Here is a 288,358-nt window from a genome sequence, read left to right as displayed (position 1 = left end):
ATGAGAAAGAAACATCTTTCATGTACTTAAGGTTTACTCTTAAAATTGCATAAACCAACTTTCTCTCACTGAGAAAGAAGGTTTTCAGCATCTGTGGCCTTGATTTCTCTTCAATTGCTTAGTTGCACTAAACACAGCATTAGTGTTCTTAGAGGCTCTAAACTAGTGATTTTCTGCATTGAAGCTCTGACATGACTTGCTCTGCAAAAAGCTCCAAAACATGAAAATCTGTCTTCTGCATTGCAAATAACATTACATTTCATGAGAAAGAAACATCTTTCATGGACTTAAGCTTTACTCTTAAAATTGCATAAAAAAACTTTCTCTCACTGAGAAAGAAGGTTTTCAGCATCTGTGGCCTTGAGTTCTCTTCACTTGCTTAGTTGCACTAAACACAGCATAAACACAGCATTAGTGTTCTTAGAAGCCCTAAATAGTGATTTTGTGCATTGAAGCTCTGACATGACTTGCTCTGCAAAAAGCTCCAAAACATGAAAATCTGTCTTCTGCATTGCAAATAACATTACATTTCATGAGAAAGAAACATCTTTCATGTACTTAAGGTTTACTCTTAAAACTGCATAAACCAACTTTCTCTCACTGAGAAAGAAGTTTTCAGCATCTGTGGCCTTGATTTCTCTTCAATTGCTTAGCTGCACTAAACACAGCATAAACACAGCAATAGTGTTCTTAGAGGCTCTAAACTAGTGATTTTCTGCATTGAAGCTCTGACATGACTTGCTCTGCAAAAAGCTCCAAAACATGAAAATCTGTCTTCTGCATTGCAAATAACATTACATGTCATGAGAAAGAAACATCTTTCATGTACTTAAGGTTTACTCTTAAAACTGCATAAACCAACTTTCTCTCACTGAGAAAGTTTTCAGCATCTGTGGCCTTGATTTCTCTTCATTTGCTTAGTTGCACTAAACACAGCATAAACACAGCATTAGTGTTCTTAGAAGCCGTAAATAGTGATTTTGTGCTTTGAAGCGCTAAAATGACTTGCTCTGCAAAAAGCTCCAAAACATGAAAATCTGTCTTCTGCATTGCAAATAACATTACATTTCATGAGAAAGAAACATCTTTCATGGACTTAAGCTTTACTCTTAAAATTGCATAAACCAACTTTCTCTCACTGAGAAAGAAGGTTTTAAGCATCTGTGGCCTTGAGTTCTCTTCACTTGCTTTAGTTGCACTAAACACAGCATAAACACAGCATTAGTGTTCTTAGAAGCCCTAAATAGTGATTTTGTGCATTGAAGCTCTGACATGACTTGCTCTGCAAAAAGCTCCAAAACATGAAAATCTGTCTTCTGCATTGCAAATAACATTACATTTCATGAGAAAGAAACATCTTTCATGTACTTAAGGTTTACTCTTAAAACTGCATAAACCAACTTCCTCTCACTGAGAAAGAAGTTTTCAGCATCTGTGGCCTTGATTTCTCTTCAATTGCTTAGTTGCACTAAACACAGCATTAGTGTTCTTAGAGGCTCTAAACTAGTGATTTTCTGCATTGAAGCTCTGACATGACTTGCTCTGCAAAAAGCTCCAAAACATGAAAATCTGTCTTCTGCATTGCAAATAACATTACATTTCATGAGAAAGAAACATCTTTCATGGACTTAAGCTTTACTCTTAAAATTGCATAAAAAAACTTTCTCTCACTGAGAAATAAGGTTTTCAGCATCTGTGGCCTTGAGTTCTCTTCACTTGCTTAGTTGCACTAAACACAGCATAAACACAGCAATAGTGTTCTTAGAGGCTCTAAACTAGTGATTTTCTGCATTGAAGCTCTGACATGACTTGCTCTGCAAAAAGTTCCAAAACATGAAAATCTGTCTTCTGCATTGCAAATAACATTACATTTCATGAGAAAGAAACATCTTTCATGTACTTAAGGTTTACTCTTAAAACTGCATAAACCAACTTTCTCTCACTGAGAAAGAAGTTTTCAGCATCTGTGGCCTTAATTTCTCTTCATTTGCTTATTTGCACTAAACACAGCATAAACACAGCAATAGTGTTCTTAGAGGCTCTAAACTAGTGATTTTCTGCATTGAAGCTCTGACATGACTTGCTCTGCAAAAAGCTCCAAAACATGAAAATCAGTCTTTTGCATTGCAAATGCCATTACATTTCATGAGAAAGAAACATCTTTCATGTACTTAAGGTTTACTCTTAAAATTGCATAAACCAACTTTCTCTCACTGAGAAAGAAGGTTTTCAGCATCTGTGGCCTTGATTTCTCTTCAATTGCTTAGTTGCACTAAACACAGCATTAGTGTTCTTAGAGGCTCTAAACTAATGATTTTCTGCATTGAAGCTCTGACATGACTTGCTCTGCAAAAAGCTCCAAAACATGAAAATCTGTCTTCTGCATTGCAAATAACATTACATTTCATTAGAAAGAAACATCTTTCATGGACTTAATTTTTACTCTTAAAATTGCATAAACCAACTTTCTCTCACTGAGAAAGAAGGTTTTAAGCATCTGTGGCCTTGAGGTCTCTTCACTTGCTTAGTTGCACTAAACACAGCATAAACACAGCATTAGTGTTCTTAGAAGCCCTAAATAGTGATTTTTGTGCATTGAAGCTCTGACATGACTTGCTCTGCAAAAAGCTCCAAAACATGAAAATCTGTCTTCTGCATTGCAAATAACATTACATTTCATGAGAAAGAAACATCTTTCATGTACTTAAGGTTTACTCTTAAAACTGCATAAACCAACTTTCTCTCACTGAGAAAGAAGTTTTCACCATCTGTGGCATTGATTTCTCTTCAATTGCTTAGTTGCACTAAACACAGCATTAGTGTTCTTAGAGGCTCTAAACTAGTGATTTTCTGCATTGAAGCTCTGACATGAATTGCTCTGCAAAAAGCTCCAAAACATGAAAATCTGTCTTCTGCATTGCAAATAACATTACATTTCATGACAAAGAAACATCTTTCATGGACTTAAGCTTTACTCTTAAAATTGCATAAAACAACTTTCTCTCACTGAGAAAGAAGGTTTTCAGCATCTGTGGCCTTGAGTTCTCTTCACTTGCTTAGTTGCACTAAACACAGCATAAACACAGCATTAGTGTTCTTAGAAGCCCTAAATAGTGATTTTGTGCATTCAAGCTCTGACATGACTTGCTCTGCAAAAAGCTCCAAAACATGAAAATCTGTCTTCTGCATTGCAAATAACATTACATTTCATGAGAAAGAAACATCTTTCATGGACTTAAGCTTTACTCTTAAAATTGCATAAACCAACTTTCTCTCACTGAGAAAGAAGGTTTTCAGCATCTGTGGCCTTAATTTCTCTTCATTTGCTTAGTTGCACTAAACACAGCATAAACACAGCAATAGTGTTCTTAGAGGCTCTAAACTAGTGATTTTCTGCATTGAAGCTCTGACATGACTTGCTCTGCAAAAAGCTCCAAAACATGAAAATCAGTCTTCTGCATTGCAAATGCCATTACATTTCATGAGAAAGAAACATCTTTCATGTACTTAAGGTTTACTCTTAAAATTGCATAAACCAACTTTCTCTCACTGAGAAAGAAGGTTTTCAGCATCTGTGGCCTTGATTTCTCTTCAATTGCTTAGTTGCACTAAACACAGCATTAGTGTTCTTAGAGGCTCTAAACTAGTGATTTTCTGCATTGAAGCTCTGACATGACTTGCTCTGCAAAAAGCTCCAAAACATGAAAATCTGTCTTCTGCATTGCAAATAACATTACATTTCATGAGAAAGAAACATCTTTCATGTACTTAAGGTTTACTCTTCAAACTGCATAAACCAACTTTCTCTCACTAAGAAAGAAGTTTTCAGCATCTGTGGCCTTGATTTCTCTTCAATTGCTTAGTTGCACTAAACACAGCATTAGTGTTCTTAGAGGCTCTAAACTAGTGATTTTCTGCATTGAAGCTCTGACATGAATTGCTCTGCAAAAAGCTCCAAAACATGAAAATCTGTCTTCTGCATTGCAAATAACATTACATTTCATGAGAAAGAAACATCTTTCATGGACTTAAGCTTTACTCTTAAAATTGCATAAAAAAACTTTCTCTCACTGAGAAAGAAGGTTTTCAGCATCTGTGGCCTTGAGTTCTCTTCACTTGCTTAGTTGCACTAAACACAGCATAAACACAGCAATAGTGTTCTTAGAGGCTCTAAACTAGTGATTTTCTGCATTGAAGCTCTGACATGACTTGCTCTGCAAAAAGCTCCAAAACATGAAAATCAGTCTTCTGCATTGCAAATGCCATTACATTTCATGAGAAAGAAACATCTTTCATGTACTTAAGGTTTACTCTTAAAATTGCATAAACCAACTTTCTCTCACTGAGAAAGAAGGTTTTCAGCATCTGTGGCCTTGATTTCTCTTCAATTGCTTAGTTGCACTAAACACAGCATTAGTGTTCTTAGAGGCTCTAAACTAGTGATTTTCTGCATTGAAGCTCTGACATGACTTGCTCTGCAAAAAGCTCCAAAACATGAAAATCTGTCTTCTGCATTGCAAATAACATTACATTTCATGAGAAAGAAACATCTTTCATGTACTTAAGGTTTACTCTTCAAACTGCATAAACCAACTTTCTCTCACTAAGAAAGAAGTTTTCAGCATCTGTGGCCTTGATTTCTCTTCAATTGCTTAGTTGCACTAAACACAGCATTAGTGTTCTTAGAGGCTCTAAACTACTGATTTTCTGCATTGAAGCTCTGACATGAATTGCTCTGCAAAAAGCTCCAAAACATGAAAATCTGTCTTCTGCATTGCAAATAACATTACATTTCATGAGAAAGAAACATCTTTCATGGACTTAAGCTTTACTCTTAAAATTGCATAAAAAAACTTTCTCTCACTGAGAAAGAAGGTTTTCAGCATCTGTGGCCTTGAGTTCTCTTCACTTGCTTAGTTGCACTAAACACAGCATAAACACAGCATTAGTGTTCTTAGAAGCCCTAAATAGTGATTTTGTGCATTGAAGCTCTGACATGACTTGCTCTGCAAAAAGCTCCAAAACATGAAAATCTGTCTTCTGCATTGCAAATAACATTACATTTCATGAGAAAGAAACATCTTTCATGTACTTAAGGTTTACTCTTAAAACTGCATAAACCAACTTTCTCTCACTGAGAAAGAAGGTTTTCAGCATCTGTGGCCTTAAATTCTCTTCATTTGCTTAGTTGCACTAAACACAGCATAAACACAGCAATAGTGTTCTTAGAGGCTCTAAACTAGTGATTTTCTGCATTGAAGCTCTGACATGACTTGCTCTGCAAAAAGCTCCAAAACATGAAAATCTGTCTTCTGCATTGCAAATAACATTACATTTCATGAGAAAGAAACATCTTTCATGTACTTAAGGTTTACTCTTAAAACTGCATAAACCAACTTTCTCTCACTGAGAAAGAAGTTTTCAGCATCTGTGGCCTTGATTTCTCTTCAATTGCTTAGTTGCACTAAACACAGCATTAGTGTTCTTAGAGGCTCTAAACTAGTGATTTTCTGCATTGAAGCTCTGACATGACTTGCTCTGCAAAAAGCTCCAAAACATGAAAATCTGTCTTCTGCATTGCAAATAACATTACATTTCATGAGAAAGAAACATCTTTCATGGACTTAAGCTTTACTCTTAAAATTGCATAAACCAACTTTCTCTCACTAAGAAAGAAGTTTTCAGCATCTGTGGCCTTGATTTCTCTTCAATTGCTTAGTTGCACTAAACACAGCATTAGTGTTCTTAGAGGCTCTAAACTAGTGATTTTCTGCATTGAAGCTCTGACATGAATTGCTCTGCAAAAAGCTCCAAAACATGAAAATCTGTCTTCTGCATTGCAAATAACATTACATTTCATGAGAAAGAAACATCTTTCATGGACTTAAGCTTTACTCTTAAAATTGCATAAAAAAACTTTCTCTCACTGAGAAATAAGGTTTTCAGCATCTGTGGCCTTGAGTTCTCTTCACTTGCTTAGTTGCACTAAACACAGCATAAACACAGCAATAGTGTTCTTAGAGGCTCTAAACTAGTGATTTTCTGCATTGAAGCTCTGACATGACTTGCTCTGCAAAAAGCTCCAAAACATGAAAATCTGTCTTCTGCATTGCAAATAACATTACATTTCATGAGAAAGAAACATCTTTCATGTACTTAAGGTTTACTCTTAAAACTGCATAAACCAACTTTCTCTCACTGAGAAAGTTTTCAGCATCTGTGGCCTTGATTTCTCTTCATTTGCTTAGTTGCACTAAACACAGCATAAACACAGCATTAGTGTTCTTAGAAGCCGTAAATAGTGATTTTGTGCATTGAAGCGCTAAAATGACTTGCTCTGCAAAAAGTTCCAAAACATGAAAATCTGTCTTCTGCATTGCAAATAACATTACATTTCATGAGAAAGAAACATCTTTCATGTACTTAAGGTTTACTCTTAAAACTGCATAAACCAACTTTCTCTCACTGAGAAAGAAGTTTTCAGCATCTGTGGCCTTAATTTCTCTTCATTTGCTTATTTGCACTAAACACAGCATAAACACAGCAATAGTGTTCTTAGAGGCTCTAAACTAGTGATTTTCTGCATTGAAGCTCTGACATGACTTGCTCTGCAAAAAGCTCCAAAACATGAAAATCAGTCTTTTGCATTGCAAATGCCATTACATTTCATGAGAAAGAAACATCTTTCATGTACTTAAGGTTTACTCTTAAAATTGCATAAACCAACTTTCTCTCACTGAGAAAGAAGGTTTTCAGCATCTGTGGCCTTGATTTCTCTTCAATTGCTTAGTTGCACTAAACACAGCATTAGTGTTCTTAGAGGCTCTAAACTAATGATTTTCTGCATTGAAGCTCTGACATGACTTGCTCTGCAAAAAGCTCCAAAACATGAAAATCTGTCTTCTGCATTGCAAATAACATTACATTTCATTAGAAAGAAACATCTTTCATGGACTTAATTTTTACTCTTAAAATTGCATAAACCAACTTTCTCTCACTGAGAAAGAAGGTTTTAAGCATCTGTGGCCTTGAGGTCTCTTCACTTGCTTAGTTGCACTAAACACAGCATAAACACAGCATTAGTGTTCTTAGAAGCCCTAAATAGTGATTTTTGTGCATTGAAGCTCTGACATGACTTGCTCTGCAAAAAGCTCCAAAACATGAAAATCTGTCTTCTGCATTGCAAATAACATTACATTTCATGAGAAAGAAACATCTTTCATGTACTTAAGGTTTACTCTTAAAACTGCATAAACCAACTTTCTCTCACTGAGAAAGAAGTTTTCACCATCTGTGGCCTTGATTTCTCTTCAATTGCTTAGTTGCACTAAACACAGCATAAACACAGCAATAGTGTTCTTAGAGGCTCTAAACTAGTGATTTTCTGCATTGAAGCTCTGACATGACTTGCTCTGCAAAAAGCTCCAAAACATGAAAATCTGTCTTCTGCATTGCAAATAACATTACATTTCATGAGAAAGAAACATCTTTCATGGACTTAAGCTTTACTCTTAAAATTGCATAAACCAACTTTCTCTCACTGAGAAAGAAGGTTTTCAGCATCTGTGGCCTTAATTTCTCTTCATTTGCTTAGTTGCACTAAACACAGCATAAACACAGCAATAGTGTTCTTAGAGGCTCTAAACTAGTGATTTTCTGCATTGAAGCTCTGACATGACTTGCTCTGCAAAAAGCTCCAAAACATGAAAATCAGTCTTCTGCATTGCAAATGCCATTACATTTCATGAGAAAGAAACATCTTTCATGTACTTAAGGTTTACTCTTAAAATTGCATAAACCAACTTTCTCTCACTGAGAAAGAAGGTTTTCAGCATCTGTGGCCTTGATTTCTCTTCAATTGCTTAGTTGCACTAAACACAGCATTAGTGTTCTTAGAGGCTCTAAACTAGTGATTTTCTGCATTGAAGCTCTGACATGAATTGCTCTGCAAAAAGCTCCAAAACATGAAAATCTGTCTTCTGCATTGCAAATAACATTACATTTCATGAGAAAGAAACATCTTTCATGGACTTAAGCTTTACTCTTAAAATTGCATAAAAAAACTTTCTCTCACTGAGAAAGAAGGTTTTCAGCATCTGTGGCCTTGAGTTCTCTTCACTTGCTTAGTTGCACTAAACACAGCATAAACACAGCATTAGTGTTCTTAGAAGCCCTAAATAGTGATTTTGTGCATTGAAGCTCTGACATGACTTGCTCTGCAAAAAGCTCCAAAACATGAAAATCTGTCTTCTGCATTGCAAATAACATTACATTTCATGAGAAAGAAACATCTTTCATGTACTTAAGGTTTACTCTTAAAACTGCATAAACCAACTTTCTCTCACTGAGAAAGAAGTTTTCAGCATCTGTGGCCTTGATTTCTCTTCAATTGCTTAGCTGCACTAAACACAGCATAAACACAGCAATAGTGTTCTTAGAGGCTCTAAACTAGTGATTTTCTGCATTGAAGCTCTGACATGACTTGCTCTGCAAAAAGCTCCAAAACATGAAAATCTGTCTTCTGCATTGCAAATAACATTACATTTCATGAGAAAGAAACATCTTTCATGTACTTAAGGTTTACTCTTAAAACTGCATAAACCAACTTTCTCTCACTGAGAAAGTTTTCAGCATCTGTGGCCTTGATTTCTCTTCATTTGCTTAGTTGCACTAAACACAGCATAAACACAGCATTAGTGTTCTTAGAAGCCGTAAATAGTGATTTTGTGCATTGAAGCGCTAAAATGACTTGCTCTGCAAAAAGTTCCAAAACATGAAAATCTGTCTTCTGCATTGCAAATAACATTACATTTCATGAGAAAGAAACATCTTTCATGTACTTAAGGTTTACTCTTAAAATTGCATAAACCAACTTTCTCTCACTGAGAAAGAAGGTTTTCAGCATCTGTGGCCTTAAATTCTCTTCATTTGCTTAGTTGCACTAAACACAGCATAAACACAGCAATAGTGTTCTTAGAGGCTCTAAACTAGTGATTTTCTGCATTGAAGCTCTGACATGACTTGCTCTGCAAAAAGCTCCAAAACATGAAAATCTGTCTTCTGCATTGCAAATAACATTACATTTCATGAGAAAGAAACATCTTTCATGTACTTAAGGTTTACTCTTAAAATTGCATAAACCAACTTTCTCTCACTGAGAAAGAAGGTTTTCAGCATCTGTGGCCTTAAATTCTCTTCATTTGCTTAGTTGCACTAAACACAGCATAAACACAGCAATAGTGTTCTTAGAGGCTCTAAACTAGTGATTTTCTGCATTGAAGCTCTGACATGACTTGCTCTGCAAAAAGCTCCAAAACATGAAAATCTGTCTTCTGCATTGCAAATAACATTACATTTCATGAGAAAGAAACATCTTTCATGTACTTAAGGTTTACTCTTAAAACTGCATAAACCAACTTTCTCTCACTGAGAAAGAAGTTTTCAGCATCTGTGGCCTTGATTTCTCTTCAATTGCTTAGTTGCACTAAACACAGCATTAGTGTTCTTAGAGGCTCTAAACTAGTGATTTTCTGCATTGAAGCTCTGACATGACTTGCTCTGCAAAAAGCTCCAAAACATGAAAATCTGTCTTCTGCATTGCAAATAACATTACATTTCATGAGAAAGAAACATCTTTCATGTACTTAAGGTTTACTCTTAAAACTGCATAAACCAACTTTCTCTCACTAAGAAAGAAGTTTTCAGCATCTGTGGCCTTGATTTCTCTTCAATTGCTTAGTTGCACTAAACACAGCATTAGTGTTCTTAGAGGCTCTAAACTAGTGATTTTCTGCATTGAAGCTCTGACATGAATTGCTCTGCAAAAAGCTCCAAAACATGAAAATCTGTCTTCTGCATTGCAAATAACATTACATTTCATGAGAAAGAAACATCTTTCATGGACTTAAGCTTTACTCTTAAAATTGCATAAAAAAACTTTCTCTCACTGACAAAGAAGGTTTTCAGCATCTGTGGCCTTGAGTTCTCTTCACTTGCTTAGTTGCACTAAACACAGCATAAACACAGCATTAGTGTTCTTAGAAGCCCTAAATAGTGATTTTGTGCATTGAAGCTCTGACATGACTTGCTCTGCAAAAAGCTCCAAAACATGAAAATCTGTCTTCTGCATTGCAAATAACATTACATTTCATGAGAAAAAAACATCTTTCATGTACTTAAGGTTTACTCTTAAAACTGCATAAACCAACTTTCTCTCACTGAGAAAGAAGTTTTCAGCATCTGTGGCCTTGATTTCTCTTCAATTGCTTAGCTGCACTAAACACAGCATAAACACAGCAATAGTGTTCTTAGAGGCTCTAAACTAGTGATTTTCTGCATTGAAGCTCTGACATGACTTGCTCTGCAAAAAGCTCCAAAACATGAAAATCTGTCTTCTGCATTGCAAATAACATTACATGTCATGAGAAAGAAACATCTTTCATGTACTTAAGGTTTACTCTTAAAACTGCATAAACCAACTTTCTCTCACTGAGAAAGTTTTCAGCATCTGTGGCCTTGATTTCTCTTCATTTGCTTAGTTGCACTAAACACAGCATAAACACAGCATTAGTGTTCTTAGAAGCCGTAAATAGTGATTTTGTGCATTGAAGCGCTAAAATGACTTGCTCTGCAAAAAGCTCCAAAACATGAAAATCTGTCTTCTGCATTGCAAATAACATTACATTTCATGAGAAAGAAACATCTTTCATGGACTTAAGCTTTACTCTTAAAATTGCATAAACCAACTTTCTCTCACTGAGAAAGAAGGTTTTAAGCATCTGTGGCCTTGAGTTCTCTTCACTTGCTTTAGTTGCACTAAACACAGCATAAACACAGCATTAGTGTTCTTAGAAGCCCTAAATAGTGATTTTGTGCATTGAAGCTCTGACATGACTTGCTCTGCAAAAAGCTCCAAAACATGAAAATCTGTCTTCTGCATTGCAAATAACATTACATTTCATGAGAAAGAAACATCTTTCATGTACTTAAGGTTTACTCTTAAAACTGCATAAACCAACTTTCTCTTACTAAGAAAGAAGTTTTCAGCATCTGTGGCCTTGATTTCTCTTCAATTGCTTAGTTGCACTAAACACAGCATTAGTGTTCTTGGAGGCTCTAAACTAGTGATTTTCTGCATTGAAGCTCTGACATGAATTGCTCTGCAAAAAGCTCCAAAACATTAAAATCTGTCTTCTGCATTGCAAATAACATTACATTTCATGACAAAGAAACATCTTTCATGGACTTAAGCTTTACTCTTAAAATTGCATTAAACAACTTTCTCTCACTGAGAAAGAAGGTTTTCAGCATCTGTGGCCTTGAGTTCTCTTCACTTGCTTAGTTGCACTAAACACAGCATAAACACAGCATTAGTGTTCTTAGAAGCCCTAAATAGTGATTTTGTGCATTGAAGCTCTGACATGACTTGCTCTGCAAAAAGCTCCAAAACATGAAAATCTGTCTTCTGCATTGCAAATAACATTACATTTCATGAGAAAGGAACATCTTTCATGTACTTAAGGTTTACTCTTAAAACTGCATAAACCAACTTTCTCTCACTGAGAAAGAAGTTTTCAGCATCTGTGGCCTTGATTTCACTTCAATTGCTTAGTTGCACTAAACACAGCATAAACACAGCAATAGTGTTCTTAGAGGCTCTAAACTAGTGATTTTCTGCATTGAAGCTCTGACATGACTTGCTCTGCAAAAAGCTCCAAAACATGAAAATCTGTCTTCTGCATTGCAAATAACATTACATTTCATGAGAAAGAAACATCTTTCATGGACTTAAGCTTTACTCTTAAAATTGCATAAACCAACTTTCTCTCACTGAGAAAGAAGGTTTTCAGCATCTGTGGCCTTAATTTCTCTTCATTTGCTTAGTTGCACTAAACACAGCATAAACACAGCAATAGTGTTCTTAGAGGCTCTAAACTAGTGATTTTCTGCAATGAAGCTCTGACATGACTTGCTCTGCAAAAAGCTCCAAAACATGAAAATCAGTCTTCTGCATTGCAAATGCCATTACATTTCATGAGAAAGAAACATCTTTCATGTACTTAAGGTTTACTCTTAAAATTGCATAAACCAACTTTCTCTCACTGAGAAAGAAGGTTTTCAGCATCTGTGGCCTTGATTTCTCTTCAATTGCTTAGTTGCACTAAACACAGCATTAGTGTTCTTAGAGGCTCTAAACTAGTGATTTTCTGCATTGAAGCTCTGACATGACTTGCTCTGCAAAAAGCTCCAAAACATGAAAATCTGTCTTCTGCATTGCAAATAACATTACATTTCATTAGAAAGAAACATCTTTCATGGACTTAAGCTTTACTCTTAAAATTGCATAAACCAACTTTCTCTCACTGAGAAAGAAGGTTTTAAGCATCTGTGGCCTTGAGTTCTCTTCACTTGCACTAAACACAGCATAAACACAGCATTAGTGTTCTTAGAAGCCCTAAATAGTGATTTTGTGCATTGAAGCTCTGACATGACTTGCTCTGCAAAAAGCTCCAAAACATGAAAATCTGTCTTCTGCATTGCAAATAACATTACATTTCATGAGAAAGAAACATCTTTCATGTACTTAAGGTTTACTCTTAAAACTGCATAAACCAACTTTCTCTCACTGAGAAAGAAGTTTTCAGCATCTGTGGCCTTGATTTCTCTTCAATTGCTTAGCTGCACTAAACACAGCATAAACACAGCAATAGTGTTCTTAGAGGCTCTAAACTAGTGATTTTCTGCATTGAAGCTCTGACATGACTTGCTCTGCAAAAAGCTCCAAAACATGAAAATCTGTCTTCTGCATTGCAAATAACATTACATTTCATGAGAAAGAAACATCTTTCATGTACTTAAGGTTTACTCTTAAAACTGCATAAACCAACTTTCTCTCACTGAGAAAGTTTTCAGCATCTGTGGCCTTGATTTCTCTTCATTTGCTTAGTTGCACTAAACACAGCATAAACACAGCATTAGTGTTCTTAGAAGCCGTAAATAGTGATTTTGTGCATTGAAGCGCTAAAATGACTTGCTCTGCAAAAAGTTCCAAAACATGAAAATCTGTCTTCTGCATTGCAAATAACATTACATTTCATGAGAAAGAAACATCTTTCATGTACTTAAGGTTTACTCTTAAAATTGCATAAACCAACTTTCTCTCACTGAGAAAGAAGGTTTTCAGCATCTGTGGCCTTAATTTCTCTTCATTTGCTTAGTTGCACTAAACACAGCATAAACACAGCAATAGTGTTCTTAGAGGCTCTAAACTAGTGATTTTCTGCATTGAAGCTCTGACATGACTTGCTCTGCAAAAAGCTCCAAAACATGAAAATCTGTCTTCTGCATTGCAAATAACATTACATTTCATGAGAAAGAAACATCTTTCATGGACTTAAGCTTTACTCTTAAAATTGCATAAACCAACTTTCTCTCACTGAGAAAGAAGGTTTTAAGCATCTGTGGCCTTGAGTTCTCTTCACTTGCTTAGTTGCACTAAACACAGCATAAACACAGCATTAGTGTTCTTAGAAGCCCTAAATAGTGATTTTGTGCATTGAAGCTCTGACATGACTTGCTCTGCAAAAAGCTCCAAAACATGAAAATCTGTCTTCTGCATTGCAAATAACATTACATTTCATGAGAAAGAAACATCTTTCATGTACTTAAGGTTTACTCTTAAAACTGCATAAACCAACTTTCTCTCACTGAGAAAGAAGTTTTCAGCATCTGTGGCCTTGATTTCTCTTCAATTGCTTAGCTGCACTAAACACAGCATAAACACAGCAATAGTGTTCTTAGAGGCTCTAAACTAGTGATTTTCTGCATTGAAGCTCTGACATGACTTGCTCTGCAAAAAGCTCCAAAACATGAAAATCTGTCTTCTGCATTGCAAATAACATTACATTTCATGAGAAAGAAACATCTTTCATGTACTTAAGGTTTACTCTTAAAACTGCATAAACCAACTTTCTCTCACTGAGAAGGTTTTCAGCATCTGTGGCCTTAATTTCTCTTCATTTGCTTAGTTGCACTAAACACAGCATAAACACAGCAATAGTGTTCTTAGAGGCTCTAAACTAGTGATTTTCTGCATTGAAGCTCTGACATGACTTGCTCTGCAAAAAGCTCCAAAACATGAAAATCTGTCTTCTGCATTGCAAATAACATTACATTTCATGAGAAAGAAACATCTTTCATGTACTTAAGGTTTACTCTTAAAACTGCATAAACCAACTTTCTCTCACTAAGAAAGAAGTTTTCAGCATCTGTGGCCTTGATTTCTCTTCAATTGCTTAGTTGCACTAAACACAGCATTAGTGTTCTTAGAGGCTCTAAACTAGTGATTTTCTGCATTGAAGCTCTGACATGAATTGCTCTGCAAAAAGCTCCAAAACATGAAAATCTGTCTTCTGCATTGCAAATAACATTACATTTCATGACAAAGAAACATCTTTCATGGACTTAAGCTTTACTCTTAAAATTGCATAAAACAACTTTCTCTCACTGAGAAAGAAGGTTTTCAGCATCTGTGGCCTTGAGTTCTCTTCACTTGCTTAGTTGCACTAAACACAGCATAAACACAGCATTAGTGTTCTTAGAAGCCCTAAATAGTGATTTTGTGCATTCAAGCTCTGACATGACTTGCTCTGCAAAAAGCTCCAAAACATGAAAATCTGTCTTCTGCATTGCAAATAACATTACATTTCATGAGAAAGAAACATCTTTCATGGACTTAAGCTTTACTCTTAAAATTGCATAAACCAACTTTCTCTCACTGAGAAAGAAGGTTTTAAGCATCTGTGGCCTTGAGTTCTCTTCACTTGCTTAGTTGCACTAAACACAGCATAGACACAGCATTAGTGTTCTTAGAAGCCCTAAATAGTGATTTTGTGCATTGAAGCTCTGACATGACTTGCTCTGCAAAAAGCTCCAAAACATGAAAATCTGTCTTCTGCATTGCAAATAACATTACATTTCATGAGAAAGAAACATCTTTCATGTACTTAAGGTTTACTCTTAAAACTGCATAAACCAACTTTCTCTTACTAAGAAAGAAGTTTTCAGCATCTGTGGCCTTGATTTCTCTTCAATTGCTTAGTTGCACTAAACACAGCATTAGTGTTCTTGGAGGCTCTAAACTAGTGATTTTCTGCATTGAAGCTCTGACATGAATTGCTCTGCAAAAAGCTCCAAAACATTAAAATCTGTCTTCTGCATTGCAAATAACATTACATTTCATGACAAAGAAACATCTTTCATGGACTTAAGCTTTACTCTTAAAATTGCATTAAACAACTTTCTCTCACTGAGAAAGAAGGTTTTCAGCATCTGTGGCCTTGAGTTCTCTTCACTTGCTTAGTTGCACTAAACACAGCATAAACACAGCATTAGTGTTCTTAGAAGCCCTAAATAGTGATTTTGTGCATTGAAGCTCTGACATGACTTGCTCTGCAAAAAGCTCCAAAACATGAAAATCTGTCTTCTGCATTGCAAATAACATTACATTTCATGAGAAAGGAACATCTTTCATGTACTTAAGGTTTACTCTTAAAACTGCATAAACCAACTTTCTCTCACTGAGAAAGAAGTTTTCAGCATCTGTGGCCTTGATTTCACTTCAATTGCTTAGTTGCACTAAACACAGCATAAACACAGCAATAGTGTTCTTAGAGGCTCTAAACTAGTGATTTTCTGCATTGAAGCTCTGACATGACTTGCTCTGCAAAAAGCTCCAAAACATGAAAATCTGTCTTCTGCATTGCAAATAACATTACATTTCATGAGAAAGAAACATCTTTCATGGACTTAAGCTTTACTCTTAAAATTGCATAAACCAACTTTCTCTCACTGAGAAAGAAGGTTTTCAGCATCTGTGGCCTTAATTTCTCTTCATTTGCTTAGTTGCACTAAACACAGCATAAACACAGCAATAGTGTTCTTAGAGGCTCTAAACTAGTGATTTTCTGCAATGAAGCTCTGACATGACTTGCTCTGCAAAAAGCTCCAAAACATGAAAATCAGTCTTCTGCATTGCAAATGCCATTACATTTCATGAGAAAGAAACATCTTTCATGTACTTAAGGTTTACTCTTAAAATTGCATAAACCAACTTTCTCTCACTGAGAAAGAAGGTTTTCAGCATCTGTGGCCTTGATTTCTCTTCAATTGCTTAGTTGCACTAAACACAGCATTAGTGTTCTTAGAGGCTCTAAACTAGTGATTTTCTGCATTGAAGCTCTGACATGACTTGCTCTGCAAAAAGCTCCAAAACATGAAAATCTGTCTTCTGCATTGCAAATAACATTACATTTCATTAGAAAGAAACATCTTTCATGGACTTAAGCTTTACTCTTAAAATTGCATAAACCAACTTTCTCTCACTGAGAAAGAAGGTTTTAAGCATCTGTGGCCTTGAGTTCTCTTCACTTGCACTAAACACAGCATAAACACAGCATTAGTGTTCTTAGAAGCCCTAAATAGTGATTTTGTGCATTGAAGCTCTGACATGACTTGCTCTGCAAAAAGCTCCAAAACATGAAAATCTGTCTTCTGCATTGCAAATAACATTACATTTCATGAGAAAGAAACATCTTTCATGTACTTAAGGTTTACTCTTAAAACTGCATAAACCAACTTTCTCTCACTGAGAAAGAAGTTTTCAGCATCTGTGGCCTTGATTTCTCTTCAATTGCTTAGCTGCACTAAACACAGCATAAACACAGCAATAGTGTTCTTAGAGGCTCTAAACTAGTGATTTTCTGCATTGAAGCTCTGACATGACTTGCTCTGCAAAAAGCTCCAAAACATGAAAATCTGTCTTCTGCATTGCAAATAACATTACATTTCATGAGAAAGAAACATCTTTCATGTACTTAAGGTTTACTCTTAAAACTGCATAAACCAACTTTCTCTCACTGAGAAAGTTTTCAGCATCTGTGGCCTTGATTTCTCTTCATTTGCTTAGTTGCACTAAACACAGCATAAACACAGCATTAGTGTTCTTAGAAGCCGTAAATAGTGATTTTGTGCATTGAAGCGCTAAAATGACTTGCTCTGCAAAAAGTTCCAAAACATGAAAATCTGTCTTCTGCATTGCAAATAACATTACATTTCATGAGAAAGAAACATCTTTCATGTACTTAAGGTTTACTCTTAAAATTGCATAAACCAACTTTCTCTCACTGAGAAAGAAGGTTTTCAGCATCTGTGGCCTTAATTTCTCTTCATTTGCTTAGTTGCACTAAACACAGCATAAACACAGCAATAGTGTTCTTAGAGGCTCTAAACTAGTGATTTTCTGCATTGAAGCTCTGACATGACTTGCTCTGCAAAAAGCTCCAAAACATGAAAATCTGTCTTCTGCATTGCAAATAACATTACATTTCATGAGAAAGAAACATCTTTCATGGACTTAAGGTTTACTCTTAAAACTGCATAAACCAACTTTCTCTCACTGAGAAAGAAGTTTTCAGCATCTGTGGCCTTGATTTCTCTTCAATTGCTTAGCTGCACTAAACACAGCATAAACACAGCAATAGTGTTCTTAGAGGCTCTAAACTAGTGATTTTCTGCATTGAAGCTCTGACATGACTTGCTCTGCAAAAAGCTCCAAAACATGAAAATCTGTCTTCTGCATTGCAAATAACATTACATTTCATGAGAAAGAAACATCTTTCATGTACTTAAGGTTTACTCTTAAAACTGCATAAACCAACTTTCTCTCACTGAGAAAGTTTTCAGCATCTGTGGCCTTGATTTCTCTTCATTTGCTTAGTTGCACTAAACACAGCATAAACACAGCATTAGTGTTCTTAGAAGCCGTAAATAGTGATTTTGTGCATTGAAGCGCTAAAATGACTTGCTCTGCAAAAAGTTCCAAAACATGAAAATCTGTCTTCTGCATTGCAAATAACATTACATTTCATGAGAAAGAAACATCTTTCATGTACTTAAGGTTTACTCTTAAAATTGCATAAACCAACTTTCTCTCACTGAGAAAGAAGGTTTTCAGCATCTGTGGCCTTAATTTCTCTTCATTTGCTTAGTTGCACTAAACACAGCATAAACACAGCAATAGTGTTCTTAGAGGCTCTAAACTAGTGATTTTCTGCATTGAAGCTCTGACATGACTTGCTCTGCAAAAAGCTCCAAAACATGAAAATCTGTCTTCTGCATTGCAAATAACATTACATTTCATGAGAAAGAAACATCTTTCATGGACTTAAGCTTTACTCTTAAAATTGCATAAACCAACTTTCTCTCACTGAGAAAGAAGGTTTTAAGCATCTGTGGCCTTGAGTTCTCTTCACTTGCTTAGTTGCACTAAACACAGCATAAACACAGCATTAGTGTTCTTAGAAGCCCTAAATAGTGATTTTGTGCATTGAAGCTCTGACATGACTTGCTCTGCAAAAAGCTCCAAAACATGAAAATCTGTCTTCTGCATTGCAAATAACATTACATTTCATGAGAAAAAACATCTTTCATGTACTTAAGGTTTACTCTTAAAACTGCATAAACCAACTTTCTCTCACTGAGAAAGAAGTTTTCAGCATCTGTGGCCTTGATTTCTCTTCAATTGCTTAGTTGCACTAAACACAGCATTAGTGTTCTTAGAGGCTCTAAACTAGTGATTTTCTGCATTGAAGCTCTGACATGACTTGCTCTGCAAAAAGCTCCAAAACATGAAAATCTGTCTTCTGCATTGCAAATAACATTACATTTCATGAGAAAGAAACATCTTTCATGGACTTAAGCTTTACTCTTAAAATTGCATAAACCAACTTTCTCTCACTGAGAAAGAAGGTTTTAAGCATCTGTGGCCTTGAGTTCTCTTCACTTGCTTAGTTGCACTAAACACAGCATAGACACAGCATTAGTGTTCTTAGAAGCCCTAAATAGTGATTTTGTGCATTGAAGCTCTGACATGACTTGCTCTGCAAAAAGCTCCAAAACATGAAAATATGTCTTCTGCATTGCAAATAACATTACATTTCATGAGAAAGAAACATCTTTCATGTACTTAAGGTTTACTCTTAAAACTGCATAAACCAACTTTCTCTCACTAAGAAAGAAGTTTTCAGCATCTGTGGCCTTGATTTCTCTTCAATTGCTTAGTTGCACTAAACACAGCATTAGTGTTCTTAGAGGCTCTAAACTAGTGATTTTCTGCATTGAAGCTCTGACATGAATTGCTCTGCAAAAAGCTCCAAAACATGAAAATCTGTCTTCTGCATTGCAAATAACATTACATTTCATGACAAAGAAACATCTTTCATGGACTTAAGGTTTACTCTTAAAATTGCATAAAACAACTTTCTCTCACTAAGAAAGAAGTTTTCAGCATCTGTGGCCTTGATTTCACTTCAATTGCTTAGTTGCACTAAACACAGCATAAACACAGCAATAGTGTTCTTAGAGGCTCTAAACTAGTGATTTTCTGCATTGAAGCTCTGACATGACTTGCTCTGCAAAAAGCTCCAAAACATGAAAATCTGTCTTCTACATTGCAAATAACATTACATTTCATGAGAAAGAAACATCTTTCATGGACTTAAGCTTTACTCTTAAAATTGCATAAACCAACTTTCTCTCACTGAGAAAGAAGGTTTTCAGCATCTGTGGCCTTAATTTCTCTTCATTTGCTTAGTTGCACTAAACACAGCATAAACACAGCAATAGTGTTCTTAGAGGCTCTAAACTAGTGATTTTCTGCATTGAAGCTCTGACATGACTTGCTCTGCAAAAAGCTCCAAAACATGAAAATCAGTCTTCTGCATTGCAAATGCCATTACATTTCATGAGAAAGAAACATCTTTCATGTACTTAAGGTTTACTCTTAAAATTGCATAAACCAACTTTCTCTCACTGAGAAAGAAGGTTTTCAGCATCTGTGGCCTTGATTTCTCTTCAATTGCTTAGTTGCACTAAACACAGCATTAGTGTTCTTAGAGGCTCTAAACTAGTGATTTTCTGCATTGAAGCTCTGACATGACTTGCTCTGCAAAAAGCTCCAAAACATGAAAATCTGTCTTCTGCATTGCAAATAACATTACATTTCATGAGAAAGAAACATCTTTCATGTACTTAAGGTTTACTCTTAAAACTGCATAAACCAACTTTCTCTCACTAAGAAAGAAGTTTTCAGCATCTGTGGCCTTGATTTCTCTTCAATTGCTTAGTTGCACTAAACACAGCATTAGTGTTCTTAGAGGCTCTAAACTAGTGATTTTCTGCATTGAAGCTCTGACATGAATTGCTCTGCAAAAAGCTCCAAAACATGAAAATCTGTCTTCTGCATTGCAAATAACATTACATTTCATGAGAAAGAAACATCTTTCATGGACTTAAGCTTTACTCTTAAAATTGCATAAAAAAACTTTCTCTCACTGAGAAAGAAGGTTTTCAGCATCTGTGGCCTTGAGTTCTCTTCACTTGCTTAGTTGCACTAAACACAGCATAAACACAGCATTAGTGTTCTTAGAAGCCCTAAATAGTGATTTTGTGCATTGAAGCTCTGACATGACTTGCTCTGCAAAAAGCTCCAAAACATGAAAATCTGTCTTCTGCATTGCAAATAACATTACATTTCATGAGAAAGAAACATCTTTCATGTACTTAAGGTTTACTCTTAAAACTGCATAAACCAACTTTCTCTCACTGAGAAAGAAGTTTTCAGCATCTGTGGCCTTGATTTCTCTTCAATTGCTTAGCTGCACTAAACACAGCATAAACACAGCAATAGTGTTCTTAGAGGCTCTAAACTAGTGATTTTCTGCATTGAAGCTCTGACATGACTTGCTCTGCAAAAAGCTCCAAAACATGAAAATCTGTCTTCTGCATTGCAAATAACATTACATTTCATGAGAAAGAAACATCTTTCATGTACTTAAGGTTTACTCTTAAAACTGCATAAACCAACTTTCTCTCACTGAGAAAGTTTTCAGCATCTGTGGCCTTGATTTCTCTTCATTTGCTTAGTTGCACTAAACACAGCATAAACACAGCATTAGTGTTCTTAGAAGCCGTAAATAGTGATTTTGTGCATTGAAGCGCTAAAATGACTTGCTCTGCAAAAAGTTCCAAAACATGAAAATCTGTCTTCTGCATTGCAAATAACATTACATTTCATGAGAAAGAAACATCTTTCATGTACTTAAGGTTTACTCTTAAAATTGCATAAACCAACTTTCTCTCACTGAGAAAGAAGGTTTTCAGCATCTGTGGCCTTAATTTCTCTTCATTTGCTTAGTTGCACTAAACACAGCATAAACACAGCAATAGTGTTCTTAGAGGCTCTAAACTAGTGATTTTCTGCATTGAAGCTCTGACATGACTTGCTCTGCAAAAAGCTCCAAAACATGAAAATCTGTCTTCTGCATTGCAAATAACATTACATTTCATGAGAAAGAAACATCTTTCATGTACTTAAGGTTTACTCTTAAAACTGCATAAACCAACTTTCTCTCACTAAGAAAGAAGTTTTCAGCATCTGTGGCCTTGATTTCTCTTCAATTGCTTAGTTGCACTAAATACAGCATTAGTGTTCTTAGAAGCTCCAAATTAGTGACAATTTATCCTGTAACTTGTTTTTCTCTGCAAAAAAGTTCTAAAACATGAAAATCTCTCTCCTGCATTGCAAATAACATTACATTTCATGAAAAAGAAACATCTTTCATATACTTAAGCTTTACTCTTAAAACTGCATAAACAAACTTTATCTCACTGAGATAGATGCTTTTCATCATATGTGGCCTTGCTTTCGCTTCATTTGAACTAAATACAGCATTAGCTTTCTTAGAACCTCCAAATTGGAGACTCTGTGCATTTAACCTGTAGCTTGACTTTCTCTGCAAAAAACGCTCTACAACATGAAAATCTGTCTTCTTCAATGCAACTAACTACCTTTCATGAGTAAGAAACCTCTTTCATGTACTCTTAAAATTGCATGAATCAACTTTCTCTCACTGAGAAAGAAGATTTCATCATATGTAGCCTTGCTTTCTCTTCATTTGCTTAGTTGCACTAAATACAGCATTAGTGTTCTGAGAAACTCCAAATTAGTGACTCTGTCCCTTGAAGCTTTAACGACTTTCTCTGAAAAAAAATCTCTAAAACATGAAAATCTGTCTTCAGCATTGCATATAACTACCTTTCATGAGAAAGCAAATTCTTTCATGTACTTAAGTTTTACTGTTAAAATTGCATAAACCAACTTTCTGTCACTGGGAAAGAAGCTTTTCAGTGTTTGTGGCCTTGCTTCCAACTTTTCATCATATGTTGCCTTGCTTTCGCTTCATTTGAGCTAAATACAGCATTAGCTTTCTTAGAACCTCCAAATTAGTGACTCTGACCATTTATCCTGTAACTTGACTTTCTCAGCAAAAAAAGCTCTAAAACATGAAAATCTATCTCCTGCTTTGCAAATAACTACCTTCATGAGAAAGAAACATCTTTCATGTCAAGAGCTTTACTCTTAAAATTGCAGTATCAAGCTCTCTCTTACTGAGAAAGAAGCTTTTCAGCTTATGTGGCCTGCTTTCTCTTCATTTGCTTAGTTGCACTTACAGCGTTAGTGTTCTTAAAAGCTCCAAATTGGAGACTCTGTGCATTGAAGCTGTAATTTGACTTTCTCTTCAAAAAAGCACTAAAACACGAAAATCTGTCTTCTGCATTGCAAATAACTACCTTTCATGTGAAAGAAACATCTTTCATGTACTATTAAAATTGCATGAATCAACTTTCTCTCACTGAAAAAGAATATTTCATCATATGTGGCCTTGCTTTCTCTTCATTTGCTTAGTTGCACTAAATACATCATCAGTGTTCTTAGAAACTCCAAATTATTGACTCTGTCCCTTGAAGCTTTAACGACTTTCTCTGCAAAAAAATCTCTAAAACATGAAAATCTGTCTTCAGCATGGCATATAACTACGTTTCATGAGAAAGCAAATTCTTTCATGTACTTAAGCTTTACTGTTAAAATTGCATAAACCAACTTTCTGTCACTGAGATAGAAGCTTTTCAGTGTTTGTGGCCTTGCTTTCGCTTCGTTTGAACTAAATACAGCATTAGCTTTCTTAGAACCTCCAAATTAGTGACTCTGACCATTTATCCTGTAACTTGATTTTCTCTGCAAAAAAGCTCTAAAGCATGAAAATCTGTCTCCTGCATTGCAAATAACTGCATTTCATGAGAAAGAAACATCTTTCATGTACTTAAGCTTTACTCTTAAAATTGCATAAACCAACTTTCTCTCACTGATAAATAGGCTTTTCAGCATATGTGGCCTTGCTCTGTCTTCATTTGCTTAGTTGCACTAAATACAGCATTAGTGTTATATTTAGTGTTGAAAATCTGTCTTCTGCATTGCAAATAACTACCTTTCATGAGAAAATATCTTTCATGTACTTAAGCTTTACTCTTAAAATCAACTTTCTCTTACTCAGAAAGATGCTTTTCAGCATATGTGGCCTTACTTTCTCTTCATTTGAACTAAACACAGCATTAGTGTTCTTAGAAGCTCCGAATTAGTTACTCTGACCATTTATCCTGTAACTTGACTTTCTCTGCAAAAAAGTTCTAAAACATGAAAATTTTTCTCCTGCATTGCAAATAACATTACATTTCATGAGAAAGAAACATCTTTCATGTATTTAAGCTTTACTCTTAAAATTGCATGAATCAACTTTCTCTCATGAGAAAGAATCTTTTCAGTGTTTGTGGCCTTACTTTCTCTTCATTTGCTTAGTTGCACTAAACACAGCATTAGTGTTCTTAGATGCTCCAAATTAGTGACTCTGTGAATTTAATCTGTAACTTGACTTTCTCTGTAATAAAGCTTTAAAACTTTTAAATATGTCTTCTGCATCGCAAATAACATTACATTTCTTGAGAATGAAACATCTTTCATGAACTTAAGCTTTACTCTTAAAATTGCATAAACCAACTTTCTGTCACTAAGATAGATGCTTTTCATCATATGTGGCCTTGCTTTCGCTTCATTTGAACTAAATACAGCATTAGCTTTCTCAGAACCTCCAAATTAGTGACTCTGACCATTTATCCTGTAACTTGACTTTTTTTGCAAAAAAGCTCTAAAACATGAAAATCTGTCTCCTGCATTGCAAATAACTGCATTTCATGAGAAAGAAACATCTTTCATGTACTTAAGCTTTACTCTTAAAATTGCATAAACCAACTTTCTCTCACTGAGAAATAGGCTTTTCAGCATATGTGGCCTTGCTCTGTCTTCATTTGCTTAGTTGCACTAAATACAGCATTAGTGTTATATTTAGTGTTGAAAATCTGTCTTCTGCATTGCAAATAACTACCTTTCATGAGAAAATAACATCTTTCATGTACTTAAGCTTTACTCTTAAAATCAACGTTCTCTTACTCAGAAAGATGCTTTTCAGCATATGTGGCCTTGCTTTCTCTTCATTTGCTTGGTTGCACTGCATTAGTGTTTTTAGAAGCTCCAAATTGGTGACTCTGTGCATTTAACCTGTAACTTAACTTTCTCTGCAAAAAAAGCTCTAAAACATGAAAATCTATCTCCTGCTTTGCAAATAACTACCTTCATGAGAAAGAAACATCTTTCATGTCAAGACCTTTACTCTTAAAATTGCAGTATCCAGCTCTCTCTTACTGAGAAAGAAGCGTTTCAGCATATGTGGCCTTGCTTTCTCTTCATTTGCTTAGTTGCACTTAACACAGCATTAGCTTTCTTAGAACCTCCAAATTAGTGACTCTGACCATTTATCCTGTAACTTGACTTTCTCTGCAAAAAAGCTCTAAAACATGAAAATCTGTCTTCTGCATTGCAAATAACATTACATTTCATGAGAAAGAAACATCTTTCATGTACTTAAGCTTTACTCTTAAAATTGGCATAAACCAACTTTCTCTTACTGAGAAAGAAGCTTTTCATCATATAGGGCCTTGCTTTCTCTTCTTTTCCTTAGTGGCACTTAACACAGCATTAGTGTTCTTAAAAGCTCTAAACAAGCGATTGTGTCTCTTGAAGCTCTAACATGACTTTGCAAAAAAGCTCTAAAACATGAAAATCTGTCTTCTGCATTGCAAATAACTGCATTTTATGAGAAAGAAACATCTTAAGCTTTACTCTTAAAATTGCATAAACCAACTTTCACTGAGAAAGAATCTTTTCAGTGTTTGTGGCCTTGTTTTCTCTTCTTTTGCTTAGTGGCACTTAACACAGCATTAGTGTTCTTAAAAGCTCCAAATTGGTGATTATGTGCATTGAAGCTGTAACTTGACTTTCTCTGCAAAAAGCTCTAAAACATGAAAATCTGTCTCCTGCATTGCAAATAACTACCTTTCATGAGAAAGAAACGTTTCACATACTTCAGCTTTACTCTTAATACTGCATAAACAAATTTTCTCTTACTGAGAAAGAAGCCTTTCATCATCTGTGGCCTTGCTTTCTCTTTATTTGCTTAGTTGCACTAAACAGAGCATTAGTGTTCTTAGAAGCTCTAAACCAGTGACTCTTGCATTGAAGCTCAAACATGACTTGCTCTGCAAAACAACTCTATCGTATGAAAACCTGTCTTCTGCATTACAAATAACATTTCATTTCATGAGAAAGAAACATGTTTCACATACTTCATCTTTACTCTTAATATTGCATAATTCTCTGACTGAAGTGTGTTCCTGCCGGCCTCTTTTTACCTTTATACGTTTTTCCCTGTTACTTCACTTCACAATCCCCTAGACAGAAGGGGGGGGGGGGGGGGGGGGGTGTAACACCTTGCTTTCGCTTTATTTACTTAGTTGCACTAAACAGAGCATTAGTGTTCTTAGAAGCTCTAAACTAGTGATTCTGTGCAATGAAGCTCTAACATGACTTGCTCTCCAAAAAAACTCTAACACATTAAAACCTGTCTTCTGCATTGCAAATATCATTTCATTTCATGAGAAAGAAACATTTCACGTACTTCAGCTTTACTCTTAAAATTGCATAAACCAACTTTGGCCTTGCTTTCTCTTTATTTGCTTAGTTGCAGTAAACACAGCATTAGTGTTCTTAGAAGCTCTAAACTATTGATTCTGTTCATTGAAGCTCTTGTTCTGCAAAAAAAACTAACAAAAAATCTCTCTTCTGCATTGCAAATAACATTTCATTTCATGAGAAAGAATTTTTTTTCAAATAATTCAGCTTTACTCTTAAAATTGCATAAACCAACTGTCTCTCACTGAGAAAGAAGCTTTTCAGCATCTGTGGCCTTGCTTTCTCTTTGTTTGCTTAGTTGCGCTAAACACAGCATTAGTGTTCTTAGAACCTCTAAACTAGTGATTCTGTGCATTGAAGCTCTAACATGACTTGCTCTGCAAAAATACTCTTACACATGAAAATCTGTCTTCTACATTGCAAATAACATGCAAATAAATGACAGAAGTTTGTGGGCTGCTAAAGACCAGAGATGAAGCATTCAGATCAGGAGACAAAGCAGCCCTCAAAACAGCAAGAGCCAATCTGTCTCATGGCATCAAGAAGGCAAAACAACAATATGCTAAAAAAATCAACAACAACTTCACAGACAGTAAAGACACTCGGTCCCTGTGGCAAGCCATTCAGACCATCACTGACTACAAGCCCCCACCACAGGCCAGTGATGATAACACATCCTTAGCAGATGCACTTAACCACTTCTACTCACGATTTGAGATACAGAACGACACACCTGCACAGAAACTTCTCACATCTCCAAACGACTAGGTACTCTGTCTCTCTCCAGACGACATAAGGAAGACCCTGTCCCGGATTAACCCACAAAAGGCTGCGGGCCCTGACAACATACCTGGACGTGTACCGAGAGACTGTTCTGCACAGCTGCCCGATGTCCTAACAGACATCTTCAACACCTCGCTGAGCCAGGCCACGTGTCTCAAATCCACCGCCATAATTCCAGTACCAAAGAAGTCACCCGTGTCCTGTCTGAATTAATATCGCCCCATAGCACTGACCCCAAATCATGATGAAGTGCTTTGAGAGGTTAGTCATGCATCACATCAAGTCCAGTCTCCCAAACACACTGGACCCATTCCAGTTTGCATACCATCCAAACCGTTTCACGGATGATGCAATATCCACCACTCTCCACCTAGCTCTTACTCACCTGGAACAGAAAGACTCTTATGTAAGAATGCTGTTGATCGACTTCAGCACAGCATTCAACACTATAATCCCACAACAGCTCATCCACAAACTAAACTTGCTGGGCCTTAACACCCCCCTCTGTAATTGGATCCTGGACTTTTTAACTGCAAGACCTCAGTCAGTCCGTGTCGGCCGCCAGCACTACCACACTGAGCACAAGTGCCCCACAAGGCTGTGTGCTCAGCCCGCTGCTCTTCACGCTGCTGACCCACGACTGCATTGCCATGCATTGCCAAGTCCAGCTCCAGCCACATCATCAAGTTTGCTGATGACACAACTGTGGTAAGCCTCATCAGCAACAATGATGAAACGCTCTACAGAGAGGAAGTGGCACAGCTGGCGAAATGGTGTGGTGCTAACAACCTGTCTCTCAATGTGAGTAAGACAAAAGAGTTTGTGATGTACTTCAGGAGAAACTCTGTTGACCACCCCCCACTGATCATCGACGGCTCAACCGTGGAGAGAGTTGGCAGCACTAAATTCCTGGGGGTGCATATCTCAGAGGAGCTCACCTGGACCACCAATGTCACGTCACTCAACAAGAAGGGACAACAGCGCCACCCATCCTCACCACTTTCTACAGGGGCACCATTGAGAGTGTGCTGACCACCTGCATCACTGTCTGGTATGGGAACTGCAGTGCTGTTGACCGCAAGACCCTACAACGGACAGTGAACACTGCCGCAAAGATCATCGGTACCCCTCTCCCCTCCATCCTGGACATTTTCCTTGCACGATGCTCCAGCATCGTGAAAGACCCCACCCACCCCTCCCACAACCTCTTCCAGCTCCTACCATTGGAGTATCAAAGCTCACTCTGTCAGATTGCTCAACAGCTTTTTTCCCCAGGCTGTGAGAGCTTTTAACTCCAATCTCCCTGTCCCCTTCTGAGCCCCCCACTCACCCAACTCATTAATACAGATGACAGCTTTTCCTAAGTGCAATTCTGAGTGTGCTACACACAGGTGAGTGGGCTATACAAACCACCTGTAATAACGCACTCAACCCACTATATGCACACTAGACACTTTCTATGAACACTCCCTCCTACAAAGACTCAATAAAAAAAAGTTTACTTGAGCATTGCACTACAAAATAATGTTTACTTGAGCATTGCACTACAAATCTTTTTGCACTATGCGCTGCTTCCCACAAAATCTCTCTTTAATCTGCACAACAATTTAATGTACGAAATATATATACAATTTTTATTTTTATTTCTATCTCTTTGCACAATTTCATGTACAGTATATATGTAAATTTCTTGTACAGTCTCAGTTTGTGTATGTCTAGGCAACTAGGTATAGTAGTTATAGTATGTATAGTATATGTATAGTCAGATGCTCTGTTTTTTTTTTTTCTCTTATACTTGCATTGTTGTATGTTTATCTTATGTTTAACTAGTATGCTCACCGTGGTCCTGCGAGACACAACATTTCGTTGAACTTGAACTTGGAACTTGATCTTACTTTCTTAGAATTATGTGACAGATGCATTAATTTTGGGTGCAATGGTGCTTTTGAATAACCGCTAGATTTGTTTTCATCCAGGACCCAAACTGCCAGCTTGAAGATGAACACTGATGACGCAATAAAATGGCTCAATTTACAACAAAGGTACTGTAATCCGTTTCTACTTTCTTGGTCATGTTAATATTAGTAACACTTTATTTTAAAGTTCAACTCTCACTTTTAACTAGTTGCTTATTAGCTTGCATATTACTAGTATGTTATAAGCACATATTAATACCTTATTCTGCATGGCCTTATTCTACATCCCTAAATCCTGCCCAATATCTAAATTTAAATGCTACAAAGCTTTGTAAAGCTGCAGTGTTTGCACAAGCATATTATGAATGACGACATCATTATATTCGCGCTGTCAACTCTAAGATAAAGGGCTGATTGTGCTTTTCCCCGCCGTAAGATCTCGCGGTTCCGGTCTGCCACTGCTGAGGCATGGTGGCGAGTGAGATCGCGGGGATTGCTACATGGATCTGGCGGATGGGTTGGAGACGGGTTCGCCCTATCTCCAACTGCATTCCCCAGATCTAGCACTCTCCCTTGGGGCTGGAAGCCCTTTCTGCATTTAATTTCTGAGGAATTAAATTATGTATTTCATCTAACTAGAAGTTAGATGTACATATGTGTATATAGGAGCCTCTTGGGTCTTTTCTTGAGTGAGAGCACGATGCTTTACCTTTCTTCCTCTGAGGAGGTTGAGGTGATCAGCAGGGGCTGCTGGGCGGAGCAGCCCCAACCGTGGTCCAGCTCCTCATTTAGGGAGCATCACCTCTCGTACTCCCGATAATATTGGAGTCAGAGTCGTGCTCCTGGGCCAAAGGCTTCTAGCAGAAGGCGGATCTGCTGATCGTCATTCTCCCTGGATAGTATTTGGCTAAAACGTCCTGCTGCCTATGACCCAGGACTTCTGAGGGCCGGCCCCTCTGGGGAAGAGCGGCGTACATCGCATTACACAGTGCCCGTCTCTCCTCAGTGCCCTCGGGAGATCGGTCTGCCAACCCTGCCGTGTTCCAGGGCGCAGCGGTCTCCAGCGAGCGCTTCTCTCAGTTACTTCCGCCCAGAAATGTAGGGTAACTGAGAGGCTCGCCACCCCTTCGGGGGTCTCTAGAGCAGCTAGTTCGGCCGTCTCCTGCCGGTGTGCCGTACCAGAGGCCAGTCTCGAGAGACTGGTTCCCTCAGTAGGCACCTGGCGGTGAGGGAGCCCCTGCTAAGCGTGTCTCATTGGGTCCTGCCTAAGCAGGCTCTGGTTCTATCGGTCAAGTCTTCCTATAAATGATGCGGGTCTGAGGACCGTCGTCTCAGTAGGAGACTTCAGCTGAGGAAGTCCTGACGCTATGGTCCAGGACTCATGCGGGCAGGCCCCTCTGGGGAAGTTCGGCGTACACCGCGGTACACGGTGCCCGTCTTTCCTCAGTGCCCTCGGGAGATTGGTCTGCTAGCCCTGCCAGTGTTTCAGGGCGCAGAGGTTTCCAGCGAGCGCTTCTCTCAGTTACTTCCGTCCGGAAACGTAGCAGAACTGAGAAGCTCGCCACCCCTTCGGGGGTCTCTAGAGCAGCTAGTTCGGCTGTCTCCTGCCGTTGTGCCATTCCAGGACACCGAGCTAGCCGCTCTGGGTACACCAGAAGCCAGTTTCGAGAGACTGGTTCCCTTAGTATTGCCAAATGTGTCTCCATGGGTCTTGCATACTGTAGAGAGAGACTACAGAATCCAGTTTGGTTCTCCTCCGCCTCAATTCAACGGTGTGAATCCCACTCAGGTGGGCCCTGAGCAGGCTCTGGTAAGGGAACGAGAAGTAGAGTACTCTCTTGAGGAAGGAGGCCATCGAGGTGGTCCCTCCTCATGAAAGAGAGTCCGGGTTCTACAGCCGGTACCTCATAGTTCCCAAGAAGGATAGAGGATTGCGTCCCATTTTAGATCTGCATCAGTTGAACCGCTCAGTTAGCAAACTGAAGTTCAAGATGCTCAAAACTTTAACAGGTAAGTATCTCAGATCAAGTCCGAGGACTGGTTTGTCACGTTAGATCTATCCATCCTTCCCACTCTCAGGAAGTCCCTGCGGTTTGCTTTTGGGGGCAAAGCTTACCAATATCGGGTTCTTCCCGTTGGCCTTGCACTCTCACCCCGCACTTTTACATCAACGATTGGTTGATTCTAGCTCATTTGGAGCAGCTGGCGATTCGACATCGAGGTGTCGTTCTCGCGCACTTGAAAGAGCTGGGGTCGAGACTGAACGTCTAAGTTTCTTCGGATGCAGCTCGAGTTCCTGAAGGGGAATGTCTCAGGTTACACATGTAACCAGTGGTGGAAAGAGTACTGAAAATATATACTCAAGTAAAAGTGCCATTACCTTCCAAAAAATGTAGTTTGAGTAGAGTAAAAGTACTTGTCCAAAAAAACTACTTGAGTAAGAGTAAAAGAGTAGCCTATTTAAAAGTACTCATGAGTATCGAGTAGTGAGTACTGAGCTGTGGATTCTACCCCGTCATAATGTACACTGCAATTTATACATGTGTGACCCTGGAGCACATAAGCAGTCTTAAGTCGCTGAGGTATATTTGTAGCAATAGCCAAAAATACATTGTATGGGTCAAAATTTTTGATTCTTCTTTTATGCCAAAAATCCTTAGGATATTAAGTAAAGATCATGTTCCATGAAGATATTTTGTAAATTTCCTACCGTAAATATATCAAAACTTAATTTTTGATTAGTAATATGCATTGCTAAGAACTTAATTTGGACAACTTTAACCCTCTGATGGTTTAGTTTCTGTCGCCTATAGTTTTTTTGGGGGTCTCCAGAGACAGATAATAGTTTTTTTTTTTTTTTACAAATGTAATTTTACTCTGTTTGTTAATGTTTTTACTCAACATTTGTGCAGTTTTTGGAGGATTTATGATATCTTTTCAATTTCTATAAATAAATAAATAAATATTTATTTAAATTACAAATTTACAAAAAAACAGCATTTGATGTAAAATTCACTTTATAAAAGGCCCAGATTTCTAACTTTCATTCATGGGGATAACATGGATCATTTTAAATGATTTAATGTAACATTTATACCCATTTTTTGGAAAATGCAGTTTAAAAAAAAAAAAAAAAAAAATCACTTTAACCACTAGATGGCCATAGAACTCCACTATATGCTATTTGCTATTTGAGAGACCTGAAAGATATCTTTTCACAAGTTCGATTCAGATCTAAATATTATAAAATCACAATTATAACAAAAATAAAATATTTTGTCAAAGTTTAGTATTTTTTGTACTGAAAAACCCCCAGTTTTTCAATAACGTTACATTATCATTAGAATCAAACCTGAACAAAATGTTACAAAGAGAAATGTTGGAGTCTTAAGATTTTATAATTTATTTCAATTATCTATTTTTAATATAATTCTACAATTTTAATCAACATTTCAGTTACTAACTGTAACAGAACAAAAATGAACAGAAATGAACAGTTATATTACATATGAACACATGAACTGAACAGCAATAACAAGTGAGCAAATAAAGCAGTAAAAAGATAAAATTTAGTAAAAGAAATCAAACAACGAGGAACAATAAGTGTGTGTGTGTGTGTGAGAGAGTGTGTGTGTGTGTTTGTGTGAGTGTGCACATTTTCAATGTGTCAGTGTCACCAATTTATTTTTGTGGTGGTACTGCATTTTGGATGATTTTATTTTACAAATGATAAGAGAACAGTTTTTATAGTCTCAAAAATGTGTTCCTCTATATGTGTGTGTGTTGTGAGCAATATAATTTAGCATTGTGGATGTTTTTTGCATTGTTGGAAGTGTGCCACTTTATTTGTGCCATTTCTGTCGATGTGTTCTGCGTTGTTTCTGATTTTGATGATGAATTTTGTCTATTTTGATTGCGGGGTCTCCAGAGACCCCGAAAACCACGAGTGTCACAAATTTTGTCACGCTAACATAGATATCATTCCAATTTTTTTTTTTTTTTTGGAGACCTAGAAAGTGTTGAGAGCCGTAGAAGGTTTCATACCATTTGGACAAAGGGAACATTTTTAAAAAATTGAGCAAAAGTCATTTGGGGTCAAAAAGACCCCGTAAACCATCTTAAAGGAGATTTTCTCAATATTTAGATTTTTTTGCTCCCTCAGATTCCAGATTTTCAAATAGTTGTATCTCAGCCAAATATTGTCCTATCCTAACAAACCATACATCAATGGAAAGCTTATTTACTCAGCTTTGTATAGATGATGTTTTGAAAAATTGTCACTTATGGTTTTGTGGTCCAGGGTCACCTTTAAAAAAAACATTGTACATTCTGGAATTCACATTATCTTGTTTGTCATAGAATGTAGAATATCTATAATCCAGCAGTTTTGATTGATTTTGACTGCCAACTCTTTAAAACACATCAAAACAGCACGGAAACAGTATTCAGTTGAAGAAAAGATAGAAGTTATTCTCCAATTATCCCCATTTAAATCATAAAGTTTGAAAAATAGATTTAAAATAATGTGTAAGGCCACTGAGAGCATGCTGTTGTTGCACATAAAATATTAATGTTTAGAACAGTGCAAATACAAACACCATTAGAAACTCATAGTTCAGCATCACACACCATGATATGGGTTAAAATGAGAGCCCATTTCTCTCCAAAACGGTGCCAGTTTTAGCGTTTTGCAATAAAGAAACAAGACTTGATCATTTGTTACAATTGTAACAAATGCACATTGTTCTAGAAGTATGGCATCATGTACATATACATTACTCGAATTGTTATGTCGATAAAAAATTTGTAAGGAAAAATGCATTAAATAAAGTATTTCTGGGGAAAATGTTTCAAAAGAAAACACAAGGTCTCGGTGAATCAGCAGCATCCACAACTGAATGCAACAAAAAGTGTTGAACTTGCGCGAGTGCACATGCTAAATGAAGGCGGGTTGAATAAAATGGATAAAAAAAGATAAATTAAAAAATCATTTATTAATGAGCTGCAGTTTTATTACATCACGCGCTGACACAGATGCAGTATTAACGCCACAGGTCATCAATAAGGTGCAGATTGGTCCTCAATTTGAGTACAATATTGCAAACTGTTTTACAGTGTTTCCAACACACTTTTTCACAGCGCGCATCACACGCTCAAACTCATCAAAAGTCAACAAGTTCAACAAGCAAAAACTTATCCAAGTGACTGCAGCTGAACGCGCGTGAGAGAGACGAAGCAGCGCAAATCGCCCGGTGTAGCAGTCGATTCCGTTCCCCTTTGGAATTCCTGTTCCCCCTCGACGAAGCGTGTTTGCTTAGTGGGTTGCCAGGTCTGCGTAATATACCTGATACAAATTGTTCATCAAATATTTGCACAAAGTAGCCCAATTCCGCGGAAAAAAGACTGGATGTGGCAACACGGCATCATGCAAATACACCAAAACACAACTGGATGTACGGAAAGCGAAAGGGGACAAAAGAGTTGGCGCTACTTTCAAATGCCTTGCTACAATGCAGTTTAATAAAATTATTCTCACGATCCCGTTAATGGTCTGTGGTTTTTCTTATTCTTGCAATTGTTCCTTTGTTTTTGTGTAATGTCTGAGTTAATGCAGTTGAATTTTGCATATACAATTTAGCCTAAATTGTCGGTGCAGACATCTAAACTTGATGCCTCATATCATAGACTATATTTAATAAATTATAATATTTAATCTATTAGTCCTCTAAATTATAACTTAATGGCATATACTGAATTTGAACACTTAACATAATTGTCACAAGGTGGTCTCAATTTGGTATGTGCTCAGAATCTGTGAAGACAACACTTTTTAAAGCATACTGTACCGCTATATACAGGTGCTGGTCATAAAATTAGAATATCATGAAAAAGTTTATTTATTTCAGTAATACCATTCAAAAAGTGAAACTTGTATATTAGATTCATTCATTATACACATACTGATATATTTCAAATGTTTATTTCCTTTAATTTTGATGATTATAACTGACAACTAATGAAAGTCCCAAATTCAATATCTCAGAAAATTAGAATATCAATTAAGACCAATGCAAAAAAAAAATGATTTTTAGAAATGTTGGCCAACTGAAAAGTATGAACATGAAAAGTATGAGCATGTACAGCACTCAATATTTAGTTGAGGCTCCTTTGGCCTGGATTACTGCAGCAATGCGGCGTGGCATGGAGTCGATCAGTCTGTGGCACTGCTCAGGTGTTATGAGAGCCCATGTTGCTCTGATAGTGGCCTTCAGCTCTTCTGAATTGTTGGGTCTGGCATATTGCATCTTCCTCTTCACAATACCCCATAGGTTTTCTATGGGGTTAAGGTCAGGCGAGTTTGCTGGCCAATCAAGAACAGGGAGACCATGGTCCTTAAACCAGGTACTGGTATGGCAGTGTGTGCAGGTGCCAAGTCCTGTTGGAAAATGAAATCTGCATCTCCATAAAGTTGGTCAGCAGCAGGAAGCATGAAGTGCTCTAAAACTTCCTGGTAGACGGCTGCGTTGACCTTGGACCTCAGAAAACACAATGGACCAACACCAGCAGATGACATGGCACCCCAAACCATCAATGACTGTGGAAACTTTACACTGGACCTCAAGCAACGTGGATTATGTGCCTCTCCTCTCTTCCTCCAGACTCTGGGACCTTGATTTCCAAAGGAAATGCAAAATTTACTTTCATCAGAGAACATAACTTTGGACCACTCAGCAGCAGTCCAGTCAAGACGCTTCTGACGCTGTCTCTTGTTCAAGAGTGGCTTGACACAAGGAATGCGACAGCTGAAACCCATGTCTTGCATACGTCTGTGCGTGGTGGTTCTTGAAGCACTGTAGTCCACTCTTTGTGAATTTCCCCCACATTTTTGAATGTGTTTTGTTTCACAATCCTCTCCAGGGTGCGGTTATCCCTATGTGACGGTTCCCGTGACTGACTTTTCGGGCACTGATTGGCGGTTTAATCTTTGACTCGTTAATCGCAAGTTTATTGAGTGCACCTGCCGGTGTGGTTTAGACGCCCTTTAAAAGAGACTACCATCAGAGATCTGGAGGCTCGGTTTTGGACTTGGACTTTGGGTTGTGTTTGCTTTGGTTTGATTTGATTTGCTTTGGTTTGAGCATTTTGACATCGCTACAACAGCACATTACATTAACATTCAGACACCCTGCTTTACATACTGATGATGCTGATGTTTTCAGAAATATTGTTATTTTTGTTGTGTTTTGTTCATTATAATGTTTTATTTTTGAGTTTAATAAAGCCTTTCTTTATGGAGCTTTGTTTTCGTGCGTCCCTCCTTTTTGTTGCTACCCTTTGAGCCAGGGGTCGTAACAAATTGGGGGCTCGTCCTTGCTTAGTTTGGAGTTGGGACGCATGTATTAGTTTATACCTAAGACTGTTTAAGTCGTCGTGTGAAATCACCAGTTGGTAAGTACACATGTGCAATATTGTTTTGAACGTGAGTTTCCCTGTTAGGAACAGCGGCATGTTTCCTTTTGAGACTTGTCGAGGTTGTTGTTTTTTGTAGTGTTGCGGTGAATGTGGGTAGTAGTATTTATCTCGGGGGCACATCCGTGGTGTTGAGAGCGTCGCTGGTTTTGCCGGTTGCGTTTTCACCCAGCGGGCTATAGTGCATAAGTACCCCCCACAAGTAATCGCATGAAGACTAGGGTTGAGATAGATAGAATATTGGATAGGTAGATAGAGGGATCTCTCGTTATTGGTTTGCACTGTGTGCTTTAAATTGTTTTGTGGTGAATTTTCATGGCTGATATTGATTTGTTTATTAGTTCACCTTCCCATGAATTTTTGGAAGGGTGTTCTAAAGAACAATTGTTAGAGATCGCTGAATATTATGAAATACTGATTAAGGATAAAAGATTTGGCAGAGAAAATATTAAATTAATTTTGAAAACTGAGTTGATTGGGAAAGGTTTTTTGAAGTCCAAGATGGATGAATCTGTAGCAGGTGTATCTAATTTGCAAACGACTTTGTCTTTTGACCAGCAAAAAGAACTATTACTTTTGCAGATGGAGCATGAGAAATTAAAACAGCATTCTGAAGGAAGTAAGTTGGAGTTGGAAAGAACAAGACTTGAAGTAGAAGCCCTCAAATTGAAGCTTGCAAGAGAGAGTAAGCTATCTAATCATGATGAGGAACCAGGTATGTCTTTTTCGCTTACTTCAAACATAAAACTTGTTCCGAAGTTTAATGAAGAAGACCCTGATGTTTTCTTTACCATGTTTGAACGTATGGCAGAAATGAGGGGCTGGTCAAATGAAAATTGTGTTGCTTTACTACAATGTGTTTTAACTGGGAAAGCACAAGTAGTTTTCTCTTCAATGTCGGTTGATGACTATAGGGATTATGATAAAGTAAAATCTGTAATTCTAAAGGCATATGAGTGCGTACCAGAGGCATACAGACAACGTTTTCGTTTGCTGGAAAAAGAGGAAGTACAAACACATCTAGAATTTGTTAGAGACTTGAGAAGAAACTTCAATCGTTGGTGTACAGCACTAGAGATTAAGACATTGGAAGATTTAACTCATTTGATGGTATTAGAACAATTTAAAAACACCGTTCCGAATCGTCTAGCTGTATATATTAATGAGCATAATGCTGAAACTCCTGAGGAAGCGGCGATGTTGGCCGATGATTTTGTGCTAATGCATAAATCCACCTATGTTGATGCTCATCTTCGTGATGTTCAGTCTGCTTTCTTTGTAAAGTCGCCATCTAAAAATGACCGTGTGTTCACGGGGAAATTTGACCCGAGTAAGATATGCAATTACTGCCGGGAGAAAGGACATTGGAAATTGGATTGTCCAGTTCTTAAGAATAAATCCAAAAACTCTGTTTCACGTTCACCTGTAAAGTCAGCTGCTTTAGTGGCACCAGCTCTGTCTGAACGAATTGGAAGGATTGAAAATCAGAAACCAAATTCTCCTTTCATTACAGAGGGTAGTGTGTCTTTAGTAGGAGAAAAGGAAGTTCCGGTTAAAATATTAAGGGATACTGGATCGATGGATTCGTTCATATTGGAGTCTGTTCTGCCGTTTTCTTCACAATCATATACTGGGGAAAACGTGTTAATTAGGGGAATTGGACTGAATGTTTTGTCTGTGCCTTTCCATAAGGTAAGACTTCAGTCTGAGTTGGTTCAAGGTGAAGTGGTAATGGGTGTACGTCCTGCTTTGCCAATTGAAGGAGTTCATATTATTTTAGGAAACGGACTTGTAGGTGAGCGTGTATGGGTTGACAGTTCAGTGTTTCCTATAGTTACTGCTAATAATAAAAATGAAACTGAACCTAGTCACGATACCACTTGTGTAGTGACTCGTGCAATGAAGCAGCGAGAGGATGAATTAAGCAAAAGGAAATTCAATTTAAAGCTTGCACTGATTTGTTTGTTCCTGATTTGTCTAGGCTGTCTTTTCCTGTATCAGCCGAGGAACTTGGAAGAGAGCAGCGAGACGATTCTTCTTTGGATGTTTATTTCCAGTGTGCTGTTACTCCGGCAGAGATGGGTAACCTTGCTCGTGGCTATGTTGTTAGGGAGGGAGTTTTGTTGAGGAAATGGATTCCTCACAAGGGTGATTTTGTCGGAGATCCTGTTTTTCAGGTGGTGGTTCCTGTTAAGTTTCGTCGTGGAATGATTGAAATTGCACATGATCAAGCAGGCCATCAGGGCGTGCGTAAAACCTATGATCGCTTGTTGCAATATTACTTTTGGCCGCGTTTAAAGCGAGACATCTCTAGTTATATCAAGAAGTGTAAAACCTGCCAGCTAACCAGTAAGCCAAATCAAGTGTTGAAACCTGCACCTTTGAAACCGATTCAAGTTACTGGTGAGCCTTTTGAACATCTCCTTATTGATTGTGTCGGACCACTTCCTCGGTCTAAATCAGGAAGCAATTATTTATTTACTGTAATGTGTTTGAACACGCGTTTTCCGGCTGCATATCCATTACGTAATATTACGTCGCGTTCTATAGTGAGGGCACTAACACAATTTATATCGTTCTTTGGAATTCCAAAGATCATCCAAAGTGATCAAGGTTCGAATCTGACTTCTCACCTTTTTCAGCAAGTTCTGAAACAGTTGCACATTAAGCATAATCAATCTACTGCGTACCACGCACAAAGTCAGGGTGCGTTGGAGAGATTTCATCAGTTTTTAAAATCATTACTTCGAGCATATTGTGTGCAACTAGATCAAGATTGGGAAGATGTTAACACTGGATGATGTTAGCCGCTCGCGAAGTAGTACAGGAAAGTACGGGCTTTAGTCCTAATGATTTAGTTTTCGGACATAAGGTTCGTGGTCTCCTATCTGTTTTTCAAGAGGTTGGAAAAGTTCCAGAGCCTCCAAAAAATTGACAGCATATGTTTTGGGGTTCAAGAATCGACTTATTCAGGCAAGAGAACTCGCTAAAGTAAACCTTGGAAGACATCAGGAAAATATGAAACGACTGTATGATCGGACAGTCGAACATCGAGAGTTTGAACCAGGAGATCAAGTTTTAGTACTTCGGCCAATAGTATCTTCTCCCTTTGAAGCTAAATTCGATGGCCCGTTTGTTGTGCAACGTAAATTAAGTGATGAGAATTATGAGGTTATGACTTCATCACGAAAAAAGTCAGTTAGACGGTGTCATGTAAATTTGTTAAAACTATATTATGAAAACGAGACTAAAGCTGTACCAAATAAGAGATGTGCGCATTCCGTACTTTCTCCTGATGATTGTGTGTTCAGTGGTCGTGTTAAAAATTCTGAGTCTTTGCGGAACTTAGAAAATGCTCTTCATTATTTATCTAATGAAAAATGTCAGGAGTTATGTCAGTTGATACGTAGCTTTCCTGAATTATTTGGAGATGCGCCTTCGCGTACTGAATGGGTGCAGCATGATATCGATGTGGGGGATACAGAGCCTATTAAACAGCGTTTTTACCGTGTTGCACCTGAGAAACGGGGAATAATGGAGAAAGAAATTAAGTATATGTTAGATCACAATATTGCTGTACATTCATCTTCTGACTGGGCTTCCCCGTGTTTATTAGTGGGAAAATCTGATGGCACGGTTAGATTTTGTACAGATTTCCGCAAAGTCAATAGTTTAACTAGACCAGATTGTTTCCCTCTGCCCCGCATTGAAGATTGTGTTGATCAGGTTGGGTCAGCCAAGTTTGTCAGCAAATTTGATTTGCTGAAGGGCTATTGGCAAGTGCCTTTAACAAAAAGAGCACAAGAAATATCGTCTTTTGTTACTCCGTTTGGGTTTTTTTCGTATCAGGTTATGAGTTTCGGTCTCCGAAATGCACCGGCTACTTTTCAACGCCTCATGAACCGAGTAATTTCGGGTCTTGAGGGCTGTGCCGTTTATTTAGACGATTTGGTTGTTTTTAGTGATAGTTGGGAATCTCATTTAAGACGTCTTCGTGCAGTGTTACAACGCTTAACTGATGCCCGGCTTACGATCAATTTGGCAAAGTGTGAGTTCGCTAAAGCGACCGTGACGTACCTTGGTAAGGTGGTGGGGAATGGTAAAGTGTGTCTGGTGCAAGCTAAAGTACAAGCCATCCAAGATTTTTCCCCTCCGATGACAAAAAAAGAACTCAGAAAAAAGAAGGTTTTTAGGATTGGTAGGATATTACCGATCTTTTTGTTGTAATTTCTCTACAGTAGTGGCACCTCTTACTGATTTATTGAGGGGTAATGCGAAGTTCATCTGGTCTTCTGGTTGCCAATTGGCTTTTGAAAATGTTAAGTCTTTGCTGTGTACAGCGCCCGTGCTTCTGGCTCCGTGTTTCGATAAAACGTTTACGTTGCACATTGATGCCAGTAATGTGGGTGCTGGGGCTGTTCTTCAGCAGTCAGATAAGGAGGGAGTCATACATCCCGTTAGTTTTTTTTTCGAAGAAGTTTAATTCTTATCAGCGTCATTACTCTACAATTGAGAAAGCAGCATTAGCTCTTATTTGGGCATTGCAGCATTTCTCTGTTTATCTTAACTCTAGTGCACCAATTGTTATATATACGGATCATAATCCTTTGATTTTCTTGAATTCTTTACAGTGTCCAAATCAGAGGTTGATCTGGTGGTCCCTGTTCCTGCAGTCTTTCTGCTTGGATATTCGTCATGTTCGAGGATCAGAAAACGTGGTAGCGGATGCGCTGTCGCGTGTTCCAAATACACCATAATATATGGAATATTGGTGTTTTTGGGAGCTGTCTTTTGGTGCTATTTTGTATATGTCATAATTTTTGTATTTTATTATGTTCTGTTACAGGTCTCTTTGTGGGAGTCCCTGTTTTATGGGGAGGGGTGTGACGGTTCTCGTGACTGACTTTTCGGGCACTGATTGGCGGTTTAATCTTTGACTCGTTAATCGCAAGTTTATTGAGTGCACCTGCCGGTGTGGTTTAGACGCCCTTTAAAAGAGACTACCATCAGAGATCTGGAGGCTCGGTTTTGGACTTGGACTTTGGGTTGTGTTTGCTTTGGTTTGATTTGGTTTGAGCATTTTGACATCGCTACAACAGCACATTACATTAACATTCAGACACCCTGCTTTACATACTGATGATGCTGATGTTTTCAGAAATATTGTTATTTTTGTTGTGTTTTGTTCATTATAATGTTTTATTTTTGAGTTTAATAAAGCCTTTCTTTATGGAGCTTTGTTTTCGTGCGTCCCTCCTTTTTGTTGCTACCCTTTGAGCCAGGGGTCGTAACACCTATTGCTTGTACACTTTTTTTCTACCACATCTTGTCCTTCCCTTAATTTTTGCACTAATCCCTTATTGTCTGGGAATTTTGCATATTACCTAGGCTTTATACCCATCCAAAAAAAAGCCATTCTGCTTGACCCACTTGGAGAGTCTGACAACAAGAAGAAAAGGTGTTTGGAAAAAACAAGGTATTTAATTCGCCTATCTGATGTAGTGTTTTTGGGAAGTTGTGTATGATTGAAAGAATGGAAAAATGTGTTTGTAGAGCAATGATGAGAAAAAGGGGAATTCCAGTTTCACACTGGGTGTGTGAAAGTCTGTCTCATCCACGTCAGATGGATGCTACATCATGTGGTGTGTTTGCTTTGAAGGTGTGTGACATGGCACATATGAAATGTTCATTGAAATAGGAGGATTTGTTTAATTTCTTTAAACTTTTTTTTCAGTTTGCAGAACATATTCTGCTAAATACCAACATTGACTTCTCCAATGCACCACAAGACGTAGCCCAACTCAGACTGGAGATTGCATCAACACTGCTTGACCAATCTTGTATTTATTATTTTTACTTAACCATGAATGTTATTGACATGCCGTTTGATGTGCATCACTTTCATAAGTGTTTTGAAAATTTGACCTAAAAAAAAATCATACCTTGTCCATTGTACTGTACCTCAAAAATGACCTAAGTGACCTGTGTCACTTTTGTGGGGAAGCAGAAACATTTGATGACTCGGATGCAGATGATCTCTGGGTAACCAATTTATTTATTAAATTGGTGTGGTTTATTAAGGAATAAACTAGCACAACTGCTGACAATGTTACTAACATTATTATTTTTACAGATTTCCTGTGATGACTGTGGGCGATGGTTCCATATGGGTTGTGTTAATAATCCATCCACAGAAAAAAATTACAAATGCTTTTCTTGCAATAAATCAAACTGAATTTTAAAACCATTGGTTTTGTAGTCTTTTTTTTTTTGTTTAGGAAACATTGTTACACTTTCCGCAAAATTTGGCTCTTTATTTCACTCAAAATTAAGTGACATTTAAAAACATAGAGACATTGTGTTTCAAATAGGCCTGCGCTACAGAGTTCTGCATAATAACCAAAGCCTCAAACATTACGCTTAAATCGGTTGTAAGTTGGGGAAAAACCTCGCTACTTAAATGCATTTTCAAGTTTCGGAGAAAAGACGGTATTTTGAACCATTTGACTTTCCGTACATCCAGATGCGCTTCTTGCGCACACTAGTTCTGATCGTACGTTTGGTAAATAGGCAACTACGCAAGAACCGTGATCTTAAGGAGAGGGTTCGAAAACATGAAAGATACAAAATGAGATGGTGCCTCCGTATCAAAGGCATAGAAGAAAAAAAAGACGAAGATATCCGATCACTTGTCATCCAAATCCTTGGTAAGATTGCACCCAATTTGCAGCCAAAAGTTGGAAGAAGCTGTTGACATTGTTCATCGGCTGGGAAAAAGGATGGACAGTAGAAGCAGGAACGTCGTTGTGCTGTTTGTTCAAAGACGGGTGAAGGAGGAAATTTGGCGACGATCCAAAGATTCTTCCGTTTGCAAAGTGGAAGGGATTCGATTCGCGGAGATGCTTCCTCGAGAGGATTTGGAGGAAAGGCGAAAGCTGTGGCCACAAATTGAACAAGCTAGAAAGGCGGGCAAGAAGGCTTTCTTTCGTGGTCCATCCGGCTTCATTGAAGGACGACGGATTGTTGCTGACGGTTGATGTGAACACAACTTTAGGAAAGTGGGCAATTTTTTTCAGTGGGCAACTGGAGCTCTATCTTTTAGTTACAGGTTAAGCTGAGACTGAGAGTTAGCTGTCAATCAGGATTCATAGTGTAATTTTTGTTTTATTTATTTGTTCTCCTTTTTGTTCTTGAATTAGGCTAATGGTTAAAACCAATATTGTTTTTGGTCCTCTTAATGTTAGGGGCTTGAAAGACATTGTTAAAAGGAAGGCAGTCTTTTTGTTTTGCAAAGGGCAAAAAGCTCATTGTGTGTTTTTACAAGAGACTCATTCGTTGGACTTGGATACCTCTTTTTGGACTAATCAATGGGGTGATAAAAATTTTTTCAGTCATGGTTCTAACCGTTCGGGAGGTGTGACCATATGCTTCAACAAATGTCCTGGGGAATTCATTACTTATAAAGCTGATGGTAGTGGTCATTGGGTAATGGTGGTACTTAAAATTGATGGTCTTTTTTTCATATTATTTAATATTTATGGCTTTAACAATGTAGCTCAAAATCAGAAATTAATAGAAGATGTTTCCAATGTGATTACAGAAACTAAAGTGCAATATCCATCTGATAATATTATAGTAGGAGGGGATTGGAATATGGTTCCAGATGAGTGGAAGGACAGGTGGCCTCCCAGACTTAACAAACAGCGGCTTAATGTTGCCATTTAATTTTTGAAGACAGAAAATAATTTGAATGACATTTGGAGAGTTTTAAATCCTGATACTAGATGTTTTTCCTGGTTTAAACCTAATGGTGAGAGTAAATCTAGGATTGACTATTGGTTGGTTAGTGATAATATTGTAAAATATGTGTCTCAATCCTCTATTTTTAAGGCTCCGCTAACAGATCATTGCTTTATAGACTTGGTTTTAGAACCCACTTGTAAGCAATTTAGAAACAAAGGTTATTGGAAGTTCAATGCCCGTCTTTTACAAAATGAAGAATTTTGCATTAAAATCAAGCAATTGACTAGGAGTATAGAGAGAAATTATTCTTTTGATTGTAATGTAAATAAATGGGAATTTTTAAAATACAAAATTAGAGAATTCTCCATACATAATTAGAGAATTCTCCATACATTTCTCTAAGAAAATAAATAAAGAAAAAAAGGAGTTTGAAAATAACCTAATTCGTGATATAAATATGTGTTGTATTAAACCTGTTTTAAACAATGAGGAAAAAAATAGGGTGATGGAGCTTCAAAATAAATTAGATCATCTTTATCTGGAGAGGGCACAAGGGGCCTTTGTAAGGTCGCGTGCCAGGTGGATTGAGGATGGAGAAAAGAACTCTTCTTATTTTAGTAATTATGAAAAAAATAGGCAGCAAAGGAACTCATTTGCATTCTTCATCTTGTATTATTAAACTATCAATGATTTAAAAAAAATTGAAAAAGAAGTGTTTCTGTTTTATTCTAAATTATTTTCTTCAGATTTTTCCTCAGATAAGTCGGATATTTTTTTTGCTAAAATCCAAAACAATATTCCCCATATTGAGAACTCATTTAAGGGATTTTGTGATTCAGATCTTAGAATTGAAGAATTAGATGCAGTTGTTATTTAGATGCCCTTAAACAAATCCCCTGGGACAGATGGGCTCACCAATAATTTCTTTAAATGTTTTGGGGGGGATTTGAGGAATTTACTGTTTGCCGCCCTGAAGGAATGTATTGACAAGAAAGAGTTGACTGAAAGTATGAAGCAAGGCTTAATTACACTCATTCCTAAAGCGGGAAAAGATAAAAGAGTTTTAGATAATTTGAGACCTACCACTTTACTTAACACTGATTATAATTTTTTTTCTGGGGCTATAGCTGCTAGATTGAAAAAAGGTATTTCAACCATAATTAGTGAAACGCAATCAGGCTTTTTGGAGGGAAGGTCAATCCATAACAATATTAGACTGGTTTTAGATTTACTCGATTATAGTGAGGTGGTTCAGGGAAGTGGATTTCTTATATTTTTAGATTTCTATAAAGCATTTGATGCAGTAGAGCATCCATTTATTTTGGAAACTTTAAAATACTTTGGTTTTGTAATAAGATTCATAAATTTAATTGAAATGATATATAATGATATCAATAGCTCTGTAATTTTAAGTCATGGAACCTGTACACGATTCCCAATTAAAAGGGGAATTCGTCAAGGTTGTGGTAGCTCTCCCTTACTGTTTATAATGGTGGCAGAGTTATTAGCTATATTGTTTAAAAATATTGATATTGAAGGGCTAACAGTGTTAGATAGGCAAATTATAATAACTCAGTTTGCAGATGACACAACGTTGTTTTTAAGAAATGAACAACAAATTCCTTTAGCTTTACATTCTGTTAATTTGTTTTCTAAAGCTTCAGGGTTGCATCTGAAATGTGAAATACTAACTCTGCATGAGTTTCCTTTGCAATCTTTATCTAATATCCAAATTAAGAAGGAAGTCAAATATTTAGGGATTTTTATTTCTAGAGAGAGAGAATTAATGGAGAACAAAAATGTATGGAGTAACATTGATAAATGCAAATCAATATTGAATAGATGGCTGCAGAGGGATCTCACAATCTTTGGAAGAGTTATTTTGTCCAAAATGGATAGTTTGTCCAGACTCATCTATCCAGCCTTCTCCTTACCCATATCAACATGAATGATTAAAGCAATAAATACGGTGAATTTTAAATTTATTTGGAGGAATAAATGTCAGTACACAAGAAAGGACGACATGATTAAAAAGTATGAAGATGGAGGGGTTAATGCGATTGATTTTGATATCATGAATGGTGTACTGAAATTAAAATGGTTAAAATCTTTCATCTGTAATTACAACTCTTTTTGGTTTATTATCCCCATTGCAATTTTTAAAAAAATGGGTGGAATTAATTTCCTTTTACGGTGTGATTTTGAATGTACCTCATTACCAGTGAAACTATCTGAATTCCATCAGCAAGTGCTGCTTTATTGGAAATTATTGTTCAAACATAACTCTCCAGTTTGGAATAATAGATACATAAAGTTTGGTAGAAAATCAGTTTTTTATGAGGAATGGAAATCCAAAAGGAATTTGGGCTATTGCCCATTTTTTGGACGATAATGGAAATTTGTTACTACAGAGAGAGTTTTGTGAAAAATTCCAACTGCAGTGTAACGTTAAAATTTACAATAGAATGATTAGAGCCATTCCAGTTGCTTTGAGATTAATGGTTAGAGAAGATATTGTGAACTCCCAAGTTTCCCCAGAGCTGAGAAAGCTTTCCTTAGAAGGTTATGATTTTTGTGAGAAAAAATGTTCTAATAGAGTTATTAGAAATTTGATTTCACAGGTCTATTATCCAAATCCAATTAGAAGGGAATATGTGTTAAAAGATTTTGATACCGTTGAGGTTAAAAAAATTAGAAAAATATATTTGTCTTTCCCCCTCCCTCCAAATTCAAATTCAAATTCAAATTTTATTTGTCACATACATATACATACGTAGTACGACATGTAGTGAAATGTATTGTACGACTGTCCAACAAATTGTCCAACAAAATTAAGAAAAACCTCAAGTTTACAAAAATACAAATAGAAAAAGTACAGTAAACATATATACAGAATAAACTAGCAATAAAATAAAATAACAAATAGATATGAGAATAAAAAATAGAATATGATTCTATATAGATTCTATAAAAAGTAAAGTGTATGTCAGTGATAAAGTGTCCGTGTGCTGTGCTGTGCAGTGCAGTAAAGTGTATAAGTGAGTAAAAGGATACTAAAGACAAAGACAAATGGTATGTAAGTCCCACTCATTTATCCTTTCGTAACCTTCTACAAATTAGTGCAGATTGTACTTGAAAAATGTGCAAAGTGGAAGTGTGGGGTGATGTGATTAGAGTGGAGAGTGGTTTAGACTCCGAATGGCCTGCGGGAAGAAGCTCCTCCTCATTCTCTCTGTGTTCGCCTTCATGGAGCGGAAGCGTCTCCCTGAACGCAGCAGAGAAAAGAGTCCATTGTTGGGATGGCTGAGGTCCTTCACTATCTTCCTGGCCCTGGTCAGGCACCGCTTACTGTAGATGTCCTGCAGGTTAGGGAGCTCGGTGTGAATGGTACGTTCCGCTGAACGCACCACCCTCTGGAGGGCTCGTCTGTCCTGCATAGTGCAGTTCCCGAACCAGGAAGTGATGCTGCCCGTCAGGACGCTCTCGATGGTGCAGGTGTAAAAAGTCTTAAGCACCCGAGAGGGAAGTCTAAAGTCCTTTAAGCGTCTCAGATGGTACAGACGCTGCCTGGCCTTCTTCACCAGGGTGCTGGTATGACAGGACCAAGTCAAGTCCTGCGTGATGTGAACACCCAGGTATCTGAAGCTGTCCACTCTCTCCACTGGAGTCCCGCTGATCGTGATCGGCTGGTATGACCGCTCCTGCTTCGTACTGAAGTCCACTATCAGCTCCTTAGTTTTGCTGATGTTCAGGTGTAGACTATTCACCTGGCACCAACTCTCCAGGTTCTTAATCTCCTGTATGTAGGCCGTCTCGTCGTTGTCTGAGATCAGGCCCAACACAACAGTGTCATCAGCAAACTTGATGATGGTGGTGGAGTTGGAAGTGGCCACACAGTCATAAGTGTACAGTGAGTACAGCAGGGGGCTCAGAACACAACCTTGAGGGGCTCCAGTGCTTAGGGTGATGGAGGATGAGGTGTGTTTACCCATCCGTACGGCTTGCTGTCTGTCCTTCAGGAAGCTGGAGATCCATTGGCACAAGGATGTGCTGAGACCAAGGACCTCCAACTTGGAGGTGAGTGTGGAGGGAATTATGGTGTTAAACGCTGAACTGTAGTCCACAAACAGCATTTTTACATAATTCCCTTTTCTGCAGTCCAGGTGACTTGTTGTGGTGTGGAGGAGGTGTGAGATGGCATCCTCCGTGGAGCGGTTATGCCTGTATGCAAACTGTAGTGGATCCAGTGTGTCTGGTAGTGATGCAATGATGAAGTCTCTGACCAGTCTCTCAAAGCACTTCATCACCACTGATGTGAGGGCTACAGGGCGATAGTCGTTTAGGCAGGTGGGCTGCGGTTTCCTGGGGACAGGAACAATGGTGGACTGCTTAAAGCATGAGGGGACTATGGACTGTTCCAGGGAGAGGTTGAAGATCTCGGTGAACACCGGTGCTAGCTGGTCAGCGCAGGCCTTCAGAACCCGACCTGTGATGCCATCTGGTCCTGCTGCCTTCCTGATGTTCACTCTCTTGAATGCCCTCCTCACGTCATGCTCCGTGATGGTGAATACGTTGTCCTCACCGGCTTCCTCAGCGTGCATGCAGTTAGCACTGCTAGCGCCGTTAGCGAGATTAGCTGCAGCCTCGAAGCGAGCATAAAAAGTGTTCAGCTCGTCAGCCAGAGAGGCGTCCGCATTCCCCGATCTGGAGGGTGGTGTTTTATAGTCCGTGATGGTTCTAAGTCCCTGCCACAGGCTCCTAGAGTCGCCATGTTGGAATTGCGACTCTAGTTTCCTCCCGTAGCGCTGCTTCGCATCCTTCACCGATCTGCGCACGCTGTAAGATGCAGCCTTGTAATCATCCATGTTCCCGGTGATGAGCCCTGTGTTGTAGGCAGCGGAGCGGGATCTCAGGGCGTCGCGGATGGTTTTATCCACCCACGGCTTCTGGTTGGGAAACGTCCTGATGATGGTTTTCTGCACCGTATCATCCATTAGTTTCTCTATAAATCCCACAACCGCTTCCGTAAACAAGCTGACGTCATCAGAGCTGCGCCGGAACATGTCCCAGTCTGCGTCATCTAGCGCGTCCTGCAGAGCGGCCACCGATTGGTCCGTCCAGCGTTGGACCTCCCTCTGCACCGGGGCTTCCTGTTTCAGCCTCTGTTTGTAAACAGGCATGAGGAAGATGGCGGCGTGGTCCGATTTCCCAAACGGTGGTTGTGACTGTGCCTTGTAGCCGTTCTTATATGGGGTGTAACAGTGATCTAATGTCCTTTCGCCCCTGGTGGGGCAGCTGATGTGCTGATGGAAGTTCGGCAGTGCACGCTTGAGGTTGGCACTGTTGAAATCTCCCAAAACAATGAATGCGGCGTCCCGGTGCTGTGTCTGGTGAAGGTGTAGTGTTTCATGTAAATCCCATATCGCAGTGTCCGTGTCCGCTTGAGGTGGAATATAAACGGCACTGACGATGACCGAGCTAAATTCCCGAGGGAGATAAAAAGGGCGACATTTGATGGTCAGAAGTTCAAGATTCGGTGTGCAGGAGCGTGAGAGGGGAACAATGCTCGCGCTGTCGCACCAGTGTTCGTTCACCATCAGACATACTCCACCTCCCCTAGTCTTCCCCGAGTCCAGCGTTCTGTCCATGCGGTAAACCGAGAAGAACTCGGCCGGCTGGATGGCGTGGTCTGGTACCGCTGGGTTCAGCCATGTCTCGGTGAAGCAGAGAAGGTTGCAGTCCCGAATGTCCCTCTGGAACCTGACTCTTGCCCTGAGGTCATCGAGTTTGTTATCCAGCGACTGGACATTGGCGAGCAGGACACTTGGTAAGGGAGCGCGGTGTGCGCGAGCCCTCAGCCTGTTCCTGACGCCGGCTCGTTTCCCTCGAGGACGCCGGTACGGGTCGCGTCCTTTGTTCCTCCTCAGGATCTCGCTCGGCCAGGATGGGTCCGGGTTCAAAATCGGCGAAAGGTTAGTGCATTGTGCACCAATAGAAATAAGAGTGGCCCTGTCGTATGTAAGAATGGCCATCTTACAAAAAGAAACCGGTGTTTATAGTTAACAATAAGAAAAAATAACAAAAAAAGACAAAGTTTGGTCGGAGCAGTCGTGACGGCAGCCGATCTCACCGGCGCCATCTTAAAGAATGGCTTTTGGAAACGCCATCTCCAAAAGCTAAAGAGGTGAGTTTCAAGATTTTAAATGAGTTTTACCCTACTAACGAATTTTTAAGATTAAAATTAAATTTTGATGTAAACAACTGTGTTTTCTGTGAAACAAGTATTGAAACGCCAGATCATATGTTTTTTTTGTGTGATACGATACAATTTTTTTGGAGAGAGGTGCATAACTGGTTATGTTCCAAAGGTGTTGTTTTCCCTCCTTTCGATGTGAAGATTTTGAATTTTTCTGGATAACAAAGATTTTGAATTTGTTATTAATTTTCTGATTTGTGGTGGGAGGTTTTTTATTCACAAATGCAGATGGTTTAAATCTAAACCAACTTTAGCCAATGGTGTAATGAGGTTAAACTCTTATATAAATCGTTAAAATTTGTCAAGAATAAGAAAGCCCTTAAGTTGGTATCTTTATTTGATTTGTATAATTTAATTTAAAAGCCCTCTTTGTTGTATTTATTTTGGAAGCATCTTATGTTCTCCTTATATTGTTATGTATTTAAGGTTTTTTTTCATATCTTTGGTTATGCTCAACTAAGGTTGTAAAGTTTTTATTTATTCTGAAGGTGATTATGTTCCTTGTTTGTGTGTAAAGTTAAAATAAAAAAAAAAAAAAAAAAAAAAAAAAGGTCTAAAAAAAAAATAAAAAAAACTAATCAATTCTCTTTCCGGCTCACGCTGCATTGGTTAAGCGTATTGGGGCTGTCACGTGATGAACGAACGACTCATACCCGAGACTCGATAGACGAACTAATCCATTCTCTTTCCGGCTTACGCTGCATTGGTTAAGCGTATGGGGCTGTCACGTGATGAACGAACGACTCAAACCCGAACACTTGTCTGATAAGAGGTGGTGCGCTAATCATAGACTAAAGACCCAGGTAAACAATTAAGTAATATTTTCTGTTTCTTATAGCATAGTTTTGTATTGTTTGTAGTGTGATAAACGTTTGCATAAGTCAGTAACGTGCGGTGAAATCTTGTCATGGGTAGGCTGTGACCTATCAATGTGGCATATATGTTCATATAGTTAATGTAGCAACCCAAGTTCATATCAGGCATCATCACATCGCTGCCTGCATACAGCAAACTCAGTCATATGTGAGGCTAGTAATGCACAATCAAATCTAATAATCAAATTAATGGACAAATCTATCTTATGATCATTGATGACTTATACAACAAACAAATGTTTTGTGCGGGACACAGTAAGAGAGGGAGGCGGCGCGGTGTCAGCGAACCGACAAGCGGCCTAGCCACTCCTTCAAAACGCGCAAGCGCGCACAGACAGCCACACACACACTATTGGTCTGGTGACGGCGCACCAGGATTTGAATAGGCTACAGTCAGAAAACATTGTGTCAGCAGTACAGCTTTAAAGTACAAAAACAGTTTATTCGCTCCTACAAACTGCGCTAGGCGCACACACCGACACGCAATGAGCATCTGGCGACGGCGCACCAGGATTAAAAAAAGAGAACTACAAAACAGCATTTTAACCCTTACGAAATGCACCATAATCGCACAGATAGACATACAGTACAAATGTGGCAGAGGTGACGGCGCACCAGGGTATGGAAGAGAGAACATTTTGGTGTCAGCGCACAGCAGGCCTATAGCCCACCATCAGACAACACACACAAGCCAATATAAGTGTTTTAAAAATAATAAATAAATGAATAGTTTACGTTTTAAAGGGGGTGCTTACTTTTATATGTAGACGAAGTCCATGCGTCTATCCCTCTGGACAAAGATGTCAATTACTTTGTTGTAAAAGTCCTCTTTGTTGGGTGTATTTCTCAATTTCAAAAAAGCTCTTTTTTCTTCATAGGACAATGTTGAAAATCTTTTTAAGTAAGAAATATCCATAATATCCATAATATCCAAATATCCAACGGTTCACAGCCGTCGAACTAGGTTGACAGCCAACGCTAGGCGCCGCTATCCTAAGTATTGGGAAGCGCGGATTGAGTGAGAGCGATTGGATCACGTGACATGAAGCAAACTCGAGGCTGCGTCCAAAATCGCATACTTCCCTACTATATAGTATGCGAAAAACAGTATGCGAGGCGAGTAGTATGTCCGAATTCATAGTATTCGAAAAACAGTAGGCGAGAAGTACCCGGATGACCTACTACTTCCGCCCGAATTCTGTAGTAGGCATACGATGGACACTTTACTATCCCATGATGCCACGCGAGAAGAGGCGTCATATTCGAAAAATGGCGGAAGGCGGCGACGCGGCTGTTTTCAAGTGTAAGTACCTCAGGGACAAACGTTGTTTATTGTGGTTAAATTGCACTTGTTTAAAATAATCAAAGTAAACGGCTAGTTTATTAAAGTTTAAACGTTGTAAGTCGATGAGATTACTTCGTGAATCGGCTGTAAAAGGTTTGTTTTAATCATTACGGAGCACATCAAGCTAATGAGCAGTTCGAGCTAACGTCAATGCTGTACATCAGCTTGTTAAAACTGCTTTTTTAACGGAGACGTTCATTTTTTTTAGCAGTTTAATGAAATTAGAAAATTCAACAGAATTACAACGATTGTTTTCCCTATTTTTCTAGTGTTTATATTTAAGTTAGTATATATTTTACATAGCAAGCCACTGTTAATAAGTATGCCTGAGTTTGTCAGTGTAGAATTAATAGATTGGTCACGATTAATGTTTACTGTTTTGACCTTACAGGGACCGAAGAACACACTCGGCTGCTTATCCAGTGGAGAGTCGCTAATGAAGCTCTCTTCACAGGAAAGCGTAATGCTGCCATCAAAGGTTTTGAGTAAGTAAACAAATAATGTAAAATGACGTTTTATTCAGGTGCTGTTGTCACTGAATGTAGTACATAATAACACTTAAAGCAAAGGTCTTACCAAATTCTTTTTTTGCTTGATTTCTGTGCATTTATTATGACAGAGCGTTTGTGACGGAGCAGAAGCTTGAGGGCAAAATTTCTTCTGCTCAAGTAAAACGTAAATGGGAAAACCTAAAACAAAAATATAAAGTAAGATTAAAAAAAAAAAAGTTCACCCCAAAATTTGAATTCTTTCATGATTGGATCATGCTATTGTTTTTTCATGTTATAATTGACTGTCATGCTATTTTGCTTTTAAATTTTGTAGGATCTTAAATGTCCACAGACTGGTGTCAGCACCGAGGGTGGTAAGGTTACAGCAGCATCTTGGAGGTGGTATTCTGTCTTGGATGAGGCAATAGGCGCTGGCTTCTGTGTTTTGGGGTTCAGGTGGGTCATCGGCAGGATCCTCCACAACCTCTGGATCAACAATGTCCCCGTTCTGAAGGCAGAGGTTGTGGAGCACTGCACAACATGAAACGATATCTGGCACAAAGACGGGGCTCACTTCCAGGGCCTTGAAAAAGATGGAGCGCCAGCGTGTCTTCAGCATCCCAAAGGCTCTCTCCAAAATGTTACGTGCACAAGCATGCTTGGCGTTGAAGCGAGCCTGTACAGGATTCTGTACAGGCTCTCTGTATGGCGTGATGAGGCAGATGGGCGCACTCAAACAGGGATACCCACCATCTCCAAGGATGCATTTTCCTGCAGGTGGATACAAGTGGCCAGTGTAAAGGGGGCTGTTCTTCAGCACCCTGGCATCATGCACAGACCCGGGATACCCGACAAAGATGTCAACGAACCTCCCCTTGTGGTCGGTGATAGCCTGCAGCTGGACCGAATGGAACAGCTTCCTGTTAAAGTAGCATGGGGCGTCACTTGCTGGTGGTTTGATACGGATGTGGCATCCGTCTATTGCACCAGCTACCATGCGGAAAGCTGGAGACCCAGCCAGCTGGGCAAAACCTGCCCCCATTTCCTCCAGGTCATCCGGGGTCGGTAAAGCAATCACTCTCCTCAAAATACCGATGACTGCCCTGCTGATTCTGTGCACGATGTCGTGCACCGTGGACTTTGGGATGTCAAAGGCCAGTGACACTACCCGATATGATGCTGCATGGGCCAGCCAGTACAGAAACACCAGCACCTCAATATCTTTCTCCCAGCCATGGTCAGAATCTGACTTCAAAGCAGCGATGAGGGACATGATGGACTGTCGTGAAAGCCGGAGGTTGGGACGAAGGTCAGATCCATCTTCAAAATATAATCGAAGAATCGGCACAGCAGCATTCAGGTGGCAGTAGGTGGTAGGGCTCACAGTCTGTAAATGTGTATAGTTTTTTTTTTAGAATATGTATGTATTATCTACTTATTTGCAGTGGTGGAAAGAGTACTGAAAATATATACTCAAGTAAAAGTACCATTACCTTCCAAAAAATGTAGTTTGAGTAGAGTAAAAGTACTTGTCCAAAAAAACTACTTGAGTAAGAGTAAAAGAGTAGCCTATTTAAAAGCACTCATGAGTATTGAGTAGTGAGTACTGAGCTGTGGATTCTACCCCGTCATAATGTGCACTGCAATTTATACATGTGTGACCCTGGAGCACATAAGCAGTCTTAAGTCGCTGAGGTATATTTGTAGCAATAGCCAAAAATACATTGTATGGGTCAAAATTTTTGATTCTTCTTTTATGCCAAAAATCATTAGGATATTAAGTAAAGATCATGTTCCATGAAGATATTTTGTAAATTTCCTACCGTAAATATCAAAACTTCATTTTTGATTAGTAATATGCATTGCTAAGAACTTAATTTGGACAACTTTAACCCTCTGATGGTTTTAATTTCTGTCGCCTATAGTTTTTTTTGGGGTCTCCAGAGACAGATAATAGTTTTTTTTTTTTTTTACAAATGTAATTTTACTCTGTTTGTTAATGTTTTTACTCAACATTTGTGCAGTTTTTGGAGGATTTATGATATCTTTTCAATTTCTATAAATAAATAAATATTTATTTAAATTACAAATTTACAAAAAAACAGCATTTGATGTAAAATTCACTTTATAAAAGGCCCAGATTTCTAACTTTCATTCATGGGGATAACATGGAACATTTTAAATGATTTAATGTAACATTTATACCCATTTTTTGGAAAATGCAGTTTTAAAATAAAAATAAAAATCACTTTAACCACTAGATGGCCATAGAGCTCCACTATATGCTATTTGAGAGACCTGAAAGATATCTTTTCACAAGTTGGATTCAGATCTAAATATTATAAAATCACAATTATAACAAAAATAAAATATTTTGTCAAAGTTTAGTATTTTTTGTACTGAAAAACCGCCAGTTTTTCAATAATGTTACATTATGATTAGAATCAAACCTGAACAAAATGTTACAAAGAGAAATGTTGGAGTCTTAAGATTTTATAATTTATTTCAATTATCTATTTTTAATATAATTCTACAATTTTAATCAACATTTCAGTTACTAACTGTAACAGAACAAAAATGAACAGAAATGAACAGTTATATTACATATGAACACATGAACTGAACAGCAATAACAAGTGAGCAAATAAAGCAGTAAAAAGATAAAATTTAGTAAAAGAAATCAAACAACGAGGAACAATAAGTGTGTGTGTGTGTGTGTGAGAGAGTGTGTGAGTACCTATTGTCGGTGTCAGTGTCACCACTTTATATTTGTGTTGGTTCTGCATTTTGGATGATTTTATTTGACAAATTATAGCCTTACAAATGTGTGTGTGTGTGTTTGTGAGTGTGCACATTTTCAATGTGTCAGTGTCACCAATTTATTTTTGTGGTGGTACTGCATTTTGGATGATTTTATTTTACAAATGATAAGAGAACAGTTTTTATAGTCTCAAAAATGTGTTCCTCTATATGTGTGTGTGTGTGTGTGTGTTGTGAGCAATATAATTTAGCATTGTGGATGTTTTTTGCATTGGTGGAAGTGTGCCACTTTATTTGTGCCATTTCTGTCGATGTGTTCTGCGTTGTTTCTGATTTTGATGATGAATTTTGTCTATTTTGATTGCGGGGTCTCCAGAGACCCCGAAAACCACGAGTGTCACAAATTTTGTCACGCTAACATAAAAGCAGATATCATTCCAATTTGTTTGTTTTTTTGTAGATCTAGAAAGTGTTGAGAGCCGTAGAAGGTTTCATACCATTTGGCCAAAGGGAACATTTTTAAAAAATTGAGCAAAAGTCATTTGGGGTCAAAAAGACCCCGTAAACCTTTCTAAAGATTTTCTCAATATTTAGATTTTTTTGCTCCCTCAGATTCCAGATTTTCAAATAGTTGTATCTCAGCCAAATATTGTCCTATCCTAACAAACCATACATCAATGGAAAGCTTATTTACTCAGCTTTGTATAGATGATGTTTTGAAAAATTGTCACTTATGGTTTTGTGGTCCAGGGTCACCTTTAAAAAAACATTGTACATTCTGGAATTCACATTATCTTGTTTGTCATAAAGAATGTAGAATATCTATAATCCAGCAGTTTTGATTGATTTTGACTGCCAACTCTTTAAAACACATCAAAACAGCACGGAAACAGTATTCAGTTGAAGAAAAGATAGAAGTTATTCTCAGTACAATTATCCCCATTTAAATCATAAAGTTTGAAAAATAGATTTAAAATAATGTGTAAGGCCACTGAGAGCATGCTGTTGTTGCACATAAAATATTAATGTTTAGAACAGTGCAAATACAAACACCATTAGAAACTCATAGTTCAGCATCACACACCATGATATGGGTTAAAATGAGAGCCCATTTCTCTCCAAAACGGTGCCAGTTTTAGCGTTTTGCAATAAAGAAACAAGACTTGATCATTTGTTACAATTTTAACAAATGCACATTGTTCTAGAAGTATGGCATCATGTACATATACATTACTCGAATTATTATGTCGATAAAAAAATTTGTAAGGAAAAATGCATTAAATAAAGTATTTCTGGGGAAAATGTTTCAAAAGAAAACACAAGGTCTCGGTGAATCAGCAGCATCCACAACTGAATGCAACAAAAAGTGTTGAACTTGCGCGAGTGCACATGCTAAATGAAGGCGGATTGAATAAAATGGATAAAAAAAAGATAAATTAAAAAATCATTTATTAATGAGCTGCAGTTTTATTACATCACGCGCTGACACAGATGCAGTATTAACGCCACAGGTCATCAATAAGGTGCAGATTGGTCCTCAATTTGAGTACAATATTGCAAACTGTTTTACAGTGTTTCCAACACACTTTTTCACAGCGCGCATCACACGCTCAAACTCATCAAAAGTCAACAAGTTCAACAAGCAAAAACTTATCCAAGTGACTGCAGCTGAACGCGCGTGAGAGACGAAGCAGCGCAAATCGCGCGCTCTTAAGTGAGTGGGAATTTACTGAACTTGGCACTTGCAGGAGTTAACACTGTACGCAATACCCGCAACCTCACACCAAATTTCAGGTCGTGTAGACAGGCAAGCATATATACAAATCATTTAGTAAGCAGAAATCCAAAATTTACCTTAACATATTAGAGGAAGATGTGACTGCATTGATGCTTGAGGAATGCACTTCCAGCAGCCATGATAGACAGCAGCTGGCGATTAAAGTTTTCTATGCACAATTTGATTTGACGAAAGTCACGAGACACTATCTCCCTATCCAATCATATTAATGGATAAAAATAAAATTAAAATAAGCATGTAACGACCACAAACGGAGGAAAATAGCGGAGTAAAAGTACCGATATACATCACTTAAAATGTACTCAAGTAAAAGTAAAAGTCCACAATTTTTAAACTACTCAAAAAAGTACAATTACTGATAAAAACTACTTAATTACTGTAACGTGAGTATTTGTAATTCGTTACTTCACACCACTGCATGTAACCATGGTTCCCCGAAGGGCACTTCCGGCATCCCTGCCAGCGCTTGCTTCATTCCCAGAAGCTGAAGCCGGCTCTGCCGCACGTGCCTTTATAGCTTCCTGGTCGTGACATTACCCGCCCGTGACGCTTCGCCCTTCCATTGGACTGATTGTACAGATGATTCAGAGCACGGTCACGCTGAAGGCGTTCCCTAAGCGTCTTCGGACGCAGCATCTCGTTCCCTTCGGGGAACCATGGTTACATGCGTATCCTGAGACGTTTTATGTCGTAGAATAAAACGTGAAAGGATCTTGAGCTTGTGTGAACCACGGACCTTATTTAAGGGATTTAACCAAAAACCCATTGACTCTGAGATGATGGAACCGGAAGTGCTAAAATGCTAACTCGCTGCCGGATGTTCTCCTACAAAGTGCATAGTTCCACCAATCTATTACTCACCCTAATGTCGTTCCAAACCAGTAAGACCTTTGTTCATCTTTGGAACACATGAGAAGAATTAACAAAGTATTCTCGTAGCTTCATAAAATTATGATTGAATCACTGATGTCACATGGACCATTTTAACGGCGTCCTTATTATGTTTCTGTGCCTTGACTGTGGTGCTAGTACCATTGCTGTCTATGGAGGGTCAGAGAGCTCTCGGATTTCATCGGTGTTCATGGGTTAAAATGATTCTTTTGATTTTATTACATTCAGCGCAAACAGCTATTGTTGAGGCTTGAAATGTGTAATGGCACTCATAAAGAAATTCACAGAAACATACTGAGGTAAAAATTTAGCGTTTAATATATTTCTAACATGATATTTAAGTAACATACCATGCCAAGGGAGCTATTTTGTTGATTATATTCACGAGTGCAAATATTGTCTTGATTTTAGTTCAACAAACAAGTACATTTTAGACACAATATTGACTGGTTTGTTCTGTTTCACCAATGAAAATAGTTCCAAAGAAAGATGACAGAAGTATTTCACATTCTCCAAGAAACACTCCTCATTGTTTTAGTACAGCATTTTGAACCAACCAATCAGTTAAATTAATATGTATGTCATATTGTCGTATGTAATATGTATTAATAGAATGTCTGCTGATATGAAAATTCATTGTATGGTAATAATGGATAGCATTTTGAAAGTGATTATATCCTCCCAGGGGCCGGATTCACGAAACATTCTTAAGAAGAAATTTCTTCTTAACTGCCATTTTCTTCTTATTTTTTAACTTGAAGAATATTTTGTATTTGAAGAATATTTTGTGTTCCCAAACATTCTTCTTAAGAATATTATTATCTTTTTTCTTAAGATTGTTCTTAAGACAAAACTTAAGAAAAATTCAAATTCTTGAAAAGAATCTTCTTAATTATCTTAAATAACTTCTCAAAGTTAAGATAACTGCCAACTAGTCGTAGATTCATAAAGGGTAAGATTTTTAATGAAATTATTATATTATATATTTTAAATATTTAAATATTACAAAATTATAAAACTTATAACATTCTGTGTAACTACTACAATATTTTACTTGTATAAAATAGCATAGTTGGCTTATTAGATGTTTGTGTTCCAGATGGAAATACTATGGGTTGTCAACAGGGAGCGAGAACCAGAAAGGCCTCTTAGAGACAGATCAGATCCTCTCACCCTTCCTGACCATGTTCTGCTTAGACTTTATAGGCTTCCAAGAAACAAGTAATGTATCTTGCACATATTCTGCGAGATAATTTGCAGCGAAAAACAAAAAGGTCCTCTCTCTGTTACGGTTCTGTTTCTGTTCAGTTTGGTTTTGCCCATATTTGGTTCTTCCTGTTTTAGTTCCTGACCTAGTTTTGTTAATTAGCTATCATCCCCATCACCTGTTTGATTAATTATCTCGTTTGTGCCTTTGTTCTAGTTTCCCTTCAGTGTTTGTCCGTTCTTAAGTTAGTTTAATGTCTAAAAGTGTGTTGATGCCATTTAATAAAGAATACTCCTTTTGTTTATTCCTATGTCGAGCGCCTATTTTACTACAACCACCAGACGCATGACAGAAGAACGGACCAAACGCTGAATATGGGGGAACTGGTGCAATTCTTTGAGTTGGCCCACACCATCAGGGATCCAGTGGATTTTGTGCTAGCGTTGCGCCTCTTGCCCTCGCCAGCTCCCTGGAGGGAGAGACCCTCAAGATGCTGCTCCGACTCGGGCTCACTTACCACCAGCAGCGAGAGCTATGCGACACCTCCGACCTCGACTGGAGAGAGGCAGTGATCCGGTGTTTGGAGAGCCTCCGACCCCGAGCCGGACCCCCGACCGCAACGATGAAGGTTTCGCCGCCCGAGGCGATCTATAAATACCCACGAGCCCGAAAGTGGGTTTCTAACAAAATTTTTCCCCGTCGGTCTAGTCCTTCGTCTCAGTTCACGGCCAGGAGTGCCGATCCCGAATCCAGTTCCCAGACTACAGCCAGGAGTGCCGATCCCGAACCCAGAGAATCCAGTTCTCCAGTCACGGCCAGGAGTGCCGATCCCGAATCCCGAGAATCCAGTTCTCTGACCACGGCCAGGAGTGCCGATCCCGAATCCAGTTCCCAGACTACGGCCAGGAGTACCGAACCCCGAGAATCCAGTTCTCCAGTCACGGCCAGGAGTGCCGATCCCGAGAATCCAGTTCTCGAGCCACGGCCAGGAATGCCGGTCCCGAACCCTTTGAATCCGCGCTGCAAGAGCGCCCCATTGAATCCGCGCTGCAAGTGCACCCCATTGAATTCGCGTTGCAAGAGCGCCCTCCTGTGTCTCCGATGGTCCCGTCCAGCTCTCCTTCGTCTCCGCTGGTTCTGTCCAGCTCCGCGCCTCCCGTGCGCCCCCAAGAGTCCGCTCCTCCAGAGCGCCTCCAAGTGTCCGCTCCTCCAGAGCGCCCCCAAGTGTCCGCTCCTCCAGAGCTTCCCACAGAGCCCGCTCCTCCAGAGCTTCCCACAGAGCCCGCTCCTCCAGAGAGTCCCCCAGAGCCCGCTCCTCCTGAGCTTACCACAGAGCCTGCTCCTCCAGTGTGGCCCCTAGAGGGGAACATCCCAAAAAAAATTTGGGGGGGGGGGCCATATAGTCTCTGCCTGTGTGGCCGGGCCAAGGGCCAAGGCCACTGACCTCCCTGATCCACCTTGGGCTCCCAAAGGAATAATAGCGCCATGGCCATCCAAGCCCTCTGATCCGCCATGGTCGTCCAAGCTCCCTGATCCGCCATGGCCGTCCAAGCCCTCTGATCCGCCAGGACCGTCCAAGCTCCCTGATCCGCCATGGTCGTCCAAGCTCCCTGATCCACAATGGTCGTCCAAGCTCCCTGATCCGCCATGTCCGTCCAAGCTCCCTGATCCGCCATGGCCGTCCAAGCTCCCTGATCCGCCATGGCTTTCCAAGTCTCCTGATCCGCCATGGCCTTCCAAGTCCCCAGTTCCGCTATGGTCTCCCGAGTCTCCAGTCCCGCCATGGCCTTCCAAGTCTCCAGTTCCGCCATGGCTCCCTGAGTCTCCTGATCCGCCTCCAGGGTGCCCTCCCCCCTCCCCCGATGTTACTGTTATGGTGCGGAACGCACCTTCCGGGAGGGGGACGATATCTGTTACGGTTCTGTTTCTGTTCAGTTTGGTTTTGCCCATATTTGGTTCTTCCTGTTTTAGTTCCTGACCTAGTTTTGTTAATTAACTATCATCCCCATCATGAGTTTCCCTTCAGTGTTTGTCCGTTCTTAAGTTAGTTTAATGTCTAAAAGTGTGTTGATGCCATTTAATAAAGAATACTCCTTTTGTTTATTCCTATGTCGAGCGCCTATTTTACTACAACCACCAGACGCATGACACTCTCCTTCCCATTATACTGCAGATAATGGTTGCCCTACGCTTCTTTGGTTCTGGGTCAACAAGAAGTTTTAAGTAATACTGTGGGAATTAGTCAATCTAAAGTAAGCCGAATTGTCTTCAACGTGTCAAGGGCTCTCAGCAGAATGGCGAAGAAGAACTTCATCAAGTTTCCATCTACAGTGGCAGAGCAAATCCTCATTAAACACAAATTCTTTGAGATTGCAGCATTTCCAACCTCTCTCTCTCCACCTGAAGCAACTGTAACACTAATGTTATGCTGGAATGAGCTTATAGTAAGTAACAGGCAGTAATGTCTGCCTGGAAACTTCACCTAGTCGCTGGGCCTTCAGAAGATTTAGGTGTCACAGGAGGCAAGAAAACACACACTTGAGGGAAACTGATACTTTTATATGCGTATATGTTTGAAAGCAGAAAATACAATGTGCAACAAAAAATACAGAATTGAGCAGAAATGTATAACTATATTAGAAATTGAACTGGTTTTCTCTTTAAGAATAACGACTTAAAGAAAATTAGATGGACAATTTAACCCTCAATTTATGCAAACAAATCACATTAAGCTCAGGAATTTCCCTTTTTGAACACGGCCTCCTCTTATTTCAGCTGGTTTATATTTATGCTGGTTGAATGCTACTTAAATTACTATTTGAACCCTCTTTCAAGTTTTGAGTCTTTTCTCTCTTTCTTTTCTATCAATTAGCCCCTCTTTTCCCACAGGATAAATCAAGGCTAAAGAGTTTTAAACTATTTAATCTTTCACATTGGCCCTGAAATGCTCAAGCAGGCACCACTCTAAAAGGATCAGCTGAATCAACCTCAAACATTAGTAAAAGAACACGTCACATGAACAGTAAATACAAATATAACATCAATATCTGTACGCAGTGACTAATGAACACAGTTTTGGTGTAATGTAGAAATCGACAGATACCGCCTCTTTAAGGGCTCAGTTCATTCATTGAGGAACCATTAAATGTTCTGTCCGCTCGGTTGCATGAGGAAAAAAACAAACAAAAAAATGTTATCCAACCAGTGTCCGATGCAATTCTCTTGAAATTCCGTCCGTTTTGCTCTATGGGTGGCTCGCCATCTGCTTCTCGTCCTCGAATAGTTAGTCCCGTGTCTGTGAATCGATAGCTTGAATACAGTCTCCAATAGCACAAAAAAACCCGGCCTGCACATAACCGGACAGCAGACTTATTTCAGTCACAATTAATCACCACAAGTTGGAAACGAAATTCAATTCAATATCTTTCACTCCACTACTCAGTACGTTACAAGAGTAATCGTTAACAGCTTAATATTGCGGACATTAGTCGCAATCCAGACAAAATACATTAATTCCTCAATTTACATGGTACATTTTTCCAAACAAACATCATTCAATTTAAATATTAAACTCACAAATTCCCTTGAAACCAACGCAGTTGATATGTTGTTTCCCCGGTATGACGCAGTTGTCAATCATCTCCTTTTTGGCTTGGGAATTTGGCACAGAGGAGGGTTGCCATCTAACAGGATCTGGGATAAATTCATCTCAGGCTCCAGGGGGGCCTTAAACAAAATAAATGCAACTTTCATGACACATATATGCAAAGATATACTAATAAAATTCATGATGCAACGTGGAAGGTGAAACAACCGGCAGGAGCTCCAAAATCAAGGTCACTGCAAATAAAGCATTACTCTTGGCACTTGCTGACTTGTTTGATATAGGCCTACTATGTTTTGGGTTAAAACAATGTTAAAAGTTATAATTTATAATTACGTTTTAACAGTTAAGCAAACATTAAATCCGGCTATTGTAGATAGCGTCTGTAACTAGCAATGTTTCATTAAAAAAATACTACTAACTTATGTGAATAATAAAAACAATAAGCTGATGTTCACTGTACCTAAACAAATGGGATAACTGCTTACCTTCTTCTGTATCCACACCGGATTTGACGCCTGTCACTGCTGTATCTCCGATGACTGACATAAACTTCTCTTCAAATGCATCCAGAATAATAGACGCTGATCCACCACCTGTCATTTTTTGCTCCCTTGATCTCGCTGCTCCTTTTTTTTTAACTGCCGACTTTGTCTGCCCATTTCTTTTTCACCCCATCCACATCTCTAATGGAGTTGGCCACCGCTGAAACGGTCTCCGCTACCCGTTCTCATGCGCGTCGCTTACTTTGCAGCGAGATACTGTTATCCAGTCTCCCAAGGAGTACTTTCTTCCTTGCGCTAATTTCCTCGATAAGAACCCCCATCTCTTGCCTAGTAAATTTTTTGTTTCTTTTCTTGTCATCCATGTCAAATTAGCTGAGTAGTTTATGCTTTTCTGCGAGTAAATTTCTCTTTTGGCGGTTAATGTCATTAAACGAACACATCTCACGCGCTTTACATTCAAATACTTGACCGGGATGTGGCTGCTACTTTAAAACAGGATAATAAAGTGATACAATTAAAATGTAGCGGTAATTTGTTGTTGCTCATTTTTTATTTTATTTTTTCTTAAGAAAAAAAATAAGATGTTCTTAAGAACAAATTTGAGAAGTTTTTTCAAGAATTGCACTTAAGAAAATTCTTACGAACTTCTCAGAATTTATCTTAAGAAGATTTTCGTGAATCCGGCCCCTAATAACCAGGGCAAAAAGTTTTGTGAAATTAGGCTTTTATTGTCATTACATTAGACTGCAGGGGACATTTTATTTTTTGTTCAAAAGACATGTATTGGCAAAAACAATTGTTTTTTTTTTTCATTCACCAATCAATTTTTAGGTTTCAGGATTTTCGTTAACCAAACTTTGTATAAAGATAATTCTCACTGTTATGAAAGATAAAACATAATGATTTGATATACTATTTTTTTATGCATTGTGTGTGTAAAGTAGCCATAAATAAATGAAAAAAGAAGGGAGATAGTAGTAATAATTGGAGTAGTAATTGGCAACATTTTCATTACAATATATAGTATGTCATGGGAATATTGATATTTAATTTTTTCCCTGTTCATTTCTTGTGTTTGCCTGATTTACATGCTGTAAGTCTTTATGTCCATTACAGTGAACAAAATGCTATGCTTGGGTTTCAGGAGGATATTTTGTTTTCTTTTGACATTAAATATCACACATGCATGTAATATAATGTATATTTCCATCACAGGTTTAGTCTTAAATTTCACGAAAGGTGGTATTAAAAAGGTCTGTAGACACCCTGATATATGGTAATTCTCAATTATTTTTTCCCCCTTTCCTCAGAATTGTAATGTATAAACACTCAGTTGCAAGAAAATGTCAGAATTGTGCACTGACATTTTTCCTGTCAGAATTTGACAATTGCAACTTTTTATCTCACAATTCTGAGAAAAGTTTGATTACAACATATGATCATTGCTGTTAATAGTGTTCATCGTCTGTTTGATTACGTCTTTAATTGATTTTTACTGTACATCTCTGCCATATGTACATCAGATTGACATAGTCATCACTGATAAACTACTACTAAATATAATGAAACTTAATTTTCTGCAAAGCTGCTTTGCAACGATTTGTATAGTGAAAAGTGCTATGCAAACAAACTTGAACTGAAAAAGTCACACTCATGCATTCAAATACAGTGCCACTTTATATCTGAAATTTGTAAGAAATGTAATGATCCATTGCTCCGGGTGTATGTTCACGGTGTGTGTGTGTTCACTGCTGTGTATGTGCACGTTGGATGGGTTAAATGCAGAGCACGAATTCCGAGTATGGGTCACCATACTTGGCTGAATGTCACTTCACTTCACTTCATAAACAATATAAATGAAGAAATTAGCTGTTATGTAGGAGCAATAGCCTTGTGACCCACGTGAAGACATATGCTACAGCTGTGCACAAGGTGACCTGAGTTCAAGTCTTGGCTAAAGGTTCAGGCTTTTCAAGCCAATGTCAAAGTTTGTTCACAAATTTAGCCAGTAGTTGTGTTATTAATGTATAATGGATTACGTAGCTGTGTTTTAAATTATAGAAACAATATAGATACTCATAAGGGTTCATACCTATACTTTCAATAAAATAGTCTTTACATAGTTTCTGAATACTAATTAGGCTGGCCAATTTAGAAAGTTTTCAATGTCAGTATTGTTTGTGATCTTAAGATGTTATGTGTATTTGTATTCTTTCTGTTTACACTGTTGTATGCTCCTCTGTTATAGGCCATGAGGAAGAACTCTATCATGCACATAGAATAAGCTCAGTGCTGCTAACTGGGAGAGCAGCTGAAAAACTGGAGGAGAAGAACAGTTGAAAACCTATTAATACAGACGACTGTATTATTTTTCTGCAAGAACCACAACAAGCAAAGACAATGATGAGAACTTTGAGTAAACAACAGTCAAACTCTTGATTATGCACTGGACTTTACTGAGTTCTTCAACATGTGATGCTGAGCACTTACTGCATGTAAAACTACTAATAATTTATGTGTTACAGACATGCCAGGCTCTGCCGCCTCCCAATCACAACGATCACATTCACCTGAGTTCTAATCACACTCACCTGTCCCGCATCACGTCCCTCATTACCGCCTAGCATAAAGCCACACACCACCCAGCACTAGATATCCGGTCTCGTTGTTGAGAAGAGGACTTCTAAAGCGCTCACAAGCCTTTGCACTATTGCTGTGATACTACTTACCTGAGGAGCTGTGAGAGGACACGCAGTCATGCGTGTAGAGAGAGTAGAGCAGGGGACTCAGGACACAGCCCTGTGGGGCTCCTATGTTCAGAGTGATGGAGTTTGAGGTGAACTGGCCAACTTTCACCACTTGAGGTCTGCCGGTGAGGAAGTCTTGAATCCAGTCACAGAGTGAGGAGTTTAGGCCGAGGTCTGTGAGTTTAGATGCCAGCTTGATGGGGACTATAGTGTTGAAAGCTGAGCTATAGTCAATGAATAGCAGCCTTACATAATTCCCATTGTTGCTGTCCAAGTGTGTGAGGGAAGAGTGGAGAACGTGAGAAATGGCATCGTCCGTGGATCTATTTGGGCGATAGGCAAACTGAAGAGGATCCAAAGTATCAGGGATGGAGGAGCAGATGTGGCTCTTTACAAGTCTCTCAAAAACCTTCATGACTATAGATGTGAGGGCAACTGGGCGATAGTCATTCAGGCAAGAGGGTTTATTGTTCTTTGGCACAGGGACAATAATGGATTTTTTGAATGAAGTGGGAACCACGGAGGTAGCAAGGGACTCATTAAAAATGGAAGTGAACAAACCAGCGAGCTGATCGGCGCAGGACCTCAGAACACGGCCGGTTATCCCATCAGGTCCGGCTGCTTTCCTGACGTTCACTCTCTTTAGCACCCTCCGAACCTCATCCTCCGACACGGTGATTACAGGATCGTCGCTGCTCTGCCTGTTGCTTCCTGACGCGCTGGTCGGCAGAAACGCGCCGCCGCCGTTGCCATCGAAGTGGCCGTAGAAGATGTTTAACTCGTCGGCCAGCAACGGATCTGCTCTCACCTCCGCGGAGGATTTGTTTCCGAAGTCACAGATGGTCCTCAGTCCCTGCCACATCCGTCGAGAGTCGTTGAGCTGGAAATGAGACTCAATTCTCTCTCTGTATCTGTGTTTGGCGGCTCTTACTGCGCGTCGGAGACCATAGCACGATGCTTTGTACTCGCTCGTATTCCCAGACAGAAGAGCCTCATTGTAAGCGGCAGTGCGTGTGTTAACCGCGGCACGGATTGTTCTGTCCACCCACGGTTTCTGATTGGAGAATGTCCTTATCGTTATTGTTTCTGTAGCTTGCTTGGTTAGCGTGTTTACAAAACTTAATGCTACATCCGTGAACTCGCTGACGTCAGAAGAACTCGCCCGGAACATGTCCCAGTCGACGTCATCAAGCGCCGCCTGCAGCATAGTCTCTGAGTGGGAGGACCAGCGCGTCACTTCTCTCTGCACCGGAGGTTCCTGAACGAGCCTTTGTTTGGCATGGTCCAATTTGCCAAAAGCCGGTAGTGAGCGGGCTTTGTAGGCATCCTTGAACTGAGTGTAGCAATGATCCAGTGTGTTCGGTCCTCTAGTTGGACAGGATACATGTTGATGGAAGTTCGGCATGACCTGTCTGAGGTTGGCTTTGTTAAAGTCCCCCGCGATGATGAAGGCAGCGTCAGGATGTTTGTTAATGTAGCCGCTGAGCACATCGTGAAGTTTAGACAAAGCCAAGCCGGTGTCCGCCTGTGGTGGAATGTACACAGCAGTAACAATGATCGATGAGAACTCCCGGGGCAGATAAAATGGGCGGCAAATAATGGAAAGATGTTCCAGATGAGGCGAGCAGGAACGCGACAGAATGGAGGTATTCCTGGGATCACACCATTTCTTGTTGATCATGAAACACACTCCTCCACCCCTGGATTTACTGGCCTCTGCTGTTCTGTCCGTCCGAAAGACAGAGAAGTTATCACTCGGCATTACAGCAGTGTCCGGGACCGAGGACGAAAGCCACGTTTCTGACAAACAAAGGATGTTACAGTCCCTAATGTCCCATTGGAAACTAATCCTGGCTCTAAGATCGTCCATCTTATTCTCCAAGGATTGGACATTAGCGAGGAGAATGCATGGAAGAGGAGGACTGTGAGCCCTTTTCCTGAGTCTGACTCGAATTCCAGCGCGCTTCCCGCGGTGTTTCTTGATCCGTCGCCTCGGGGGGTTATTGTTCGTCTCCGCGTTCCGAAGAATCTCCAGAGGCCACGCAGGATTCGTGGATAAAGTGTCCTGAAGCAGGTTGGTGTAGCGGTTTCCAATGTCCAAAAGTGTTTCTATGTTGTAGGTGATCAGTGCCGACGTGAAATGTGTAAAAAGAGAAAGTAAAAGTAAGTAAAAAAGTAAGTTAAAGCAAAATCTCAGTGGAGCGACCCGAACGGCGTCCGAACACAGCGGCGCCATCTTGGGAAAAAAGAGTTTTTTTCCAAGATCTCCGTGTTCCTGTCCCAAAGGCTGCGGTGTGTGGCCACCGATCGCTCCTGGATTCCCCGTGAGAACCTGCAAGTAAAAGATCAAGAGAACCGCAGTCAATTCCTGAATATCAGCCCCGGGTTCATCACCACTGCTTACCTCTCAGCCATTCAGTCATTCAATAAACTCACCTGAACCTGCTAACCGTTTGTGTCCTCCGTTCTGTAACAGAAGACCGGACCATAACAGGCATCTCCACCATGAGTTCATCAGACCCCTTCCAGGAATTGGTGGAGTTATAAAACAAACCCTCACCTCCGCACCATCATCTGCTCCAGCGGTCGCTTCCGGCATCAGCGCTCCTTCGACGGTCGCCACCCCCATGGCCGAACCAGCGCCCTACTCAGGCTCGGCGGAGGAGTGCAATGGGTTCCTTTTGCAATGTTCCCTCTCATTTGAACTTCAGCCTCACCTGTACCCTACCGAGAAGTCCAAGATCGCTTTCATTATCACCCATCTCCGAGGTCAGGCGCTTCGTTGGGTGGAGACCATCTGGGCACAAGGCGGGTAACGTCACTCAGTCATCCCAGGCGTTCATACAACATTTCCGAGAAGTCTTTGGGAAGCCCGTCTATGACTCCTCGATCAGCAATCAGCTCTATAGCTTACGGCAGAGTTCATTACCCATCAAGGAGTATGCACTGCAGTTCAGAACTCTCGCGGCAGCCAGCGGATGGAACGAGTGTGCTCTCCTCGCTGCCTATCGACAAGGTTTGGAACCCCATCTTCGCCTGCAATTGGCTGCCTTCGATGACTCTCTCGGCTTGGAGAGTCTCATCCAACATTCAATCCGCTGTGCCTCTCGAATGACCTCTTGTCTGGCTGAATTATCCTCCGACTATTGCCGCGGCAGCCGCAGCTCGTTTCCCTTTCGCCTGGCCGAACAGCGCCCTCAGGAAGTAACCCATGAACCCATGCAGGTCGATACTTACCGCCTCTCTGCCCAAGAACGTTCCCGCCGATTCGCCCAGGGCCTTTGCTTGTACTGCGGAGAAAGGGGACATCTTCGCTCCACCTGTCCCACAAGACCACCTCGTCTGGGGGTGAGTGCGATCTCTACAGACATTTCAAATGTCAAACCACTGACAATAAAGGTTCTCCTCACCGGCCCAAAATGCTCTCTTCCAGCCACTGCCTTACTCGACACTGGGTCCGCAGGAAACTTAATCTCGGGCAACCTCTGCCGCCAGCTCCACCTCGCCACCACCGCCACATCGCAGAGTTACCAATCCAATCGGTCACTGGAACACCCGTAAGCCGCAGGTATGTCAACCGAAGGTCCGTGCCCATACGACTGCAAGTGGGAGCCTTGCATACGGAACATATCCGCCTATTAGTCCTAGAGGGCTCCACCGTAGACATCATTCTAGGCAGGCCGTGGTTCCTCCAGCATGAACCCACCATCTCCTGGCAAACTGGGGAGGTACTCAAATGGGGAACTCCCTGCTTTGATCAATGCTTCCCGGAAGTCCCCAGACCAACCTCTGCACCACCAGGCCGATTAGCAGTGAATTCCACATCTATTGAAAGTCCCCCTGAAAAGCAATCGGTAGACATACCTGCCTGTTACCACAGTTTCCACGATGTCTTTTGCCCCAAGAAATCCTCACAGTTACCTCCTCACCGTTACTGGGATTGCGCCATAGACCTCCATCCGGGTGAGTCAGTGCCCCGCGGCCGCATCTATCCCCTTTCAATTCCTGAGCAGAAGGCCATGGAGGAGTACATTGAAGAGGCTCTCAAGCAAGGCTATATCCGCCCTTCCACGTCCCCTGCCTCATCGAGCTTCTTCTTCGTAGCCAAGAAGGACGGCGGGCTACGGCCCTGTATTGACTACCGAGCCCTTAACCAAATTACCGTTAAGTTCCAGTACCCACTTCCCCTCGTCCCAGCGGCTTTAGAACATCTCCGAGGTGCCACCGTCTTTACCAAGCTGGACCTCCGCAGCGCCTACAACCTGATCCGAATACGTGAGGGGGACGAATGGAAGACCGCGTTTGTGACACCCACTGGCCACTATGAGTACCTCATCATGCCATATGGGCTAGCTAACGCCCCCTCCATATTCCAGGACTTTATGCACGATGTGCTCCGGGAGTTTCTCCACAAGTTTGTATTGGTGTATATCGACGACATCCTTATCTACTCTCGGAGTATGGCCGAACATCGTCGCCACGTTGCGGAGGTCATCCAACACCTGAGGGAGTATAATCTGTTCCTCAAGGTGGAAAAATGCTCCTTTCATCTTCCCTCAGTGCAGTTTCTGGGCTACAACATCAGCAGCGGTGGTATCCAGATGGACGAGGGGAAGGTGAGGGCGATTTGGGATTGGCCCACTCCTGATACCATCAAGGGACTCCAACGTTTCCTGGGGTTTGCAAACTTCTACCGCCGGTTCATTCAGAACTACAGCACCATCTCCAGCCCTCTCACCAACCTGCTCCAAGGAAAGCCTAAAGCCCTTATCTGGACCCCAGCAGCCACCCAAGCCTTCCGAGAATTAAAGGATGCATTCACCAAGGCCCCAGTCCTGATTCACCCAGACCCCATGGAACCGTTCGTTGTAGAAGTCGATGCCTCCACGTCAGGAGTGGGCGCCGTCCTATCCCAACGGCAGGGGACACCATCCAGACTCCATCCATGTGCCGCCTTCTCCCGTAAGCTCAGCCCGCAGAGCGCAACTATGACAATGGCAACAGGGAGCTTCTGGCCATCAAGCTAGCCCTAGAGCAGTGGAGACATTGGTTGGAGGGTGCCCAACATCCATTCACCGTCTATACCGACTACAAAAACCTTCAATATCTAAGGAAAGCAAAACGACTAAACCCCCGTCAGGCCCGGTGGGCACTCTTCTTCACACGGTTCAACTTCTCCATCTCATACCGCCCTGGATCCAAGAACGTAAAGGCTGACGCCCTTTCGCGCCAATTTGACACCCAGGAGGATAGCCTTGAAAACCCTGAACCCGTGCTCCCTAAGCAGATATTCGTTTGCCCCATCCAATGGGACACCGACTCAGCTACCTCCACCAATGTTCCCACGAATCCGCCGCCGGGCTGTCCTCCGGAACTACAATACATCCCCAGGTCCCAACACACCCTGCTAATTCACTCTGCTCACACATCTCTGGGCACTGGCCACCCAGGGGCCAACAACACCCTCTCGCTGCTTCGAGACCGCTTCTGGTGGCCCAACATGGCCAGGGATGTTCGGAGGTTCGTTCAAGGTTGTGCAGATTGTGCCATGGAACCCTCGCCGACTTCCAGCAGGCAAGCTCCTCCCTTTACCCGTTCCAAATCGCCCCTGGTCACACCTAGGAGTAGACTTCGTCACGGATCTGCCTCCCTCTGACGGCAACACCTGTATTCTAGTCATTGTCGACAGATTCTCCAAGGCCTGCCGGCTATTCCCGCTCAGAAATCTGCCCACCGCCTTAACTACAGCAGAATTATTGTTCAACCACATCTTCCGTTACTTTGGGATCCCGGAAGACATTGTCTCGGATCGTGGACCCCAGTTTATTTCTCGAGTGTGGAGATCCTTTTTCAAACTCCTAGGTGTGGCCGCCAGTCTCTCATCGGGCTACCATCCCCAAACTAACGGGCAAACGGAACGGAAGATCCAGGAGGTGGCCCGTTTCCTCCAAACCTTCTGCCATGGCCACCAGAACTCCTGGAACCAGTTCATTGGCTGGGCCGAGTATGCCCAGAACTCCCTTCGCCAGCCTACCACTGGTATAACCCCATTTCAGTGCATACTCGGTTACCAGCCACCAATGTTCCCCTGGTCAGGTGACCCCTCGGATGTGCCTTCAGTGGATTTCTGGTTCCGGGAGCGCGAGAGGGTCTGGGACGCCGCTCACCACCACCTTCAGCGGGCAGTGCGTAGGCGCAGAATGACCGCGGACCTTCGTAGATCAGAAGCTCCCGTTTACCATCCTGGTCAGAAGGTCTGGCTATATACGAGGGACATCAGGATGCGCCTACCCTGCAAGAAACTAAGTCCCAGATTTGTTGGTCCCTTCCCCATTGTCAAACAACTTAATCCTGTCACCTACCAACTTCAGCTCCCTCCCCGGTACAAGATCCACCCTACCTTTTACGTCTCATTATTGAAGCCTTATCACCCCTCTGTTCCTCTCTCCACAGAGCCTGGCCATCCGGCAGAGCCCCCTATCCCATTAATCCTAGAGAAAGGAACCATCTACCAGGTCAAGGAGATATTGGACTCCCGACGCCGAGGCGGTCATCTAGAATACCTCATCGACTGGGAGGGATACGGCCCAGAGGAGAGATCGTGGGTACCCCTAGATGATGTACTGGACCCGATCCTCCTTGAGGAGTTCCACTTCAACCATCCTGATCGCCCCGCACCCAGTGGTAGAGGCAGACCGCAACGGCAATGGCAGGAGTTGTACATCAGCTGACACAACCTGTTAGAACCATCAAAGAATTACATCACCTTAATCAAACTGTGGTCGAAGCCTAGAAGCGCGTCTAAACATTATCAAGCAGTTGCTTGCACTGGTTTGTTGCAATGTGTTTCTTAATTCTTGATGAACACAAGAGCGAAAGCTTTGTCATTCCAGCCACGGGTTGATTGGTCCGAAGTTAAATCGCCAAAGTAACTGAGCTCAAAGCTGCCATGAGCTCGAACTCCGCCGAAGGGGAGTCGCTAAGTTTCCACGGTGACGATGTCTCTAGTGCACCGAAGGTAAAAGAGAAGAAAAAGAAGAGTCTTTTGGGTGGCGTTAGAAGTTTTTATCTGGATCCAGCAATGCCCATTTCTGGTCAGTTCGACCAGTAACAACGCGCATAGTTTCGGCGGGAGAGTGTTCCTTTGTCTCACTTACACCTCATTTGCATGTTTTATGACTTCTGCTGGATCAGTGTACTTCTTCCCACAGTACTGTAGGAATATTATGATGCATTTCACAAGGTCACAGTGTACATCATTGTTTGAGAAATGAAGAGCAGATCATTTTGATATCAAGAAAGAAACATCTAGCATATATTAAACCAGAGATACATTCATACACCTGAATATAGGCGTTTAGAGTCTAACTAATACAAGTAATCAGAATCAGAAAGAGCTTTATTGCCAAGAGTGTTTGCACACACAAGGAATTTGTCTTGGTGTTATGAGCTTCCAGTACAGAAAGTACAAACATAGTGCAGACAACATATAATTAAGGTGATAAAGAACACTAATGAAGAGAATATACAATAATTAAGAATAACAATAGTAATACAAATAAAAATATACAGAAAAGAGACATGACCATAGACAGAACTGTGAACGTGTATGTGTCCTATGTACAGATGAAGGTTTGATGGGTTATTTACAGATGTACAGTACCGGGTGTGTTATGTGTTGTTCAGGTGGGATACGGCCTGGGGGAAAAAACTGTTCTTGTGTCTGGCTGTTCTGGTGCTCAGTGATCTGTAGCGCCGGCCAGAGGGCAACAGTACAAAGAGAGAGTGAGCTGGGTGTGAGGGGTCCAGAGTGACTTTCTTAGCCCTTTTCCTCACTCTGGAGGTGTAAAGTTCTTGGAGGCTGGGCAGAGGGGCACCGATAATTCTCTCAGCAGTCCTGACTGTCCGTTGTAGTCTTCTGATGTCTGTTTTGGAGGCTGAACCAAACCAAACAGTTATAGAAGAACATAGGACAGACTCGATGATTGCAGAGTAGAACTGTTTCAGCAGCTCCTGAGGCAGGTTGAACTTCCTTAGCTGGCGGAGGAAATACAGCCTCTGCTGGGCCTTTTTCGCAATAGAGTCAATGTGAATATCCCACTTCAGGTCCTGGGAGATGGTGGTTCCCAGGAATCTGAATGACTCTACTGAAGTCACAGTGCTGTTCATGATGGTGAGTGGGGGGAGAGCAGGGAGGTTTCTCCTGAAGTCCACTATCATCTCTACAGTTTTGAGCGTGTTCAGCTCCAGGTTGTTAAGACTGTACCAGACAGCCAGCTGCTCAACTTCCTGTCTGTAAGCAGACTCGTCACCGTCCTTGATGAGGCCTATGACTGTAGTGTCGTCCGCAAACTTCAGGAGCTTGACAGAGGGATCCTTTGATGTGCAGTCATTCGTGTAGAGGGAGAAGAGCAGTGGGGAGAGAACGCAACCCTGAGGGGCGCCAGTGCTGATGGTGAGAGTCCTGGATGTGAGTTTGCCCAGCCTCACTAGCTGCTGCCTGTCTGTCAGGAAGCTGGTGATCCACTGACAGATGGAGGAGGGCACAGAGAGCTGTCTCAGTTTGTCTAAGAGAAGGTCAGGTATGATGGTATTGAAGGCCGAGCTGAAGTCCACAAATAAGATCCTTGCATAATTCCCAGGTTTGTCGAGGTGTTGCAGGATGTAATGCAGTCCCATATTGACAGCGTCATCCACAGACCTGTTTGCTCTATAGGCAAACTGAAGAGGATCCAGCAAGGGTCTAGTGATGTCCTTCAGGTAGGCCAGGACCAGTCTCTCAAGTGACATCATGACCACAGATGTGAGTGCGACAGGTCTGTAGTCATTAAGTCCAGTGATTTTGGGCTTTTTGGGGACGGGAATGATGGTGGAGCGTTTGAAGCAGCAGGGAACTTCACACAGCTCCAGAGATCTGTTGAAGATTTGTGTAAAGATGGGGGCCAATTGGTCAGCACAGACTTTTAGACAGGCAGGTGAAATACCGTCTGGTCCTGAAGCTTTCCTAGATTTCTGTTTTCTGAAGACCCGGTTCACATCCTCTACACAGACTTAAAACGCAGGTAGAATGGTGGGGGAGGGAGTAAGGGGGGTTGCAGGGGGGGAAGGTGAATGTGTGAAGTGCAGATCAGAGCGGGTGCTGGGTGTCAGTCTGGCCTTTTCAAATCTGCAGTAAAACACATTGAGATCGTCAGCCAGTTGTTGATTCTCCACAGACTGTGGGGGTGGTGTCTTGTACATGGTGATGTTCCTCAGACCAGTCCATACTGACGCCGGATCGTTGGCTGAAAGTTCTTTTCAACTTCTCAGAGTAGTTCTTTTTAGCCACTCTGATCTCCTTTGTTAGTCTGTTCCTGGCCTGGTTATACAAGATTTTATCCCCACTTCTGTAAGCGTCCTCTTTGGCCTGACGAAGCGGTTTGAGTTTCCCAGTAAACCACGGTTTATCATTATTGAATGATAAGAATGTCCTGGTGGGGATGCATATATCCTCACAGAAACTGATATATGATGTTACAGTCTCTGTGAGCTCATCCAGATCGGTGGCAGCGGCTTCAAAAACACTCCAATCAGTGAGGTCAAAACAAGCTTTTAAATCTTGCTCTGCTTCATTAGTCCATCTCTTAACAGTTCTTAATACAGGCTTAGAAGATTTGAGTTTTTGCCTATAGGTCGGTATGAGATGAACCAAACAGTGATCAGAGAGCCCTAGAGCTGCCCGTGGGACAGAGTGTTATGCATCTTTAATTATTGTGTAACAATGATCCAATATATTACTGTCTCTGGTGGGACATGTAACGTGCCATCTATTTTGGCAGTTCGCGGGAGAGATTTGCTTTATTAAAATCTCCAAGAATGATTAAAAAAAAGAGTCCGGGTACCTTTGCTCTGTTTCAGATATTTGTTCGGCCAGCTGTTGCATCGCGACGCTCACGCACGCGTCCGGAGGCACGTACACATTCACGAGAATGAAGGAGGAAAACTCTCGGGGTGAATAGAACGGCTTACAGTTTATGAAGAAGGCCTCCAAATTAGGAGAACACATCTTCTTCAGAGTTGTTACATCTGAACACCAACCTTCATTTATGTAGAAACATAGTCCACCACCTCTCGTTTTCCCCGTTAGCTCCGTGATGCGGACTGATCTGAACAGCTGATATCCCGGCAAATGAAGCATGTTATCCGGGATGTTTTCACTCAGCCAGGTTTCAGTGAAGCACAATGCAGCAGAGTTTGAAAAGTCCTTGTTTGTGTGGGTGAGGAGAAGTAGTTCATCCATTTTGTTAGGAAGGGATCGGAGATTCGCTAGATGAATGCTTGGGAGCGCAGTTCGGAAGCCGCGTTCGCGGAGTTTAACCAGCGCGCCGGCGCGCTTCCCTCTTTTCCGTCTGAGCGCGCGTTTGACTAGGACCGCTGCCCCTCCGACCAAAACATTCAACAAAGCCTCTGAATAATCAAAAACCGGAAAAAAATTGTCCGGTGTGTGTTGCCTTATGTCCAGTAGTTCGTCTCTGGTAAAACTGACAGTAAGAGAATGACTAAACACAGAACAAACAAACAAAAACAACAAAAGTACGGGAGCGTTCCACACCACAGCAGCCATACGCCATCTTGATGCTTATTCTGATTTCTGATTCTGATAATGTCGCAGGTTAAAAGGGGTCTCTAAGACATAAAACCACAATGACCATCAAGGATCATAAGCAGACGCTACAGGTTTCACAACTGATGAAGGTGTTTGGATAGACACCTAAATGTCTTGTTAAGCTTTTTATAGTCCACTAATTTTAATTAAAAAAATTATTTTTGGAATTAAACTGAATTGTCTTTTTAGAGGTAAAGTTTTCCATTAAATAAAACAATGTTTTTTTTTTTTCAATTTGTGGTGTATGTTACGAATCTGGTTCATGGTCCGTTCATTCACCACCAGAGGTCACTCGCTCTCCACATGGACTCTTGCACTACACTAACTGTTGCACTTCACTCCGGACTACAGTTCCAATCATCCATTGGGCTGATGACACACACACACACACAGCTGAATGCACTGATTACACACATACAGCTGATTGCAATTAGACATGCTTTATAAGCCTTGGACTTCCTCTCTCTCAGGGCTGAGTAATGTTCTGCGTTTATCGCTCTCCCAGTGAAAGCTGCTTTACGGAGCCATTTCCTGTCTTAATTTCTAGTTTCTAGTTCTAGTCTTAGTTTAGTCTCATTGTGTTTCTTGATTTCCTAGTTCCTGATTCTTGCCCACATATTTTGGATTAACCCTTTGCTTGCTGTTTCGGACAGTGTTTGCTCCTCGCCTGGTCTTTTGCTCACGTTTACGGATACCCCTCTTGTCTATTACACCTCTGGATTACGTTTGCTGTCATCTGACTCAAGCCCGTTTAGGATTGCTCTTCTGTCTTGCCTGTGCCATACCTGTTTGCTGTTGTTCGACCCTGCCTGTGTTTTGACCATGTTTCATAATAAAAGCTTGCACTTGGATCCGCTCGCCTCACGTCTTGTTCTCCCTGTTACAGAATCCAGTGGCTTTTCTAATGGACGCTTGCCAGGTATGGACCCATTCGATCAGCTACTCGACCTGCGACAAGGGAGTTTATCCATTGAGGAGTATGCAACTCAATTCTGTTATCTTATAGAGTACCTTTTGATGAGGTCTTTTTAAGAGACATTTTCAGTTTCGGACTAAGTGAGCCCATAAAGTTATGGTTACCTGAGGGGAAGTTTAATTGTAGTTTAAAGGACTTTATGGACTATGCTTTGCTGTGTGCTGGCTCTTTGTTTACAGTAGGTGTCGTGGATGAGGAGCGCGACACCGTGTCTGTGACTAAAATGGCTGACGCACCAGCACGCACTCATAAAATGGCGGGCACAACAACGCACCGTCATTTCTCAGCTGATCCTCATGAATCAAGTCAAGTCACAGCTGCTATTTATGAGTCAAGTCAAGTCACTGTTGATCATAATGAAGCAAGTTATAGTTGATCTTAAAGAGTCTTGTCACGTCACCACAGATTGTCCGGAGTCTCGTCACCTCACAGCTGTTCATCCAGAGTCCTATCACTCCCGTCTGTTGCACCCGGATATTCAAGGTCAGTCCTTCGATATCCCAATCTGGTTTCTAGTGTGAAAGATGCATTGCTGGTGTCTGCACATGCAGCTGGTTTCCCAAACCCATTCACTCTAGCACTTCTGTTCCTGAACTAATTCTCCTGTCTGAAGCCCTTCCCGTGATTGGGATCGCTTTGTGTTGCATTTGGGCTGTGTACACCACCACAGAACTGCCCGAGGTGGTGACGTCCACTATGATGTCTCCAGAGGTGACAGCTGGTGCTGCAGAACCTCCTGAAGCGGCGGTGCTCGCTTCAGCTCCTTGTATGGTGGTGACACCCAGCAATGTACTCTCAGCCTGTCGTGTTGCGGTCAAAGAGACTGTTACTGCTGTAGAACCTCCAGAGGTGGCGGCAACTGCTGCAGAACCTCCGGAGGTGTCAGTGGCATCCACTCATGAACCCTCGCCCTGCCCTGTCACGGCTATGGAGGCTGTCAGTGAGCTTTTTGGCTGTCCTGTCATGGCTACGGAAGCCACTTATGAACATTTGTCTTGCTCTGAACTGGCCATGAAGGCCAATTATGAACTATTGTCCCGTCCCGACCTAGCCGAGGAGGCTACCTTTGAATTCTCAGCCTTGTCTGTCACACCCAAGGATGCGGTCTGTGAAGTTCCTGTCTGCTTTTCTGCAGCTACAAGGGCTGTTCAGGATCTCTCATCCCTACCTACGACATCCGTGGAGGCCTTAAATGAACCTTCTGTATGCCCTGTTAACCCCATCATTGCCAAAGAGACCGTTATTGAACAGTTTGTCTGTCCCCTTCCAGTCAATGAGTAAAATTTTGAATTGTCTGCCCGGTCAGTTGTCAACAGGGAAAATATTGATGGACTTCCTGTGTTCCCTGCCTCGGTCCTTGGGACCGTGTATGCTCTTTTTGTTTTTTTGTGTCTCCGTTTTCCCTAGGTCCCAGTCTCTACCAGGGGTTTCTGCTCCATCTGCTCTGCCATGGTGGTCTTCTGCTCCACCGTGGTGGTCTGCTGTCTACCTCTGGTGGTCATCTGCTCCACTGTGGAGGCCTTCTGATGGAGGACTTCTATTCCATCTGCTCCGCCCCGGTGGGCTCCGGTTCAGTCTGCTCTGCCCTAGTGGGCTCCATTTTCACCTGCACCATCTTGGTGCCCTTCAGCTCTACCTTGGGGGTCCTCGGCTCTGCTCTGGTGGTCCTCGGCTCCGCCCTGGCTCCCTGTTCCATCGATCCTGCCTCTGTTTCCGGGTCCTCTTCCTGCACATGGACCTGGCCCTCCATCCCTCCCCCTGTTCTGCCTCCGCTCCACCACCCTCCTGGACTGGACTTTGATTTTAGGAGAATCTGGAATCTGCTCCTTAAAGGGGGGCTCTGTTACGAATCTGGTTCGTGGTATATACGAACGGTACGGTGGTCTTCCGTTCATTCACCACCAGAGGTCACTTGCTTTCCACATGGACTCCTGCACTACACTAACTGTTGCACCTTACTCCGGACTACAGTTCCCATCATCCATTGCACTGATGAGACACAAACACACACAGCTGAATGCACTGATTACATACATACAGCTGATTGCAATTAGACATGCTTTATAAGCCTTGGACTTCTCTCTCTCAGGGCCGAGTATTGTTCTGCGTTTATCGCTCTTTACAGAGCCATTTCCTGTCTTAGTTTCTAGTTCTAGTCTTAGTTTAGTCTCGTTGTGTTTCCTGAATTCCTAGTTCCTGATTCTTGCCCACATATTTTGGATTAACCCTTTGCTTGCTGTTTCGGACTGTTTGCTCCTGCCTGGACTTTTGCTCACGTTTACGGATACACCTCTTGTCTAGCCCTCTGAAGTATGTTTGCTGTCGTCTGACTCAAGCCTGTTTAGGATTGCTCTTCTGTCTTGCCTGTGCCATACCTGTTTGCTGTTGTTCGACCTTGCCTGTGTTTTGACCATGTTTCATTTACATTTATTCATTTAGCTGACGCTTTTATCCAAAGTGACTTACAATTGCTATATATGCCAGAGGTCGCACGCCTCTGGAGCAACTAGGGGTTAAGTGTCTTGCTCAGGGACACATTGGTGTCTCACAGTGGATTCGAACCCGGGTCTCTCACACCAAAGGCATGTGTCTTATCCACTGCGCCATCACCACCCATAATAAAAGCTTGCACTTGGATCCGCTCACGTCTCGTTCGCCCTGTTACAGAATAATTGCCTACATTTTATAGTGTTTCATTGTTATTGGCCAAGGGAAGTTTAGACTTTTTTTATTTATTTTTTCTCAAATTTTGAATGATTTTATGGTTTATTATTAAAGGGAGACATATGGAATATTTAAGCTTTTAGAGCAATCTAGTTTAATGTTTGTCAGCTCTATTTTAGATATTTCCATAGCTAGTTTTGGACAGATTACCCATTTTGTATAAGGTATAGACCTACTTAATGAACGGGTCCAGACTGGATATGGGCCGGATGAGCTACTTCATCAATGGGTCAGGATCGGGTCAACAGGTCCACTCCTCTGCCACTTGAACACCTTTTTTGTTTGTACACATTCGTTTTACATTTCTACAAGCAATACCTCCAATTTTATTTTCATTGATTTACAGCCATGGGGAGTATAACAATCCTCCATACTTCTAGCTGATTTCTCCAGGTATCAACTTCCTTGGAGTAGTTGCTGACCTGACCTGCTCTGTGCTTTTGTTGGTGCTTTGTTGGTGTACGCCACAACAGCTTCGGACTGACTACACTGGATGTGTTACATCACTTTAATGATTGGAAAATCCATTTGTCCTTCTCGTCACAAACAGCGCAAGCTCTTGGAGTACATCTGTACGTCAGAAATATACCGGGGCATCACTTTACTGTTCGCATCCACTGTAAATAATATATATAATGGATTCTATATTGTTGTCTGTTATCGAGTCGCGCCACACTGCTCTACTCGCGTCCGAAGAAGACATGGAAGCGACACGGAAGCAGCCGGGCAGCGCCGCTTGTTTTGCCCAGGGATGAACCTGTGAGAGTGGAAGAGTTCCGGAGAACATCTGCGCTGTGTGTCGATGCACCTTACGAGAGAATAAGACCTGCAAGCAAGGTAAAAATATATGTACGTTTGTCTGTGTGTTTGTGTCAGATTTTTGCACACCAGTTTAACCTAATAACATTTACTCGTCAACATGGCGATTACAGAACTTTACCACGGTAAAAGGCGCTGTCGTTTCAAACGACTTTTGTCAGCTTACTGAATTAAGTTACCGAATTAAAATGATTTTTAACGAGCAAGGCTCATCTTATATTAAGATTAGGTTAACTAATGTGAAATTTACTTCAAGTGCTAGTAGTTAATGTTGGCCAGTAGCCTATTGAGAAAATAAAATTGTAAGTTTGCTAGGTTAAACTAGTTTTATGGCTAGCTGCCTTTCTAGTTTTAGAATTTGTTATAGTTTTTAATGGTGTTTAAGATTTACTGCATTTTTTGTATTTGTGTTTTAAAGGCAACTGCAATGAAACATCAAGAAAGACGCAGAGCAGCGCTAACCACCCTGAGACTGATAATTCATGGTAAGAGATCAACTATGGTTTTGGGAAGTTTGTGTATTCTATATGAGGTTTGCCTTTTAAAAGTGTGCCATTTCTACTTCTTGTTTTTCAGAGAAGACATTTCTGTCACTTACAAAGTGGATGGTGAGCAAAGGTGGTGGCCACGTTTTGGAGCAGCACCTGGGTTTTGCAGATGGCTATGTATTCTTTGGCTGCTTGCCTTTTTCCCCCATTATGTTTCTGTTGCCTAAAGAGTCTTTGTGAGGATAAATCTAGAGGATACAACATAATGCACTGTTCCAGCATTGGAAGTCTGTATTTTTAAGTGTTATACGTGCGATGTTTTAAATAAAGAATTTGATATTTTATAATTATTGTGTCTGTTTTAATTGAATGCCAGTAGTACCTATGTAGAGTAAAAATAATATGAATTCTATATAAAAATTATAAAATCTAATGAAATCTATATTAAAAATAAATGAATTACAGTAGTATACTGATGAATCGGATTTTATTTACAGTAATTTGCTGTAAAACAGTACAGTTTGCAACTGTAAATCAAATACAGTTTGTTACTGTAAATCTTAATTACAGTAACGTACTGGCAACAGTGACAAAAGTCATGGTCTACTCTTTCAGGTAAATTTTTGAAGTGTGGATCCATGCATTAAATGCGTCATTACGCAGAAAATATGAGCAGAGTTCTCCACATGACAGACCCATGACTGGCAGATCAACAAGCTACTTCTTTTCTCTCCAATATGGTAGGAAGTTAAATTAAATGAAATGTGGAGGATGTTAACTGTGTCAAAATGATTGACAGGCCATTTTACAGATGCAACAGAGTGGTCCGTTAAAGACGCAGTTGTGTGACGTGATAGTATGTCCCAAAGCTTGCGTACTCTTCTCCTACACACTTAAAAGCGTGTACTTTTTCTTCACCAAAAGATTACATACTTTAAGGGCGTAGTATAAGTAGGCACATTGGGATGCAGCATGTGTAACGTTATGGAATAAAATGTTGACCAATGAAGAGGTAATAACAACTGTCAAGCTTTGGGGTGTTGATCGACTCCATCTGCGTTTTGATTATCATTCTGAATCTAATTCATAGTCTTTTTTTCAGCTTTTTGTTCAAAATGTTGTTTATTTCTTAATTTCTTTATTTATGAAACTTACCCACATTCAAGTGTTTAAAAAAAGAATGCATGAAACTAGAATAAAATGTTTTTGTTTACAAGCAGAGACCCTGTTCTTTCTTTTGATGTTTTGTATGTTCAGATATTCATATAACAAAATATATAATTAATACCTAAATAGGGACATAGTAGTATACTTAAAGTATGATGTAAAGTTCACTTAAAGAAAACTTACGAGTATACTTGCAGTATAAATCTACTAAACTAGTATTTTAGTTAGACTATACTTCAAAGTGTACTAAAAATGTTACTACAAGTATTTAATTAGTAAACTTATCAGTATACCTATAATTTCACGTTTAGTATAGTAGCAGTACAAGCTAAAAACTTTGATGTAAACTAGTTATGTACTCAAAGTTTACTACTGTTATACTTAAAGTATACTTAAAAGTATACATTCATATACTAAAAAGTGGGCCAATTTAGTCCCAAGGAGTATTGAAATAGTACACTTACAAGAATACTACTAGTACACTGATATTTGTACACTTACTACATAAAGCATACTTAAAAATAAACTTTACTTAGGTATACTTAATAAAATAAACTTGAAGTATACTACTTTTTGGTAATGGCTGTGCTGAGTTCCTGCCACTGCACTCTGCTGAACTGGAATGGACTGTGCTTCCCTTAGTAGAGGTCCTCTTTACCTGCTCTCTAGAGTCTAGACAATGCAACATTTTGGTTTCAGGATTTTTATTTATTTTTAAATAAATATACATAAAAAAAAAAAAAACATAAAAAAATCCAAAATAGAATAATTCCAGCATGATTCACCAATGCATAATTTACTAGCTTAAAAGCAAAATTGGATGATTGATGGATCCCTTGTTGCATGAAACTAGTTTATTAAATATTAAAAATATATTGTGACTACAGGCTATAAGTTAGTGTTGGTGGGGATTTTTCAACAATTTCATTGCAGGTTACATTATGCCAGCAGGTGTCGGCAAACAACTCTATGAGTCAGTATACCATTTAATGATTTCACTCAAAAAGGCTGCTATATTCAGGAACAAATATGGTTATCACTTTGTCAGTCATTGCAATTTCAAGAGTCAATCCCGCATTTATATGTGGATGTCATTCCAAAAACTTAGAAGCGTGTATGTGCCAGTCCTAGCAGCTAGAAAAACAAAAGTTTTCTGCAAATTTTAAAATGGACTTATTCACATAGAAAGCGCTCCCGTTATCATCACTAGCAAGCTGTCACTCATCTTAGATCATCGCAATCTCACAAAGTTACGTTATACAGGGTTCCTACACATTTTTCCATTTCAAAATTCCATACTTTTCCAGACTCAAATTTCCAAACCTCTCAGTAGATTTTCAGACCACATTTAACATAAATGGTTCATGGAGCATTATTTTCAGCCCTATATTTGGTATATAACCCAGACATCTGTAAATATTTTTATTTTCATTGATTTTCTTGAAGTGACTACATAAGGTCAGTCCTGTGTCTTGTTTCCCCCTCCTCTCGTGTCCATATTTGGCCTTCCTGTTCCTGTCCTCGTTCCCTGTCCTCATGAGTTGATTTGTTCCCAGCCCTGCGTTTAATTGCCCCGCACCGGTTTCTGTTCTTCCTCGTCGATTTCCCTGTGTTCTTAAGCCCGGTGTCTCCCCATCTCCCATGTACTGTATTGTTCGTCTTTTCCCAAGCTCCTCCTTCTGTGCTTTGGCATTAAATAAACCTGGCTTTTTGGATATCTCCGTGTCTCCTCGCTCCTTGCACCCGGTACAGCGTGACACATACAGAGTTGTTAAAAGAAAAAAATAAGAAAAATATACACACTTTTACATGCACACAAGAAACTTTTTTGTGCCCTCAAGAAACTATTCACATGTTAATAGGAATGTTTTGCATGCTTACGCATTAGAATTTCTACTTTTATATAACCTATTTCCTTTGTGCATCACTGCTATCTTATTACAAATAAAACGATAGCATTGAAGCACATGAATTAACAGATCTACCTGCTCAAAAGTTTGCTTTTCTTACAGTAGTACCGCTAATATCAAGGCCTAATGTCCAATTTAATACATCTTCTGTGGTCGTGGAGAGTCCATGACACGGAATGGAAAGTTCAAGGTTCTATAAAAAGACTGGTACTGTAAAAAAGTGTTTAAGATTTGGCTTTCATTGGGGTAGTATGCCATATTTCAAGGCCTTTAATGCATAGTGGTGGCCAAGAAACCACATCGCGAAATGGGCTGATAGCACAACAGGTGGCTCAGTGTGTATGGTCCTATATGCTAAAAGTAATGGTTTCCTGTGCGCACATAAAAGTCTGTATATTTTTGGTTTTTGCAAAGGTCCTTAAGCTTATGTTATACGGTGCTAAGACTAAAGTGTGAAGAAACCCAAAATTCTTATAACCTGCATTTTGCATAATGAAAATGTGCACCTTGAATTCATTCAGTCATATTTGCATATCACAAAAGAGTCACTAAACAGCTGCCATGAAACCTCACTTCTTGTAAGATGAATTTAATTAAATTCTTAATTTTCTATATAGGGGTTACATAGTCTGGAAATACAAATACTTTTCCAAACCCCGTAGGAACCCTGGTTATAATCAATGAATCTCTTATTTACATTGTGTCTACACTTTTTTTTTTAATAATGAGAGGTTTCGGGAGCATGTAGAACGCAGAACTGGACAAACACTGTATTAAATAAGTATTAATTTTCCTGAAAATACTAGTTAACGTTATCGCACTGGACTCAAACTTACTGACTTTGTGCACATAGGGTACAAGTACTTCACATAAATGTTTTTAGAATTTTCGTAATTTCTTGTGGGTTTTATTTCAGTTTTATTTCAGAAAACAAGTTGACAAAAAGATTGAATCCAATATTTAGTGATAATATAGCATAATGACAGATTTATAAGCAGTTGTTTGGAGTCCGGTCATTTTTGCCCGGGAACACAACGGGCGTGACCGGAGTCCGAACACAACCAGAGGGTTAATATAACAGCCACAGGCCTAAAGTGTGAGCAGATGTTTGAATTGTTGGTTCTCTCTTCTATCATAATTAAACAGGACTTTCATGTTGCGTGTACTGAAGCTCCTCCGCGTGAGCGCGATCTGGCTTCTGAATTGCGCATAGCAAAAATGCATCATAGACAAATGTTTGAAAATTATTGCACATAAAAACAGCTGGCGACATATGTACATGTATGTACTCAAACTTCCGCCTTTTCACACAAGAACAGATATGAATTGCTGTTAAAACTTGTTTGCATACACATTATATGCTCAAATAGTGGTTTATAATTAGAATGTGACTGTATTCTGATATGGTGTGCAGATTCGGTAGCTAGTAATTTAGATTTTGTTTTGGGTGTTCATGCTACACAATTAGAGTAAAATTTTATTTTGTAGTCATTGTGCACAAACATTGTGCTTATGTACTCAAACTTCCGCCTTTTCACACAAGAACAGATATGGATTGCGGTTAAAACTTGTTTCACTGGATTTAAGCAAGAACTGATGAATCTAAAGTAATTTAACAATGGTGGAAGACAAAAAGCAATAGGACCATCCAAGCAAGTCTTCAGCGTAGCAACAATGATGAGGTGATCAGCCTCATTACCACTTTACATACCACTTAAAAGTAATGAAATATTTAAAAGTGGATAAAGTATTCCTTTAAGTGGAGACGTATGGTGTTGATATGACTTTCTATCAGTACATTTGTCAAGTGTATTTGGTGTTATGGAGGTGAACAAAAGAGATTTTAGTAAGCAAGACATACCTCTCCAAGTGTAATAAAGCGATCAATGTTCTCCTTGAAGATGTAAGGCAGAAAGATGAGGGCTGCCCTAAAGTCAATATCTGCAAGACGTGAGATATACTTGATATTTAAACAACATTTTTCTAATTCAGAAGCAGTGCAGGTAAATATAAAGGTCATCACTAGACATTTGGTCCAGTGTAGATGTCAATTTCAGGTAAGCAATTTGAATATAAAGATGATTTTCCCACAAAACCGGTGTTAATTAACACCTCAATTCAAGTACACCGTTTTATGACATAAGAATAATAACAAACCTAAAATAGAATTAAAGACATATTAAGGCCCACGACTTGGAAACACTGTGGTATAGGCATTAACGTTTAATCAGTACCTGGAAGATCCTCAGTAAGAGCTTCTTTTGTCTCCAGGTAAAACTGGAATAGTGGGCATTTCCTGAGCTAGTTGAAGCACCTTCGGTACAATTCAATGAAGACTTCAAATGTATCGCTGACACAAGTTCCCGGTTGCTGGATGGATACGTTCCAACTCATCACACAACTACAGAAGAAAAAACATTAAGCTTTATTCCATACCAGAAATCATCATGCAGCTTGATACTAATCTAAGAAGCAGTACTTAATGGCATATGGAAGATATGTGACATGTGTGTAGACTACATGTTAGTTTTCATACTAAACCATTAAAATTCACATAATTTATTTCCACTGTCACATTTTTAATGATTAATAACATTTCAGTTACATAGTGGTTTTTGCTTGTTTATTAGAGTACAATACATTCACCAAATTTGACCCAATAACTCCTTCCCTGTCATGAAAACTTCACAAGGAATCTCTCCCGGTGCTCTGGTGACTAGCTGGCTTTTTTCCTGCCAGACTTTCAACAACTTTCATATGATTGACACCAGCTTTGTGTCGCGTCCTCGTAAATAATTTTTCCGGTTCGCACGTATCGATTTTTAGGGGCATATGCGAGCAAAATGGTCGCACTGTAGAGCCCTGTATCTGTGTGTTCGCCATTTTGGAGAAGTACACTCCTGGTGAAGTTCTCATTTTCATGACAGGGAATCAAACTTGGTGCATGCATTACACTCACACGGACCAGCAAATAAGAATATACCGTTAAGAATTCTAACTATGACCTTAGGATACATTTTTACTTACCCCGGTGGGTGTCCTTAAAAAAGGGTACTTCTTAACTGTGTCCTCTACGGTCATGCCATTAGCAATCTCCTTTTGCCCCCATGCAAACGTCTACTGCATTCGGTCTCGTACAATCCTGAAGTCAGGTTGCATCTTCTGGTACTGGCTATTTAAGACATTCACATGAGCCTCAATGGAGGATGGATCCTCACCCAGAACACTTGGTGCCTTTATGGGAATTGAGATAGCGAGAGATACACTTACAAACACATCTGACATAAAACTAAACAATAAATTGTCTTGTGTAGTTCCATTGAGTGAACCAATCTTCTATCAATCTGATTGAACTTACTTGACCAACCTCAATTGATAACTACAAAATACGACAGATACATTAACCAACTAACTACAACTTAACTAAGCCTCATTTATTACCAATGCACTAAGCTGGGCATCACTGACCTTGGACACCTTTCTTTGACTGGTCCTCGCTGTTTCTACAAGTTGCTTTGATTTTGTGTGGCCAAACTTCTCCTTACTACCTCTCACTTCACTGTTGTCAACCAGAGGTGCACGCTCCCATTTGAATTTACGCCTCAGAGACATGTGCCATGTGTGCTAATTGAAACAGAAATATTAATTACCAAAGACTGCTCAGGCATGAAAACTGGTCAGGGGTAAAAAAGGTGAGATGGATACGGCAGCAAAAAAATGCTACAAGAGAAAGATACCGACACGTTTTATCCTGTTGTTGACGTTAGCCTACATTACATCCAGGTTGCTGCTACTCGTCTCCATAAATGAACAATTAACCTAGGTAACATTACCTAAGTTAGGGTAACATCCCAAACCCCACTCCACTTTTCTTTTATGACAGACCTGCACATAACATTAAGATGGAATACCTCATGTTAAAAATACGGTGTATAGTTATTTGCTAATGCACTTACATAACCATTTCCCTCGAGATCCTTCAGGAAAGGATATTTCGCAATCAGCATCTTTACAACTTGCACATATTCTGAAGTTGTGGGATACCTACAAGAGAAGAAATGTAAATCAATTGAAGGCCATCTGCCTTGAAATAATCATGCACCAGGACAAACACAATCCATTTTTTTTTTTCAGCATGAATTGTTTCATGGGGCACATATGCTCTACAAAGACTTCAGTTAAAATATTCCAGTTACACCTATAAAAATATTCCCCCCTAGGCAATTTAACTATTTCTGGTGGTTTCCTAGAATCAGATGAAATTTTAATGGAAGTATAGATTAGCCTTAGCTCAACTGCTTTAAGTCTAGGTGACATCTCCTTTTACATGCAGGTTAAGTTAACTTGTTTTAACTAGCTTAGGTTGATACATCACTGACATTCAAGTCTTGCAAATCATTGTATTGCTTTCCCATGTCTAACATTGCCTTCAACACACTTACGTACATTGTGTATTGTGCCACAGCCTCATAGAGAACCCGGATCATTATGTGTCTATCCTTTGGATTTTTCTGGCATGGTTCTTTGTTGTCTAGTTTTGTTTGTAGGTAGCTGGGGAATGCTGGAATGTCAAAACTACCAGGCAGTCTCACATTAGCTCCATTCCTGTAATATAGATTTTTTTTACTTTTAATTTTAGGTGTAAATCAAATTAACAAACAGTTTACACTGCCAAGACCCTTCCAATTAATAGGTTACCAAACAATACGTAAAGTGCAGGCCTGCAGTCTTTGATAATATATCTTAAATCCTTGCAACAGGTCAGGTATGAAAATTCAGGTAGCCTGAATTAAAAAAAAAATGCAATGTCTGCCCCAAATATTAACTGCTATGAGGACAATAATTACTAGAACAAAAGTTATGGTACTAGTGTTCTTAAGCTTTAAGTTGGTCACTAAAGCTAAGATGAAACTTGGAAGATGCTTTGAAAACATCATACATTCACTAACCTTGGTATAGCTGAACTAGATTGCTGGCATTCCTCTGGAGGCACAGGCTCTAATGTCAGCGTTACTACTGGCTCTTTCAGCTTGCATACAAACTGGTTGAATTTGACCTGCTTCTTAAAAGATCCTTGAAACAAGTACGATACCATAGTCTCTGTGAGGCCACAGTCAACGGTTTCACCATCCACATCATTAACTGAAAGAAAGTAAACATAGGGATATGAAACAGCTGTACACTTGACTAAAAAGTTATCCAAACAAAATGAAATAATTTGACCAGCACATAATAGCAACAACATTAGCTTTGTGGCCAATGCCCATGTTAGGTTCGGTGAATGAATATACACGATATAAAAATAAATAAAACTCGCGTGCAAATTAATTAACGTTAATGTAATGCGGAACTACTGTTATGCCTTGTTCAGACTGGCCTATGACGCCACCAACTGTCAAGCTTATGCACAAGGCCCGGTCATAGTTTAAAGTTCTGAAAAGTCCTCTGCAATCCTAATAATTTATAATATTAATATTAAAAAACATGGCCTGACCAGCCAAGGAAAAATTCGGTAACATTCCACGTTTCATCCACTAGCAGAGGACATATACAATTTGGCGGGGTAACATTAGCCCGTTAGCATTGGCTACCACAAATATTTTGTCAAATAAAATGGCATTTAAAATAAAAACTTACCTCTGAATCTCTGGGCTTCGACGTCGGTTACTTCTATGCCTGCTTCTGATATTTTTTTGAAGGACCTCCTCGATTGAAAGCCCTGTAAGAACCATGAGTAACCGTATGACTTCTTCTCCACGGATTGCCGAAAGAAAGACTGAGAACTAAGTCGCGATCGCGAACTGGACTGGACGACGTTCTCTTAAATTGAGATTCAAACAGCCAATCGGGGCTGGCTCTACATATTTGACACATCTTTCCACCAATCAAAAGTAGTGAGCTGGCAGTCTCCGTTCCTGCTCTCTCCAGTAAATTAGGGAGGGATAATGTACTCAGGCTCTGCAATGCAAAAATGTTTCTGATTAAATAAACTGAGAATCAGTCATTTGTGTGTTTATGTGTGTTGTTTTTCATTTACATAATCAATATAATATTATAATTTATCATAATTTCATATAATGATTTAATATCAGCAAACTGACTTACAAAACTTGTATTTCCTTTATTTCAAGGCTACTCAAATATAGTGATAAGTTAAAATCTACCTTAAATAATTAAGGTGTCATTAAAACCTTTAAACAACTACTTTTATATAAATAAAAAAAATTGGCTTAGCAGAAGCTCTCTCTTGATATTGTACCTTAACCTTTAAAAGAAACGGTACATATATGTACCTTTTAATGCTGGGGAACATATATGTACCTTTTTGACCCTCAAAAAGGTACATATACCTTGAGGTCCAATAATAAGCCCTATGGGGTACGTTAGTGTAGATTGTACCTAACCTTGGGGTACAGAAATGGACTCCTACTGTACCCCTATTTCTGAGAGTGTAGCTTTCTTTTCCCAAGTGGAAGTTTATTACTCTCCATTTTATTGCATTTTAAAGAGACATGACAACTAGTTAAAAATATACACATGAATGGTTGTAAATAATGAATTCACGAAATGTACAGCACCCTAACTGCTTAAATTTAACCAGATGTGTAATTCATATATATATATATATATATATTTTTTTTTTTTTCTTTTTTTTTTTTTTACTAAAATAATAATATCTTGGGGATACCCCCAGCAACCCATCAATTCGAGCATTGGTGACCCCGTCATTGCCTTTCTTTGATGACGTTCCAGGGCATTCCAAATGAGCGATTATTTTCAGAGAAGTCCACTTCAACGGGTATCCCTCAGGGAGCAGTGAACACTACGTAGGTACCCTGTCAGTCGGAACGCACCTTAAGTGAACCGAACATCCTTTTAATCACCAACCTGAGACTTACATCTTGTAAAATTGGACATAATAGGACCTCTGTAGAGGAAAGTCTTGATATTATGACTGACCACTGGATGGCACTCTTCAAGCGCGCAGGGAATGTGATCAATTGGTACTGTGTCCTTTCAGATGTTCACTGTTCAGCACACGCGCGCACAGCTGTGACATTTGTCTAGCAAAACTGCTCTTGACAACGTCGCTGCTTCCGCTGAGAGGATTTTAAAATCGTGATCTGCCATATGCTATTTTTCCTCATTAAAATATACAGCGACCGTATGAGGAATTATATTGCAATGCGTCTTCCGTTTTGATGTTTGTTTATAAAAAAATTAAATTTTAGTGCGAATGAAGCCTATAGGTGGATGTTGCCTCAGGCACGTTACAGACGAATTTTCTTTTTCCAGCGTATTTAACGCGTGTATTTTGTACTTTTGATGTAAAACTCTGGTTAGTGTAATGATCTCGATGCACGGATCTAGTGGTAGATTAGCTGTGTCGCTGATACTCACGTTTGTCAGCGTGTTTGTATTGTGCGAATATGTCATTTATTATCCTGTTATTCTGCGATGTTCATGGCCTCATATTGAGACTGTAAATTCACATTTACCTTTACGGGCGTTATTTCTCTCCGATACTCACTTACTAGGGGCCATCGAAGGACACTGGCTCGACAAACTCAGAAGGTATGGATCTGGTGTCTCAAAATCGTACAATATGTTTATTTAGACACACTTGCAAAATGACGTGCCGTGGTAGTTCAATGTTTTTGATATAATCACTGTACCATGGTACTGCTGTAGTAGTTTTGTTAAGGGCAGAACATAATTAAACAGTACACGTCAACTAATCATAAACTGATCAAATAGTTCATAGCTAGGAATGTTTTGATTTGTTCCAGACATGTTCACTGGCAGTTTTTTTTTTTTTTACTTGAAAGATTTACAAAGCCATTTTTGTACATTGTGCAAAAAGGCATTTTAGAAACCATCAGCTCTGCATTTTTTGTTAAGAATATTGTAACAATTTTTCACAGAGAATGGCAGATGGAAAGGGCGTTCCAGACTTCTCTGTGGCTTCTAAATCCAGAAGTTGTCTTCATTTTAGGAGATGTATTTGATGAGGGCAAGTGGAGCTCCAGTCAGGTACAGTAAATGGTACAATTTACAACCAACCAACCAACAAACAAACAAACATAAAGCAGCAGACAATTTGTCAGAGTTTGCAAAATATGAGTCGTTATGCTGTGTCATAGGCCTAGATAATAGATAATAGCACACATACTGTATTAGGCCTGTGTGCACGTGTGTGTGTTTGTTTGTTTGATGTGACTCATTATGAAAAATATCTTACAGATTTCTATACAGATTTTTATATTTTGTAAAGTTATACTGTCAAATCAGTTTGTCAAGTTGTACAGCACTTTTCACAATGCACATTGTTTTAAAGCAGTTTTACAGAAATGCAAGATGTTGACATCGGTTCACATATGATTTTGCTACTGTGCAGCACATTTCTTTGTGAAATTGATTGTTTTGGTCAAATAATAAAAATAAAGTGAACTTTTAAAACAAATCCCAAATCAAATAAACAAATGAATAATACAAATAAAAGAAACCTCTTCATATAAACAAACTAAGGATTTTCCCTTTTTTTTGTTTTTTTTTAAGAAATATCATGTCCACATTTTCCAGCAGAGAATGTACCTTATACAAAAAATGCATTTGAAGCAAAAACAGAATTTTCTGACTTTAGCTTTGTGAAATCATGCTACATATGTGAATGCAATTCACTCTCTGACAGTAGGGTTACTGTCACAATGTCAGTTTTTGGGATTGACAACCGCATTTTCTTTACTGGTGTGAGTCTCCGAAATGTCCCGTTCACACAGCAGCTTGCAGTTGTGTTTAGAATACTGTCTGTATGAACACGCAATTAAGCCCGTATTCCTTACCAGTAACCATAGCGACAGTGACCAAAGTAAAATCAAAGATGGCGACGTCCATTAAACTGAAAGTTTTATCACTTTCCGACACGACAAGAGTCCAATCGAGCCACAAGTTCTTTCACCAAATCTTCATTAACCGACAGCAGCTTTTAAATTTGGGTTGAGAGTGGCGCATTTGAATCACGAACAGAACACAAAACTAATGGGAGTGGCTCCGGTTGAAAACTAACGGGATCTAAAACTTTCAGATGACACGCAGCTCATTTCTCAGTCACTGTAAGTTACCGAAAACACGCACAACGCGGTAGACGCACGCGCTGTCTCGCACTGTATGAAGTGACAGACAACTAGTTGTCCAGTCCTGTTCCGTTCGCACAGTGCGTGTGTTCCGAGAATGCAGTTGTGAGTCCTGAAAATTTACAGGTGTGAATTCGCTTACAGAATACGGTTGTCACACCCGTAAATAACCAAACTGTGTTTGAACATAACCGTATTAAAGACTCAAATACAGGACACAACCGTATTCTGCTGCTGTGTGAACGTGGCATAAGTAGTGCTTACGGAACAGCAGCAATATTTCTGTTGTTTTCTTTGGTTACCGCTGTGCATTTAAATAATTTCTGTGCATTTTATTTCTCTCCAAACTGGCTCTGGTTGTGTGTGTCCCTCAGATTCCAAATTTTCAAATAGTTGTCAAGTAGGCCAAATATTGTCCTATCATAACAAACCATACATCAATGGGAAGCTTATTTATTCAGTTTTCAGATGATGTATAAATCTCAGTTTGGAAAAATTTACCCTTATGACTGGTTTTGTGGTCCAAGGTCACATATGTGGATTTTCTACGCGAGGTCGCCCTCTGGCTTCCAATATGAATGAAACACACATTACATGTGTTTATAGCATTAAATCCATAAAAGTAATACTTCTGTCAAAAGAAATTTGAAGTAGACAAATGATAATCCGTGTTTTTCTACAGTGTTTTTTTTTTTTTTTTTTTTTTTGTTTAAATAGCATTTTAAATGTTTTATATATATATATATTAGGGCTGGTAATTTAATGCGTTAATTAATTAATTATGGTGAAAAATAACGTGTTAAAATTAACGCATTTGGCGCGTTGGTTTTGAAGTGGTGCTGCACAGATCGATCGGTGTATGACACAGTACCGCGAGAGCGATTCAAAAGCATAAGGAGCCGTCTGCTCTCTATAGCTCTTGCTTGTACTTTGATGTCACACACCGATCGATCTGATGGTGATGACCCGCTTCAAGTCAAACAAGCCTAATGATTCAAAGGACCATTCATAAAGAGAACCATTTACTTCACTCTTGAATGAATCAGTCATTTGAATAAATCAAATGAATGAATAAATGACTCGACTTAATCATTAAGACATTTACCACCACCTACTGGCAGTTTTAGTTTATTATTTAGAGTATCTATCGAGAGTATTTCATTAAAGAAATAATGTAATAATAAAATTAATAAAATAAATTATTAAAGGTATAGTTCACCCACCCAAAAGAGCATATGTAATAAATTTTATCAAACAAAATATTTCTTGCTGAAGCTACTTTTTGTAATGTCTGTTTGATGCTTTACACAATAATGACTGTAAATGATCTACTGTGAGTAATTTCTCAGCCAAATTTGATGTGTGATTCATTTGCGATTAATTATATTAATTAATCGCCACATCATGTAATTAATTAGATAAAAAAAATTTAATTGCTTACCAGCCCTAATATATATATATATATATATATATGTGTGTGTTTGTGTGTGTATTTTTTTCTCCATTGTCACCATGTGAATAATGTCACAATTTTTCTCAGTAAATATATTTCTAAAGGTGCTGTTGACATGGAATTTTCACCAGATGTCGGTAACATACAAAAAACAAAAAACAAATAAGTTCAGAACAAATAAGTTCAGAAATTAAGTTATGTGTATAATAAAGTGGAATGACAGTATTGAAAACCTGAAAAAAGGTGCAAAAAGGGATAGAAAGCTAATCAGTAATTTCACTCACTTTTTGGTAAACTGGGCTGATCGACACACACACTGATCGATTGCTGATCAATTGCTTCTGTCTGTCCCTGTTTGTCATGCTGCGGAGAGGTTTGTGATTTATAGCTCCGTGTAGCTTCGCTTTTCTGTTGAATCTCTATCTTACTTTCACTCTCTGTTGTTTAGAGTGATAATATATAACTTAATTCCCACCATATTTCTGGTATTATCTATCAAACTAATCTAACTAATTTGATCGTTCACTTTTTAAAACCGTGCGTGCAGCGCGTTAGCATTTGTTAGCCGGTTAGCTTGTCACTCGCGGTTCCATTCGCGTTTCTATCCGCTCCTATTATTGTTTTCTTTTTTCTCGCTCCGTTTTTCATGAGTTCATCAAACAACAGTGGTAAGCGAATCATTCTTCAATCATGGTGAGTAATGGCTTCTTCTCCTGCTATTGTTGTTTGCACTGTTTGCCACATGTACAGTTCATCTGTCTCTGTCGACGACTAGGGATTCACATGTGATAAATGCAGGGAAATAGTTAAGCTGACAGAGAAGATTTCAGAATTAGAGACACGCAGCCAAACTTTAGTTGAGGACAGTAAGAATGTGAGGGCTGTAGATACCGCTTTGGATGCGACTAGGTTCCGGTAGAGCCCGTGCAGCAGGGTGACTGTGAAGCGGCCTAGTCGCGGGTCAAAACTCTGGTCTTCCGTTCCGATCAAAACATCAAACAGGTTCTTCCCACTCAGTGACACACCCACTGAGAAACCTGATGAAAGTGCAATGGTTATTGGCGATTCTATTGTACAGAACGTGAACATAGAGACACCAGCCATCATAGTCCAATGTTTACCGGGAGCCAGATCGCCAGATATCTTGGCAAATTTAAAAGTGCTGGCTAATGCTAAACTTAAATTCAGTAAGATTGTTATTCACTTCGGCGCTAATGATGTTTGACTTCGCCAGTTGGAGATCATTAAAAATAATGTTAAAGAGGTGTGTGAACTTGCAAGTACGATGTCAGACACTGTAATATGCTCTGGTTCCCTCCCTGCTTACCGTGGCGATGAGATTCATAGCAGACTGTCGTCACTCAATGGCTGGATGTCTAAGTGGTGCTCCATGCTCCCATCAATCTTCCATCTTCACCAAGGTTACTCTTTGCGAGTCGTTGCATTGGTCTTTCCCTCGTTGGCAAGGGAGGGTCATTACTAGCACGCCCTTCATCCCTCACTTCTTGCTGTGTGGGATTGTTGAAGCTGGTTGTTGTATTTTGAGGTGAGAGATTTGGACCAGGTATCACTTTGCAACCATTTTGCTGATCAATGCAAGATTCTCCCTTAAGATCATTACTGCACATTCACTGGTTCTTAATGGTGGAGCAATCCATTCCCTGGTCTTGGTAGAACTGCTGTAACCTGCAAATAGAAACCTTCACACTTTTTGTTAGTGATTTAATATTCAGAAAGACAATATTTTACCCTTTTGAGACAGAATCGGCTCCATCATGATATGCTGAAAAGTGAAAGTGGAAAGAAAGTTAGTTGTGGGGTGGACAGAGCAAGCTTGCTTGTTTTGCCTTCCCATGTTATGCGCTGCACAAGTGTGGCACTGTTTTTCTTTCTGCCACAACAATAACCTAGGTATTGACCAGGAAACTTAGCCATATTCATCCATGGTCATTATTTTACTGGGCATTTTTGCCCTGTGGGCCCACATATTAGAATTTGCATACAGCTGTTTTGGCAAAATAATTGATTTGCCTCAGTGTCTCGTCAGACACCTTCTTTCACTCCACAACACCATCATTCATACTTTTTCACACTCTTTCACACTCTCCTTTTGGTCAAAAACATATTGTCTTGAGAGTTTAGCTGATTGTGAAATGAATGGTTTTAGATTGCCACAGATTTCGAATATGATAACATGACTTTTCTTGTTAGACTTTACTGAGTATAGACCTGGCAGCATCCTACACAGTGTCTAAATGTTATATGCAACTGGACAACATCCGTCACCATAAAGATTAATTTAATACAGCAGTATAAACTTATTTTTGTTTGTTCTCTTAACAAAATCTAATAGATTAATTGGTTTAGTATAATTGTTTTAGGCATTGTGCAATTGATAGAATCAATTGTAATTTTTAAAATGTCCCTTGTGTGTGTAAGTTAAATTTTAGTCATATATTTTTATTATTGGTCATGAGCTACTTTGAGAAGAGGATTGGATATCTCCGCATAATTTAGGATCCATTGCCAATTTTCTATCTTGTCACTCTCAGCGATGACAGTATTTGTGATTTCATGATTTTGGACCATTGGAGTTAAATTTATTTAGTGTTACATTCAAACAAACCCTTGTCCATTATTATTAAACAAAATGGAGTGACCAATATTTTTATTTTATCTGCCATATATTTTCAATTAGACATCTTGTTTACTCTTTTTTTGTTTTTCATTCTTTCCCATTGTTGTCAATAATTCAGTTGTGCATTTTCCCCTAGTTGGTTAATAAAATTAACCCTCACTATGCCAAATCCAGCTTCATTTTTATCTGATTGGTGAGTCAAGCACCGACGTCTGTCTGTCTATCATAAGACCTTCTAAATTTGCCTTTTAGAATTCGATTGAATAAATGTGTCGAATGTTTAATCCCTCATGGGATTCTGGTATAAGTATAATGTTTACCAGCATATGTAAATGCAAATATACATCTACTCTCTTCTGCTTGTGGAACACTGAAGTAGGCCGAATAGAGATTAGATTTTGCATCAGGAGGGACATTCGTCAGTAGCGTGTGTGGGTTTGGTACCTCTGCTAGCATATCTTCTACTATTTCATTGATTGTTCGTACGTCATGCATAAGACGCCACCTGTTGTTGTCTGCTTTAATCACAGGCATAATTGGAGTGTTATAATAACTAGTTTTTTCTATTAATACTCCTGCCTTCACTAACCCTTCAATAGTGTTTTTTATACCTGGTTCAGCATCAGGACGCAAAGGGTATTGCGATTTTCTGGGCAGACGTGCATCTGGCTTAAGTTGTACTCTCACTGGGTTTGGTGATTTTATTAATCCTATATCTGAGTCATGTTGAGACCATAGTTCAGTTGGTACCTGTCGTTCTACTTCTTTAAATAATTCAGTGTCAGGAGTGTCTATCAATTCAGATGTTCCAGTCATCTGCATCAGTTTCTTGTGACTAATAACTACTTCCTGAGGAATTCCCATCAAACTAGTTGCACAAAATTTTGATGTGATTTTTGTCAGCTGAGTGAAATATTAACGGCTGTTCTGTTGGTTCCCATGTGCTTTGTTCTGCTTATTTCATCATTGGTCCTAAATCTTTTGCTTCCCAATTATTTCCTACATATACTGCAATATGTGGGACAGAATCAGTTATATTGAACCTTTTTTTTAGCAAATTCACAATCTGGCATATTTAAAGCTGCTCCCTGTTTACCTATTATTATGTACTTTGAGACTATTTCAATTTGGTTTCCTTTTCTTTCTTCCTGCCATTTTTGTTCTACTTTTTGATCTCTTTCGGGATCAAACATCATTGTGCAATGAAATTCTGATTTTGGTATCTGTGCTTCTGGTAACTGAGCTTCAATAAACTTTCCCCATTTATTGACTGTTTGTCTCACATCTTGTTCTATTTGTCCTATCCAATAAACATTTGCTTTTGGCTCTACAACCATCATCTGAGTTTCTACTCCAATTGTGTCTATATAGACTCCATCTGGAGAACACCACATTTGTAGTCCCAATTTACATAATGCATCTCTCCCTAACAAATTAACAGGAGTCTGATTTGACACAAGAATGGGCATTGTTATGCTTTTATTTTTGGTTTGTAGACACACTGGAGCTGTCATTGGAATTAGCTGTATAGGGATGTAACGATTACCGGTTTGACGATAAATCATGATAAAATTCCCCACGGGTAGTATTACCGTTTCATATTTTAATTATCATTAAAACTGTATTTGATTACCGCGATCTGAACATCTCAAGATAAATAAATACTGTCCAGCATAAAGCAGAGTGTAACAGTGTCACGATCGCTCGGCAGCAGTAGTTTCATTCTGAGTGAAAACAGGGCGGAAAAGCTGGGAGGTTTTAAAAGAGTGCTGAGGGAATTATACAAATATATCAGTGAATTAATTATATGAATGTACCTCTGAAGGATCTGACTGTCTTCAGAAACGATTCGATGGCATTTTGTTTTCATCTTAGCTCCATGTAATACCTAAAGGAAGTGTTCTTAAACACAATACTGCTTTGTTCGCGGAGTTCAAGGGGATCAGCTGTAATTCAGCTTTTCCATATAAAGCGCCACCTGCTGTCAGAGAGTGGATTTACAGACACTTATTTACATTCAGCCTGTGTGCAGTTTCTGTCTGGCCAAAAAACGGACCAAATTTGCATGCCCTGCCGTAAATTTTAACCGGTTGATGAAAAACAAGTTTATGTGGATTATACACATTTAAACAATTCAGATAAGCTATATATAATTATTTATGGAGCAGATAAGTGGATAGAGAGTTGGACTTGTAACCTGAAGGTTGTGGGTCCGAGTCTCAGGTCTGGCAGGGATTGTAGGTGGGGGAGTGAATAACCAACACTCTCTCCACCCTCAATACCACGATTGAGGTGAGACCCTTGAGCAAGGCACCGAACCACCAACTGCTCCCCGGGCACCCCAGCATTGGCTGCCCACTGCTCCGGGTGTATGTTCACTACTGTGTGTACACTTGGATGGGTTAAATGCAGAGCACAAATTCCCAGTATGGGTCACCATACTTGGCCACACACCACTTCCCCCCTCCCCTTCCCCTTATTAATCAATTATCATTTTGACTTAACTCTTTTCTTTAAAGGCTGAAATGTGTCCCCTTTATATGACACTTTTTCAAAGCTTTATTTGAACATTTACATTATTTATTTGAACATGCCATTAAACTGGTGTCAGTCAAGTTGTCATTTAAAATCCAGACCTCATTGGTAATGTTATTGTTTTAGTTATTATGCAAACAAAAAGTCATTTTATTTGCTGTTTGTTGATTTTTAAGTATAAAACTTGGTGAAGTGATTTATGTTTCGGTACTTTTTGAACATCTCAAGCACATTTTAACAATACCGTGATAATACTGATAACTGTGATAATTTTGGTCACTATAATCGTGATGAGAAATTTTCATACCGTTACATCCCTAATGTATTTGTCCCGAGAATCCTATTATCTTTGCGAATTTTCCAGACAAGGGGAGATGTAATTAATTATAATTTGTTTTTATTTGTCACATACACAATTATACAGAGTATAACCAGCAGTGAAATGTGTGCTCTGCATTTAATCCATCCAAGTGTACACACAGTAGTGAACATACACCCGGAGCAGTGGGCAGCCAACGTTGCGGCGCCCAGGGAGCAGTTAGGTTTTCAGTGCCTTGCTCAAGGGTCTCACCTCAGTCGTGGTATTGAGGGTGGAGAGAGTCTTGGTTATTCACTCCCCCACCTACAATCCCTGCCGGACCTGAGACTCGAACCCACGACCTTCGGGTTACAAGTCCAACTCTCTATCCATTAGGCCACGACTGCCCACAGATGTGAGGCATAATTTGTATTTACACACATATAAACAGCTCCTGTGTCCAACTTAACTGGTGTGTCTTTTCCCTCTATCTTTATTTGCAGAATAGGCTCTTGATCAGCTTTAGTTGTTAAAATTGGATGCTGACTTTCCCCTGTAGGATTCTCTGGGCACCCCTAATAACCTTGATTGGGACCTCCTCAAGGGTTTACTGGGCCCTGTAATAGACCACGGGTGGGCTGCTGCCAACCCCCCCCCCCCCCCCCCCACCCCGAGGTGGCTGTTGCCATGGATTGGTAGGACAATCAATTCTGTTATGTCCGAATTGTTCACATCCTCAGCACACTCCTGGAGGACCAGTATACGGCTTGCCTCTTCCTCTTTGTCCTCTTTGTACTGGTTTTCTTTTCTATCCCATTGTCTCTGGTTGTTGAGTATAGACATTAATGATGGGTACAGGAATGTGGTGTGCATTTGGAGGGACCACTGCAGGTGGGCTCGTCTGAATAGCTGCTTGAGGAGTATTTATTATAGACATCAATGACATTTATTCTGATTCATCTTTCTTTATTGGAGCTTGAAATTTTTTTCTTGTTCTTTTTTGTCAGTTCTTCAAGTTGTAACTGAGTAAATTTTCTCTGTAGCTCTTTCTCTTGGGTCTTGAGCCTCTGTTTATTTTTTCTATGCTGCTCCACTGCATGGGTCACATGGTCACAGAACTCTATGTGGTTGGATTTTCTGCTTCCCCCAGCTGTTCTCCCTTTAATGATTTAGGGTCTAGTCTGATAGGGTACTCTGCTCGCAGTGCTTGCCACACTGCTGGACGGAATGCATCAAAAACAGTTCCATCCATGTAGTGAGAGTCCACAGCTCTGTTTAGATTGGATGCCTGAAGAATTTCTTCCATCTTTGCTAGAAGTGCTTTAATGTCCCCCACAGCTAAAAGTTTGCCCGTATTTTCTTCTTCAAACACCTTTCCAGCCCCCTCATGAATATCTGGGAGGCGAGTGACCAGCCCCTCGAGGTCCTGTGAGGCCCAGGGGACATACTGTCCCTGTGCACCCTTGATTAAAATTGGGAGTTGTGCAGCCAGTGGTCTTAGGGTCCCTTTTTCTCTGCCCTGTTCCCATTTTGTATCAAATGATTTTTCACTTTCATGCACATCCTCACTACTGTCAAACAACTTATTTCTCCCTCTCTCTAATTTATTTGCCTCTTGTATTTTTTTGTATTTTTTTCTTATTCTTTAATTTTCTTCTTTATGTCATCTTCCATTACTACTACTTGTGCTTCAATTTCCCTATCTTTTCTCCTCATCTCTTCTAACACTTCTTCATATTCCGTTTTGCCTTCCTGGTTTGTTTTCATCATTTCTAATGCTATGCGTGCCTGTCTATTACAATCTTTCGGCAAATATCCTTCACTTTCTTTTCTCAGTCACCTCTTTGGTTTCACATCTGGTTCCTTTTTTTCTTCCAACTCTACGTGTCCTTCCATCTGCATTTCTCCCAATACATCTACCGTTCCCTTAAGAATTTGTATACTCTGGGGGCAGATATGGGGGTGGTTTAGAAAACAACTTTTCCTTTTTCTTTGTTTCTTTGTCTGCCTCCTTAAGCATTCTCCTTGCCTGTTTTATACTTTTTAAAGCATCATTCCCTTCCTTTTTAAACATTGCTAGCACTTCGTTCTCTTTTTCCCTTTTTGCTTCTCTCCTTTCTTTTCTTTTTTTTTGATACTTTTAGTTTTATAGTTTTTTATCAGAGTTTCCATTTCCTCACACAATGCTACATCAAATGTCCCTTCTCTTGGCCATTTTGTCATCATATTTTTAGTTCTCTTCTGCCATTTGTTTGAGACCTTAATTATCAATTCTTTACACAATGGATATTTTAATCCTAATAATTCCACCAGAGTGGCTGCCATACATTTTCCTATAATCTTACATTCTAATATTTAATACTAGAATTTAACTTAATTTAACTATTTTAACCAATATTCTCCTCTTTATTTTGTGACCTGCATCTTTAAACCTAGTTTTTTATTCTCTCTGATGCATGTACACTTTCTGTATGAGTTAATAGTTTCACTCAATATCCAAAACTACTAAAAATAATATTTATATTTATTTTTACTTCAATTCTTTTGTCCACCCTTATAGGTTGATTTTATTTTATTTTTATTGTTTTTATACTTTTTTTAACGTAATGCCTGATCTCACTTCTGTTGCTTTGATTTCAGAAATGTTGTCCTTTTTTATCACACAGAGCTCTAAAATGTATAAACATATAAAAGATCTTTATTGATACAAATGTTTCCTAATCACATTCACTCCTAGTCCCTTTATTTATAGGGTTCATTCTTTCATTCTGTGCCCCTTTATTTATAGGGTTCATGCAGTCAATCATCCCTCTCAGGCGTGGCACTTTTACCCACCCAATACGGGATTTATTTATTTTTCATACAACCTCAATCATTCACGCAGACACAAACACAGACACAGACAAGACTACACTATGCTCCTCTAGATCTACCTGCGTCAGTACTGCTCACTCTTTTTCTGATGCACCTCCTCAACACAGAAAAAACAGCACCCTGCAGGATTTTTGCCTTATCCTAAGGACTTTGCGCGCTTTCCTCTACTTTATCTGCTTAACGTTTAATGTTATCCTCAAGGACCATTAAACAATAAACACAGACCATTGCATGCAATGTATATCTGCTCAACGTTTACGTCATCCATCAAAGGCCCTCTTGACAGTAAACACAGATTTTTGCATACACAATCTGCCCTAATTCACTGCTATCCATCAAAGGCCCTCTTAACAGTAAAACAGATCTGTGCATGCAATTATTTCTTCTGGAATCAAACCCCCTTTCTTTTCTTTTGGTTCTTTAAATTTGGAAGAGCAATTTTTAAGAGTTCTTACCACAAAGGGCAGCCTAACAAACAACACAAACCAATTATATAAGCAAAAACTGTTTACCTTGTAGTGGCCACTTAATTTGTGTTGTCTGTCAAGCAAGCCCAAGTGGTCCTTCACCCTCTGCTCCTTTCCATCCTGTTCGTGACGCCAAATGTGGTGGTTTCCCTTCTCTCTGAAGAATCACTCTCAGAGCCTTGTGGGGTTTTGATGCCAGAAAATAGACTTTATTATAACAAGAAAATAAAGCCGAGAAGTCTTCTGCAGAAAAGTTCTACTAAACGTTCTCTGAGATTCTCTTTATATAGTCTTTCTTCTAGGAGTGTTCAGAACATTTCATACATGTGCATTTTTCCTTTTTTGGCAATATTCCTTATACATATGTTCTTTCCCTAGAGAGAAGGGGCTCCTAGACGTGTTTAAGGAAAGAAGCCTTCTTTGTATTTCCACATATGTTTTCCATCATAAGGGTCTGAACCTTCCATCCATGCGAGCCCTTAACACACAGGCATATGCTTATATTGGAAATATAACTTAATACACAAGTGGTTAAATTCACATTAATTATACTTGATTAATTAATATTTTGACTAATACAAATCTTCTACAAGGACTCATCTGGTTCCCGTGGTCTTGTCCCGATGACTGTCTAGGAGACAAGGTCTTCACTGGGGATCTGTCTCTGGGGCTCATCTAGTTGTCCTGGTCTCTGCTGACACTCAGGGCTGTAGAGTAGAGGTCTGCATTCCCACGGCTGTCCCGCGGGACCCGACCAGTCTTCTTGTGACATGGGATTAAATTCCTGAATAAAAACGTGGCAGTAACTCTGGTCGGTAACTCTGGTGCAATTTGAACGGGAGCGGGCGGTCTAACAAGATCCCATTCCCAACGTCCTTTCAGAACTGCATATCTGTGCTTTATTCAAACACCGGTAGAGCCTGCACTCGACTGTTATGCACGCACTGCACGCATGAACCAGTGCTTCATTTTATTTGCGAGATCTGTGCGCAGCATATGCATAACGATGCTCAGAGCAGGCTGTACCGGTAGTGAATATACAGCCCGCAGACAGAACAGGCAGGTTGATAAAGATGGACCAAAGTGTGGATGCGCAGTCCTTGAAGAACTTTCAACTCTGTTTTGTTTATATTTTGCTTATAATTTTAAATGACAGATATCGAATTTATTTATTTTTCTTCTGCGATACTTTTCCTAGGCTTGTTTACAGCAAGATGTTAAACAAATTTAGTATTTTGACAAGACAAATAAAATTATAATTGGCCATTTTTGTACAGCCTACATTTTTTTCCCTCTGCGGCAATTGTTCGTATTGTGTTGTAAAGGCTAAACAAATTGTATCCTGACAAGATGAATAAAAATAAGGAATGCAATTTTTGTACATATTTTCTCTGTGACACTTTATTTCCTACTGTGTTGGACACAAAATTCGTTTAACATTTTGCTGTCAATAAAAGACTTGACAAGATGAATAACAAATACAATTTTGTGCAGACTACACTTTTATTTGTTAGCCTATCTCGCTTTCTTTCAGTAGAGGAAATTTAAATGTGTGATTCTGGAAATGAGATCTAAATTTAGTGGGAACGGTCGGGTCGGGAAGAAAATTATACAAAGCGGGTGAACAAAGAGTGAATATATCGCAGGAGGGTGCGGGATATAACCTCGCGGGAGCGGGCGGGAGCAGGACTTAAAAAACAGTCCCGTGCAGACCTCTACTGTAGAGGTAATCTCTAGGTGCTGATCCACCATCTGGGCTGGATACGGACTGGATCCGGGTGACTTTAGCATAGATGCCATTGTTCTTACGATGGAACAAGTACATCGGGTGTTATGGGAAATGTTCACGGTTCCAGTTGACCTAATTAATGCAGCCTATCAATCCTTTAATGAATTTGTATATTAGAAATGTATTAGTGTTTTATGTGTAAGCCAGGTCAAAGAAATGGGTCATTAATCTAGATTTAAACTGACAGAGTGTGTCTGCCTCCCGAACAATGTAAGGTAGATTATTCCCAATAAGTCTAGCTCAGTTTAATTTAAATAGTATCTGTGAAATCAAATTGACGATAATCGCTAAAAATCAAGAGTCCCCAAGTTGCCAGAGTTTTGAGAACGCAGTAGACGTGGAGGACTGAAATGCGGTAAGAACTCGCTCAAGTACTGAGATGCTGAACCATTCAGGGCTTCATAAGTAATTAGCAAGATTTTAAAATCTGTATGATGTTTAATAGGGAGCCAGTGCAGTGTTGACAGAACCAGGCTACTATGGTCATACTTCCTGGTTCTAGTAAGAACTCTAGTTGCTGCATTTTGGACCAGCTGGAGTTTGTTTATTAAGCGTGCAGAACAACCACCCAATAGATAATTTAAATAGTCTAACTTTGAGGTCATGAACGCATGGGAATGAATGTTTCTGCATTTGATATAGAGAGCATAGGTCGCAATTTAGATATATTTTTGAGACGGAAAAATGCAGTTTTACAAATGCTAGAAACTTAACTTTCAAAATTAAATATTGCTATCAAATAGCACACCTAGGTTCCTAACTGGTGACGAAGAATTGACATAGCAGCCATCAAGAGTAAGACAGTGTTCTAGGTTATTACATGCGGAGGTTTTAGGTCCGATAATTAACACCCGTTTTTGTTTTTTTTGAGAGTTAAGAGTATTAAAGGATTAGTTCACTTTTAAAAAAACTTTTGCTGATAATTTACTCACCCCCATGTCATCCAAGATGTCCATGTCTTTCTTTCTTCAGTCGAAAAGAAATTAAGGTTTTTGATGAAAACATTTCTCAATATAATGGACTTCATTGGGACCCAAACGGCTCAAGGTCCAAATGACAGTTTCAGTGCAGCTTCAAAGGGCTTTAAATGATACCAGACGATGAATAAGGGTGTTATCTAGCGAAACGATCGGTCATTTCAAAAATAAATAAAAAAGTTTAAGTTTTATAAGCACAAATGCTCGCCTTGCTCTGTTCTGTGATGCGCGTTCATGACGTCACGTAATACGCAATGACGTTGAAAAGGTCACGGTTGACTTAGGCGGAAGTACCGAGTCAGTGTTTACAAATGTGCGGAAGGAGGACCATATACACATATTCAAATGTCTTTGTGTCAGTTTATCGTTTAAAATGCCCATTTCGTGTGCGTATCCTGGGTGTTTTAATATTAAAAAGCCTCGGTACTTCCGCCTACCTCAACCGTGACCTTTTCCACGTAATTGCGTATTACGTGACGTCACGAACGCGCATCACAGAACAGAGCAAGGCGAGCATTTGTGCTTAAACTTTTTTATATATATATATATATATATATATATATATATAGTGGGTACGGAAAGTACACACTCTTTGTTATATTGCAGCCATTTGCTAAAATCATTTGTTATTTTTTTTTCCTCATTAATGTACACACAGCACCCCATATTGACAGAAAAACACAGAATTGTTGACATTTTTGCAGATTTATTAAAAAAGAAAAACTGAAATATCACATGGTCCTAAGTATTCAGACCCTTTGCTGTGACACTCATATATTTAACTGTGCTGGTGCTGTCCATTTCTTCTGATCATCCTTGAGATGGTTCCACACCTTCATTTGAGTCCAGCTGTGTTTGATTATACTGATTGGACTTGATTAGGAAAGCCACACACCTGTCTATATAAGACCTTGCAGCTCACAGTGCATGTCAGAGCAAATGAGGTCAAAGGAACTGCCTGAAGAGCTCAGAGACAGAATTGTGGCAAGGCACAGATCTGGCCAAGGTTACAAAAAAAATTCTGCTGCACTGAAGGTTCCATAATCCTTAAATGGAAGTCGTTTGGGACGACCAGAACCATTCCTAGAGCTGGCCGTCCGGCCAAACTGAGCTATCGGGGGAGAAGAGCCTTGGTGAGAGAAGTAAAGAAGAACCCAAAGATCACTGTGGCTGAGCTCCTGAGATGCAGTCGGGAGATGGTAGAAAGTTGTAGAAAGTCAACCATCACTGCAGCCCTCCACCAGTCGGGGCTTTATGGCAGAGTCGCCCGACGGAAGCCTCTCCTCAGTGCAAGACACATGAAAGCCCGCATGGACTCAAAGATGGTGACAAATAAGATTCTCTGGTCTGATGAGACCAAGATAGAACTTTTTGGCCTTAATTCTAAGCGGTATGGGTGGAGAAAACCAGGCACTGCTCATCCCCTGTCCAATACAGTCCCAACAGTGAAGCATGGTGGTGGCAGCATCATGCTGTGGGGGTGTTTTTCAGCTGCAGGGACAGGACGACTGGTTGCAATCGAGGGAAAGATGAATGCGGCCAAGTACAGGGATATCCTGGACGAAAACCTTCTCCAGAGTGCTCAGGACCTCAGACTGGGCCGAAGGTTTACCTTCCAACAAGACAATGACCCTAAGCACACAGCTAAAATAACGAAGGAGTGGCTTCACAACAACTCCGTGACTGTTCTTGAATGGCCCAGCCAGAGCCCTGATTTAAACCCAATTGAGCATCTCTGGAGAGACCTAAAAATGGCTGTCCACCAACGTTTACCATCCAACCTGACAGAACTGGAGAGGATCTGCAAGGAGGAATGGCAGAGGATCCCCAAATCCAGGTGTGAAAAACTTGTTGCATCTTTCCCAAAAAGACTCATGGCTGTATTAGATCAAAAGGGTGCTTCTACTAAATACTGAGCAAAGGGTCTGAATACTTAGGACCATGTGATATTTCAGTTTTTCTTTTTTAATAAATCTACAAAAATGTCAACAATTCTGTGTTTTTCTGTCAATATGGGGTGCTTTGTGTACATTAATGAGGGAAATTAACTTAAATGATTTTAGCAAATGGCTGCAATATAACAAAGAGTGAAAAATTTAAGGGGGTCTGAATACTTTCCGTACCCACTGTATATAAGCAGAGGCTCTATTCTTTGTTTTGGCATATTGCATGTTCAGATATTCATACAATAAAATATTCTGGGGGCCATTCAACTTTTGTGAAAAAAAAAAAAAGTTGGCTGGCAACTTAAAAAAAAAAAAAAAAAAAAAAAACTGTCTGGGAATGAGTTAATCAAACAAAAACAGCAGACAGACTGAATGAGAATGCAAAATCACTCTTTGACAGTAGGCGGAGCTTATGGAACAGTGGCAATATAGTGTTTCCTTGGTTACCGTTGTAAACAAAGCAGTGCTGCACTTATTAATACCACTATAGGCTATTTTTACACCGGTGCGTTTTTGTTTCAAAATTTATAACTTTTGCTACAGTTATGCCTGTCATTTACACTACAGCATTTTCGACCCTCGAAAATGGAGATTTTTGAAAACTCCGGGGTTGTGTTTCAGTATAAACAGACCAAATTGAGACTTTTGAATATGATGGCATGGCTGCCCACATTTCCTCTGCATATTCTTGAAAATTGTGTAAATGAATGGAATAATATTAACATCATACTTGTACCTGCCCGTGACTAACAACCAACTACCTGTTTACAGTTTTACGCACATACCCAGTGTGTATGAATGGTCCTACATTTTCTCTTGTGTAGTGTGGACGGCGATCGTTTCTGAAACATGCTGTTTCAAAATGAAAATGCACTAGTGTAAACAGGGCCTTGATATGCATTATACAGAGGCAAGATAAAAATAAATTACCATCTAAACTTTTCTGAAGATAGTCAGTTCTACTACATACATATAGATACATACATATAACCCCCCAATCCCCAATTGTAACGTGATTAGTTTAACATCACAACCAACTTAAATCATCACACATTTTTATAAATTTTCAACCAGCTCAGGGAGCATTGTTACATCTCTACTTTCATTCATTCTGTAACATTACGTGAACACTCTGGAGTCTGAGGGTGTTTAGGTCCTAGAGAAGTTTTGACATGCCCTGACATTTGTGCTTTTTTCAGTTTCTTACAAACATATTAATGATTAAAGTCTGATTACACTATATTTAGTACAAATTGTGCTACAAATAATATGTAAGCAGCATGTATGTACAAGTTTGTATTTTTGAGAAAACAATGCCTAGTTAGTGAAGAAAATAAGGCCCTAATACACATACAACACATTTGTTTATGACTTTTGCGAGTTGTATGTGGAAGACTAGGATTTTGCTACAAAATGGTGTGACAGTTCACAGAAAACATTGTACAATTTGTGTTAGTAAGGCCATATGTGAGGGAGTGACAATGAATATTGATGTTAGAAACAAAACCCTTCACCTAATGGGCCATTAGTGTGGAATGTGACTGTAAGGCATGCAAGAAAGAATGTGAAGAAATTAAGAGAATAGGATTTTTGATTGTTTGTATTTTATTTACAACACAATATAATATACATAATGAAGGTCAAAGTCACATTATTTAGCACACTTGTCTAAACAGAAACTTAAACAGTCACCATTGTGCAATTGAAACAGTTCCTGTTCAGCTGGTGAAACTAGTAAACCATAACTGGTATATCCAGCTGCTGCTTTCATGTAGAATATCAGCCCAATGCAGATGAACATCTGATGTTGGTACAGCGGCATTTGTGGTGCTGGTATCTGGTCACTAAAAAAAAACAAACAAAAAAACCCATCAGTGAGCATGTTGATATCAGGAGCATTAAGTATATTAAAACATGATTTTGTAGACACATAGACATACGCATGTTTGTATACTATCATACAGCACAAAAATGGCATTTTATATCAGAGAAACTAGCTAAATGTCAAGCACATTATAAACATCTACTTTTGAGCATTTATTCACAGAGTATTTCACAATAAAAATTGGTCTGAACAAAAGCATCCTCCAAAATTAAGATGCAATGAAAAGTTGCCTATCATATTTAGAAATGTTTCATTCGATTTCAGACATTTTAGTCTGGAATAATAGTTTGGGGAAAACCCAACTAGTAAAATTATAAAAAATACGTGTTACAATATGTCACAATAACACGTTAATTAATGCAAATAAGAAAGATGAGTTGCTGGAAAAAGACGCACGTCACATCATATTCTTCTTCTACGGTAAATACAAGGTTTATTCCGTGCAGTGTGTCTTCTTTCAAAAATGAAAAGTAGCGTAGATGAACATGATGAATCTCGCTGCTTTTTTATGGATGATTACCGTATGAATAGCCAATGTTGCTCATGGATGTAACCACATTTACAGATAATGGGCTCAGACAGAAAAGACTGTACCTCTCATTTGTTTCATACAATTTACTTTATCAGAGAATATTTCTTTTTGATATGACTTAATTTAAAAGTAGAGCCTTAACACTTTCTATAGACACATTTCTCGTGTTTGTGTGTTAAGCATTTACTGAGTTTATTATGTGCTGCATTTAAGAGACAAGTTCATGGAGACTGAGATTGCAAAAAGTGCACCCTGTTTGTTTTCTTTATTTTACAAAACCACAATGTTTTGTTGTTATTGGAGGTGTACACAAATAAAAGTAGACCCTTTGCAGTTTTGAATTGTTACATTTATCTGTATGATAAAAAATGACAGAATAATTTAAGTTCTTTTCACCGTTATCAGGAATAAAATAAAACAATGCGCCAGTGATTGTGCAACAGTATATTTACATTGTTTAAGGGTAGTTTAGGGTATGGGTAGGTATATGGGCACTAATGAAGTCTCAAACCACATGAATATGACGGTGTGCTACCAAAAATCGGACAATTTTTCAACAATTTTATTGTTGAATTATGCTACCCACTGTTTTAATGGGAGGCAGGGCCGAAACGATTAGTCAACACTGTCGACAATAAAAAATGTCTACAAATATTTTTGTTGTGGAGTAGTCGTTTGATCTCATGTGACCTAAAGCCTGGGACAGACAAAGCCAGCCTGCTGACAGTGGTGGACAGTAAAGAAGTAAAACTACTTCGTTACTGTCCACCACTGGCGAAAGCCAATAATGGCTGCATCTGAAAGCTCTAAAATGAAGCCTTCGGAGGCAGCATTAAGGTAGGAAGGCAGCAAGACACGTCCGAATCCAAATTCTGCTTTACTTACTGTCTCCGGAGGTACCTTCTTCTGAACAAATTTTGAAGGCAGCATAGATGTATCCTTTGCTGCCTTTGATATCCCACAATCCTGTGTTCCATTCCGTGACGGTTGAGCTAAGAAAAAAAAATTGGCATCTGAAAGTTGCGTTTGGTGGTCAGTTTGAGTGTAAATGTATGGTGTTATTTTACTGCCAAATGTCGAGAACGCATTTTTGTAGCGCGAAAGTAGATTAATATAATGCTCGCAAGCAGATTTCCTTTGCTCTCGCACAAAACCCGACACACGCTCTCGGATATACGCTGCTCTCGTGCAGAGAGAGTGCGCACACTTAAAACGTGTCTCTCCTCTCGCTCTTTGTCCTGTGCACTCGCACATCTCTCCGTGCTCTTGCGCTAGATATTAATTCTTTTCACACCTGGATTAAACGTCAAAAGCAGGGCTTGAAAACGAAAAAAAATGTCAATGGGTTCACTCCGAGCAGAATCGATATTTTAACGTTTCCGTTCCTGCTTTCCTCTGTATTATTACCGTTCCGAAACCGGTTTGAGTAGAAAAATTGTTTTTTTTAAATTGTCTTTGCCTATAATAATAATAATAATAATAATAATAATAAAGCACTGTGTTTTCTTTACACAAAAAGAAAAATAAATAAAAACAAAATACAGAAAGAGATGGTATCTTAACCCGCTGCGCTAATAGGCTATACAGCATCATCTTTTCTAGATTTTTACATTTCTAAATGTAGGCTACTAAACAAAATAAAAAAATCTATTAATGCTTTAAAGACATTAAAGAATTTTTTAAAGATGTTTGATAACCCAAAGATAAACACTAGGGATGTGCGCTACGACTAATTTGACTGTCGTTTAAACGGAAGTTTTGTATCCGACTAGTCGACTAATCTAAAAGCTAGAAACCCCCAAAAAATGGCAAAAAAAAGTGTATAATAGCCTACACTTGAAATACTTAAATCTTTGAAATCACACTGTCAAATCCCTCAATTAATTCTGCTAAAAATAGGTCATGATTATGCTTGCCTCGCGTTATCATCATTTAATATTAGGCGGTCTTTAAACAGAAAAAAATAAAGAGCATACACTCAACAGAGCCCTGCACGGCCCTCAAATTTAGGCCCTAGCCCGGCCCTGGCCCGAGATGCTCAGGCTCAGGCCCACGTCCGACAGCTTATCAGAATTTCCGACCCGACCCCTTTTTTTCCCCCTTCTCCTAAAACAGTTTATACTACTGTTTCGGCTATTAAAATAGTTCCGTTTTGTGTGTAATGGCAAAATTATTATATTTCATTTAGTTTTTTTATTAAGTTAATTTAGAAAAACGTTGGGAGCATTTTTGTTCATTAAATAGCCTATACGTTTTTTTTTTTTAAAGTAACGACCAAGCGGCCAGCGGCATGAGCTGATCATAGCCTATGTATGATAAATTTAGCCTTCTCATATCATCACAACTTGCCTAAAATAAAATCTATAGATATACTAAAACAGTTCAAGTATATAACAATGTTTAAACGTTAAACCTGCTATAATAATAATGTGCGCTAGCCTATATGTAAGTTTGTGCGGAGAGTGGAAGCTAAAGCGCGCTCTGCAGGACATGGAGGCACCAGCAAACACTTGGATTGCTTTCAGTGGAAACAAATTAAAATAGCCTACGCCGTCATTTTTTGTTTGTTTGATAAAGGTAAGAATAATACATTATTCCGACCTGTAAAGGGTCTACTTGTATTTGTGCGCACTCACAATACCAACAAAAAGGTAGTTCTTTTATAAAACAAAGAAAACAAACATGATGTGCTTTCTGCCATCTCGTCTTGAACAGGAGCGCTTCATAAAAATTAACGAAGCTGAGCGAATACATGCCTCACAGACATGATAAATATATCTATAGAAAGCTTTAAATTATCACTTAACGAAATAAAAAATTGAAAACAAAAACTCTTTTATTATAATCTTAATCATAATCAATAAAGATGCATTTCTCTCTAAAGGCGCGTCTAATGAGGAGACGGTGAGTCAGGATCAGCAACTTCATCCTTGCGACACGGACTCAGAAAACATTAGTTTATTAGTAAATAGTTCAAATATCTCCTTTCTGTTTCCTGCAGACACATTCATGGTTATGTTTGCTGGGGTTTTGCAGCAAGCTTTAGCCTATTGCGTGCATTTGAACGCAGAACTATTCAGCTGCGCTGAAGTCACCTGCTGCTGCTGCGGGACACTAAACACCATCGAGCTGCTCTCAGTCGTGTGGTCTCCTGTTGTTTCCACCAGCGTGGTGATTTTTTTTTTTCATCACTAATCGATAGATGTCTACAATATAAAAATAATTTTGCAGGGCTCTAACACTCAACATAAACCGGTGCATAGCTTATTTATTCAGATCGGCTGGAGCAATGCAGAAATGGAAAATCAATCAATAGACTGACAAAATTCTTCATTTTCATAGTTAGCCAACATATAAAAACAAAAGTAAAAAAAAAATAGGAACGTTTATCAAGGAATAGCATTAAAATGGCTTTAAAAAATTTACTTCATGTTGGCTATATTGTCTAAAAACAAAAGAATGCTAGTTTTACTTACTCCATGCACATTTGTTAACGTGGTCTGGCGAAAGACTGGACTAGACGATTCTGCACTTGAAAAAAAAAAAAAACTCACTCGGCAGGAACTGAAGTCACAGGCACGCAGAGAGTTTCGAAAAGAGCCTGGAAATCCCGCAGCACCACCGAAGTGGGTCTTTGTTTAGAAGAATAGATCGCGTGCATGGGATCACGGACCGCAGCGACGTATGAAAGATTGACATTGCTGGCTTTGGCTAGCCTCCAAGCTAACGCATAGGTCTTTCGTGTGGTCATTCTAAGCTCGTGAAGTGAAGACAAGGCATGAGAGGTCTGAGGTAAAAATGTAGTTTCTGCCCAGATATGCTTTTAAAAATATTTAAATATTTTGATATGTATTCTTTTTCAAAAGTTTTATTTTAACTTATTTAAAATGTTTTAAAATGTAACGTTAAAATGATGGTAATTTGAATGATAGTTTTTTTTTTTTCTCTCGTGTAATCGACTATTGTTTTCAGTGTCGACTAGTAGGAGGTGTACCGTTTAGTCGACTAGTCGACTAGACCCGCACATCCCTAATAAACACAGTAATTAGTTTCTCTCCACAACAAATCCTCTAAACTTAAGGATAGCCTATAGGCTATAAAAACGTCATTCCAAAAACAAATTAAAGGTGAAACTGATGCCTACCTCTCTCACTCGGCACGAATCCAAATGTTTCCATATTCTCGATGTATAGCCTACTAAAATATTGTTTATTGGCTTTTACTTTCATCGAAGCACCGCTGGTGTGTAAGATCTGTTGAATCCATCTTATACTGACGTCGGATAAACGCTAACGCCGGTGTTCTGACGATTTGTGCTACCCTGTCAGATTTTCCATTAAAACAGATTGTAGCAGAATTCATTGCCATTGCGACTAGGGTTCACAGCTGAGCGTGGGCGGGCATTTCACTCGCTGGATGCGTCAGCATCACATTTGTATAGTCTGTAATACTTGAATTCGTGATTGGTTGACAGCAAATTTAAAATATTAAATGGAACGATAAAATAACGTTATTAACCGGTTAATGGCCATTTCAAATTTTCGATTCTGTTCGGAACTATAAAATTTGATTTAGTTTCTGTTTCCGGTTCTGTTCCAGTCAAAATTTCGTTAGTTTCCGGTTTTCGTTTTCGTTCTCGTTCCTTGAACCGGTTCAGAGCCCTGGTCAAAAGTTATCAACCAGTCAGATTTTTCTACGACTGACCCCATGAAAATACTAGGCCTATGTGAAGAGGGAACTGATTCTGGAATTTCTCTACAATTTAATAATATTTAGTCATATTAATCAAATGTATATTAGAAATGGCTAGGAATCGGGTGCTTGGATGATTTATAAAAAAACAAAAAAAACAATAATTTGGTCAAATCCCTCTGAGCGTTTTATCTAAAAAAACAAACAAACAAAAAAGTATATTATTCTTAAAGTTCATGTGGCCATACATGTATTGTGTACTTGGGTTGATATATATATATATATATATATATATATACACACACACACACACACACACACATATATAATACATATATATATTTAAGTTTATAACACTATATTGCCAAAAGTATTGGGTCACCCCCTTCTAATAACATGTTTGACTACTTTAGTCATTTCTATGAGTACAGATCTTAATGTTTAAGCATATAATGATATTCTAGGGAATTGTGTGCTTCTAATTTTATGGCAACACTTTGGAAAGAACACTTTTCTATTCTAACATGACATAACATGCCATGTTGGTTAGTTTTTAAAAAAATATTTTCAAAATCTTTTGCATTAGATGAATCAGTGGGCACAGATTTCTAAATAAAGGGAATAATTTACAAATCCATGGGAAGATACAGTTTATAAAATCAGTGTACAGTTTTTAAACTGAATAAAGATGCAGAGTACATAAATCCTACTACTTGGCCATAGGTAAAGTCGATTTATTTTTAATGCTCTCTAATGGTTTCTCATTTTGACCAGTGAGATATCCTAAAAGTATCTAGTCAACTTCAACTTATGTATTCATTTGATATTCTTTATTTTTTAAACAATGTGCAGTATATGGCAGAAATCAAATGCTTTGAGATATTACATTTCAGAAGTCAAATGCATAAATGCTTCATATTAACATTTTGATCACTGACATCAGCCATTAAGACATGCTGTGTTAAGTGATGTGACTCTCCAATCAGGACTGGGAAGATGACGTCAGGCGTTTTAAACGGATCTTCCATCATCCTAGTGACACAGAGCTTGTGGTTCTTATTGGAAATCATGACATCGGCTTCCATAACGAGTGAGTTTGAGGGTTACAATTAACATTCAGGGCAAATGTGTGGTTCATGTTTATGATACAGCATGTTTTCACTGCTATCGTATTACAAAAATTGCATTATATTTAAAATATTTGGAGTATTGAATGATATTTAAAAATTTATAAATTTTTGGCTAAATTATGAATTCTTTCTTTGAAGTTATGTTCATTATTATTATTATTTTTTTAAAGAAATGTTTGTTTTTGACTTGAATGTGGATTTTCAAGTTTTAAGTTTTTTTGTAACTTGCTGTCAACATCATCTCAGATCAGCAAGACAGACAGGTTGTAGAATCAGATCATTGTACATTCAAGGGACTTTTAGCATGTGTGTGTGTGTGTGGGTGATTGATTTGACTAAGGTGTGGTTCCTGTATTGTCCTTCTCTTCCCTTTGGCAGAATGACTAAGCAGAAGTTGGAGCGGTTTGAGCAAGTGTTTAACGTGACATCAGCACGGATCCTCACCATTAAAGGAGTCAAGTAAGAATTATTAACTAGTTAAAAATATTTGTCAAGACAAACTTTAAATTGGCTTGACAAAGCCAGACCAGAAAGTTAAAAAAAAAATTTAAAAGCTAGAAGTTTAAAGGTTTTCAGTTTAAAGTAGTTTTAAAGAATAAAGATAGATGGCTGGATGGATAGAGTCTGATTATAGATAGATAGACCGATAGATTAGGTAGACTGGAGGCTGGAAGTGACTAAAACTGCAATTCATCAACTGGCCACTAGAGACTGTCTCCAAAAGACAGTCAGGCCCATAGACCTCCCATGTTAAAATGCCAAACTTTACAGCAGAAAAAAAAATGTTTACAGCCTGGTACAAAAATGGTTTTGGTCTATATAGGTAATTTTCCCCTTCATGACAACTGTGAGGGGGGTGAATTTTTGTGGGTGAACTCATCCGTTTAAATTATATTAAGCCTTAAATTTCTGCATAATCAAGGGTGTGGCCACTTGAGTGACAGGTGTCTGCCCTACAAAAGGCAAAAGAGTGTGAAACTGAGAAAAATGGCTTTAAAGATTTTTATTTGTCCAGAAAAAGTAATTATACTTTTTCTTGACAAATAAAATGTTTTTTTTTTTTTTTTGGCAATTAGATGTTTTAATGAAAATGATCTCAAACTTGATTTTGTATAACATATCTTTATTAAGTTTTTTGCATATTTTTCCAAAACAAAACCATACAGCATCTTACCCCACAACATACCCAGACAGGTTATATAAAAATAAAAAAAATAAATAAATAAATAAATCAGTCAGTCAGTTAAAAAAAAAAAAAAAAGAGGGGAGATAAATTGGAATAACGTACACTTCTTACATTCCGTAACTTCACACATCTAAAGCATCTTCAATATCTCCATTTTTGACAAAGTCTAAAAACACCTCCCAAATATACAAAAATTCAACAGGTTTCTTTCTTATTGCATATGTAAGTTTTTCAAGAGCCAAACATGTTATTACGTTTCTCAGCCAAAGTCCAATGGAAGGGCAAATGGTATTTTTCCAGCAAAGGGCAATGGAACGTCTTGCTTGTAATAGACACAAATCCACCAACTTTCTTTCCTTATTGGGCAAAGAGAAATCATCTTCGTACATACTCAATACACACAATATAGGGTTTAGAGGTATTGGAGAGGAAGTAAATTGAGAAACGTATTGAGTCACCGCTACCCAAAACTTCTGCACTTCCTCACATTCCCAAATACAATGGTAAAATGTACCTTGATACTTATTGCATTTGAAACACAGATCAGGGATATTAGGGTTAAATTTATTTAATTTTACTGGGGTTATAGAAGTTCTCATTACCCAATTATATTGTAAGAGTCTCAACCGAGAGTTCAAAGTCTGTGTTTGTGCATTTAAACAAATTGTATTCCAATCATCTAATGAAATATCCATATTTAGATCCTGTATCCATGCTTGTCTTTTATTTTCAGAGCTTTCTTTATGATTTCCTCTTAATATGTTATATAACTGGGTAATCCGCCCTTTACTGTAGCAAGCTTGCAATGTAAATATTTCCAATATTGACATTGGGGGGAGTTGTGTAGAATTCTTTAAATGCGTAAAAATAAAACTTCTGAGTTGCAAATATTTTAAAAAAGTGTTTTTGAGGTATGTGAAATTTCTCTACAAGATTGTCAAATGACATTAATATATTGCCTTCATATAAATCTTTCAATCTAATCACGCCCCTTATTCATCCATAATTTGAACCCCATGTCCTTTATAGCTGGGCTGAAATGATCATTTCCCCAGATAGGAGAGAAACGGGAAAGCACTGGGACGTCTCCCAGATGTTTATGGGCTTCGCTCCATATTACAATGGGATGAGAGTTGCGGAAATTGCGTTTGGTCTCGTACTGTATCGCGTATCTTGTCAGTGTGTGCACTTGCTTGGCCATTTGTAGTTGATAAACAGGAAAGTTGGTTCAAGCGCCAGCAGAAGGCAGTGTAATGAAGTGGTCTTTAAGAGAAGCAGTCTATCAGCGGAAGTTTAAAATCAGCTCGTAAGTGTATTTACTTGTCTCAGTGTTTAGCGCATTTGCCGTTGCTAGGAAACGCTTATTTTGTTTACTGGGATGAGAGTTGCTGAAATCGCGTTTGGTCTCGTACTGTATCGCGTATCTTGTCAGTGTGTGCACTTGCTTGGCCATTTGTAGTTGATAAACAGGAAAGTTGGTTCAAGCGCCAGCAGAAGGCAGTGTAATGAAGTGGTCTTTAAGAGAAGCAGTCTATCAGCGGAAGTTTAAAATCAGCTCGTAAGTGTATTTACTTGTCTCAGTGTTTAGCGCATTTGCCGTTGCTAGGAAACGCTTATTTTGTTTACTGGGATGAGAGTTGCTGAAATTGCGTTTGGTCTCGTACTGTATCGCGTATCTTGTCAGTGTGTGCACTTGCTTGGCCATTTGTAGTTGATAAACAGGAAAGTGGGTCCAGCTGAATTGAAATGATGATTTGTTGGACTAGTATAAAAAAGGTTATTATACCGCGGCAGCGGTCGCGGCACTCGTCGTGTGAAGCCCTCTTAGTGTGAAGACCAAAGAGTGTAAAGACCATCGACTCTACCGTGCGACTCCACCGGGCAGGGACACCGGCAAGGGATAGTAGTATCTCTTTTTATTTAATTTTTTCATTTATATGTTTATTATTGAAATGTTGTTATATGCATGTGTCAATTTTATTTAATTTATTTTCTTAAATATGTGGGTATATAGTATTTATAGAGTTGTAACTTTTTAGTTTTAGTTACTTTTTCTTATTTGTAAGTCGCTTTGGACAAAAGCGTCTGCTAAATGACAAAAGTAAAGTAAGTAAGTACAATGGTATTTTTTACAAATGGATTATCTGTCTTTTTTTTTTGTTCTTTAAGCGATGCTGAATATAAGAAGCTGTCAAGTGTCAAACCTTTTGCGGACAATTTTTCAACATGTAACCAAGACATATCAGCTTCATTAGTGAACCAGAACAATGCAGCCCTCAACTGTGCAGCCCAATAATACCATAAGAAGTTAGGTAGTTGAAGCCCACCCCTTTCATAGGGCAGATATAGTAAAGAAAGTCTCAGTCTTGGCTTCCTGTTGTTCCAAATAAAATTGAAGAGAAGTTTTCTTATTCTTAGAAAAAATTTTGGTGGAGGGGGACGCGGTATTGATTGAAAAACATAAAACTTTCGGAAGTATATTCATCTTAATCACGTTTATTCTTCCCATCAAAGAAAGAGGCAGTGTCATCCATCTAGTCGTATCTTCAGATAATTTAGCCAACAAATGTTCATAATTAGCTGAACTGAGGAGGCTTATTTTAGGGGTTATTTTAATTCCTAGATAATCAAAACCATTTAGAGCATTTACAAATGGGTGGTTCACTTTAGGATTTAATCTCTCTTGTTCATTGAGAAACATTATTGAAGATTTATCTTTATTTACTTTAAATCCAGAAAAATTGCCAAACAGGCCAATAAGCTTTAAGAGGGAGGGGGTAGATTTTCCAAGTTTTGATAAAAATACGATGGCATCATCAGCGTAAAGGGCAATGCGATGTTCTACAGCTTTTGTAAAAATACCGTGAATGGTAGGGTGTGATCTTATTGCTATTGCCAGAGGCTCCATAGCTATTACAAAAAGTAGAGGAGAAAGTGGAGAGCCTTGCCTAGTACCCCGATTAAGTTTAAATGAAGGTGAGATTAGACTGTTAGTAAGTACATTTGCGGAAGAATCAAGTAAAAGTACTTCCATCCATCTACGGAAAGTGACACCAAATCCAAATCTTGCAAGCACTTCTATTAAGTACGGCCATTTCAGTCTGTCGAATGCCTTTTCGGCATCGAGTGATAGAATGGCCGTATCAGGGGCTTCATCTCCTGCATGCACTAGATTAAGCACTCTCCTAACATTATGAAACCCTTGACGGTTTTTAATAAACCCGTTTTGATCTATATGTATCAATTGAGGTAGAACCTTCTCGAATCTCATTGCCAATGCTTTAGCGATAATTTTGGCATCTGCATTTAAAAGCGAGATTGGCCTAAATGAACCACACTCCACAGGTGACTTTCCTGGCTTTAAAATAAGAGTGATGAGGGCACACCTCATCGAAGGAGGGAGAAGACCTTGTCGAAGAGCCTCCACATATGTTTCCAATAAAGGAGATATTAATTTCTCTTTAAATTCCTTATAAATGTCAATTGGAAGCCCATCCGGACCCGCTGCTTTACCACCCCTCATATTAAGAATGGCACCAGACACCTCTTCCAATTCCAGTTCCCTATCGAGCTCAAATCTTGTTTCTTCAGTGATAGAGGGAAAATCCAACCCATCTAAAAAGTTATTTTGGTTAGAAAGGCTTTTAGGAGATTCAGATTGATATAAAGATTTATAAAATGAGACAAAAGTGTCATTAATCTCAACAGGATCTGTTGTAATTACCCATTTTTCATTCCTAATTTCATTAATGGATCTTTCTGAAGTTAATTTCTTAAGCTGCCAAGCTAACAATCTGGTGGGTTTTTCGCCCTGATCATAATAAGTTTGTTTCAATCTTAATATACTATTTTCAGCTTTTAATATGGAAAGTTCCTCATATTCCGCTTTAAGGGCTAGTAATTTTTGTTTAAGTTGTTTGGATTTATCTATATTTATTAATATCTCTATATCTCTGATTTCCTTGTTTAAATTTATTAAATTTAGAGCTAGTATACCCAATCATTTGGCCCCTAATAAATGCCTTAAAGGCTTCCCATCTAATTGTCGCAGAAGTCTGATCAGTATTTGTAGCAAAGTACAAGTCTATTTGTTCACCCACAAATTTAATTAAGTCCGGATTCTGCAGCCAATTAGGGTGCAGGCGCCATCTAGGGGAATCTTTTGTTAATTTTGAATCTATATAAAATAATGAAGTGGGAGAATGATCTGACAAGACAGCACTATCATATATACAGCTGTCTATATTCGGAAGTAAAGAAGTTGGAATTAAGAAATAATCTATTTGTGAAGAGGTTTTAGACAATGATGAAAAACATGAATATTCCTTTTTTGACGGATTTAGCGTTCTCCAGGGGTCACATAGATTTAATTCTTTCATAAACTGTTTAATTTTTTTCCTGCTTCGAGGGTGAGAGCTATCTAGGCCCGAAGAGCGGTCAAGCAGCGGGTCCAAAGTGCAATTAAAGTCACCTGCCATTATAACCATACCTGGAAGAGAGGCTACCAGTATAAAAAGATTTTCAAAAAACGTTGGGTTATCCTCATTTGGGGCATAAATATTAACCAGATTAATAACTTTACTCATATAGGTTCCCTATACTATCAATAATCTACCGGCCTTGTCTGTGATACTATTATTTACTAAAAAGGGTGCGGACTTATGAATCAACAACATAACCCCCCTAGAATGAGAAGAATAGCATGAAGCCAAAACTTGACCTGGCCATCTTCTTTGCACCTTCAATAACTCTTCTTTGAGTAGATGAGTCTCCTGTAAAAATACTATTGAAGATTCCAATTGTTTAATCCTTGTCATAACTTGTTTAAGCTTAACCATTCTAATCATCCCTCTAACATTCCAAGAGGTGAACTTCAACTTGTTTTGTGAGATTTTCTTTAACTTAGACTCGATTGTACAACATTATATACATCCCTGTTAATCAAATAATATTTTGATGTGGAAGTTAACCAAAATATCTGCCCGATTAAGGTGCAGTTATTAAAAAAATTACCATAGCTGTCCACCCGAACAAGACAACCTTGGGATATAGTTATGTCCCAAACACTGATCCAATATAAAAAAGGGAGCAGTTAAGTAAAACTAAGCGTATTGGAACTGTGTGGAACTCCTGGCATCCTTCTATGGATATATGGACATTCACCTCAGAAAGGTCTTACAAATTATATAGCTGGACTCTTCAAAGAGAATAGACATTTACAATGTGACTAGTTTTCTTATTCACTATCACGTTGGCTTCTGTCAATACGGGAACAGTGAGAATAACCACATTATACCCAGCCGAAAATAAGGAGTATGTATATCAAAAATGAAAAATAGTCATTATGGCTGGGCATTTTTAAACTGAAAAAATTGACAAACTTCCCTTTAAGTTTTTTTAAGTTTCGACTGCACTCTGTATTCCCTGAAGAAACTTTTCGGCCTCAGATGGGTCTTCAAACTCACGGGTCTGTCCATCAACTGTCAGACGTAGTTTGGCTGGGTAAACTAGTCCATAGTTAATGTTCAAGGATCGCAATTGCAGTTTAACACCGTCGAAACGTCTCCTCTGACGCAGCAACTCTGCAGATAAATCCGGGAAAATCTTGACTTCTTGTTCCCCATACATAATTCTGCCTTTAGACCTAGCAGCACGCATCACTCGGACTTTATCTTGAAAGTTCAGAAATTTCATGATCAGCACTCTTGGAGATGATCGATTGGATTGTGGCCTACCAGGTAGCCTGTGCGCTCTCTCTATAATAGGCGGAGATGGGAAGGTTTCGGGACCCAGCGATTCAAAAAAACATTTTTCCAGGAAGGCAACTGCATCTGGATTCTCCACTTTTTCGGGAAGATTAACCAACCTGAGGTTCGATCTTCGTGAACGGTTTTCAAGATCGTCAATCTTGCGTGTAAGAAAAGCAATGTGCTTAGCTGCTTCTTCCATCTTGCTTTTTTCCGAATTAACCGCGTCTTCTACGTTGCTAATGCGCTCTTCGGCTCTATCCATGCGCCCGGAAAAGTCTCTTATATCCTTTTTTACCTCTTGTATCGCGTTCAGAACTCCATCTAGCTTTGTGGCGAAATCACTTCTCATTAGATCAAGTTTTTGAATTATATCCAACTTTTGGGAAGTGCTGACATTGGTTGTCCCTCCCTGAAGTATGCTGCATATGAAGTGAAGTGACATTCAGCCAAGTATGGTGACCCATACTCGGAATTCGTGCTCTGCATTTAACCCATCCAACGTGCACACACACAGCAGTGAACACACACACACCGTGAACATACACCCGGAGCAGTGGGCAGCCATTTTATGCTGCAGCGCCCGGGGAGCAGTTGGGGGTTCGGTGCCTTGCTCAAGGGCACCTCAGTCGTGGGATTGAGGGTGGAGAGAGAGCGCTGGACATTCACTCCCCCCACCTACAATTCCTGCCGGCCGGAGACTCGAACCCGCAACCTTCGGATTACAAGTCCGACTCTCTAACCATTAGGCCACGACTTCCCCGTCGTGGTATCTGGTATCTGGTATCTGATGAGCTAGTGCTACTAGCATCCTCTTCAGCGTCAAGTTCCCGGGCTGGAGAAGAGTCCAGTTTTGGCTTATCTTTCCGTTTTTTTGACGGCATCTTGATTCTCAGATCATCACGAAGAGTTAATAAGCCAAATTCAAATCGTGTCGGTGAATAAACAGGATAGATTACAGAATTTTAAACGAACAACGCCAGGAGCTCACAGAAAAGCGTGCGCCTAGTTCGGAGTCATAACCACGCCCCCTCAAACTTGATTTTAATCTTTTGCTTATTGTACTCTGCCTTTGCATTGTTTGCAAAAAGTAAGATGAAGGCAGTAACTTCCACATTATATACTATATTTGGGTGCTGATCACTGTTTCCAAAATCATTAAAATAATATCTGTATAAAATCTAGTGATCACTGGCTATCTCAAAAGCTATAACATATAGTAATGTGATTTAATTTTTTTTCTGACCGCAACAACCAAACAAAAAGTTAAATGTAAGTGGATACCGTTTTGCAACCAATTTTAAAGGTGCCATAGAATGCATTGATACAGTATTTTAAATTGTTCTCTGATATCTACACAGAAGGTATGTGGCTTAGGTAAGGGCAAAAAATCTCCAGAAACGATTTTACATGTCCATTTACAACCCTAGGATTTCTCCCTAGAATGAAACGGTCTGTTATTGGCTTATTTGGCAGGGTCATGAATAATAATGAGCTCTGCTCTGATTGGCTGTTTCACAGTGCTGCTCAATGTTGAGCTCTGCTCTGATTGGCTGTTTCACAGTACGGCTCATCAGCAAGAAGGAAGCACAGGGAGGAAAATATATATTTAAATACTTTCTCTCGCAGTTATATCGTCGGGTAATTATACTGTATATAAAACGCGGGCATCAGGGAGCCGTTATTAATATGCGAGGCATTGAAACTGCTTTTGAACGATCCATCGATCGCGTTATAGTTTCACTTTCAAGAGACGCGATCACACAAACTATGTTTACATTATGGAGCAACAGTACTTACCACACATTTCACAAGATCAGATGCTTGTCAGTGGTGCTCAGGATCTGTAAGTCATTCGCCATCATCCTCATCTCTCCTTACTGAGAGTGAAATCTTATGTACTGTAACAGGCTACCGCTAGCAAGGAGCTAACCATGTCCCTTTAGTGGCTCGCGTTATTTGCTTTCTGTGCCTTTCTGAATACAGACACCAACCCATCCCTGCACTTCACACCCCCTGCACGGCCTGGAACATAAAATTTATTTTGTTATTTTCGCTGTTGTCCGCGCTTGTTTATTTATAATACCTGCAGAGCTTCTGATGGTTCGGCCGGCTTAGAACAAGGGCGGGTTTATGCAAATGTTGGGGGCATAGTGATCCCGACTGTTGCGTCACAGTCGGTGTTATGTTCTGATTCGCCTGTTTTTCAGTGGTCTTTTTTAATCACGAGATTTACATATGAAGGAGGAAACTATGGTGTTTGAGGTTCACTGTATGTCATTTCCATGTACAGAACTGTTATTATTTAAATATGCCAGGGTAAAGACAGTTTTTCATTCTATGGCACCTTTAATGTTCACTAACATTAAAGGATGCAAGGCATACTTAGCCTATTTTTTACAATCGAATTGAATGAAAATAGCGTAACCTATAAGAACGATTTATGGATTGACGTGAACGCCAGCAAGTAGGAATAATTAATAGTATTAGTAGTGATTAGTAGTAAATCTCCATCACATGCTTTCAGATGGAGCAGCATTTACTGCACAGTGGTGTAGTTCACTGACAAACTATGCAAAAAATCGCAAACAATATAATCGTGCGATTCTGAAATCAAAGAAATCTACTGATCACAGAACTGTGCTTCACTGACAAGATGTGCATGACTATCTCAGCTTTTGCCTAATCGCGATTGTGATTTTCATTTCGATTTATCATGCAGCCCTGACGTTTCATAAAGATGTTAAGTTTGGGTAATTTTACAGATTTTGATTTTTTTCAGCAAAATGAATAAATCATTTTTCAAATCACTTTGTTCATTTCAGCAGAATATACTTAAAATGTTTCATGCTAATATCCAAATTCCCCAACACATCTATTTACGCAAAAATTTACCACATTTCGAATAAGTCAATAATGCAACCAAGATGAAATTATACGAAACAGAAATTATTTATTAATTGCTTAGCTGACTATGCAGTCTGTTAGTTCACCACACCTCCCGAGTCTTCGGGTCATTCGTTCTTTTGTCACATTGCATCCCTTTAGGTAAACTTAAAGCTATGCAGTGTTTACAGGAAACAGAAATGATTAGTTTAATTCATGAGTCTTTGTGTTCGAGTCATTTGTTCATCACGTGACAGACCCATATGCAAATGGAAAAATTATTAGTTCATCTCCCGAGTCTTCAGGTCTGAGTCCTTCATTCTTTTGTCACGTGAATTATTAAATAATTTCTGTATCCATTGCTCATGTCACGTCACGTGACAAAATAACAAACAACTTGGACCTGAAGACTCGTGAGATAAACAAATAATTTCTCTTTCCAGTACAGAGTGCATAGCCTCTAGTCTATGGGCCTATCACGTGATGAACGAACGACTTGAACCTGAGTCCGAAGACTCAGGAAGTGAACTAACCATTTCTGTTTCCTGTACAGAACCTATTGTACATTGCGCATGCGCAGTCAAAAAAAATGATAAAAACACTCCCTGAGACAATTCATTGTTCCCGAATCAAATTTGAAATATAAGAACAAACACTGACAATACAATTTAGCCACACGATTGTAATATTAATTTATATTAATTTAAAGCTGTTTTTTTTTTTTTTAAATGTCTTTTAAATGTTTTAAAAATATGAATGATAGAAGCCTCTTTAACTTCAATAGGTATGCAATTCCAATTTTTTGGAGCATTACTAAAAGAAGCACCACTGGATTGTACCACTTACAAACAGTGAGTGATATATGAAGGTGCCAGATTATGCAGTTATACACTAATAAAATAACCTTAAAATCAATCCTTTGGTGAAATGGCAACCAGTGTAACTCCATTAAAACTGTGATATGCTCTTTCCTTTCCCTCTGGCTGCTACATTTTGCATTAATTGTAGCTTAACTATACAACCCTTAGACAAGCCATTAAAAATAGCATTGCAGTAATGAAGATATAGAAAAGGTGAATGCATTAATTAGTTTCTTAGCATCAAAATGACAAAAATTATAAAAAAAGAAAAAAGATAAAAATGACAAATCAGCATAGTATTTCTCAGTTTTTGTCACTTGATTAATGTGAGATCACCTCACTAGCCACTTTATTCTGTGAGCCTCTTCATTTGCTCCTTAACACAAATCAGCCAGTCACATGGCAGCAACTTAAAGGTGCAATAGGTGATTGTCTTCAGAAATATTTTTTGTTATGTTTGTTGAAAATCACTTCACATCCCGATAGCAATCACTAAGTCAAGTGGTCTAAATGTATTTATATTATATTGATATATTCTGTGAAAATGATAATGTGCACTTTGTCATTGTTTCTGAATTTAACTTAAATGTATAATTGATTATCGTCTGCATAAAAATGGTAATTCATATTATATTTCTGAAATATATTGCCTAAAGGAAGTATGTTTGATGAAAATAAAAGTCTCCCAAGAATTGATACTTTGGGAACACCATATAATATACCATATAACCATATAATGTTTTAACTTTTACTTGGCGTTGCGTAGTTTATTTTATAATTTCTAAAACCCTCTACCTTCGTTGAACTTCGTTTTGACTGACACAATATGGACATATCATCTCTTCATCATCGTTTGGATTGTTCTATTATCACTGCTCCACTCAGCGACCTCGCTGTTTCTATACACAGCGACTGAGCTCAACTGGCTGCGGTGCTTCTCTGCTGAGCCTCCGCCTTCGCTCTGCCTCCATCAGGATATTATTCATCATCCCCGCCCGAAATATATCCATCGAGGGTCTCGATGGGGCTTCGGATATGATGACTCGAAGGCTATACGGTCATTCTGGACTTCAGGTCCCCGAACTGCAAGGAACACTCAGCGGACTGTTGATCAGAGCGTGTTAGCCAGCCTAGCCAGATCGGCTAGTTCTTCACTAGGTGGAAATGAGCTCAAAGTTGGACTTTTTAATATACGTTCACTCTCTAATAAGGGTCTCTTCATCAGTGACATTGTGGATGATCGTAAGTTTGATTTCTTCTGTTTGGTTGAGACCTGGCAGCAAGACAATGACTTTTTAGAGTTGAATCATGCGTGTCCCCCTGGGTTTGTTTATATTTCGCAACCTTGTATCTCCAGACGTGGCAGAGGTTTAGCGATACTTCACAAATCGATTTATAAAGCATCTCCATTGACTGTATCAATGTATGCTTCCTTTGAATCTAGCTGTTGTCTATCGGCCACCTAAATACTGCAAGACATTTTTAGATGAATTCTGTGCATTTTTAACCTCACTGTGTACCCTATCAAAATATTATTCTACTGGGTGACTTCAATATTCATGTGGACAGTGCTAGTAACTCATTCACGAGAGATTTTAATTCCTGCCTTGACAATTTTGGTCTCCATCAATATGTGGACTTTCCAACCGATTCTAAAGGCCACACTCTAGACCTCGTTTGCTGTTCGGATTTTACACCTCTGGACTGTACAGCAACTGTAATACCCATATCCGATCATAAATTGCTTTCTTTCAATGTCAATGTTACACTCTCCAGATCCAAACAACAACGTTCTATGACATTCCGTAATATAAAAAAGATCAACCCCTCAGCTTTTACTGCTGCAATCTCCAACCTCTCATATAGTGACTACCTCTCTTCTTCTGATGATCTGGTCTCCTTCTATAATTCTGAATTACGGCAGCTCCTGGACAATTTTGCACCTCTCAAATCTCGGACTGTATCATTCACTCACTCTGCGCCTTGGTTTACTCCTGAACTTCGCCAGTTAAAAACCGCTTGGAACGCCTTTATAAACGAATTGGACATATGGTACATAGAGAACTATATAACGAACATGTTCACTTTTATAAAGATACTCTTTCTGCTGCAAAATATGAGTTTTATTCACACTTAATTGAGTCTGGAGAAAGTAATAATAAAGCTTTGTTCTCCACTGTAAACCGTATCCTGAAACCACCTGATAGCCTTCCTGCACACCTGTACTGCACTGCTCAATGCGATAAATTTGTCTTTTTTCAGTGACAAAATAAGAGCTATTCACCAACATCTGGCCTCTTCGGCTAATCCATATTGTAATCCATTACACAGTGTTTCAACTGCTACTCCTCTTATTATTTTTTTCTTCTTTTACCCTGCCATCTGAACTAGACATATCTAATTTCATTTACAAATCTAATTCCTCCACGTGTTTGCTTGACCCAATACCAACTCACCTGGTAAAAGCCTGTCTTCCTTTACTTTGTCCTCTCATAACTCGTATTGTTCATTCCTCTCTTAGTTCCGGAATTGTTCCATCATTTTTTAAAACAGTTGCTATAACCCCAATTCTTAAGAAACCTGGTGCAGACCCCAACAATCTTGATAACTTCCGTCCCATTTCAAATCTTCCTTTCATTTCCAAAATCCTTGAAAAAGCAGTTCAGCACAGGTTCAGTATCACCTCAGTACCAATAACTTATATGAGTGATTTCAGTCAGGGTTTCGTTTATCTGCTATTGGTATTTCTGGTATTCCTCTCGTCTGGTTCATCTTTCTAACCGTACGCAGTAAGTACAACTAAAAAGTTTTCATTCCCAACCCTTTGTAGCATTGTGGAATTGCTGTGGCATTCCTCAAGGCTCTGTCCTAGGTCCTCTGTTGTTCCTAATCTATCTCCTCCCACTTGGTAATATCTTTTCTAATTTTGGTATTAAATTTCACTGTTATGCTGATGATACACAGCTCTATGTATCGACTAAGCGTGACTCCATTCTTCCTACTGTCTGTCTTACCAAATGTCTCCATGAAACTTAATGCCAGTAAGACTGAAGTACCTCTTATAGGTACTAACTCTAGTCTCTCTAGGTCTTGTAGTTTTTCCTTATCCATTGATGGTTCCTCCGTTTCTCCTTCTCACCAGGTCAGGTATTTTTGACAGCACCCTTTCATTTGAAGCTCACATTAATAGTACAGTCCAGTCTTGTTAATTTCACCTTCGTAATATAGCTCGCCTTCGTTCATCTCTCACCCCACACAGTACTGCCATTCTTGTTCACTCACTCGTCACCTCTCGCATCGATTACTGTAATTCCCTTTTATTTGGTTTACCACACAAGCTTCTCCATAAACTTCAGCTGATTCAGAATTCTGCAGCTCGTATCAAAACCGAGCTCTTTACAACACATTACTCCTTCTCTTCAACAACTTCATTGGCTTCCCATCAATTCTCGCATTGAATTCAAAATTCTTCTTCTCACGTATAAAATGCTCCATAACTTCGCTCCACGTTATCTCTTAGATCTCATTCAGCCCTACACTCCTTCTAGAACCCTTCGTTCTTCTTCACTGGGTCTTCTCCATACACCCACAGCTTGTTTAACCACCATGGGTCATAGAGCCTTCAGCCGTGCTGCTCCTTGCCTTTGAAACTCACTAACAATTTAGCTAACAATTTAGACTCTCTATCCCAATTTAAAGTTAAACTTAAAACTCACTTATTCAGAATAGCTTGTAGGATACATGATGACTGTCTACACTCATCTAGGTTGTTTTTTCTTTCCTTCTCTCTATCTCTTTCTTCTAGCCTATTGTTATTTTACTGTGGTTATTTTGTAACTGCTGCTTTTCTTTTTTTATTGCTATTTATTGTTATTTATTGTTCCTGATGTTCGGTGACCTTGAGTGGTTTTAAAGGCGCCTTAAATAAAATGTATTATTATTATTATTATTAATAATAATATGTCACATGTCTTTGATATACACTCACCAAAAATGGCGTTTCTGTAATATATATTTTGAAACCAACAGTGTCAAATGCTGCAGTTAGGTCCAGGAGAATTGATTCATTACCTTTATCTGTATTTAACTTAAAATTATTTACCGCATTGTTCTGAATATAAGAGAGTGCTTTTTTTCTTGGAAATGCATTGGGGAAAAAAGGGATAGTTTCAAATTCAGGGTATTGGCTTTTACAAGTCAGTTATATACCTGCAAAAACAGGTGGCACCAAATATGTGTAAAGTGAGTGTGCTCCCCCAAGACTGAAGCCGACCCACTATTGCTTATTGCGCTTCTGTTATGCCAACTAGCCCAGTGTTTCTCATCTGGTGGGCAGAGACCCAAACATGGGTTGCAGAGTGTGCAGTCAAAGAAACAACAACAAACATTCCATGTTTTTATGATGCAAGACTTTTATTTTGAAGGGGGGGAAATCTGAAAAACAAACATTCCAAAAGAAAGTACAAACTTGCAACATTGTAGTTATGTTGGTAACTTATGAAATTACCAAATTGTACCAATAAATTGCATAACTGGTACTAGCTGGGAAGGATTTGCATCCAGGTGTGATGCCCATTCTATTAACCAGGAGCAGTTTTCATGTGTTTCATTAACTGTTTATGTTATTATTGTGCATTTGCCATGGTAACTGTTGTTTCCATAACCTCAAAATGCCACTTTTTCAGTTTGTGTTATTTTGTACAGTGGGGAGAAAAATTATTTGATCCCCTGCTGATTTTGTACGTTGGCCCACTGACAAAGAAATGATCAGTCTATAATTTTAATAGTAGGTTTATTTGAACAGTGAAAGACAGAATAACAACAAAAAATCCAGAAAAAGATGGATTTGCATGAAAAGTTGATTTGCATTTTAATGAGGGAAATAGGTATTTGATCCCCTGTCAATCAGCAATATTTCTGACTCCCAGGTGTCTTTTATACAAGTAACAAGCTAAAATTAATCTAATCACCTAATCTGAGTTTGTGCCGTTTCCAGTGTAGTTTTCCTTTTGAGCCACTAGGTGGTGCTAGTCCCTTATTTTTTACTTTGTCATAGTGAGTGACTTTTGACCTTAGTAGCAGCCATCTTGCTGTACTCAGTTGATGCTGATATCAAACGGTTAATGCAGCTATCGTCCATCTATTCATCATCTTTGCAATCGTATACAGAAGCTTTGTCTGTAAGTGTTAGAATGTTACAAGTACTTTATGTCTATCTTATGTTTGTGTTGGTGACGTTGCTCACGATAAATTTAATGTTTAGAGAGATTATTTTAAGTACATTGTTACATATTTCCTAATTTTTATTGTGAAGAACATGTGCGGTTATCCTTTAATCGAACTGTTGAATTTCTAGATTACACATTTTCTTTAAGTTTTCTTTTCCTCTGTATTTCAGTTTTACTCTGTTCCACTTGTATTGGAAGTGGTGGTTGGAAATAAATCCATGCTACAATTCAACGTCTCTGTGGAAGGAGTTATCTATCTGCCTAGTTAAAGAAGGGGAACTCTTTTATGAGGGCAGAATACAGTTTGTTACCTGTATAAAAGAGATCTGTCCACAGAAGCAATCAATCAATCAGATTCCAAACTCTCCACCATGCCCAAGACCAAAGAGCTGTCCAAGGATGTCAGGGACAAGATTGTAGACCTACACAAGGCTGGAAGGGGCTACAAGACCATCGCCAAGCAGCTTGGTGAGAAGGTGACAACAGTTGGTGCAATAATTCGCAAAAGGAAGAAACGCAAAATAACTGTCAATCTGCCTCGTTCTGGGGCTCCATACAAGATCTCACCTCGTGGAGTTTCAATGATCATGAGAATGGTGAGGAATCAGCCCAGAACTACACGGGAGGATCTTGTCAATGATCTCATAGTCACCAAGAAAAAAATTGGTAACACACAATGCCATAAAGGACTAAAATCCTGCAGCGCCCACAAGGTCTCCCTGTTCAAGAAAGCACATGTCCAGGCCCGTCTGAAGTTTGTCAATGAACATCTGAATGATTCAGAGGAGAACTGGGTGAAAGTGTTGTGGTCAGATGAGACCAAAATCGAGCTTTTTGGCATCGACTCGCTGTGTTTGGAGGAGGAGGAATGCTGTCTATGACCCCATCCCCACCATCAAACATGGAGGTGGAAACATCCTGCTTTGGGGGTGTTTTTCTGCTAAGGAGTCCAGCGGACAGTGAACACAGCTGCAAAGATCATCGGTGCCCCTCTCCCCTCCATCCTGGATATTTTCCTTACACAATGCTCCAGCAAAACCAACAGCATCCTGAAGGACTCCACCCATCCCTCCCACAGTCTCTTCCAGCTCCTACCATCAGGAAGACGTTACCGGAGCATCAGAGCCCGCTCCGCCAGACTGCTCAACAGCTTTTTCCCCCTGGCTCAAACCACCCCGCCCCGTCTGAAACCCCATGCAAACCCCTACCTCCAAACACCCCCCACCCCAAACCTTACCACACCAAAGAAAAAACTTTATGGAACTTTTTTGTGCAATTTAAAGTGTGCTACACACAGGTGAGTGGGCCTGTACAAACCACCTGTAGTAACACACTCTCCTCTATGTGCACTAGACACTTTACACACACTGCTGCGTGTACACAATCCCACAAAAGACTCAGCAATATATGTGTGTTTACATGCTCATGCACTACACATCATCCTGCACTGTTCCCCCAACCAGCTGCTTGACTCAAAATGATTCTCTTTGCACATGTACAGTATTTATGTGAAGCATTCGTATAGTTTGTATCTTTAATTTTTTTTTAGTTTTTATAGGGTAAATAGTTATATATAGTATACTATAGTTAAAATCTCTCAGTAGGTTAGTTGTGTATAGGTTTATAGTGTATAGGTGTATAGGTTTATAGTGTTTTTATAGGTTAATAGGTTTAAAGTGTTTTTTTACTTTATTGTTGTACGTCTGTATTTATGTAGCACCGTGGTCCTGCGAGGCACGACATTTTGTTCCACTGTATGTCCCCACATGTAGCGGAATGACAATAAAGCTCAACTTGAACTTGAACTTGGAGAGGATCTGCAAAGAGGAGTGGGAAAAAATCCCTCCTGACATGTGTGCAAATCTGGTGGCAAGCTACAAGAAACGTCTGGCCTCTGTGATTGCCAACAAGGGTTTTGCCACCAAGTACTAAATGTTTTGCGAAGGGGTCAAATACTTATTTCACTAATTAAAATGCAAATCAATTTATAACTTTTTTTGAAATGCATTTTTTGTTGTTGTTGTTATTCGGTCTCTCACTGTTCAAATAAACCTACCATTATTAGTGTGAATGTCTGGCAATATCAGTGTATGTCTGACAATCAGAGTATGTACTTGACATACTGTTACGTGAGTACAGATCTGGACACAGGGGTGAATATGAAGAATGAATGGTATATTGAATAGGTAGGTCAGAAATGAAGACGGGGAACTTGAGGTGAGTAATCCAACACTGAGTTTGTCCAGGGAGGTGAACACTGGGAGTAACAGGAATCCTTTGCCTTTCAGGAACTTGTGGAGACGGAGACCAGGAGAACAGGGGGACCGGAGATCGGGAAGCACACACCTCAGGGTGGAGTTGAGAGCTGCAGATGACATGCACCACTGGAGGACGAGAATTCAGGTAAGTAACACAGGTAAGTCACTTTACCCTGTAGACCGCACCTTCCTCCACGATCAGAGGGGGTTCTTCTGTCCGGTCAGGCTCTGGGGAAACAGGAGGAGAGAAAGGTTTAAGTAGGGACACCATTGTTCCAGAATGGTGAAGAGGCCAACAAATCTGGGACTGCAAGGCAGGCGGATGTCCCGGGTGGATAGCCACACCTTCTGTCCAGGCTGATACACAGGTGTGGCTGATATTCGGACGTCTGTTGTGATTCTTTGTCTGCGCACTGCCTGCTGCAGCTGATGGTGGGCTGCATCCCAGACTCTCTCGCTCTCCCGGAACCAGTAATCTACTGCAGGGACATCAGATGGTTCCCCCGACCAGGGGAATAGAGGAGGCTGGAAACCGAGCATGCACTGGAAGGGAGTGAGTCCAGTGGAAGCCTGTTGCAGGGAGTTCTGAGCGTACTCAGCCCAGCCTAGAAACTGGTTCCAGGAGTCCTGGTGGCCGTGGCAGAAGGTTCTTAGGAAGCGCCCCACCTCCTGGATCTTACATTTGGCTTGCCCGTTAGACTGTGGGTGATAGCCTGAGGTGAGGCTTACGGTCACACCTAGGAGTGAGAAGAAGGCCTTCCAGACTCTTGAGATGAACTGGGGTCCTCTGTCGGATACTATATCTTCGGGGAGGCCGTAATATCGGAAGACTCGATTGAAGAGGAGTTCTGCTGTCTGGAGTGCGGTGGGAAGACCTTTGAGGGGAATCAGTCGACAGAACTTTCAAAAATGATCAATGATGAAAAGGATGCAAGTATTACCATCAGAAGCGGGTAGATCCGTTATGAAATCTACTCCTAGGTGTGACCACGGACGGTTAGGTGTGGGTAATGGTAGGAGTTTACCGGCTGGCAGTTGACGGGGACTCTTTGACATGGCACAGTCAGGGCAGCCCTGCACGGACCTTCTCACGTCCCTGGCCATATTGGGCCACCAGAAGCAATCTTTTAACAACGAGAGAGTGTTGTTGACCCCTGGGTGGCCAGTGCCCAAAGAAGTGTGAGTGGAGTGAATGAGGGGTGTGCGTTGTGTCCGTGGTACGTACTCATGGTCTGGTGGGCAGCCCAGCGGAGTGGCAGGAGGAGTTGGGGGGGGCGACTGGTGGAGACGTCCACTGGATCGGGCTGGAGATGAGCTCTGCGGGAATGATCTTCTCTGTCTGTTCCTGTGATTCTTCGGGTGCATGAATACGGGAAAGGGCGTCAGCTTTGACGTTATGTAGGTCTGGGCGATAGGAAATCTTGAAATGGAATCGGGTGAAGAATAATGCCCATCGGGCCTGACGGGGATTGAGTCGTTTAGCATCCCGAAGATATTGTAAGTTCTTATGGTTGGTTAGTACTAGAAAGGGATGTGCTGCGCCCTCCAACCAGTGCCTCCACTCGTCTAAGGCTAATTTAATGGCCAGGAGTTCACGATTGCCAATGTTTTAGTTTCTCTCCGCTGGGCTGAGTTTCCAGGAGAAGGCGGCACATGGATGGAGTTTTGGAGGATTCCCCTGCTGCTGTGAAAGCACCGCTCCTACTCCCGTGGTTGAGGCGCCAACTTCCACGACGAAAGGGAGTTCCGGGTTGGGATGGACAAGGAGCGTGTGCTGGTGAAAGCCATCTTGAGAGTATGGAAAGCTTCTGTGGCAGTGGGGTTCCAGGACAGAGACTTGGCCTTTCCTTTGAGGAGGTCGGTGAGTGGACTGGTGATGGTACTGTAGTTCATAATGAAGCGGCGATAGAAATAGGAGAAACCAAGGAAGCATTGTAATTCTTTAATTGTGCTGGGAATGGGCCAGGATGTGATGGCCTCCACCTTCCCCTCGTCCATGCGAATGCCACCACAGTCAATGATGTATCCCAGGAAGTGAACTGAGGGTTGGTGGAAAATAAATTTTTCAGCTTTGAGGTACAAATGGAACTTCCTTAACTGCTGGAGGACTTCCGCAACGTGGTGGCGATGTTCGGCCAAGCTCCGGGAGTAGATTAGGATGTCGTCAATATACACGATGACGAAGCGATGGAGAAACTCCTGGAGCATCTCATGCATGAAGTCTTGGAAGATCGAAGGAGTGCTGACTAGTCCATACGGCATTACCCTGTACTCATAGTGGCCAGTAGGGGTCATGAAGGCAGTCTTCCATTCGTCTCTCTGACCAATGTGAATGAGGTTGTACGCGCTGCGGAAGTCCAACTTGGTGAAGATGGTGGCACCGCGTAGATGTTCCAGGGCTGCCAGGACGAGGGGAAGAGGATACCGGAACTTGATAGTGATAGCAAGCCTCTGTCCTTTTTTGCTACAAAGAAGAAGCTAGAAGCAGCAGGGTATGTCGATGGTACAATGTAACCTTGCTTCAAGGCCTCCTCAATGTACTCCTCCATGGCCTTCCGTTCGGGAAGTGACAGAGGATAGATCTTGCCGCGGGGCACTGACTCACCCGGAATGAAGTCGATAGCACAGTCCCATGGCTGATGTGGCGTTAGCTGTGCAGCTCTCTTAGGGCAGAAAACGTCACTAAAGGGGGTATAACATGCTGGAATCTCGACAGACTGCTTCTCGACGGGACTCTCGATGGAGGTGGAGTGAATGGGTAATGGAACAAGAACCGAAGGCAAGGGCTGAGGGAGAGCCAGGAAACATCGAGAGAAGCAGCTGTCACCCCACTTTAGGACATCACCCGTGCTCCAAGAGAGGATGGGATTATGCTGTACCAGCCAAGGATTTCCGAGAATAATATCCACAGTGGAGCCCTCCAGAACCAGCAAATGTAGAGTTTCGACATGAAATAGCCCTATCTGGAGTTGAATGGGCCCCACACTGGTCTTGACGCGACGTCGAGTGAGCGGTTTTCCAGTTATAGATTGGATCTGATAGGTGGTTTCAGTGGCCGAAGTCGGGAGTCGGAGCTGGCGGCAGAGACTTCCGGCAATGAAATTGCCCGCTGAGCCGGAGTCAAGGTGGACAGATACTGAAAGAGTCACATTAGAGGCAGTAAGTTGCGTGTATGTGGAGAGAGGATTCATTTTCCTTAGAGAGGGTTGAATAGCACTCACCATGGGCCGTGGTGGACGAAGGGGACATGCCAGGATCATATGTCCATTAGCTCCACAGTGTAAAGGATTAGCCCTTATTTTAATTTAGCTTTTGGGGAATCTATTCTTAAGATTCAATATTGATATTTACATGATTAAGCGATATTAATCAAAACGTCCAACTTATACCTTGTTAACGATACCTCATTAACGACTTGTCCAGCAAGCATTAACATCAGCACGTTATCTCTTAACAATTTTGTTTATCTTATTCGCAGCCAATGATAAAACAAACCAAGTAGTACTTTATGAAAATTTTTGAGCGTAGGTAACGCGATCTTTGGCAAATAGTTTCAGACTTGAAAAATCACATAGCAACAGACATGAGATTTCTTAATAAAATCAAAGTTTATTCCACTACTCTAACACAATATTAACCCTCTGGTTGTGTTCGGACTCCGATCACGCCCGTTGTGTTCCCGGTCAAAAAAGCCTCATTTATCTAAAAGTAGGCACCTAATTTTTTGAGTGAAAAAAGCATTTTTTATGAATAATTTTCACAATATATGAGAAAAAATTATGAAAATTTGCACTGTTTCTCACACTAGTGTAATTTAATGTTTAATCAGGAAGTTTGCTTTTAAATGCTTTTATTTTGTACAAAATTGCAAAAAGTCACACTTGTCAAAAATGGCCGGCCATTGAAAGTGAATGGGGAAGAATGAAAGTAAGAGAAACAACTAGTGTTCAGGAGCATGTTGGGCTTGCAAACATAAATGCCTTGGACCAGTGCGTGCATGTATACTCACGCTATCACACACACACACACGTTGGTTTTTGTGGTTTATGGGGACTCTCCATAGGCGTAATGGTTTTTATACTGAACAAACTGTGTGTGCTATTGCCCTACACCAACCCTACACCTAAACTTAGCCCTCACAGGAGACTTTTTGCATTTTTAGATTTTCAAAAAATTCTGTGTGATTTATAAGCTTGTTTACCCGTGGGGACCTCAATTTAGGTCGCCACCGTGACACAAGTCCCCATGAGTCTGTGTGTATTCAGGTTTAAGTCCCCACCGGAATATAAAAAAAAACCCCACATACACACACACACACACACACACACACACACACACACACACACACACACACACACACACACAGACACACACACAAACATCTATGCATACAAACTATTGTATTACACCTATTTCATCCTACACTGAACTGTATGCAATATGCTTTCATTAATCTCATATTATAACTCTCTCTCTCTCTCTCTCTCTCTCTCTCTCACACACACACATGCACACAAATGCTCAAACTGCCTTGTCTTTGGCCTGCATTGACTTCAAAACAATATTTTTTTTTTTCCATCCTTCGACCAGAACGTTAAATCAACTTCAGCTGGGTCCTCAAAATCAGAAGATTGCTCCTTTTCAGTTGTTGCAAGGTTTTCAGCTTGTCCAGTGATATTTTTCCCTTCCAATATATCTTGCAATGCATCTTCACTGTAAAATTCTTCTTCAGTTGTCTCTTCCTCGTGTAAATGACAAGCAAGGCACTCTGAGGCATTTGTATGCTCTAGCATTTAATTGTAAACTTGACAACTTTTGTTTACTCTGAGAGAACACGAAAGCCTCAAAACATATTGTCATAATGTTTTGTCTAGAATATGTGGTGAAAGAAAAGATTATTTTTGAGGTCAATGCAGGCAAGGCAGTTTGAGCGTGTGTGTGTGTGTGTGTGTGTGTGTGTGAGAGAGAGAGCGAGAGAGAGAGAGAGAGAAAGTTATATCAGATTCATAAATTGCATGCAGTTCAGGGTAGGATGAAATAGGTGTAATACAATAGTTTGTATGCATGGGTATGTGTGTGTGTGTGTGTGTGTGTGTGTGCGTGTGTGTGATAGCTTGAGTATAAATGCATCCACACGTGCACAGGTCCAAGGTCTTTGTTTGCAAGCACAACATGCTCCTGAACACTAGTTGTTTCTTTCATTCTTCCTCATTCACTTTCAATGGCCGGCCATTTTTGACAAGTGTGACTTTGTGCAATTTTGTGCAAAATAAAAGCATTTAAAAGCAAACTTCTTGATTAAACATTAAAGTACACTAGTTTGAGAAACAGTGCAAATTTTCACAATTTTATCTCTCATATTGTGAAAATTATTAATAAAAAAATATTTTTCACTCAAAAAATGAGGTTCCTACTTTCGGATAAATGAGGCCTACGATTAATCAGAAGCAAATAGAAACACAAAACCAGTCCTAAATGAAAGAAAACAAGTTGACAAAAAGAATGAATCCAATATTTGGTGATAATATAGCATAATGACAGATGTATAAGCAGTTGTTTGGAGTCCGGTCATTTTTGACCGGGAACACAACGAGTGTGACTAGGTGAAATAAAACCCCAAAAATTAAGAATTGTTTGATTTTTTTTTTTTTACTTGCGTTAAGTTGAGTTCAGTTCCTTCCAGGTTAAGGGAAGACCGTGCGCAGATATGGGCGGCTTGGTAGGTCGTCGTCACGGGAATACTCTTCAGTGGTTGGTTGGCTTCGTTCTGACTTGATGACGCTCTCAGGAAGTTGTCTCGGTTTCTGAGGCTTTAGATGTTACAGTTTCTTTGGAATTTTGACTGAGTCCTGATCGTTGGTCACTGCTCAGCCATGATGTTAATGGCTGGGAGCCCTGAGCAAGCAGAGAGCACCACGCAAGCAATGAGCACCACGCAAGCAACGAACTAAAACTGAGACACATAGTTGGGTGTCTGTCTCTAACGGGCCGATTTGGGATCCACCCACGGGTGACTGACCCAATCAGATTCTTCCTGACAGCTTCTTTCCGCATACATTATCTTTTCAGTTATTTTATCACATGAAGAAATTATTGACAGCAGATTTCTATTCGTATTGTAATCATACCTTGATGAGAAGAGACAATTCTCATCCAGACCAGATTACTGCTGATGAAATCAGCTTTCATTCGAAATCAAACACCAAGTATTTTGCATACCCAAAGTACACATCTTAAGTTTATGTACTACATGGGTTAATGCATCAATTAAACGATCCTAATTTCTAAATACATCACACCAAGCATGTGACACTGAACAAAAGTGATCAAGTCAAGTCAAAGTTTATTTCTATAGCACGTTTAAAAGCAACAGAGTTGCACCAAAGTGCTGTACAACAAATACAAATACAATACAGCAATAAAAAAAAAAATAAAAATAAAAAAAAACAGAGCCTTAAGCAGGCATTATTCAAAAGCCAGGGAGAACAAATAAGATTTAAGAGCAGACTTAAAACTAGCTAGTGAAGGAGCGAGTCTCACATTTACAGGCAGACTATTCCAAAGTTTCGGGGCTGTAGCTGAAAAAGCCCGGCCACCCTTGGTTTTACAGTGACAACGTGGGACCGTTAAAAGAAACTGATTACTGGACCTAAGAGCTCTTTGAGGAGAATAAGCAATCAGAAGGTCACTGATATATTTTGGTGCAAGGCCCGCTAGCGCCTTGTACACATAAACAGCTATAAAATCGATTCTGAACTTTACAGGGAGCCAATGTAAAGATGCTAGGATTGGAGAAATGTGATCCCTCTTTCTTGTTCCAGTAAGAAGCCTCGCTGCAGCATTCTGGACAGTTTGTAAGCGAGAAATCGCCGATTGAGGCAGTCCCCAATAAAGGGAATTACAGTAGTCCAAGCGAGATGTCACGAAAGCATGTATTACAGTCTCCAAGTCTTTATGAGGCAACAATTGTTTCAATTTAGCAATGGATCTAAGATGGAAAAAGCTCCCCTTTACCACTGTACTAATTTGTTTATCAAATTTAAGAAACGAGTCAAATGTAACCCCAAGATTTCTTACATAGGGTTGAACACTAGCGGAAAGGGACCCTAAATTAAAATCAGATGAATATCTAGAGTGACCTAAAATCAAAATTTCACTTTTGCTTTCGTTTAATTGTAGAAAGTTATCAGCCATCAACCTTTAATCTCCTCAAAACAGTCGTCAAGCACATCCAAAGAGCCACTGCTGTCAGTTTTTGCTGGAAGATAAAACGGTGTATCGTCAGCATAACAGTGGTAAGAGATCTTATATTTCTTAAAAATGGCTCCCAAAGGAAGCATGTATAGTGAAAAGAGAAGAGGGCCTAAGATGGAACCTTGGGGCACGCCACATAACAAAGGAGCCGATGAGGAAGAAAAATTCCCAGTATTCACTGAGAAGGTTCTATTTTTAAGATAAGAGGCCAACCACTGCAGAGCGGTACCCTCAATACCGACCCACTTTTCCAGCCGCTGTAGCAGAATACTATGATCAATTGTGGCGAATGCCGCACTAAGATCCAACAAAACAAGTACCGCATGAGAACCAGTGTCAAGAATTTGCAGAAGGTCATTACTGACTTACTCAAGGTTGCAAACACTTCCTTAAATAGATGAGCTGGACTGACTTGAAAAAATTTTTTTTTTATTTTTTTTTTTTTATTCTTATTTTTCTTTACACTATGGACACTCTCCTCTATGTGCACTATGGACACTTTACACTATGGACACTCACACTTTACACTATGTGCACTATGGACACTTACACTTTACACTATGTGCACTATGGACACTCACACTTTACACTAGGTGCACTATGGACACTTACACACACTGCTGCGTGTGCACAATCTCACAAAAAACTCAGCAATATATGTATGTTATGTTTACATGCTCTTGCACTACAAATCATCCTGCACTGTTCCCCAACCAGCTGCTGACTCAAATGTCTCTCTTTGCACATGTACAGTTTGTATTTTTTGTCTTCTATTTTTTAGTTTGTATAGGATAATATTTATGTGAAGCATTCGTATAGTTGTATTTTTTATCCTTTATTCTTTTAGTTTGTATAGGGTAAATACTTATATATAGTATACTTATAGTTAAATCTGTTAGTAGTGTATAGGTTTATAGTGTTTTTTCTTACTTCATTGTTGTATGTCTGTATTTATGTAGCACCGTGGTCCTGCGAGACACGACATTTCGTTCCACTGCATGTCCCCACATGTAGCGGAATGACAATAAAGCTCAACTTGAACTTGAACTTGAACTTGACATCAGACTGACAGGTGGACAATTTAACCTTAGAAACAATACCAGCTAGCTGTACAGAGGAAATGGGGTGAAAGCAGGTTAACAACTCTGTAGGTGAACAGCTCAATGGAGGATCAAATATCGATGGCTTAATAGAAGCTCTGATATCCAGTACTTTGTTGTCAAAATATTTTAAAAAGTTTTCACAGGTCTCCCGAGATGGATCAAGAGACGGGGCAGGTACGGGATTTAGTAGCAGATCAAAAGTCTTAAACAGCATCCTCGGTCGATTCACATTTTCAGTAATAAGTTTAGAAAAGAATTCAAACTTAGCCTCAGGGAAAATTATACCTCAAAAGATTACAACAATACCATAGATTCCAATAACACAGCAAACTTATAAATGACATGAAATACAACCTTAATATATATTGTAAATATATTGTATATATTGTTTTGAGTATATTGCTTCAATAGCAGAACAATTATAATTTGTCCTTTTGAAATACTTGAGCAAAGCATTGCGTCTCTTTGTCTGTTAGAGAGAAGAAAATGATTGTTTAAATGAGAGGGAGAGAGAGGGGTTGTCCGGGGATCACCAGTGTTGGACACGCATCTGGAGATCTTCTTAGCTCGGACGTGTGTCGTAAACGAGATACCCACGGCACCAGACTTCCACACCCCTGCCCTGTGTGTCCAAAAGAGGAGCACAGCTAGGGCAAGAGAACGGAAGAACCTGGAGTGGCTTGCATGTCCAGGCCATAAAACCTGATGAAGGTCAGAGGCGTGGACCAACCCGCAGCGTTGCAGATGTCCTGGATAGGGACACCTGCGAGAAAGGCCTTGGAGGCCGCCACACTCCTAGTGGAATGAGCCCTGACTCCCATCGGCGAGGGGAGGTCAGAAGACTCATAGGCCATGTGAATTGTATCCACAATCCACCGACCGAGGGTCTGCTTGGAAGCAGGCAGACCTCTCTTAGGAGGACCGTAGCACACTAGCAACTGGTCCGTCCTTCTCCACATGGCAGCTCTGTGCTCGCACTGAACACATACGGTTTAGCTTCAGCTGGTCAGGATCCCGAAAGGGAGGAGGACTAAGGGCCTGCAGTACGACAGGCTGTGGTGTGACAGAAGGAACCTTGGGGACATACCCTGCACAGCATGAGTGATCACCTCCACAAGCTCCTCGTACTGGGGTGAAAGAGGGGGTGCGACATGTTTGGCGCTCCCCATGTCAACCTCCTCAGAGGAAGACAAGAGAAGCGCCTCGGCCGCTGCCCGAGGGGAAGAAACTGCCACGCGTGCTTCCGGACTCGGGAGCGGTCGCGGGATCCGGGCAGGTGAGGATGGAGAAAGAGACTCGCTCGTCTCCGATCCCTCTGACAGATCCCGTTGCGAACCCCACGAATGGCGTCTCCGCTCCGCCTCAGCGGAAGCGGGTCCAGCGCCGCGGGGAATGCTAATGAAAGAGCCCTCTCCGGAGAAGAGAGCCTTTCGGGAGCGAAGCACACGCAGAGGAACTCTCGCAGTGCGGACAGTCAGCCCCCTCGATGCCTCACTCTCAGACAAAGCACACACAGAATGTGTGTATCCTCCCCGCACACAAATAACGTTTGCACGGAGGAACACACAGCCTGTATTGCGCTTCACTCTTTTTCCCACTTCGTTTTGACATGGTACAAAACAGACAGACAACGGTAAATAAGACTCGCAAAACACAGAGCGCTTAGCTGAATGACAGAAAGCTGATGCTGGTTTCACCGCACGTGCTTTTATACCAGCTGGTCATTACGTCACCTCGCCCGTGGCGTCCCTCCCATTTTCTGGGCAGATTTGATTGGTATTCAGAGCCGGTTACACTGTAGGCGTTCCCCAAAGCGTCGTCGACGCAGCTCGAGTTCCTGAAGAGGAACAGGCACACACAAGGCACAAACAACATTTCCATCACTGACTGAATATCCTGGTGCAGGGTAATTTGAGAATGAACAGGTTAGAAACTTGAGAAGACAACTGGGTTATTGGTAGTAGGGACATTTTGATTGGTTTAGTTGTCAGGGGTTCGACGAGGCATGATCTCAATCAGGTTGGTTGAGTTCTCCGGTTCAGGTTCTTGGTCGGTTTTATCACGTCGAAAAATGCACGGGACGCCTGACGTGCATTTGTTGAAGGACTCTTGAACGGCGTTCAGTCGCTTGTGTAGGAGGAAGGCCAGTGTCAAAGTCACAACATATCCTACAATAGTAGAGATGCAAAGCGCTGTGTCAGCGGCAGACCAAGACCGAATAATTGGCGTGCCAGCGGGCGGAAGGTGAGCGATAGCTTCTAAAGCTGTCAACAGGAGGTAAATCAATGAGTTGCGTTCCTTCCTCCTTGATCCTTTCCTCCAATTCTGGATCCAGGGGCGAAGGAGTGCTGTTTGAAGAAGGGTGAGATTCTCGTCGTCCGTAAGGTGATACAATGCTAAATTGTCAATGTGGAGGATCGAGCCCTTAGGGACTGTGATCCATAGAGTTTGGTTAGGGAGGATAATGCGTGTGGCTGTGTCGTGTTGATCGTATGTGAGGGTAGTCGTTCATGCTGGGGTGTTGACCAGCCATCGGTTCCCGACAATTTCGGCTTGCGTTACCTCAACTTGAGAACGTGGTGTCGCTTCGGCGGGGCAGCTAGTGTCGGGCCTAATGGATTCTAGGCCGCAGATGCCCTCAGTATTATCGCGGACAAAAGGTTTACTCGGGCAAAGGAATTGAATGTCCTTCGTGAGTGTACACATCTTTAGGTTTGGGGCCAGATAGAACTGTTCGTTGTTATCGTGATACGCAACGACTTCAGGAGTGTGGATTTTGACATAGGTGTTCCCTTGCCAAAATCCCACATTCACAACATCTTTGAGCCGGTAAATTTTATTAGCGTCGATAATGGGTAAACTGAGGAGAATGGCCTGGTCGTCTGGATCAGTTGACCACGGTTCTCACAACGAGTTACAACGACCTTATTGAAGGGAGTCAATCTCAATTTCGGGACCTGGATTTAAGGAATTGGTAAAGGGAGTTCTCTGATGAGGGGACTAGAGGGGAAGAGAAATTATAGTGAGAGAGGAAAAGGAAAAACACAAAAGAGACACAAGGACACCGAATGAGGTGAGGCAGCAAACGAGTGTCACAGGTGTGGAGTAACTCCTCTCAACTAGTGGTTGGCCCTAGCAGTGCAGCTGAGGAGAGCATGTAAGCAAGGTCGCTATATGTTTGTTAAACAACAGAGGTTATATTAGTGTGGTGTAGAGTGTATGATTGTCGGTCTGTGTCAGTGGGTTTGATCTTCCCCCTTTCCCAGTCGGCTGGAGCTCTGGTGCCTCTTTATCTGGTTTCGATGGACCCATTGAAGGACTGTCTGATTTTGATTCATTAGGCGACAAAGCTGTAGTACCACACTTTGTCTCCGACATTGAGCTCATGCTGAGAGGCCTTTTGGTCGTAGTAGGCTTTACGACCTTCTGCGCTTCGTTGCAGTTGCGCGAAGGCAAAAGTCGCTCTCAGGTGCTGATGCAACTCTTTCAGGTACTGGTGAGTGGTATAGGCGGTGACGAGGTTCAGGTCACCAGGTTGGTACAGCATGTGTAGCGGTAGCGTCATGCTTCTCTCTGTCATCAATGTGAACGGGGGTACTCCGGTGGACTGGTGAGGGGTGGCTTGAGCGGCCATCAATACCAGCGGAAGTTTAATATCCCAATTCTTTTGATTGGCGGACACATACTTCTTTAACATGCTGACCACTGTCCGGTTGCCACTTTCAACTTGACCCGAGGAAATTGGGTGGAAGCTTATGTGGAGCTTGGCCTGTATACCCAGGAGTTTCCACACTTCCTGCATGATTGCAGCGGTGAAGTGGGTTCCGCGGTCAGAGTTGACCCTTAACCCTCTGGGGTCTGAGGGTGTTTTGGGGGCCTGGAGAACTTTCGACATGCCCTGACATTTGTGCTTTTTTCAGTTGCTTATAAAAATATAAATGGCTAAAGTCTAATAACACTGTAAACAGCACAAACTGGGCTACAATAATATGTTAGCAGCATTTATGTACATGATTGTGTTTTTGAGAAATCAACGTTTATGCGTGGTTAGTGAAAAACTGAAATAAGACCATAAAACACATACAGAACAATTGTTCACAAGATGTTTGAGAACTGGATCTTGTAGCCTAGAATTTTTGCTTCAAAATTATGTGAAAATCATCTTATTTGCTCACAGAAAACAATACATTGATTTAAATTTTTAAAGACATGTTTTGTGATTGAAAGCCAATATGCGAGGGAGTGGTAATGGCTTTGAATATTAAGTGATTCTCACCTGAGAGACAAAGGGCCCTCCCCTAAAGGCTGCTAATGGGCCATCAGTGTGACTGTGACTTTGAGGCAGGTAAGAGACAATGTGAGGAGATTGAAAAAATGGGTTTTTAAAATTATTTGTATTTTAATTTACAACACAGTATAATCAAAACATACATAATGAAGGTCAAAAGACACATTATTGTGCACATTGATCTATCCACCGAGATGTGAAGAGACTTTGACTCATTCCTGCAACAGATTCTGTTCAACAAGTGAAACAAATAAATCATACCTGATATTTACGTGTTATTTAGGTGTTTCTGCTACTTTCCATGGATTCAAGAAGAAAAAAACAATCAGAAGTCAAGGATCTTGTTTTACCATAGAATATCAGTGTAGTTGAACCTATATATATATATATATATATATATATATATATAGGTTTTGTAGCCATAGACTCATGCATGCTTTGTATTGATCGTAAAAAAAAAAGAAGACATTTTATTTTTGAGAAACAAATTATTATTGTTTAGCACGCTATTAAAATCTATTTTTGAACAGAGTAGGCTATTACTCATAAACATGTTCTAAACATACTTAGGCTCGTAGCATTCATCATGTTACAGTGTACTCTCATATTACTTTTATTGTTTTATATAGAGCATGAAAACATACTCGCGCCGTAAGAAATTTAAATACAATGAATTGCCCATCATATTCAAAATGTTTTACTGGATTTCAAACATTTTAGTCAGGAATTATAGTTTGGGGAAAACCCAACTATGATTTTGTAGTCATATAGCCATTCTGAACATCATGTATGATTCTTTTTATTGTTTTATATAGAGCATGAAAACATACTCGCGCCGTAAGAAATTTAAATACAATTAATTGCCCATCATATTCAAAATGTTTTACTGGATTTCAAACATTTTAGTCAGGAATTATAGTTTGGGGAAAACCCAACTATGATTTTGTAGTCATATAGCCATCCTGAACATCATGTATGATTTTATAGTATTGAAGATATGATTCTGCAGTCATAGACTCACGCATGTTTTGTACTATAAAAGGATGAACTTTGCACCATAAAAAATATATTTTATATCTGAGAACTAATTGTTATCGTTTAGCATGCTATTAAAATATATTTGTGAACAGATTATTATAATAAACATGGTCTAAACTTTCTTAGATGCGTAGCATTCATCGTGTTGTAGTTTGGGAACAACCCAACTAGTAATGTGTTCAAGTTTGTCACAATAACACGTTAACTAATGCAAAAAAGAAGATTACTTACTCATCAGACCGATCTTCTCTACTTGATGAACTCTTGCTCTTATTTTGGGGGAAATCCAGCCTTTACTCAGCACGTCTTCTTCCAGAAATGAACAGTATAGCAGCGATGAACTCTTCACTCCTGACGCTTTGTTTATGTTGGGCGTCTCCACCCGCGCAGCTCACGTGGTTATTTACATGTGAACACGAGGGGGCGGGATCACATTAAAAATAATGAGTTAGACTGGACAGACTGAACATTGTGTTGGTTTCATACGGATTACTTTATCACAGAATATTTGTTTTCGATATGACTTACTTAATTTGAAAGAAGACACTTCAAGCTTTCTATAGGTATAACTCTCATGTCTGTGTGTTGAGTATTCGCTGAGTTACACTTCATTTTAGTGACGCATTTCTGAAAACAGTTCGCGGAGACGGAGAAGACAGAGAGCGCACCCTGTTTGTTTTCTTTATTCTTCAAAAGCACAAAGTTTAGTTATTATTATGAGTGTATACAAATAAAAGTAGACCCCTTACAGATTCGAATGGTGTATTGCTCTTATCTGAATGATCAAAAATGGCAGAGTAATTCAAGCTAATTTCTGCCTTATCAGGAAAATCTGCCCCAAAACGCGTATACGCGTTTGCGGCCCCAGAGGGTTAAAGGCAGTCCAAATCTTGAGAAGATGTAGTTCATTAACAGGCAGGCTGTTGTTTCTGCTGTATCATTGGGAGCTGGGAGACATTCTATCCACTTTGTGAATTTGCATACCACAATGAGGAAGTATTTGTTACCCTGTGTTGACCGTGGCAGGGGTCCTACCCAGTCTATTTGGAGATCCGACAATGGGAAAGTCATCCCTTTCCTTTGCAGTGGGGCTCGGTAGTTTGGGTTTGCCGTTTGGAACTGGCAACACACCAGGCATCCTTTTACGTATTCTGCTATGTCCTGCTGCATGCCAGGTCAGTATGCTACTTGCTTGAGCGTTTCATAGGTGGCCTTGGCACCGTGGTGTCCCGCACATGGTGCATCGTGTGCGTGTGTCAGCATAATTCCCCTTTGGCCGTGAGGCAGTACAAGCTGTGGTGCAGTGAGGGGCTCAGGGACATATGTGAGAACGCCGTCTCTTAGATGCAGCATGTACTTGATGGAGTGGAGCGTGCAGAGTTCGGAGGAAGCAGTTAGGTCAGAGGTGGAAATAGGGTGAGGTAAGGAATCGGCAATGTGAGCTGCCATAGTTTGCAGTGTTGGATCCGCAGTTTGGAGGGTGAGGAGATCGTCAGCAGCGAACTGAGGTGATAGGGTAATGTGGGAGGAGGTGGGGGTATGAGCGCCAGTGGCGTGCTGGCGGCGGGTTATGGCTGCCACTGATGGGTTGGGTGGGAGGGATTGAAATGTCCAGGACTCTCCGTGTAATGCACCTGCTTTGGCGAGGGCATCGGTTTGGTCATTGAAGTCTTTGTCTTCTCCTGGTTGACGTGCATGACCTCAAACCTTTTTCCAATAAACGATAATGTCATGTTCAGTGACAATGGCATCGCCTGCTTGGAAGAGTTCCTGGTGCTTGACAGGCTTGTTGTTAGCTGTCTTGAATCCATTCTGTTTCCATCCAGCTAAATGGCAGGTGAAGCTGAGATGGGCGTAGTTCGAATCGGTGCAGATGAGGAGTTCTTTGATGTTGTGGGATGCAGCCATTTGAAGTGTAATGAGGATGGCTGCTATTTCAGCATATTGCGATGAGCGAGGGCCTAAGTTGAATTGTTGCAGTGGGCAAGGGTCGTTGTTGAGCCAGACCACTCCCGCTCCAGCTTGTAAATTGCCCTTGTGGTTGTAGGAGCAGCCATCGACATATGCTGTGGGCATTCCTTCACAAACATTCTCCTCGAAGTACCTGTGATTCGTCAGTTAAGGTTGTGGTGGTTCTTTAGGTGCCGCTGGTGTGTGCAGCGTGTCCGTTGAACAGTTTTGGCAGGCTGCCAGCCCGTTTCCCAATGATGATTTGTAGTTTTGGGCGTATCTGGCCTCAATATCCCGTCCTTGGAGAGTCATTAGCCAGGTAGCTATGCGTGCGTTGGTCACCACGCCATCTCTTATGCGTTGACTGTTGAGGAAGGTGACCGGCTGCTGACAAGTCTCGATGATGACTTTCTGTGCACCGATGTAATTAGAGAAACGCTGGATAGCCCACACAGTGCAAAGCCTTTTCACAGTCTGAGTACTTGCATTCTGGGGGAAGCAGCGTTTTGCAGGCATAAGCGACCACTCGCTTGTCTTTGTCGTGGAGCTGGTATAGGCAATGATTGGAGAAGCCAGCGTCCAGAATTATTTTCCTGGGTCTGGGTAGGCCAGGCACGGAGCAGAGCACAGGCGCTGTTTGAGCGAGGCTCATCGTTGCTTGCATTTCAAACAAAGGTCGGGCGATGTCAGCGTAGTTTTCGATGAGCTGTCGTGAGTAACTGCACACTCCCAGAAAGTTTCGCAGCTCAGATATGTTAGTCGGCACTTTTATGCTTTGGATTGCTTAGGTGCAGTTAGACTGTGGCTCGATGCCGTTTCTTCTGCAGTTAAGTTATTTGAGGGGCTTTGGACCCCGGTGTTCATCTGTGTAGGGGATTCTGCTGCAGGCTGTGGTGTAGACAGCGAGATGGAAGTGATGGCAATGATTTCATGGGGTTTTGTGAATGTTACGGTGTTGTCATATTTGTCTGGCATTAGATGTGTTAGTATAGGGCCTATGACAGGTACCATTTACATTTACATTTATTCATTTAGCTGACGCTTTTATCCAAAGCGACTTACAATTGCTATATATGTCAGAGGTCGCACGCCTCTGGAGCAACTAGGGGTTAAGTGTCTTGCTCAGGGACACATTGGTGTCTCACAGTGGATTCGAACCCGGGTCTCTCACACCAAAGGCATGTGTCTTATCCACTGCGCCATCACCACCCAGTTCAAAGTCGTGGAATGCCTGGCTGATGAGCCATCCCAGGTGATTGGCTTTGGGAACGTGGATGTCTTGGGCCGTACAGTTGTTGAACAACACATACACAGCACGAGATGACACTTCGATGAGAGGTGTGGCTTCCAGGGTCAGTCCTAGTTTCAGGCAGGTCCTGGAAGGTTGGAAGAAGCCTAGCTTACTGAGAGTTTGGCCAGGTTGCATGATGAGGCAGACGCTGACACTCTTGCTGTAGGCAGGTATTGTGGCTTCTTGCTCCGTGATCATAGCGCATGCGTCGGGCATGGTTTGACCAGATTGGAGGTTCTTGAGGTTGACTGCAGTTGTCAGTTGGTGTGACAGAGGAGCCCATATGATGTTGTTCACGGTATCAATGCAAGCATTGAGCCGGACCATGATATCCGCTCCAATGTAGATGTCATGAGGCAGATCTGGGACGATGAGGAAGTAGTGACTCAGATGTCTGTTGTTCCATCGCATGTCCAGAGCACAGATGATCTTGGAGGTGGCCATGGTTGTCAACCAGGGACTGAGAGGGAAGCGGCTGTGCTTAGCAACATGTGGTAGACTCTGATGTCTTTGCTTCAGTGTTCTGAATAGATTCAGACTGATGGCTGAGTTCTCTGCCCACAGGGCTAGTGCCGCGTCAGACACTGATGTGCCTTGGACATCTATTGCAGTCATGACTTGAAGGGGGCCTGCGTTTGATTCAGGCTCCTGCAGTGAGCAGAGGAGAGGGTCCTGGTCTTTGCTGCTTGTGCTTGGTCCAGGTACAGGCTTTGCTACTGCATCATCAGTCAGTGGATTAGGGGCGGTGTCTGTGAATTGGCACTGCGACTCTTTGGCGTCTAATGACTGGCAGGGCAGAGGCTCGCGGACTTGTGTCCACATCTTTAGGTGCTTGAAGTCTATTAGAGGTTCGAAGCGATTAAGCAGATCTTTCCCAATGAGAAGGGTATACGTCTTGAGTGGTGAGACGTATACTGGATGGACGAGATCCATTGATCCCACCGTTAGGTGGATTGGGGTCACATGTTTCAGTTGGAGGCCCGTGTGGGAATATGCTTGGAGGTTCAGCTCACACCTCTGGAGTCAGAGGGTTCTGTTAGTCCTCTTTGTTCTTTCTTGGACCTTTTCGAGGAGCTTGGTGGACATTAGAGTGAAGTCGGCTCCCGTGTCAAGAAGGGCTTCGACTCTGATGTGTCGTTCAATGATGATTGGGAGGTAAAACGTTTTTGCTATACCTATCTCAATGAGATCGCCTAGGAGTTGAGGGACTGGATTTTGGGAGGAACGGTTAGGATATCAGGGCTGATTTGGTGTTCTTTGGAGGAGTGGCAGACGACCAAGACACCACTTTCAGGAACTTGAGTGGTTTCATCAGCAGGTGTTTGTTGGACGCTGCTGTGATCTAGAGCACTGAGTGTTGAGTTAGTGTCTAACTCTGTTGCTGGGTTTTCAGGTGGGGTTTCGTGTCCATCTGAAGTTATTGCGATTGCGGTTCTCTGAGAGTAAGGTGAAGGAGTGCTGTTCTCCGTGGCTAGTTGGGTCAGCTGGTCGTTGCCTTCTCGTCCAGCCGCTAGTCAGGCTGAATTTGGTTTCTCTTTCTTTTCCCATTTCCGATCTTCCTCTTTCCGTTGGAAGAATCGGTAACACTTCATAATAACGTCCAGTTATAAGTCATTTATAAGTGATTAGTTAATGATTAACTAATCATTTACAAAACATTCATAAGCGATTAATAAGTGATATGCTAACAATTTGTGTATGTTTTGTTAATTCATTTAAAAGTCATTTACAAGTAATTAGCTAATGATGAACTAATCATTTACAAAACATAACTATACATTCACAAATGATTAAGTAATATGCTAACGATTTATAAATCTGTCATAAGTTATCTTTATAAATAGCATCATGAAATAATTAAACACATCCTTAATGGTTAATAGTTACTAGTTAATATATTATTAATCACTTATAAATCATTGAAATGTCAACATTGTACTATTATCTCAATAAACATTATAAATCATTTACAAAGCTTTCTGCATCCCCTAATCTAAAGTGTAAACTACTCATCAGTTGTAAATGTTTTACAAACCTTCCAGGTTACAGGTTGTTTGTGAATATATATATATATATTTATGCACACACGACTGGAAACCAGGATGCAGAAAGCTTTGCAAATGATTTATAATGTTTATTGAGATAATAGTACAATGTTGACATTTCAATGATCTATAAGTGATTAATAATGATTAATAATATATTAACTATTAACCATTAGAAGTCGTAGCCTAATGGTTAGAGAGTTGGACTCGTGATCCAAAGGTTGCGGGTTCGAGTCTCCGGCCGGCAGGAATTGTAGGTGGGGGGAGTGAATGTCCAGCGCTCTCTACACCCTCAATACCACGACTGAGGTGCCCTTGAGCAAGGCACCGAACCCCCAACTGCTCCCCGGGCGCTGCAGCATAAAATGGCTGCCCACTGCTCCGGGTGTATGTTCACGGTGTGTGTGTGTTCACTGCTGTGTGTGTGCACTTTGGATGGGTTAAATGCAGAGCACGAATTCCGAGTATGGGTCACCATACTTGGCTGAATGTCACTTCACTATTTAACCCTTTAGGCGCCAGGGTTTTTTGGAAAAAATGTTGGATTTTGACATCAAGATTTCAAAAGCTTGTGGCTTGAAATGGCTTAAAGATAGAGATCTACTGTAAATTAGAAAAATGTTGGGCATGACCGAAAAGTTTATGTGGGGTGTAAATATACTCATCTAATTTGCATATTATGACGTCATCAGGGGCGGCCGCTTGAATTTCATAATATTTAGGAAATAGTAGATATTGAATTGATGTTTGATTTTTTTTGTTTGTTTTTTTTGTCTTTTTATCCTCATTCCAAATAATCAGAAAAGAGGAAACCAACAATAAAACAGGAGAAAGTACTAAATTATTACTATATTACTATACTATATAGTAGTAAAACGCATGTGAACAGTAGCCTACTTTTTGATCAGTTCATCAGTAATATTCAGGAAATAATAGATATTGAATGGATGTTTGAACTTATTTGCATGTTGTTGTTGTTTTTTTGTCTTTTTATCCTCATTCCAAATGATCAGGAAATGAGGAAATCAACAGTAAAACAGGAGAAAATAGTAAATTATTACTATATTACTGTGCCATAGTAAAATACATGTGCCTATTTTTTGATCAGTTGACCAGCTACTGCCCAATCAGGTATCTATGTGACAGTTTATAGTTCTTGAGAGTATGGTACCTCTCATTGCATGGCACAGCGCACAGACCTACCCCAAACTGACTGCACCTGTACTGTCTGCCGGCAGCCCTTAGAGCGCGCGCGATCAGAACAAACAGCGCAATCTGGCCGATTATCAGAGAGCAACAGCTCTCCTATGGACACTAAGACCACGTCCACCCCTGCCACCCCCATCCCCGTTGGGCAAAGTGTTGAAATGATCACTTGTTTGTGCTTTGTGAATGATCGCGCCTTGCGCGCGGCACCATTGCGCGGAAAAGATGTACCGGGAGAAGCGCGATCATTAGACGGCCGATCGTCATTTGCAAAAGGCAAATATTCCCCTTCAGAGTCAGAATCGGCGAATGACATTTGCAACACATCCTCACAGTACAAATTTTTATTAGCCGTTTGACGATTTTCTCTCACAAACCTCACAATTTACTCAGACGCTATGAACTGAATTGCTTCCGCATCAATGACACGATAGCTCACTAACTCTGCTATTTCCTCGAACAAATTTGGTCTAGAATCGAAGTACTACATGTCTGCCATCTAGTGGAAGGGAATACAAATGAGCCATTACACCAGATTAGGAACTACAGCCCATTTCATGAAGTATGACGTCTTGTCGCAATTTTGCGACTTTGGCGCTTAGAGGGTTAAGGATCTGTTTGATTATTTCATGATGCTATATTTAAAGATAACTTATGACAGATTTATAAATTGTTAGCATATACTTAATCATTTGTGAATGTATAGTTATGTTTTGTAAATGATTAGTTCATCATCATCTAATCACTTGTAAATGATTCAAAACTTATTCTACAAAACATAGATAAAAATATTAACATATCAATTATTAATCATCTATGAATGCATAGTCATGTTTTGTAAATGATTAGTTCATCATTAGCTAATAACTTGTAAATGACTTTTAAATGAATTAACAAAACATACACAAATTGTTAGCATATCACTTATTAATTGCTTATGAATGTTTTGTAAACGATTAGTTAATCATTAACTAATCACTTATAAATTACTTATAACTGGACGTTATTATAAAGTGTTACCGAAGAATCCTTTCATCATCATTATCATCAGTTCTTGTGAGTCGAAACACGGTGGTGTCTTTTGGTCTTGTGTGGATTCAGTTTGAGCTCGGTCAGCTTGGAATCTTTGTGAATTCTTTCATCGATTTCTTGGGCTAGTCGCTCCAGGGTGAGTTTGTCGTTTTCCCTTGGCGTTTCCGTTGGATTCCCATGAGTTTTTTTCCTCTTGAGTTTCCAAATGAGCTTGGCTGGTTCCACGATCTTTCCCATTGACTCTCATGAGGTCTTGACTGGTCCCATGTCTTTTCCCAATGCCGTCCAGGTGAGCGTTGACGTCCACGCGGTCCATCCCAGCATTCATACCTCTGTTTAGATCTGGTACCGGCGTGGGAGTCTCGTTCTTTGTTGGACGAGGGTGCATTCCATTCTCTGGGTGGCGTCTTGGCATTGTCTTGGCGTTGGGCGCCCTCTAGAGCCAGCCCTTGACTTTGAGTGTTGAAGTCAAGAACTGCTGGGCTTTTGCCGCTTTTTTCTGAGGCCATCTTTTGTTTGCCGTAGGCTTTCTGCGCCAAGTCTCACAACTGCTGAGCATTCATTGTTCGTGGACATGCAAGAACGCCAAGATGGTAGCTGACGCAGGGGTGAAGGTTCCTTAGGAAGAGAGTTTTGAAGTTTAGTTCATCTTCCATGTCGGGTTCATTACGAGTTCCGAAGTATGCTTGTCTGAGTCAGCTGTAGTAGACTTGAGGAGGTTCGTGACGTCCTTGTCTTGTCTCCAGGGCAGCCAGTAGGCCTTGTTCGGACTCAGGGTCGGAGAACTCTTTAATGAGGGCTTCTCGGAGCAGCTGGTGATCAGTCTTTGTGTGAGCAGGCTGCCTGTCCAGGAAGCTGCGAACTTCAGAACTGGATGTCGTTCGGAGTAAATAGAGTCTACCTTTGTCCGTAACGTTGGGTCGTACATTGGGTCGTATTTCCAGATGGAAATCGATATCTTTGCACCAATATTCCTGGCGAGCTTGTCGAGGTCTTTTAGGTCCAAGCCGTGCGAGGATCTGTGGCTGGCTGCCGCAGATTCTTTTGGCTGAGGTAGAGTGAGGTAAAGTTCTCCAGAGGGAGGTGGTGAATGTTTCAGTACCACACCCTCCACCTTTTTCTCACGTGTCAGTCCAGGAACAGGTGACCCAGTCCTGCTTGGCAGGGTGAGGTCAGTGCGTATCGTGTCCTCGATGGCTCATGACGCAGTTCATAAGCGTGCTTGAGTTCCTCTTGGAAACGTCTCAGGTTACGTATGTAACCATGGTTCCCTGAGAGGGAACGAGACACTGCGTCCTCTAGAGGTCACTATGGGGAACTCCATCTACGTGACCCGTGTCTCAATATCTGCCAGGTTCACCCACAGATGTCTCTCCGTTACCACCATGGCCGCCATAGAACTGCCCATAGCAGAGGCGGCCTGCTTAGTGGCTCAAAGAGCTAAATCAGTGGTGCGGCACAGCTCAGCAAGCTCGTCAAGTAAAAAAATTATTTTATTTTATTTTTTACAAACCCTGACTTTTATCCAGGTCTTTCAACAGATCAGCCTGATATGCCTGAAACACTGCCATAGTGTGTAATGAGGCGACAGCCTGACCTGCTGCTGCGTATGTATCACATTCCAGCGTTTTTCTTTTCTCTCAGATGACGTCAGCGAAATCGCGTCATTGTCATCCAACAGCTCGCCCTCGCTCACGGCAGACAAGCACGAGAAGGAAAATCCCTTCTATAACTCGTTGGCAAGAATCACCTGCAAACCCCATGAGCTCATTTTCCTCCGTGCTTCAGCAGCGGAGGGTCCTGAACCGCGGGAAGCAGACGGCTGCCCCTCTTTCCTCGAAAAGAGAGACAGACGAGAGCGGAGCTTTTAGAAAAACGCTCGCAGTACATGCATCGCGCAAACCAAAGACGCAAAGATCATGTGAGTCATCAAGCATCAGATAACGTGGACACGGATGCACACATCTCTCAAACGCCTTGCTAGTGCTCGCCATTACAAAAGTAAAGCATACTTACCTCGTAAGATGCACGCTTCAAACAAAACAGTCATTGAAGACGAAGAAGAGGATGATGCTTTCTCCTGGCGCCCTTTAATACTGTGGTTTTGTGCGTCAACTCCTGCTGGAGCTGTGCAGCGTGCTTGTCGCTCAACTTGAGGGTCGCGATGACTGTGTGGCTTAAGGAGCCGGTGATCTTGGCTAATTCTTTGTGATTGTATCTTTGACTTGGGTCTTGTGCCATGAGACTTGTTATGTTTTCATCCAGCTGGTCCTGTGTCTGGTGTTTCAATGCTTCAGCGGGTTTAGGGAGGAGGCTGTCTGTCGCAACACTTAGCCATGTTTCCAGATCCTTCCAGTGACCGACATGTTCTGACGGGGTGAGGGAGGTCTCGAACCGCAACTGACACAGACCTTGAAGAGAAAAACAAAACAAAACAAACCAAACAAAACAAATCAAACAAACAAGGGGTGTAGATATGCACTGTAGAGTGTGTACTAGTGTTGAGTGTGTATTAAAACAGGTGAGTGTGGTTCTCTGTGACTGTGAACCTCTGGGGGGGTGAGCTTCTAATTTGTTGCCTCTGTGGGGAGAAATTGAGCACACACACAGGTAGCACAGCTAGAGAACACATAAAGACAGGAGAAACATCAACACAGCAAGGAACAGTGTAATAATTGGATGCTTCACCTTTTTCCTGTAAAGGAAAGCCCTTCTCTTTTTTTTTTTTTCAAGGGCGAAGGTTAGGCTAAGCCAAAGTGAGGGAGAGGGACACAAACAAAATATCTCTTTCTGATATTAAATTTCCTTTTTTTTTTGTTAAGTCTGATGTCAGAAGGTTGCTTCTTAGTCAGAGGATTGTAAAGTTGTAAAATAGTTTTTTGTAAGTCTGTGATTGCTATCATTTTTCTCCGGGGTGAAGGAAAATAATAACAATGACAGTTCTGGTCCCGTAATGGCAAGATTGACACCACAAAGCCTGTTAGAGAGTTCCTCGTGCGTGTTAGAAATCTCGCCGACGCCTACCTTTTCGTTGACCTGCTTCAGCCTGGTGGGGTAGGATTTCACAAAGAGGAAGGTGAAGAAACAATTTTGAAACGTCGTTCTCAAAGTTCACAAATACCTGTTCAATTGCTAAAGTTCTCTGCTTATGCTTTCCCTCAGGCAAAAACCCAGCAACCAGTAGCAGTAGTCAAATTAGAAGATAGTGGCAGGGAGAAAAGAGAAGAAGAGTGAGGATTTACTCCCAATGTCAGGATTAGTAATAAGGGTGGAAGCGCGGTGGCGCTGTTGAGTCGATGCACCAAAGGGGTTTGGCTTTGCTAATTTTAGTAGTGTAAAATACACTGGTCTAAGTATTGAGAAAAACCAAATTTTCTTTTGGAGTTTGGCTACTTAGAAGTTTAAGTTCTTATGCCCTAGGCAGGGTGAGGAATTAAATTGGTCCAGTGAAGTACAGCAGCAAGGCCCTCCGCCCGAGCGCACCAGGTGAGCTCCTGTAAGGGTCCTGCCGAACACTCAGTCCCCACATAGTTGTAGTGAGCCTCTCAAACAGCTGTGGCTTTTGGCACAACCGGGCTGAGACACGGGTGAGGCACGTCATCGACTGCTGGCCTGAAGAGAGGCGGGGCTAAATCTCGGGAGCTATCCTGTCGGCGCGGACCCCGAGTCCGACGTACCTCAGTCAATAGCTAGCCGAGGTGGTATATCCGCACCTTCGCCCAGTCAGCCGTTGACTCCTCCTCCGATACCCGATTGCTAGGCCTGCTGCGGACCTTCACTGTGCAACACTGGGACAGAGATATTCGGTTTTCCTCCCAGCCTGCACCAGGTTTACGTCGGAACAGGTGGCTCCACTTGCTGTAACCCGCACTGGGAACAATGTCACTTCACCAACCAAGCCCTATTTACTATTAGACCTAAGCAAAAGTAAACTTAAATGAACTTCCGTGTTAATTAAGGAACTAAAGGATTTAAAATAAGGCAGATGGAACCAACTTAATTTCAAATTGAATTTAGAATTTCAAATTATAAATCGTGATTCCTAATTAAATTTTTCATGATGTCATAATTAAAATTGATAGGATCGATTCAGATTAACTTTTCAGAGGGATATAATTTTATTATAATATTGTAATATTATAATGGTCTTCCTAGTTGCAGAGTATTATTGGCAGTTAAGTATTAAGATCTTAATGATGTTTGTCATTAAAATTAGAAGCGCAATTATAACTGGAACCAGTATGAAATAGGAACTGTAATTAATTATTAAATTGAATTAGAATTTTCAAATTCGTAATTATGAAATTAAATTACAAATTCCACATCCCTAAACCTAACAGGTTACTAATTCCTTGTGTCATTAGAACCTTCAGAACAAATTAATCTTTACCATCTCAATTTATAAAGGAAATTTTACACATTGATAGTTAATAATTAAGATTTTAATGTTATTGTTAAATTATCAGAGCACACATAATTATCTCAATCAGTCTATATGGAATCTGGAGCTGAAATTATTTTAATGAAAATACATTTTAATTTCATTTCACATCTGGGATTAGTTATGAAATTAAATTATCAGTTTCAAACATTTCATAGCGATTCACCCGCTGATATCCTTAAAAATCATGAGCGCAATTATAATTAAATTAATTATCTTCCTATCAAAGCAATGAGGCTAAGGCCCAGCATTAACTGCGTCTAACTTCAAGGGGAAGAGACCCCTCTTGAATAAATGCCTTATTCCTATAAAAATGAGCTGCCTTGCCTAGCAATGGTTTAAGTTTGCATTTGTTAAAGTCCTTTCAAATGGGAGGAGAGGTATAGCATGAATAAATGCAAAAGAGAGAGAAATGATGTGAACACTCTTAGTGTGAGTTAAAGTTCAGCGGTGAGAGAGTTAACCGTTTAAAACACACACTGCACAACATACTGCATTCAAACCACACAGGCTACAAAATGCTAAGTGCTACTCGCTAGCCTTCAATGCTACCAGATTTGGCTAGGCTTCAATGCTACTCACTAGCTTCAGTTAGCTCTGTGCTATGCTATTTGTTTACAAACAGCTTCAAAATGGCGTGGAGCTGAGCCTGCACACTAGAAAATTTCAGAGAGAGTCTCTGAAGACTTCCGGTCAGGCCGTTACCATGGTGACACACCCAGTCCCGGGGTGCGTCTCATGTTTGAACAGCCACAAAAGCACTATTTAGATTCTTTTCTTTCTTATAGCACTAACAAGCTCAACTAATTTAGACCAAATTGAATTAACCCACAGATTAATTTTCAATCTAACAGTTTGGCCGCGGCGGGCCTTAGTTCTCTGTGTAACTTCACAGACAAAACACAGTGGATTTTCTATCACACAACTTATCTTTCAACAAGATACGTACTCCCCTTACAGACGCGTTTTGGCCACTCCTTCTGAGCGCCACATGCTGGATTCACTCTTGAATCAAAAAAATGGCAGAAAAATCATTAAGTAGCTAAGTTAATGTTCTCGCAAGGGAAAACACAGTTCAGTTAAACATTGGAACGTGCAATGAATCACAGACTATGAAAAGGCCTTATAGAAGGAGAACAAGGAACACGCTTGATTCTCTTCTTTTTGCGCTTGGAGCGACTTATGTCTCAATAGACACTTTTATTTTTACTGCAGTTTACTCTATTCTTAAACAACAACAACTCACGTTGAACTTTCATTCAAAACACATTGCCACAAGTACGTGTACAGTACCAAAACAACTTTTACTCTGTGTATTAACTATTTCTTTCCGGTTAAAAATAGAAAAACACACAAATTTATTATTTATGAATGTACTATACATTTTCAAATCAAACTAATGCCAGCTTTCATTTCTCCACCATTTGTAAAGGATTAGCCCTTATTTTAATTTAGCTTTTGGGGAATCTATTCTTAAGATTCGATATTGATATTTACATGATTAATCGATATTAATCAAAACGTCCAACTTATACCTTGTTAACGATACCTCATTAACAACTTGTCCAGCAAGCATTAAAATCAGCACGTTATCTCTTAACAATTTCGTTTATCTTATTCGCGGCCAACGATAAAACAAACCAAATAGTACTTTATCAAAATTCATGAGCGTAGGTAACACGATCTTTGGCAAATAGTTTCAGACTTGAAAAATCACATAGCAACAGACATGAGATTTCTTAATAGAATCAAAGTTTATTCCACTACTCTAACACAATACTAAGATAAATAACACAAAACAGAATATGTAAACACACACACACACATGTTGCAGGCAAATAATTGTTTTGATCTGAAGAGAGTTCTAGGCTCTAATGCTCGTTTTCAAGAATGCTCTGACTTCAGCCAGAGGGAGTCACACGCAAGGAACTTCACTATCTTTACTCTTAAAGATGAATACAACCAGTTGTCCAGCAGAATTAGGAATAATTGTTTATTTTTTATTTGCGTTAAGTTGAGTTCAGTTCCTTCCGGGTTAAGGGAAGACCGTGCGCGGATTGGCGGCATTGGTAGGTCGTCGTCACAGGAATACTCTTCAGTGGTTGGTTGGCTTCGATCTGACTTGATGACGCTCTCAGGAAGTTGTCTCGGTTTCTGAGGCTTTAGATGTTACAGTTTCTTTGGAATTTTGACTGATTCCTGATCGTTGGTCACTGCTCGGCCATGATGTTAATGGCTGGGAGCGCTGAGCAAGCAGAGAGCACCACGCAAGCAACGAGTAAGCGCAAGCAACAAACCAAAACTGAGACACATAGTTGGGTGTCTGTCTTTAACGGGCCGATTTGGGATCCACCCATGGGCGACTGACCCAATTGGATCCTTCCGGCTTTTTTTCCATGCGCACATTATCTGTTCAGTTATTTTATCACATGAAGAAATTATTGACAGCAGATTTCTATTCGTATTGTAATTATACCTTGATGAGAAGAGACAATTCGCATCCACACCAGATTACTGCTGATGAAATCAGCTTTCATTCGAAATCAAACACCCAAGTATTTTGCATACCCAAAGTACATATCTTAATTTTATGTACTACATGGGTTAATGCATCGATTAAACGATCCTAAATTCTAAATACAATCACACCAAGCATGTGACACTGAATCAATAGTGATCGGGGAAAATTATACCTCAAAAGATTACAACAATACCATAGATTCCAATAACACAGCAAGCTTATAAATGACATGAAATACAACCTTAATATATATTGTAAATATATTGTATATATTGTTTTGAGTATATTGCTTCAATAGCAGAACAATTATAATTTGTCCTTTTGAAATACTTGAGCAAAGCATTGCGTCTCTTTGTCTGTTAGAGAGAAGAAAATTATTGTTCAAATGAGAGAGAGAGAGAGAGAGAGAAAGAGAGAGAGAGGTTGCCCGGAGGTCACGAGTGTTGGACATGCATCTGGAGATCTTCTTAGCTCGGACGTGTGTCATAAACACATCATTGAATTACTTGTTAAGCAGTCGGGAGGTCGTGTCCAAATCCAGAGGTCATTGTTCTGTTTCTGGTTGAATTATGCTTAAGTGGTAAGAAAGCAGTCAGAACATTGAAAGTTCTGTTCTTTAAAAACATCCAGATGTCCCTCTCAAATATATCCTGGTTTTTAGAGGTCTCCTGAGATAAGGAGATTTAGGGCAGGAGATCGTGAGTTGGTGCTGGTCCTTCATTACTTTTATGGCCACAGATAGTGAAAGTATTATTTCTTCCGGAATGTTGCCGTCCTGTTAATAGACCTATGTATGTGTTCTTGTTTTCGACCAAGCTCTACAACAACATACTGACTATGAGAAATTTTCCAAGTATATGCCAACTTATTCTACTAACCCTAAACCTAACCTAACAGTCTACTCCGAGAGTTAGTAGACATGTAGTTGCAAATTGATGAGATTTAGTTGACATGTAGTTGCAAAGTTACTTATAGTTAGAAGAATGCAGTGGCGGGCTGTGCATTTCACACCTAGGCCTTCAGTGGCATCCTACATTAATGAATCCACCACTTAATACCATCCTAATGATGCCACAGCTATAGAAACCATAATTAGTAGGGATGCACCGAATGTTCGGCAACCGAAATTGTTCGGCCGAAAATAGCAAAAAGACAGTTACAATTAGTGAAAAGACAGAGTAAATTGTACCGAACAATGACGTGACGCGATCATATAGAGGCACGCACTATTGCAGCAAACACGTCTGCAGTGTGGAAGCATTTAAAACTGTCAAAGACGCAAAATTTATTACAAGCACGAAGCACCGACAATGAGAGACTGGACAAAAAAATATTAATTCAGTAACTTATTAATTTTAAGTTAAATTGTGCATTGTTGGAATAATGTCTGATAGAATGTTAAAAATGTTCAGTGTAAATATTTTTAAATTGTTGTTTTGTAATTTATTAATTTTTTTACTTGAAAAGCAGTACAAAACAGTAAAAAGCACATTTTGGCTATTTCATTTATGCAATAGTGAAAAAAAATGGCAAAATAGGCCTACATGGGGGAAAAAATGCGAAAAACCGTGTTCGGTATTCGGCCTTCGGCCCAGTGTTTCATTTTGTTCGGCTTCGGACAAGAATTTTCATTTCGGTGCATCCCTAATAATTAGTACACAGTTTAATCAGTGTAACAGGGCATTGCATCACAGACAGGTATCTTATGCAGCGAGAATGAATGATATTACTAAAGCTAGAAACCCAATTAACACAATTCATCAAGTTTCCACACCTGCGCAACGCATCATCTCTAGCTGAGGCATTAACCTGACAAAATGACACAAATATAAATCAACCCGATGTTCTTACAGACATTAACTCAAACGTATTTATACCTTACAGAGAACATTGGTATAAAACAAATAAGGCGATTACATGTGTTTTAAAGTTGACCTACCAATTTAATGAACTCTTAATGCTTTTCGTCTTCACGAGTCTCCCCGCCGCTGCGGGAGGAAAATACTAGTTAGCACAGCCTTACCGGGAAAGCGAGCAAGTAACATTAAAATTATAAAACTCATACAAGACGATGAAGAAAAGCATATACATGTGTTTTAGCGTACCCCTATGACTCTCATCTTCAAGCCGAGTCTCCCCACCGATCCGCCTCTGCCAGCCAGCGGCCAGAGGAAAAAACACCGGTTCTTACAGCTCGACTCGGAAACTGAGATATTCTTACAGAAACTTAAACATGGCTTTATATCTTGCAAATAACATCAGAATATAAAGCAATAAAAGTCAAAAATGAAACTTAACCTACCATATTCTAGTAGTTTTTCATCTTCATGTGTCTTTTACAGTGCTGTTGCCGAGTAGGTGTCAGGAAGTTTTTCACCGCGGTCATTTAGTACTTTAGTGTTTAGATTTACAGAGTAGGGCTGTATACCTTGGAGAACCTGGCGATACGATACATACCTCGATACACAGGTCACGATTCGATACGTACCTCGATACAGAGCTGTCTCGATACGATTTGATACAATGTGACACGATTCGATACGATTCAATAAAAATACATGGGCCAGAGCCAATTAGTTAATGCTGAACACATTTACTCAACAAACAGAACTCTGCATTTTTCTTCAATTTAATGAAGACAAACGTGCATTATAACAAAGTGCATTTTGCTTAAATATTTGCAACTTTAAGTGCTCTGATTAATTGTACACAAATTGTATTAATCTGGAAATTACCACAAGTCAACATTTAACTTTCCAAGGGTACAGTCTGAGCTCACACAAGCACAAAATCATCTTCTTATTATTCTTAACTTCTTATTAAATCTTCTTATAATTCTTTTTTGTGACACCATGTACTGCCATAACATATTTCACTATGAAATCACTTAAAGGTGCCATAGAATGCATTGATACAGTATTTTAAATTGTTCTCTGATATCTACACAGAAGGTATGTGGCTTAGGTAAGGGCAAAAAATCTCCAGAAACGATTTTACATGTCCATTTACAACCCTAGGATTTCTCCCTAGAATGAAACGGTCTGTTATTGGCTTATTTGGCAGGGTCATGAATAATAATGAGCTCTGCTCTGATTGGCTGTTTCACAGTACGGTTCATCAGCAAGAAGGAAGCACAGGGAGGAAAATATATATTTAAATACTTTCTCTCGCAGTTATATCGTCGGGTAATTATACTGTATATAAAACGCGGGCATCAGGGAGCCGTTATTAATATGCGAGGCATTGAAACTGCTTTTGAACGATCCATCGATCGCGTTACAGTTTCACTTTCAAGAGACGCGATCACACAAACTATGTTTACATTATGGAGCAACAGTACTTACCACACATTTCACAAGATCAGATGCTTGTCAGTGGTGCTCAGGATCTGTAAGTCATTCGCCATCATCCTCGTCTCTCCTTACTGAGAGTGAAATCTTATGTACTGTAACAGGCTACCGCTAGCAAGGAGCTAACCATGTCCCTTTAGTGGCTCGCGTTATTTGCTTTCTGTGCCTTTCTGAATACAGACACCAACCCATCCCTGCACTTCACACCCCCTGCACGGCCTGGAACATAACATTTATTTTGTTATTTTCGCTGTTGTCCGCGCTTGTTTATTTACAATACCTGCAGAGCTTCTGATGGTTCGGCCGGCTTAGAACAAGTGCGGGTTTATGCAAATGTTGGGGGCGTAGTGATCCCGACTGTTGCGTCACAGTCGGTGTTATGTTCTGATTCGCCTGTTTTTCAGTGGTCTTTTTTAATCACGAGATTTACATATGAAGGAGAAAACTATGGTGTTTGAGGCTCACTGAATGTCATTTCCATGTACAGAACTGTTATTATTTAAATATGCAAGGGTAAAGACAGTTTTTCATTCTATGGCACCTTTAAATGCTACATCTTGCTTTAACATTTTCCATGAGTTTTTTTGAAACTCGCGGGCGCCGCTGCGCCCCCTAATGGCTGGGCGGAGTATCGATACTAAGGGCTAGAATATCGATACTGTATCTTTTTTTATTATATCGGTATGTATCTAAGAATCGATATTTTGAGCACACCCCTATTACAGAGGGCGAATATTTTTAGAATGCACTGTGAACAGCATATATAACAATTGTAAGTCGCTTTGGATAAAAGCGTCAGCTAAATGAATAAATGTAAATGTAAATATATGGTGAGAAACAGTAATAACACTGTGAAAACAAAAATATTTAAAGTGATGCTGTTTGCTAGCTTTGACTAGTGCGCTCTGAGCATCCAATCAAAGGACGAGAAAATGCTGACGTTATCGTAAGCCTGCTAGATGGCCCTGGAGCTGCCAAATCGAAATCTGATTGGTTAAAGCAACGATTTCATTGCCGTTGATGTTAAACTACAGACGCCTGCACTGCTGATTCTGAAGGCCTTAGGCAGATTTATTTGACCCTGGCAACGCGATTGCTGAAATATGATTGGATAAGAGCTCTAATATAAATATACGCCACTGGAAGCAGCACAACCAAGAGAAAAGCTATGAAATGAAGAGAATAAACTATTGTAAATAATTTAATACACATTCAAGGAAAAATTTAAACTAAGTCAGTGATTCTGACTTAGTGTTTAGGCCAGCAGAGAAGGCTTTGCTGGCCCTGACGGCCCACCACTGGCAGAATGTCTAAAGTGGACTATCAAAATAAAGTGTAATCCATAATTTATGTGAAATATCTTATTCAGGTCAGTACTAAATAAACAATAACATGCATTTTGTATGATCCCTCTTATTTTGGTAAAATAATTAATGTTTTGCAGATTATGCAAGGTGTATGTAAACTTTTCACTTCAACTTTAAAAATTTGTATTTGTGTTTCTAAAATGGAAAAGTCATCCTCAGTTGCGACCACAAGGTCTCTTTGTTCACCTGAGCGCAACTGCATCCCGCAAAGCTGACACAGCAACCACTATACTATGATTTCTTAATGTATTAAGCATTTACATGTTTTGTCATTGCTTTGTGAAGCTTTATAAACTTGCTCAGAAATGAATTTAAACAAAAATAGCTAATTGGGTACCTGTATTAATTTTTGTTTATTTTCACAGTTTTTTGCTGGTGAATAGTGTTGCATTACATGGCGATCACTGCCCCATCTGCCAACGTGTGGAAAAGGAGTTACACAAACTCTCACATGCACTTAACTGCTCCATTCAGGTAATAAATAATATAGATATAATTGTTTCATCAGTAATTGTAATTACTGGATTTTTATTTTTACTATAACCTGCTGATTTTTAGATGTTTTGATGTTGTAGTATAGTTGTAGGAGTTCTCATGAGAATGTACGAGAAGCGACAAGATGAGGTGATTGAGATGAGTGATGGGCAAGCAGAACTCTGTTCATTAAAAAGTTGCTTTCAAAGTAGCTACCAATGATGTTCTTCTTTTATTGGAGTATGACATCACTACAAATTTGGCGATGAGGATCAAAAAGGGAAATCTGTCGTTAGACTGACTTTGCAATAGAGAGGGATCAGAATGGAAAAATGTTGCAATGGCCTCTGCAGAGTTAACACCACCTGGACCACTTAACCTCTTAGTTGTGGATTTATACACAGAGTATAAGATGTGGAGAGAGTCTTACAATTTCTTCGAAATAGCGAGTGGATTAACAGAAGCAGAGGATAAGGTGAAAAGAGCAACATTGCTGCATTGAATAGGAGTGCCAGTACAGCGGATATTCGCCAATCTGCCAGGTGAAAAAAATATTTATGAACAGGCTGTGGATGCTTTGGATGCGTACTTCACTCCTTGGAGGAATGTCGTCATGGAATGTCATAAATTTAGATTTCATTAAGATAGTTGGCCAAAACATGCAAGTTCGGAGCTTTGGAGTCCGATATGCTGAGAGATCAACTGGCTTTCTTCTGTGCAACCTAATGCGTTTCACAGAAATATTTATTTCAGAAATTTTAATCACCACCCAGCCCGTTTTATTTAGCCGTGTGCATAGTTAAGTCTGTATGGTGAAGCTGTGCTACCCATAGACAACGCAGAATGGATGAGAAGCACAGATAAAAACAAAAACAAAATAGATGTGTGTGTGTGGGGGGGGGGGGCCTTCAGATATCTTTTGGTAAAAAATAATGATAAGTCTGATTAAGTTCATGCAGTTAGGATACAGTACATTTCGTTAATTAAATGTTTACAGTCATTCATGTGACTAAAGTCTGTTTATAGGCTGTCAAAATGTAAATCCTCTACTACAACATCTATAGATGCTAAGAGCATGACATTGTTTAGGCTACTGCTTGTTTTGTTGCCGCTCCGGTGAAGCTAAGAGGAAAAAAATGAGTGGAAAGAGAAAGGTTCTTATGCTACTGACTTTTTTGATGGGTAATTTTCTCTTTTTTTTTAACTTTCTACTAGTCTATATTTATTCAACGTGGACTCATTTTTCATTTCATTCTATATTAATGATTATTGCAAAGTCATCAAATCTGACTCATGGCATCAAATCTACCCAAAATGTCGAAAATTATTCAAAATGATCGTGCATGACATTCTTTAAACTATACAGTATGCATGCAGTCATACAAACTTATTAGTGAAATCGTCTCAGATTACGGATGTAACCATAGTTCCCTGAAGGGAACGAGACGCTGCGTCCTTTAGCCACACTTCCGGCATCCCCAGCGACGCTTTGGGAACGAGATACCAATGCCGCCAGACTGACAATTTCCTGCCTGGTGTCAGGACAATAGGACGGATGAGCCTGGAGTGGCTCGAATGTCGAGGTTATAGAACCTGGCGAAAGTCAGGGGCGTGGACTACCCAGCAGCATTGCAGATGTCCTGAACCGGGACACCTGCCCAGAAGGCCTTGGAGGCCGGCACACCTCGGGTCGAGTGCGCTCTGACTCCCAGCGGCTGGGGACGCTCAGAGGCCTCGTATGCCAGAGAGATGGCTTCCACTAACCCTCTTAGGGGGACCATAGCACACAAGCAGTTGGTCCGATTTCCTCCACAGGGATGACCTGTGGATGCACGTGCCCAGTGCTCGCACTGGACACGTACAGTTGTGCTTCTCCTGGTCTGGCTCCCTGAAGGGAGGGGGACAGAAGGCCTGGAGTACGACTGGCTGTGGTACGACCGATGGGACCTTAGGGACATACCCCACGCGGGGGTAGAGAAATACTTTCGCCATGCCGGGCGCAAAGTCAATAGAGGCCGTAGAGAGGGCCTGAAGGTCACTCACCCTCCTCAGAGAGGTGATAGCCAGCAAGAAAGCGGTCTTAATGGTGAGGAGTTTATCAGTTATCTCCTCAATAGGCTCGAAAGGTGCCTTGCACAGAGCCTCCAGGACCACAGCCAGGTCCCACGTAGGTACGTGCCTGGGAGCGTACCGGCGGCCTCAGCCTCAGCGCACCGCAGAGGAAACGTGTAACTAGGGCGTGTCTACCCACTGTCTGGCCACTACTAGGGGCGAGGTATGATGAAATAGCTGCCACGTAGACCTTAATAGTGGAATGGGTTAACCCTGCGGAGAAACGGGAGTATGCGGATGCCCTGCAGTCGCAACGGGACCAGTGCCGCATCCACACACTTGGTGAAAGTGCGGGGTGAGAGTGCCAGGCCGAAGGGAAGAACCCGATACTGGTACGCTTTGCCCCCAAAAGCGAACCTCAGGAACTTCCTGTGAGAAGGAAGGATGGAGACATGGAAATAGGCGTCTTTGAGGTCTATCCTCGTACCTGATTTGAGACACGACCTGCTTGACAATGAGCATTTTGAACTTCAGTTTTCTGACTGAGCGGTTCAGCAGACGCAAGTCCAGTATGGGCCTCAGCCCCCCATCCTTCTTTGGAACAATGAAGTACCGGCTGTAGAAGCCGGTATGAACTTCGTGAGGAGGAACCAACTCGATGGCTTCCTTCCTCAGCAAAGTAACGACTTCCTGTTCCAGCACCAGAGCCTGCTCGGGGCGGACCACAGTCACAACAACCCCGTTGAACGGCGGGATGACCCGCCGAACTGAATGCGATATCCATTCGCTATGATATGCAGGACACAACGAGACACATTCGGCAGCCGCTGCCAGGCTGCCAAACGATCTACTAAGGGAATCAGTCTCTTGAGACTGACCTCTGGTGTAAGAGACGCGGCCAGACCGCTGTCTCCATGCGGCGCACCGGAAGGAGACGCATGATCTGGTGGCTGAGGCGAGTTTCTCGGCTCCGCTGTACTTACGGGTGGAAAGACCTGAGATGAACGCTCGCTGGGACCAGCTGCGCCCTGGGACAACGGCAGGGTTGGCAGACAAGTCCCCGCTCTGCTTCTGCGCTGCCATGTGAGGAGCTGGCACGCGGAGGAGGAGGCTGCTCCCGCCCAGCAGCCTCCTGAGCTAGAGAGCGGCGGGGGAGGAACCGCCGGAACCACTGCCCACTAAGGATGAAGTAGTGCGCAGCGGCTTAGTGGGCAGAGCAGCAGCCTTCAAAGACGATGCCGCGGAGGAAGACAGATAGCTCGCAAGCGTCTGTTCAACCGGCAGCATCGCCCTGTACCCGCGCTCATTCAGTTCCCTAACGTTGCCATAATAATCAACGGAGGGAATGGTCCACTGGATCTTGTGTGTATTGATTTCTTGTCCTTAGAAACAGATTCTAAGGGAATTGCCAATGTGTTAGTGGTAACGGATCATTTAACTCGGTACGCACAGGCATTCCCAACAAAAGACCAACGAGCCAATACTGTAGCCAAGGTGTTGTATGAAAAATACTTTGTGCACTACGGGTTACCCGCCAGAATACATTCTGACCAAGGCACTGACTTTGAGAGTAGATTAAATCAAGGAAATCTTGTCAATGTTGGGAGTCAGAAAATCCCGAACCACTCCTTACCATCCTCAGGGAAATCCCCAACATGAGTGATTTAATCCAATATCAGACTTACATCATTGAGATGAAAAGAGACTTAAAGAAAGCTTATGAACTTGCTTATGATGTTGCTAACAAGACTCATCTGAAAAACAAAACACGATATGATCAAAGAGTCCGGAATCAAACATTGGAGAAAGGTGATCGGGTACTTATCCGAAATGTTGGCCTTAAGTAAACATAAGTTTCAAGACCGTTGGAAGGCTGTACCATATGTAATCGAGAAACCGACAAACTTACCAGTGTACCGTGTCAAGCTGGAACAAGGGGTTGGTATTATCAGGACTCTGCACAGAGACCATCTATTGCCAATTGGATATTTGGTTCATATGCCTACATCTCTGGAAAAGGAAAGAGTAGTTAAGAACCCTCTCACCAGAGCTCAAACCAGAAAAAGGAGATCTGATTTGTCCAGATCAAGTGATGGAGAATACCCCCCAGAAAGTTCTGGTTCTGAGGATGACTGTGCTTACCAAATTCAACGTTTGAATTTGGATGAGTTTCAAACTAAAGTCGGAGAACACCCAACCTCTCAAGAGAACATCTTTGGGGCAGATGATGAAGTAATGGAGGAAGGGGAACCTACTTCTGGTCAGGAAAATGAAGACTTGGGCGAAACAGCTTTGTTGGAGGGCTTGGAAATTGAGGTTCCACATCCATATCCTGATACTGTGGTGGACACAGATTTAGAAGAGGGAGACGTCCTGGAATCTAATGCATCAGTGGAGGATAATGGAGCATCAGACTCTAGAGTATCCCGACGAGCGGTGGAGCCAGTCATTCGTTTAACCTATGATGAGCCGGGAAAAGCTACAGATACACCGTTTACTATTATTCATAGGGGAATGATGATTCAAATCAGTTATTACTCTGATTTCCAAGTGAAAGTGGAAAAATTACACGGAACACATGCAGTTTGTGCAGTCTGTGCAAAACCAAAGAAAATAGAATAATAGAAACTCTAATTGATGCAGGTGTCTGATGAGGACATACAGACTTTAGAAGAGGAAGGGTGTAGCCCAGATTTAATTGTATAGGGGGAAAAAAGAGGAAAAAAGTAGAGATCACAAAGTGTTTACCCGGTTTGCTCAAAACCATAGTTATTGAGCAAAAATAGCTCCAGAATCATTATTTTAGTTTATTAGTGTTTAATTCAAACAAAACCCAGGGCCCAATCCCTGTGTGGCAGTCATCCAAGTAGTTTATCTACATAACATAACAATCAGAGGGACAAGGGGTTACATGATAAATAACTAATTCTTAAGGCTTGAGCCGGTGTGTTCAGCCATCCACCGATTTTTCTATAGTAGGCCTAACATAAATAATGTAGCCTAGTTGAGTTGGACAGCAGACAAGCATCAGTTTCATACAGCACGAGCCGCAGCGCAAGATTGACAGAACTGTAGAGGCTCTGGCAAACGTGCAGAACTTTTACTTTTTAATAAAGGAACATAAACTGAACATTTGTTTTAATGGGGGAAAAGTTTGTTTTAACGCAGATATATAATCAGTCTTAGTCATTTTGTTAATAAAAGTTTAGTGAGTTTTAATGAGCCAAAAACTAAGCATTTTTTTGGCAGTAAGGGGAAAATCCATAGTCTTTCATTTATTTGTGTTACAACGCGGGTATAGGTCATATGCCTACGTCTTATTAATTTTGTTAATAACAAATAATATTAATAAAATTTTGGTTAAAAGATTGGGGGAAGATGTAGCTTAAAGATCAAACATTAACGATCAAAATAAGAGCTACAGATGCTGAACGTCATCGACATCTTTTCTTGTTAACTGTGTGAGTGTATTTGAATAACACTGGTGTTGTCACAAGTTAATTAATCAGTGGGAAAATTTCCTCACTGGCACATTCTTAATGCTGGCTACATGAGTTACAGTTAAAAACTTAAAGCCGAAAGTATACTTTACTTTTTACGTGTACGCGAGGGACAGCGTACAGTGCGCACAACACAAACTGCGTCATCAGAACTGTACGCGCACCGGACGATTTTTATAACCACGCGTACTGTACGTTCAGGTCACACATGCGCACTAAAGTTAACAGTAATCTGTTTTTCCACATGGTGGCAACACTGTCCAGGGCCATTGTTTCACAGTTGAAAATTAAACTAAACAGACAACAACAAAATAGTGGAGACTGTGTAGGATATCAGAGACTGAATCAGACAAATTTAAGATTCGATCAGAACATCAAAACATGAGAAGCTGAGATTCCACAAAGAGGGGCCTCAAAGCTGTAACAGGACAACGTCATAAATCTGTCCAAATCCTAGCGCCAACTAGTCTGAAGCAAGCAAACTAACCAGCAAGCCTCTTTCACAGAACAGCTTACAACCTTGAGACAAAAGAACACTTATTGATAATTCCAATTCAGGAAGGAGACTGTTAAATTTGGGGCAAGTAATCAAGACTGATGGTCAAAGAGATGACCGTCACATATAAACGTGTAATAGAAAAACACGAGCTACAGACTCTCTTGGGCAGGTCTCCCCCCATACAAGACAAAAAAAACAGATTGAAATTCCTTTGTTCACAGAGACTATCGTTTCCATATGCACCTAAAATCATCTTAAAAGACTTTCATTTTCATTTTAATGAAAGTAATAATTTTTATGCATCACTCCATATTATGTATGTAACCCACACATTAGACTATCATGTTTTAATCAACTATTATGTATGTCTTTTTAATCATTTTTGAATAGCTGAAGGATTCATATTCGTGTTTGGTATGTATGAGTTTGACAATTCCATCTTTAAATGTTTCTTCCAATCAATTCTTTGTCAAATGCATCATAGTCTTGTTATAGAAATCATGTTCAAAAGTATACTTTGCAAGTGCCTCGAGTCCAAAGTCTTCCGAGATATCCCAATCATTCTCTCCCACACTCCACCCATGTGAGAAGTGTGGGGAGGGTTGAAGATCCATGAACATCCTTGTTCTGCAAGAAACCTTATGACCTTTGTTTCATCCAAGTTGGAAGGGATGTCCAGTTTTCTGCACGCTCCTACGAAATTTGTCCCTCAATCTGAGTGTATCTGCTTCACTGGACATCACGAATGGCAATGAAGCGTCTCAGGGCGCTTATGAAACAAGATGTGTCCATAGACTCGATATGGACCAAAAGCCTGCCATACGAATGGCACCTTCAGTGAAATGTCTCCCTTGGTGTTGAGATTGCTCGTGATAATGTCTCACCATTAAGATTGCAATATGGTGTCGTCATGGAATGATGATGGGATTGCTTTCATCAAATCCAGTGATCACTCGAGACATACGACCACCAATTCTTATAAGTCCGTTTCCGTCTATGAGGGGATTCAGTGTGAAGAGAGGACTGCTCTTCGGAATATTCTTGTTATCCTTGATGCATCTGAATTCCTCAGCGAAAACTTCCTGTTTCACGGCACGAATGATGGCGTTTTTGGCTTGGCTCAATTCGTCTACACTGTATGGTGTCGAACAACAATGCCATCCTTTGCAATCTTTTCCATCTTTCACCAGCTCTCCTTTATAGGTCTGTACAATATGTATCAGACACGTGAGAGCACTAAGGAGTTCCTTCCAATTGGAGAAGCGCTTGAAGCGTTCTGAGCCTAGCTGACTGTCCTTCGTTAAGGGGACAAATGCTGACACATCAGGACGGACTTCAACATCTGTCATAGGATCAACAAGGTCAAAAGGGCCCGAGGAGAAGTATGTCTGGTTTGGGCAAAACAAAAATGGCCATGTTATGCCTTTCAGATAGGCTGCAGGTACAGATCTTGTCGCATGGTCTGCAGGATTCTGATCACTCAGGATTCTGAGTTCGGACGCCGTCCAGGTCGCTCCACTAAGATTGTGTTTTTATTTACTTTTTTACTTACTTTTACTTTCTCTTTTTGCACATTTCACGTCGGCACTGATCACCTATAACAAAGAAACACATTTGGACATTGGAAACCGCTACACTAACCTGTTCCAGGACACTTTAGCCATGAATCCAGAGTGGCCACTGGAGATTCTAAGGAACGCAGAGATGAACAATAACCTCCTGAGGCGAAGGATCAAGAAACGCCACGGGAAACGCGCTGGAATTCGAGATAGACTCCGGAAAAGGGCTCACAGTCCTCCTCTTCCGAGCATTCTGCTCGCAAATGTCCAATCCTTGGAGAATAAGATGGACGATCTTAGAGCCAGGATTAGTTTCCAACGGGACATTAGGGATTGTAACATCCTTTGTTTGTCAGAAACGTGGCTTTCGTCCTCGGTCCAGGACACTGCTGTTATGCCAAGTGATAACTAGGGCTGGGTATCGAGTTCGATACTTTTTAGGCACCGACCGAATTGCCTCGAGTATCGAAAAACGTCTTGTCGTTCGGTACCAAATTTCGATACCTAAGGGGTTAATCTCATCACCGTCAGTGAGCCAATAATCCTGCAGCACTAGATGTGTTTGACTAGAAGCGGCGCGGTGCTGATTGATCAGTGTTTGACCTCCGCGAGAGTGTTTCGAAAGCGCACGGAGCAGTCCGCTCTCTATATCGCGCGGTTTGTTTATTATACACAGACTGAAGCTCACGTGACGCTCGCGGTCATTTCAGCGTCTGCCGCCTCACTACATGACGACATAAACACATGAACAGCATCTCCAGACCTGCTCTGAGAGTCACTTCATGAACATTTTACCGTTTGATTCGAGTAAAACTAACGTCATATCATATACACACAGAACTGTAAAGGTATTCAGGCAACCCGTCAAAATAAAAGTTTGGTTTAACTTGGAAGACTGCGGCAGAAATATATTAATATTGTTCAGCAGACAGCACTGCTAATACTAGGCTACTATTAAAATTAAAACTTTTTTTTTTTTGTAATGATCACACAACAGTTATTCCATGTTTTAATTTTAATAGTAACCCCCCTTTGTTTGCCAAAATAAATAAACTTTGATTTTCAATAATTTAAAGATAAATTAAATGAATGTACACAAAATAGCCTTATGAAATGTTTTATTTTTCCTCAGAAATTCTAAGAATAAATTTAAATAAAGTTGTTTTTATGCATTCAAATAATTAGACATACTACACCAGAATTTAATAACAATAAAACATGGTGAAAGAAAATAAAACACCCACTTATGAAAGTGGATGAAGATTTAAAATTTCTTGAAGTCTTTAACAACCTAGAAATGATGATGTGTTTTAAAATGAACACGCACTAATGTAAACGTAGCCTAACAGATGTGTAAACTGAAAACAATTTGAACTTTATTAAAATTATTTATTTATTTATTGTGTTGGATATATTTTGTTCCTTTGTGCATGGGCTCAGGAGATGAGGCTTTGAGTCTGTATAAATATCAACAAGCTAAAAAAAATAGTTTTTTGAGTTAATGTAATCTTATTAAAACTGATTTCATAAAACTGGTATCGAAAAAAGTATCGTTCAGGAACCGGTATCGAAAATTTTTGAACGATACCCAGCCCTAGTGATAACTTCTCTGTTTTTCGGACGGACAGAACAGCAGAGGCCGGTGAATCCAGGGGTGGAGGTGTGTGTTTCATGATAAACAAGAAATGGTGTGATCCCAGGAATATCTCCATTCTGTCGCGTTCCTGCTCGCCTCATCTGGAACATCTTTCCATTATTTGCTGGCCATTTTATCTGCCCCGGGAGTTTTCATCGATCATTGTTACTGCTGTGTACATTCCACCACAGGCAGACACTGGCTTGGCTTTGTCTAATCTTCACGATGTGCTCAGCGGCTACATTAACAAACATCCTGACGCTGCCTTTATCATCGCGGGGGACTTTAACAAAGCTAACCTCAAGCAGGTCATGCCGAACTTTCATCAACATGTATCCTGTCCAACTAGAGGACCAAATACACTGGATCATTGCTACACTCAGTTCAAGAATGCCTACAAAGCCCGCTCACTACCGGCTTTTGGCAAATCTGACCATGTCGCCATTTTCCTCACACCGGAATACAAACAAAGACTCGTTCAGGAACCTCCGGTGCAGAGAGTAGTGACGCGCTGGTCCTCCCACTCAGAGGCTATGCTGCATGCGGCTCTTGATGACGTCGACTGGGATATGTTCCGGATGAGTTCTTCTGACGTCAGCGAGTTCACGGATGTAGCATTAATCTTTGTAAACACGCTAACCGAGCAAGCCACAGAAACAATAACTCTAAGGACATTCTCCAATCAGAAACCGTGGGTGGACAGAACAATCCATGCTGCGGTTAATACACGAACTGCTGCTTACAATGAGGCTCTTCTGACCGGGAATATGAGCGAGTACAAAGCATCGTGTTACGCTCTCCGACGCGCAGTAAGAGCCGCTAAACACAGATACAGAGAGAGACTTGAGTCTCATTTCCAGCTCAATGACTCTCGACGGATGTGGCAGGGACTGAGGACCATCTGTGCCTTCGGAAACAAATCCTCCGCTGAGGTGAGAGGAGATCCGTTGCTGGCCTACGAGTTAAACACCTTCTACGGCAGATTCGTATGCAACGGCGGCGGCGCGTCTCTACCGTCCAGCACGTCAGGAAGCAGCAGGCAGAGCAGCGATAATCCTGTAATCACCGTGTCGGAGGATGAGGTTCGGAGGGCACTAAAGAAAGTGAACGTCAGGAAAGCAGCCGGACCTGATGGGATAACCGGCCGTGTTCTGAGGTCCTGCGCCGATCAGCTCGCTGGTTTGTTCACTTCTATCTTTAATGAGTCCCTTGCTACTTCCGTGGTTCCCACCTCATTCAAAAAATCCATCATTATCCCTGTGCCAAAGAACAATAAACCCTCTTGCCTGAATGACTATCGCCCAGTTGCCATCACATCTATAGTCATGAAGGTTTTTGAGAGACTTGTAAAGAGCCACATCTGCTCCTCCATCCCTGATACTTTGGGCCCTCTTCAGTTTGCCTATTGCCCAAATAGATCTACTGACGATGCCATCTCTCACGTCCTCCACTCTTCCCTCACACACTTGGACAGCAACAATGGGAATTATGTAAGGCTGCTATTCACTGACTATAGCTCAGCTTTCAACACTATAGTCCCCATCAAGCTGGCTTCTAAACTCACAGACCTCAGCCTAAACTCCTCACTCTGTGACTGGATTCAAGACTTCCTCACCGGCAGACCTCAAGTGGTGAAAGTTGGCCAGTTCACCTCAAACTCCATCACTCTGAACATAGGAGCCCCACAGGGCTGTGTCCCGAGTCCCCTGCTCTACTCTCTCTACACGCATGACTGCGTGTCCTCTCACAGCTCCACATCCATTATCAAATTCGCTGATGATTCTGTGGTTCTTGGCCTCATCTCCAACAACGATGAGACCGCATACTTGGACGAGGTAGAGAGACTCACATCATGGTGCCAGGACAACTGTCTCTCTCTGAATGTGAGCAAAACTAAAGAGCTGATCGTGGACTTTAGGAAGAGACAGCAGCAGCCCTACACTCCTCTTATGATCAGTGGGACCCCTGTGGAGAGGGTGAGTAGCTTCAAGTACCTCAGTGTAAACATCTCAGAGAACCTGACTTGGACTACACACATCCAAACACAGGTTAAGAAAGCCAGGCAAAGACTGTACCATCTGCGACAGCTGAGGACATTCAAGGTCTCACCAGCAATCCTGAAAACTTTCTATTCAGGGACCATAGAAAGTTTATTGACTCAGTGCATCTCAGTGTGGTATGGAAACAGCTCCAATCAGGACTGCAAAGCACTACAGAGAGTTGTGCGCTTAGCTGAGCGCATCTCAGGGTCTGCTCTCCCCTCTCTGCAGGACATCTACTTCAAACGCTGCAAAAATAGAGCCGTCAAAATCATTAAGGACTCTAATCACCCTGGTAACAGACTATTCACTTTGCTTCCATCTGGTAAGCTCTTCCGTAGCCTGATGGCAAAAACTGAGAGACTTAGGAGGAGCTTTTTCCCCCAGGCCATCAGGCTCCTAAACTCTAACTCTGTGTCATAACATCACTTGACTCCATGTAAATATCACTATATCAATAAGTTATTCATAATTTTTCTCTACCTCATATTGCTGCTATTTACATACCCTGTACAACTTTTTTGCACTTTTTTTTTTGCACATTCATCTTTATTACTATTTAAGTCAACAACATACTGACCTGCACATTTATATTTACATATATATTTATATGTTTTATCTTTTATTTTATTCTTAAATTTTTTTTCTACTTTTCTTTTCTTTAATATTTGTATTCTATATAATTGCACTGTCCTTGGAGTGGACCTGACCTACATTTCACTGCTGGTTATACTCTGTATAATTGTGTATGTGACAAATAAAAATCTTGAATCTTGAATGAATCAATCACCACATAATGCCATTGCTGCAGCTGTGTTCTTCTTCTGATTGTTAGAACTCGGTTATTTACGAAAATGTGGAACCTGCGCTTCTCGTTATGAATATAACCAAGGACCACTCTGCTGTCTGAAAAGAAGTTAACATTGTCAAACTCCGTATCCATTTCGGACATTATAAGGTCAGCCATCTCCACAGCCAACACTGCACTGCAGAGCTCAAGACGTGGGATGGTCAGCTCTGGCCGGGGAGCTAGCTTCGCTTTTCCCAAGATGAAAATTATCTTGCAACTCCCATCTGGAATGAAACTCCTAAGATAAGCTACAGCAGCTATAGCCAAGACTGAAGCATCTGAGAAGATGCAAAGCTCTCTCTGTGAAGCTTCAAAAGAGAAACATTTTGTATAACATTTGGAGCTGATAGTGGACTTTAGTACAAAGCAGGAGAGGAACTACCAGACCCCCATCATCAACAGGAGCCCAGTGGAGAGAGTGGACAGCTTCCGATACCTCGGTGTTCACATCACGCAGGACCTGTCATGGTCCTGTCACATCAACACCGTGGTGAAAAAGACCCGGCAACGTCTCTACCACCTCAGACGCTTGAGAGACTTCAGACTGCCCTCTAAAGTGCTCAGGAATTTCTACTCCTGTACCATAGAGAGCATCCTGACGGGAAACATCACGACCTGGTTTGGAAACAGCACCATGCAGGACAGACGAGCTCTACAGAGGGTGGTGCGATCAGCTGAGCGCATCATCCGCACCGAACTCCCTGACCTGCACTCAATCTACAGCAAGCGGTGCTGGACCAAGGCCAGGAAGATCGTAAAGGACCTCAGCCATCCCAACAATGGACTGTTCTCTCTGTTGCGGTCTGGGAAGCGATTCCGCTCCCTGAAGACCAACACAGAGAGACTGAGGAGGAGCTTCTTCCCGCAGGCGATAAGGTCTCTCAATCACACCATCACACAGGAGTAATATCTTTGAAACATTGACATTGACTGGACAATCATGGACACATTCATGCAATACATATTTATATATCTGAACCATTGCACATGACACTTCATAAGTCACTTTAACGTTTCATAAGTCACTTTTGCATTGCCACTTTAAAATTTTTATATGTGTATATATATATATATATATATATATATATATATATATATATATATATATATATATATATATATATATATATATATATATACACATATATATGTATGTATATATATATATATATATATATTTTTTTTATTATGCCCTTATTTGTACAGTTTATTTACTAGTTAAATTTATTTTCTTTTGTATTTCTTCTTATTAATATTTTTTAAGGTCACTGGCTGCCGTACAAGCATTTCACTGCATATCGTACTGTGTATGACTGTGTATGTGACAAATAAAATTTGAATTTATAATGTCTTGGGATCTGGAGATGTTGAAGCTCTTGAAGAGAGTCCTTCCATCGCAGCCAAGGTCCCATCTTCTCTGGAGACAAAGGTGCATCCCAGTCACATGTCTCAGTTCTTTCCCGTGAATGATAACTGGAGCTGCAAACCCAAAGGGGTCGTATAAACCGTTCACAGTTGAGAGGACTCCACGACGTGTGAATGGCTTTGTATTACATGACTAATGGTACGTGAACGTGTCGGTAAGGAGACTCCAATTAACTCCAAGGGTACGCTGTACTGGCACTGCATCCTTGCCTAGGTCCATGTTTCTTAGATCACTACATTTATACATTTAGCAGACGCTTTTATCCAAAGCGACTTACATTGCATTCAAGTTACAGTTTTTACATTTTTATCAGCTCTTGCTTTCCCCGGGAATCGAACCCATGACCTTGGTGTTGCTAGCGCCATGCTCTATTATTTGAGCTACAGGAAAGCACTAGCTTGTTCCTCAGGAAACGCATCCATAACCTCCTTGCTGTTCGAAGCAATTTTGTGGAGCTTCAGGTTGGAATGTGCCAAGGCTGCTTGGGTCCTCTTGAGGAGATCAATTGCAGCTGCTGCAGACGGTAGTGATCTTAAACCATCATCCACGTAGAAATCCCTTTCTACAAACCTTCCAACATCTGCTCCGAACTCTGTCTCAGCCTCCTTTGCTGCTTGTCTGAGGCCATACATCGCAACAGTCTTCTCTGGGTCGTTATCTTCATACCAGAAGAACCTGAGAAATTTCCTGTCCTCTGGCTTGACAAGGAAGCAATTAAACATTTGTTGGACATCTTTAGTGAATGCTACCACTTCCTTTCTAAAGTGCAAGAGCACCCCAAGAAGTCCGTTGTTGAGATTTGGGCCCTTCAAAAGTACATAATTTAGGGAAACCCCATTGTACTGACAGCTTGAATCAAACACCACCTGGATCTGATCTGGCTTCTTTGGGTGATAAACTCCAAAAAGCGGCAAGTACCAACACTCATCATGTTGCTTAAGTGGTGGAGCAATCTCTGCATGACCTTTCACCAGTATCTTTTCCATGAATGCGACAAAATGTTCTTTCATGATAGGTTTCTTGGAAAAAGACCGCTGTAGAGATCTGAAGCGATCTAGAGCCTGCATCTTGTTGTTTGGTAGACGTCTCCTCTGAGGTTTAAACGGAAGGGGGGCCACCCAGCTATTTCTTTCATCTATGTGGAAGCCTTCCTTCATTATATGGAGGAAAGTCAGATCTTCGACAGACAGGGCTAGCTTCTCGTCATCCTTTGTTCTCTTGAAGACATCCCATTCTACATGATGTTCATCTTCCCATACAGGCTTCATCACAACAGCCGTAGCTAGAAGACCTGAAGGTTTATCACAAACATCATATTCTTTGATGTGATAAGTGTTGGGACATGGCTTAAAAAGTGATTGGCGACCACTATCCAAGGTGTTGGTGAAGAGAACATTGACTCTATCAGGCTTGTGCACCTTGCCTAGGCATACGTTGCCCACTATTACCCGCCCAAGATCTAACTTCAGAGCATAAGGGGCTTCGCGAGGTCCATTTATGTGCTTCATCACTTTATGCACCTTTATGATATCTCTTCCCAGCAGCATCATCCCTGTCTTTTGGGAGACCCCAGCACAAGTTGAGGTAATAGGAAGAACTGTCACAATCCACATTGAAAACAAAGAATTTTTATCTCACCAAAGATCGATTACTTTGGTCATCGATGATGGCATAAACCCTGATTGCCTTCTCCCTTTGGACCCTTGGAAACACTGAGACAAGGCAGATGTTGGAGCATGTTTTGCCACTCAAATTATATGGCTTGTTCAGGGAATCGCCGTAACAGTGAGTCTGTTCAAATTCTCTATAAAATCATAAATGATTCCCTTTGAGCTAAATTGAACTATTTCTTTAAATTACATATTAATATTAAGTTTTTATTTTAATATGTAATTTAAGGCTACTGCCCTGTGAAGATCTCCCAGGCTGTTAAATACACAGATTAAAACCAAAATGTTTTCATTCCGCTTTGTTCTTGGCAAAACTAATTTTTCGTTCAGGTTTCAGAGCAAAGAACAGAAGAGCATTTAGAAAGAATTCTAATAAACTTTGCTAATATTGTTGAATCTTCAAACTGCTAATATTTTGCACTTTGCAGTTTCGAATTATGCCTTGCTGTATGACCAAAAATGACGGAATAGGGCCTATGTTTCTGTTGTTTGATCGTGCTGCCGCCTCACGCGCACACTACAGGCTATAGGCTATTCATTGCAAACAGTGCACTGAGCGCAGCTGTTCACCATGCCGTTCAGCGTGAGCACCAGTCCAGTGTGGCATATTTTGCTCATTATTATTTTTTCCATCGATACTGGAATGCACATGAACTACAAAACCTATTTTACCAAATATATATGCATCGCGTAGGCCTATATGGAAACATTTGGATTTGTGCTGAATGAGAGAGGTAGGATATGAGCCCAACTTTACCTTCAGTTTTGCTTTGTTGACTTGTTTATAGCGAAGCCTATATTATATCCTGCAATTATATTTATCCATTAGTATAATTATTAGTATGTATCCACTTATACATGACTTATCTGTTATTTTCCTCTCAAAAACGTAAAATTAATTATTTTTTGCGTGTTTTATTTAAACATGCACAAAACTAAAACAGGCAATTAATCGGTTGTTACTGTGGGTGAACAAATTTACATTAGTATTCTTATGCTTGGCTTCCCAGATAACAACAGAGTCTGGGCCAAATCTGGCTAACATTTGGCACTTCTGGCTTCATTCTAGCGTTGTTTTTTTCACAATCAATTTTTTTTTTTTTTTAAATGTACGATGGATTCTGCCAGTTAAAACAAAAATCAGGCTTGTGTATTTATGACATCAATTACTACATTCTTTTTTTTCATAGCTTATTTTTAGCTTTATACACCAAAAGAGCTTCCAGTAGGTTATTTTACGGAGCTGTCAACACTGATCCGACTGCCTGCAATTAGTTGATAAACATCCTGTTCATATATAATACTAGGCTATATGTTATTAAATTGTAGGCTATATATATCAATAGTAGTCTACATAATTTAAATTAATCAAATCAATTAATATTCAGAAACTGGTTTCTGCTTATTTCATTTCAAATTGAAAAACAAACTATCAGAACGTACACGGACCAATCTGATCTGGATACAGACTGGATCTGGGTGGCTATATTGACCTTGGAATAAGAATGAAACAGACTAATGTTAACATAGATGCATTTCTAAGTACATCGGGTGTTATGAGAAGTGTTCCCATTTCCAGTTGACCTAATTAATGCAGCCTAACCATACTTTAATGAATTTGAATAATAGAAATGTGTTAGTGTGTTATATAGCCATCAGGGTTTGAAATTAACTCGTCAAATCACTAGCCAATTTGACGTGTTAATTAACTAAAAGCAACTCACGTAAACACCTTAATCATAATATTGTCTTATTCAGAATAAGGTAAATAATTAGATTACTGATGTCCATGTAAACATAGTCATTGTAAAAAGAGATGCACAGACGCACCTACACTTCTCGCTCTCTCTCAATATTTGAGAAAAAGGTTTAGCGATTTCTAATTATTGGGGGAATTAGCCGCTCAATGTCTATGGTGGTTATCGCCCTGATCAGACATGAAAATATGTTGTGGCCCTATCGTGTAGTCAGTAATGATATGATGTTAGGAAACTTTAGCGTTTTTTTGCAAACATTTCTTTGAATAACATGACCGTAAATATGAACTCACAATTGACTGTAACATAAAACAAATTATTACTTTTCATTAAAATCTTTATTAATGCCAATAATGCTTACATTTATGTGTCTTTTTGTTCGCTCGGGCAGCCATGTTGCCGCTGCAGCCGGTTTACGCTGAGATGATTCATAACCCTTCGTTTGTACTGTGGTCCTGAAAAATCTTCGTTTGAAGGGCTATCTGGCCCTTCCCCTTATCAGAATCAGAATGAGCTTTATTGGCCAAGTATGTTTACACATACAAGGAATTTGTTGTAGTGACAGAAGCTCCACAGTGCAACAGAAAGACAGTAACAGGACAGGTAATAAAAACAAGATAACAAGAAATAGCCAATAACCAATGTACAAAGCAGCAAAAAAAATATATAATAACACAATATATAATATAGACAACTATGTATTGTAACAATCGGCCTAATCTGTAGCGCTACAAGAATAAAATTGGGGTCAGACTAAACTGTGAGAGGTTTTGAAGTGTTTTAAAAGATGAGACGACAACAGAAATAAAGTGAATAAATGAAGTGCATTTACAATTTCTACCAGGAACTTAAAACAACACAATACGACAAAGAAGCCTTAGGCTGTTAAAAGCATAGTCCATTGGTTCCATACCATAAAACAGTCCTTAAGAGTCCTTGCGTGCTGTAAGTCCCAATGTGTAAGTGTCCACCGGTGTATATACAATCCAACTGTAGCGATAATCCAATGAAAGTGATGTGGTTTGCTGGAATGGTAAATCCTTAAAAGCAACTCCTCAATCCAGCTTTGGTCCTCTTGACCGAGACCCCTTTTGTTTGCCATGCTGCTTCATTTATGCTGGCTATTTCCTGTTTCCTGTCATGTGATTGCTCACATGACAGGCAGCCCCATAATCATTTAAAGGCATACACACATAAAACAGATAAGAGGAATAAAATGGACTAAAATGACTAAGACAACATGTAAACCTATTAAAACTCTAATATACATACAATCATTATAATACATAGAGTGGTTAAAACATGTGTCATGTGTGACAGTGTCACAGTATATACAGGTCAAGTATGTGCAAATTAGAAATGAGAAAAATAAAAATAAAATAAGTGAGTGTGGTGAATGGATAATGTATTAGTTGTGTGTTCCATGTTTATTGTTGAGTGTTCATGAGATGTATTGACTGAGGGAAGAAACTGTTCCTGTGTCTGGTCGTTATGGTGCACAGAGCTCTGTAGCGTCGACCAGACGGTAACAGTTCAAAGAGGTTGTGTGCTGGATGTGAGGGGTGCAGAGTGATTTTGCCAGCCTTTTTGCTCACTCTGGATGAGTACAGTTCTTGGAGAGTGGGGAGGGTTTCACCAATGATTCGCTCAGCAGTCCGGACTACCCTCCGTAGTCTTCTGAGGTCAGATTTGGTAGCTGAGCTGAACCAGACAGTTATTGAGGTGCAGAGGATGGATTCAATGATGGCAGAGTAGAACTGTTTCAGTAAGTCCTGTGGCAGGTTGAACTTCCTCAGCTGGCGAAGAAAGTACAACCTCTGCTGGGCCTTCCTGACAATGGAGTCAATGTGAATGTCCCACTTCAGGTCCTGGGAGATGGTGGTGCCCAGGAATCTGAATGACTCCACTGCAGTCACAATGCTGTTCATGATGGTGAGTTATCCCTGCCCCTCCAACCAAAAGAGAATCGAGACACTCCTACCACTTCACGAGAATGCACAAAACGGAGGGGTAGGGGAAAGGGTAAAGGCTAAGAGGTAGAAATGGGATTGGGCCTAAGTTTATCTAACTTACCATGTCGAAGAAAGGGAAGGAGGCCCCATCGCACTCATGTCTGTCAGCATGTGGATTCATGATCTCGAGCCGGGATTCGCATCCAATGTGTATCGCATGCATGGGTGTTAAGCATACCCAGGCCACGCTGGTGGATGCAGAAAGTTGCGTGCACTGTCGTGTAATGCCGGCCAGGATTCTATAAAGTAGGCTTCGGGTGGCTGCATCTTCCAAAGATGATCCGGTTCTCTCTGCTGTCCCTCCTTCGGCAAAGGGGGCCCAACCCTCTCACCCGTGGGATCTTCCTTCGTGGGGGGATATTATGGATTCGGAGTCCCGTGAGTTTACACCGCTTTTCGACCAGCAGCTGCTGGCGATGAGGTCGAGGGAGATGAAGAGGTAGATGAGGAGATGTTAGCTCATCTCCTCCGATATGAGCCGGACGAGGGGGATGATGCTATCTTATCTGCAGCCCAAGCATCCAGGCCTGTGAGCGTGCAAAGTGGCGATATGGCATCGACGGTGTTGGATTCAGAGTCCCCTGAGTTTGCAGCGCTTTTCGACCAGCAGCTGCTGGCGGAGGCTGATGAGGTCGAGGGAGATGAAGAGGAAGATGAGATGTTAGCTCGTCTCCTCCGAGATGAGCCGGATGAAGAGGATGATGCTATCTTATCTGCAGTCCAAGCATCCAGGCCTGTGAGCAAGCAAAGTGGCGATGTGGCGTTGACAGTGTTGTATTTTTCTAACACCGGGATACAAACAAAGGCTCGTTCAGGAACCTCCGGTGCAGAGAGTAGTGACGCGCTGGTCCTCCCACTCAGAGGCTATGCTGCAGGCGGCGCTTGATGACGTCGACTGGGACATGTTCCGGGCGAGTTCTTCTGACGTCAGCGAGTTCACGGATGTAGCATTAAGCTTCGTAAACACGCTAACCGAGCAAGCTACAGAAACAATAACGATATGGACATTCTCCAATCAGAAACGGTGGGTGGACAGAACAATCCGTGCCGCGGTTAACACACGCACTGCCGCTTACAATGAGGCTCTTCTGTCTGGGAATACGAGCGAGTACAAAGCATCGTGCTATGCTCTCCGACGCGCAGTAAGAGCCGCTAAACACGGATACAGAGAGAGAATTGAGTCTCATTTCCAGCTCAACGACTCTCGACGGATGTGGCAGGGACTGAGGACCATCTGTGACTTCGGAAACAAATCCTCCGCGGAGGTGAGAGCAGATCCGTTGCTGGCCAACGAGTTAAACATCTTCTACAGCCGCTTCGATGGCAACGGCGGCGGCGCGTCAGGAAGCAACAGGCAGAGCAGCGATGATCCTGTAATCACCGTGTCGGAGGATGAGGTTCGGAGGGCGCTAAAGAAAGTGAACGTCAGGAAAGCAGCCGGTCCTGATGGGATAACCGGCCGTGTTCTGAGGTCCTGCGCCGATCAGCTCGCTGGTTTGTTCACTTCCATTTTTAATGAGTCCCTTGCTACCTCCGTGGTTCCCACCTCATTCAAAAAATCCATCATTATCCCTGTGCCAAAGAACAATAAACCCTCTTGCCTGAATGACTATCGCCCAGTTGCCCTCACATCTATAGTCATGAAGGTTTTTGAGAGACTTGTAAAGAGCCACATCTGCTCCTCCATCCCTGATACTTTGGACCCTCTTCAGTTTGCCTATCGCCCAAATAGATCCACGGACGATGCCATTTCTCACGTTCTCCACTCTTCCCTCATACACTTGGACAGCAACAATGGGAATTATGTAAGGCTGCTATTCATTGACTATAGCTCAGCTTTCAACACTATAGTCCCCATCAAGCTGGCATCTAAACTCACTGACCTCGGCCTAAACTCCTCACTCTGTGACTGGATTCAAGACTTCCTCACCGGCAGACCTCAAGTGGTGAAAGTTGGCCAGTTCACCTCAAACTCCATCACTCTGAACATAGGAGCCCCACAGGGCTGTGTCCTGAGTCCCCTGCTCTACTCTCTCTACACGCATGACTTCGTGTCCTCTCACAGCTCCACATCCATTGTTAAATTCGCTGATGATACTGTGGTTCTGGGCCTCATCTCCAACAACGATGAGACCGCATACTTGGATGAGGTAGAGAGACTCACATCATGGTGCCAGGACAACTGTCTCTCACTGAATGTGGGGAAAACTAAAGAACTGATCATGGACTTTAGGAAGAGACAGCAGCAGCCCTACACTCCTCTTATGATCAGTGGGACACCTGTGGAGAGGGTGAGTAGCTTCAAGTACCTCGGCGTAAACATCTCCGAGAACCTGACTTGGACTACACACATCCAATCACAGGTTAAGAAAGCCAGGCAAAGACTGTACCATCTGCGACAGCTGAGGAAATTCAGGGTCTCACCAGCAATCCTGAAAACTTTCTATTCAGGGACCATAGAAAGTGTATTGACTCGGTGCATCTCAGTGTGGTATGGAAACAGCTCCAATCAGGACTGCAAAGCACTACAGAGAGTTGTGCGCTTAGCTGAGCGCATCTCAGGGTCTGCTCTCCCCTCTCTGCAGGACATCTACCTCAAACGCTGCAAAAGCAGAGCTGTTAAAATCTTCAAGGACTCTAATCACCCTGGTAACTGTCTATTCACTTTGCTACCATCTGGTAAGCGCTTCCGTAGCCTGATGGCAAAAACTGAGAGACTTAGGAGGAGCTTCTTCCCCCAGGCCATCAGGCTCCTAAACTCTAAACTCTAACTCTGTGTCATAATATCACTTGACTCCATGTAATATCACCATATCAACAAGTTATTCATAATTTTTTCTCCACGTAAATATCATATATCAATAAGCTATTCATAATTTTTCTCTACCTCATATTGCTGCTATTGAAATACCCTGTACAACTTTTTGCACATTATTTTTTGCACATTCCTCTCATTACTATTTGTCAACAACATACTGACCTGCACATTTATATTTATATTTTTTATCCTATCTTATCTTATTTTATCTTATCTTTTATTTTATGTTTGTACTTCTTCTTAATATTTGTATACTTTATAATTGCACTGTCCTTGGAGCGGACCTGACCTACATTTCACTGCTGGTTATACTCTGTATAATTGTGTATGTGACAAATAAAACTCTTGAATCTTGAATCTTGAATCTATTGTGACTTACTTGAGGTTTGTAAGCGTGCAGGAGCTGAACTTGGTATCGCTTGGCTCCAGGAGTTAAACGTGATATCTATGGGAAAAGCCTCCCTTCCCGGGTTCCCCTGGTGAAGCAACTGCTTCCCGCTTTGCCGGAGTGCATCGCAGAGATGAAACCCTTTTCTCATCGCGTGCCCGTCAAGGGCTACTCGTCTCTCAATGTGAGTGAAATGGAGGGGCTTGGGCTTTCTAACCCTCCCACGGTCGAGCAGTCAGTGGCTCACCACCTGCATCTGAACAGGTGGACCACTCTCTCATCGGCCAGCCTCTCCCTCCCTGGGAAAATGGAACACTTCACCGCTTCCATGTACCAGAAAATGTACAAGTCTTCGGCACTAGCGGTGAGGGCACTCAACGTCACCTCACTGTTGATGGCCTACCAAGTCGAATTACCGGAGGAGCTGGGTAAGCAGCTGGATGCCGGTAATCTGAACCCGGCTGTCTGGGAGGAGATCTGCAACATAATGGATCTCAATCTATGCATCTCATGTGGTGCGGTGCAAAGCTTTGGCCCATACCATGGCCCTCGCCGTGGCTAAATCTCTTGAGCATTGGATTTTGTTGACACTCCGGTAGATTTGAGTGGGCTGTTCGGCCCAGCTGTTGCGGCGATGAGACAGAGGTGCGACCTCCAGAAGAAAGAAGGAGAGGCGTTTGAAATCTGTCTGCCGCGAAAAAGAGCACCCCGTCCTCCTGTTCCCCCATGGCCTGTTCCTCCAACGCAGAACAGGACGTTTTTGGATGCGTCCAGAACTGCTAAACCCCAGAGCACAGAGCAGGCGGCCCACCCCTAGTTCTAAGTTGTGTTCAGGCCAAATCAGCTTCCCCTCAACACACGTTTCCGTGGATTGCTGACAGCAATTCCGCAAGTTTGACTGCTGAGAACGCAGCCACCAAAAGAATGTGGTCTGATGAGTCCAAGCAAATGTTCCCAAGTATACTGTTACAAAGCACTTCAGCCCCTGGGTTCACAACAAATAAAAGATCCTCTGTCACATCCAGGCTCAATGCTGAGGGCGCAGGGAGATTCGGTGGCATAGGGTATGCTCTCTCCAATTCTAAACATGGCGTAGCTGTGTCCTCGCCGGCACCTCTTGCGCAGAGTGAGAATATCCACGGAGTGAGTGATGGCTCTTCATCAGTGGAGAAATCCCTGTGTATTCCGGGCAGGGGTTCTGCTCGGGGGTGTGTCTCTGAGAAAAGTGGTGACAACAGATGCATCCCTAACGGGATGGGGAGCTGTTTTTCAGGGCAGATCGGTAAACGCTCGTTGTACGCCCCAGCTTCGCAAACTTCACATAAACATGTTGGAGTTGATGGCAGTTTTTCTGGCACTGAAGCATTTTCTCCCATTCCTGGAAGGATTTAATGTTCTAGTCAGGACAAGACAACACGACGGTGGTGGCGTATATCAATCGCCAAGGGAGTATGCGTTCATTGCAACTGCACAATCTAGTGCGCAAGTTGATTGTCTGTAGCACCACGCACTTCAGCTCGACAGGCAGATCTCCTGTCAAGGGGAAACCCGTTATACGGAGAACGGGTACTCCACCCGCAGGTGGTGAATCAAATTTGGGAAATGTATGGCAGAGCTACCATAAACCTCTTCGCCTCGCAGGCAAACACAAAATGTCCGCTATATTTCTCTCTCAGGGACGAAAATGCGCCATTGGGTGTGGATGCTCTGGCACACTCGTGGCCGAACATGTTGCTTTACGCATTCCCACCGCATTTGATGTTGTGCATGACTAGCCTCTCAAAGCACTTCATCATGATTGGAGTCAGTGCTATGGGACGGTAGTCATTGAGACAGGACACAGGTGATTTCTTTGGTACCGGTATGATTGTTGTGGATTTGAGACATGTGGGGACGACTGCCTAGCTCAGTGAGGTGTTGAAGATATCTGTTAGGACATCTGTCAACTGTGCAGCACAGTATCTCAGAACACGGCCAGGTATGTTGTCAGGACCCGCAGCCTTGCGTGGGTTAATCCTAGATAGGGTCTTCCTTACGTTGGCTGGAGACAGACAGAGCGCCCGGTCGTTGGGAGGTGTGGGCAGTTTTTGTGCAGGTGTGTCATTCTGCATTTCAAACCGTGAATAAAAGTGGTTGAGTGCATCGGGGAAGGATGTGTCCTCATCACAGGCCTGTGGCGGGGGCTTGTAGTCAGTGATGGTCTGAATGGCTTGCCACAGGCTCCATGTGTCTCTGCTGTCTGTGAAGTGGTTGTTGATTTTTTGAGCATATGACCGTTTTGCATTTTTGATGCCACAGGACAGACTGGCTCTTGCTGTTTTTAGGGCTGCTTTGTCTCCTGACCTGAATGCTTCATCTCTGGTCTTTAGCAGCCCACGGACCTCCGCTATATAACAATGTTTAAACGTTAAACCTGCGTTATAATAATAATGTGCCCAGCGTGCTCTGCAGGACATGGAGGAACCAGCGCAAACACTTTAAAACACTAAAAAACAAATTAAAATAGCCTACGCTGTCTTTTTTTTTTTTTTTTTGATAAAGGTAAGAGTAATACATCATTCGGACCTGTAAAGGGTCTACTTTTATTTGTGGGCACTCACAATACCAACAAAAGGTAGTTCTTTTATAAAACAAAGAAAACAAACATGATGCGCTTTCTGCCGTCTTGAACAGGAGCGCTTCACAAAAATTAACCGAAGCTGAGCAAATACATGCCTCACAGACATGATAAATATATCTATAGAAAGCTTTAAATTATTACTTAACGAAAAAAAAAATCAAAAACAAAAACTCTCTTATTATAATTTTAATCATAATTAATAAAGCAATGCATTTCTCTCTAAAGGTGCGTCTAATGAGGAGACGGCGAGTCAGGATCAGCAACTTCATCCTTGCGACACAGACTCAGAAAAACATTACTTTATTAGTAAATAATTCAAATATCTCCTTACTATTTCCCACAGACACAGTCATGGTTATGTTTGCTGGGGTTTGCAGTAAGCTTTAGCCTATTGCGTGCATTTGAACGCAGATCTATTCAGCTGCGTTGAAGTCACTTGCGCACCTGCTGCTGTGGGACACTAAACACCATCGAGCTGCTCTCAGCCACAACACGATCTCCTGTTGTTTCCACCAGGCTATTTTTTTCATCACTAATCGATGGATGTCTACAATATAAAAATAAGGAGAAACCCAAAACAGGCCCGATGCCCGGCCCGCGTCTGAACTATGACTTGAAAATTGGCCCGAAGCCCGGCCCTAGAGGCGTAAAAAAGTCGGGGCCCGTCGGGCCCGGGCCGAAATGCAGGGCTCTAACAGTGATGTGGTCTGAGTACCCGAGGTGAGGGCGGGGTACAGCCTTGTAAGCGTTATTTACTGTCGTGTATACAAAGTCCAGTGTGTTGTTTCCCCTTGTTGCAAAGTTCACATGTTGGTAGAACTTTGGCAAAACTGTCTTTAGGTTTGCGTGGTTGAAGTCACCGGCTATGATGAAAAAGCCGTCGGGTTTTTTGTTTGTTGTTCACTGATGGCGCTGTACAGTTCACGAAGCGCGTCCTTAGCGTTTGCACACGGGGGGATGTAGACTGCAACGATAACAATGACCGTGAACTTCCACGGCAGATAGAACGGTCGACACTTCACAAACATAAACTCCACCAGCGATGAACAGTGTTTTGATAATACCACAGCATTGTTACACCAGTCTTTGTTGATATACACACACAAGCAAGACAGTGATGAATCTCTATCTGCCCGGAAGTTGGTTAGCCCGTGCTGCTGAATGGCGGAGTCCGGGATGTTGTCGTTTAACCATGTTTCGGTGAAAACAAACACACAACAATCCCTTGCCTCATGCTGTGTAGACCGACTGAGTTGAATTAAGTCCAGTTTGTTTTCCAGAGAGCGAGCGTTTGAGAGCATGAGTGTTGGAAGAGCCAGTCTTGTGGGGTTAGCTCTTAGCCTAGCTCGTATACCTCAGCGCTTACCGTGCTTCCGTCCTCTCTCACACCGCTTGCGATGCTGCCTTGTGCGGGTAGCGTCAGTAGGCGAGGCCGCGGTCTCGAGGTCCGGCTTCAGCAGTAAACACAGGCCTCGTAGCTTCTCAGTAGCTGCCGGCGAGAGTTGATGTTCATATGCGTTGCTGATATCCAAAAGACTTTGGCGATCATAGATGAGTTCTGGGGTGATTTCCTTATGAGTTAGCAGTAAACTGACACTATTTGGAGACGAACAGACGACATTAAAAGACATAAAAGCACTGTCTTTGGGACCCGGAGCAGCCGCTGCGTCTGATCGCACCGCCATCTCCATAATCCTTAGTTCCATAATTTCAGAGTCTCTTCGGCGGTTTTGGAAAGCATGTGCTACGGGAGTTGGCTATATCATTCCCATAGTGAGATACAGAGCAATTGTTTGAAAGACAACGTTAGGTTACTTGTGTAACCCTTGTTCTCTGAGAACAGAGCGAGGTATCTCACCAAGCTTCCCTTCTCGCATAACACAGCAGAAGAGCGTGCTTAGAATGCTGTTTCGGGGATCACAGCTGTATATATAGGGAGGGGTTGGGCTCCTTGTCAATAATTATTGGGGCAGTCGTGGCCTAGTGGATAGAGAGTTGGACTTGTAACTCAAAGGTCATGGGTTTGAGTCTCAGGTCCGGCAGGGATTGTTGGTGGGGGAAGTGAATAACCAACACTCTCTCCACCCTCAATACCACGACTGAGGTGAGAGCCTTGAGCAAGGCACTGAATCCCCAACTGCTCCCTGGGAGCCACAGCGATGGCTGCCCACTGCTCTGGGTGTATGTTCACTACTGTACACTTGGATGGGTTAAATGCAGAGCACAAACTCCGAGTATGGGCCACCATACTTGGCCACACACCACTTCCCTTTCCCCTTTTAAATAATGATAATTATTATTATTATTATTAAAATCTAGACCTTTTTACATTTTAATGGTGTGATGTATGTATTAACTGGTTCCATTGTTGTTAATCTTGTGTACATTTAACTCTTTTTACTTTGTTAGGGTGCACAGCATTATGACCAGTGCAAGAACACAGAGAGTTTTGCCCCAACAGCACCTGTTCTACTACAGGTGAGACTGTGTTTTTTTTCTGTATCTATAATGATAACCAAATGCATTTATCATGCACATGTAGTTGAAGTAAAGGCTATATTATATAGCATTTCTTACAAATGCACTGCTGTAGAAATTGCAGTAATATTTTCTTCACTATAATAATGCTATTGTTGATCCCAGCATTACCCTCTGTATAGAGTGAGTGATGCCATGTGTACAGGTTTAGACGCAGCACCTCTGGATAAACGATACCAGCTATTTCAGGAGCGTTATGATGTTATATCTAGGAATGCCTCCAAAAAGGTAAAACAAGATGCTCAGTAAACACAAACATAAGCAGTGTTGGACAATGTTACTTTTAAAAGTAATGTGCCACATTTTGGCCTTACTCCTGGCTACACTACACAATGAATCTATTTCAAAATCAAGATTATTACATATATGATATATGAATATTAAAAGCCAACAATCTTCTCCAATAACAGCTCTTGTGGTGGTTCAAGCCCCGCCTAATTCTGAGTGGCCACACTCACCATGGCTGTGAGGTACTGCATGAAAACCTCTATCCTGAGATTAGTGTCCCATCCTTCAGCTGGAGAAACCGCAACAACCCCAGCTTCATCCTGGTAATTAAAGACAAAATTTTGTTTACCCTCAAATCTACCATCATGCTGTTTTAGAACTCTTTTTTCTTCCATGGAACGCAAAAGGAGAAGTTTTGTAAAATGATCGCATTGCACTTTTTTTTTCATTTAATGACCAGAGGCTTTCAAGCTCCAAGAAAGACGAAGAATAATAAAGTATTAAAAAAGTCCATATATCAGTCATTCAATTAATCCAAACATGATCATATCAAAACCCAACCCTGCTAATTGCATTTAACAAATAGACAAGAGACACCTAGGGAGTATTCCAGAAAGCGTTAAACATTATGTAATATTAAACCAACCATTACTTCAATTTACATGATGTGGAATTAGTTCAGTCAACTAAATTCAGTTTATGCATATCCAGTAGTCAATTCCAGTAGTCATATCAAGTCCGTGTGCAAAGTGCAAATTTACTTAAATAATGCAGAACGTGAGAGTTGACAGGGCACCATATGACAAAGATTTGATTGATGACGATCATAAAAATTCCATGCCCCCACCACCCCTACCATCCAACTGGACACCTGTTCATGGACACCCCCACCCCACCACAACTGGACATCTGTTTATCCACCCCACCAATCCAAAGGAATTTATGACCACTCATGATGTTTGGGAATGTATTTTTGAAGTGGCACATTGAAACTACTCAAAAACTGTGCTTTAAACTTTAAAATGTGAAATGGTGTAGGCTATTGTTTGGTAAAACGAGTGTGATCAAGGGAAGTTTTTTCACACACATTTGAAGAATAACATCTATCATACAAGCAGTAGAATCAATGTAATGACTGTGTTTTCCAGAAATTATAAAATAAGACGATCATTTATGTATTGTTAAACAATTTTAGAAAAACAAGTCAAGACATAATTTTATGTATTGTTAAACGATTTTAAGGAAGGGTATAACTAAAACAAACACACGTTCGTTAAACAATCGCATACGGCAGTTGTCAAAATCTATGTTGCAGCCTAACATTTTAATAAGGTAGAGTTTGTTACTGATACAAGTTTTGTTTAGTAAGAAAAGAAAAAGAGCTGAGTAGCCTATCTTACAGTGATTTAAAACAAAATGCATCAGACATGCTCATTTAACAACACACATCTGTGTTATCTCTCCCCTTCTCCTGCATTCATTGATGTTACTGAAATGTAGCTGTCGTGAATCTGGTCCATGCATTTCCGGTTAATCACCACCAGAGGTCACCCACTCACCGCATGGACTCTTGCACTTCACTACAATTCCAATCATTCATTGCACTGACGACACACACAGCTGTTTTCACTGATTACACAGTTGATCACACTAATCACTCAGGCTTTATAAACCATGGTCTTCCTCTTGCTAGATGCTGAGTATTGTTTGTGTATATCCTAGCAATAGCCACTCTACGGAGCACTCTCAGTGATTATAGCCTTGCCTTGCCTAGTGTTCTGATGTCTGCCCGTGTTTCCTGGATTAACCCTTTGCCGTTCGGACTCTGTTTGCAACTCGTTTGGATTATTGCTTGTGTACCTGGATTATCTCTGCCTTGCCCTATTGGATATTGTTCGCCGATTGTTGACCCACGCTTGCCCTAGGATCTCTATTGTGTCTTGCCTGTGCCATATCTGTTTGCCTCTGTCTTGACTGTTTATAAATAAAAAGTTTGCACATGGATCCGCACGTCTCACGTCTTGTTCGCCCCATTACAGAAGCAAATTAGCTCAAAGTGAGATGAACATCATAACGGGTTGTTATCAATTATATATTCATCTTCAAGAATTAACTGTAGCATTAATAATACAATAAAATTATTTGTTCGTCCACAGTACGGACAGTTTTAATCGTCTACTGACTCTAAGGAAAATTATTTATCTGGCCACGAAAAATGTATTTCCTTACTAATACATCGCTCATAGAGCATGTAGCAAAACCGGAATGTTGAAGTGACCTCGTTCTGTGAGCCACAGACACAGACAACCAAGTGTGAATACATATGGATGTTTATTAAACTACACTACAGGGGAACATGTAACATTGAACTAAACACAAACATACACACATTAAACATAGATGCCAAATAACACGCTTTGAGTGTTTACAGCTTACTAATACAAATAACGAGAGGTCACTAGGCTAATATAATAAGGAAACATACAAACAACACATGCATATACCAGATACCTTTGTAACTGATTAATTATGGTCTAAATAAATAAAATGTCTCTACGTGTGTGTGTGTGTGTGTGGGGGGGGGGAGTAGTTCACTGGTCAGCCAGGCTTGGTACTGAGGGTCATTTAGTTATCTTGGAATTCAAGATTCAAGATTTTTATTCGTCACATACACAATTATACAGCGTATAACCAGCAGTGAAATGTAAGTCAGGTCCGCTCCAAGGACAGTGCAATTATATAGTATACCAATATTATTGTGTGAGTTGGTTGCTATGGTAATGGTGAGCTGTGAGAGACTGACATTACTAGAGCGGCTCAACTTTGAATAACAACTCAACGTTGTCCGTCTCATTATTTGTCATATAGGTGGGTAAATCCTGTCACAATGTATTTATAATGTCAAGATAACATGTTACTCAAGTTTATGTACAAGTTAAGCAAGGTAATGTGCAGTTTAAGAGTTTATTAATAGCGGAGATTGTATCCGCTCATCATAACGGCCTGGATGTGTTATATATTAACTTCAATTTAACAAAAATGCTCCAGCACGCTGAAATTTCATACTAATGTTACGTTTTTTTTTGTACTAAAGTTTAAAAAGAGGTATTACTAATGATTTCCTTTTGTATGATTACAGTATTGGTTAAAAATATTTGTTATACTCATTAAATGTAAATGTTTATTTTGTATTACATAGAGCTAGCTCAACTATTCAGTTCAAACGAATGATACTTTATTTTGTATTACATAGTGCTAGCTCAACTATTCAGTTCAAACGAATGATACTTTGCTTAATATGTCTAATGCTTGTATGGACACTTGGTTAAATGCTTAATTTTTATGAAGCATATAGAAACAGTCTGATATGGTTATGTCAGTTTATGTGCTTAGTATTAAATTGATTCCAGTGACACATTTTAAGGATGAACTCTATACAAAAGTGAAAGTATAAAGAAAGAGCTAAGACAAGGGTTTGGTTATGCAGAAAACACTGTTTATTGTTTTAAATACATTTTTAATACATTAATACATTATTAAAATGTAAAGTCGTATCTAACATTAGTTTATGTACTGTGAATTAACATAAAATTAATATTTTTAATGTTAGTATTAACTAACATTAACAAATAATAATAAATGATTTAAACAATATATTGTTCCTTTTTAGTTCATGTTAGTTAATGCATGAACTAATGTTAACCAAAGATACGTTATTGTAAATTGTTGCCAACAATTGTATGATCTATAACCATTTTAAAATTTTAATTATCTATAAGTATTTGTGAAACAATTATATAAAACTATATTAGCAGTATTTACATATTAACTTATTTTATGTATATGTTTCCTATTCTGTTTAACTGAACTGAGCAGTAAAGGGTCAGATTAAAAGATTTCTTATCCTATCAGTGAGAGGTTAGGATGCATAAAGGTTGTAATGATATTTCCTTTAAAGATTTTTAAAAATTATTTTAATGCTCTATAGGCATTTCTACAATAATTATGTAAAAGTATACTGACAGTACAGAACATTTCAACTGATTCTATGCATTATTTTTCATTCTGATACACAAGAGATGCAGATCAGGTAGCTCATCAGGATTAAGGTTATCTGGTGGTCATCCTTGGTATTACAGTCTTCACCTTTTACCTATTATCAGTGATAGTTAGAATTTTATTGTGGTCCCTGAGCATGAAACATTTTTTAAACTAAGCATGTTTCCTCAGAATGATTCTTTCTCTGTAAGTAAAAAGGTTAGAAGAGTTTGGATAATGCACTTTAAAAATATAAGACAATCACTGTTTCCTTTTTTATTTGTTACTTTAATAAATCGTCACGGAAACACCGTTCAGCCTATCCAAAATCTGTCCGAAATTTAAGTTCCTCAATGTTTTGGCATCATGTAGACAAAGTTTGGTGTGTATAGTGTAATTCTCCTCTGAGGAGTATGCATTAATTCACAGCCATATTTTTGCAAAAATCCACATTCGAATAAAAAAAAAAAAAGACTTCCTGTTGGTCGTAGCTAATGACTGTAAATTAGAAAGTTGTCCAGCTTGAGATCAATATATGTACCAAGTTTGGTGACTGTAGCTAAAACTTAACCCCCCAAGTTTTGTCAAAAGGTGGCGCTGTAGAGTGCCTCTTCCACGCCCTTTTATGAGCATTTGCCAGTGTCTATTTATCATTAATACTGATATGTGTGTTGAGTTTCATGAAATTCTAAGCATGTTATCTGCCTCAAAATCACTCAAGTTTGACACGTTGTCATGACAACAATATTTTAGATATCAATATTCCCTCAACAGTTTTACATCGGCTGTGTTTTGACATTATTCTCATGAAGTTTGAAGCAGATTGGGTAAAAATAAGATGCCGAATTCAAAGCATTTTGAAAATGACACACTTCCTGCTTCCAGTTGGTGGCGCTATAACTTTGACTCCTAATAGTCACATCTGTGCGATCGGCATCATACAAAGAACATACCACTGAAGTTTGATCAAAATCAGACAATGTTATGTGGATGTTATTAGACACTTCCTGTTTCTCATTTCTCGCCATAACTTTATTACCTCGCCACGGCCAAACCGTTCGAGATATCAAAAATCCCTTCGCAATTTAGCATCCCCAATGTTCATCCGATCATGATCATGTTCACCGAGTTTGGTGGCAATCCTCAAAGGAGTATATCAAATTCCACAGCATGTGCTTTTTACACAGCCCTGAATAGCTGACTTCCTGTTGGGCAGAACTTATGACATGCAGTGCGAAAGTTGTTCGGCTCAATGAAATCTATATGTGTACCGAGTTTCATATAAATACATGCAAGTCAAGTCACGTCACTTTTATTTATATAGCGCTTTTAACAATACAGAATGTGTCAAAGCACTTAACAGTATCAAATTGGAGGATAGAGTGTCAGTAATGTATAATAATAAGATTAAACACGCAATTTTCAGTTAAAGGCATTTCATTAATGAATTCAGTGATGTCATTGTCTAGCTCAGTTTAGTTTAAATAGTATCTGTGAAATCAAATTGACGATAATCGCCAGAAATCAAGTGTCCCCAACTGAGCAAACCAGAGGCAACAGTGGCAAGGAACCAAAACTCCCTGTGTGACAGAATGTAGAAAAAAACCTTGGGAGAAACCAGGCTCAGTCGGGGGCCAGTTCTCTTCTGGCCAGGATATTATTGTTTATTTATTGTTATCCTTAGGATGCTTGTAGTTTGTAGTTAAATCACATTTGGAACTAAAACATTTTTCTTTCAAACACTCCCATGCACGCACACAGCTTTCACAGACTCCCACAATCTGGTAACAACTTTTATCATTCAGCTGTATCTGAATTGTTTTATGAATTCCATATTACAAGTTCCATATTACATCTATATTACAAGTAGGCCTATAGATGCTGAGAAATCTCATAAACCTCTTTAACTCTAAAAATGTGAAATTTTAGTGAATTTAGTTCGTTTTAGTTACATTTGTTATTTCTTTATTCACCCCTAGATTTTTCAAGCCTCAACACAAGCACAAACGTACAAAAACACAAACACTCACACAAACATGCATGCAAACACACAAACACAACCATGCATGCAAACACACACACACACACACACACAAAAACACAAACATACATGTAAACACAAACACACTTGCAAAAACAAACATACATGTGTAACAGGTCTATAGGTCCTGCCTTGTAGGGTATATTACTATGTGTTGAGGAGGAAAGGATCTTGGTCCCCCACCCCAGTGCTTTGAGTCTCAGTGCTGGGTAGATTACTTACAAATTGTAATCCGTTACTGATTCCAGATTACATGAAAAAAACTGTAGTCAGTAACGTAATCTGTTACATTCCACATTTTAGGTAATATAATCAGATTACTTTTAGATTACTTTTGATTTAACTCGTTTGTCACATTGATTTAAATAGCATTATCTTGTACCATAATGATGTAGGCAAGGCAAGGCAAGTTTATTTATATAGCACATTTCATACACAGTGGTAATTCAAAGTGCTTTCACATAAAAGAAAGTGAAATAGACATTAAAATCAATAAAAACATGGAAATAAAAATAATAAAAACAAGGAATTTTAAAATCATATAGAAAATGATTTAAAATAAATTTAAAGAAAATGATTATACCTCAAATTTATTGCAGTCAGTTCGGACATATAGCACAATGCTCATTCAACAAATGCACAGTTAAACAGATGAGTTTTGAGTCTTGATTTAAATGTGGCTAATGTTTTAGCACATCATCTGATCTCTTCTGGAAGCTGGTTCCAACTGCGGGCCGCATAATAGCTAAAAGCAGACTCCCCTTGTTTTGTGTGAACCCTTGGTATTTCTAACTGACTCAATCCTAATGATCTGAGTGGTCTGTTCGGTTTATATTCAGTGAGCATATCAGCAATATATTTAAGTCCTAGGCCATTGAGTGACTTATAAACGAGTAAAAGTACTTTAAAATCAATCCTAAATGTAACTGGAAGCCAGTGTAAGGACCTGAGGACTGGTGTGATATGCTCAGATTTTCTGGTTCTAGTCAGAATCCTGGCAGCAACATTCTGGATGAGCTGCAGTTGTCTAATGGTCTTCTTGGGAAGGCCGGTGAGGAGACCATTACAGTAATCCACCCTGTTGGTGATAAAGGCATGAACAAGTTTCTCCAAGTCTTGATTGGAAACAAAACATCTAATTCTTGCAATATTTTTGAGATGATAGTATGCTGATTTAGTTACTGCTTTGACATGACTACTGAAACTAAGATCTGTCTCCAGAATCACCCCAAGATTTCTGACTTGATTTTTAGTTGTTTGACCCCTAGAGTCAAGGTATGCATTCACTTTGAGAACTTCATCTTTGTTTCCAAATGCAATGATTTCAGTTTTCTCCTTGTTTAACTGAAGAAAGTTCTGGCACATCCAACTGTTAATTTCATCAATGTATTGGCAGAGGGAGTCAATGGGGCTGTAGTCATTTGGAGATAAGGCTAGGTAAATCTGGGTATCATCAGCATAGCTGTGATAGGCAATTTGGTTCTTCCTCATTATCTGACTTAGTGAGAGCATATACAGGTTAAACAAGAGCGGTGCAAGAATTGAGCCTTGTGGGACTCCACATGTCATGGCCGTCCACTTAGACTTATGCTCTCCTATACTCAAGGGGAAGTCGTGGCCTAATGGTTAGAGAGTCGGACTTGTGATCCGAAGGTTGCGGGTTCGAGTCTCCGGCCGGCAGGAATTGTAGGTGGGGGGAGTGAATGTCCAGCGCTCTCTCCACCCTCAATACCACGACTGAGGTGCCCTTGAGCAAGGCACCGAACCCCTAACTGCTCCCCGGGCGCTGCAGCATAAAATGGCTGCCCACTGCTCTGGGTGTGTGTTCACGGTGTGTGTGTGTTCACTGCTGTGTGTGTGCACGTTGGATGGGTTAAATGCAGAGCACGAATTCCGAGTATGGGTCACCATACTTGGCTGAATGTCACTTCACTTCACTCACATAATAACCTCTCCCTTCTAAGTATGACCTGAACCATTTGAGTGCCATCCCAGAAAGCCCGACCCAGTTTTCCAGTCTCTCTAAGAGTATGTTATCATCGACAGTGTCAAACGCAGCACTAAGATCTAGTAGTACCAGCACTGATATTTTGCCAAAATCAGAATTGACGCGAATATCATTTATTATCTTAATGAGTGCTGTCTCTGTGCTGTGATGTGCTCGGAAACCAGATTGAAAATTGTCCAGGTATCCATTTGACTTTAAGTAGTTGTTCAGCTGATTAGAAACTACCTTTTCAATAATCTTACCTATGAAAGGAAGATTTGATATGGGTCTATAGTTGCTCAACATGGTGTTATCAAGATTGCGCTTTTTAAGAAGGGGCTTAACAACTGCAGTTTTAAGGGAGTTTGGAAAAGTCCCAGAAAGAAGTGAGGAGTTCACCCCTTCTAAGAGATCAGCTTCTAAACAGTTAAGCACATTTTTGAAAAAGGATGTGGGAAGTGTGTCAAGATAGCAGGTTGAAGATTTAAGGTGCTGTACTATTTCTTCCAAAATTTTGTTATCAATTTCTTTAAAAACACACATAGTCACTTCTTTTTAAAATTGCGGTCGAATCTGTGTGACCTCTGCATAACTTGAGGATGTGCCAATCTCCTTTCTGATATTATTGATCTTCTCAGAAAAGAAGGAAGCAAACTCATTGCATTTGCTGTCGGAGAGCATTTCACTGGGAATCTGACTTGGGGGGTTTGTCAGTCTCTCAACAGTCGCAAAAAGAGTGCGAGTGTTGTTTAAGTTACTGTTTATAAGGTTTGAAAAGAAAGTCTGTCTAGCTGTGGCTAGTTCCACATTGAAAGCATGAAGGCTGTCTTTATAGATGCTATAGTGAATTTCGAGTTTCGTCTTCCGCCACATCCGCTCAGCTTTTCTGCATTGTCTTTTCATGCTCTGGACTGCTGTTGATTTTCTCCAAATTGATTTCTGTTTCCCCGTCTTCTTGCTGACCTTTATCGGGGCAATATTATCAATAACATTCTTAACTTTTGAGTTAAATGACTCCAGGAGAAGATCAACAGAGTCTGCAGAAATGCTTGGTGTTAATGATATTGCCGCCATAAATAGCGCACTAGTGTTCTCGTTAATGCATCTCTTTCTGATAGAGACAGATCTGGATTCAGTGGTGACCGAGATCAATATATCAAAGAAAATACAGAAGTGATCAGATAGTGCTACATCCTTGATTACAATGGATGAGATGTTTAGACCTCTACTGATGAGTAAATCTAAAGTGTGTCCACGATTGTGTGTGGGTCCATGTACATGCTGACTCAGGTCAAAAGTGTTTAAAACAGTTATAATTTCTTTTGTAGTTTTGATTTCTGCATTATCTATGTGAATATTAAAATCCCCTGCAATAGCAAAACAGTCAAACTCTGAGGAAATCATTGATAACAGTTCAGTGAAATCATCAACAAAGGCTGGAGAATATTTTGGAGGCCTGTAAATAATGATAAACAGGGTGCGTGGAGCACCTTTCAGCACAATACCTAGGTATTCAAAAGACAAATACTGACCAAATGACATTTGCTTGCACTGATAAATATCTTTAAACAGAACAGCTACACCTCCACCTCTCCTAACAGTCCTGCAGACACTTATAAAATTAAAGTTAGGAGGGGCTGTTTCAGTGAGGACTGTTGAACTGCAGCCGTCTTCTAACCATGTTTCGTTTAGAAACATAAAATCCAGGTTGTTTGTGGTTATTAAATCGTTGATCAGAAATGATTTATTTTTAAGTGAGCGAATGTTTAAAAATGCTAACTTGATGGATTTACATTTTGTCTCTACAGCAATCTTAGATTGATGCATTATAGGCCGCAGGTTAGATGGGCCAGCCATACGGCTTGAGAAGGCCTTAGACTTTCTATCGCGTGATAAAACAGAAATATAAAAAAAGGCTACAGGCACACTGGGTTCCCGCTTGTTCTGTAAACATTTGTGAATGTTGCTGCTAATATAGCGGGGACCCGACACATATCACTGAGAGCTGTTATCAGTTGTTTTTGGTTCACCTACACCAGATGGAGAGGGGTTTGGGCCCTGGCGTTGTGGCAGCGGCCGGAGAGCTCTCGCAGGAGGAGGAGGGTGAGCTGGGCCTGCAGTCTTTGGTGGTTGTGGGGCCCGCCGTTTTTTAATTGATATCTGGGGGCTTGCAGCGAAAGAGTGGGAGAGTTTGGTCCCAGCATACACCAGTTCCTCCATTTTCTGTGAGAAGCTTAGAAGTGGAGATTCTGGAGAGAGGGAAAGTGTGTCTGGTGAGCAGGGCTCTGGCTCTGGTGTTTCCGGTGGCTGTGAGATGCTGTTTTCCAGAAAGTCGTCCTTGGGTGCTGAGTCTTGGAGCTGTTGTAGTACGTCACAGTCTGCATGTGATGAGCGCTGTGGGCAGGGCTCAGCCGGGATGTCCATGAGCAGTGCTTGTTGTGGCTGCGTGGTGTTATCAGTATCCTTGTGTCAACCACATGTTGACTCAGAAGCTGACATGAATTCCTGTGGTCACTCATATACTGTCCAGGTGTGTGTGTGCCATTCAGGCCAAGTAGATTGGCACACACCGCTGAAGGATGACAGAGGGAGAAATAGATATTGTCCTTAAGCACTCTTGCACTGAGTCTGTTTAGGTGGAGGCCATCCGGTTTAAACAGTTGTCTGTGGCCCCAGAAAAGATTGAAGTTGTCGATGAAGTTGACTCCTTTTATACTGCAGGCTCTTTGTAGCCATGTATTCAGCCCAAGCAACCGTGAGAACATGTTAGTTCCCCTTGCTGGGAGTGGTCCACTGATGAACGACTGAACTTCAAGACTTTGAAGCGTTTCAAAGAGTTCACTGAAATCCTTCTTAAGGAGTTCTGACTGCTCCTTCCGAATATCATTCTTCCCCACATGGATGATGACTCGATTTGCAGTCTTGTGCTTCATCAGAATGTTCCGAAGTTCTTTGTTCACATCAGAGACGGTTGCTTGAGGAAAGCAGTATGTAGTTGTAGTCCTGTAACTGATGTTTCTGATAATAGCGTCACCCACTACCTGGGCTCGGCTGCGCTCTGAGCTGAAAGCCGCTGTCTGCTCGACCTTGAGCGCCTGTTAGTAGCGATGTTAGCTGCTGGCTGATTCGATCCGTGTTTAGACACATTTGCGGATTCCTCACCCACATTCGTTACTGCTTCAAATCTGTTCTCAAGATGTATAGGGGGTGGTAAGATACCAGTGTTTACAAGTCTTGTCATAGCCGTATCTGGGGTAGAGGATGCTACGGCAGCAATACGAGATACTCGTGATAATCTGATGTCTCGATTGCCTTTGGGTCTCGCTCCCTGTTTGTGCCATCGATTTGTCTGTCGATCTGTTTCGGCTTTTTCCTCTACACTTTGTATAAACTTTTGAGATTCAGAGGACTCACCAGCTGTATGCTGAGGGGGTCCGTGATGACCCACTGCTGTGTGTTCCGCCTGTTTTGGAAGTCCAGCAAGTAACTTTGTTTCAAGAACCGCAATCCTTTGTAGAAGTTTGTGGCAGTTCATGCAGCAAGTAGATTCCACGAGAGGCATTTTCTCTCGTCTGTTTGAATGTAGACAGCTGTGTTTTTCCGTCTCTGGAATGTAAACTGCTGGGAGAAAGTCTTAATTTCCCCCCCAAAAAATGTGTTGTCTGAGCACTGTGCTGATCTGCTGAAGTTAAAATCTTGGAGAGATATGAGAAAAATGCAAAAATAGGGAGCAAAGCGCAGAGCAATAAGCAAGAGCGTCCGAACAGTAGCAAAGCCGGAATGTAAAAATGTAAAGAGTAAGAAAACTTGTTCCATTCATTATAATTTATAACATGAAGTGCATTAAACATAATATTACATCAAGGTTTCCCAAATTAGGGTTCGTAAAGGAACTGCAGTGAGGTTGTGAGTTTAATGAAAAGCTGACAATTAATTAAATCATAAAAAATTAAAATTAAACAATTAAACAAAACTCCCTGTCGAGGAAAGTCTCTTCACTCAGCGGCCATATTTGCAATGCCTCCGGGCATCTCGTACAAGACCTATCTTAATGAATGGGGGAATCCTGAAATCTCAAAAACTGCTTGTTGAACTCACAATTAAATTGCATATGTCGAATCAGCAACACAAATCTGAAATTAATTGCCCCATGTATGTTGTTTCTTATACTCAAATAGCGTTTAAAAAGCTTATTTTTCAGGCTAGACCAGCCAATGTGCATGCAGAGTCAAAACGTGTTTATGACTGCGCATGTGTACTGGCTGTTCTAGTCAGGTTTCTATGGGAAATTTGGCTCTTTCATTTAGAAGATGGAACTATTCCTCCATATTGCTCGTTGCAGTTTCTCCCATTCATAAGTATAGGAGTGAACTGTCTTTGTATTTCTATAGTCTTTGTTTTAAATAAAAAAAACGTACTAAAAAAGATTAAATATTTTTATTTACCTGCATGCCATGTGATCATTAATCAACATCAAAGAAACCGTGAACATGCAAATGTTATACTATCATTGAAATATTTATTTTAAAATCTCAGTGGCACTTAAAGCAAATATATTTGGTGAATAAGGTTTAGATGACAAAAAGTTTTGGAATGCCTGCATTACATGTAACTAAGAAGTAACGTGAATATGTGCATTTTAATTAGTTATAATTAATAATACATGGTTAAAAAACCTTCAGAATAATAATTCAAATAAAAAAGGAATGTGTTCATCAGTAGTTGATCCAATGTTGAAACCCTTCTTAAACCTGAAATGATTTTTGTAAATCCAGTGGTCAAATGCTGTCGCCACCTGTCTACCCAGCCAACATTCTATCACGGGTCCTGTGTGGGCCCCATATAGGCTGTAAATATGGGCCCTACATGGGTTTGTCCATGGGTTCTATGTGGGCCCCATCTGAAGTAGCCCATATGAATCTCATATGGGGCCTGACTGGGACTAATGTGGGGCCCAACTGGGCAACACATATAAGACCCATATTGGTCCCACTTATGACCCAGCTAACAATCCAAGGTGGGGCCAATATGGGGCCTAGATGGGTTTGTCCGCAGGTTCCACATGGGCCCTTTATGAATTAGCCCACATAAATCTCATATAGAACCTGAATGGGGCCCAACTGGGCAACATGCATAAGTTTTGAAACCCATATGGCATACACCCAGTATATGTGCCTGTTCTTATGAGGTTTTTTGACGCATCAAGCCTGAACAGTATTTATAATTATCAATTCTAATTTACCTGTGATATAAGAAAAATTAAAAATAAATGAATAATTGATAAAAGCAAAATCTGTATTTTAGTTAGGTAAATGTCAGTTTTTTTGCTTGAATATTCCACTGTTATTAATCTACAAAATCTCAACACATGAAAGGTGTAATTTAAAAAATAAATAAATCAGAAATTAAAATGTAAAAATACAGTATATCAAATACTTTATTATAATTCAGACATTTTCAATAAAACTTGAAGTTTTTGTAAAGTGTTAAACACCAACGTTACCAGTTTAATTTAAAACAGGGTGATACTATCCCAACAGTTGATTTCACATAACCAAACTTATTTAACAATTACAAAAATATTAATAAAAAAAAAAAAATCAGTCAAGAAAAGAAAACTAGTGTTACTCCAAACCCATAAGAAATTATTTCATTTTTTAATTCAAGTGGTCTGAAAAGTCATGAATAGACTTTCAATGGAGAGACAGAAATGTCTTAATTTCATAAAAAATAAATAAATAAAATAAAAATTGCGTTTGGTCTCATACTGTATCGTGTATCTTATCAGTGTCTGCACTTGCTTGGCCATTTTTTGTGATTAATAGGAAAGTGGGTTCAAGCGCCAGCAGAAGGCAGTGTAATGAAATAGTCTTTAAGAGATGCAGTCTATCAGCGGAAGTTCAAATCAGCTCGTAAGTGTATTTAATTGTCTCAGTGTTTAGCCGTTGCTAAGAAACGCTTATTTTGTTTACTGTGTTGAGAGTTGCTGAAATCGCGTCCTGTAGCGGTGACTCTCTGAGCGGCAGGTCCTGCAGCGGTGACTCTCTGAGCGGCAGGTCCTGTAGCGGTGACTCTCTGAGCGGCAGGTCCTGTAGCGGCAGGTCCTGCAGCGGTGACTCTCTGAGCGGCAGGTCCTGCAGCGGTGACTCTCTGAGCGGCAGGTCCTGTAGCGGTGACTCTCTGAGCGGCAGGTCCTGTAGCGGCAGGTCCTGCAGCGGTGACTCTCTGAGCGGCAGGTCCTGCAGCGGTGACTCTCTGAGTGGCAGGTCCTGTAGCGGCAGGTCCTGCAGCGGTGACTCTCTGAGCGGCAGGTCCTGTAGCGGCAGGTCCTGTAGCGGTGACTCTCTGAGCGGCAGGTCCTGTAGCGGCAGGTCCTGCAGCGGTGACTCTCTGAGTGGCAGGTCCTGTAGCGGCAGGTCCTGCAGCGGTGACTCTCTGAGTGGCAGGTCCTGTAGCGGCAGGTCCTGTAGCGGTGACTCTCTGAGCGGCAGGTCCTGTAGCGGTGACTCTCTGAGCGGCAGGTCCTGTAGCGGTGACTCTCTGAGCGGCAGGTCCTGCAGCGGTGACTCTCTGAGTGGCAGGTCCTGTAGCGGCAGGTCCTGCAGCGGTGACTCTCTGAGCGGCAGGTCCTGCAGCGGTGACTCTCTGAGCGGCAGGTCCTGTAGCGGTGACTCTCTGAGCGGCAGGTCCTGTAGCGGCAGGTCCTGCAGCGGTGACTCTCTGAGTGGCAGGTCCTGTAGCGGCAGGTCCTGCAGCGGTGACTCTCTGAGTGGCAGGTCCTGTAGCGGCAGGTCCTGTAGCGGTGACTCTCTGAGCGGCAGGTCCTGTAGCGGCAGGTCCTGCAGCGGTGACTCTCTGAGTGGCAGGTCCTGTAGCGGTGACTCTCTGAGCGGCAGGTCCTGTAGCGGCAGGTCCTGTAGCGGTGACTCTCTGAGCGGCAGGTCCTGTAGCGGCAGGTCCTGCAGCGGTGACTCTCTGAGTGGCAGGTCCTGTAGCGGCAGGTCCTGCAGCGGTGACTCTCTGAGTGGCAGGTCCTGTAGCGGCAGGTCCTGTAGCGGTGACTCTCTGAGCGGCAGGTCCTGTAGCGGTGACTCTCTGAGCGGCAGGTCCTGTAGCGGTGACTCTCTGAGCGGCAGGTCCTGCAGCGGTGACTCTCTGAGTGGCAGGTCCTGTAGCGGCAGGTCCTGCAGCGGTGACTCTCTGAGCGGCAGGTCCTGCAGCGGTGACTCTCTGAGCGGCAGGTCCTGTAGCGGTGACTCTCTGAGCAGCAGGTCCTGTAGCGGCAGGTCCTGCAGCGGTGACTCTCTGAGTGGCAGGTCCTGTAGCGGCAGGTCCTGCAGCGGTGACTCTCTGAGTGGCAGGTCCTGTAGCGGCAGGTCCTGTAGCGGTGACTCTCTGAGCGGCAGGTCCTGTAGCAGTGACTCTCTGAGCAGCAGGTCCTGTAGCGGTGACTCTCTGAGCGGCAGGTCCTGGAGCGGTGACTCTCTGAGCGGCAGGTCCTGTAGCAATCGATGTATAAAATCATGTATAAATGTGGCTGACATCAATGTATAAATTCATTTATAATCCTTTATAAATTGCTTAAGAGCACTATCAAACTTCTAACTGCAGTACATACACGAAAACTTATACGTTACTTTTAAAATACTTAAAAAGATTTGTATGTGTGTGTATTACAGTTTAAAGCGTCTATTAGAGATTGTCATCTTTTGATATAGTTTATTTTGCTGTATTTTCATATACATGCGTAGCACAGTACTACTCAAAGAAACATGCATGAATGAGAAAGTGAAGTGTTGATGTTAATTAGGCTAGTCATTTAGCGCCAATATGCTGAAAAATAGCTGTGGGCTCATTGAGGTGTTCACGCATGCGCGAGGCGCGCGCACAGAAAGGCCTAAAGAGAATGGTGGTCACAAAACTGTTTGAAATCCACCCTACCTGGCGTTCGAAAGCAGCATTTGTCCTGCTTAGGAGCAAGTTATGTCAGATACTTTAAAAACTCAGTATTTTGCCATTCAAACACGGTTATTATAATAAATTGTGTGGAAATTCCGTTTTCCCTCTGATGAAAAAATGGCGGCTAGACGGCCACAAAATGCATCAGTAAAGCATAAAATAAACAACAATTTAGATTCCTACTTCATTAACATCAGGCAAAAAACAAAACTACACCTTACCGTCAACGAAAAAGACATGTTTTAAGCTTATGCAGACATTTTAGCGAGTACGCGGCCAGAAAAACAAAAATACAACATCATTATTTTAAAGGCTACATTACTTTAAAGGTAATTTATACTGTCAAAACAATGTTTCCAATACTTGCAAACGTGGATAATAAAATCATTTCTTTAAATGAACTGATAAAAGTGACTCTGGTCGTGCTGTCGCTCCACTGTGCTTAGAAGAGACTGTATCCTTGTGCCAGAGCGGGAATTTTTTTCTAATATTTAAAATCTTTACAGTTATAAATTTAAATGTACGCTTATTTGCAGCCAAGATCAATGACATATATTAGGATATGATACTATGTGAAAAAAAAATCCAAACTAAAAACTGAATGTAACAGGACTACTTTGTCAAGCGGAAGGTTTTGTCAGAAGATCATTTGAGAGTGTAGGTCCTGTTTGAGACCGATATAAGTCCAGAGTTTGGAATTTGTAAAAACAAATAATAAAAAAAATTCTAGAGTTTGTGTTTGTAATTGTCCCTGCTAAAATGTGCGCAGTAAAAGAAAAGTGCATTTTGATAAATGCACAGGGTACATTGTAATATTGATAATTCACACATTTTCATTTAAAAAAATGAGCTATTTTGATCAGATCCATAAAATATTAAACAGTTATATTTCTTGTTTAAAAAGTGACCATTAACGAAAAGTTTAGAGGTGTAAAGATGTTTTTAAGTGTGAAATCATTTTGCCCACATAGATCCCACGATGGTCCCATATGTTCAAATCTATATGGGACCCACATAAGTTTCCCCATTTTCAGCCTAAGCCCACATAGATCCCATGAAGGTCCCATATGTCCAAACCTATATGGGTCCCACATTGTGAAAAACATATGGGACCCACATAAATTGCCCATTTTCAGCCCATGCCCACATGGAACCCATGCTGCCCGGGTATAACCTATATGGGGCCCACATATCAATGTTGGCTGGGTAATGACTGATCTTTGTGTGAATGTCCACAAAACTGGACTTTCTGAGTGTATATAAGCGGTAGACTGTTTTAGAAAGGAAAATTTAAAAGATAAAAAGAGGAATTTGAGAGAATCAATAAATTAATAATTTATTGCTATTATGTGAATAATATTTAATCATGTAATCCATAAAAAAGTACCTGTAGCCTGATTACGATTATTTTCAAATGTAACTTACTCTAATTACAAGTACTTAATTTTTGGAAATTTATTACGTAATCCAGATTACATGTAATCAATTACTACCCAGCTCTATGTGTGTATATGTTTTAGCTTGCACTGTTGTAAAACAACAGGAATAGGAAAAGTAGGCTTCACGTAAGTAAGTGTCAGTACGGTGACTCCCTGAACGTGTGTTCGTGTGAGGTAAAATAAATCATTCACAATCCCACCCTCCTAAACCTAATAGTGTAAGTGAGACGCCCCTACTCCAAGGTAACTTGCACAAATAACTGTTAGTCCAGGTCGGGTGTGCCTCACACGTCCAGAAAAGTGAAGCTCTTTGATCGCCCCCTGGTGGGTGGCTGCAGTACAGGTCATAAACCCTCTCCATGTAAACGAATGGGACTTGAGTCAAAATAAAAAAATTAATTACGCTTCCAATACAATTTTCTGAAATATGGTTTTGGTCATTTAAGGTAGTTGTTATCACGCTGATGTATGTTCAATTGTTCGTTTTTGTGATGTTACATTTTAACAGTTTAACAGTGGGAGTTTGGGCGGGAGTTTGATACCTCGGCTCCACCTCACGACACTACGGCGCAGACTCTGGCTCCAAACTAATCTCTACTGCGCAGACTCTGGCTCTGGCTCCAAATGACGTCATTTGCTCACGATGGCAGCGACCATACTGAGATGCTATCATCCATCTATTTTTACAGTCTATGGTCCAGGTGATATGAGCAATATATGAGGTGATATGTTCACTTTTTCATAGAAGCATGAAGCCTGGTGCAATTGTACAGGTTAGTGCCCTGAAAATTTTCAGAAATTGAGCCATCTCAAAAACACCTTGTGGTTGCCATGGCGACCATTTTACTTTCCGCCGTAACCAAATTATGAATTTTGTGTCATATCTCCTGAATATGATCTCCATGATAACAGAAAAGGTCTACCCCTATGTTTTGATGGTCAAGGATTACAATGATACCATATACAGCAACATAAACTGTTCAGGTGAAGTAATGGTGAAATTAGCAATGTGAGAAGGAAATAACAGTATCTGAGCATCACAGTATCACAGCATTTACAAAAGTCCATACTATGGCTATTAGTTTTTTCTTTCTTTGATTATTAACTAACATTTTATTCAATAGCACAATAAAAGTTATTTTAATTAATTAATTATTAAGTTGTTAAAGTTATATAGCGCTTTTCTGGGTACGCAAAGCACTTTACATGGAAGGGGGAATCTCCTCAACCACCAACAATGTGCAGCATCCACCTGGATGATGCGACAGCAGCCATATTGCGCCAGAACGCCCACCATGCACCAGCTAACTAATATTTTATTCAATAGTACAATAAAAGATTGTTTCAAGAATGCAATAATTCATTTCAGAGATATACAAAATATCATCTCAAGTAAGTGTATTTTCATCTCACGTAAGTGTATATTTCCTTACCTCTCAGGCAGAGTCAGGTAGGCAGTAGTATGTTTCCAATACATTCTCTCAATGCATGTTCTCTCTCATCAATGCTCTAACGTCACACGCAGACAGCAACGCAATCTTGCTAAACTGTGTCCTGTCTGCACCTCTTCTGCTGCATCTCTGTCATTTCCTGTGGGTCTCTTGAATTGTCAGTCAGCTGTCAACAAACTTCATTCTGGCCATTGGTTCTCAGTCTACTTTTAGTATCTTGGGCTTAACTGAGACCTGGATTTGTCCAGAAGACTCCGCAACTCCTGCTGTTCTCTCTTACAACTTCCCTTTCTCTCACACCCCGTCATGTTGGAAGGGTGGTCTTCTCATTTCTAATAATTGGAAATACTCAACACACGCTACCCTATGCAATAAAAATGATTTTGAGTTTCATGCTATTGTGGTTACAGCTCCTGTTAAACTCCATATTGTGATGATTTATCACCTTCCTGGTCATATATAATTCTTTATAGAGGAGCTGTATGGGCTGCTGTCCTCATTCTCTGTGGATGGCAGTCCACTTGATGGCAGTCCACTTGAAGTCACTTTGGTGACTTCAAAATTCATCTGGAGAAGCCTTAGACTGCAGACTTCCACTTCCACTCTTAGCTTCATTCGATCTCAGATGGCTTACCGCCACAAGCACTAACAAATCAGGCAACCAGCTTGACTTCATTTTCACATGCAATTGTATCACAGACAACATTTGGTAAAACCTCTCTGCTCATTTCTTTATTACATTTAACCGATATATTACTACCTGTGTGCCACCAATTCCTCTACCAGTTACTTTTAGGCAAAACCTATGCTCTCTTTCACCCTTCCATCTTTCCTCTGTAGTGTCATCCTCTCTTACCTCACCCACCCATTTCTCATCTCTGGATGTAAATACAGCAAGTGACACTTTATGATTCACTTTAAATTCATGTCAAGACAATATCTGTCTAGACAGGCCAGTGCATACTACCCCTTCTAACCTAAAAAGTTGCCCCATCTTTACTGTATTTTTGCTGAACAGTCTTTTGGGTGGCTCACTAATGTAATAGATTTAGTTAATACAAAAAATTAAGTAGGCTTGACCAAAATTTTTGTTGGGAGAAGAATTTATTGAAGATGGTAGTGTAGCAGTTCTTCAATAGCGATGTGAATATGTCTTCCTTAAAATAATCTTAACCCTTGTATGAATCCTAGCTTCTCCCAAAGTTCTGACTATGGGATATAATTTTATACCTGGTGACAAAAGGGCTAGAAACAATACTGCTAGGACCTTCCAGCTGGAGATCCTGCAATCTACAAGACATTTCTGAGGAATGCTGTTCCTTTGTTTGGACCATTTAGTTCACACCTTTATAGACACAGCTACATTATTTCTTTAACAGAATGACCAACTGAACTTTAACCAATCAGGTTTCAGCAGCGGTCATTCAACTGTACTGTAGCCCTGCAGATAGAGAAAGCTGATTCCAAATCATCAGTTCTTATTCTGCTTAATCTTCAGTTCTTATCTATCTGCCACTATTGATACTGTGAATCAGATTATCCTGTCTACCATCAACGGATCTACACTCCACTGGTTTGAAACTTATCTCACAGGTCTTTCAGGGTTTCCTGGGGAGGAGAGGTATCCAAAGAACATCAGCTGGTCACAGGATTTCCTCTGGGATCAGTTCTTGGACCCCTCCTCTTAACCATATACACTACATCACTGGGACCCATTATACAAGCACATGGTTTCTCCTACCATTGCTATGCTGATGACACACAGCTCTATCATTCATTTCAAACAGACAATCCAATAGTAGCTGCATAGATCTCAGGCTGCCTGGAAAACATCTCGGCATGGATAAAGGAACATCACCTGCAGCTCAACCTGGCAAAGACTGAGCTTCTCGTTTTCCCTGCCACTCCGACTCTACAGCATGATTTCATCATCCTGCAAGGTTCATCAAAAATTATTCTTTGGTGACCAGCTGACCTTCAAAGACCATATTGTAAAGACAGCTCGATCATGCAGGTTTGCATTGCATAACATCAGGAGCATCAAGCCCTTCCAAACAGAGCATGCTGCACAACTTCTTGCCCAGCCCCTTGTCATTTCTAGGTTGGACTATTGCAATGCACTTCTAGCTGGGCTTCCATCATGCACAATCAAACCTCGACAATTGTTTCAGAATGCAGAAGCACTACTGATCTTCCATGAGCCTAAAAGGGCCCACTTCACACCTCTCTTAATCTCCCTGCACTGGCTACCGGTTACAGCTTGCATCAAGTTCAAGACATTGATGTTTGTGTACAGAACAGCCACAGGATCAGCACCCTCCTATTTCCTCCTCAGTCTTATGAATCTACATCCTCTCCAGAAGCCTGAGATCTGTAAGTAAGTGATGCCTTGTGCTAACATCACATTTTCATCCACCTTTCCTGGCTGGTGCAATGATCTTCCCACAAGTACACCCTACACATAAATATTATTCCACCCATTACATCAAATATTATTCACCTGCATGTACCCACCCGCATGCAGGACTCTGGCTTCCCCTTTGTGGACAACATAATAGACAGCTCTGGCCCCAGAGAGTGATTGTAAATTAAGTGTACATGAAATATCTTTGAAATGTCATTCTGCATCTTCTGAGATTTCAATGTAATCCTTCTCATAAATTCACTGAATTAACCATTAACTGTTCAACTGATTGCGTTGCTGTCTGCATGTGATGTTAGAGTGTTGTTGAGAGAGAACAAGAATGTATTGGAAATATACTACTGCCTACCTGACTCTGCCTGGGAGGTAAGGAAAAATACACTTACCTGAGATTATATATTTTTTTATATCTCTGAAATACAGTATATGATAGTATTCTTGAAAACAGTCTTTTAATGTATTATTGAATTAAATATTAGTTAATTATCAAAGAAAGAAAAAATAATAATATCCATAATATGGACTTTTCTAAATGCTGTGATACAGTTATTTCCTTCTCACAATGCTGATTTCACCATTAACTCTTCACCTGAACAGTTTATGTTGATGTATATGGTATTGTTGTAATCCATCCTTGACTATCAAAACATAGGGGTAGACATCACATTTTCTGTGTTATCATGTTTGGTTCAGGAGATATGACACAAAATACATAATTTGGTTATGATGGAAAGTATAGAAGAGACTGTAGATGGTTCGCACTCTGAAAAACTAGACAAAGTCTTTTACAAAAAGAATCAAATATTTTAATAGAGCAAGAGCAGACGTTTCAGCGATCCAGCTATTCTCAATGCTCATAATGAATCAACACCAGACATGCAGTCAATTAGTACTCAGTAGGTAATCAGGGAACAAGTAACATGTGCAATGGGAGGGGCTTCAGTCCAGACCCAGAGAGCAGGTAGAAACACAATCCCTTTTATAGAAAAGTTAACAATGTTTATCTCTTAAAAAGGAAATATTTACAGAAAACATGAATAGTTTATCTCTTCATTCATCCCTTTCGGGAAAAGACTGTTGAGTTCAAAAATCCAAAAAGATTCTCTCTGTAGCAGTTTTTTATCTAAATCACCACCTCTCCCTTTAGGCAGAACTCTTTCAATGCCCAGGAATTTCAGGTCAGAAATTGCATGCTTAGCTAGTTGAAAATGTTGGGAAACAGACGAAGTTGCATCACATCTCCTAATTGCACTCAAATGTTCCAAAATTCTTGTTCGTAAAGCCCTGATGGTTTTGCCTACATACAACAAAGGGCAAGGGCAGATCAAAATGTACACCACGTGGGTAGATTTACATGTAATCAATTGCTTGATTTTATATATCTTACGTGTGTGCGGATGTGTAAAAGACTGGAGTTTAAGGTAATGTGAACAAGAAGTGCATCTTTTGCATGGGAAATTACCCTGGGCATTAGAAAGAGTACTAGAGGGAGGCGTGGCAATATCAGCATGGACCAGCCTATCTCTAAGGTTTGGGCTTCTAGAAAAGACACAAAGAGGCAAATTTTGAAAAAGCCCATTCAGTTGATAATCACTTTTAATTATATGCCAATGAGAATTAACAATATTTCTAATTTCTCTGCTCAAAGGACTATAGGTCAGTTTTAGAATGCAGCGGTTCTCATTTTGTTTGGAAACCACATTGGACGAATGTGTACCAGAGGCACGTACTTTGTTTAGTGCTGTGTCAAGCCAACTGTTGGGATATCCCCTAGAGTTAAAATCTCTGTATAGAAGTCTTGCTTTTACCTCAAAGTCATTTTTGTCAGAGCAGATACGATGCAATCTGGTGAACTGACTGAAAGGCAGACCACGTTTCAGAGATGTAGGGTGAGCACTTGTGGCATAAAGTAAGCTGTTTTTCTCTGTGTCTTTCCTATATAAAGAAGAAACAATATGTCCATCAATAACAGAAATACAGGTGTCTAAAAAGTTCACACTAGTGGCACTCACTGTATAGGTGTACTTAATAGAAGGTCTTAAGCAATTCATGTATAAGACAAAAAGTTCAAATTCAGATAAAGAACCATGAAAAATCAAAAAACAGTCATCAATGTATCTCTTGAACAAAATTATCTTCTCCAAGAAAGGATTGTTATTGAACACATACTGTTCTTCCAAAAAACCAAGGTATAGATTGGCATAGTCAGGGGCCATAGTGGCACCCATAGCTGTGCCACTGATCTGAAGGTAATATTGATGTTCAAACAAGAAACAGTTTTTAGTGAGCACTAGTTCAGACATATCTACAATGAATTTAGTAGGTAGACCATCATCATTAAAGATCAAGAAAATACTTTAAGGCAGTCAAACCATCAGTGTGAGGAATGTTAGTATACTAAGAAGTTACATCCATAGTAGCAAGCAAAACATCCTGACCTAGATGACCAATCTGAGACAGACATTTAAGAAAGTCAGATGTGTCCTTGAGATATCTAGGAAGTAAAGTAACCAAAGGTCTGAGAATAAAGTCTACATAGTTAGAAAGAGGTTCAGTAAGACTATTATTACCTGCAACAATTGGGCGACCTGGTGGATTAAATAAATTTTTATGAACCTTAGGCAAAATATAGAAAGCTGGTCTAGTTGGGGTACGATTGAACAAGTATTGGAATTCTCGTTCAGAGATAAGAGAAGAGGAGTGAGCTTGCTGGAGGAATAGTTCTATTTCCTTTTGAAATCTACTAGTAGGATCAGTGAGCAAAGTTCTATAATAAGTCAGATCTTGTAATTGTCTTAGAACCTCCTGATCGTACAGAGTTTTAGGCATAATTACTAGACCACCTCCCTTATCAGCTGGCTTTACCACAATGTTTTTATCTTTACAAAGTTTGTCAAGGGTCTGTCTTTCAGAAAATGTCAAATTATTAATACCATAGTGAGGATGAGGATTGCTAAAAAGCTGCTCAACATCACGTTCAACAAGTCTACAGAAAGTATCCAATGAGGGGTTAAAGGTGGGAGGGCAAAAAGTACTTGTTGGTTTAAATTTACCTCGCTCCTGTTTGTTATACATCTGAGAAAAGGTAGTGGTAGTGTCCTTATAATAGGTCTTCAATCTCGGATTGCGAAAAAATTTAAACAGTTCTATTTTGGTAACAAAAGAATCAGCAGGTTTACTAGGGACAAAACTCAAACCCTTATTGAGAAGGCTTACTTCGTCTGAATGTAGGGTGTTGCCTGTGAGGTTGAAGATTAAGTTATCTTTTTCCGGCTCTGCTTCCTCACCATTGATATGGGTTTGCTGCCTGGTCTTGCTGCCTCGTCGAACTCGGCGCGTCTTCTTAGGCGTGAGCGTGTGACACTTTGGAGGCTGTCGGTGTCGCTGGACTGTCCTCCTAAAAAATCACCCTCAACACTAGACACTGAGGTTAGTGAGGCACAATCTTCAAAACGTACTTTACGAAATGGCCTGGTTGTTTTGGTCTGATTTAGCCATATGTAGACTTGATTATCCCTGTAATCCATTGTGTCTCTACGAAATTTTCTTATCTTAATTTGTTGTAGATCTTGTTTGAATTTTGCCAAAGACTTCTCAAGAAGCTCAGTTTGTTGTTTGAACACAGTCTCATCATGGGAATGATGGAAAGTAAAATGGTCGCCATGGCAACCACGAGGTGTTTTCACATCTTGTGCTATTTCCCCCCGTTCTTGCACTACATTCTGTCTTTGTTCTACATCACACCTGTGTCATCTCTTTATCTCTATTCTGTCTAGGTGCAATGGCTGGAAAACACACAATATCTGGGAATTCTGTTTCAGAACCTGACTGGTTTACAGGTCTGTATCTGGTTTTATGTGGTGTAGTAGATGGCGATAAGGGAAATGTGCAGTGACAAAGCTGATCTCTGTGTACTACTCTGGATGGACCTCCCTTTTCAGGTTTGACAGTGAATACAGGTATGTCTGAATGATTCTGCTTAACTACAGTGTAAGCTGTCTGCTCCCACTTGTCTTGGATTTTGTTTCTGCCTCTGTGTCTGTGATTGTGTAACAACACACAATCACCAGGCCTGACAAGCGCTCCATAGGACTTGCGCTCATACACTCTCTTTCGTCTTTTAGAGGCTTCCTGTGCAACTGTGTTCGCAACTTCTACGGCAGTCTTCAGTCGGCTGTGGTGACTCTTCACCCAATCATCTAAGTAATCTGCATCACTCGCTTACAAATCCTTTCTACCCAGGACATCTAATGGATGGCACGCATCCCACCCAAACATTAATTAAAAAGGAGAATAGCCAGTGGACGTGGTTGTTGTATGCCATCACTAGCTCTGGTGAGTGAGTTTTCCAATTCCTCTTCTTTTCAGGTGTCAATGTTCTCAGCATGTCGTGCATAGTACGGTTGAACCGCTCGCATTGAGAGTTTCCTTAAGGGTGGTACAGACTTGTACATCTTTTCCCGATACCATACCCTTCACAAAGTTCTTTGATCCCTTGTGACTCAAAACATCTTCCCTGATCTGAGTGCAGATGAGCTGGACATCCATAGTAGATGAACCAATGCTTGATGAGGGCTTTTGCAGTGGTATTCACTGTTTGGTTCTTGGTTGGGACAGCAACTGTAAACCGAGTGAAATTGTCAGTCAGAACCCCCCGGAGGACATTTCCAGCTGTGTGTAGTCCATGGCCAGAACTTCTAAAGGGGCTGAGACATTGCTGCATGTGATTGGGGCTCGGATTCTTGGAAATACATCTTTTGCAAGAGTACATCTTTTACACTGCTCTGTCCACTCTTGGATGTCTTTAGACATGCTAGGCCAATATCAGTTTTGTCTCGTTAATGTCAAAGTACTCTTCCATCCTAAATGACCTCCATGTTGGCTGTCATAAACTGAACGGCGTAAGCAGAATGGAACAACTAGCTGCCTTATTTTCTCTCCATCCCTTGGGTCAAGGATACATCTAAACATCACTCCCTGATGCCATTCCCATAACCATTCACAACTTTCTTAATGGATGCTTGAACAGCCACTTTAACATCAGTTCTTCCCTGCTTGGTCTCTAGGAGCCCCTTGGGTAGACTTGCACCATGCGGTGGACTCAATTAACACTGGGCACTTTACTTTAGGTGGCATTTTCCAACGGTCTTCTAACACCTTTTCGCTTAGTGGAGGAATGGTGATGGCCTGCCTTCCAGCAACTTTGACAAACCCAATCTTTCCATCAGGACCCAGGGATTGAGTTTTTTGGACACTTGCTGAAACCCTTCCTATTTTTGCTTCTGCAGGTTGTCCATACTTGTTGTCTGTCTTTATGCACTCTCCTGTGGCGAACAATGACTTAAACTCACTGATAATATTCATTCTGATGATTCCTGAGAGTCGTCTCATCTCTTTTGCTTCTGTCTGTTAGCACGAAGATGCAATTTCCCGGGAAAACCTTCCCCATGCACTCTACATCAGCTCACAAACATCCTAGGACTGGAATGTCGAGCCCATTAGCTGCAGTAAGCCTCACCCAGTGAGCAGATGAGAGCTTCAGCTCTTGTTCTCCGAAGTACGTCTTAAAGTGTGACAAAAAGTGTGTGTAAAGAAGTGGACACTTCTGAGCCCATATCCAGCAAACAGTTTGTCTTGACACCAGCTATGCTTACTTTAGTAGTCAGACAATCCTCAAATGCACCTCTTTTCAATGCCTCGGTCACTCCATCAGTCGATTCAGCTGTATGGCTTCTTATCATAGATGGGCCAGATTGCGATGTGCTTACTGGTACATTTGTTATGTTAGTTTCAGCTGTCCAGGTAGGATGACGCAACTGATCAGACACTTTAGCTGCTTCAGACTGTGAACAGCGCCTGCTCGTTTGCCCAGGTTCAGCGCATGAATAATGGCCATCACTGTCCTTCAGGGGCTGCCTACTTGGACGGCTCTGTTGAAGTCGTACACCGCTGTTACCGTGGTAAAGTTATTCTTGACGGGCAGCAATCTTCTGTATGGCTTCATGCAGTTTTTCCAGGGTTAACATTGACAAAGCTTGTTCTGCATCTGCATTAACTACTCTGACAGAGGTGCTGGGTTTTTGGCTGTTTGCTGTTCGTGTCTCCTCTTCTTCAGACCAGTTGATTGCTGCTTGCATCACCTGAACAAAAGTCAAACTTGCATCCTCCTTAACCTGTTAACGTTTGCCAGAGCGACAGCGCACTGAAGCATTTTTCCCCACTAGTTTAATGTTTATGAATGAATTTAACGTGGAAGAATATCATTAATCTTGACAAACTATATATCATTCTGAAGGTCTAAGCCTCAAGCATCGACAACAGATCGCTGTTTTCCGATGGAAAGCTTATAAGGAATTTGCTACATTTGTGTAAGCAGTACACATCAAAACATGCAGAATAAAAAAGCAGTACGTACCAGATTCATTGTAATAACGAGTCACAAACACGTCCACTGCTGAAATCCCAGTTTAGTTAGAGAGGTAAGGGTCCACAGAACAACATCCCAGCGAGCACTTTTAGTCCAACGAAACAATAACGTAGTAATAAGGATGAATATTAATTTGTTTACATTTCATTTCTTCGGGAGAGTTATTGTTCGCGTCCGTTATGGAATAAATTATGCAAAAAAACAGCGTCTTGGTAGTAATAAAACAACACGGTACTGTAGCATACAGTTTTACAAACAGAATGAGACCGCCCACGAAAAAAAGTCTCAGAAAAGCGGAATATAGTATATTTGAATTTGGTGCTCTCTCCTGAAAGCGTGACGCACACTGTGACGCAGCTGTCATCTGAGTGGGGAGCGTAACTTAGCGATCTGCCTTTTCCATAAAAAACTTTTTTTTTTTCTTCTACATTTTTTATATGTGTGTGTTGGGAATGTGGCCGTATCTGCATGATTATCATATGTATGGACGGACATCAGCGTGTTTATTACAGACTCTATGACGGCTATCATTGTGATTCAATGATCAGCTATTATTGATTATATGGCCCATCTGTATGATTATCATCTGTATGGAAGCACATCAGCGTGCGATTACTGACTGTGTGACCATGTCATGAATATGTATAATGACTAAAATAGTTTGTATAATTCTGCAATACTGCAATTCTGGTGGTTATTTTTCCTCAAACAGAGGGGCTGGGGGGACTATAAATATTTTCAGAAAAAATATTGCAGGAATCTAATTCTTCATGTTATCGTCTTCAAATTTGAAATATAAACTCATGAGACACGTGGCTTTCAACCCATTACTTTTCTGGATTGCTCTAGGACTTATTTCATGTATTTGTATATGAAATAAAAACATTCAGTGTGGAAAAACATTTTTAACCTGTTAACCTTCAACCCCATTTGTGGCCTCGCAGGTGAAAATAACCTACCTGAATTAAAATGGTAACAGTTTGTGACAAAGTGTGCTTACACAAACAAATTAGGTATCTTTTGAAAGAAGAGACTCTGGGCTTTACTATCTATCATCCAGAGTTGATAATGCTCAAAAAGATAAAAAGTTATAGACACTGACGTCCCTTGAAAAATATTTTTCCACACTGAATGTTTTTTTATTTCATATACAAATACATGAAATAAGTCCTGGAGCAATCCAGAAAAGTAATGGATCGAAAGCCACATGTCTCATGTGTTCATATTTCAAATTTGAAGAAGATACCATGAAAAATGAGATTCCTGCAATATTTTTTCTGAAACTATTTATGGTCCCCCCACCCCCCTGTTTGAGGAAAAATAACCACCAAATGGATTACAGAATTATACAAGCTATTTTAGTCATTGTACATGTTCCTGCATAGTTTTTCAATTATAAAATAATAGACAGATTTATTTGAGCACTAAAAAATACAAAAATAATTATTTGAGTAATAAAAAAGGAAAAAAAATAGAAAAAAATGCTTTGTATATAGTATGTATACTGAAGTATTGTTCGTTATTCGTTATTACAATGATAAATATCACTGCCAGACGTGAAGTGATATTGCCAGACATGGTCATAGAGTCAGTAAACACACGCTGATGTGCTTCCATTCAGATTATAATCAAACAGATGGGCCATATAATCAATAATAGCTGATCAATGAATCACAATGATAGCCGTCATAGAGTCGCTAATAAACACGCTGATGTGCGTCCATACAGATTATAATCATGCAGACACGGCCACATTCCCCACACAATACACACACACACACATATAAAAAATGTAGAAGAAAAAAAAAACAGTTTTTTATGGATAAAGCAGATCGCTAAATTGTGCCCCGCTCAGATGACAGCGTGCGTCACAGAAGCGTCACTGCCGGCTGGAGGGAGCGCCAAATTCAAATAATCTATATTCCGCTTTTCTGAGACTTTTTTTTCCGTAGACGGTCTCATTATATTTGTAAGACCGTATTCTACAACATCGTTTTGTTTTTTTACCACCAAGACGCTGTTTTTGAGCGTAATTTATTCCATAACGGACGCGAACAATAACTCTCTGAAGAAATGAAATGTAAACAAAGGAATATTCATCCTTATTACAACGTTATTGTTTCGCTGGACTAAAAGTGCTCGCTGGGATGTTTTTCTGTGGACCCTTACCTCTCTAACTAAACTGGGATTTCAGCAGTGGACGCGTTTGTGGCTCGTTATTACAATGATAAAGGTACGTACGGCTTTTTTACTCTGCGTGTTTGGATGTGTACTGCTTACACAAATGTAGCAAATTTGTGCCACTCATTCCTTATAAGCTTTCCATCGAAAAACAGCGATCTGTCGTCGATGCTTGAGGCTTAGACCCTCAGAATGATATAAAGTTTGTCAAGATTAACTTTGTCCCGTTTCATTTATTCTATTAGAAAACAATGACACATGCAAACAAAGATCGTTCAGTGCGAGGTCGCTCTGGTGCAGGCTAACAGGTTAAAGGCACGTCAGTGTCTATAACTTTTTATCTTTTTGAGCATTATCAACTCTGGATGATGGATAGTAAAGCCTAGAGTGTCTTCTTTCCAAAGATACCTAATTTGTTTGTGTAGCACACTTTGTCAAGAACTGTTACCATTTTAATTTAGGTAGGTTATTTTCACCTGTGAGGCCCCAAATGGGGGGCGAAGGTTAACAGGTTAACTCGCCTTTTCATTTCACGCCTCAGAAAATCATCTCAGAGGCCCAGGACAAGTTGTTCTTTTAACACGCTTTCGGCATATGGAACTCTGTTTGGCTCCTTGCTTACGTTCGTAGAAATCCTTCAGTCTGGTTACGATCGGTTCTTTGTCTCCTTACGTGTCTAGAAGGATTTTAAAAATATAATCTGCAGACTTTTCACTGTCACCCAATATAAACCTCACTGTCGCTTTTCCTCCTTTGAGATGCTGTTTCATGAACTCTACACAATCTTCTGCGGGTACTCGCATTACCTGAAAGGCCAATTTCATTGAAGAAACCCATTCTTCGATGCTTAACTCTCCTGCATTAGTTGAATGGCCACTGAATTCTGGAAGCTTTCTATCCCGGGGGATATAAATGGCAGCTGGGGTCAACTGAACGGCAGCTTGATGCTCAATAACAGTTTTTGCTAGTGACAGGGCTTCCCTTTGTTCGATCCTGGTTTGTTCGAGTGCTCCTGCCTGTTCTGCAAACCACCGTTGCATCTCTGCCATCTCCTTCCTTAGTTCTTCGAGCTCTGCCATTCTTCAGCTTGTAGGCCTGGGACTGGTGACAAACACAAAAATATAAATGCACTGTCTGATTCTATCCTGTTCGTGATGCCAAATATAACAGGACTGTCCTGCCTTGTAGGGGAAATTACCATGTGTCCTTGGAAGACTTAAGGAGGAAAGGATCTTGGTCCCCTACCCCAGTGCTTCAGGTAAGTAAGTGTCAGTAAGTGTCAGTACTGAAGTGTGTTCATGTGAGAAAATAAATAATTCACAATCCCACCCTCCTAAACCTAATAGTAAGAAGTGTAAGTGAGACGCCCCTACTCCAAGGTAACTTGCACAAATAACTGTAGACTGTATAATCCGTTAACAATTAGTAATTTTTTCTTTTTCCTTTTTTTAGGAAACACGACTTTGCTTTGAAAGAATTGGCTTTGGTTAAAAAGTGAAGTGACGTGTGGCCAATTATGGTGTCCCATACTGAATTTGTGCTCTGCCTTTAACCCATCCAAGTGCACACACACAGTAGTGAACACACACCCGTAGTAGTGGGCAGCCAATGCTGCGGCGCCAGGGGTGCAGTTGGGGCTTCGGTGCCTTGCTCAAGGGTCTCACCTCAGTCTGGTATTGAGGGTGGAGAGAGCATTGGTTATTCACTCCCCCACTGACAATTCCTGCCGGACTTGAGACTCGAACCCGCGATCTTCAGGTTACAAGTCCGACTCCGTCTCAAGTCTCACACGAGACTCATAAAAACTGAAATTAACTGTGCATTACTATCTTCTTTCGCATTTTCCATTGCAAAAACTACCAAACTCTCACACAGCGAAGATGGTTCCTAACCACTGTCGCCTCTGGCTTGCTCAGTTGGGGGCACTTAATTTCTAGCGATTATCGTCAATTTGATTTCACAGATACTATTTAAACTAAACTCAGCTAGACAATGATATCTGAATTCAATAATGAAAAGCCTTTAACTGAAAATTGAGTGTTTAATCTTATTAATCAAGTCGCCTTTATTTATATAGCGCTTTTAACAATACAGATTGTGTAAAAGCACTTAACAGTATCAAATTGGAGGATAGAGTGTCAGTAATGTATAATAATACATCCTATTTCCTCTATCCTCCAATTTGATACTGTTAAGTGCTTTTACACAATCTGTATTGTTAAAAGCGCTATATAAATAAAGGCGACTTGACTTGACATGCAAAAACAAACATACATGCAAACACAAACAAATACACATGCAAACATACACAAACACACATGCAAACACAAACATGCACGCAAACACAAACACACATGCAAACACAAACATGCATACAAGTGTCTTGGTTAAGCTGGCTGCACACAAAACGATTTCCAAATCTTAACCGATTTTAAAAGTAAACAGTGACACGTGATCTCACGTAGACTCGCGAGAACAAACTTGACTAGAGAAGAAAAACAAATAGAGGACAATCGACGTTGTCAGCTGACTCTCCTGGTGCACATTCTGTTTCACAGTGAAAAACAAAGTATACAAAAGAATCCTTGTTCCCTGAAGGAGGGAACGCACACTCACCTAAAGGATTATTAGGAACACCATACTAATACTGTGTTTGACCCCCTTTCGCCTTCAGAACTGCCTTAATTCTACGTGGCATTGATTCAACAAGGTGCTGAAAGCATTCTTTAGAAATGTTGGCCCATATTGATAGGATAGCATCTTGCAGTTGATGGAGATTTGTGGGATGCACATCCAGGGCACGAAGCTCCCGTTCCACCACATCCCAAAGATGCTCTATTGGGTTGAGATCTGGTGACTGTGGGGGCCATTTTAGTACAGTGAACTCATTGTCATGTTCAAGAAACCAATTTGAAATGATTCGAGCTTTGTGACATGGTACATTATCCTGCTGGAAGTAGCCATCAGAGGATGGGTACATGGTGGTCATAAAGGGATGGACATGGTCAGAAACAATGCTCAGGTAGGCCGTGGCATTTAAACGATGCCCAACTGGCACTAAGGGGCCTAAAGTGTGCCAAGAAAACATCCCCCACACCATTACACCACCACCACCAGCCTGCACAGTGGTAACAAGGCATGATGGATCCATGTTCTCATTCTGTTTACACCAAATTCTGACTCTACCATCTGAATGTCTCAACAGAAATCGAGACTCATCAGACCAGGCAACATTTTTCCAGTCTTCAACCGTCCAATTTTGGTGAGCTCGTGCAAATTGTAGCCTCTTTTTCCTATTTGTAGTGGAGATGAGTGGTACCCGGTGGGGTCTTCTGCTGTTGTAGCCCATCCGCCTCAAGGTTGTGCGTGTTGTGGCTTCACAAATGCTTTGCTGCATACCTCGGTTGTAACGAGTGGTTATTTCAGTCAAAGTTGCTCTTCTATCAGCTTGAATCAGTCGGCCCATTCTCCTCTGACCTCTAGCATCAACAAGGCATTTTCGGCCACAGGACTGCCGCATACTGGATGTTTTTCCCTTTTCACACCATTCTTTGTAAACCCTAGAAATGGTTGTGCGTGAAAATCCCAGTAACTGAGCAGATTGTGAAATACTCAGACCAGTCTGGCACCAACAACCATGCCACGCTCAAAATTGCTTAAATCACCTTTCTTTCCCATTCTGACATTCAGTTTGGAGTTCAGGAGATTGTCTTGACCAGGACCACACCCCTAAATGCATTGACGCAACTGCCATGTGATTGGTTGATTAGATAATTGCATTAATGAGAAATTGAACAGGTGTTCCTAATAATCCTTTAGGTGAGTGTACAGAATACTTCAGTATACAAACTATATACAAAGCATTTTTTTTCTATTCTTTTTCCTTTTTTATTACTCAAATAATTATTTTTGTATTTTTTAGTGCTCAAATAAACCTGTCTCTTATTTTATAATTGAAAAACTATGCAGGAATATGTATAATGACTAAAATAGCTTGTATAATTCTGCAATCCATTTGGTGGTTATTTTTCCTCAAACAGGGGGGTGGGAGGACTATAAATAGTTTCAGAAAAAATATTGCAGGAATCTCATTTTTCATGGTATCTTCTTCAAATGTGAAATATGAACTCATGAGACATGTGGCTTTCAATCCATTACTTTTCTGGATTGCTCCAGGACTTATTTCATGTATTTGTATATGAAATAAAAAAACATTCAGTGTGGAAAAATATTTTTCAAGGCACGTCAGTGTCTATAACTTTTTATCTTTTTGAACATTATCAACTCTGGATGATAGATAGTAAAGCCTAGAGTGTCTTCTTTCCAAATGTACCCAATTTGTTTGTGTAGCACACTTTGTCAGGAACTGTTACCATTTTAATTTAGGTAGGTTATTTTCACCTGTGAGGCCCACAATGGGGGGCGAAGGTTAACAGGCTAACCAGGTTCCTGTCAAACAAAGCACATCTAGTTTATGGTCAGTGATCATATCATTTACAAAAAGTGTTTTTGTAGAAAGGGATTTAATGTTCAATAAGCCATTTGTTTATCTGTATTATATCTGTTTTTTATTTGTTGAACCAATTAAATTGTTACTCTTACTTTGGTTTGGACATTTTCTGTATTTTCTAGTTTGGGGAACAGACACTCTCTATATTGTGATATCTAGGTGAAAGAGTCTCTATGTGTTGAGAATGAACTAAATTCTGTGACGTGAGGTGGCTAGCTGACCGTCAGTTTAGCCAGTCTGTCTGCTTCCTGACTTGGACCCCAGTTAGTCAAGTACGAACTCTAAGACTATGTGCCATATTTCTAGAGAGAAGAGCGGCACCTCCCCAGGAGTGATGAAAACCATCTCTTTTCAACAGGTCAGGTCTGCCCCAAAAACTCTTCCAATTGTCTATGAAACCTACGTTATTCTGCGGGCACCACTTAGACATCCAGCCATTGAGTGACAATAGTCTGCTATGAATCTTATCACCGGGAGCAGGGAGCGGACCAGCGCATATTACAGTGTCTGACATCATACTTGCAAGTTCACACACCTCTTTAGCATTATTTTTAGTGATCTCCAACTGGCAAAGTCAAACATCATTAGCGCCGACGTGGATAACAATCTTACTGAATTTAAGTCTAGAATTAGCCAGCACTTTTAAATTTGCGAAGATGTCAGGCGCTCTGGCTCCCGGTAAACATTGGACTTGGTGGCTGGTGTCTCTATTTTCACATTCTGTACAATAGAATCGCCAAAAACTAGAGCACTTTCATCAGGTTTCTCAGTGGGTGGAACTACTGAGTGGGGAGAACCTGTTTGATGTTTTGATCGGAATGGAAGAGCGGTGTTTTGACCCTCGACTATGGGGTCGAGGGTCACCCAGTTGCCCTGCTGCAGAGGCGCTGAAACCGGAACCGAACAATGTACAGGACTCCCCGAGCTAGTCGCATCCAAAGCAGTATCTACAGCCCTCACATTCTTACTGTCTTGGATGTGTGTCTCTAGTTCTAAAAACTTCTCTGTCAGCCTAACTATTTCCCTGCATTTATCACATGTGAATCCCTCGCTGCTGACAGACAGATGAACTGTACATGTGGCAAGCGGTGCAGGTGACGATGCAAGGAGAAGCCATTACTCACCATGATTGTGAAGTAATTCCGACTCACCACAGTTGTTTGATGGACTCGTAAAAAAAAAAGGAGAGAGAAGAAGCGGTAGAAAACATGAATGGAGATGCGATTGACAAGCACCAGGATACACACTTACAGGTGCATGCCATAAAATAGAGCCAATGGATACTTTGATCACTGAAAATCTTAGAAAAATTAACTGGTTGACCCATTGAACTTTACCTGACACACCACCAAAGTTCACAATGACAGACCCCTCAAAAACTAATTAGACTGAAAATGAGTCACAACCCCAGAAACACCTTTAGATTTTTTACAACCTTTTGAGGTACTGATATGAACGCATCGATAAACATACACCCCAGTCACCCCCTCCACCACTCTCTTTATTACGCTGCTTGATGCAAAATATTTTGCATTTCTTATGATGTGTTGTAAAAGTTTAGACGTTTAACTACGCACGTCTGTTTCAACTGATAGCAGTCCGCAAGTCTTACGGCTGGAAAATCAAAGAGGAATCCTCTCTTGTGTTACTGCTTTCACCCTGATGTTTAATTACGTACGTGTGTAGCCTACGTTTTCAAAGTGTAATAGCACACCACAAGTTGACAAAAATCAAAGACCGATTAAAGGAATAACTGAATCATGTGTGAATAACTAAATAAACTAAAATAAATCAACATTTTTCTGTGACATATAGTTGATTGTTTAGAAGAAATCATATGGTTACACTTTATTTTGATCGTCCGCTTTAGACATTCTACTAACTATAAGTAACTTTGCAACTACGTGTCTACTAACTCTCAGAGTAGACTGTTAGGGTAGGTTTAGGGTTATTAGAATAAGTTGACATATACTTGCACAGTTTCTCATAGTCAGCATGTTGTATGTTGTAGACCCATCAAACTGAAGTGTTAGAAGATATTAAACAGACAGTCTACTGACTCTAAAGCCAAGTTCACACTACACAACTTTACACGTCGGCAGATCGCTGTGCCGTTAAGACTACTCATGACTTGATTGTCTGTCTTTTAGTCGTTGTGGCGTTCACACTACATGACTTTATGTAAATGATCCGCAACCAGGGGTTACACACTACATGAGCTAACAACTCTGTCACCCAACTACTCGATTCAGTCCCTAAACCACGTTTTGTCATGAAAACACGCGAGAATCGACCATTCACAAAGAGCTTGATTGAAAGGTGATCTGACCAATTAGAACATGTATATTATGTGCCGCCGCTGCTATCCGCCATCTTGCCTGACAGCTGGTCATTCTTCATAGAAATACATGTTAAAACGGGGTGAAAAAAATCGACTGAATTGAAACTTTTTCAATATAACTAAATATAAATATGTGAGGAGGGTTAAGCTGTGCTGTTGTTGGCTGCCATGGTAAAGACAATAAGCTGAGGTATTTAAAAGTGCTTGTTTTGCTTACCAGAAAATCTGGTCATGCACTGTATGCATAGCTTGCAGCGCTAAAGTTAAATGCTGTGTTAAATAATAAAATAATTTGTTAAAAAGTGTGCTCTTATCATTGTGGACAAAATCCCATGAACTTCGCCCCGATCGGGAGCTGTATATGCACATGCACGCTCATCTGTTTTCAATGCAGGTTAACCGCGAGCTTCATGTCATCTTCACACTCATTAAACTATGACCTTTACGGCAAAAAGACGGTCACTGTGACACTCGCAAAGTGATGAAACTATGGCGCTATGTGCTTTTTAAAACCATTTTCATAGGTTTCACGTTATATTGTGGGCTCTGAAAATATGTGAATGCGCATGCCCAGTAGCCGCAGCTGTATCCCTTCTAGCCTTAACCCCAAATCAGACAGAAGTAGATTAACTTCGGTGGATTTAAAATGGTGTGTTCCGCGGTTGAAATTAAACACCTTCTGATGTTTATTCATGTTCATTTCGTGCATTAAGTAAATATGAAAAGACGATCGGTTCACGTGTTTGACAATACAGGCAATACAGTGATCTGTCACGACACATTGAAGAGCCACAAAAAGGTATTTATTGTTTGAATTTCCTTAAAAATGGCTTGATTTAAAAACTGAGAGTCCTGAGACCTTGTTTCATATCAGCAGTAACCTGCTCTGTCTTCTCTGTCGGTGTGTGTTTCCTTTTTGCTTTGCGATGTGTTTTTCACTGCGTGAGATAGAGTGTAGTGTGAGTGTTTGTCGGTCATGGCAACAGTAACTATTGGTGGTTAATAAAAAATATAGCAGTCAAAAGCCTGTGAAAGACGCTAAAAAATATAAGCCTTTTCTTTAAGCGAAGTTTACATTTACATTTACATTTATTCATTTAGCTGACGCCTTTATCCAAAGCGACTTACAATTGCTATATATGTCAGAGGTCGCACGCCTCTGGAGCAACTAGGGGTTAAGTGTCTTGCTCAGAGACACATTGGTGTCTCACAGTGGATTCGAACCCAGGGTCTCTCACACCAAAGGCATGAAGTTGTTGCTGTTTTTCTTCTGGTGACCTCAACCCATGCCTTGCTCTCTCATTGGCTGTAGCTCGTCACCACACCTGACACCACGTGATGTTGAGTCGGCCGACTGGTCCAGATATTTGGCATGCTAGATATTTGTTTGGCATGCATCGTTGTGTAGTTCACACATAAAGATCGCGGAGCGCCGATCACCCGCAGATTTTCCCCCGATTACAGCCCGACCTGTCGGCGAGCTCGTTAACTTGCAAATCGGGCTTAAAATCCTGTAGTGTGAACTAGCCTTAAGGACTGCTTGTTCACATGTAGTTGCAAAGTTACATATTGTTAGTAGAATGTCTAAAGCAGACTATGAAAAAAAAGTGTTACCAAACATATATTTCCACTTTCATCATATTTAAAGTGAAAAAGTGTGGCTTGAAGTGTACTGTGAAGATCACGGTAACCCACTATTACTGATTTAAGTGTTACTAAATCTAGCAAAATAAATTTATTTTCCTCTGTATTTTGTAGCAAAAAAAAATTGTCATATCATTCTCTCTCTAACATCACTTTGAACAAGAATGTTTAACCATTATGTTTGCACATTGGTGATAAGGTGAACTATAGAAAACGTAGTTGCCAAAAAAAAAAAAAAAAAAATTCCTTTTGAGAAAATGTTGGGTTTTGTTGTCCTGCCCATAACCAGAACCTTACAAAAACTTCAAAAGTTTACAAGGATTTCAGTAATTACTAGAGAATTAATCATGTGGAACTACTGAGTGGGGAGAACCTGTTTGATGTTTTGATCGGAACAAAACATTAATCACTTTAGAATACTGATCCAAATAATTAGTAATTCCTTGTGAAGAATTTGGTAATACTTGTCATTACTAGTGGGCTACCATGACCTTCACTTTAGAATAAATTATACATTATGCATTAATCGTATTAATTATGAACCTGTATACAGTAGTTCTTAGTAGTTCTTGGGGAGGTATGAAAAAACAGTAGTTACTGATTAACTAATAGTGAACTACCACATTCAACTATTACTTACTACTTTCTTGTTAGATACTAGTAGTTACTAGAGTACTTATTGCATTATACCCATGTGTTCTTGTGTAGTTATTAATCATGGAACAGTATTCTAAAGTGTTATCACATTTTGTTTTAGGTCAGTTTAAGGTGCTCAGCTCTTTATTATTTTATTTTCTTTAACTTTGTATCAGTAACAAACTCATTTTTAAAATTGTAGTTTGTTAGACTACAAGATTTTGACATTTTCTTTTATATATTTCAACCCTTTCTGTTTAACACTACGTAAATGCTCGTATATATAGTATTACTATGTACTTTTATTATATTACTATGTACTTTTTTATCGTTTCTGGAAAACGCAGTCATTACATTGATTCTATTGCTTGTATGATAGATGTTTTTCTTCAAATGTGTGTGAAAAAACTTTAATAAAAACTTCCCTTGATCAACCCCATTTTACAAACCAATACACCTTTTCACATTTTAAAGTTTAAAGCACAAAGTTTTGAAAAGTTTCAATGTTGTGCACAAAAACACATTCCCAAACAGTATGAGGGGTCATAAATTCCTTTGTATTGGTGGGGTGGATGTACAAACATCCACTGTGTCCAGTTGAATGGGTGGAGGGTCTACATGAACAGGTGTCCAGTTAGGGTAGAGTGGGATGGTGGAGGGGTATGGAATTTTTATGAGTGGGTCATCAGTCATATTTTTGTCATATCATTGTCTCTCTCTAACATGACTGTGAACAAGAATGTTTAAATATTATGTTTGCACATTGGTGATAAGGTGAACTATAGAAAACGTAGTTGCAAAAAAAAAAAAAAATAATTCCTTTTGAGAAATGTTGGGTTGTCCTGCCCAATGGATGCTATTTACAGGGGAAGGCTAAATAATATAGCAAATCCAGAAAGCTATATGGAGATTATTTGTTTTCTATGGTGGGTAATATATATATATTTTCCTTCGGACATACTGATGCATTTTTAATGTGACGCAAAACATTTAAAATATGTAAAGAGTTTCAACAGAGACAGTTTGATGTTATACTCCCCAGTCTGAAGCATTATTGTTGGGTAGCAAATATACCAAATGTATTAAATGACTTCAGCAGCCATGTCACCCTGCAGCCCAAGACTGGTTGCCCACTGAAGGGTTGAGCCTAGTTAGTACCTGGATGGGAGACCTCCTGGAAAAGCTAGGTTGTTGCTGGAAGAGGTGTTAGTGAGGCCAGCAGGGGTGCTCACCCTCTGGTCTGTGTGGGTCCTAACGCCCCAGTATAGTGATGGGGACACTATACTGTAAAAAGCACCGTCCTTCAGATGAGACATTAAACTCTCTGTGGTCATTTAAAAACCCATGGCACTTCTTGTAAAGAGTAGGGGTATAACCACGGTGTCTTTGCCAAATTCCCTCCACTGGCCCCTGTCAATCATGGCCTCCTAATAATCCCTATCCACTGAATTGGCTCTATCACTCTCTCCTCTCCACCTGTAGCTGGTGTGTGGTGAGCACACTGGTGCTGTTGTACTGTGGCTGCCGTCACATCATCCAAGTTGATGCTGCGGTCCCACTTTATATTGTGTCCCTAATACCTGTGTACTTATATAGTAACTAGATGTGTATGTAATATGTAACATATGAATATGAAATATAATTGAACTGATCCTTCATTCTGTTGCTTTTTGAAATTAAAACAGCAAACATATTTTTAGAGTTTAAATTTCATGAAATTAACATAGTCATAGTGTTTAATGTATGAAAGGTAATCAGTAGCATTCGCATTCACACCAAACCTTAGAGGAGGTGTAAAATAAAATGCCAACTCTATAAGCTGCAAGAAAAAAACAAACAAACAAACAAAAAAGATTAGTCAAAAGTATAAGAAACTTTTAACATGTATTTAATGTTAATGTTATTGTATATTCTGTCACTTCCTGTAGGGCACATTCTCCAGGTCTGACATCCGGCTGTCAAAGTGTTTTTTGCCAGAGGAGAGGACTGTGCTAGCACTTTACTGCGGCAGCTGTCTGATCATTGCACTGATAACACTCTGCCATATCAAGATGTTCAGAAGATCACTGCATTTACCAAATAGCTTTCTAGGAAAGCACAAGACTTTGTAACATGCACAAAAGGCATGTTATGTGGCACTGCTAACAATGGTTTAACAGTAAGCCCTGAGTTCATGTGCACAGAAACAAGAAATTGTTGAAAATCAATGATTTTACTGGTTTGGATGTTCTCGCAGCATCTTTGATTTCTGATTTAAAATGGTTAATAAATTATTTTGATGCACAATAGTTTAGTCCAAACAGAAGTCACAATTTCAAAACTCTTAACATAGTCAGTGAAACAGAAGTATGTGCGGACCAAACTGTAAATCATTTGAAATTGCTTTCATACAAATTGCCTTAAATGACCATTCCAAGTCAGCAATTTTTTTATGCTTGTCTTTCATACTTCACCTGCAACAGCACAGGTGAATGTGCAGCACATTTTTGTTTGAAAATGTTGATTAAGGAAGACAGATTGATGGGGAAAGATGAGCGACAGAGCGAGTACCAGAACCCTCACAGTACAGTATATACAGTATGATTCATAATTTACATGTTTTTTTTTACTTTCAATTATATGCACAGACATGCAACCAATTTGCAGCAATTCTGATTCATTCTTGTATATACATATGCTTTAACATGTTAAACAATAAAGTGAAAAGATACACATTCTTTAATATGTATACCTGTAGATTTATGTATAAAAAATAATTTAAACAAAAAAAAATTAAATAAAAGTTCATTATGTAATGGTGGTTTGAGTTCATTTTGGAAGTGAGGTTAACTGTTTGTTCAAGATATGTTGATATTGCAGACTATAAAGACGAGTTTTGAAAAAGTGGTTTAGCCAATGGTGGGGGAAAAAAGAAAAACATTTTAGGAAATAAGAAATTTTAGCGGCAACCCATTTTTCAAGTTGTGATTATAAAACACACAACTCAATTCAAAGGCAAACTCACATTTTTTTAGAGGTATTTTATTTGCAAAATTACATTTCTTCCCACATTGCCATTCTAAACAAAGACAAATGTCTTCTAATGTGCATGTTCTAAAAAAAACATTTAGAAATGAAAATGAAAAAAGAAACCTTAAAATCCTTGAAAGGCCAGAGACAAATGTGTTTATTTTTTATTATTATATATATTTTTTTGTCATTGTCACTTGTATTTTAAGTTTCTAAAATCAGTTTGAACATGTAAAAGCTGCAGAAGATGGTAAGAAGAATAAAGCCTATCTACCAGTGTTACAGCCACTCACAGCCTAAGTCACATCACACACTGTCCCTGCACTACACCAGTTGAGAAGTAAACCACAAGAGTACAGACAGGTAAAATTAATAGTATATATGATATTGTGCATGGACTCAAGTGTGTATATATTAAATTTAAGATACTTGTGTTTAATGTATTAAATAATTATTTCTCCTGAAAATGAAAATTATTTGATTTACTTAGACTGCATGTAGTTCAACTTGAGTTCATCTTTTGAACACAAATTAAATATTGGATGATTTTTTCATGAAGTTCTTTCTGTACAGTTCTGTACAAACACACAGAAAAACATGTTCTTTTTGCATTGCACTATTCCTTCGACTTATGATAACTGCCCCACTGGTGAGTGAGAGAGATGTATGGACCCACTTGAGCTGTGAGATTTACACTATCAGTGCTCACATTCACAATGCCAGCGCAGTCAGTACGCACTCAGGACGGCCAGTAAAGAATCGCTAGTCCTCGTTCCTTCTATATTATGCATTTGTATATGCATAGCAACCTCGCTAAACATTCATAAATATGTGTACATTTAGGCACACATGTTATTATGAATAATTGTACATATATATTTATAGAATACGTATTATCATGTTTTTATAAATGTATATGTACACATAGAATGCACATGTACAGTACAACATGTGGTATATATGCAACATGTGGTATATATGTATGCGCACACGCATGCGATCACACATATCTACACACTTTCACCGGCACAACCCTGCGTACAGTCTGCATATATGCCACTTCTAAAAATGCACCCTACCTGAAACAACAGCAGGTCAAAATTTTGGAAATTTTGAAAAGATTTCCAAAGTTTTTTAAAGCTGAGTCCTCTGACAAAAACAGAAATTCAAAGATAGACACTGTATTTGCAGTTTCTAAACAAAGTGGTTAATTTTGCATATTGTATATCAGATTTTTTGCCTAATTTTTCATTTTATAGTAAAAGACATTTTAAATAGCTTTATAAACCAGAAAAAAAACCCAGTCTACAGAGCGTTTTCCTGTCAGCATGCTGTGCTGCATGTAAGATTTGACATCAAGCTGTACAGCGCTGTCCAATCGCACATAGTTTATCTTCATTTACAGGTACAGCCATTTTCAAAGGCACAAAGAGCTCAAAGTTTTGTCTTTCTTGTTGAAGTTATACAAAATAACATTTTGCAGTCCTGTACAAGATCGAGTGACCTTGCACATTCTTTAGAATAACAAAACAAAAACCTTAAAAATATATTATTTTTTTCTTTATATCTATATTTAGGACTACCTCCCAAATGGAGGCTGCCTATACTAAAGGAGGCATCGGTTGGCCGGTGATGGTTCTCCCAAGATGGATTGCCGCTGGCGCCCACTGAGGAAAAAAAAATGCAGAGTATGACAAATCCCACAAGTCCCTGCTCCTGCTCTGTAGTTGGTTACAAACTCCTATCTAGCCCTGAATTTCATTCTGCATGCTTTGCAGAAAAAAAGCAAACTAAACTAAACTAAAAAATAAATAAACCCAGATAAATACAGAGGTGCTACATTGTGAAATTTGCCTTCTGGCTTTAATTTAGGAAACAACTGATGCAAAGTGCTTCATTAAGTCCTTCATGTACCCCTTCACTTCTATATCAAGTACTCCAATATCCCCTTCATTAGATGGAGGGGAAAGGTAAAAGGTCAGACCATCCTGAAATAGGTCACAGATTACCACAGGTTTCCATTATGTCAGATGGTCTAACCACATCTAATCTTTTAATCTAACCTCATCTAAAGCCAGCCAATGCTGAAACGCAACAAAAAATATAAAGAAATTACTTGGGAGTGGTAAAAACATAAAATAGAAATAATTTCATTTTACACACACACATCCCCTCTCACTTCAGGAAAAAAAAAACTACAATTATATATATATATATATATATATATATATATACACACGAGAGTATAAATAAATTAAAAAGGAAAACAAACATGTGAAAGGCAGAAGAAAAAAAAAAGAAAAAAACATAACATTGTCACTCTTCAGTAGTTCTTAAAGACCCCATGTGATGTGGGACTGGAAAAGTGTTGATTGGAGGAGCAGCCAGATCCAGGCAGCCAATCACAAGAGTTCATATTGGCGGAGGTGCATCCTCTGAATAATGTCACGACAATCATTGAATACACGACGGATGTTTTCTGTGTCCACGGCACAGGTGAAGTGAGGATAGCAGTAGTGTTTGTCTGTGCCGCTCGCTGTGCTGATTTTCTGTGGGTTCGTGCAAACACAGACACACACACACACACACAGTCCAAGCAGTTAAAGCGTTATACCAACAATAACAAAAGTATAGCTGACTTATGCAAAACGGTGATTAAAAATAGTGAAAAACCTTACAGAAATGGTGACTAGTTAGAGGACCCATCATGTAGGTGACTTTTTTTCTTCAGTATAACAGTATAAGAAACAGTATAAGATATTTAGTTGAAACCATGGTGCTTGGTAATTCATAAACTTCAAGTTAATAGCTACTATCACTTTGAGAGTTAAAAAAAAGCATATCAGGGATATATATTGAGGTCTTATGAAGCGAGACTATTGGTCTTTACAAGAAACTGAACATTATTTATACCTGTAATGCACAGCCTCAAACAACAGGGAAGTCTGATTATTTTCCGCAAACTCATTCTTTCGACAGTTTGTTTCAATTAACTGGTTCAATTTACTAGTTTGTTACGTAATCAAGCAATGACTATTGCATGACTTGACATAATAATGACTATTATTAAAGCACCCAATAATGATGCGAAACAAATGTTTCACATGTCTAAAGCATATGAAATGAATAAAATAGTCTTAATCAAATAAACCATAAACACTTAATTCAAGTGCTCGGTTCATGCATGTTCTTATCAATGCCTCATTCTTCAGTCCGAGTCCAAACAGTTTCCTCAGTTCAGTTGGAGTAACTAAAGTGCTGAATGAGTTGACAAAAACCGGCATCAATTATATATTATATTATATATGCCAGTACACTGGATCATTCACAGTATGATTTCGTGCACTGGTTCATCCACTTAACTACAAAGAAAAGGTTCAAAAGATTAGTTTGCAAACTGGAAAGCACTCTAGTTTCTCTGAATCGGAATACAAGTATTAATGCTGTAAATAATGTTCAGTTTCTTGCACAGATTATTTTGTTTCACAAGACCTCAATATATTCATCAGGAGCCACAGGTATTAATTTTGTGTTCCTTGATATTCCCTAATTTCTGTAATTGTTCTATTAAAGAAAAAAGTCACCTACATCTTGGATGGCCTGAAGTACATTTATGTTTGGATGAATTATACGTTTAATATTGTAGATAAAATAAAGAAAATAGAGTAAAAAAAAATTATACCAAGAATTCATCTCGAATAAAAAACTTTGCCCTGGACACTTTTGGGTCTTCTCCGGGATCAGGGGTTGCTGTGCATATAAAAACAAAACAAAACAGATATTATTGTTTAATGTATACCGACATTATGCAAAGCCACAGAAATTTTGAAAATGGAAGTAGTCATATTAAAGAATGGCTGAGTTTGCCAAATCTTGAAAGAAATGATAAAACAATAATATCCACCTTTCAATTTAAGCACTTTCAACCATTTTATTGTGCATTTTCAAGCTTTTGGAGCACACTTTTGTACTAAAAGCCTTAAAGTCGGCATGAAATCAAAATTGAAAATTCGTATTTTTAATGGAATACTGTAGTGTTTATTATAAATAATTTATCCATGCACTTTAATATTTTTTAAATTCATGTGCCTTTGTAATCTTTAATCAAAAATGTTAACCTCCCCTCCCCCTCAAAACGATTCATCTTCTCTTCCGGTCACGAGTGAGAGAAATCCCCCCAAAACTAACTGCAAACTGGCATTCAGATCTGCCTCCATTTTGTTAGCAACGCCCCAACTTCCAATGATCCTATCAATTCTCGAAGGACGAAATCAAGTCCCGCCCTCTCATTTCAGATGCCGTTTCACTCGGATAGACGCCACAGTAGAGAAAAGAAGACAATGGGTGTTTCTCCAATGGAAGACTGCATCCTAGGAAGGCTGCATATCACAGCTGTCACGTCATCAACCGTCGCTGAAGGTCATCTCAATCTGAAGGATCAGCTGAAATTGAAGGATGCATGAGATGTATCCTCCGCGACTTTCAATCACCCACAATCCTTTGTACCCATTCCATTTCATGAAAATAAACTGACGAAAAACGAGTCAGTACTGACCTTGTCTGAATTTGTTATGAAATCTAAGACAAAAATAATGTTTTCGGACATGAAAGGATAGATGTTATATTTTGTTTTGGTGTAAATTACATACTAAACACTAAACTGCCAATAACTTAAGCACAGGGAGATTATAGACTTGAACCGGCGCAGACGCCACATCACTGTCACGTGCGGCATCAAAGTAACGTTTCGAGGGCACTGTTTCTCCAGAGCGACTGCGGGAGCGCTGATGACGATACAACTGTTTCATGATTGGCCAGATTCACCACATGACAACAATGACGTGTGTTTCTAACATCTTCAAATCCAAAAAAATGGCGGAAAATGGCAGCGTGAAGTTGACAGTGTGGGTGAATCAGTCCTTGAACGTTTGACTATTTGCTTGTAAATTTCAGTACATTTCGTGTAATTTTGCATATATTTTAAGCACTTTCTGATCAGTTAGGTTTTATCACTTTTGGTTATACTTTAATTTTTTTTGTGTTTGTCAAGTTTATGTGGACAGTTTAACTGTTAAAACGGCTTTTTCTCCGTCATTATTTTTATCTTGTCAGTGCCGTGTTTAAATTTTCGGGAAGACTTTTTGGATTATGACAAAAGATAAAAAACGCAAATCTAAATCAATGGATTCATCCTTAAGTCTTGGTGCCTGTGTTACAGTGGACTTTGACTCAGACTCAGCGGAGCAAGTTGACAAACGGGTGACTACTGCGGAAAAAAGAATCTGGGAGCTGGAAAACAAAGTACAGGATCTCTCCAGATATCAGAGGAGGTGGAATCTGCGCCTTTACGGTTTGCCCGAACAACCAGGAGAAAACATCAGATAGAAAGTTCTGGATATTTCTGAGGCTGTCATCCCAACATTTGCTGGCAAAGCTCATGAGTTCATCGATGTTGTACATTGTTTGGGGAAAGTGAGGAGCGAGAATGCTCTGTCCTCCGGTCAAAAACCTCAAGGTATTATTCTACAGTTCACAATGCGTCACTTTCGCGACGCACTCTGGAAAGCTGCAAATAACTCTCCTTATCTGGCAAAACACCACTTACGGTTCGCAGAAGATCTGTCCCCCGAGGATCGAGAACAGTGAAACAAACTTTGGCCTCTGGTTGAGAAAGCTCGGCAGCAAGGACACCGTGCTTACTTCGTTGGTCGAAAGGCGTACATTGATGGTAAAGAACTTGTTTTACAGGACATGGAGGTCACAGAGTGAATTGAAATTGAGTTAGTGTGCTGTTTTGGTCTGCTTTTCTCAACGAGTCTTTTGGCCTAAGAATGTGAAGGGTTTTTTTTAACCTACAAAATGCTAACTTAAACATCGGACATTAGAATAAGGTACTTTAGGTACATTGGTTGTTTTTATATATATATATATATATATATATATATATATATATATATATATATATATATATTATATTTGATCATTTGTTATTGATTTATATATTCATTTTTGGTTATTACATTTATTGATTGATTTATTTTTTTCACTTTATTTGTATTATCTGTTGTTATTATTTTTAATTTTTTCTCTCTCTTGAAAGATCTCATGGGCTGACTCACTTGTTGTTACAGTTCTGTTGTCATACTGTTCAGTGTTTCCAAATTTTTCTATTTGCTCAGAATGCAAGAGGGTTGCGTAATGATGTTTTTTTTGTATGCGAAATCGCTTAATACTAATTTTTCGTTTATACAGGAGTCACATGAAAATTCTTTTGATTTTAAGTTTTGGAAATCACAATGGGGTGATGAGTTATTTTCTTCATTTGGTTCTATTTTTTCAGCAGGTGTTTTAACTTTGAAGCACACGTTTAGGGGTAAGATAATAGAGACAATATCTGATCCTGAAGGCCATTTTCTTTTTTTATTGGTTACTTTAAATGATCTTTTCTTTGTCCTGGGTAACGTCTATGGATTTAATGCCACAAAAAATAACCTCAAATTATTTAATTCAATTAGGGATGTAACTATTACTGGTTTGACGATAAATCATGATGAAATTCCCCCACGGTTAGTATTACCGTTTCATATTTTAATTATCATTAAAACCGTATTCGATTAACGATCTGAACAACTCACGATAAATAAATACTGTCCAGCATAAAGCAGAGTTTTAAGTAACTGTCTCACGTGCGCACGGCAGCAGAGTAGTTTCGTTTTGAGTGAAAATAGGGCAGAAAAGCTGGGAGGTTTAAAAAGAGTGCTAAGGGAATTATACAAATGAATATATCAATGAATTAATTATATCAATGTACCTCTGAAGGTTCTGACTATCTTCAGAAACGATTCGATGGCATTTTGTTTTCATCTTCGCTCCATGTAATACCTAAAGGAAGTGTTCTTAAACACAATACTGCTTTGTTCGCGGAGTTCACGGGAATCAGCTGTAATTCAGCTTTTCCGTATAAAGCGCATGTGGATTCTACATATTTAAACAATTCAACAATTCAGATAAGCTATATAGAATTATTTATGGAGCAGATAAAATACATATAATCATTTATTAATCAATTATCATTTTGACTTAACTTTTCTTTAAAGGCTGAAATGTAAGGTTTACCTTTATATGAAACTTTGGTCACACTTTATATTAGGTGGCCTTAACTACTATGTACTTATTTTTTTATGTAAGTACAATGTACTTATTTGGTTCATATTGTATTGCAAAACACTTTTGCTGCTATTGAGGTGGGATATGGGTAAGGTTAGGGACAGGTTTGGAGGTATGGATAGGTTTAAGGGTGGGTTAAGGTGTAAGGGGTGGGTCAACAGTGTAATTATAAATGTAATTACAGAAATTAATTACAGATGTAACTACATATAGGTATTTTTAAAAATATAAGTACAATGTAAATACATGTATGTGCACAATAAGTACATTGTATTATATTATTAATTTAAATGTAAGTACGTAGTAGTTAAGGCCACCTAATATAAAGTGGGACCAAAACTTTTTCAAAGCTTTATTTGAACATTTACATTATTTATTTGAACATGCTATTAAACTGGTGTCAGTCAAGTTGTCATTTAAAATCCAGACCTCATTGGTAATGTTATTGTTTTAGTGATTATGCAAACAAGCAAACAAAAAGTCATTTTATTTGTGTTTTGTTGATTTTTAAGTATAAAACTTGAAGTGATTTGTGTGTCGGCACTTTATGAACATCTCCAGCACATTTTAACAATACCGTGATAATACTGATAACCGTGATAATTTTGGTCACTATAATCGTGATAAGAAATTTTCATACCGTTACATCCCTAAATTCAATAGGTCTCTAGGAATGTGTTTTTGTGAACATTTAGAGTATTTTAAATCTAAATATCCTAATTTGCTTATTCTATTGGATGGAGACTTTAATCAAACTATAAATAATACTTTGGACAGATCACCACCTAGACTGTCTGATAGTTCATCAGGCCTTTGTGGTTTGATCTCCCGATTTGGCCTAACTGACATTTGGCGAGAAAAACATCCTCATGCTTTACAGTTTACTTGGTCTAATAGTTCTGGTTCACTTAGATCTAGAATTGATTTTTGGTTGATATCGGACACTTTATCGGACAATTTTGTCAATAGGGTTGAAATCTTGCCTTCTCCTTTGTCTAATAAATCCATGAATAAATCCATCATTCTATCTTTTGATAACCCATCTTCTTACTCAAGAACATATAATTCATACTGGAAACTTAACTTTATTAGAGGATGAGGAAATTTGTTTGTCTGTGATATCTAGAATTACTTCTTTTTTTTTAACAAAGCTCAAGGATAATTTTGGTTCTAATTGGGAGCCAAAATTGGAAATTATATTTTGGTTCTAAAATATAATATTAGACTGATTTTAGTCAAAGCTGAAACTCAAAAAGCTAAGCAATATAAAGCAGAGGAACTTGATATTGTTAAAAGACTTGTCTGCCTCTCCTGCACTCCTTTTGAGAATTTATCTGTCGACCAGAAATCAGAATTGGTTGAACTTCAGAATTCATTAGATAACTTTTATATTCGACCTTTACCATTCCAGATACTCTCAACAGAATTTGGACTTTAACTCTCTTGATACAGACCTTATTCCTAAAATTAATGATATTAGTAAGAACTGATGTGACACTCCTATTCAAATTCAAGATATTTTGAATGACTGTATGACCATGTCTGCCAATATCAGTTTATGTCTGGCAATCAGAATATATACATACATACTATATACAAAGCATTTTTATTCTATTTTCTTCCCTTTTTTATTACTCAAATAATTATTTTTGTATTTTTTAGTGCTCAAATAAATCACTTATATGATGTCTAAAATTCTGTCTATTTTATAATTGAAAAACTATGCTGGAATATGTATAATGGCTAAAATAGTTTGTATAATTCTGCAATACATTTGGTGGTTATTTTTCCTCAAACGGGGGAGGGAGGACTATAAATAGTTTCAGAAAAAATATTGAAGGAACGTCTCAGGTTACGTATGTAACCATGGTTCCCTGAGAGGGAACGAGACACTGCGTCCTCTAGAGGTCACTATGGGGAACTCCATCTACGTGACCCGTGTCTGAAGCATATATACAAAAACACCAAATTTTGGCCGGCGACAGCCTATGACGTCACTCCCGGTGTGACCACAGTATAAAAGGGCGCCGGGAGAAAGCATCATCCACTTCTTCGTTTGAAGCTGCATCCGAAGCATGGCCTGAAGTCTAGAGGACGCAGTGTCTCGTTCCCTCTCAGGGAACCATGGTTACATACGTAACCTGAGACGTTCCCTTTCAAGGGAACTTCGAACTGCGTCCTCTAGAGGTCGCTATGGGGAACGATATACCCACGCCGCCATGCTGAGGGGAGTGCATGCCATTCCACAAAGGCGAGCACTAAGCATCAACTCTACCAAAAGGATAAGGGAGTTGTCCCTGGTATGAATTGACGGCTGTCAGTGACATTATCCCCTTCGGCCAAAGGCCTGAGTTGCATACCCCGGAACTCACATGATAGAGGCCGGACCTCCTGGACCCAGGGTAGAGCTCAAGGCTTGGAATCAGAAAAGGGATTCCTTTAAGGGGATACGACCAAGCGCTTAGGATAGTAACTAAGCCTGGCCTGTCACCCAGGGGCTACTGCTTGCTCCTACAAGAGCTCGCTGAAGGAACTGTATCAACAGATCCTTGGTAGTAGCCCCTGTTCAAGTAGTATCACTGGGGATACATAGGTAGAGTGGGGCCCAAGGTGAAAATGGGCCTAACCGACTCAAAGAATGGGTACGAAGCCGCAGCGCGTAACCCATACCATACAGGATTTTAGAAAAGACCGCAAAACACTCGGTGTGCGATCTTACCACAGCGTGGCTTTCAGAAAGTGCACAAAGACTAGCGTGCACACTTACCATAACATGGATTTGTAAACATTGTTCTTTTCAAATGCTCTGGAGAGAGCAGCATGCTCATAGGTGACCCTCTATAACAAGGGGAGCAATGCTAGCTCTACCAAGACAGAGCTCTGGAGAGCAGAGAACTTAACTCTCAACATGAGAGGGAACTCAGACGCTCATAAGGGAGCGACACGCCCATAAGTGACCCTCTAAATAAGGGGAGCGATGCCAGCTCAGCCAACAAAGAGAGCTCAAAAAGGGAGCAACATGCTCATAAATAACCCTCTAAAGTGAGGAGAGCAATGCTAGCTCGACCAACTATGAGAGCAACCTGACAAGGAGGCCTAAAGAAAGGCCTGATGTGCTGAGGCTTCTGAATAACAGAGCTCTGGGAGCGGAGACTCGACGCTCATATGAGAGGAAACTCGGACGCTCAGCAGGGAGCGGCATGCTCATAGGCAACCCTCTATAGTGAGGGGAGCAATGCCAGCTCAACTAACAGGGTAGAGCTCGGAGGGGTACAGCAGCAACGAGGAGCAGGTTGGTAAGTAACAAAGCTCTGGGAGCGGAACTCTACTTACAGCAAAAGAGGGAACTCACACGCTCATACGAGAGCAGTATACTCAAGGTGACCCTCAACAGTGAGGGGAGCAAAAACTAGCTCTACCATGATAAAGCTCTAGAGAGCGGAGAATCTACTCTCAGCATGAGAGCTCAGACACTCAGGAGGGAGCGGCATGCTCATAAATAACCCTCCACATTCTAGCAAAGCCAGCTCGCCCTACAAACAGAGGGATACCTAACAACCCGAACAAGCTGCTGGAAATAGTATCAGGGTAATAGGTAGCTGAACAGAAGGCAACAAGGGCTCAGGGAAACTGCTACTTAAAACCCTAATAAGGGTGGGCAGTTCTACGCTGAACCTCATGCACCTATTATGGCCTCGTTTGAAGAACAAAAGGGCCAGACTTAGAAAATGCTGCTCCTCAGAGCCAAAGCATTGTACTCACCCATCCATGGATCCCGCGCAGAAGAACAGTCCAGTGTAGGGGCTGAAATAAGGGCGCAGGAGGTGCTCACCTAACCTCAGTCAGGTGGTAGAAAACTGAGGTTGAAGGGGAATTAGAGAGGGGAAGATGAGGGCTTTAGATGTACAGGCCCCCTGAGGGAAGGAGAGATGTTCGACTCTTACCCTGGCCTGGGCGAGAGAGTTGCAACGCCCCGTCCGGACCACCTCCCTCAGGTCTTGCTACCTCTTTGACCCGCGCCACCCTTGAAGCCCTACCCGCAGGCGGGGAAGGGCGCGAGTCGCGACACTAGCCTTCTGTGCCCATCTCTGATCCTCAGATCGGGATGGGCCAGAACCCCTGCGCTGTTTGGGCTCAAACCTGGACCTTCTCATTTAAATGAAGGTTTTAAAAGCCGCTGAACACGCCTTTGCCTCCCTAAACTTTTGAACCACCGACTCGACGGAGGTACCAAAAAGTAAAGAAGGCGAAACCGGAGCATTGAGAAGAAAGCCCTTCTCTCTCTTCCCAATATCTGCCAGGTTCACCCACAGATGTCTCCCCGTTACCACCCTGGCCGCCATAGAACTGCCCATAGCAGAGGCGGCCTGCTTAGTGGCTCAAAGAGCCAAATCGGCGGTGCGGCACAGCTCAGCAACCTCATCAGGTATATATATATTTTTGTTTACAAACCACGGGGGAAGTCGTGGCCTAATGGTTAGAGAGTCGGACTTGTAATCGAAAGGTTGCGAGTTCGAGCCCCCGGCCGGCAGGAATTGTAGGTGGGGGGAGGGAATGTCCAGCGCTCTCTCCACCCTCAATACCACGACTGAGGTGCCCTTGAGCAAGGCACCGAACCCCCAACTGCTCCCCGGGCGCTGCAGCATGGCTGCCCACTGCTCCGGGTGTGTGTTCACGGTGTGTGTGTGTGTGTGCATTTGTTCACTACTCACTGCTGTGTGTGTGCACTTGGATGGGTTAAACGCAGAGCACCAATTTCGAGTATGGGTCACCATACTTGACAATACGTCACGACTTGACGACTTTATACCTTTTTTACAAACCTTTTATCCAGGTCTTTCAACAGATCAGCCTGGTATGCCTGAAACACTGCCATAGTGTGTAATGAGGCGACAGCCTGACCTGCTGCTGCGTATGCATTGCCATTCCAGCGTTTTTTTTTTTTTTTTTTCTCAGATGACGTCAGCGAAATCGCGTCATTGTCATCCAACAGCTCGCCCTCGCTCGCGACTGACGAGCACGAGAAGGAAAACCCCTTCTATAACTCATTGGCGAGAACCACCTGCAAACCCCATGAGCTCATTTTCCTCCGTGCTTCAGCAGCGGAGGGTCCTGAACCGCGGGAAGCAGACGGCTGCCCCTCTTTCCTCGAAAAGAGAGACAGACGAGAGCAGAGCTTTTAGAAAAACGCTCGCAGTACGTGCAGCGCGCAAACAAAAGACGCAAAGATCATGTGAGTCATCAAACATTAGATAACGTGGATACGGATGCACACATCTCTTAACGCCTTGCTAGTGCTCGCATTACAAAAGTAAACCATACTTATCTCGTAAGATGCACGCTTCAAACAAACAGTCATTGAAGACGAAGAAGAGGATGATGCTTTCTCCCCTTTTATACTGTGGTCGCACCGGGAGTGACGTCATAGGCTGTCCCCGGCCAAAATTTGGTGTTTTTGTATATATGCTTCAGACACGGGTCACGTAGATGGAGTTCCCCATAGCGACCTCTAGAGGACGCAGTTCGAAGTTCCCTTGAAAGGGAATCTCATTTTTCATGGTATCTTCTTCAAATTTGAAATATAAACTCATGAGACACGTGGCTTTCAATCCATTACTTTTCTGGATTGCTCCAGGACTTATTTCATGTATTTGCATATGACTTTGATGACACGGACATTTCACTGGCCACATGTGACTTAATTTCAACTGTGCTATAGTCTGATTTCAACCATTAAGAGGATCCACATTAACACAGCTATTTAGCCTATTCATTCTTCGCACTATTTCTCTAGGGCTGCAGGTTGGCGTAGCATACATTTGTAATTATTCTTAAATCGCTCATTTAACGATAGTGTGATAATGCTATTCATGCTAGCACATCATCATCTTCAATGCCAATGTCAAAGGAGACAATGCTTGCCGTGTAGCTACTTCATTTTGTTGGGGGGACAATAACTCAAGCATTATTCTTCCTCTCATTCAATGTTATGTATTCATCAATTTTCTAGTTTTATCCTCACCAGTTGTCCTCACACGTATCATAGGCTATAGCACAGACATGTGCTTACCCTCCTCCATCCTCAACTCCTCCTCATGCAGATGCATGATCACTAACTGCTCACCCAAGGAGATATATCATCTATCCTGCTCGTGTTGCTCAAATTGTTCAATATTATCCACAGTACAGTGCTACTCTACTTGGTATTTATGACTGTGCATATTAAAATATCTGGCAATTGCTTAGGCTTCAGGGGGGTTCAAACCTCAGTGAGGTTTGCCTGTGGATAGCTCAGAATTTGAAACTTTCAGAGCAAAGCCTGGCGCCAAATATAAAGTTCAGGACCTCTACAATATTCTGACATGAACAGAGTGGTCCAGACTGAAATTGCAGTTATGTTATCAACCAACTTTACATAGATGATAGGACAAAAGATAATTTTACAAAAATAAATATATAAGCAAAAAGTAGTCTTGGACCTTTTGTTGTATGTTTTGGTTTTACTTATAATTACACTAATATAGCTAGGATTCAGAATTAAAATACATATATTTGTCTGTCAGAGCTATATGGAGCCCACAGGAGTCAGTAGAATATTGTGGATTACAATATAAAACTGATTTGGAAAATACAAGATACAAAGCATCAGCAAACAGTACAATTTGTTTCTTTCTCCACCCATCTCAAAGGTAAACTTATGACCTCATCATGAGAGTAACCCTAACTGATAAGATAGAAATGCAATTTTTACTTTTTCAATTCCTCCTGGAGGAATTCTTCATAAACTCCGAAGAACTGTTTATGAAGAATTCATTGATAATGTAAATTTAAATATGAAAAATAAAATTGTTTTGGAATCAATCTTGACAAATCTGTAGATGTTTGTATTTCTTCAGTTTTAAAGGACTAATTCACTTCCAGAATAAAGAATTTCCTTATAATTTACTCACCTCCATTTCATCCAAGATGTTCATGTCTTTCTTTCTTCTGTTGAAAAGAATTTAAGAATCAAAAACCTTAAATCTTTGAGGAAAACATTCCAGGATTTTTCTCCATATAGTGGACGTCAATGGGAGCCAACGGGTTGAATATGCAAATTGCAGTTTCAATGCAGCTTCAAAGGGCTTTACACAATCCCAGCTGAGGAATAAGGGTCTTATCTAGAGAAACAATCAGTCATTTTCATCCCACTATTTGATGTGAGCATAAGTATTGGGACAGATGAACTTAAGGCAGATGTAAACGATTAAAAGCTATTATTTTTTTTTCGCTTGCGTCTTATCTTGGTCTTATCCTTTGAAATGCTTTTCTCAGCCTTTAATGCAGCCAATTCCAAATGTTGCTTGTTTTGGGGAGTTTCTGCCTTTAGTCTCCTCTTCATCTGGTGAAATTCATGTTCAGTCGGATTTAAATCTGGAGATTGATTTGGGCAATCTAAGACTTTACATATTTTTTGCCCTGATAAACTCCTTGACTGAACTGGCAGGGTGTTTTGGGTCATTGTCCTGATGCAATGTGAAGCACTTTCTGATGAATCTGGTGGCATTTTCTAGAATATTGGTAGCCAATGTTTTGTACCTTGCCAAATTAATTCTGCTGCTGCCATCATACATTGTCATCATTAAAATTAAAATTGAGAGGGCCTGTTCCAGAGACAGCCATGCATGACTATGCCATGACACCACCTCAACCATGCTTTACATATGAGGCTGTATGCTTGGGATCATTTGCAGTTCCCTTTTTCTCCACACTTTTGCTTTCCCATCACTTAGATAGAGGTTAATCTATGTCTCATCTGTCCATAAAACTCTAATCTTGCCTTTCTATTTTTGGTGCTAGTCAGCTGGTTTGGATCTTGCTGTGTAGCATCTGTAAGTCTGTATCAAAGTCTTCTGCTGACAGTAGATTGTCAGAGCATCAACGCAGGTTTCTGGAGGTTGTTGGTGATTTTACAGACATATATTTTAGGGTGAATTTTCACAGCTTTTATGATTTGCCTGTCTTCAACTTCTGTTGTTTTTACCAGCTGATCAGGTCGTTGTTGGCTGCTTATGTCGCTGGTGGTCTCCAAACCCTTCATTTCGCCATGCCCTTTGTATTTGCTATAGCTCTAATTGACTTCCTCTTTTCTTTTAGCATCCAAATTCTCTCAGAGTCAGCTCACTCGTCTTCATCCTGGTTTGTGTGTGTCGTCATCAAATGCAAGACTTAGAATGCAGAAGCAATGGATATAACTTATACGACACATTCCCTGCTTTTAATACCTGAAGAATTAATGCAAAAGGACACAGCTGATCTCTTAGAAAGACCTGTGAGGAAACTGTTCCAATACTCACATCAGATTGTGGGATGAACTCTAAAACTCTATATCTTCTCAGCTGGTAAAACATCTATGTGTTGAAACACCCAATAATAAAATGTGACATTCTGTAGTTTTTTCTTATATTCATCTTTTAAACATATTTACAGATTTCTTGACTCCAAAGCAAACAGAGCAATTTTGTCTTTACTGTTCCAATACTTATGGAAGGCACTGTATATATATACAGTATATGTACACAATATATATATATATATATATATATATATATATATATATATATATATATATATATATATATATATATATATACTTTTTAACCAAAAATGCTAATCTTTGCGCATTGCATAATCACATTGGAAATGTAATGCACGTTAGCTCTTCATTTGTTTACTCCGGTTCAAAAAGGTACATTAGAACAAAAAAAACTGAAAAATTCAAAATTGTCCTGACATTGTTTTACCTTTTTTTTTTTGGTAAAGCCCTGGTTCACTGGTTTCATTCACTGTTAGACATTTCTGTAATTTCTGCAGTTATTTACTGTATATCACCCAGTATAATACTGCAAATTCCCTTTACAGTAAATAACTGTAATACCCTTTGCATCATACAGAGCATACATACAGAGACTTACTGTATTTTTTAAAATTGCTGTATACTACTGTATTTGCTGTGTTTTATTTTACTAATTTCTTACATTTGGATTGACACAATTTGCCCAACACCGTGTCCACAACGCCACAACAGCTTGGGACTGACTACACTGGATGTGTTACATCGCTTTTAATGATTGGAAAATCCATTTGTTCTTCGTGTCAGAAACAGTGCGAGTGCTTGGAGTACATCTGTACGTCAGAAATATACCAGGGCTTCACTTTACTGTCCGCATCCACTGTAGATAGTGTATAAAATAATAGGTTCTATTTCTATATTGTTTCTTTTATCGAGTCGCGTCCGAGGAAGACACAGAAGCAGCAGGGCAGCACCGCGCATGAGAGTGGAAGAGCTCCGGAGAACATCTGCGCTGTGTATCGATGCACCTTACGAGAGAATAAGACCTGGAAGCAAGGTAAAAATATATGTACGTTTGTCTGTGTGTTTGTGTCAGATTTTTGCACACCAGTTTACCTAACGTTAGTAACATTTACCCGTCAACATGGCGGTAACAAACTTTACTATGGTAAACTGCGCTGTCGTTTCAAATAATTTTTGTCAGCTTATTGAATTAAGTTACCGAATTAAAATGAGTTTTAACGAGGAACGCTTATCTTATATTAACATTAGGTTAACTAATGTGAAATTTTGTTCAGGTGTTAGTAGTTAATGTTGGCCAGTAGCCTTTTGATTAAATAAAATCGTATGTTAGCTAAGTTAAACAAGTTTTATGGCTAGCTGCCTTTTCTAGTTTTAGAATTAGTTTGTTATAGTTTTTAATGGAATTTAATATTTACTGCATTTTTTTGTATTTGTGTTTTAAAGGCAACAGCAATAAAGCATCAAGAAAGACATGAGCATGCCAGCCACCCTGATAATTCATGGTAAAAGAACAACTATGGTTTTGAGAGGTTTTTGTATTCTATATGAGGTTTGCCTTTTAAAAGTGCCATTTCTATTTCTACTTGTTTTTCAGAGAAGACATTTCTGTCACTAACAAAGTGGATGGTGAGAAAAGGTGGTGGCCACGTTTTGGAGCAGCACCTGGGTTTTGCAGATGGCTATGTATTCTTTGGCTGCTTGCCTTTTTTCCCCATTATGTTTCTGTTGCCTAAAGATTCTTTGTGAGGATAAATCCAGAGGACACAACATAATGCACTGCAAAATGTTCCAAGACAGGAGAAATGGTGAAGATGCACTGTTTCAGCATTGGAAGACTGTAATTTTAAGTGTATACATGCAATGTTTTAAATAAAGAATTTGATATTTTGTAATCATTGTGTCTGTTTTAATTGAATGCCAGTAGAACCCATGTAGAGTAAAAATAAAATGAATTTTATATAAAAATAATAAAATTAATGAAATCTATATTAAAATGAATGAATTACAGTAGTATAATGATGAATTAGATTTTTTTAAACAGTAATTTACTGTAAAACAGTACAGTTTGCAACTGTAAATCAAATAAAGTTTGCTACTGTAAATCTTAATTACAGTAACTTACTGGCAAGTTACTGTAAAAACTCTTTGAAATGTCTAACAGTGTTGCATGTTCGCTTTGTAAACAGTGGGTCGGTACATCCAGCTACATCATAGGTGACCTTTCCAATGTGATTACATAATGAGTGAAGTTGTGGATGCAGAGCTTGTTCAAAATAAGCATTTGTGGTTAAAAAATATATACATTTTATTGTATTTTTTTTTTTTTTTTTCCAGAAAATAGCAAATTGTTTCACTACATAAGATGCTTATTCCTCAACTCGGATTGTGTAAAGCTGCATTGAAACTGAGATTTGGACCTTCATCCCATTGGCTCCCATTGCTGTCCAATATGTGGAGATAAATCTTGGAATGTTTTCTTCAAAAACTTTAATTTCTTTTTGACTGAAAAAAGAAAGACACGAACATCAAAATGGCGCCGCTGTGTTCGGACGCCGTTCAGGCCGCTCCGCTGAGATTTTGCTTTAACTTACTTTTTTACTTACTTTTACTTTCTCTTTTTACACATTCCACGTCGGCACTGATCACCTACAACATAGAAACACTTTTGGACATTGGAAACCGCTACACTAACCTGTTCCAGGACACTTTATCCAGGAATCCTTCATGGCCACTGGAGATTCTTCGGAACGCGGAGATGAACAATAATCCCCCGAGGCGACGAATCAAGAAACACCACGGGAAACGCGCTGGGATTCGAGATAGACTCTGGAAAAGGGCTCACAGTCCTCCTCTTCCGGCCATTCTGCTCGCAAATGTCCAATCCTTGGATAATAAGATGGACGATCTTAGAGCCAGGATTAGTTTCCAAGGGGACATAAGGGACTGCAACATTCTTTGTTTGTCAGAAACGTGGCTTTCCATGGTCCCGGACACTGCTGTAATGATAACTTCTGTTTTTTGGATGGACAGAACAGCAGAGGCCGGTAAATCCAGGAGTGGAGGAGTGTGTTTCATGATTATCAAGAAATGGTGTGATCCCAGGAATATCTCCATTCTGTCGCGTTCCTGCTCGCCTCATCTGGAACATCTTTCCATTACTTGCCGCCCATTTTATCTGCCCGGGAGTTTTCATCGATCATAGTTACTGCTGTGTACATTCCACCACAGGCAGACACTTAAGCTTGGCTTTGTCTAAGCTTCATGATGTGCTCAGCGGCTACATTAACAAACATCCTGACGCTGCCTTTATCATCGCGGGAGACTTTAACAAAGCTAACCTCAGGCAGGTCATGCCGAACTTTTATCAACATTGGATCATTGCTACACTCAGTTCAAGAATACCTACAAAGCCCGCTCACTACCGGCTTTTGGCAAATCGGACCATGCTGCCATTTTCCTAACACCGAACACTCGTTCAGGATCCTCCTGTGCAGAGAGTAGTGACGCACTGGTCCTCCCACTCAGAGGCTATGCTGTAGGCGGCTCTTGATGACGTCGACTGGGACATGTTCCGGATGAGTTCTTCTGACGTCAGCGAGTTCACGGATGTAGCATTGAGCTTTGTAAACACGCTAACCGAGCAAGTTACAGAAACAATAACTAAGGACATTCTCCAACAAGAAACCGTGGGTGGACAGAACAATCCATGCTGCGGTTAACACACGCACTGCCGCTTACAATGAGGCTCTTCTGACCGGGAATATGAGCGAGTACAAAGCATTGTGCTATGCTCTCCGACGCGCAGTAAGAACCGCCAAACACCGATACAAAGAGAGAATTGAGTCTCATTTCCAGCTCAATGACTCTCGACGCATGTGGCAGGAACAGAGGACCATCTGTTCCTTTGGAAACAAATCCTCCGCAGAGGTGAGAGCAGATCCGTTGCTAGCCGACGAGTTAAACATCTTCTACGTCCGCTTCGATTGCAACGGCGGCGGCGCGTCTCTGCCGACCAGCGCGTCAGGAAGCAGCAGGCAGAGCAGCGATGATCCTGTAATCACCGTGTCGGAGGATGAGGTTCGGAAGGAGCTAAAGAAAGTGAACGTCAGGAAAGCAGCCGGACCTGATGGGATAACCGGCCGTGTTCTGAGGTCCTGCGCCGATCAGCTTGCTGGTTTGTTCACGTCTATCTTTAATGAGTCCCTTGCTACCTCCGTGGTTCCCACCTCATTCAAAAAATCTGACATTATCCCTGTGCCTAAGAACAATAAACCCTCTTGCCTGAACGACTATCGTCCAGTTGCCCTCACATCTATAGTCATGAAGGTTTTTGAGAGACTTGTAAAGAGCCACATCTGCTCCTCCATACCTGATACTTTGGACCCTCTTCAGTTTGCCTGTCGCCCAAACAGATCTTCGGATGATGCCATCTCTCACGTCCTCCACTCTTCCCTCACACACTTGGACAGCAACAATGGGAATTATGTGAGGCTGCTATTCATTGACTATAGCTCAGCTTTCAACACTATAGTCCCCATCAAGCTGGCCTCTAAACTCACAGACCTCGGCCTAAACTCCTCACTCTGTGACTGGATTCAAGACTTCCTCACCGGCAGACCTCAAGTGGTGAAAGTTGGCCAGTTCACCTCAAACTCCATCAACCTGAACGTAGTAGCCCCACAGGGCTGTGTCCTGAGTCCCCTGCTCTACTCTCTCTACACGCATGACTACGTGTCCTCTCACAGCTCCACATCTATTGTCAAATTCGCTGATGATACTGTGGTTCTGGGCCTCATCTCCAACAACGATGAGACCGCATACTTGGATGAGGTAGAGAGACTCATATCATGGTGCCAGGACAACTGTCTCTCTCTGAATGTGAGCAAAACTAAAGAGCTGATCATGGACTTTAGGAAGAGACAGCAGCAGCCCTACACTCCTCTTATGATCAGTGGGACCCCTGTGGAGAGGGTGAGTAACTTCAAGTACCTCGGTATAAACATCTCCGAGAACCTGACTTGGACTACACACATCCAAACACAGGTTAAGAAAGTCAGACAAAGACTGTACCATCTGTGACAGCTGAGGAAATTCAGGGTCTCACCAGCAATCCTGAAAACTTTCTATTCAGGGACCATAGAAAGTGTATTGACTCAGTGCATCTCAGTGTGGTATGATGAAAGTGCCCTAGTTATTTGTGATTCTATTTTACGGAATGTGAAAATAGAGACCACCCCCCACTGACCATCGACAGCTCGACTGTGGAGAGAGTCAGCAGCACTAAATTCCTGGGGGGTGCACATCACAGAGGATCTCACCTGGACCACCAACACCATGTCACTCTCCCAAAAGGCACAACAGCGCCTACACTTTCTCCGCCGGCTGAAAAGAGCAAGTCTCCCTCGACCCATCCTCATCACATTCAACAGAGGCACCATTGAGAGTGTGCTGACCAGCTGCATCACTGTCTGGTACGGGAACTGCAGTGCTGCTGATCGCAAGACCCTCCAGCGGACAGTGAACACAGCTGCAAAGATCATCGGTGTCCCTCTCCCCTCCATCCTGGACATTTTCCTTACACGATGCTCCAGCAAAACCAACAACATCGTGAAGGACTCCACCCATCCCTCCCACAGTCTCTTCCAGCTCCTACCATCAGGAAGACGGTACCGGAGCATCAGACCCCGCTCCGCCAGACTGCTCAACAGCTTTTTCCCCCAGGCTGTGAGAGCCCTGAACTCAAATCACCCCGCCCCCCTCTGAAACCCCATGCAAACCCCTACCTCCTGAAACATGGACCACCCCCCACCCCAAACACCCCCCCCCCCCCCAACCTTACCACACCAAAGAAAAAACTGTATGGAACTTTTTTTTTTTGTGCAATTCGAAGTGTGCTACACACAGGTGAGTGGGCCTGTACAAACCACCTGTAATAACACACTCTCCTCTATGTGCACTAGACACTTCACACACACTGCTGCGTGTACACAATCCCACAAAAGACTCAGCAATATATATGTTTACATGCTCATGCACTACAATCATCCTGCACTGTTCCCCAACCAGCTGCTTGACTCAAAATGTTTCTCTTTGCACATGTACAGTATTTGTGAAGCGTTCGTATAGTTTGCATTTTTATCTTCTATTTTTTAGTTTGTATAGGGTAAATATTTATGTGAAGCATTCGTATAGTTTGTATTTTTGATCCTTTATTCTTTTAGTTTGTATAGGGTAAATACTTATATATAGTATACTTATAGTTAAATCTGTCAGTAGGTTAGTTGTGTATAGGTTTATAGTGTTTTTTTTTTACTTCATTGTTGTATGTCTGTATTTATGTAGCACCGTGGTCCTGCGAGGCACGACATTTCGGCCGGAGTCTCCGGCCGGCAGGGATTGTAGGTGGGGGGAGTGAATGTCCAGCGCTCTCTCCACCCTCAATACCACGACTGAGGTGCCCTTGAGCAAGGCACCGAACCCCCAACTGCTCCCCGGGCGCTGCAGCATAAAATGGCTGCCCACTGCTCCGGGTGTATGTTCACGGTGTGTGTGTGTTCACTGCTGTGTGTGTGCACGTTGGATGGGTTAAATGCAGAGCACGAATTCCGAGTATGGGTCACCATACTTGGCTGAATGTCATTTCACTTTTTTTTTTTTTTTTTTCACTTTCGTTCCACTGTATGTCCCCACATGTTGCGGAATGACAATAAAGCTCAACTTGACTTGAACATTTATTACACTATTTATTAATCTTTGTTAATATTAGTTAATAAAAATACAGTTGTTCATTGTTAGTTCATGTTAGTTCACAGTGCATTAACTAATGTTAACAAACACAACTTGTGATTTTAATAATGCATTAGTAAATGCTGAAATTATGCTGAAATTATTATTAACTAAGATTCATTCGTATATGTATTGTTCATTCTTAGTTCATGTTAACTAATGTAGTTCATTAATGTTAACTAATGAACCTTATTGTAAAGTGTTACCAATAAACCTATATACATAAAAAGGAATATATAGGCCTATACATAAAATATATTTCAATTGAATCATTAACAGATTAACAAAATGAAAGATTTTTTTTTTTGCTGACTTTCAGTTCATTGTGACGCCTTACATGCTCCAAAGTTCACGGAAAGGAAATCAAGACTTTTTGCAAAAGTTTTAGAGTTTTGAATGATATCTTGCTTCTATCTGTATGACCAACCAGAGTTGGTATGGCCATAAATTACGGAGTAGCCTAACAGAAGGAAAAACAAGACAGAGATTGTGCTGCCGCCTCACGTGCACATGTTTTTGCTACCGTGACATCGCAGCCTGTTCAATATGAAAATAAAATACAGTTAAAGAAACATAAAAAGTTACATTACTCAATTTAAATAGCCTCAAGTTATGTGACGGATGATGTTTTAAGTCGATAATACTACTATGTATACTACTGTATACATAAAAAAATATCTGCATGAAATGAAACAGAAGACGAGCTAAATGACACAGATTCAGTCTCTGCCAGCAGGTGGCGCTTTAAGTGTTTCCTTGGTTTTTGCAGTAAACAAAGCAGCGCTGCACTTATGAACCTTAATATGCATTATACAGAGGCAAGATGAAAAGAAAAAATACCATTTAAACTTTTCTAAAGATAGTAAGTTCCCCTCAGACATACATTCATATAAACTCCTACCCCTAATTGAATCGCTTCGTTTAGCATCTCAACCAATTTGAATCGTCACATATATGAAGCGATTTTCAAATGGCTCGCGGTTAATCGTTACATCCTGATTACATATTAAATAATATTTTAGCATCCAGATACACTCCTGAACAAAATCTTAAGTTCCAGGGGAAGTATTTGCATTTCAAACTGGTGGATCGTAACCAGGTTGTAAGTACCGCTTCAAAATGCCAAAAGAACAAACAGGAGCACGAGACAAAAAAATAGAGAATAGGCAATTTATTGAAAACTGCATTTAAACTCAAACAGGCTGTTTCAAAAGTTTAAGACCATAGCCTTAAAAAAAGTTAAAATCTGCACCAAAATATGGCTTATATGTCAGGCAGTCACACTGTCATGACCTCCTGATGGCAAGGGCAAAAAGGCTTTCTGTCTTTGAACGTGGCAGGATTGTTGAGCCACACGCGCAAGGGCTCTCGCAACATGCCATCGCTGCTGAGGTTGGACGCAGTAAGACAGTCATTTTAAATTTCTTAAAAGATCCTGAGAATTATGGGACAAAAATGTCAAGTGATAGAACCAAAAAAATATCACCTGCACTGCGCCAGAGGATCCGACGGGCTGTCCATGAAGATACAGGCCGATCCTCGACCCAAATTAAGGCACTTACTGATGCTGACTGCAGCCCAATAACCATAAGACAGCATCTGCAAGAGAAGGGCTTAAAGAACAAAAAATGCCTTCAAAGGTCACATCTCCTCCCACGCCACAAACTTACCTGTTTGGAATTTGCAAGGGAGCACCAAACATGGGACATTGAAAGGTGGAAGAAAGTTTTATTCTCTGACGGGAAAATTTTAACCTGGAGGGTCCTGATGGCTTCCCCGTTACTGGGATGACAAGGAGATCCCACTGGAGATGTTTTCTACATGGCACAGTGGAGGAGGCTCCATCATGATCTGGGGTGCTTTTTCCTTCAATGGGATAATGGATCTTTAGGTTGTGCAGGGGCGTCAAACGGCGGCTGGCTATGTGGACATGTTGCAGCGGGCATCCCTCTTGACTGAAGGCCCTCGTCTGTGCAGTAATGACTGGGTTTTTCAACAGGACAATGCTGCAGTGTAATGATGGCGCTGAGGCAGAGTTAGAATCCATTCGCAGAAGTTTATTAAAAGGGGTTTCAACAAACAGAAACGTGAAGACAGGTAAGAGGTCTAAACCAGTATCACAGTTGAGTCCGTTGATACACACAGGGGCAATCCAGAAGGCGGAAATCAGTAGGCAGGCAAAGAGTTCGTACACAAACATCAGTCCAAACGAGCAAACAAGGCAGAGGGGCAAATCCAGGAAATCAGAGTCAAAGTCAACAGGCAGAGTTATACACAGCAAGGCAATGAGAAGGACAATGGTATGGTAAAACGCTTGGTAAGGCAGGTAAACTGGCAATACTTCGCAGTTTGACATGTGCTCAGTCTCTGGCTTATAAAGCAACAAACAGGAAGTGGCAGTAGAGGAAGCAGAGGGAGTGGCAAGCAGTCAGTACTCTGGTGAGAGATCCCTCTGCTGGTTTGGTGTTACAGAATCCCCCCCCCCCCCTAGGAGCAACTCCTGGGGCTCTACGTGGTCGTCCCCTTGGTCTAGGTGCTGGTCGATCGGGTCTGGCTCTGTGAAACTCCTCGATGAGAGAGGGATCTTGGATATCCCAGGCGGCTACCCAGGATCTCTCTTCAGGTCCGTAGCCCTCCCAGTCCACCAGATATTGGAGCTGACCCCTTCTCCTCCTTGAATCCAGCGATATGTTCACCCTGTAAGCGGGGTTCCCGTCAATGTCCAGAGGGGGTGGTTGCTCTAGGATTGTGGCTCCGGGGTCAGCCTCCGGGTGGACCGGTTTGAGAAGGGAAACATGAAAGGTAGGGGAGATCCGATAGTTAGTAGGAAGCTCGAGCTGGTAAGTTACTTCATTAATACGTTTAAGAATCGTGAAAGGGCCAACATACCTGGGGCTGAGCTTCTTGCAGGGCAGCCGCAACTTGATGTCCCTCGTGGAGAGCCAGACCCGTTGTCCTGGTTGGTAGGGAGGGTGTGGACGCCGTCGCCTGTTAGCCTGGAACTCCTGTGTTCGTACAGCTCGCTGGAGGCGGACGTGAGCGCTGTCCCACACCCTCTCACTATGCTGTATCCATTCGTCCACAGCAGGGACTGAAGAAGGTTGGCCAGACCACGGGAACAAAGGGGGTTGGAACCCCAGGACGCACTGAAAGGGGGTGAGACCTGTGGGTTATGGAGTTTTGAGCATATTCTGCCCATGGTAGGAATTCTGACTATCGATGTTGTTCGCGGCTGCAGTAGGTGCGTAAGTACCAGCCAATTTCCTGGTTGAGGCGTTTTACCTGACCGTTGGATTGCTGGTGGTACCCTGACGTGAGACTCACATTGATATCGAGGTGTTTGCAGAACGCTCTCCACACTTGGGATGTGAATTGGGTGCCTCGGTCGTTGACTATATATATATTATCGACACCAGTATAGTAGTGAAACCATCAGAGAGGGGTAGATCTGTTACGAAGTCTATGGAGAGGTGAGACCATGGACGTTGTGGTATGGGAAGGGGGCGAAGGAGACCAGATGGTAGTTCTTTAGGTGTTTTAGATTGTGCACAGACTTGGCAGGCTTTAACGTAAGCAGTGACCTGAGCTGATGGAGGTGTGGACCCATAGCATGATACGTGGCTGCATGTTGTGAGGGATGTACTGTTTGTTAGGGGGGCAGTTATTTGGGGTAGGTTCATTCTGTTGGGCTGCTGGGCATTTGCAATTCTTCCATGATATCCCAGGTTACTGGGGCTATGATTACACTAGGAGGAAGAATTGGTTCTGGGGAGGAATTCTCGGTATATGGGTCATACCGTCTGGAAAGTGCATCTGTCTTGCTGTTCTTGCTGCCTGGTCGATAGGTGACTGAAAATTTAAATCGAGTGAAGAACAAGGCCCATCGAGCTTGACGTGGATTGAGTTGTTTAGCGTTCTTGATGTATTCCAGATTTTTGTGATCAGAGATTATTTGAAATGGGTGAAGAGCGCCCTCGAGCCAATGTCTCCACTCCTCCATGGCAGCTTTCATGGAAAGAAGTTCTTTGTTGCCAATATCGTAATTTCGTTCCGCTGTGGTTAATTTCCTTGAGAAAAAGGCACAGGGAAATAATTTACCTGGTTGCCCATGGCATTGGGATAAGACTGCTCCGATTCCGTAGTCCGAGGCATCAACTTCTAACACGAAGGGTAAGTTCAGGTCAGGGTGTTTCAGGATGGGTGCGGTCGTGAATCTCTCTTTAAGAGATGTGAAGGCGTTTGTGGACTCCTCTGTCCACCGTAACTTCTTGGGTTTATTTTTGAGTAGGGAGGTTAAAGGAGCTGAGATAAGACTATAATTACAAATAAAACGTCGATAAAAGTTTGCAAAGCCAAGGAAACGTTGGAGTTCCTTGATTGTGTTGGGTTGTGGCCATTCTGTGACTGCCTTGACCTTGGTCTCATCCATTCTTACTCCTGCGTGTCTGATGTGATATCCCAAGAAAATGATTTGTTTTACATGAAACTCACACTTCTCTGCTTTGACGTATAGCTGGTTATCCAGGAGTTGTTTGTGGACAGTTCTCACGTGGGTGATATGTTCCTTTTCTGTCTTGGAGTATATCAAGATGTCATCAATGTAAGCGATTACGTACTGGTTCAGCAAGTCCCTGAAAATCTCGTTAATGAAGGATTGAAACACTGCTGGTGAGTTGGCAAGTCCAAAGGGCATGACCTGATATTCATAGTGCCCCCTAGTGGTGAGGAAGGCGGTCTTCCATTCATCTCCTTTCTTGATCCTGATTAGGTTATATGTGCTTCTTAAGTCTAGCTTGGTGTAAATATGGGCCTCACGTAGCTGTTCTAGGGTAGAGGGGACTAAGGGAAGTGGGTAGCGGAATTTTAGGGTTACCCAATTCAGCCCTCTGTAGTCAATGCAAGGCCTCAGTCCACCATCCTTCTTTTCAACAAAGAAGAAGCCTGCAGCAGCTGGTGATGTGGATGGTCGGATGAACTCTGAATTCATCGCTTCGTCGATGTATTCTTCCATGGCTTGATTCTCGGTTCTTGACAATTGGTAGACTTTGCTCTTGGGTAGCATGGCATTTGGAAGTAGGTCGATGGCACAATCCCATGGACGGTGAGGTGGTAGCTGTGTAGCTTTGGATTTGCTGAATACTTCTGATAGATCATTATAGCAGGAAGGGATGTCTACTGTTTTACTGGTCTGGGGGCTTTCAATACTGGTATTGAAACAGGATACAGGTAGAGTAGTTAAGCAGTGATTAAAGCAGAAAGGTGACCAGCGATGAAGCTCACCACTCTGCCATGAGATGTCAGGGTCATGGATAGAGAGCCAGGGATGTCCCAGAATGACATCATGATGTGATGAGTCAACCACGTATAGGGTTATGGATTCCTGATGGAGGATGCCTACAGTCATTGTGAGAGTTCTAGTTCGGTGGGTGATGCCCTCTCCTATGAGGGTGTGATCAATGGCCTTGATTCTTATAGGGGGAATGCAGGGTTGAGTGAGGAGATCATGTTGCTTGATGAGGCGGCTACTAATGAGGTTGAGTGCTGCACCAGAGTCGATCATAGCTGTAAGTTCAATAGAAGCAGCATCAGTCTTGAGGGTGGTAGGGAGCTGAAGCGACTTATTTGTAAGAAGAAAGTAATGGTCAATGTTTACCGTGGGTGTAGATTGGCGCTTGTGGGGACAGCCGGAGCAACAGTGACCTGTTTCACCACAGTAGAAGCTGAGTTGAAGTTGTCGACGCCGGATCCTTTCTTCTTCAGATACTTTGGTGTTACCAAGTTGCATGGGTTCATGACAGGGAGAGGGTTCAGCATACTGAATTGTTTGGCCTGTAAGCAGTGGTTCACCTCGAGATCCTCGGTTGTGCTTACGTTTAGGAGCTTGCCTCATTAGATTATCGATTTTGATGGTGAGCGTTACAAAGTCAGAGAATGAAAGATTTTCCCCTTTGCAAGCCAGTTCGGTCTGGAGTTCATGAGTGAGGCCTTGTTAAACAATAGCTTTGAGAGATACATCATTAAATCCACTTTGGGCGGCAAGAGTACGGAACTCAATAGCATAATCAGCAGCAGTGCGGGTACCTTGAGTAGTATGCAGGATCTGCGTCGTTACACTCCTTCCTCCAGCTGGATATTCAAAAACTTCTCTTATTTGTTGGATGAAGCAACCGACGGAGGTTCTTAGACGTGGATCAGAGTCCCAGACTGCAGCTGCCCAATCGATCGCTTTACCAGTCAGCAAGGTCATGATAAAAGCCCATTTGTCCCCATCAGAAGTAAACTTCTCTCTTTGATGATTGAGATAAATTTCCACTTGACGAAGAAAGCCTTTGCATTGCTCAGCGGATCCATTAAATTTATCGTGAAAGAGCAAAGCTTACCGTTTTCGGCGTGGGTGAGGGAAGTGCTCTGATGTAGTCAGGTGTTCATTGACTGACTGTAGGTTAGCGAGTTGTTCCTGGTAGCCCTTTAATAGTTCACTTTGGTAAGCGAATGCCGTCTGCAGATTTGAAACTTTTGCTGGGGGCAGAGTTAGAATCCATTCGCAGAAGTTTATTAAAAGGGGTTTCAACAAACAGAAACGTGAAGTCAGGTAAGAGGTCTAAACCAGTATCACAGTTGAGTCCGTTGATACACACAGGGGCAATCCAGAAAGCGGAAATCAGTAGGCAGGCAAAGAGTTCGTACACAAACATCAGTCCAAACGAGCAAACAAGGCAGAGGGGCAAATCCAGGAAATCAGAGTCAAGGTTAACAGGCAGAGTTATACACAGCAAGGCAATGAGAAGGACAATGGTAAACGCTTGGTAAGGCAGGTAAACTGGCAATACTTCGCAGTTTGACATGTGCTCAGTCTCTGGCTTATAAAGCAACAAACAGGAAGTGGCAGTAGAGGAAGCAGAGGGAGTGGCAAGCAGTCAGTACTCTGGTGAGAGCTCCCTCTGCTGGTTTGGTGTTACATGCAGTTCACAACAACTGCCTGATGAAGGACCTCTTCCAGGAGAATAACGTCGCTCTTTTAGACCATCCTGCATGTTCCCCTGATCTTTTTTGTGTCTACAACTTGACTTTTTTGTTCCATAAATCTCAGGATCTTTTAAGAAATGTAAAATGACTGTCTTACTGCATCCAACCTCAGCTGTGATGGCGTATTGCGCGCGCACTTTCTTGCAATTTCTCAACAATCCTGCCACGTTCAAAGACAGAAAGACTTTTTGCCTTCGCCATCAGGAGGTCATGACAGGTGTGACTGCCTGACATGAAAGCCATATTTTTGCACAGATTTTAACTTTTTAAGGCTATTGTCTGTCCTCTGTCGTGTGTCATGTGTTCCCGCCTCATGTTTCCATATTTGGTTTGTTTCCTGTCCTTGTGTGATTATTAGTTAATTCCATTCAGCTGTGCTTTAGTCATTATCCTGTGCATTTAAGTTCTTACCTGTTCAGTTTTCGTGTCGTCTGGTCTACTCTTTACTCCCCAGTGTTCCTGTCTGTGTCAGCCTTGCCTTGTCATGCCCTGCCTCGTTTGGATTTGATTAAAGACTGTTATTTGAGTTTACCTCCTCGTCTGCAAGTTCCTGTATCCTCCTCGTGTGTACATCGTGACAGCTATGGTCTTAAACCCTTGGGGTCGACAAACGGAGACGCCCAACATAAACAAAGAGTGAAGAGGTCGCCCATCGCGGCTACTGTTTGTTTCTGGAAGAAGACGCGCGCTGAGTAAAGGCTGGATTTCCCTCAAAAGAAGAACAATATTTCATCCTAATTTTTATATTACAATATTTCAGAGAAGATCGATCTGATGAGTAAGTAAAGTTTATTTTTTGCATTAGTTAAGGTGTTATTGTGACATAAACTTGAACACATTACTAGTTGGGTTGTTCCCAAACTACAACACGATGAATGCTACGCATCTAAGAATGTTTAGATCATGTTTATCATTAATAATCTGTTCACAAATATATTTTAATGGCGTGCTAAACGATAACAATTAGTTCTCCGATATAAAATATCATTTTTTTATAGTACAAAGTACATCCTTTTATAGTACAAAGCATGCGTGAGTCTATGACTACAACATCTATGACTGTCCCTGGCCCAAACATCTGTCCCCACTATCTTCAAAACCTCCACCATCGTACCAGTACCGAAACACTCCACTGCCTCGGTCCCTAACGACTTCCGTCCTGTTGCACTCACCCCCATCATTGCCAAGTGTTTTGAGAAACTGGTTGCATCCCACTTAAAATCCTGTCTCCCTGCTACACTAGACCCATTCCAATTTGCCTATCGCCACAATAGGTCAACAGAGGACGCCATCTCAACAGCACTTCACTCTGCCCTCACCCACCTGGACAGTCAAAACACACATGTGAGAATGCTGTTCATAGACTTCAGTTCTGCATTTAATACAGTAATCCCCTCCAAGCTGATCTCCAAGCTCAGCCAGCTTGGAATCAGCACACCCATCTGCAATTGGATTCTAGATTTTCTGACTAACAGACCTCAGTCCGTTAAGTTAGATAACCTCTCCTCCTCCATCATCACCCTGAACACCGGCGTGCCACAGGGCTGCGTACTGAGCCCTCTCCTGTACTCCCTCTTCACCCATGACTGTGTTCCTGTTTATGGCTCCAACACCATAATCAAATTTGCAGATGACACCACGGTGGTAGGTCTGATCAAGGATGACGATGAATCAGCCTACAGGGATGAGGTGCAGCACCTGGCTGTGTGGTGTGCCACCAACAATCTAGAACTAAACACCCAGAAGACAAAAGAGATCATTGTGGACTTCAGGCGGACTAGGAGTCATGCACACACACCCATCTACATCAACGGAGCTGTAGTGGAGCGTGTGTCGAGTTTCAAGTTCCTTGGCATCCACATCTCTGATGACCTCACCTGGTCCCATAACACCTCCACTCTGGTCAAAAAGGCACAGCAGCGCCTTTACTTCTTAAGGAGCCTTAAGAAAGTTCACCTGAATCCCAGGATCCTTGTGGAATTCTACCGCTGTACCATTGAGAGCATACTCACGAACTGCATCTCAGTATGGTACAGCAATTGCTCCGCATCTGACCGCAAAGCACTCCAGCGGGTGGTGAAAACTGCTCAACGGATCACCGGCACCCAGTTAACTTCCATTGAGAACATTTATCATAAGCGCTGTCTGGGCAGGGCAAGAAACATCATCAAGGATGCCTCTCACCCTAACCATGGACTTTTCACCCTCCTTCCATCCGGCAGGCGTTACAGGTGCCTACGCTCTCGCACTAGTAGGCTCAGGAAGAGCTTCTTCCCCGAGGCTGTGACACTTCTGAACGCCACACCACTAATCTAACCTGCACCTGCTTATTACTGCACTGGTCACAGTACTTTACACACATGCATTTGCACTACTCATATTTTGCACAGACTGCACATTGTCAAAGTTATTACAATATAAACTGTCTTAAGTTGTTACTGTACAAAGCACAGTAAACTATTTCTATAATATTGCACTACTGTTATTTTGCATAGAATACATTGTTCTATCAATACTTGCACACACTCATCCAGCTGTATTTATTTATTTATTACCACTGTTCTCACGTCTCTGCTGTTCATAATATGTATATATAATCCCACATTGCTCTGTTCATAATGTACATACAATCCCTACATTGCATTCCTATTTATATTCTGTATATACTCTGCACAATACTGTATATAGCAATTCCACTGTACATTCTGTAAATCATATCTTCATTTACTCTGCACTTATATGTATATAAAACACTATATTCTTGCACTTCTGGTTAGATGCTAACTGCATTTCATTAGCTCTGTACTTGTACTCTGCATAAATGACAATAAAGTTGAATCTAATCTAATCTAATCTAATCTAATGACTGCAGAATCACATCTTCTATACTATAAAATCATACATGATGTTCAGGATGGCTATATGACTACAAAATCAAAGTTGGGTTTTTCCCAAACTATAATTCCTGACTAAAATGTTTGAAATCCAGTAAAACATTTTGAATATGATGGGCAATTGATTGTATTTAAATGTTCAACTACACTGATATTCTATGGTAAAACAAGATCCTTGACTACTGATTATGTTTTTTTCTTCTTGAATCCATGGAAAGTAGCAGAAACACTTAAATATCAGGCATGATTTACTTGTTTCACTTGTTGAACAGAATCTGTTGTAGGAGTGACTGAAAGTCTGTTCACATCTCTGTGGTTAGATCAGTGTGCACAATAATGTATCTTTGACCTTCATTATGTATGTTTTGATTATACTGTGTTGTAAATAAAATGCAATTTGTCACTATTGTTTTCTGTGAGCAAATAAACAAGATGATTTTCACATAATTTTGAAGCAAAAAGTCTAGGCTACAAAATCCAGTTCTCAAAAGTCTTGTGAACAATTGTTCTTTGTGTGTTTTATGGTCTTATTTCAGTGACTTCAAAATTTTAGTTTTTCACTAACCACACATAAAAATTGCTTTCTCAAAAACACAATCATGTACATAAATGCTGCTAACATTATTATTGTAGCCCAGTTTGTGCTGTTTACAGTGTTATTAGACTTTAGCCATTTATATTTTTATAAGCAACTGAAAAAAGCACAAATATTAGGGCATGTCGAAAGTTCTCCATGCCCCCGAAATACCCTCAGACCCCAGGGGGTTAAACTTTTGATCAGCTGATGAACAGCCTGTTTGAGTTTAAATGCTGTTTTCAATAAATTGCCTATTCTCTATTTTTTTTGTCTCTTGCTCCTGTTTCTTCTTTTGGCATTTTGAAGCAGTACTTACAACCTAGTTACGATCCACCAACGTGAAATGTGAATACTTGTAATGTTTCCCCTTGTCTTAAGATTTTGTTCAGGAGTATATGTCACAATAATAGAAACATTTGTTTTTTTTCCCTCCCAAAACGCAATTGTATATGACTAAGCACAAGATATGACTAAGCGCAACCAGATCAAGATTCTCTTCATTTTTTTTATTTTTTTTTTGAGTAAAGAAAACACTGTTATTATTATTGTAGTAGAACAAAAGGTTTACAAAATAACATTATTATCCGGTATTTCTTCTACTCAAACCGGTTTTGGAATGTTAATAATACAGAGGAATGCAGGAACAGAAACGTTAAAATACTGATTCTGTTCGAAGTGAACCAATTGATTTTTTTAAGCCCTGATGGAAACATTGACATTTTCTCAATTTACAGTAAATCTATTTTAGATAAAGTTAAATTGTGAATACAAATATGTAATTTACTTAAAGATGCTGCCAAAAAAAAAAAAAAAAAAAACCCTTGAGAAGAGATGTTTAGAAATGAGGTTAACAGAACAATATCTGGAGCACTTCAACGGGTGTCTTCCATGTAAGGGTGACAGTGGGAGAAATAGTTTTGGATGGACATTCAAATGTCATGTGACTTAAAAACAGCACATCAATGTCTACCTTAAGGCTTGTCCTTTTAATTCCCATAGTGCAGCGGTTCTCAAACTTTTTACAGTCGCGTAGCCCCCAGACAATTAACATCCTTCTATGTAACTCCCTCTTTCACACTAGTCACAAAGTATTTTAAAAATGTGCACATTTAACATATAGTCCAATATATTCTATTAATTTCAGAATAACAAGGAAATTAGTAGAAATTTATTCTTTCCATATGGCAGCTCTGTACCATAGACAGGGCCAGTTCTAGACATTAGGGGGCCCTAGGCAAATGCCGGCCAATAAAAAGCACTTAAAACAAATATGATTCCTAACCATTTTACTTATACAAAATTTAACTTTAAATTTTGTATGTTTGTACATATACAGTACAAAAATTTGGAAACATTACTATTTTAAATCTTTTTGGAAAAATTTGATGAAAAATACAGAAAAAAAACAATAATATTGTGAAATATTATTACAATTTAAAATAATGGGGTAACACTTTCTGTGAAGCCCGTATTTATAATACATTATAAGGGTATTCTTAAGGCATTATAGCATTATATAACATTATAAGTGTTAGCATACAGTATATTCAGCAGACACACAACTAATACTCTCATGACCGCTACATGACATGTAGTTGCAGAGTTACTTATCAACAGCTGTCTAAAGGGTACCATCAAAATAATGATTTATAATCATACATATATATATGTTCAAAGCAAATGTGTCATATTACACATTCATCTGATCTGTTATCTGTTTGAGAGAAAAAAGTTATTATTACTACTTATAAGTGGTCTTTGTCTGCTTTAAGTAAAGTAACATAAGTAACGTGGCAAGATATGAGACTTATAATACATTATAACTATGGATCTGTCCCCCATTCTCTTCTATGGACGGCCTTTGAGTTCTTCCAAGTGCCAATGACCATTACACATCTGGTCAGAAACTACTTCAAAGATCTGCAATGCTGCCTTACAACAACAGAGTACACAACATTGTGGCAACCATTGGAAGTGGGAATAATGGCAGATTGTACCATCTCCCCCTAGCCTTTACCATGGCAATGGAATTGATCATTCGAGCTTCTAAATGGTTAGTAGGAGGAGAACGTCTGCAGTTTGGACAGCGTCTTCCTCCTATTCGTGCCTACATGGATGGCATGACCACCCTGACCTCAACCATTGCATGTACCAAACGTCTACTGGCAAAGCTTCATGCCAACATAACATGGGCACGTATGAAGTTAAAACCTAGTAAATCTAGAAACATATACATTGTAAGAGGGAAACTCATAGACCAGAGATTCCATATCGATGAAACACCCATTCCAACGGTGCTGCAGATGCCAGTCAAGAGCTTAGGTCGATGGTACAATGCAAGCCTCAAGGACTCAGATCAATGTGACCAACTGAGGGAAGAAACCATTAAAGGCCTTGACAGTATAAATAACACTTTGCTTCCTGGCAAGCTGAAACTGTGGTGCCTGCCATTCGGATTGCTCCCTCGTCTAATGTGGCCTCTAACAGTCTACGAGGTCCCCATTACCAAAACTGAGAAGCTGGAGAGAACAGTCAGTTTTTACATCAAGAAGTGGCTTGGACTCCCGCGATGTCTCAGCAACATCGGCCTGTATGGGAAAAGTGTCCTGGAACTGCCTGTCTCTAGCCTCATTGAAGAGTACAAGTGCACCAAAGTGAGATTAGACATGACCCTGACTGAGTCGCAAGATGCTATAATACAAGCGGCTGCTCCCAGATTGGCAACTAGCAGCAAGTGGACCCTGACTGAGGCCATACAGCAGGCAAAATCTGCTCTCAGGCATGGAGATATTGTAGGACAGGTGCAGCAGGGAAGAGGGGGTTTTGGACTTGGAACAAGCCGACCCATATGGTATAAAGCAACATCCGCCCAGAGGAGAAAACTTTTAGTACAGCTTATAGTACTGCAGCCAAAGACCGGTTGCCCACTGAAGCTAAGCAGGGTTGAGCCTGGTCAGTACCTGGATGGGAGACCTCCGGTGAAAATCGTGGAACTAACTGTGCCATGGGAGGCTGCACTTGGTGAAGCAAATGAACGTAAAAGGCTGAAGTATTCATACCTATTAGCCAAAGCAGTACAGCGGGGCTGGCGAACACAGTTGCTCCCTGTAGGTTAGGTTTTGTAGCCACGGCACCAACTAGACTACTGAAGGGTTTGGGAGTCAGAGGACAGGCCTTACGACAAGCCATTAGGTTGCTCTCAGAGGCTGCTGACCGAAGCAGCAACTGGCTGTGGCTAAAATGGAAGGATCCCAAAAGGGCTGCAAAATGACCTAGAGGGTTAAAAGCAGAGGGGAGCGCACCTGGGATGCCAGGTGTTGCTGTTGAGCCCTTTGGAGGTGTTGTGGGCCTATCAACGAAACCCTGAGGAAGGAGGGTGCCCACCCGATGACCCCAATGAAGTGATTACCCCTACTCTCCACTCAAGATGTTAACAAAATGCCGATTATTCTAAGGGATTGTACTATAAAGTCACAGAAAAAGTTATTTAGTTAGTTGAAACTGAAATTATAAGTGTTCATCAGCCAAATTTAGAAGATACACCTGAGATCCTTTATTTGAACCATTAAAACATGTTCTAGTGTGTTTGCTTTTTAACTTTGAATACAAATTGATCTGCTTTTACTTTTGTAGCTATTTTGCCAGTCAGCTCCCGACACGATGTCATTCACTGTACGTGCAAATTCAAAGCGTCGCATCTGGGCGCGTCAACGGCACTCACGCTCTTTTAAACTTATAATAAAGCAGTGAATGATCTTTCCAGAAATTACACTGATCAACAGAACAAGTTTATTTTTAGAATATATTGCAATCACTACAAAATAGATGACAACAACTCACATACCTGCATTAAGAGCTATGCATCTTTGCATGTCTATTTAGCCATTTGCATCGCATAGTTCACAGCACCTGAAGGATGTGTTTGTCACGCAAACATTCAGAAGGTGGGACCCGCTTTGAAACTTCAACATTATTTGGTTTATTTGCAAAGTAGTGACAATTCAAATATATCCATTGAACAATGAGGCTAGTATTTTGCTGCACGTCTTCACTGGTGGACTAGCATATAGGGATGTTCCGGTTATGGAGGCCCCTCCTCAAAGCCCGAGGCCCTAAGCAATCGCCTGCTCTGCCTATAGCAAGTGCCGGCCCTGACCATAGAGAGTTAATAAACTTGGTAACACTTTATTTAAGGTGTCCATCATACAGAGTAATTACCTAGTTAAGTACTTAGTAGTAAATGTTGTACTTATATGAAATAAAATGTACTTACCATGTAACTAAGTTATGGAACAGCCTGTACTTACAGTTTGTAATTATGTACATGTAATAGGCAGCTACTGTTACACATATGTAACAGACCGAGTCTGTTACACAGCTACTTATGTAACCAAAAGATTGTAACATATGTGTTGCAGACTTTATACAACGTAATTATAAATGTAAGTACACAGACATAAGCTACTTAAAATAAAGTGTATCAAGATTGTACTTAAGTGTACTTCATGTGTATCTATACTGTACACCTTATCCAGCTGCATCTTAGTTTGATTTAACCCACCAGTACACAGCTTAAATACATGTAATATATTTCTAATTACATTAAAATTACAGAATATTACACAGGCATAAGCTACTTAAAAGAGAGTGTATCAAGATTGTACTTATGTGTACAAGTAGCTGTGTAACAGACTCGGCCTGTTACATATGTGTAATAGTAGCTGCCATCTACATAATTACAAACTGTAATTACAGGCTCTTCCTTAACTTAGTTGCATGGTAAGTACATTTTGTTTCATGTAAGTACAACGGCTACTACTAAGTACTTAATTAGGTAATTACGCTGTATCATGACACCTTAAAATAAAGTGTTAACACAAACTCCTGCTAGTCCAAAATGCAGTGGCTAGAGTTCTTATTAGAACCAGGAAGTATGACCATATTAGCCTGGTTCTGTCAACACTGCACTGGCTCCCTATTAAACACCATACACATTTTAAAATCTTGCTAATTACTTAAAAAGCCCTGAATGGTTTAGCTCCTCAGTGCTTGAGCAAGCTCTTGTCGCATTATAGGCCTTCATGTCCGCTGCAAACGCAGAACTCTGGCCATTTGATAATACCTAAAACCTAATACCTAGTATTGTTCGGGAGGCAGACACACTCTGTCAGTTTAAATCTAGATTAAAGACCCATCTCAATATGATGGGCATACACATAACACACTATTACATCACTATCCAGATTTATTTACCTATTAAGAGAAATGATCCTTCAGCACTTCCCATAGGAAAGAAAAATCAGTGAGATGTCTTTAACATCTCAAATATTTATTCTAGACAGAAATTAGGTTACTTTAAGACTGAATGGAGATTTTTACTTAAATCTCCTGCTTCTCAAACTTGTCTCCTGAGACAAAAACGCTAACACTATCAAAATGGTCACCTTTAAAGCTTCTCAAAAAGATCTCAACAACATCACACACTGCACACAGATATTTCTCCTAGTCTAAAGACTCACATTTGTCTCCTCCAAAAGTTTCAAACAAGATCTCAACAACATCACACACTGTGCTTAGATATTTATCCTAGTTTAAGTCAAGTCAAGTCAAGTCTGCTTTATTGTCAATTCTTCCACATGTATGGCACATACAGTACATACAGATAATTGAGACTCTGACTCTGATACATACAGAGAATTATTAAACAGATATTTGTCTCCTTTAAAGTTTTAGAAGAGATCTCAACAACATCATGCACTGTGCTCAGATTTTTCTCCTTAGCTAGAGACTCTGGATCTCTCACATTGATCTCCTTTAAAGCGAAATAATGTGGAGCTTATATTTGTTTTCTGTAAAGCTTTGGAAGAGATCTCAACAACTTTACAATGTGTGCACCAAGTTAAGTACTTGAAAGGCACTAAATAAAGGGGGGGGGGTCATAAATTTAGAGTTAAAGGCTATATTGAGAGAGAAATTATGCAGAAATAAGGATAATGTTACTTTTTATAGGACAAAGTTTATGTACTTAGGCACATAATTTGTTGTTGGAAATAATAATGTACCAGATGCCTTAATCAAAACTGATTTACAGAAAATGTAACCCTGGAGTTTTCTTTGCTGAAAGGCACATAAATGGCTTATGACTCAGTCTTGATTATTAATTGACTAATTTGATTATTAATACATATTATAAGGTAGAAATGTTTGAGCTCATATTGAGGCATTGTTATTGAGATCACTTCTGAAATTTAGAGGAGACAAATGTGAGAGCTCTCGAGTCTATAGTGCAGGAGAAAAATCTGAGCACAGTGTGTAAAGTTGTTGAGATCTCTTATAAAGCTTTAAAAGAAACCATTGTGAGAATGTTAAGAGTTTTTGTGTCAGGAGACTCAAGCAAATGTTTCCATTCAATCTTAAAGCAACCTCATTTCTGTCTAGGAGAAATATTTGAAATGTTAAAGATATCTCTTTTTTTATTTAAATTTTCTTCCATCTGGTTAGCTTTAATCTCATTTATCCACACCATTTCAATCAAAGACAATACATGCCTTGTCATATTTGAAGTTGTTTTATGGTCAGTGTTTCATTACACAATTAAGGCAACCATAACCTATATTTACATACATGCAAAAATGGGCTGTACAATAAAAAAATTTAATGCTTAAAAAAAAAAAAAAAAAAAAAAAGTTCCCCCATGGACATCCCTGTGCCGCCCCTCCGGACCAAGGTGGACGGCCGGACTTTAGTTTAGCATATATAATAGTCTAACTCATAGTGTAAAATAGTCTGATTGCTTTTAGATGGAAAAGCTGGCATCTGTTTTCTTCATAATAAATAGCATTACGAAATAGATCTGCTCTGGAAAGGCTCAAATTATTTTACAATACATTTTTGCAGAGGGGAGCAAAGTAGCCAATCATAGACATGTTTGTTGATTTTTTTAAATATTTTTTGGGGGGATTTCCACTGCACTCCACTGCAGAGTGGAGTGCAGACAGGAAAGTAATGGGTGCAGAGAGGGGGGCGGGATCGGCAAAGGACCTAGAGACGGGAATCGAACTCAGGTCGCACTAACCACTAGGCTATTGGCGCCGACATGTTTGTTGATTTCTACAACGCTGTTTACAACACATTTACTGATGTAACTCTGGCCACAATGTTTTATGAGGTGGATTTTGCTACTGCTGTAGTACCTAATTTTTAGACTCTCTGTTGTGATTTTCCATGTGTTTTCCATGTGTACCCAGGTGTATTTCAAAGCCTGATTATTTTCCCAAATAAGTTAAGCACAAACTGCAGCTGATTTTATTGTTCAACTCAATGACTCAGTTATCTGTTAACAAAAGATCAGACTTCATAGAAATATCATGGATAAATCCGACCATGAACAGTAATAGCATCTATTACTACTAACATGTGCTACTAGCTATACTAAGGCTAAGCTTATGTTTAGTTTAGGGTTAGGGGTAGAGATGCATAGATCAGCTCAAACATCACCCAAATCTACGGCTTCAAATAAATTATTCACCTGCCATGCACCTGCACCTATATTTTTCTCTGATTAGCCTACACATTTTTTAAAATAGCATAAACAAAGGCTTTATTCCCTTCAAACTTTAACTGGAATGTCACTTTCTGTCACTGTGGTTTTCCGAACAGGCAAATACACACACAAATGAAATTTGCATCTGTCTGCATGATTAAAAAATGTATTTAAAACACGTTCATATTTTAAAGAATGTAGTTAGGCTAATATTTACATCTTTAATGATTTATCTCATCCACCTACGCCCCACCTGCAATTAATTAGAATTAATTTTTTTAGGGACGCACCAAATGTATGACGACCGAAATTATTCAGCCAAAAATGCAAATAAGCGAAAAGAACGAATAAATTGTACCGAACAATGACATTTTTGGTGATGCAATCAAATAGCATCCAGTATAGAGTGAGAGGCGTGCACTCTTTATAATGCAGCAAACATGTCAGCAGTGTGGAAGCATTTAAAACTGCCCCAGAAAAATGCAAAAATCATTAAAAGCCCCGACAATGAGAGACTGTACTGCATAGCATGTCTTCGATGAGAAGAGGATGGGGTGGTTATTGCTGAAATAGCAATATGTCCTTAAACAATTAGTAAATAAACTGCAGAATGTTTTGTAATACACAAACCAATTGCTTGTAATCCAATTTCTTCTATCTGCTTGTTAGCCAGGGTTCAAAGAAAATCTGCACTGAAATTGTTACTCGTCAGTTGCTCAGTACATTTCTATGAATTTTTACAAGGCATGGATGTGAAAATGTGATACGTGCGACAAATATCTTCCCAAATTCTTAATGAGAATTATTTATAAATCTACTGTTGTTATCAAAAAGAAGGTTTCCTGCAGGTTTCCACCAAAATAAAAGCTGAGAAAAAGCAAGAATTCCATCAACATTCATAAATGTAAGTATTGTAATTTTACTGTTTGTTCTGTAAAATAAAAATAAAAAACTAAGACAATAATAATGATAATAATAATAATTACAACAGCTCTATTAATACATTTATTATAACATTCACACAATATTTTCTAATGTTTTAAAAGAAGTCTTTTCTGCTCAGCAAGGCTGCATTTACTTGTACAGTAAAAAAAGCAATACAAAAACAGTCATATTGTGAAATATTATCACAATTTTAAATAACAGTTTTGCATGTGAAAATATAGTAAAATGTAATTGATTGCTGTGATGGCAAAGCTGAATTTTAGCATCATTACTCCAGTCCTCAGTGTCACAGGACCTTTCAGAAATCATTCGAATATGCCGATTTGCAGTTCAAAGTGTCCAGTTTTCCTTCTTTTTTTGTATTTAGTCAATCACATGACTGATATTTTTTTGCTAACTTATTCGTTTTAAGTTGTGCTTTGTTGATATAATGTCTGCTAGAATGTTAAAAAATGTTCAGTGTTAAATAAGTATTCTTAAAATTATGTTTTTTTTGTAATTGATTTTTTCTTTGAAAAGCAAGACCAAACAGTAAAAAAAAGCACATTTTAGCTATTTAATTTATGCAATAGTGAAAAAATTGGCAAAATACGCTGGGGTAAAAAACACAAAAAAAGGTGATCGGTATTTGGCCCAGTGATTCATTTTGTTCGGCTTCAGCCAAGAATTTTCATTTAGGTGCATTGCAAATGTTTTTTTTTTTTACCCAACCCAACCAACCTGCGGATATATCCATACATCACTAGTTAGGGGTTTGTTTCAGCATTGTGTAGACAACCAGCTCTGTGATTGACATAAACAATTAAATCTTTGGAACTGGCCGTGGGGAGGGTTTTGCACTAAGCTGGTTTGGGGGGAAAAATCTTTTTTACCCCCTTCATGCTTTACCTTTATCTGTCACCTTTATCTGTCAGGAAATTTTCTTTTATTTTCCACTGTAACTATTTGGAGAAGAAAACAACTGTGTTCTTGTAGTACTCTCCTGATTTAATGTATAAATAAATATTTTACTGGAATGCACTAAGAACCTCTTGTTTATTAGTATATTATGATCATATATAGGACATTACCTTCAGGAGGAAGAGTGTAGCGAGCGTACTCTGGGAAATAATCTTCAAGTTTGGATTTTCCTGCCAGTATCTTTTCTGCCAGCATGTCCTGTTTGTTCAGGAATAAGATCACTGAGATGGTCCTTAAAAACCTGTATGAAAACACAAAGTGAGACATGCTTTTATATTTCTATATCTGCTGACATTTCTTTTTTTAAAGATGTCCAGCTGCAGCTTTGAGCCATTCTTGAGATGCCACTTTAAAGGGATAGTTCACCCAAAAATGAAAATTAACCCATGATTTACTCACCCTCAAGCCATCCTAGGTGTATATGACTTTCTTCTTTCAGACGAATACAGTCAGAGTTATATGAAAAAATATGTCCTGGCTCTTCCAAGCTTTATAATGTCAGGGAATGGCTGTTGACATTCAATAGTCCAACAGAAGTCCAATAAACTGCATCCATCATAAAAAGTCCTGCACACGGCTCCAAAGGGTTAACCCTCTGGAGGCGAAGACTGAACCAGTGCGGTCTGTCTCATTTTTTCTTGACCGTGAAAAGAACTAAAAATACTCAATCATTTTTGATCGTACAGATAAGAATAAGGTATCGTTTGAAACTGCAAAGGGTCTACTTTTATATGTGTATAATCATAATAACAACAAAACAATGTGATTTTGTTAAAACAAAGAAAACCAACAGGATGCACTCTCACGGGTCTCGGTCTCTGTCATCTTTCTTCACAGACATGTAAATAAAACAACCTGAACCTCAGTGAATACTTACCTCACAGACATGAGAAATATATGTATAGAAAGCTTGAAATGTCTACTTTTAAACGAAGTAAGTCACGTCGAAAACAAATATTCTCTGATAAAGTAATCCGTATGAAACCAACACGAGGCACAGCTTTTCCCGTCTGAGTTCATTATAGGTAATGTGATCGCGCCCACGAGCAGCTCCACTTTTCAAATTATGAACATCCACGTGAGATGCGCAGTCATGTAAACACCCACACCTGCATAAACAAAGCATGAGGATTCAAGTTCATCTCGGCTACTTTTTTATTTTTGAAAGACGACGTGCTGAGAGGAATAACCCAGAATTTACCTCAGAAGAAGAATATGATTTGACGTGCAGCTCTGATCCAGTGGAGGAGATTATTCTGATGAGTAAGATTACTTGCATTGTTGTTGTGTTATTGATTTTCTGACATAATTTGTACACATTTTACTAGAGAGACTTTTCCCAAACTATAATTCCTGACTACATGTATGAAATCAAGTTTTTTAATGTTCTATAAAATATAAAATCACAAGATATATAAGTGGTATGAGTGTTTACACTGTATGAATTTCACTCTAACTATGAATGGTAGAGTATAAGAATGTTTGATACAAAGGTGTGTTACTGTTCAAGTCTCAGTGCTTAGATCAGTATGTTCAATCACGTGTCCTTGACCTTCACTTTGTATATTTTTGATTATACTGTGTTGTAAATAAAATACAAACAATCAAAACCCCCATTATTTTACTCTCCTCACATTCTTTGTTACCTGTATCACAGACACATTACTGACTGATGGCCCATTAGGGGATGGCCCTTTGTCTCTCAGGTGTGAATCACTAAATATTCATGGCCATTGTCACTCCCTCGCATATGGCCTTTCCAAAACAAATCATGTCTCACAAAAGTTAAATAAATATTTTTTTTCTGTGAATGAGTGAGCAGGATGATTTTGATCATTTTGTAGCAAGAACTCTAGTCTACCACACCCAGTTCCCAAAAGTCTTGTGAACAAATGTTCTGTTTGTGTTTTATGGTCTTATTTCAGTGACTTAAAAATGTTAGTGAACATTGTTTTCTCAAAAACAAACATGCACATTCATGCTGCTCACATATTATTTTAGCCCAGTTCATGCTGATTACAGTGTAATCAGACTTTAGCCATTAATATTTTTTTAAGATACTGAAAAAAACCCCCCTAATGTCAGGGCATGTCAAAACTTTTTCAGGGCCCCAAAACCCCATCAAAGGGTTAATAAAAACTTCCTGAAGCAAATCGATGCGGTTTTGTAAGAAAAATATCCAAATTGAAAACTTTATAAACTTTAATAAACTGTAATCTCTATGTCATATCAGAATCAGAATCAGAATCAGAAAGAGCTTTATTGCCAAGTGTGTTTGCACACACAAGGAATTTGTCTTGGTGTTATGAGCTTCCAGTACAGAAAGTACAAACATAGTGCAGACAACATATAATTAAGGTGATAAAGAACACTAATGAAGAGAATATACAATAATTAAGAATAACAATAGTAATAAAAATAAAAATATACAGAAAAGAGACATGACCATAGACAGAACTGTGAATGTGCATGTGTCCTATGTACAGATGAGGGTTTGATGGTTATTTACAGATGTACAGTACCGGGGTGTGTTATGTGTTGTTCAGGTGGGATACGGCCTGGGGGAAAAAACTGTTCTTGTGTCTGGCTGTTCTGGTGCTCAGTGATCTGTAGCGCCGGCCAGAGGGCAACAGTACAAAGAGAGAGTGAGCTGGGTGTGAGGGGTCCAGAGTGACTTTCTTAGCCCTTTTCCTCACTCTGGAGGTGTAAAGTTCTTGGAGGCTGGGCAGAGGGGCACCGATAATCCTCTCAGCAGTCCTAACTGTCCGTTGTAGTCTTCTGATGTCTGTTTTGGTAGCTGAACCAAACCAAACAGTTATAGAAGAACATAGGACAGACTCGATGATTGCAGAGTAGAACTGTTTCAGCAGCTCCTGATGCAGGTTGAACTTCCTTAGCTGGCGGAGGAAATACAGCCTCTGCTGGGCCTTTTTCGCAATAGAGTCAATGTGATTGTCCCACTTCAGGTCCTGGGAGATGGTGGTGCCCAGGAATCTGAATGACTCTACTGAAGTCACAGTGCTGTTCATGATGGTGAGTGGGGGGAGAGCAGGGGGGTTTCTCCTGAAGTCCACTATCATCTCCACAGTTTTGAGCGTGTTCAGCTCCAGGTTGTTAAGACTGCACCAGACAGCCAGCTGCTCAACTTCCTGTCTGTAAGCAGACTCGTCACCATCCTTGATGAGGCCTACGACTGTAGTGTCGTCCGCAAACTTCAGGAGCTTGACAGAGGGGTCCTTTGATGTGCAGTCATTCGTGTAGAGGGAGAAGAGCAGTGGGGAGAGAACGCAACCCTGAGGGGCGCCAGTGCTGATGGTGAGAGTCCTGGATGTGAGTTTGCCCAGCCTCACTAGCTGCTGCCTGTCTGTCAGGAAGCTGGTGATCCACTGACAGATGGAGGAGGGCACAGAGAGCTGTCTCAGTTTGTCTGAGAGAAGGTCAGGTATGATGGTATTGAAGGCAGAGCTGAAGTCCACAAATAAGATCCTTGCATAATTCCCAGGTTTGTCGAGGTGTTGCAGGATGTAATGCAGTCCCATATTGACAGCGTCATCCACAGACCTGTTTGCTCTATAGGCAAACTGAAGAGGATCCAGCAAGGGTCTAGTGATGTCCTTCAGGTAGGCCAGGACCAGTCTCTCAAGTGACTTCATGACCACAGACGTGAGTGCGACAGGTCTGTAGTCATTAAGTCCAGTGATTTTGGGCTTTTTGGGGACGGGAATGATGGTGGAGCGTTTGAAGCAGCAGGGAACTTCACACAGCTCCAGAGATCTGTTGAAGATTTGTGTAAAGATGGGGGCCAATTGGTCAGCACAGACTTTTAGACAGGCAGGTGAAATACCGTCTGGTCCTGAAGCTTTCCTAGATTTCTGTTTTCTGAAGACCCGGTTCACATCCTCTACACAGACTTTAAACGCAGGTAGAATGGTGGGGGAGGGAGTAAGGGGGGTTGCAGGGGGTGAAGGTGAATGTGTGAAGTGCAGATCAGAGCGGGTGCTGGGTGTCAGTCTGGCCTTTTCAAATCTGCAGTAAAACACATTGAGATCGTCAGCCAGTTGTTGATTCTCCACAGACTGTGGGGGTGGTGACTTGTACATTGTGATGTTCCTCAGACCAGTCCATACCGACGCCGGATCGTTGGCTGAAAGTTCTTTTTTCAACTTCTCAGAGTAGTTCTTTTTAGCCACTCTGATCTCCTTTGTTAGTCTGTTCCTGGCCTGGTTATACAAGATTTTATCCCCACTTCTGTAAGCGTCCTCTTTGGCCTGACGAAGCTGTTTGAGTTTCCCAGTAAACCACGGTTTATCATTATTGAATGATAAGAATGTCCTGGTGGGGATGCATATATCCTCACAGAAACTGATATATGATGTTACGGTCTCTGTGAGTTCATCCAGATCGGTGGCAGCGGCTTCAAAAACACTCCAATCAGTGAGGTCAAAACAAGCTTTTAAATCTTGCTCTGCTTCATTAGTCCATCTCTTAACAGTTCTTAATACAGGCTTAGAAGATTTGAGTTTTTGCCTATAGGTCGGTATGAGATGAACCAAACAGTGATCAGAGAGCCCCAGAGCTGCCCGTGGGACAGAGTGATATGCATCTTTAATTATTGTGTAACAATGATCCAATATATTACTGTCTCTGGTGGGACATGTAACGTGCTGTCTGTATTTTGGCAGTTCGCGGGAGAGATTTGCTTTATTAAAATCTCCAAGAATGATTAAAAAAGAGTCCGGGTACCTTTGCTCTGTTTCAGATATTTGTTCAGCCAGCTGTTGCATCGCGGCGCTCACGCACGCGTCCGGAGGCACGTACACATTCACGAGAATGAAGGAAGAAAACTCTTGGGGTGAATAGAACGGCTTACAGTTTATGAAGTAGGCCTCCAAATTAGGAGAACACATCTTCTTCAGAGTTGTTACATCTGAACACCAACCTTCATTTATGTAGAAACATAGTCCACCACCTCTCGTTTTCCCCGTTAGCTCCGTGATGCGGTCTGATCTGAACAGCTGATATCCCGGCAAATGAAGCATGTTATCCGGGATGTTTTCACTCAGCCAGGTTTCAGTGAAGCACAATGCAGCAGAGTTTGAAAAGTCCTTATTTGTGTGGGTGAGGAGAAGTAGTTCATCCATTTTGTTAGGAAGGGATCGGAGATTCGCTAGATGAATGCTTGGGAGCGCAGTTCGGAAGCCGCGTTCGCGGAGTTTAACCAGTTTAACCGCTTCCCTCTTTTCCGTCTGAGAGCGCGTTTGGCTAGGACCGCTGCCCCTCCGACCAAAACATCCAACAAAGCGTCTGAATAATCAAAAACCGGAAAAAAATTGTCCGGTGTGTGTTGCCTTATGTCCAGTAGTTCGTCTCTGGTAAAACTGACAGTAAAAGAATGACTAAACACAGAACAAACAAACAAAAACAACAAAAGTACGGGAGCGTTCCACACCACAGCAGCCATACTCGGCGCCATCTTGAGTTTATGATATGCACGTATACAAGAGAGTTGCATTTCAGTGGATGACCGAGGACATAGGCGTATTCTTCGGTAAGAAAATGCTAGTCTTGCAAGAACCAAAGCTGCATCCGAAATCACTCACTCGTTCACTCATTCACTAATTGCTATACAGAGTATAGCAGTTGACTGCACTATATAAGAAAGGAGTAAACGAAAGGAGTGACGTATACACTGCACACCAGAGAGCAGGAGCTGTCGCAGAAACATCATCATATGTACTTTTATATTAAATGTACCTTATTTTAAAAAATAATATTAATAACAATAACACTCACAATGATATTGTATTTATATTGTAATTACACATACCTCTGCACCAGCTTTGTGGTTTCATTTATGGTATATTATTAGGCCTAACTTGTTTTGTAATGCTTAATATGTTAATAAAATCCTATTAAAATACTGCCAACAAAAAAAAAACACATTACACATACACATAACACATAAATCTTATGCATTTATTATTTTTGGTGTCTTGAAACTCTCCTGAGCAGCGTTTTGTGCTCAGATAAGATGGCAATGGCCGTAGAGCGCCCTCATGTGACCGTTAATTTTATATACAGGTGAATAATGAATATATATATATATATATATACACTGAACAAAATTATAAACGCAGCACCTCTGTTTTTGGCCCCATTTTTCATGAGCTGAACTCAAAGATCTAAGACTTTTTCTATGTACACAAAAGGCCTATTTCTCTCAACTATTGTTCAAAAATCTGTCTAACAAAAGGTATGACGTAACAAAAAGGATGTTACGTCACAGCGGCGCTGTGACGTAACATCCTTCAAATGAGTACTCCGAAGGATGCAGACCCTGAATATAGAACACAGCCTAAATCTGTGTTAGTGAGTACTTCTCTTTTGCCGAGATAATCCATCCAGCTCACAGGTGTGGCATATCAAGATGCTGATTAGACAGCATGATTATTGCACAGGTTTGCCTTAGGCTGGCCACAATAAAAGGCCACTCTAAAATGTGCAGTTTTACTGTATTGGGGGGGTCCGGGGTGTATGAAAACCAGTCAGTATCTGTTGTGACCACCGTTTGCCTCACGCAGTGCAACACATTTCCTTTGCATAGAGTTGATCAGGTTGTTGATTGTGGCCTGTGGAATGTTGGTCCACTCCTCTACAACGGCTGTGTGAAATTGCTGGATATTGGCAGGAACTGGAAAACGCTGTCATATACACCGATCCAGAGCATCCCAAACATGCTCAATGGGTGACATGTCCGGTGAGTATGCTGGCCATGCAAGAATTGGGATGTTTTCAGCTTCCAGGAATTGTGTACAGATCCTTGCAACATGGGGCCGTGCATTATCATGCTGCAATATGAGGTGATGGTCGTGGATGAATGGCACAACAATGGGCCTCAGAATCTCGTCACGGTATATCTTTGCATTCAAAATGCCAGCAATAAAATGCACCTGTGTTCATTGTCCATAACATACGCCTGCCCATACCATAACCCCACCACCACCATGGGCCACTCGATCCACAACGTTGACATCAGCAAACCGCTCACCCACACAACACCATACACGCTGTCTGCCATCTGCCCTGTACAGTGAAAACCGGGATTAATCCATCAAGAGAACACCTCTCCAAATTGCCAGACTCCATTGAATGTGAGCATTTGCCCTCTCAAGTCGGTTACTACAATGAACTGCAGTCAGGTCGAGACCCCGATGTGGACGACGAGCATGCAGATGAGCTTCCCTGAGATGGTTTCTGACATTTTGTGCAGAAATTCTTTGGTTATGCAAACTGATTGTTGCAGCAGCTGGGTGGCTGGTCTCAGATGATCTTAGAGGTGAAGATGCTGGATGTGGAGGTCCTGGGCTGGTGTGGTTACACGTGTTCTGCGGTTGTGAGGTCGGTTGGATGTACTGCCAAATTCTCTGAAACGCCTTAGGAGATGGCTTATGGT

General features: G+C 40.4%; 3 protein-coding genes across 4 annotated transcripts in view; 1 reads left to right on the top strand and 2 right to left on the bottom strand.

Moving 5' to 3' along the window:
• Window positions 1-85,710: 85,710 nt before the first annotated feature.
• On the bottom strand, window positions 85,711-90,901 carry LOC306864931 (sterile alpha motif domain-containing protein 3-like). The gene is made up of 8 exons (XM_079409233.1): window positions 90,737-90,901; window positions 90,049-90,241; window positions 89,546-89,704; window positions 89,056-89,143; window positions 88,568-88,723; window positions 88,127-88,333; window positions 87,334-87,500; window positions 85,711-87,040 (listed from the first exon to the last, which is right to left on the bottom strand). Exons 2-6 carry the CDS (start codon window positions 90,192-90,194, stop codon window positions 88,217-88,219), a joined length of 666 nt encoding a protein of 221 aa, XP_079265359.1. The 5' UTR covers window positions 90,195-90,241; window positions 90,737-90,901; the 3' UTR covers window positions 85,711-87,040; window positions 87,334-87,500; window positions 88,127-88,216.
• A 1,217-nt stretch (window positions 90,902-92,118) lies between these two features.
• Window positions 92,119-238,428, top strand: LOC306864924 (metallophosphoesterase 1-like). Of its 2 annotated transcripts, none has more exons than XM_079409222.1 (9): window positions 92,119-92,674; window positions 93,025-93,133; window positions 117,306-117,409; window positions 117,828-117,908; window positions 168,866-168,974; window positions 196,210-196,278; window positions 196,444-196,566; window positions 196,749-196,889; window positions 198,067-198,569. In XM_079409222.1, exons 1-9 carry the CDS (start codon window positions 92,448-92,450, stop codon window positions 198,073-198,075), a joined length of 972 nt encoding a protein of 323 aa, XP_079265348.1. In that variant the 5' UTR covers window positions 92,119-92,447; the 3' UTR covers window positions 198,076-198,569. The 2 variants fall into 2 exon arrangements, with proteins under 2 accessions (XP_079265348.1, XP_079265347.1); XM_079409221.1 differs by lacking the exon at window positions 198,067-198,569 and adding an exon at window positions 237,571-238,428 and having other exon boundaries at window positions 92,137-92,674.
• A 2,503-nt stretch (window positions 238,429-240,931) lies between these two features.
• Window positions 240,932-288,358, bottom strand: part of LOC306864742 (guanine nucleotide-binding protein G(olf) subunit alpha-like) — a 306,051-nt gene continuing 258,624 nt past the window's right edge. The window contains exons 10-12 of the mRNA XM_079408947.1: window positions 281,016-281,146; window positions 242,334-242,401; window positions 240,932-241,200 (exon numbers count right to left, since the gene is read on the bottom strand). Of these exons, the coding sequence (XP_079265073.1) occupies window positions 241,054-241,200; window positions 242,334-242,401; window positions 281,016-281,146 (346 nt within the window). The 3' untranslated portion in view covers window positions 240,932-241,053. The remainder of the gene's footprint in view (window positions 241,201-242,333; window positions 242,402-281,015; window positions 281,147-288,358) is intronic.

The sequence above is a fragment of the Barbus barbus genome (genome assembly GCF_936440315.1).
Source record: "Barbus barbus genome assembly, chromosome: 46".
Lineage (NCBI taxonomy): Eukaryota > Metazoa > Chordata > Actinopteri > Cypriniformes > Cyprinidae > Barbus > Barbus barbus.
The sequence above is the reverse complement of the archived record's forward strand: the minus strand, read 5'-3'. Positions and strand labels throughout refer to the sequence as shown.

Bases quoted from the DNA above. Each gene is read 5' to 3' on its own strand.
- LOC306864924 (XM_079409221.1), top strand. From the start codon at position 92,448: ATGATCTCGATGCACGGATCTAGTGGTAGATTAGCTGTGTCGCTGATA. The intron at 92,675-93,024 runs GTATGGATCTGG...AATTTTTCACAG, and splicing joins TGGCTCGACAAACTCAGAAG to AGAATGGCAGATGGAAAGGG. The intron at 117,909-168,865 runs GTAAGAATTATT...TTATTTTCACAG, and splicing joins CTCACCATTAAAGGAGTCAA to TTTTTTGCTGGTGAATAGTG.
- LOC306864931 (XM_079409233.1), bottom strand. From the start codon at position 90,194: ATGGTATCGTACTTGTTTCAAGGATCTTTTAAGAAGCAGGTCAAATTC. The intron at 89,705-90,048 runs GTTAGTGAATGT...TCTATATTACAG, and splicing joins TCTAGTTCAGCTATACCAAG to GAATGGAGCTAATGTGAGAC. The intron at 88,334-88,567 runs GTCAGTGATGCC...ATTCCCATAAAG, and splicing joins GTCAAAGAAAGGTGTCCAAG to GCACCAAGTGTTCTGGGTGA.